This window comes from Hemitrygon akajei, chromosome 9, assembly GCF_048418815.1.
Source record: "Hemitrygon akajei chromosome 9, sHemAka1.3, whole genome shotgun sequence".
Classification (NCBI taxonomy): Eukaryota; Metazoa; Chordata; class Chondrichthyes; order Myliobatiformes; family Dasyatidae; genus Hemitrygon; species Hemitrygon akajei.
In genome coordinates, this window is record NC_133132.1 from 28,913,190 (window position 1) to 29,140,640 (window position 227,451).

The window sequence follows — 227,451 nt, forward strand, 5'->3', positions numbered from 1 at the left end:
TTTACAGCATTTACAGAATCTCTTATGGTTACTTTATCTATGGCCCTCGTGAATTTATAAACCCTTCGGCTTCTAAGAAAAAACAGTCCCAGCCTAACCATTCTCACCTGATAACTCAAGCCATTTAGTCACGGTAACATGCATGGATTTTTTCCCTGCAAAATCGCTCCTGTTATACATGCTTTCTTGATCCACATTCATTAACCCTCCTGCAGTTTGAAAGTCCGGTGCCATGGAACAGCGAGCAGTTTCTTTACAGTTTGATCATTGTTCGGTCCGTCGATCTCCCTTCTCTTGTACATTTCTTGGCCTGTCTTTCCTCTTTAACCTGTGTTGCAGTACCTGCAATTAACATTTCACTGCCGGCACCTGCTGAGGACTGGTAACACTACCCTTGTCTCCCCCCCCCCCTCTCTCTCTCTCTCTCTCTCTCTCATTCTTCAGCCACACTACCACACCACATATTACCCTTTTCCCCATTACCTTAACCTTAATTTAATAAATGTCTTTTGTTTGAACCCATGATAGCGAGAGTTAAACGACAGTGTCTGTGTCGCTGGGTACAAATCTGGCTTGATCGTTCTGTCATAAGGGAGGCGTTGGGAACGGACCCAAATGCAAGACACAGACACTGAACTGCCAGGAACAAGACTAGGCGTGAGAAGGAAGCAAGGAAAGTAGGGAAGAAGGGACGCTGGACATGACACAGGCCCTGGACGAGACAAAGATTCCGGGCCTGGGCTAGGATAGCATAACCAGGACATGGAACTGGGAACTAGGAGCCTGGACTTCGACTCCGAGCCAGAGATTGGACAAGGACCAGAACCTGGGTCTTGACTCTGGCTCGGACTCCAGAACTAGGCGAGGACAAGACGTGGCTACAGGACGAGGAGAGGCAACAGGACTGGACGTGAGACTCCTGGACAGGTCAAGGCAATCCCACCAGAGGACGGGGCAAGGTACACCTAGGCTGGGCGAGGCACATGGACAAGACGAGAACACAAAGCCGTGGCTTGGACAGGTTCTTGGACGTGGCTAGGAGTGGACAAGACCCCGAAGCCTTGACTTGGTCGAGGAAAAGACAGGAACGCAGAGCCTTGGTCGAGGGAGAGACAGGAACATGGAACGCAGAGCCGGAACCCCTCCTTCGGTACAGGACGGAGGGCCTGGACTCATTACACAGAATGCAGAATACGACGAGATGGTTCCTAACACAAAGTAGCGGCAGACGGCCGGTCCTACCTAGCGAAGACGTGGACACAGAAACAGTTCAAACCAACGAAAGACAGTTCCTTATCTTGCTCCGGTTGTTGATCTTGACAGCAGTGAAGGAAGGGTAACAGGCGAGGCAAGGCAAGACTCCAGACGGGGCAAGGCTCCAGGAGGAAGGTGAAGGGAGGGATACACAGGGAATTTGTACAGGAACAATCCAGCAGCCAGAGGCTGAATCCTGACGTTATTCATGAAGCCAGCCCAAAGGAGAATCAGCTGCCTGAACAGAAACTGGGAAAACAAGAAAACCTGGAATAAGGAATCTAGACCGGACCGTGAACCGGAATGCGGATTCAGGGACCGGACCATGACATTTATATCGTGAAAATGGGTGTAATGTGGTTATAAATGAGCTTAGAAGCAACAAAAGCAGTAATTTTGAGATCTTCCGTCAAGTTATTCTGAAGTGATTTTTTTCCAATTCCACAAATACTTGAAACATGTTTCCAAGTTGACTTGAGCTGAGCAGAAGGGTAATGACACAAACAGTTTTTCGTCTAGTTCAGTGTCCTCAAGCACATACTGTGCATCAATGGTACATTTTGCATTTTTGTATACACTCTATAATTGACCCACTTCTCCACTAATGTCGTGCTTTTCCTAATCTACAGGAAATTTGCCAGAAGTATGATGACTGCTTGCAATTAAATTGTTTTAATAAACAGCTGTTTGGGAATAGCCTCCCAGCGTGATCCCGGATTGATTGATCTTGGCGGGTAACATTTGGAAGCACAATAAAATCACAGGAGCTTAATGAGAGGGTCACTGCAATGGTGCCAACAGCAAAATCTCCTTCTTCGCCTTGCTGTCGGCAATGAGATCTGGAACTTTCTGCAATGAGCAAGGGATTAGGCTTGAACGGTTTTGCTCTGTATTGCTCCTAAAGTACAGGAACAGGCCCTCCGGCCCATCTACTGTGTCCCACACTATTATACTGAGTAACATCATCGACCTACCCCTGAACCATAGCCCTCCATTCCTCTCCCATCCATGTACTTACAGGAATTTCTCTCAATTGCTGAAATTGAACCCGCACCCACCACTTGCAGCAACCGGCCAGTTACTGACCTATCAAATCCTAGTGTGGAACAGAAAACAATATTGTGATTTTTCTGTCCTTGCTGCAATTTTCAGTGTTATGTTCTGATTTGGGTCAATTCTAGTTACTTTCAATCCTCATGATATTAACTTCTATTGCACTTAGATAACTTATTGCGGGAAGTTGAAGTTTAAAACTAGGGAAATATTATACAAATGTGGAGAGCGCTGGTAAGGCCATTCCTGGAGTACTGTGCTAGGTTTTAACTTTCTAACCTAAAATAAAATAGATATTAAAGCATTATAAGCAGTCAAAAAGAAATTCACAAGGCCAATTTCTGGATGTCCTAACAAATTAGGTTAAATAGTTTGGGCCCATAAACCTTGGATTCAGAAGAATGAGAGGTGACCTTATTGTTCTGAGATATTGATAGGACACGACAGAGTAAATCTTGAAACATTTCCATTAGTGGGAGAACCTTAAATAATTGGATATGGTCTACATGAGGTGCTAGCTCTAGTAGTGAACATCTGTCATCCAAGATCCCTACCACCTGACTATGCCATCTTTTCACAGCCTCCATAGGTACAGAAGTCCTATACCAACAGATTCAAGAATATCTACTTCGCTTCAATCAGTTGGTCCTTGAAACAATGTGCAAAAACTTAATCCTCAGTACAACATTTTGACCACTTCGTAATAGTTTTTTATTCTATTTGTGTTCTTTCTTGTATAATTGGACTAGAGAGGATGCAATATCAGATCTCCTATTAGAAACGAGTTAGGACAGGTGACGGAAGTGTGTGTCGGGGAACACGTTGGTTCCAGTGATCATAACCATCAGTTTCAACTTAATCATGGATAAAGATAGATCTGGTCCTTGGGTTGAGGTTCTAAACTGGAAAAGGAGAAATTTGAAGAAATGAGAAAGGATCTAAAAAGCGTGGATTGGGACAGGTTGTCCTCTGGCAAGGATGTCGTTGGTAATTGGGAGGCCTTCAAAGGAGAAATTGTGAGAGTGCAGAGTTTGTATGTTCCTGTCAGGATTAAAGGCAAAGTGAATAAGAATAAGGAATCTTGGTTCTCGAGGGATATTGCAACTCTGATCAAGAAGAGGAGAGAGATGTATAGCATGTATAGGCAACAGGGAGCAAATAAGAAGCTTGAGGAGTACAAAAAGTGCAAAAAAATACAAGAAAGAAATCAGGAGGCCTAAAAGAAGACCTGAGGTTGCTTTGGCAGTCAAGGTGAAGGATAATCCAAAGAGCTTCTGCAGGTATATTAATAGTAAAGGGATAGTAAGGGATAAAATTGGTCCTCTTGAAGATCAGAGTTGTCAGCTATGTATGGAAACAAAAGAAATGGGGGAGATCTTAAATGGTTTTTTTGCGTCTGTATTTACTAAGGAAGCTGGTATGGAGTCAATGGAAATAAGGCAAACAAGTAGTGAGGTCATGGAACCTATATAGATTGAAGAGGAGGAGGTGCTTGCTATCTTGAGGCAAATCAGAGTAGATAAATCCGCAGGACCTGACAGGGTATTCCCTCGGACCTTGAAGGAGACTAGTGTTGAAATTGCAGGGGCCCTGGCAGATATATTTAAAATGTCGGTGTCTGCAGGTGAAGTGCCAGAGGATTGGAGGATAGCTCATGCTGTTCTGTTGTTTAAAATAAGGCTCTAAAAGTAATCTAGGAAATTTTAGACCGGTAAGTTTGACGTTGGTAGTAAGTAAAGTATTGGAAGGAGTACTAAGAGATAGGATCTACAAGTATTTAGATAGACAGGCACATATTAGAGAGAGTCAACACGGCTTTGTGCGCCTTAGGTCATGTTTAACAAATCTATTAGAATTTTTCGAGGAAGTGACAAGGAAAGTGGATGAAGGGAAGGCAGTGGAACTTGTCTACATGGACTTCAGTAAGCCCTTTGACAAGTCCAGCATGGGAAGTTAGTTAGGAAGATTCAGTCGCTAAGTATACATTGCGAGGTAGTAAATTGGATTAGACATTGGCTTAATGGGAGAAGTCGGGGAGTGGTAGTGGAGGATTGCTTCTCTGAGTGGAGGCCGGTGACTAGTGGTGTGCCACAGGGATCAGTGCTGGGTTCATTGTTATTTGTCAACTATATCAATGATCTGGATGATAATATGGTAAATTGGATCAGCAAATTTGCTGATGCTACAAAGATTGGAGGTGTGGACAGTGAGGAAGGTTTTCAAAGCTTGCAGAGGGATCTGGACCAGCTATAAAAATGGACTGAAAAATGACAGATGGAGGTTAATACAGACAAGTGTGAGGTATTGCACTTTGGAAGGAAAAACTAAGGTAGAATATACAAGTTAAATGGTAGGGCACTGCGGAGTGCAGTAGAACAGAAGGATCTGGGAATACAGATACAAAACTCCCTAAAGGTGGCGTCACAGTTAGATAGGTTAGTAAAAAGAGCTTTTGGTACAGTGGCCTTTATAAATCAAAGTATTGAGTATAAGAGTTGGAATGAGGTTGTATAAGACATTGCTGAAGCCACATTTGAAGTACTGTTTGCAGTTTTGGTCACCGAATTACAGGAAGGATATTAATAATGTTGTAAAAGTGCAGAGAAATTTACAAGGATGTTGCCTGGACTTGAGAAACTGAGTTACAGAGAAAAGTTGAATAGGTTAGGACTTTATTTCCTGGAGCATAGAATAATGAGGGAAGATTTGATGGAGGTATATAAAATTATGATGGGTATAGATAGAGTGAATGCAAGCAGGCTTTTTCCATTGAGGCTAGGGGAGAAAAAAAAACCAGAGGACATGGTTTAACGGTAGAGGGGAAAAAGTTTAAAGGGTACATTGGGGGGGACTTCTTCACACAGCGAGTGGTGGGAGTGTGGAATGAGCTGCCAGATGAAGTGGTAAATGTGGGCTCACTTTTAACATTTAAGAAAATCTTGGACAGGTACATGGATGAGAGGTGTATGGAGGGATATGATCCAGGTGCAGGTCAGTGGGACTAGGCAGGAAAATGGTTCAGCACAGCCAAGAAGGGCCAAAAGGCCTGTTTCTGTGCTGTAATGCTCTAAGGTTCTAATTTTGGATGTTATATTCAAAGTATATTTTTTGTGAATGCTTTGTTTCTAATTTCATCTGCCTGTGAGAGTGATGCAAGCAAGAATTTCATTGCAGATGTGCATACGTGTACTTGTGCATATGACAATAATCTTGGCAAAATAAAGGTATGATGATTTAAAACAGAGGTACATAAAAATTATTTTAATTCTTTTTCCAGTGGGCTGTAAATACCTGGAACTTGATATTCCAGGGAGCTAGGTTATTACATGTATTTAATGTACACAAAGATAAACTGAGATCTTGTAATTGAGAGATATGGGAACTATCATGGCAGAGAAATTGAGGCCAGCGTAGACCAGCTGAACAGTATGAGCATACTGAATAGCAGGACAGGTTTGAGCAGTCCCGTTCCTATTGTGTTTTTGTGGCATCTTTTCTATTGTAAGGGCTGGAGCCAAGTTATTTTTCAAATTATGACATTTCTAATCGTGTCCATCTGTTTTAAATGAACTGCATTAATCTTCACTGGTCAGTTTTGAATACAATTGCAAAGTGATTACAACTATTTCGTTTCACTTGTGTTTATATTATCTTTCTGAAGCTCTTTCTGACTTTTATGGCTTCAGTTGTGCTCGTGCACCTGTAATTGATTATTGCTAATTAACACTAAATTTCCAGTAATGTTTCGTAATCTGAATACAGAAGAGTTTGTTGCAGAAAAATTTCTCGAATATGGACAAATTACTTTCCTCGACAGAGTTACTCTGCCTTCCCGAGTACATGTATGAAATACAAAATACCCTACTAAAGCAATGTTATGTTTGCTGCACCGTATTGCTAAACACTGAAGTTAACTATACTGCCATAGCACTCCCATCAGAACAGTGATCTGGCAGAGTGCATTAATTCATGACAAAGATACACACGGCTTGCCTTATCCTCAATTTTAACCACAGGTCTCCAATGATTTTGATTACTTATATTCTCCTGACAAGCAATTGAAGGCCACTCTCCCTTGGTATAGTTGCCCAATCATTTCTAAATATCTGATAAACGGGAATACTAATTTCTAATTCTAACCAATTCTGATTAACAGACCACTGTAAGGAGAGGCAGCTACGCTTCTTCCACGATTATTCTAAACCCTGGTGCTCTACAAGATTTCGCCCTCAGTCCGCTACTGTACCCCCTGTACGCTGATGGCCGCCGAATCAGAATTTGCCCGAACAAGTTGGTAGATGATACCGCCATAGTGGGCTGGATCTCAAACAACGAGTCCAAATACAGGAACAATATAGAGAGCTCAAGAACATGGTGTCATAACAACAATCTTTCCCTCAATGTCAGCGAAATAAAAGAATTCGTCATTGACTACAGGAACTGGGGGCCGTGGGGGTATTGTTCAGGACGTCAACAGACTGGAATGGGCTGCAAGTGAACAAACCACTCCCCATCTGCTCTGTTAGTGAGAATGATCCCGAAAGACAAAAATACATATTAAATATGCTTCAATCTCCACCAAGATAGTATATCCTGCTGTGCACTATTGGTTACAGTCCTTCAAATTGAACATAATATTCTTAATCGAAGTCAAAAAGGAATAGAGCGCTATTAATATCATATGATTGAATCAACGGCGCAAAGGTAGCGTTCGCATTTCCAAGACTACTTTATTTGAAATTCATGACATTGGATTCGCTTTGAACACGCGACTTATTTATTCGTTATTAATATACAATTTGATTTTGCAGCTAGCAATTAATTGTCAACCCCGAACATGTAATGCATAATATGGCATAACCCCTATCAGCAGAAAGTCAGAACTCCGTATTCAGAATTGTATAGCTCCTTGTACATGACCCACTAACGTCATTCCTTCCAGTTCAGATGCTCCAATCGCGTTCTGCCCTTTGGTTAAGGATTTACATAAATTTGGACCCTTCTTCATAAGGCTGATAAAATGAGACTAGGACACGGATAATCGATCAATTTCCGGGACGTGCCATGAGCAGTTCTGTGTTCATCACATTCTTCACCATGTGTAAGCGTCTCGGTGTTGTCTTTCTGATAGTACTTCTGGTCTCAGGTAAGTATGTCGTTAGCGTTTCCTTCCTTGTTGAGCGCACCGTGACTAAGGTTAAAGCACTATATTAAATATTCTGAGATATTTCAAAATTGCCTGTCTTCCCACTTAGAATCAAAGGCACAATTTATTCTAAACCAGCCACCATCTGTTTCTACTGAGTCGGGAGGAAATGTCGAAATTTACTGTACACTGAAAGGCGTCAGCATGGGAAACGCTTTAATATCCTGGTACCAGCAAAGGACTGAAAATGTTCCTCCTCGGTATCTCCTGCGCCATGATTCTCAAAATCTAGTCAGGGCATCAGGTACTCCAGATCGATTCTCCGGTAGAAGTTACTCGTCACTCAACTCCAGATATTTAACCATCACTGGTGTTCAAAAAGAAGATCAAGCGAACTACTATTGCGGTATGTGGGTAAGCACTAGCGACACTTATATCTTCGGAACTGGAACGAAGCTAACGCTGTCGTGTAAGTAACCTTAATCCATCGGATTAATGCAGGAATGAATATTTGATACCGTGGATTAATATTTTTTTCATATATATCTAGCATATAGTGACGTTTTTAAAGGTATCCCTTATAAATAAATCTGGCTGTTTCGGTGGAGAGCTCGATGGGTTTCCAGCGCCATCGGTTATGTCTTAACCATTCGAACTATTCAACGAAAATAGTTAACTTTGAGACCTTTCTATCCGGGACTCCATCTGAGATGCAAAGTTTAAATATTACCCTTCTACCTTCCCCCATACTACCAGCATCCCCCCCCCCGACCAGTCCTACTTTGTTTTCCTGTATTAGACATTGCAAGAAGACATTAGACATCAGACATTCAGTGTCTACATGGTTCACCCACATTTTTCCGTAGAGATCCATACACTTTTTTGTTTAAAGGAGTCAAGTAACAAGAGATAAAATTCACCATGTAGTTTGAGAAGGAGAGGTTCAATACAGATATATCAGTACTACAATGAATAAAAGCATTTACAGAGGCATGATAGAGGAATATGCCAACTTTGATTGGAACTGGATACTTGCAGGTATGACGGTGAAAAGCAGTTTCTGGGAGCAGTTCAGAAGGCACAGAATAGATACATCCCAAAGATGAAAAAGTAGTCTAAAGGGAGGATAATGCAACCATGGCCGACAAAAAAAGTCAAGGACAGCATAAAAGCAGAGGACATAAAATATAGCAGAAATTAGTATTAAATTGGCGGATTCGCAAACTTTTAAAACCCAACAAAAGGCAACTTGCAAACAGCCACAAGGAGAGAAAAGATGAAAAAAGCAGGTATACTCGCGAATAAAATAAATACAGAGGATACCAGAATCCTTTTAAGATATACACAGGTATACAAAGAAAGGCGAGGGTGGATATTGGACTGCTTGAAAATGACGCTGGTGGGGAGGGGGAGTAAATAAATTTCATATGAACTTAATAAGTACTTTTCGTCAGTCTTTAATGTGGAAGATACCAGCAGTATTCCAGAACTGCAGGAGGGTCAGAGGCCAGAAGAGATTATACTCATTATTACTAAGGAAATGGAAGCTGAAAGGTCTAAAAGTAGACAATTCAACTGGACCAGATGGACTACAGCCCAGGGTTCTGAAGGAGGTAGCTGAAAAGATTGTGGAGGCATTACGATTGAGTTTATAAGAACCCCTGGATTCTGGAATGCTTCTGGAGAACTAGAAAATTGTAAATGTCACTCCTTTATTTTATAAGGGGGCGTGGCAGAAGAAAGGAAAGTATAGACTATTTACTCTTTCTTCAGTGGTTGATAAGATGTTGGAATCCATTATTGAGGATAAGGATTCGGGGTTCTTGGAGCCACATCATAACATAAGCCGAAGTCAGCATACTTTCCTTCTGCGAATCTCTGTTGGAATCCTTTGAGAATAACAGGCAGGATGGATAAGGGCTGTCTTTTACTTGGATTTTCAGAAGGCCTTTGACAACGTGTCGTAGACGAGACTGCTTAACAGGACAAGAACCTATTCCACTTACAGCAAAGACACTAGCAGAGATAGAACACTGGCAAACTGGTAGTGAGTGGGACGGGGGTGCATGGTTGCGGTTGGCTACTAATGACTACTGATGTTCAGCTGTGTCAGTGTTGGGACCGATTCTTGTCATATTATATGTCAATGATTTAGATGCCAGAACTGATGGTTTTGTGGCCAGGTTTGTGGACAATATGATAATAGGTGGCGGGGCAGGTAGTATTGAGGAAGCAGTGTCTCTCAACGATATGTAGACAGATTGCCAGAATGGGCAAAGAAGTGACAGATGGAAAATAGTGTAGGGAAGTGTATGGTCATGCAGTTTGATTGAAGGAATGAAGGAGTTGACCATTTTCTAAACGGGGAAAATTTTCAAAAAGGGGAGGTATAACGCGACATTTCTTTGTGCATGATCCCCTAAAGGTTAATTTGTAAGTTAAGTCGGTAAGAAAGGCAAATGCCATGTTTGCTATTCATTTCGAGCTGATTAGAATGTAAAAAGAAGAATGTAATACTGAGGCTTTATAAGTATTGGTCAGACCGCCCTTGGAGTGTTGTGAGCAATTTTGGGCCCTTTATCTAAAAAAAAGATGTGCTGCATTGGAGAAGGTTCAGAAAAGGTTCATAAGAATGATGCCGGGAATGAAAGCAATAACTTTTGAGGAGCGTTTGATGGCACTGGGTCTGTACCTGCTGGAGTTTAGAAGAATGAGAGGGGATCTCATTGAAACCTGTCGCATATTGAAAGACTCGGATAGAGTGAATTTGGAGAAGATGTTTCCTATCCAGTATGAATCTAGACCAAGAGGACACAGCCTCGGAATAGAAGAACGACTGTTTAGAACAGAGATGAGGAGGAATCCTTTGAGCCAGACGCTATTGAATCTGTAGAATTCATTGCCACAGATGGCTGTGGAGGCAAAATCGTTCGGTATGCTTAAAGTGGAGCTTGATAGGTTCTTGATTAGCCAGGGCGTCAAAGGTTACACGGAGTAGGTAGGAGAATGGGATCGAGAAGGATATTAACTCAGCCATGAATGAATGGCGGAGCAGGGTCGAGGGTCTGATGGTCTTCTGGTCTAAGAGAGTACAAACTGATCCTTAGTTCATCGACCCCACTACTCTCTCACAATCCTGCGCTGAGTTATTCGTCTATAGTATTTGAACTTACGCCAGGATGTGTGTGTGGCTATGTTAATCGCGTGAAAGCAATCCAGCAGACCGTTTAACCCGATATTATTGCCAAAAATACATTTAATTCAATTCTGTGCAGTGCAAAACAAGCATAAAGCCAAGACGAACATCACTGTGATCAAAGAGGGACGTACTCCCAAATATTTGGATTTGGTGGGTAGACAGGGGTGTTTTTAAAAAGCAGGAAGACGTTCGAATACAGTATTAAGGAGATATGAAAGACGACTCGCATTGAGAGCTCGTGCTCGCTTGCCCATCTATGAATTTGATAATAAAGATGAAATGTTGCCTAAATTTGTGGAAATATCCAATGTAAGAATCATACCCACAAATTGTGTTATCTTCCTAATAGACAGCCAGTTGTTTATCATTTATCATAGGGCAGATAAGATAGTCTATGGAGCCTTTTATGGGAGCATATCAAACACAATGAAGGCAGAGTGAACATGGAATGTGATTTTTATTTTTATTTAAATTTCAACTTGAACTTTAAATGGAATGACCAGAGCAGGCCATTTATCCCGCGCTATAATGTCGGCCCAATTACCATAACGGACGTTTTATATGTTGGTTACCTTTTCTTCGTTCGATACAGTCCACTATTTTAGACAATAGACAATAGGTGCAGAAGTAGACCATTCGGCCCTTCGAGCCTGCACCGCCATTTTGAGATCATGGCTGATCATCTACTATCAATACCCGGTTCCTGCCTTGTCCCCATATCCCTTGATTCCCCTATCCATAAGATACCTATCTAGCTCCTTCTTGAAAGCATCCAGAGAATTGGTCTCCACTGCCTTCCGAGGCAGTGTATTCCAGACACACACAACTCTCTGAGAGAAGAAGTTTTTCCTTAACTCTGTCCTAAATGACCTACCCCTTATTCTCAAACCATGCCCTCTGGTACTGGACTCTCACAGCATCTGGAACATATTTCCTGCCTCTATCTTATCCAATCCCTTAATAATCTTATATGTTACAATCAGATCCCCTCCCAAACTCCTTAATTCCAGCGTGTACAAGCCCAGTCTCTCTAACCTCTCTGTGTAAGACAGTCCAGACATCCCAGGAATTAACCTTGTGAATCTATGCTGCACTTCCTCTACAGCCAGGATGTCCTTCCTTAACCCTGGAGACCAAAACTGTACACAATACTCCAGGTGTGGTCTCACCAGGGCCCTGCACAAATGCAAGAGGATTTCCTTGCTCTTGTATTCAATTCCCTTTGTAACAAAGGCCAACATTCCATTAGCCTTCTTCACTGCCTGCTGCACTTGCTCATTCACCTTCAGTGACTGATGAACAAGGACTCCTAGATCTCTTTGTATTTCTCCCTTACCTAACTTTACACCATTCAGATAATAATCTGCCTTCCTGTTCTTACTCCCAAAGTGGATAACCTCACACTTATTCACATTAAACGTCATCTGCCAAGTATCTGCCCACTCACCCAGCCTATCCAAGTCACCCTGAATTCTCCTAACATCCTCATCACATGTCACACTGCCAACCAGCTTAGTATCATCAGCAAATTTGCTGATGTTATTCTCAATGCCTTCACCTAAATCGTTGACGTAAATCGTAAACCGCTGTGGTCCCAATACCGAGCCCTGTGGCACTCCACTGGTCACCACCTGCCATTCCGAGAAACATCCATTCACCGCTACCCTTTGCTTTCTATCTGCCAACCAGTTTTCTATCCATGCCAATATCTTCCCCCCAATGCCCTAAGCTTTGATTTTACCCACCAATCTCCTATGTGGGACCTTATCAAATGCCTTCTGAAAATCGAGGTACACTACATCCACTGGATCTCCCTTGTCTAACTTCCTGGTTACATTTTACATTTATGGTGGCCGAATGACGGAAAGCAAACCTGAAAAAGACTGTAGTTATACGGTGATCTAAATCAATGTTAAACTTTCTGGAAAAATTCTAGGCCGTGCCCCGAGGAAACTCTGTCAATGGCACTTGATCCTCAAAATCTTGGGTACATTAACAAATTATTTAGAGAATATTCAACCGTCGGTCCTGAGACATTGGTAAATGCTAAGGATTTCCTCTCACACAATTCTTTTCTTTCTGTTTTAAGTGAACAGTCTCATTATCTAGTTCCTCAAAAAAAAATTTTTCTTTACAGCCCAAGGATTGTCCAGCCCTAAGGTCTCCCTTCTCCTGCCGGCGTCTGATCAGATCACTAAAGGAAAGATGGCGACTCTGGTGTGCCTAGTCGATAATTTTTACCCTGAAGGGGTAGAGGTCTCCTGGAGCACCGACGGCACAGTAGTCAACGCCGGTGTTAAGACGTCCCGAGCCGTGCAGGGCAGCGACAGAACCTACAGCCTGAGCAGTTACCTTACCCTGACCGCCATGGAGTGGAACTCACACGAAGAGTACACTTGCGGGGTTACACACGCGTCTCTCGTGTCTCAGTTGAAGCGAAGCATCCGGAGATCGGAGTGTACGCCATTTTAGTGGCCGCTGTTATTTACCATCTGCGACGATGAAACATTATTCTCAATAGATACTTTCAGTCGTTCTCGAGCAAAAGTCGGGACTCTTTGTTTTTTTCACTTCCGCTGTAAACATATAAGCATGCCCCTCTTTCACGTTGTATAATATAATCACATTTCATGAGCTATTACGTTGTTGTTATTCTTTAATCAACTCAGCGGTTCCGAGGCTAGCCCTTATATTGTTCGACCAAAGGGCCGCTATCCTTTAAAATGTTAAAATTATTTCTGAGGCAGAGTCTGCCAGTGCTGGAATCTGGAACAAAAAGAAACAAATTACTGGGTAAACTCGGGGGGTCAGTGGAGTCAAATGGTAGCAATCAAATTGTAGGGTCCCGAACCCAAAACTCGACCGCCCATTGCGCTCCATCTGACCCTCCGAGCCTTTCCCCCCTGAACTCTGGACTATGTATCCGCCAGTCCGCGTTCACATTCGGTGGAACTTTTCGGTCCTATTCTATTCCTATACGTCAAATGCACCACAGATCATGCAGAAGATTAGATTTAAAGCTGTGGTTACTGACACTGGTATAGAACCCGTCACTGTTCAATATTTGAGTCAAACAGGGCTGTCTCGTTACATCTTGGGGTTTTTTCTGTTTCAAAATTATTTCGTTCAACATTGATCGACTTTCCAGACCTGTGGGTCATATGAATTAGAAGTAAATATTTTTCAACCGGAACTTTTCGGAAGTTTGGGTAGAACACCTTGGCTGCCCTGTCTATTTCCTACCCCTGATATATTTCAGAAGACTGATGAATAATGCACAGTTCTGGCGCCATGAGCCACTTGTCTGTTTCGCTCGATCCTTCCCGCAGAGCCGAGGAGAAAATTGTGGGGAGGCGGGGGAAATGGTACATTCACAAAGTTCTACACCCCTCATCAGTTATATGTCGCTTTAACCTGCTTTACTCCAGAGAAAACAGGCCCAGCCTGTCCGTATTTTCCGCCTAATTAAAACGCTCCACCTCGAGCAAAATCCTAGCGACTGTTCTCTGCAACCTCGCCAGCACTACCACATTTGTTCTATTTCGTGATAACCAGAACTGCATGCTGTTCTCTCGCTGGGATGTGACCTAATATTTAATGTTGGAGCAGAACCTCTTTGCCCTTGCATTTGATGCCCCGAATACTGTAATGAAGTCTAGCACTTCATATACCTTTTTTTTGCCCAGGTTATTATTAGGGCCGCACTGTAGCGCAGCAGTTAGCGTGAAACTTTACAGCAGCAGCGACCAGCGATCAGCGATCGGGGTTCTGTCTGTAAGGAGTTTTTACGTCCTCCCTCTCCCCCAGGTGAACGAGTGGGCTTCCCCCGGGTGCTCCGGTTACCTAGGACATTCCAAAGACATACTGGTTAAGTTTAGTAAGTTGTGGGCACGCTATTCTGGCGCTAGAAGCGTCGTGACAATCACCACGCCCCCCAACACGTATTCGGACTATGGTGGTCGTTGATGCAAAATCCGACGCATTTCGCATGTTTCGTTATGATTGTTCCAAATAACAATAATCTCTAATCGCTCTCTCTTTATCTGCCTGTACTGAAACCTTCAATGACCTTTGCACTTGGGCACGAAGTCACTGTTTCTCAATATCCCCATTGCATGATTGGTCCTCCTGAATGCATCACACCATATTTATCAGAATTGAACTAAATTTGCCATTTAATAGCCCATAGCAGCCTGGGGGTACCACCACCCACTAGCCACATCAACAACTCAACCAGCCTTCTCATCATCCACAAACATATTGTTCAAGCTTTCTCAGTCGCATCCAAATCATTCACATATAGCCCCAGCCCAATCCCTGTGGAACACTACTATTCACAGGGCCACAAAAGCCATTCTCTACCATCATCCTCCATCTCCCATTGCCGTTTTAATTTTGGATCCAATTTGCCAACTAGAAGCTTATCTTTTTAGCCATCTCCGTGCGTAACCTTACCAAAGATGTAGTATTACCTTTGAACCAAATCTACTGCCCCGTCGTCATCAGTACACTTTATTATGTCTTCAATATTTTCTAACAGATTGGTCAGTCGAGATCTTCTCTTGACATATATGAATTTCACCGATTCGTTCCTACCTTTCTAAGTGAGTATGAAATCTGACACTTAAAATGCTTACCAATACATTCACAGCCATAAATAACAGGCTCAATGGTCTGTGTTTAGCACGCATTTTCCTACTGTCAGTATTACAAAGAGACCCTTTTGCCATAACCCGGTCAGGTGATCATCGGGTAATTTAACTGCGACCAGGTAATGTTTAAAACTTTCAGCTAGATCCCTAGTAATCCCCTTCCTTCCCCTCACTCCCACCCCCATCCATAGCTGCCTGGGGTAAATCGCTTCCAGCCCTGGGAATTTATTCACCTCTAACTCCGCTAAACCTTCAAGTGCCTCCCCTGTTTTAATGGAAACCTGCACTAGACTTTCATATACCTCTTCCATGCCGTCGCCATCTACAAAGTCATATCTTTAGCTAATACCAATGTGAAGTATTAATTTCGGACCTAGCCGATACGTTCTGGCTTCACACAGAGATTATCACGATGGACTCTAAACGTTCTACTGTTTTTCTGGTTATTCTTTTGTTCTTAATTAAACTGTCTTCCGTTTTATTATATCAGATCAATATGTTTGTCGTACATCCTCTTTGGCTTTCAAATTTCCTTTTTAAGCACACCCTACACTTTCTAAACTCCTGCTGGACTTCTCCTGCCTGTACGTGGCACGAGCTTCCTTTTTTGTCTTTATCCAATTCTCGAAATCCCTCCAGATCCCTGCATCTGTTACACCTAGCTTTCACTCAGGAATATACTGGCCCTGAAATGTCGTAGTATTGGACAGATTAACGGAATGGGAATGCAATTAATTTCCTATTGATCTACATCTCAGTCTTTTGAAGGAGTTGACGATGGAGAGGATGTTTGCTGAAGCTGCACATTTTCTAACATTCCCAAGAATCAAAAAGCGAAGATAGTGTCTAGAACCCTAACTAAGAAGAGGAGGGCAAACTGGCAAATGGCAACAGGAGAGGGAAAATATAATTACATTCTATTGTGAAGGCAGCTGGAATAGATAATGGGTTTATCGCAGAATAGGCATATATTTACGAAAAGGAAATTATGTTTGACAGATCTATTAGAGTTTGCTTGAGTATTCTATAAATGGAATACAAAGGACAGAATCGATGGATGTGGTGTGTTCGGACTTTCAAAAAGTTGCATAACAAGAGATTATTAAACAAGCATTCAAATATCCATAACAGGAATTAAATCCTGACTGAAGTGAAGATTGGGTACCTATTTATTTAGGAATACAGCGTGGAACAGGCCCTTCTGGCCAGCGACACACGCATTAAATCCTAGCCTAACCACGGGGCAATTTACAATGACCAATTAACCTACTGACCTGTATGTCTTTCTAAGGTGGGAGGAAGCGGGGGCACCCAGAGGAAACACTGGCGTTTCAGGGGGAGAACGTACAGGCTCCTTACAGACGACATTGGAATTGAACTCTGAACTCCAGAACACCCTGAGCTGTAATAGCGTCGCAATAACGACAACGCTACGGCGGCATGTGAACATCAGGGAAATAGAAAATAGGATTAAAAGGTTCTTTCAGTTGCAAGATTTCTCTAGTCAGGCGCCTCAGGGATCAGACTGCAACCCCGGCCGTTCAAAATCTACATTAATGATTTAGATGAGGAGACGTTGTGTAATATTTTAGGGATAATGAAAAACGGTTGCCAGTATGCTTCTAAGAACGATGTGGGTGAATACATATAGCCTGTGGATGGAAAACTTTGGCAACTTAAATATAACGTTAAAAAAATATGAGGTCACAAATCTCGGTTAAAAACAAAAAAAAAAGTGTGCTTTAAGGGGTGAGAGACAAAGTTGTCAGTGTTTAGAAACACTTGAAACCTTATGATGAATGAAAGTTAAAGTGTATGGAAAGCAAGTAATTAGAAAGTCATTACGACGTGTTCATAACAGGACTTTTGTCCCACACTTACATCTATGGGAAAGATGTTCATGCTTTGGAGAGGGTGCAGAAGTTTACTGAGATGCTGCCAGAATGCATGTGCTATCACGAGAAGCTTGCTAAACTTGGGTTGGTTTCTCTACAGCATCGGAGGTTGGAAGGAGATCTGACAGAGTTTTACAAGATTATGAGACTCATAGACAGAGAGGACAGAGAGTATCTCTTTCCCAGGGTTAAAATATATAATAGTAGAGGGCAAGCACTGGTGAGAGGGGGTAGATTCAGGAGGGATGTGAAGAGTAAGTTCTTTTACTCAAAGAGTTGTGGTTGCCCAGAATGCACTTCCTAAGGTGGTGATATTATAAGCTTTTTAAGAGACATTTGGGTAAGCATATAAATGAATGGAAGACGCAGGGATATGGACATTGTAGGAAGGATTGGGTTTGGGTGTTTTTATTTTTTTATTTAGGTGGTTCGGCACAAGATTGTGAGCCGAATGGATGTTCCTGTGCTGTACTCTTATGTGCCTTATGTTCTATGTTTTAACACTGCACCGAGAATATAGTTCACAAATCCTAAATCCTCTCGAAGATAGGCTATACTTTATTCCGACAGATGATAGGTGATTTGCAAAGAACATTCACCAGATTGGTTTCTGGGATTTCGGTTCATCATTCAAATAAAGAAAGTTGACAATTTTCCATTTCCCTTTTATTCACACTAATTGTTGTTATATTTCCATATTTCTATATTCCATCTCTTTCTAACCAACTTTGGGTATTAATACGAAATTTTCTACTATGCACTCTGCCTTCTCCCACTTCCTTAACATTTCCACCCGGACCACATTCTTAACCTCCCTGACCCAGCATCCACCGCAGCTATTTAGTCATTCATCAATGTGGTAATTGTTTAATTCACCAGGACGCTACGGCCCCAGCCTGATTCAAGTGAAAACCATCTCAATAGAGCAGCTCCCTCTTTCCTGTCACTGGTGACAATCTCTCGGATTGAAACTCATTTCTCCCGCACAGAAGGTTGCGCATTCACTTCTAGCACCTACTTGGTCTTATGTCGATTTGCATGTGGTTTAGGCAATAATCCATTAGCTTTCGAGATCTTCCTTTTTAATATGTGTCTTTGGAACACCTAACATTCCTTGGAGTTATGTTGTTAAAGCAGATGACCTGGACCACCAACACCTCGATGCTTGTAAAAAAGGCACAACAAAGACTGTTCTTCCTCAGAAAGCTGAAACAGGTCAAACTACCCACAAAAGCTGTTGCTTAACTTCTACAGAAGCACAACTGAAACCATCCTGACCAACAGCGCCACAGTGTGGTATGCTAGCTGCACAGCCGCTGAGCAACAAGACCTGCATCGCGTGGTGAAGGCGGCCCAGCGAATTGTCAGGATGGAGCTCCCAGGATTAGACACCATCTACTCCAGCAGACTCAGGACGAAAGCAATCAGCATAACCAGAGACACCACACACTACGGTCACTCCCTGTTTAACCCGCTTCCATCCAGCAAAAGCTTCAGGACACTAAAAACCAGAACAAATAGACTGAGGAACAGCTTCTACCCCAGAGCTACGGCCTTCATCACACCACTCCCACAGAACAATGACTGAATCTGTGAGCACAGACAACGACTCAAATACTTGCACTAATGTCACTTTGTGCATCACTGTGACATTCTGGTACTGCTGTAACTTATTTTCTGCTATTTATCTATTTAATACCGTTTTTCTATTACTGTCTTGTTTTTATCTACCGCTTCGTTTGATTGCCTGAGAGGAAGCCAAACAGAGTTTCATTGTACCTATGTATAATGACAATACAGATCATTCAGTTCTTTGTTGCTCACACTTTCCTAATAAGTGTGGGTGTGGGATGTCCTTTTATGGGGATAGAAGCAAGCAATACAAGCAAGAACAATCTTCAGACTGTGCATAAGTAACCAGATACGGTTGTTTGAAAAGATCGCAGACTACTGGCTCATAATGGCAGATCACCAAAGAAGTGTGCTTTGGAAACTGATAAAAATGCCTTCTATCTGTTGTTAGTTGTACAAAGATTGTTAAATTTCATAAATCTCATCGGCCACCATCACAGCACGAAATGCAGCCATCGAGCATGGAGCATCCTGAGTTTGCACCGATGTAAATTAACTAATAAAAATAATAGATAAATGCCTACTATTTAATCAGACTAATTTGAAACCCCTAGTTAATTTCAAGAAAGGTGTCCTTCCACACAACACGTGGTCAGGAACAAATTTGGGGCGTATATACAGTATATCCAGAGAGACATCCTTAATACACTGTTAAAAGGATTCTGGCTTGCCAAAGATTGTTTGAATGTTCAGACATGCCTGTCAACTGAGATGTATTCCCATTGAAAATTTGCGACTCTGTGGAACTGCTTGCCCACACCTACACCTGAGGTAAACTATGCAAATGTAATTGTTACAATTCTATGTAATTAGCAGTTGTTATCTTGGCACCTGAAGAGAATAAAACTTATTTTAAATCCAGAAATATTCTTCCGAGAGGATCTTCGACCAGGATTCTCCCTAAATATTGTATTGTACTAAATCACCTTACTCTTTACATTTTGCTCATCCTTTACACCTGATGCTCCAGTCTCCGTGTGGATGCAACTCATTGCATGTTCCATCAGCAGGTTTTTTTTTCTTTGTCCGGCATGGAACATGACCAGGAAATCTGTTCTCTTTCACTCCAACCCCCTTTTAACCAAAGGAGATGCATTTAAACCTGGCAGCATAATGTTTGGGGACAAACGTACGGCTGCAAACATTTATTACTCTTGACGTATTACAATCTCACGAAGTTATTGTCATACAGCAAGGAAACTGGCCCTACGCCCCAACTTGTCCACGTTGACCATGGTGTTCACCTGAGCTAAGCCTTTGTTTTCTACCTGTGTCCTATACTCCTCTGAACATTTTCTATTTATGAATCTGTCTGTGTCTTTTAGTTCTTATAATTGTACCCGCTTCTCTCAGTTCTTCTGGCCGCCTATTCCACATATTCATCAGGGAGTGGAAATGGGTATCAATGGAATCCCATTTAAATCTTCCCCCTCTCGTATTAAATCTACACCTTACAGTTTTAGACTCAATTACCGTAGGAAAACGACTGTGATAATTTACCCTATCCATGTATCTGCACTTTACTGGAAACACAGATGTCTACCCCTTCTCTTCACCTCACCTACCTATCTCTTCACGCTGGTGCTCCTCCACTTTCCTTTTCTCCCATGGTCCATTCTCCTCTCTAAATGGGCTCCTTCTTGTTCACTCATTTGAGTTTTCTACCTCCACCCAACTTCCTATTCTGACTTCTTCCCATTTCCTTTCCAGTGCTGAAACCCGAAACGTCAACTGTTTATTCTGCTCCATAGATACTGCCTGGCTTGATGAGTTCCTTCAGAATTTTCCGTATTACTCTGGATTTCCAGCATTTACAGAATCTCTTATGGTTACTTTATCTATGGCCCTCGTGAATTTATAAACCCTTCGGCTTCTAAGAAAAACAGTCCCAGCCTAACCATTCTCACCTGATAACTCAAGCCATTTAGTCACGGTAACATGCTTGGATTTTTTTCCCTGAGAAATCGCTCCTGTTATACATGCTTTCTTGATCCACATTCATTAACCCTCCTGCAGTTTGAAAGTCCGGTGCCATGGAACAGCGAGCAGTTTATTTACAGTTCGATCATTGTTCGGCCGTCGATCTCCCTTCTCTTGTACATTTCTTTGCCTGTCTTTCCTCTTTAACCTGTGTTGCAGTTCCCGGGGACACCTGCAATTACCCTTCCACTGCCGGCACCTGTTGAGGACTGGTAAAAACAAGGCCGCTTCCACTCCCACTCTCCTTTTCTCTCTCTCTCATTCTTCAGCCACACATAACACCCTTTTTCCCATTACCTTAACCTTAATTTGATAAATGTCTTTTGTTTAAAATTTCTGTTGTGGCCTGACTCCTTTCTGTTACTTCTTGAGAGCTGACATTGTAACATAATGGGTCCGTCCTTTTTTTTTATTTTGAAAGGGTGGGCCTGTTGAGTTTGCCCCTAGATTTCTGTGTGGTGCACAGGCCTTTTGTGTGTTTCTTACATTGTTTCATGATGTGCTGTTGCTTCGCCATTTATCTCCCTTTTGGTACAACTGTTGTTGGGTGAGTACGGTTGTTTGGGTGCCGTTAAATTAACTAGTGCATGAGTACCCCGGTTAGATAGGGGAGTGTTCCAGATGGACTGAGTAATCTGTTCTTCCTACGGTTCACTCCATCGTTGTTTTTCCTTTATTGTTATGGTAGAGACTTGTTCGCTGGCGGAGGTAAGCGTTTCAATACTGCATGGCCATTCGCCTAATGGCTTTTTTGTACGCCTAATGGCCTTTGCTTCCTGAATTTTTGCTGTTAAAGTCATCTCTTCTCCGGTACACCTCAGGAGATAGGTGGGATAGAAGTAAAGCTAGGCAGGTTGCTCATCTGTTTAGATCTACATTTATTGCGTATTGTTCAGATTAGTGCTCAGTGGCTATACTCACCTTGCAGTGGGGGGGGAGGGGGGGAGTGTTCTTTACGGTCCTGAGTTCCGTATTCATGAACATACACATTCCGATCTTCCATCTTCGTAAACTAACAATCCCTTTTCCCCATAAAGAGCTTCTACAAATAACCTCCCAAACCTTGGCAAAACCTGTAATACTGTCAATAACATTCCAGTCATGACGTCCCGGCGGTATCAAACCCCTCTCCATACATTTTCCTTGAAGCAGCTCTGACCGAAGTCACCAATGACCTGGCACATGATGCTCTCACGGGCAATGTACCCAGCATCTTCCTCGGACTGTTTTCAACCTTTAATCGGGTTGGCCACGCCATCTTCTGGGTCAAAATTGAAACTGCACGGCACTGGACTCACTGGATTTTGTCCGTAGTTTATTCAATCGCGGCCTTAGAGTCACCACGGCTGTCTTTCTCCGCTCGCTCCATTTTACTCCTCATGTTGTCCAAGGGTGTAGCCGACGCCCCTTATAATTTTCATAATGTCTGCTGGCTGTCATTACCACACCCCTAGTCCTCATCACCCTCCGCCTACCGCTGTCTCTGAAGCGCTGCCTGGTTGTCCGAACAGAAATGTTCACACAATTCTGTAGCTACATCCTGACATTGATCTACCTGCGCCTTTCTTTTCATATGTAACCTTGGCCTGTGTTTTGGACAAAATATCATCAAGCCAAAGCTTTTAACTCTGTTTCTCTCTCCACAGATGCTGCCTGAACTGCTGGGCAATATTTCACTTTGCATCACTATTCACTTCGCCAGCACGTCTCCTCTGGGAGCTTTCACCCTGAAGGAGCTCCGCTCCTCCTCCCGACAGGATTTCCATTTCTCTCCGTTATCTTCTTCACCTTTACTGCTGGAAAACAGAGAACAGCGGGAAAACGCAGCACGGAAAGAGAATTAAATCCGCTGGAGCTGACTTCACATGCTACGACAGATAGATCCCTATCTCACCGGTTTATGAGGCCCGCCAGCTACCCTGACCCGGTTTAAGCGGTGGACCGGGTTGCCCCCGTTGTTGTATGCAAACAGCTACTTGGAGCCACAACTGAGAGCTGATATCCCGTGGCGCCGAAAGATGAGTGAGCTGCCCCAGAATGGACAAAACAAGTTCTTTATTAGAGGTGCTATCCCTCCCCGGACACCCTCACTTTTGTTGCTGTTTCCTATAGCATGGCCCGGCCCCAGAGGGGCAGGCACGATTCCGTTCGTACGGGTCCTCATTTATAGCGTGCAAATAAGTTTAATGTGGCTATAAATAAGCTTAAGCAAGAAAACCAGTAATTCTGAGATCTTCCGTCGTTATTCTGAAGTGAATTTTCCAATTCTACGAATACATGAAACATGCGTCCAAGTTCCCTTAAGCTGAGCAGAAGGGTAATGACACAAACAGTTTTTCGACTAGTTCAATGTCCTCAAGCACATACTGTGCATCAATGGTACATTTTGCATTTTTGTATACACACTATAATTGACCCACTTCTCCACTAATATCGTGCTTTTCCTAATATAATCTACAGGAAATTTGCCAGAAGTATGATGACTGCTTGCAATTAAATTGATTTTTCAATATTTTTATTAATTTCCACATAGAAGAATACAGAGTTCAAGAAAAAAGAAATATATCAAATACATTATACCGAATTGCACATACAAACTCCTTACTGTATATTCATACAAATTGATTAATTCAGAATATTGAAATATAGTAAATTTATTATATGAAAAAATAATCTAACCCACTAGCAAGATCGAAGCTGATTAGTAAAGAAGAAAAAAGGGAAAAAAAGTTTATTAGCCATCATCTGTGCTGTAACGGCAAATCAAAGGTTTTGAAAATAGTTCAAAAAAGGTCCCCACGGTGTTTGAAAGTCTTGATTAGATTCAGAAATTGAACACCGAATCTTCTCTATTTAAACATGACATCACATCATACAACCATTGAACGTGAGAGGGCGGGACCGCATCTTCCCATTTAAGCAAGAGCGCCCTCCAAGCCATCAGAGAAATAAGGGCCAAATAAACAGCTGTTTGGGAAAAGCCTCCCCGCGTGATCCCGGATTGATTGATCTTGGCGGGTAACATTTGGGAGCACAATAAAATCACAGGAGCTTAATGCAATGGTGCCAACAGCAAAATCTCCTTCTTCGCCTTGCTGTCGGCAATAAGATCTGGAATGTTCTGCAATGAGCAATGGATTAGGCTTGAACGGTTTTGCTCTGTGTTGCTCATAAAGCATAGAAACAGGCCCTCCGGTCCATCTAATCTGTGCCACACTATTATACTGAGTAGCAGCATCGACCTACACCTGACCCATAGCCCTCCATACCTCTCCCATCCATGTACTTACAGGAATTTCTCTCAAATGCTGAAATTGAACCCGCACCCACCACTTGCAGCAACCTGCCAGTTACTGGCCTATCAAATCCTAGTGTGGAACAGAAAACAATATTGTGATGTTTCTGTCCTCGCTGCAATTTTCAGTGTTATGTTCTTGCTAGTGTCAATTCTAGTTAGTTTCAGTCCTCATGATATTAACTTCTGTGGCACTTAGATAAATTATTACGAGAGGTCGAAGTTTAAAACTAGGGAAACTGTATGCAAATGTAGAGAGAGCTGGTAAGGTCATTCCTGGAGTACTGTGCTAAGTTTTAACTTTCTAACCTAAAAGATAGACATTAACGCATTGGAAGCAGTCAAAAAAAGATTCACCAGGCCAATTTCTGGATGTCCTAACAAATGAGGTTAAATAGTTTGGGCCCATAAACCGTGGATTCAGAAGAATGGGAGGTGACCTTATTGTTCTGAGATATTGATAGGACACGACAGAGTAAATCTTGAAACATTTCCATTAGTGGGAGAGGCTTGAATAAGTGGATATGGTCTACATGAGGTGCTGACTCTAGTAGTGAACATCTGTCATCCAAGATCCCTACCACCTGACTATGCCATCTTTTCACAGCCTCCATAGGTACAGAAGTCCTATACCAACAGATTCAAGAATATCTACTTCGCTTCAATCAGTTGGTCCTTGAAATAATGTGCACAACCTTAATCCTCAGTATAACAACATTTTGACCACTTTGTAACAGTTTTTATTCTATTTGTGTTCTTTCTTGTATAATTTTGTATGTTATATTCAAAGTATATTTTTTATGAATGTTGTGTTTCTAATTTCATCTGCCTGTGAGAGTTATGCAAGCAAGAATTTCATTGCATATGTGCATACGTGTACTTGTGCATATGACAATAAACTTGGCAAAATAAAGGTCTGATCATTTAAAACGGAGGTACATGAAAGTATTTTTGCTTTGGGTGGTAAATACCTGGAATTCTATATTCCAGGCGATTAGGTTATTACATGTACTTTATGTACAAGAGGATAAACTGAGATCTTGTAATTGAGAGATATGGAACTATCATGGCAGAGAAATTGAGGTCAGCATAGACCAGCTGAACAGCATGAGCATACTGAATAGCAGGACAGGTTTGAGCAGTCCCGTTCCTATTGTGTTCCTGTGGCATCTTTTTTTGTTGTAAGGGCTGGAGCCAAGTTATTTTCCAAAGTATGGCATGTCTAATCGTGCCCATCTATTTTAAAGGAACTGCATTAACCTTTACTGGTCAGTTTTGAATACAATTGCAAAGTGATTACAACTATTTCGTTTCACATGTGTTTCTATTCTCTTTCTGGAGCTCTTTCTGACTTTTATGGCTTCTGTTGTGTTCGTGCGCATGTAACTACTGATGAGATCCGAAGCCAATCAATAGAACAAGCTGGATTTCGAAATTACCGTTTATTCGGTAAAACACCAGTCTGAAAACTCAAATCGTTGTACTGGAGAGGGTGAGTTGAGTTCTTTGGTTTACCCCAGAACAATTGAAACCCTTGATTGGGACAATGGCCAATCAGTGAAAGTTATTCTAGGATTGATCACTAGATGCTGATTGTTCCCTTGCTGTTTCCTTATCATGATTAATTTTCCCCAGTCTCTTGGATTAAGAATACTCTCTTTTATGCTGCAACAATTCGTGCTGCATTATATTCCAAAGTTTATGTTACGTTTATTTGGAAAGTATTTCACTTTATCACCAGAGATATAACATATAAATGCTATCATGTAATTAATTATTGCTAATTAACGCTAAATTTCCAGTAATTATTCGTGACCTGAATATAGAAGAGTTTGCTGCAGAAAACTTTCTTGAATATGCACAAATTACTTTCCTCGACAGTTACTCTGCTTTCCCGAGTGCATGTATAAAATACAAAATCCCCTACTAAAGCAACGTTATGTTTGCTGCATCGTTTTGCTAAACTCTGCAGTTAACCATATTGCCATAGCACTCCCATCAGAACAGTGATCTGGCAGAGTGCATTAATTCATGACAAAGATACACACGGCTTGCCTTATCCTCAATTTTAACCACAGGTCTCCAATGATTTTGATTACTTATATTCTCCTGACAAGCAATTGAAGGCCACTCTCCCTTGGTATAGTTGCCCAATCATTTCTAAATATCTGATAAACGGGAATACTAATTTCTAATTCTAACCAATTCTGATTAACAGACTACCGTAAGGAGACACACCTCCACGACAATTATTCTAAACCCTGGTACTCTACAAGATTTCGTCCTCAGTCCCCTACTCTACTCCCTGTATGCTGATGGCCTCAGGGTCAGAATTTGTCCAAACAGGTTGGTAGATGATACCGCCATAGTGGGCTGTATCTCAGACAACAATGAGTCCAAGTACAGGAACAATATAGAGAGCTCAAGAACATGGTATCATAACAACAATCAGAGAAATGAAAGAATTCGTCATTGACTACAGGAAGTGAAGGCGGTGCACATCTCCTGCCTTCATCAACGGTGTTGAGGTTGAAAGGTTGACAGCTTTCTAACTTCAATTTCCTGGGAGTGAACATCACCAAGCTCCTATCTTAGTGCATCCACGTGGACTTCATGGCCAAGGGAGCTCACCAGCATCTCTGCTTCCTCTGGAGGGTAAATAAATTTCGTATGTCTCCAATGACCTTTAACGATTTTTATCAATGCACCATAAAATGCATCCTATCTGGATGCATCACGGCTTGGTATGACAATTGCTCTGCCGGTGACCACAAGAAATCTCAGAGAATCCTGGCTACAGCTCAACACTTGATAGAAACCAACCTCCCCTCCGTGGACTCTGTTTACAATTCTCACTGCCCTAGCAAAGCAGCCGGCATATTCACCCACTCCAGATGTTCTCTCTTCTCCGTCTCCTTAGGCAGAAGACACAAAAGCCCGGATACAGGTACCACCTGCTCAAAGTCAACGCCTACCACTCTGCTACAACACTATTAAATGGTTCCTTAGAAGAACTCTTCACCTCGCAATCTATTTCGTTGTTGCTTTCACCGTATTGCCTACCCACATTGCATTTTCTCTGTGGTTCTCTCTCACTCACTGTGGTACTATGACTTAACTGGAGTTTCTCCAGAAAAAGACATTTCTACATATTTTGGATTATTTCAATGTCCAGAAACTTCTATCTTTTATTTTTCTGACACAGAGTTTGAACTGATTATTCATTTATTACTTGTTCAGTTGGTAATTTTATTTCGGAAACAATAAATTTGCAAGACCTCTCTTGAATATTTCGTTTTAAACATTATCTGCTCACCTATTGCGCCCTAGTTTAAATTATTCGCCATTTCTTCCATTTTCCCCATTAGCACCAGCTGCACATAACTTAACTATCTAAAATACAGTGAACGAGCCGAGGTGAAATTTTTTCAAGTCCAGGTTTTTCCAAGTCCTAGTTTTGAAAAGAGCTTGAAGATGGCAAAATAATTAAAGAGAATGCATTGGATGAAAATTAGGTATCAGAGGGTGATAATGATAAAATGCCTAACGAGAAGCTGCAAAGGGTTGTAAACTTAGTCGGCTCTGTCTTATGTACAAACCTACAAAATACCCATGACATCTTCAAGGAGCGGTGTCTCAGAAAGGCAGCGTCCATTATTAAGGACCTCCAGCACCCAGGGCATACCCTTTTCTCATTGTTACCATCAGGCAGGAGGTACAGAAGCCTCCTGAGTACACACTCAGGGATTCAGGAACAGCTCCTTCCCCTCTGCCATCCGATTCCTAAATGGACATTGAACCCGTGAACACTACCTCGCTTTTTTTAATATGCATTATTTTTGTTTTTGCACGATTTTTAATCTATTATTGAATAGATTATTGAATACATATACAGTAATTGATTTATTTATTTTTTCTTCTTCTTCTATATTATGCATTGCATTGAACCGCTGCTGCTAAGTTAACAAATTTCACAGCACATGCCGGTGATAATAAACATGACTCTGATTCTGAAAAGTTGAAAAGGCATTTGACAAGGTACCCCATGCAAGGCTTATTTAGAAAGTAAGGAGGCATGGGATCCAAGGGGACATTGCTTTGTAGATCCAGAATTGGCTTGACCACAGAAGGCAAAAAGTGGTTGTAGACGGGTCATATTCTGCACGGAGTTCGGTCACCAGTGGTGTGCCTCAGTGATCTGCTCTGGGACCCTTACTCTTCGTGATTTTTATAAATGACCTGGATAAGGAAGTGGAGAGATGGGTTAGTAAGTTTGCTGATGACAAAGGTTGGAGGTGTTGTGGATAGTGTGGAGGGCTGTCAGGGGTTACAGCAAGACATTGATAAAATGCAAAACTGGGCCAAGAAGTGGCGAGATGGAGTTCAACCCAGTTAAGTGTGAGGTGATTCATTTTGGTAGGTCAAATATGATGGCAGAATATAGTATTAATGGTAAGACTCCTGGCAGTGTGGAGGATCAGAGGGATCTTGGGATCCAAGTCCATAGGACACTCAAAGCAGCTGCACAGGTTGACTTTGTGGTTAAGTAGACATACGGTGTATTGGCCTTCATTAATCATGGAATTGAATTTAGGTGCCAAGAGGTAATGTTGTAGCTATATAGGACCCTGGTCAGGCTCCACTTGGAGTACTGTGCTCAGTTCTGGTCGCCTCACTACAGGAAGGATGTGGAAGCCATAGTAAGGGTGCAAAGGAGATTTACAATGATGTTGCCTGGATTGGGGAATATGCCTTATGAAAGCAGGTTGACTGAACTCGGCCTTTTCTCCTTGGAGCGAAGGAGGATAAGAGGTGATCTGATAGAGGTGTATAAGATGATGAGAGGCATTGATTGTGTGGATAGTCAGAGACTTTTTTCCAGGGCTGAAATGGTTGCCACAAGAAGACACAGGTTTAAGGTGCTGAGGAGCAGGTACAGCAGGTCAGAGGTAAGTTTTTTTAAGCAGAGAGTAGTGAGTGCGTGGAATCGGTTGCCGACAACGGTGGTGGAGGCGGTTACGATAGGGTCTTTTAAGGGACTTTTGGATACGTAATGGAGCTTAGAAAAATAGAGGGCAATGGGTAAGCCCAGTAATTTCTAAGGTAGGGACATGTTCGGCACAACTTTGTGGGCCGAAGGGCCTGTATTGTGCTGTAGGTTTTCTGTTTCTAGGAACAACTAAACAATAACCTCCAAACCAGCTTTGACAAGTTTATGCTTCTATCCTGAGCATTAAAAGCATCCACAATTATTCTTATAGTTTTCTTTCATCCCTATGTGATTTCTTGCTTTACAGTAGCCTACAATGCAGCTGCCACTAGGCAAGACTACCAGTGACTTCCTTGCTATGTTGTTTATTTCCAGCCAAACTAATTCTACTTTTTCATCATCTGAGTCAAATAATTTGTTATGCCTGATATATTTTTTCTGGGTGCACCGCATTGTATATATGTACAGTCAGAGGACAATAAACTTGAACTTGAACTTGCCTTCATCTCATTTACTTTTCTTTTTTGCCTATCCTTCTGCATTCAGTTTGAACATTTGGTTTGCAGACCTGGTCACTACCACTATTGTATTCATCATGTCACGTTTTTTTCTTTAACTTTGCTGAACATTCTTAGCACCTAATTAGAGATAAATCCCATGCTGGTCTGATTCTGTCCTTGCCTACGTTATAGTTGGTGTAAAGTGGAAACCTTCCAATGAAAGCAAATTAAGATGTCAATAAAATAGCATTACTCTGTTCGCAGCCTAAGTACTTCAACTTCTAAACAAAGGTGCACAATTTCTCTATCTTTATTTCCTTTGAATTTATAGGAAGGTTTCAAAGCAGGGGTGGGAAGGAATGCAACTATCCAAAGTTTCCAAAAATAGAATCCAACATTTAAAATGGGCAGAAATGATTACTTCTCAAAACAAAACAAAATTATATTTGCAGCAATAATGTATTATAAAATAAACTAATCTCGTGGAGTCATAGAAAGATACAGCAGGGTCATGCCCATCAACTATCTCATATTAATCCTATTTATTATTCTTCCCACATTTTAATCAACCCTCCAACACTCACCCCCCCCCACCCTAAATTCTACCACCCACTCACACTCACGTGGTGATCTTACAGTGGCCAATTAACCTAACAAGTCACACAATTTTGGAATGTGAGAGCACCCAGAGGAATCCCACACTGTCGCATGGGAATTGAGCAAACCTGACACAGGGGTAGCATCCATTGAACTGGGGCCTCTGGTACTGAGGCAACAGCGCTTCCAGATGCACCATCACAATGTCTGCATCAAGACCTAAATGTGAAGATCACTGGCTTCTTTTACTTCAACCATCTTCGAATGGGTCTGTGCTGTGAAATTATATTAGAATGGAATCCATGCACAGTGTCACCACTGGCAGCAAGTTAACTGAAGACACTGAAATTGTCTGAAAGTTATATGATGTCATGTCTATGGAAAGCAAGATGCTGCCTCATCAATAGCCATTGCTTAACAATTCGAAACTCAGTAGAGGTCTGGAAGCTGCACCCTCTGTGTAATTTTAATTTTTCTAACATTTGAGAAGCAAGAAAGTACAATTGGTCTGACCAGATCTCAAAAACAACTCATTGAGACTTTAACACAGTAGAGTGTTATAATGACTTTCAATGGAGTGTTATTAAACAAAAAAAAATGTCACCAAGCCTCGTGGAAGGTATATCAGAATAGGCAGGCAAATCAGGACGTCAGATGCTTGAAACAATTGGGAGAGAGCTTCACTTTGCATTTAATCACTATTATTCCTGGCCTTCCTGGAATTCTGACTAAAGCACTGCTTCTCTGTAACAGCGGATTGCTGCCATCGAGTGGATAGCCAGAGACCTTTCCCCACCACTGTGTAAAAAAAGAACCTACCTAACCCACTCCCCATGCTTTCCTCCAATCACCTTAAAAATATTCCCCCTTTATTAATCATTTCCAAGCTGGGAAAATGTCTATGGCTGCCCACTTAATCTGTATCTCTCATCCTCCTTCAGTCCAAAGAGAAAAACTCCGGTTTGCTCAACCAGAAGCCAAAGCTGCCATAAGCTAGCATGTCTCATAAGACATGCTCTCTAGTCCAGGTAGTATCCAAGGAAATCTCATGTACACCTTTCACATCATTTTTATAATGCCTTAAACTAACTTTCCCTCATCCTGTTGTGAGATCACCTAGCAACTTTCTCCGCAGATTACATCTAAGCCGCTGAGTATTTCTAGCATATTTTGTTTTGGTTTCAGATTCTCAGCATCTGCATTTAGCATCTTTTCCATTTCAATACCAGCCATCTTAAACATGATTAAATATACGGAGTGTCCATTTCTAAATCAAGCTGGAGGGGCTGCAAGGGAGACCAGCATGGCTGGGAAAAAGGCAGAAGCTGGCATAAACTAGCATGGGTTGGGGAGATTTTTAGAACCTAGCAAGTGGGGAGAAGAAGAACGACGGCTGAAGGAGGACGTCAGATGCTTGAAACAGTTGCGAGAGAGGTTCACTTTGTATCTAATCACCATTATTACTGTGCCAGAATTTGTTAAGTATTTAAAGGTACAGTAAATACACAGAACATTTATCCCTTACTGAACACACATGAAGGTGATACACTGAATAGTAATCCCGTACATTTATCTACAGCTAGTAGATTGCATTTGTGGTAAACTATATTTAATCTTTCTTTGACAAGCTGCGGAACTGAAAGTCACATCTGCTGCCACAGAGTGCGAACTCCAAAACTGAACAATTGCTGCCCTCTGGTGGATGAAGTGTCAAGACCTTTTACTCCCGTCAGTCAGAACCACTTTCAGTGCTTTGAAGTAATTCCTAAAATTGACTCCAAACACTTTAAGAAAAGCCTACATCTATTATTATTCTCAACTCAGAATGGGCGAATTTTCCATTATGTTGCAATGTTTGAAATGCATTACATTGTACATAAAAATGGAATATACCGAGTCAAAGGAATGAAGTAATGGGCCCTTTCACCCACTCCACCAACCTTCAGCAGTACTGCGAAGGATGAGAATCTTCGATCCCAAATGTTAATTCGATTTCATTTCCCACCCTTGGAACCTGCCAAGCTGAGATTGTCCAGCGGATTGTTTTATGCTAGATTTCCAGCATCTGCGTGGTGTTTTTTTTTTTGTTTGTTTTAACAATGTTTCAGGATGATGGCCATTAAACAGAATTTCATCACTCTTTAAGAATTCAAAATTTTATTTCCTTGGTTCCTGCCGCCTGGATTCACTGCCTGCTTCCCAGACGTGTCCACTCCCCTCCCCCCGCCACACGCACTCCTTTCCAGGTACCTGCGGCTCATTGAGCTGACACCCCCACTCTACCCCCTCCCGATCCATATTCCCTTATGACATAGAAGGACGCGCCGAATGGCCCCCGAGTGTACACTGTTTCTCAGAATATTCTTATTCCAACTACCCGTGCCCCCTCACACACGCAAATTCCCCTACAGCATCTGCCTCCCACATTCAACTCAACTACTTCACCACATCTCCCCCCCCCCCCGCCCATTCTACAAATCACCCACGTTCTAGGGGCAATTTACTGCAAACAACTCGCACGTCATTGGGATGTAGGTGGGAACTCAAGCACCAGCATCTCATGGACCACAGGCAACCTCCACTCCGGAAAGCAGCCAGTGAGTGAGTGGACCAGTGAAGGAGCGGAGATTTGAGGCTTTGACTCGAGAGATTCTGGCAGTTTTGGCAGTTGGACTGTGCAATCAAGTCAATCAAGATTTGAATAGCTCAGACTCAGCAGAAAGCAGCTGATTGGGCAATCGAGGTCAGGTGACCAAGCAGTTTGAAAAGCTCAAACAAATAGAGGGTTACCTCAAGCGGAGCGGCCAGTGAGTGAGTGGGCCAGTGAAGGAGTGGAGATTTGAGGCTTTAACTCGAGAGGCTTCGACGAGAAGAGGCTGAGGACGAGCTTCACTCCAAGTGAGGTAAGGCCGGGTAAGTTCCTTTCAAAGGAGAAAGTTTCAAAAGTTGAGGCAAGTATTGGGTAGGTCATGGCAGCTGAGATCGGTCCCGTGGTTTGTTCATCCTGCAGCATGTGGGAAATCAGGGATACTTCCAGTGTCCCTGACGACTATGTGTGCAGGAAGTGTGTCCAACTGCAGCTTCTGGCAGACCGCATTGAGCGTCCAGAGCTGCAATTGGATTCATACTGGAGCATCCCCAATGCTGAGAAAGTCATGAATAGCACGTTCAGTGAGTTGGCCACACCACAGGTAAAGGCTGCACAGGCAGAAGGGAAGGGTTGGCCACTAGACAGCATAGCAGTAGGCAGGTAGTGCAGGAGCCCCCTGGGGTCACCTCCCTCCTAAACAGATATACTGTTTTGGATACTGTTGGGGGAGATGTCTCATCAGGGGAAGGCAGCAGCTGCCGAGTTCATTGCACCATGGGTGGCTCTGCAGCACAGGAGGGAAGGAAAAGGAATGGGAGAGCTATAGTGATAGGGGATTATTATCTGAACGGTGGCCAATTAGGAAAAGGGGAGATGCAACGAGACCTGGGTGTCATTTTACACCAGTCATTGAAGGTGGGCATGCAGGTACAGCAGGCGGTGTAAAAGGCAAATGGTATGTTGGCATTCATAGCAAAAGGATTTGAGTACAGGAGCAGGGAGGTTCTACTACAGTTGTACAAGGCCTTGGTGAGACCGCACCTAGAATATTGTGTGCAGTTTTGGTCCCCTAATCTGAGGAAAGACATTCTTGCCATAGAGGGAGTACAGAGAAGGTTCACCAGATTGATTCCTGGGATGGCAGGACTTTCATATGAAGAAAGACTGGATCGACTAGGCTTATACTCACTGTAATTTAGAAGATTGAGGAGGGATCTTATTGAAACGTATAAAATTCTAAATGGATTGGACAGGCTAGATGCAGGAAGATTGTTTCCGATGTTGGGGAAGTCCAGAACAAGGGGTCACAGTTTAAGGATAAAGGGGAAGCCTTTTAGGACCGAGATTAGGAAAAACTTCTTCACACAGAGAGTGGTGAATCTGCAGAATTCTCTGCCACAGGAAACAGTTGAGGCCAGTTCATTGGCTATATTTAAGAGGAAGTTAGATATGGCCCTTGTGGCTAAAGGGATCGGGGGTATGGAGAGAAAGCAGGTACAGGGTTCTGAGTTGGATGATCAGCAATGATCATACTGAATGGGGGTGCAGGCTCAAAGGGACGAATGGCCTACTCTTGCACCTATTTTCTATGTTTCTATGTTTAACCGTTTGCGGTCAGAATTGAACCTGAAATCTCTGGGTGCTTTGAGCAGCCAATAGACAGTAGGTGCAGGAGTAGGCCATTTGGCCCTTCTAGCCAGCACTGCCATTCACTGTGATCATGGCTGATCATACACAATCAGTACCCTGTTCCTGCCCTCTCCCCATATCCCTTGACCCTGCTATCTATAAGAGCTCTATCTAACTCTCTCTTGAATGCATCCAGAGACTTGGCCTCCACTGCCTTCTGGGGCAGAGCATTCCACATATCCACCACTCTCTGGGTGAAAAAGTTTTTCCGCATCTCTGTTCTAAATGGCCTACCCCTTATTCTTAAACTGTGGCCTCTAGTTCTGGACTCATCCATCAGCGGGAACATGCTTCCTGCCTCCAGCGTGTCCAATCCCTTAATAATCTTATGTTTCAATCAGATCCCCTCTCATCCTTCTAAATTCCAGTGTATACAAGCCCAGTCGCTCCAATCTTTCAACATGACAGTCCCGCCATTCCGGGAATTAACCTTGTGAACCTACGCTGCACTCCCTCAATAGCAAGAATGTCCTTCCTCAAATTTGGAGACCAAAACTGCACACAATACTCCAGGTGGGGTCTCAACAGAGCCCTGTACAGCTGCAGAAGGACCGCTTTACTCCTATACTCAATTCCTACAAAAACACCTAGATCTCGTTGTACTTCCCCTTTTCCTAACTTGACTCCATTTAGATAGTAATCTGCCTTCCTGTTCTTGCCACCAAAGTGGATAACCTCACATTTATCCACATTAAACTGCATCTGCCATACATTTGCCCACTCACCCAACCTATCCAAGTCACCCTGCATCCTCCTGACATTTCACACTGCCACCCAGCTTTGTGTCATCAGCAAATTTGCTAATGTTACTTTTAATCCCTTCATCTAAATCATTAATGTATATTGTAAACAGCTGCAGTCCCAGCACCGAACCTTGCAGTACCTCACTGGTCACAGCCTGCCATTCCGAAAGGGACCCGTTAATCGCTACTCTTTGTTTCCTGTCAGCCAGCCAATTTCCAATCCATGTCAGTACTTTGCCCCCAATACCATATGCCCTAATTTTGCCCACTAATCTCCTATGTGGGACTTTATCAAAAGCTTTATCACAGCCGGTCTGTGAGCAGCGGCACTCTGCTGCCCTCGTCTGACAAGAATCCAGTAAGACAGATCAGGCTATGCCGGGCAGTTTGTTCCAAGGTTCCAGTCTCAGAACAGCCTGACATTCTTCCAGCGATCAAAATTTGTAAAAGTCATTTTAACACCTTTTAGAATTACCTTTTTAAAATTAAATGTACACTAAAACACCAAAAAATTGAAATTATGCTAAGAAAGCATACATACATCTTTCCCACAAAGTCAGGTGCCTTATGCACGTGAATGGGATCACTATTTCCACGTCAGATCTTCCCAGTGTAGCGCAAGGGCAGAATGCAAAGTGCATCTGGAATCACTCCTCTGTACTTCCCTCTTCAATCTCTAGACTCAAAAAATCCAACATCTGCCAACCAGAACCTCTGGAGCTACCAGCTATCAACCAGAACAACATGGTCAATGTTTTCCAAACCCAGTCCGTAATGCCCTTATCGTACCTTCACCTGTTGACCCAAACTTGGCACATGCTTGACACGCAAGTAGGAAGAGGACAAAGATATTCGATTTGTATAAATACTATAACCTCGCAGACCCCTTATTCCAAGCAGGCAGAAGACAACAGAACTCGTGGATATTGCACCTGAATATAATCACACTTTTCCCCTTAGAATGCCCATGAAACAAATTCAATATAGTCACTTGTATTTGTCAAGTTAATTTTGGATATCGATTTACAATGCAAGTTGACAGCCCTGTGCAGTGCAGACAGAAGCTACATGAGCAGAAGTGCTGGTTTTTTGATTGGATATTAAATCTGCATCCTCGGGTGCTTATAAAAGACTTCCGGGTTTCAGGATACTAGGAGACATGTGATACAATAGGCCATTGTCAGCATGCTTTCCTTAACGGAAAATTTTTGAAGAAATAACAAGCAGAGGAGAATTGGATATTGTGCGGATTTTAAGAAGGCCTTTGACAAGGTGCCACACGAGGCTGCTTAACAAGTTAAGCGCCCATGTATTACAGGAAAGATTCTAACATGTGCCAGATTGACAGGAGGCAAAGAGTGGGAATAAAGGGAGCCTTTTCTGGCTGGCTGCTAGTGACTAGTGGTGTTCCACAGGAGTCTGTTTTGGGATCACTTCTTTTTACATTATATGTCAATAACTTGGATGATGGAATTGATGGTTTTGGGGACAAGTTGGTAGAGAATACGAAAATAGGTGGCAGGACAGGTAGTTTTGAGGAAGGACAGAGACTACAGAATGACTTTGACAGATTATAAGTGGCAGATGGAATACAGTGTCGTGAAGTGTATGGCCATGCAGTAGAAGGGTAGACTATTTTCTAAATGGAAATTTAAAAATCCGAGGTGCAAAGGGTGTTGGAAGTCCTCATACTGGATTCCCTAAAGATTAATTTTCAGATTCAGTCAGTGGTGACCAAGGCAAATGTGATGTTAGCATTAATTTTGAGAGGACTGGAATATAAAAGCAAGGATGTAACACTGAGGGTTTACAAAGCACTGGTGAGACCTCACTTTGACTATTGTGAGCAGTTTCAGGCCCCTTATCTAAAAAAATGTGCTGACATTGGAAAGGGTTTAAAGGAGTTTCATAAAAATGATTCCAGGATTGAAAGGATTTTCACAAGGAGTGTTTGATGCCTCTGGGCCTCTACTCACCGGAACTTAGAATAATGAGGGTGACCTCATTGAAACCCATCAAATATTGAAAGGCCTCAACGGAGTATATGTGGAGAAGATGCTTCTTATGCTGTGGGAGTCTAAAACAAGAGCACAGGCTCAGAATAGAGGGGCATCCTTTTACAACAGAGATGGGGAAGAATTTCTTTAGCCAGAGTGGTGAATCTGTGGAATTTGCTGCCATTGCGGATGCCAAGTCATTGGATATATTTCAGGCAGAGGTAGATGGATTCTTGATGAGTCAGGGCATGAAGGGATAAATGGAGAAGGCAGGAGCTTGGAGCTGAGAAGGAAAAGTGATGAACCACGATGAAATGACGGAGCAGACTCAAAGGGCCAAATAGCCTAATTCTGCTCCTATATCTTATGATCTTAATTATTTAGAGAAAAGCAGGGAAAACATTCTTGGCATGAGGAGCAATTTTACGCTAAACAAACTTCAATAAAACAGTTTGTGGAAAAAAATTGTTATAAGAACTCATTCGGTGAAGCAGGATCTGTGGAGACAAACAGATAATTCATGTTTCAGGTAGAGACCCTGCATCAGCCACCTGCTGGGTCTCAACCTGAAATGTAGACTATCCTGTCTCCACTGATGCTGCTCGACCTGCTGAGTTCTTCCGCAATATTTTTATTTGCTCCAGACTATAACATCTACATTCTTCTGTATCTCACTAAAATTTCTCATCTGGTAATCATTTTATTACATCATGGGATCTTCTTGTGCCCAAGTTAAACGGCATTCCTTGCCTTCAACATTGGCTGCTTTTAGGAGTACTTCATTGGTCATAAAGAACTAAGGATGTGAAAGTGTTCTATAAATTTTTATTCCCATTTGACACACTGACTTGTCGTCTCCTATTTCAGTACAGGTAATAGAGATTCCCAGCAACGTGCGAGGAGAAACTACTCCAGTATTTTTCCATCAAATCCATCACCAATTTCCCTTTTGCTATCATAACTTCATCCAAATCTGTGTTAAATCATCAGTCACACTCTGCCTGCAACTGCTGTAATCACTGAAGTGCTCTCAACAGGAACAGCCAAAATGTTTCCACTCCACAATGTAGGGATGCAGAGGCCAACTAATATGCTCATATTTGTATCCACATGCTCATGTGTCCGTTTTAGTACCAACTTAACAAGGACTCCTTTTATTCGGACATTTCAGTCGTATACAGGACATTCGGCCTTCTAATGCACAAAACCTCTGACCCTGACACACCACCAGTAGGGGAGCACTTACACTTTTTTGGAAAAGCAGTTAATGCTCCTTTATTCTCTGCACAGGTGCCCAATTTGCACTAATTCTGTTCCCTTTCCTCAGAATAAGGCTTAGTCAGAAGATTGAATCCCAAAGTGAAGAACAAAGTGAGGGCAGAGCCCATGGTTGGTGACCACATCGACCTGCATACAGTTAAAGTCAGGATTCTTAAACGTATTGATGTGCAGAAGGATCTTGGGCTCCAACTCCATGGTTCCTGAAAGAGGATTCACTAGAAAAAGGCAGCAGATGGTAGGTTTGCCTTCATTGACTGAGACATTAAGTATAAGAGCAAGGAAGTCATATTACAGCTCTACAAAACTTTGGTCAGACCACAGCTGGGAGTATTGTGTGCATTTCTGGTACTCACAATAAAAGGATGTGGAGAAGATACAAACTGCCTGGATTGGAGAGAGTATTAGCTTTAAGGAGAGACTGAACAAACTTGGGTTGTCTTCTTTGGAACAGCGGAGGCCTTCCTTTCATTTTTCTAACTACTGTAAGCTTATCTAGGAGCTACTTTTTCCCAGGATAGAAATGTGAAATACCCGAGGACATGAAAGGGGCAAAGTTTAAAGGAAATGTATGGGGCAAGTGATGGTTTTACAGAGAGTGATCGGCACCTGGAAGGGGCTGCCAGGGGTGCTGGTGGAAACAGACACCATAGTGGCAGCTTGGAGGCTTTTAAACAGACACATGAATATGCAGGGAATACAGGCATACAGATGTACAGGGAGAAGCAATTCAGTTTCATTCAACATTGTGTTTGGTACAGATATCATGAAGCCTGTTCCTGTCTATACCGGTTTACGTGCACAGCAGCTTAGCTTTACTCTATTTCCACACAAAGGTATCAGAGTACCATGCTGATCATCAGGGCCCCAGTGGGAAGCCAAAAGAGATCCAACTGATTTCACACTTGGGTTTCAGGCCAGTTATAATTATTGCAATGGAATAATAATCCTGTAGCTTCATGTAGCTGATGTACTGTGATGGTAAAGTTGTAAGAGTCAGCTTCCAGCATTTTCCAATCCAGCTGGAACAATCCGCTCCCTCCATATAATTCAGCAGCATGCTGCAATTTACCTGCACCTCTCTGCCAGGGAAGTGCAATCGCTCAGTGCCTGACACACAGTGCTTTACCTGCAAATCAAAGAGGCTTTACTGTGTACCTAGAAGGGAGAAACAGGGATTCAATATTCTATCTTTATTTTATTAAAAAAAAGACGAAAAATTTGCCTGTATAAAGTTAAACGGTACCAAAGGGCGAATTAGGTTTCTGTACATCTCTGCCGTGCCCATGGTGGCTCATTAGAATTCTTTTCTCCCCATTCACACATCTAACAAGGACATACATTAAACAAGTATGTAATTTAGTAACATCAGGCAAACAGAAAACTAACACCATGAAAAGTCTGAACTCAGCAGTTCATCTTCTAACCAAGAAGGTCTGAAGACTGACAGCTTTCAGTTGTGCTGTCCCTGCCTCTCCAAGGCAAGGAACAGCAGTAAACTTCTGAGTGTTGAACAGTATTGGACTTGACAGTTTATAAAATGAGCAAGGACTGAGAAGTCAATATCTGGCAAGTAGGGAGGCCAGTGTTTGTCACACAGTGGCTAGAGATGTTAAAGCTTGGTTGCTTGTAACCATTCTCTGGGTGCAGTACTGGCTCCCTGCTCACCAATGTCCCCCAGTACAGTTGCAAATCATCTCTCCCGTGCACTGCACGGCCGCTTGTTGTGAAGTGATGCATTAAGACCAGCACCGTCTGTTGCGCTGTTTCTGTGAGCATGTCATCCACTGCAGTGGGCCAGCCTAGTGTAGCTGAATACGGACTCTTCTCTCAGATTGAAACCCAAACCTTCTAAAGTCCATCGCTCCCAGGTAGGGTCACCCGCCGGCCGCAGCAAATCTCCCAGAGAGCGTTCGCGGTCAGATCCTCATCAAGCACCCACTAGGGCAGTGTTACTTGTCCCTCAGGAGATCCAGCTGGTCCTGATACTCTGTGAAGAGCCTCTGGAACCGAAGGTTCTGGCCAATCACTGGAAGCATCTCCTTCAGTAGCTCCCTCTTCCGAAGACCCTGGCAAAGGAACAAGGAGATTTTATAACTACAACATTGTTCTGTCATGCAAGCAAGAGGGGAGAAAGGTTATGAAGTATTTTAAGTAAGAGATTTCCACATACTAAGTTCACGCTCACTGAGATGTAGAGGTAGATTTTTGAGCATCAACACTTACTCCCATTAACACAGCCACGTGTGGCATCTGCCTTCCCAGTTCAGCACCTCATTCACATCTTACACTGCAGCCTACAGACCCAATGTCTCACTTTAACAAAGCAGCAAATCTAACAGCCAGACTCTCAAATAGCATTAGGTCCTTCCATGTTTCTTCACCTTCCTGAATAATTAGGTAATGTATAGCCATAAAATCATTAGTCAGGGAGACAGGCCCTCTAGTCCAGTACATCCAATCCCTACGCTAATTCCATGTGACTCTCCCCACTCCACTCCTCCCAGATTCTTCCCTTCAACTCCATTCCAGGAGTAATTTACAGTGGAAGACTAACCTATGAACATGCACATGCTTGGGACATGGGAATAAATTGGAGAACCTGGAGGAAATCAACATTGTCACAGAGAGAACATGCGAACTCCACACAGGCAGCAGCAGACATCAGGATTGAACCCACTTCCCTGAAGTTGTGAGCAAACAGCTTTACCCACTGTGTCACAGAGCCACCCAGGTAAATTTAGTATCATGGCAAATATTTGTACATGACAAATACACCACACGTGAACACAGATAAATGGAATAACTTAATTCATGCTGTTTTTGTAGCGAAACAATTTGTTACATTTCACTGTGAGGATTAATTACACTGAATGTAACATGTATTACTTTGCAATACATGTAATATTTGCCAACCGTTGGCCAATATACATCACAGCCTATAAAGAAAATACACACATTAATAAGCCCAAGCTTCCAGAGGAAAAGGATAAAACAGGCGTCATTTTCCTTCCTCTCCAGTGCTACAGACAGCATCATGTCCTGAAGCACAGTTCCATGTCCATGATTCGAAAAGCACAGGGAAACTCAAGGGATTTCAGTCTTGACTTCAATGTCCCTACACTTGTTAGCAGAGTTGCAGAGAGTGACACTTTTGCTCTTTTTTCTCAACAAGATAACTTGTAATAGACCCTACAGTCAGCTACCCCAGTACAAGCACAAGTGCTTTCTGATCTGTCCTGTGCATTTGCCAACTACACAAGGCATGATAAAATCCAAGGGACTATACAAGAAAGCACTCTTAAGATCAAACAGGAAAACAGCAGGCATGAACTGCAGCTACTGTATATTAGATGAACCGCAGTATATTCTGGTACACTGGGCCAGATCATGCTAAATGGGCTTGTCATCCATGGTTCTTGCACACACATATTTAACTGAGCTAAACAGAGCACAAGCTCTCTGCACCTTCAAGTTCGGCAGCAAGGCCTGAACGGCTGCTGGACCTCAGGTCAGAGGACACAAGAGACAAGCCCTCTGGAATTTACTGACAGTCTTAATCAAAAGCAAAGCTGGTCAAAGTCATAATTTATTATCAATGTATTTATATGTAACCACATACTACATTGAGATTCATTTTCTTGCAGGCAGTTACAGGAAAAGAAAGAAATATCATAGAATTTATGAGAACTATACTTGAACAAAAGACAAATCACACAGATAGATAGATTCTGAGCACAGAGTCCTTGAAAGTAAATCTGTAGGTTTGCGCTCAGTTCAGTGTTGAGGTGAGTGAAATTATCAACGCTAGTTCAGCAGCTTTCTGTACAATTTCTGTAGACTTTTCCGTCCCAGGGCATTGGTATTTTCATACCAGCCTATGATGCAATGCATTGATGATTTGTGCTTGAAGGATTAACTTTAATTTCTCTAAACTGTCAACCTTATCACATTATAAATGTTTTCATTAAGTGTTTTTTTAAAAAAAAGAACTGCCTACCAAAACAGTCGATTCCCACTGGCTACTGGAAGAGTTATGAACTGGGCCGAGCAAATCTTTGCAGAGTTCCCTTAAGCGCGGTTCAAATCCTGCAATTACAAGTAAATGTCAGTGGAGTGTATGCTTGTGATTCAAATCACCAAGTCAAAGCAACAAGAAACTCCCTCACCTTCATTTACTAAATAACGGGTGTAGATGAGAAGCCAGTGACGATATTCCTGGCTAGATTTTAGCGTCATTGCAGCTGCAACCTGGTTCTCGAGATAAGCCAGTGTGGTCCCTCGTTGTAAAACATGGGGCATCGAAGAGAGTCTGGCAGCCTGACGTCCAGCACTGGAAAACAGATCATTCAGCACGTCACCAATGAAAACACAACACAATAAAATAACCTACAACAGAGACAGTTAATTCCTTCACAAAAAAATTACTGACTTTTGTGTGTGAAAACAGCTGATTCAACTCAAGTTGACTATGACAGCGTTTACAGGAACCTCCTCCACACTACTCCAACAGTACAAACCATACATACACTAGATTCTCCATTATACACTAATGTTATTTGCTCCAATGTCTCCATGTATTAGCAACCTTCACACCATCGTCTGGATAAAGTGTTCAGGAAGGGCACAGTAGGCACTGGCTTTCCCTCCACAATCAGCAAGAACAGAGCAAAAGCAATGCAAGTTCATCAAATGGGGGAGTCTAGGACCAGAAGGCACAGCCTCAGAATACAAGGACCTTCCTTTAGAACAGAGATGAAGAGACATTTCTTTAGCCAGAGGGTGGTGAATCTGTGGAATTCATTGCCACAGACAGCTGTGGAGGTCAAGTCACTGGATATATTTAAAGTGGAGGTTAATAGATTCCTGATTAGTAAATTAATCCATGGCCACTCCTGGTTTTCCCTATTCCCTTCTCAAAGGTTACGGGGAGAATGGGGTTGAGAGGGAATGATAAACCAGCCATGATGGAATGTGGAGCAGACTTGATGGACCAAATGGCCTAATTCTGCTCCTATATCTAATGGTCTTATGGAAAGGTTTGAGGTAGAGTACAGAAAGTAAAGGCTCTGTGCCACCTATACAGTGTGCTTCTGTATCCTACCACACAACTTGCTGAGGTGCCAGATCCCCTGGCAAGCTTTGGGATTTGGATAAGTTATATCAGTCAAACTGAGAAGCATTTCAATTAATGAACTGAACAAAGGGGAATAAAATGTGTCCACCTTACAGAAAACATTATGGGAAAATTTAACGTTTATATTAAAACCATGAAAATCATCTCTCTATCCTAAGCACATAAAACATGGGAGCAGTATAACACAGAAACAGGCCATTCGGCCCATAATGCTCTGCTGACCAGCTAAAATGCAATTCAAAACATCCAAACATCAATCCCTCTACCTACACAATGACATACCCTTCCATTTACATTATACCCATGCGTCTAGCCAAACATCTCCTAAAAGTCTCTGCCTCCATACCACGCAGCACCTTTCAGGCATCCATGATTCTCAGAGTAAAAAAACTTATCCCTCACATCCCCCTTGAACCCACCCCTTTCACATTCAATGCATTCCCTCTGGTATTAGACATTGCAACCTATTTATGCCTATCATAATCTTGTAAACCTCTATCAGATCTCCCCTCAGCCTCTGCCGCTCCAGAGAAAACAGCCCAAGTTTATCCAGCTTCTCCTGACAGCACATGCCCTTTAAACCAGGCAGCATCCTCCTCAAAGACTCAACATGCTTCCTATAGAGGGGCGACCACAACTGTATGCATTACTCCAAATGCGGCCTAACCAGAGTTCTACAAAATTGCAACATAACCTTTTGACTTTTGAACTGAATGCCTCAACTAATAAAACCAAGCATTCCATAAGCCTTTTTATCCACCTTATCGGCCTATGTAGCCACTCTCAAGGAGCTATGAGCTTAGACCCCAAGATCTCTCTGCTCAGCAACACTGTTAAGGGTCTTGCATTTGCCCTACCAAGGTGAAATTCCTCACATTTATCTGGGTTAAACTCCATCTGCCATTTCTCTGCCCACATCATCAAATGATCTGCATCACACTGTACTCTTTGCCAGACTCCTACACTATCCATAGCTCCACCAATCTTTGTATCATCAGGAAACTTACTATCCCTCCCATCTACATTTTCATCCAGGTCATTTACATACATCACAAAACAGTAGAGATCACTGTGGAACACCACTAATCACAGGTCTCCAGCTGAAATAAGTCCCTTCAACCACTACTCTGTCTTCTACGAGCAAACCAGTTCTGAATCCAAACAGCCAATTCACCATGGATCTTCTGAATTAGTCTTCCATGAGAGACTTTGTCAAATGCCGTACTAAAATCCATACTCTACTTTCATCAATCTCTCCCATCACCTTGTCAAAAAATTCAATCAGGTTAGTAAGACACAACATACTGGCTTTCCCTAATTAGGCCATGAGCTTCCAAATGCTCATATATCCTATCCCTAAGAATTTTCTCTGCAATTTCCCTACAACGAACATGAGACTCACTACCTATAGTTCCCAGGATTTTCCCTTGTTCCCTTCATAAATAGAGGTACAATATCAGCCACTCGCCAGTCCTGGCCTGTGGCTAGAGAGGACATGAAGATACTGGTCAAGGGCCCAGCAATCTTGTCCCTTGCCTTCTTCAATAACCTGGGGGTAAATCCCATCAGGCCATGAGGACATCCACCTTAATACTCATTAGGAGGTCCAACACTTCCTCCTCCTTGACCTCTAAATGTCCTAACATACTTATACACTCAGCATTGATCTCCTGGTTCTCCGTATCTTTAAAACATACTGAAGCAAACTTCTCATTAAGTACCTCACTCACATTCTCTGCATCCAAGCAAATTCTCCCCCCTTTATCCTTGAGTGGTCCCTCCATCTCCCTAGTTATCCTCTTGCTCATGAGGTATGTATAGAATGCCTGCGATTCACCTTAATCCTGCTTGCCAAGGATGTTTCCTGGCCATTCCTGGCTTTCCTAATTCCCTTCTTTAGTTCTTTTTTGGTTTCTTTATATCCATGTGCTTCATTTGATCCTAACTTCCAAAGTTTTATATATTCTTCCTTTTTCTTCTTGAATAAATCCATCACCTCTCTGGACATCCAAAGTTTGCTCATCTTTCCATCCCCATCCTTCCTTCTAACAGGAACATACCTTCCTGTACTCTGTGCAATTGATCTTTAAACAACCTCCACATGTCTGATGTGGACTTGCCAGAAAAAAGGTGTTTCCAATTAACCCTTCTTAATTCTGCACCCATCTAACCCCCTCGCAATAAGAAGGATCCAGTTTATATAAGGGATGTTGAAATCCCCCATGACAACAACCCCATTACTTTTACACATTTCCTTAATCTGATCCTCAGTGTCCTGGTGACTACTGGGGGAGTCTGCAGTACAATCCTATCTGTGTGATTGCACCCTTCTTATTCCTGAGTTCTACTGAAATTGATAGTGACTGATCCCTCTGTTATTTCTCTCCTGAGTGCAGCTGTGATGTTTTCTTTGATTAGTCAGGTACTTCTCATAACACCCCCCCCCCCCCAAACTTTTACTCATCCTCTATCTTCTCTAAAGCTTTGAAAACCTGGTAAATTCATCACCCATTCCTGCTCCTCTCTCCACCAAGTTTCAGGTACTGATCTATGCTGTAAGTTCATCATCCATAACCATAATACTCCTGGCATTAAAATATACACGAAACTTATTACTCACTTTATTCCACATCCCTGCACAGTAGCCAAGGGTCCAGAACACAACATGGCCTCCTGAGAAGTTAAGCAGCTGCGATAGTCTGCACACTGAACCAGTGAGTCCTGCTTATCTGAGATCAAATTCCTGTAAAATAAAACAATTAAATGAGATAATAGGCTTAGAATAGGTTGACACAGGTCAATTTTACTGGATTACTACTTCATCCCTCATTGGAAACAGATCATTATATATTAATAATGCCTTTGGAAAGTCACCCACAAGGATTAGAAGTATTAGTCACCTTCACAGAGTACTGGATGGGAGTCTGCATGTCATCTGTATAATGAGGTCATATTATTCTTCCAGTAATGAAGAATTGGGCTGTAACAGTAATTGAGTTGCCCGTGTGTGTAAGTACATCATATAATAAGTCGATGCTGGGTTGCCTCCAAGGACATCCGACAGCACCAAGCCCATCAGGATCCATGGACTTACTGACAACATACCGAAGAAACAGGCTGTAACAAAGTACACTGCATCCTGGAGCGGCAGCCAAACAGAAATTTTCATTAAGATTTCTGACTAAGGACGATGGCCAATTTCAACTGCTCTTTTTTTTTATTATTCTTTTCAAGTTTGGGCGTAATACAACAATTCAGTTTGGACAGAACACCTCCCACACACGAGTAAAGTAATCTGCTCCCTGAACCCTCACTGATCGGATGAATCGGTTAGCTCCATTTCAAGCTCATATTGGCAAACATTTCATGGTAGCTATCAGATGCTTTTACGGCAAGGTTGGTTTTAAGAGACACTTTCCACGCAGTGTTTTTGACAAAAACATAAAAATTACATTAATGCTCCCAATTACGATCTTGGGCCACTGCGAGAAACTCAACTCAAGCTATTCTCAAATATTAATAATTATTTTTAACTGCCTGGAATACACGTTGCACTTAATCACAACAGATTTCAAAATGTACAGAGTTTAATATATTTGCATGCGGTAGTTGAGCAGTGTTCACAGAGACAATTTTGTAAGAAGCCACAATGTAAATGTGCACCTGTGCAGCATGGGATCTATGAAGACCAACTGAATGCTGGTCCTTCCTCTGTGGGTGTCCAATGCAAAGCAACGTAACTGAAAGATCGGTTTGTTATCTTTACATACAGCACTAGTGCGCTGCACACAAATAGTTTGTTTATACCAAGGGGAAATCCCAAGAACACAAAATATCTAAATCTGACTGAAGAAACAATCCCAAGCACTATTTATGCATTATCTGACTACTGAGTTTGATCTATTTGGAAGTACAGGCATCTCCCTAGTTAGTCAAATCAGTTAACTGTTATCAGTTACAGATTTTTAGATTTATTAATCTCCTGGCGTACAAGACAACTGACTATAGTGGCTGTAAAAATAATGCATCAAAAAGCTTCCAAGTATAACTTGTTTCAACCATTCTGAGGCTACTCAAGAATTAAACTGTGTAATAAGATTGTCATGCAATAGTTATATACATCAATGAGCCGTATTGTAAAGCCTTCTGAAAATGAAGGTTTGGGCTGATGTTGAGAGGATAATGACTGGGACTACCAACCTGTCAATCATGCAATATTTGGCAGGCTCTGAAAGTCACACTGCTTTAATCCACTTTGAAATTCCAAACACACAAATTCAAAAATGCAAAGTAGATTTATGTATACAGAATACAACTCTGAGATTCATTCTCCAGCAGGCAGCCACAAACCAAAGAAGCATGATGGAACCCATTCAGGAAAACATCAATCACCATCACGTAAAAAAAAACAAATAGCACAAATATAATTTAATTATAAATGCAAAATTACATATAATAAAAATAAGAATTTGGAAAGAAAGAGTAGCATTGTTAATTATGAAGTGAAAGGGTATTCTTGGATTATATGACTGTGATACTTATAAAGCGTAGTGTCCCAATACTAAACCCTCAATGTCACTTGCCCTAATGCAACTTTGGCAAAGTAGAGTATACCTTTCTCTGTTCACTAAATCATATCAAGAGCTGCTGCACTCACCATTGTACATCATGGCAATAAAGACATTGCTAAGCAAAGGCAGTCCAGTATTTCACTTGCAGATTAATAATGGGAATCAGCGCACCAGAAACAAATTTCAATGATATGCAGTTAATAGTAACCGTATCATTCCTAATTACTACTGATAATTGCTGAAATTACAGCAGGGAAGAGTTGATTCAGTGCATCATGCTAGATATATCCAAAGAAAAGTTGCTAACCATACTATCTCTTTCAAAGGTTCATTTATTATCAAAGTATACAACTCTAAAATTCTTTTTCTCCAGATAGCCACAGAACCAGGAAAAGAATGGCAGCAGGATCATCAACCCTGAAATCCCTCCTGTCTGCGCAAAAAAAAATGAACAAGAATGGAACAGGCACATCAATCCCCTTTATGATTTCAGCACTCTTCCTCAATTTATGCCTTGCTGCTAATAAGCATCCACACAAACAACTTGACCCTATTTAATCCTTTCCACTCTGTTACCTGCAGACACAAATCTTCTAGACCCTTATGTCTGATACTTTAGTAGAACCAGCACAACCTCTCCTCCGTGACGAATTACTGTCATGACAGTAGCCAACACCTACCTGGTGATAGCTTGCAGAGATTGCATTATACACCTAACTTGACCTGCCAGCTAGGTGTTTAGCACCACAGGGTTTCATTTGAACACAACTACTGAATTTCATGAGAAACATGCCTTTTGATTCTGACATCAGCTGCTGTGCTACCTACATTTTTATGATGCGTTTAATGCAACAAGAACATTGACTTATGAAGAATAATTTATGAAGCTAACAATTGGATACTATCCAATCACAGAATGAGGAACATTTGTGAAGGAGAGGACAAGGGGTTTGTATCCATTTATATTTATCCATAGCATGGAGCAGATTAATCAGACAGTGTTGGCTATGAAGGCGGGTATGGAAAAGCTAATGTCAAATGAACAACGGTGGAAGATGATTGATTTTTAAAATCCATGGAGGATTTTCAAATAGCAAGAGGGAACTTTGAATTGTTTCACAGCACAGCTCCAACAAACTGGCATCCTGATGGTTCAGCAATTACCGGTAGCTCACTCATTAGTTTGGAACATGAGCAACAAGCCCTGCAAACAAGCAAAGTATGTGACCAGAGACAAAGGTCTAGGACACCAGGGATCAGAAATGGGGGTAATTTTTCAGCTAGAAGTGCAGTCTGCAGCACTTATAAACATTCTTTTAAATTCACAGGTATACTGGAAATATTATTTTACTGCTTTGCAATGTGTAAAACAAAAAAAAAACAAAAGTAAGCTGCGTTTATGTCTTAATAAGAATAACATACAATTGTCCAAAAAAAAAATCTGCAAGTCCAGTACTACCAAAGGTCAAAGGATGCTGGATTACCAGAGTTCTACTGCAAAGTATGAATTATTCTTTTCCACATTTCACACACTTTGCAAGCATATGCCACTTGAAGATTCAATACATTGTGACACCATTCACCTACTGTGAAACTAAAAGAAAAGCACATAAAACCAGTAACAGGCAGCACTCAGCATGGATACTTCAGTGTGAATATCTAGAGCAGAGGTTCCCAACCTTTTTATGCCACAGACCAATTCCATTAAGCAAGGGGCCCGTGGACCCCAGGTTGGGAACCTCTGATCTAGAGCCAACAACAACATAAATATAGGTCTTGAGATGTTAGGAGAAAAGAGATGGCAAAGGCTGGTGACACCTTAAGGAAACAGGAGATCAGATGATGAAGTGAGCTTGAAATTCAGCTGTCTTAAACAAATGCCGAGGCTGTTCAATGTCTGCCTCACCCATATCATCGGGAAAGGAAGAGAAATGCTGAAGGTGAAGAATATTTTGCTGCAAACAAGTTGATTTCAATCCAAGGACACAGAGAGGAAGATGGCTTACAACTGGAGTAGCCACAATGCGCGCTCTGAGGTCTTGGAACAGCATTCATGCGAATGTTCACTCCATTCCCAGGAACAACCCAAAATGAACAGAATGTCAAACCTTGCACATGGGGTGGGTATCATATCAGTGACAACGGCTATGTGGTACATCAGGTAACATGACAAATGGTAAGGTACAAGAGTGAGATACAACTACAGAAGCACACTGGATGGAATCTCTAACATAAAGCTCTCTGAATCCTACCCTGTGGTTTGTTCCACTAATTAAAAAATACGCTTTCCATTTGCACATTTTTATACAAGGCTCTACATAGCACCATAAAACTTCAATTTCTTACCACGTGCAGAGGGACGTGTTGAAGCAGTACGACTTGCCATTGGACAAAGTGACGACCGGGACACCATGGTGTGTAAGTAGTGATTGGGTTATAGTGATATCATTACCTGTGGACAAAATGCAAGAGTGCCTTAAAGCTTAGCCTAAAGATCACGTCACATCATTTAGTTTTCAATATCGAGAACTCCATCATATCTCTTACCAGCACATCTTTTTGAAAGGTCAGGGAAGGCAATGCCTTCTGCAACATGACAGCTTAAAAGTGGGATTACAATGAGTTGTTTAACACAAACTGGACAAAGCATAATGGTTTGAGGTTACAGTGTAATACAGCCACCTTATTCAGTGATTGCAATACACTAATACAGCATATTGTGTCAAAGGCTGCATAGTATTTAATAATATGGTATTGTCAGGGCAATAATTTTAAATGGCACCTAGTTTATTTAGCAAGTGCAACAAGAAGTCTACAATGGTTCAAATTCACACACCACTTCCTCATGCCAATTTTCCCTAGCTGGTTCTATGACAGTCTCACTTTTATAACTAAGAGTCTTAGTGGGATGTGATCTCATTCCAGACAAGAGGCAACTGTAAGAACTCAGACCTAGTAAACAAATTTGTGGAGAAGCATGTGATATTTAAAAATGAACTGCAGATCAAACACTTTGTATTTGGAAAAAATGCAGCATTCAGCTAGTTGCAGTCATCGAATTTCACAGCATTCACATCTGTGCCCAATTTCTGAAAGTACTGGCTACGCAGTCCCACTTTTCCCACATTTTTTCCTGAATTCTACAAATTCATTTTAGATACCCAGGTCCCTATTAGAAGTTGATACACAATCTGCTTCCATTATTCATTTAAGCAATGCACTCAGATCATTATAATTCAAAGTAAAAACAAAAGTTTTCATCCTCCCTCAAGTTCTTTCATTTTAACTCATCTGACTCCCCTGGTTATGAAGTGACCTGCCAATAGAAACATCAATCCTTCATGCTCCTCTTAAGTAAACTGCACAAGTCCAAACTCTAATAAATTCCCCATTAACCTTACTTGCTCCAAAGAAAGCAATCCTTTTGATCTGGATAATTAATTCAAGTATACAGTATATAGGACTACAGATAGAGAAAATGCAAGCAGGCTTTTTCCACTAAGGCTAGGGGAGACTAGATCTACAAGTCATAGGTTAAGGGTGAAAGGTGAAATATTTAAGGGGAACACGAGGAGAAACTTCTTCACTCAGAGGGTGCTGAGGGCGTGGTATGATCTGTCAGCCAAAGTGGTGGATGCAGGTTTGATTTCAACATTTAAGAGAACATTGGAGAAGTAAATGGATGGGAGAGGTATGGAGGACTATGGCCCAGTTGCAGGTGGATGGGACAATGCACAATCATGGCTCAGCCTGGACTGGATGGGCCAAAGGGCCTGTTTCTGTACTGTAATGTTTTATGACCCTATACACCTGAAATGACATTGTTGATGTTCTGTTGGATTAGCTTCTGGAAAATTGCTTCTCAAGTAACTGAAGAGCAAGAGGCAAAGATTTGATACACACAAGAGATTCTGCAGATGCTGAAAATCCAGAGTAACACACATAGAATGCTAGAGGAACTTAGCAGATCAAGCAGCATCTATGGAGAGGAATAAAGAGTCAACATTTCAGGCTGAGACATTTCATCAAGACAGGTCTTGGCCCGAAATGTAACACTATTCCTCTCTGTAGATCTCACTTGACTTACTGAGTTCCTCCAGCATTTTATGTGTGTCACTCAGCAAGGACTGGAAGATCATGTAATGGCAAATAAGATCACGTAATGGCAAATAATTATTGATCAGGACACTAAGCACAACCCTGTTTGTTGCACCACTGGAATTTTCCTGCTCTTCTACAACAAAACCTCATTTAGATGTGCCTAGTAAAAATTCCATCTGGCAATAGTTGGGAACAATATGCCACAGTAGGTACTGATTGAAAAAAAAAACTTGAGAATCTGTTTAACAATTCACACGTCTGTTGATTCATTATGATGGTAGTTTTGGTGAGTGGAAGAGGAAGGGCTTGTTTATCTCGAGCTAATTTGACTATAAGGAAACAGATGTACAGGAAAAAGCAGAAAAGAACTAAGGCTGCACTGACAAAACATGAAGCACAGTCATTTTATTTTAGTTTACCAAAGTCACCAGCCAAGTTTCAGCAGAGCAGGTGCAGCTGACAAACAACTTAGGGAAGGTCCAATGATCCCGTGTTGGCATTTTACAGCAGTGTTTGAGAAATTCACAGAAATCAGCAAGTATAATAAAATAAGTAGATTTATGGTTACAGAAAAACAATATTTTGTTTATTTATGGTTACCAGAAAATGGATGAGCGACTAAGAGGAGCACACACTGCCCAATTCATCCTTATCACATGGTATTTTAAATCACTCAATCCATGATTATAGCAGAACATTCCAAAGCAAGAAAATGAAGATGAATTGCCAAATTTTGGATACCGGGGAATTTCTAGAATTTCCTAACACCATAAATCACCATTAACTGACAAAAGAATGAACTGTTGGGAGGGCAGACTCGGAGCTGTGTATATTTTGGTGTTTCAACTAACACCCCAAAGCTATCATCTACAATGCACAGTCATGAGTTTGACTGAATTCTCTTCAGTTGTCTGGAAGAATGCAGCTTCAATACCATTTGAAGTTTAATACCATCAAAATCAATAACTACTGATTAGCAAATCAGCCATAACAGCAAACATCACCATTCCACTATTGTTAAAATGTCCTGCGTCTACAAAGTACACCACAGTTGTTTACCCAAGTAATTTTGACAGCAACAGATACATAGGAAAACCACTGCCAGGAATTGTCACTCCAAGTTCCACACCATCTTAACTGGAAAATTTATTGTTTTTCATTCATCGCCCTTGGGGCTGAATGCTTCAACCCTGCCCATAACACTTTTGAGTGAGCACCTTCATCAGGATGACTGCAGTCATTCAAAGTGGTGGTTCACAAGGGTTGTTAAGAACACTAACGCAGCTAGCTATGCCAATTTTGAAATATAAATAAAATGTAAAATTCAAGATTGCATCTGACAGAAAGTAAATAGCTTCTAGCTTTTCCAACCAAGGATTGCTAATCATTAATATTAATAATTAATAATCATTAATAATTTTCAAATTGGACAATTTCCTAGATGTTCCGGTACAAGCCATTCAACTCTGTCAACTCCCAAAGAAATACAATGGCAGGTCTATTGAATTACACAGTTGTACCAAGGCAAAAAGAACAAGTTGTTTCTTTGCGAAATAGCTGGCTATTTTTCCTGTTAGCATCTTCTAATATAGTAACTTTATGTACGGAAGCACAGATTACACTTTGTTATTGATAACATGGAGGACAGAAATGCCATTTTAACATCAGGTGATAGACCGGTGCTAACAAGCTCAACTGCAAATCTATCTTCACAAAAAGGCTGACAGTTTGGTATCCCACAGAAGTAATTGAGGCAACTGATTTGGGGAAGGAAGGATTACTTGTGACAATTTGCAAATATATTTGATTTTCCTCACATTTCTGGTGTTAGATCAAAACCTCTCTCATTAAATTATAAAATGATATAGACAATTTTATAGAAAATGCATAAAGCAAACAAAAATAATCTCAGTATTATAACTGCTGTATCATGTTAAAAAGGAACCTTGTTTTAATCAACAAGGGACTATGAGACTCAAATGCTTGACATTTCATGCATTTTCTACAGCAAATAACACTTACTTCCACTTCTGCAAATTAACCACATTTGTCCCTACCCCTTATTTTATTCATTTCTTAGCCTCGTGAATACTTAGATCATCTTTAGACTTGACCACTTCAATGATTCCTCTATAAATTTCTCTAGGATGCCACACGCATCCTAGTCCACATTACCCTTTGGCCTAACAACTGCCCTGTTAATCTTACTCTTAACAACCTCCCCCCCCCCCCCACCCCCGCCACCCATCAGAACATTAATATTAAAGTCCTAAACTTGGATTTGTGCCTCACACCAAAATCAAGTTCACCCTCCAGATCTGGGACTTGCTTCAGCCAAAACTGCAAACCAAGCATGCTTCCTCAATCCTAACTTTTTATGATCCACACTTTTTCTTGCTGTTCAGCCTTTTTGACTCTAAAACTCATCCTCTCAACCTCATACTACTTTAACCTCTTTCTACTTTAAAACTTAATAAAACCCAATTGTTCAACAACATTCTCCTGAAAGCACCCTTTCTGGTTCAATGTCTACTTCCTTTCTGTTGGTGGACTGCACATATTTTGTTCATCAAAACCCAACATAACACAATATATTGGTATCATTACTGACAGAGATTAAGGCTGTCGAGCCAATAAGATGGCTGGAAGTGTCAACAAGAATGAGAGCATTTATGAGAAGAAAGGGTGCTGAAACAGCAGTTAGCGCTATGCTTTACAGTGTCAGTTGGAAGATCGGGGTTCGATTCTCACCGCTGTCAATAAGGAGTTTGTACATCCCCCATGACTGCGAGGGCTCCTCCAGGTACTCCCACATTCCAAAGATGTACAGTTAGGGTTAGTGAGTCGTGCGCATTCTGTGTTGGTGCTAGAAGCATGAGAAGACTAGCAGGCTACTCAGCACATCTCACAAATTTGATCCGACATAAATAATGCATTTCACCATATGTTTTGATGTACATGTGACATATAAAGTAAAACTTTAAACTTTAAAACAAAGAGGAAATCTGTGATTTAAAAACATGAAAAATAGCTGTGGCTGACAAAAGGGTGAAGAAGATGGATGAAATAGTAAAGTCCTGTCACTACCATGCTACAATTTTGCATTGGCTACAAGTTTTGTATGGTATGGGTCACTAACAACATCAGGCTGAGTCGAGAACAGGAACTCTTCATTCACCTTAGCTTTACACTAAATGTATGCAGCCACCAGAAAATTGTTGCCGACATCCAAATATCTGTTCAATCTGATAAGAAAATTAAAATAAACCAAAACTAGTACGAAAATATGAAAGCAATGTGCCAGTTGTAATCAAAGCTTTACAAAATTTGGATAGTTGAGGGAAACCATAACTGGTTATAGAAGCAGTATGAGAGTGATCTCTACCAGAGTTTCCAGATTCAACTCTCACCCATTCATATTAGTTTCCAGCTACACAGTTAAAGTCCAGTACCTGATAATATAGTGATCAGCGACTCATCCTTCACCAACACAGTCTGTTTCTTGGCATCCCTGGAAGAAGGAGGAAACATGAAATACAACCTAGTTCCCAATTTGCACTCACTGAAAAACAAACGTTTTCCAGATCTGCAGTAACTCGACCCTCAGAGCTGTTCCAATCCCAAATTGCAAGCAATGCCAACAATATTTCTCCTCAACCATTTCCAGTCTAAGATATAGTACTGCCTTCTCATCCTTTTCCTACAGATTATTCCCATTTCTTTTAATAGATTTTACTCTTTGACACTGCTCCCTCTAAGCTGTATGGGTTGTGGCTGCACAGTAACTGAAATGCTCCTGCGCACATAGCCTTTGATGCCATGCAGTTAGATTTTTTAAAATACAATTTTAATATAATTTTGAAATTATGTTAATATATGTCTAAAGATTTTGACCAACCCACAATATCGAGTAGCATTCATTAACTGTCCTTAACAATGTTTTAGAAGATTTGGCATCTCTTTATAAGTTCCTTCAGAAAAATTGTTTAAATACAACTGAAGCACTGCAGTGTGCAAAAGCAAAAATTAACAAGTTATTGTCACGGTATTTGGCGATACCATTTACCGGAGTGACAAAGTGGAAGATCCGCTTGCGTCTACAAATTCTGATGTTCATACTGAGCCTATTATTCAAATCATTCAATATGTGTATAATATCTTCGATAATAGATTTCCTGATGTTAAGAAAATGGCAAGCTTTTGACCTTGTTGCTATTATAAATACTGCCAATTTTAAATTTGGAAAAGAGAATGTTGTGTGACTGACAAAAAGATGTTATAAACTATGAAAGTCTTGCATCAAAAATATTGCAGCAATACTGTGATTTCAATTTGTAATTTCTGAGGAAGTTAAGACAAGCTTAATTAATGTGTTCACTTCCGCATTGAACTATGTGCTTAGAAGTGAAGAATTTCAAGAACTGTCAATTCTTGTTGACATCATTGGACCATTAACAAACAGTGCTGACTGCAAATGTGGTTTCAGCCTTAAGAGTTCAATCAAATGTAAATCCAGAAACAGACAAGGAGTAGAAGATTTGGATAATCTAATGAATTTCAAGGTGCATCTTTCATCTGGATGCAAACTTAATCTGGACAATGGATTTGTAATAAAGACTGATGAGAAAAAGTTCATGAAACGTGAAAGATTTGCTTTGCTGCACAAAATTTCATTATATCCTTCATTTAACAAATAAATTCAAAAGTATGTGGTTTTTCAATTTTCATTCCAAATACTCATAGTATGCATATCTTCAAAAAAAACATTTGAGAGGCCACGCATATAAAAATTTGCTGCTCAGAGCAATGGCTGGTCCGCACAGCTATTAAAGAAATTAGAGGGAAAGTTGCTTTGATATATCGTCAATTTAAAAGTAAATTTCTCTGCTGTCGAAAAATAGACAGCAGATATATATCCGTGAAATGGATACAGCAGAGCATCAAACCATGCCCCCCCACCAATGATCCGGATCACTCTAATCAGACTTTTGGGGAAAAAAATTACAAAATTTAAAATTAATGTTAAAACACATAAAATATTTCAAACTAAATTACTATTTCAAAATAGATTAAACTTCAATGAATTATAACCAGAAACACACATTACCAATATGAAAGATAAGCAAAAAAGATTCTAAAACCTGTCAAATAATTTACTAAAAATTTAAAAAATATTGTGAGGCTGAAAAGTATTTAACCCCTTTGTAATTTTTACACCAACTTTCCTCAGCTGCAATATGGCATATTACCTTATCAATTCACCCAATTTATTGATGTAGAAATTTGGAGGATCGCCTGAATAAATAGCAACTCTCTCTGTAAGGTCCAACAGTATGGTACATTTTCAACAGAAAAAGCAAAATGAGGACAAAAGAGCATTCAAGACAAGTCAGGGAAATGATAACAGAGAAGCACAAATCTGGGGAAAGATACAAGACCATCTCAAAGACACAGAGTTTAGTGTAGTCCAGTGTGAAAAAGTGGAAAAAAATATGAAACCCCAGCCATACTGCCTCGGTCAGGCCGCCCTTCTAAACTTGGTCACCAAAGAATGGTACTTGTAAGGGAGCCTACTGTGACCCCAACAGTTACTCTAAGTGTTCTGCAGAAGTCAGTGGCTGCAACTGAGGTCTGCAGACCTTGCACAAATAGAGTATTTATGGAAGAGTGGCAGGGAAGAAGCCCTGGCTAAAAAGAAAAAACATCTTTGCCTGTAAAGACTGCAAAGTGCCGCTTAGAAGACACTGCAAAGATATGGAAGATGGTCTTGTGGGTCGGATGAGACAAAAGTGGAAGTTATTGACGTCGACTAATCGGTACATGTGGTGTAAATCTAATACTGCATATCAGCCCAGTAACATTATCCCTACTATAAAGTATGGTGGAGGTAGCATCATGCTACGGAGATGATTTTCAGCAAAAGGGACTGGAAATCTGGTCAGGATTGATGTAAAGATGCATGCTGATAAACACAGAGAAATCCTGAATAAAAGTCTGCTAGCCTCTGCCAGAAGGCTTAAACTGAGGAGGAAGTTTGCCTTTCAGCAGGACAACAACACAGACTGCCACAGCAACCATGAAATGGCTTCAAATGAAGAAAATTGATGCCCCTGAGAGGCCCAGTCAGAGTCCTGACCTTAACTTGATCAAACATCTCTGGCGAGACCTCAAGACTGCTGTCTACTGCCGCTCCCCATCTAACCCGGCACAGCTTGAGCAAGTTTGCAAGGAGGAATGGGCAAATCTTACTCGATTATACTGTGCAAAGCTAATAGAGGCTCACTCAAAAATCTACTGGCCGTAGTAGCTGCAAGAGGTGGTTCAACTAAAACTTTTGAACTGCTGACATGTCGGTTATTAAAATTCTAGTTTACATGTTTTACAATTTTCCTTGTTTTTTGTGCTCTAGTATGAAAATACAGACAATTTTTTTTTAGTTAAATGCATCAAAATCCCTGACGGTAGTACTCATTTACGTGAACAAAAGGTTGGGGGCTGAATACTTTTACAAGTCATAGTGCAGGAGTGTGATGGAGTGTGAGTCTAATCCCACCTGCAACTCACACGAATGGGCATTTTTCCAATCATTTTCCCCGTGTTGCACACTTACCAAACAGAGAGTGTAGCAGTAGCCATCAGAGCCATCACAAAGTGACTGGCACAATGCAACGTGGAGATGGGTGACTGGAGGAGTATGGCAGGCAGCAGACGTCGCCCACTTGCCGAAAATACAGACACCATCCGCTCCTCGCAGGCAACGCTGACCAGGTCACTGCGAAGAAAAAAATGAGGGATTATTATGAACCTGGCTGAAACTGCATCAACTAGTGATGACATCCACATCAACAGAGCTGGTGGAGCCTCCGACTGGCAGCCGTGCAGGGGCAGGGGGACCTGAGGTTTTGTAGGGAGAAAGAGAATAGTGAGCTAGTATCCAGGGACGGGAATAAGTCTGATGTGGCAGCAGGAGGAGGAAGATGAGAGCAGCAAATGCAATGAAAGGAAACAGAACAAAATAATTTAAAACAGAAGTGCTTTAAGGATCACAAGGATATCAAGAGAAATAAACACAATTTTTTAGCAATTATGTTAAGGTTAAGCGGTCAGGAGAAATTCAAGGCTTCTGAATTGCTAAAGTAAAGAAAACTGAAAATAAGTTAAATGCCACACACATTTAAGGAAGATACATTTGTCTTGCAGACAGTACGCTCAAGAAACTCAGCACCCTACAGGGCATAATGGGTAATCTGACTGGCACCCATCCATTACCCTGTAGATATTCTCTGTACCACCATTTCACAATGACTGCAACACATGCCATCTACATGCCTAGAGAGACTTGCAACATAGAGACAGGTCCTTTGGTCCAAAGAGTCCACTTCAACCATTTACACTAACTTCATACTTCCTAAATCCTTGATATCTACACCCAGGTAAAGGACTCAGCAGCAGATGAATGCCACCACCTAGTTTAAGTGACACTATCCTCAATTAACTTGCATATATTCCCATACCTTCAAAATGGCCTCATTATAGGTTATCTATAATGGAAATTCCTCTTTGGTTTAATTAATCTAAGCCACAATTTTGGCTTTTAAGGTTCACAATGACTCTATGGTGTCTGTGCATACCCCTAACGTTTATAGATTTTGTTTCTGGTGTTGCTTCCCCGAATTTTTTATTTAATTCTGTGAAACAACTTTTGCCTTAATTTAGAAATTATTTTTAATCTACCCGGTAACTTAAAACATTGTAGGGGCAAGCTCTACCAGTAAGACAGAGAACAATTCACCACCACCCTCTGGCAGTTTGGGGTGGGCAATATATGCTGACAGCTACATCCTAAAAAGAAGGAACTACAACAATGTGCAATTAATTAGAACATAGAACAGTACAGCACAGGTCAAGTCTTTGGGCCATGATATTGTGTCCAACTCACGAAGCCAATGACTCCTAACATCGGACAACAAAAATGTTGCTTCCTGAATACTTTTGGGTGCATCTTACGATTTGGAGCTGCTGATCATGAAAATCACCATGAAATTTCCCTATCACTCACCTTTTTTGTTTTAAATCTCCTATATTTGTAACTTCAATTCATAATACAAGTCAATGAAAATGTTGCCTATAACGTAAGCTGAAAAGTTCCCTATCTTCTCCAGGCATACCTGGGCATGCTTAGGCAGGACGGATGCTGCATGCCAGAACAAGTTTTAGAAAGGCTGTAAATTTCCATGAAGGATTTTGATATTTCAGACAGATGTTTCCCAAAATAACTGATGCCAAGATTAAGAAAGGCTTTTTCACTGGTCCACAGATCAAACAGGTCATCAATGACAGGCAATTCGAGGAACTTCTAGTGGAAACAGAGAAATCCATATGGAAGTCTTTCAAGCATACTGTTGAAAATTTTCTTGGAACCCAAAGAACACCAAACTATGTGCAGCTAGTTGACATATTCCAAAGCATAAAAAACCATGAAATGCCACGTCACTAAAGATTCATTCCTATTTGGACTTTGTCCCTGCAAATCTTGGCGCTGTCAGGGGCCTGCATGGTGAAAGGTTTCACCATGACGTTGCAGTCATGGAGAAACAGTTATCAGGTCAACCGAAATCTATCAATGCTGTCTGTTATTGTTGGACACTTAAGCAAGAAGCCTCAGACACTGAGTACAGATGAAAATCATCAACAAAATAGTTTTAGCTTAGTTGAACTATTGCAAAGCATCGGTACTGTTATGCAATTAAAGTATTGTTTCTCCAAATTCCTACTTCCAAGTCGTCTGAAATTATACCTGTGTTCAGCTTCAAGTGGTCTACCATAAACAAAACAAAATTCTGAGGAATCAACACTATTGAAGAAATGTGTTGTATAGTGCAATTAATCTGGTCCCTTTTCTCTACACATTGACCATATCCTGAACTCAGTTATATTTATTAAAGAAATTCTTAAACGCTCCTATGCTATCTTCCTCAAGACTCCACTATTCTCTGTGTGATCACACATCTCCATTGTACTTTCCCCTTCTTACTTTTAATACTTGCCAACTAGTACTAGACATTTCGAGTGTGCAAAAAGATTCTGGCCATTTATCTCTGCCCCAATTTTATAAACTATCAAATCTCTCCTCGGCATCTCTAGAGAAAACAGCCCTGGTTCATAGGCAAAAGACCTCAATCCAGAAAGCAGTTGAAAATGATCTGGCCCAATAAACTGCCCAAGGAACTCCTGTAGTTGCTTTGAAGCTATTGAAAACAGACCTATCATCAACCACAGATATAGTCCTTTATGTTTGGTATGATGAGATGTCCTTCTCATTCAACATCTATAATCCCATTGACTACAGTGGAGAGAAACTACTTCACCAGTGAAGTCTGGGACTGGGAATGAAATTAACAATCTATTTTACACATCAAGTGGAGCAGGAGGCATGAACTCTCTTCTACAAACCAGAATGAAGGCTAAATCTGTAATCTATGTTAACCAGAGACTGAAAAATACCACCAAAGATAAGTATAGAGAGTCAAGTTAGTCAAATTAGCTGAGTGAAGGCTTTTGTTTAAAGAATACCTGAACAGTGTTCTGAAACTAATTCTGAATACTGGAGGCCCAAGAAAATCATACTGGATTTTTCGAGTGAAGTATAACATGTGAGAAGTGAAATACTTTCCACCTGACCTACTAATAAAGTCCTACAGTTTCTGTCCCACATTAAAAGCCAACAATTAGTCTAAATGTTCTTATCCTTAGCATATCATGCATGAGTCTGCTGTCAACAGCTTGTGTTTTAATACAGCCAAGCTCCAAAGGTCCAGGATTTGGACCCCACGGGACACACAATGCATTCTCACCTGAAACCTCTGTACCAAACTGACAAGTATAGTTCAATATGCAAGAGAGTTTCTGTTCTTTTGGATTTTCTGCATATAAGTTGGTTAGTCATTATATGTCTATTTATATCACATCTGGAAAGTGACCGCACTAATTCCCATAATACATCAGAGCTGAAAGAAATCTAAGAAGAAATACCTAGAAAACTCAATTTAGGTATAATTCTGTTGAATAATGGATGGTCACAGTAGTGATCACTGTGAATCATTGCCTGGAAACCCTAAGGTGGCCATCTGTAGATAGGATTTTAATAAATTGCAGCAGCTCAGCAAGTTTTCCTTGAAACTAATTTAATTTCTGAGAAACACTATTTAGTGGATCAGCTTTCTCTTCTAATATTTAAAGCGTGCATCTCAAAAGGCCAGTGTAAACAGTAAAATATTCATGAATAAATCACACCAATCCCAGAACCTTAGAGCACTAAGAGAGGTTTTTCATTCATGGTCCCAGTATTTCTGGCAAGGTGCTGATCAGAAAACATAAAGGTCTTTCTATTAAAAAACTTTAATCTTCCCCCTTTAAACTGAGTTGATATCATTCTTCCTCATTCAGCACACAGCTATGTTTAAATGTTGTGTCTCAAATGAAGCATGTGCTAAACATACCAGGGAGTGAATGAGAACACAGACCAGCTGCATCTCTTCACAACTTGGAACAGTACCAGTGTTTAAAGTTTATTTTTCTTACTGCAGTTCACTTCTTTCTTTGCCCAGGGCCTGGCAGCAAGAATTTCTATTATGCAACAAGAAAAATAGTTGCCCCATTTGAGGTTCACTTGGAACTGTTTCGAAAGAAATCATAGTTTAAGGATGTTTATTGTCATTAGGGAAAAAATCGTAAAGCTATTGGCTGCACTACTTGAGTCTCAATACTATTCTTCATCCTTTTTTCCTCCCTTGCACTATCTCCTAGAATGTGAGTGGGGTGAGTGAGAGTAAGCGTTCGGCACGGACTAGAAGGGCCGAGATGGCCTGTTTCCGTGCTGTAATTGTTATATGGGTGGAGGTGGGGGAGGTTATGACCATCATACTGACAAAGTGACCTTTTTAAATACTTCTGTAAAACTGTATTAGCAACATGTAGCCAGTCACATTACATTAATTTAAAACTTTAAACTATAATTGCACCAAAACTGCATACCTTTAGCCGCTTACAAGAAAGTAAAGCAGAGGAGACTGCAGCAATTACTGCATTTAATTTAATTACTAAATCATATAAAAATTAATGGATCATACATACAAACCTCACACGGACATAAAGCTGATATACTACCGGTCTTAACACCATAGGTACAGATTGTATGCACCTCCATGATAAAATTAAAAGCTCAACTACTTTAGAGAACTACAAATTCTTCCCTCTTTCAGTTCCATGTACAAATTGAATGGATGACAAGATCAGGGATACACACAGTCATTCAGTTTGTCCCAGAATTAACACCCAGCAGTTCTGTAAATCAACTAAGAATTACCACCATCAGACCTTTTCTCAATACTCACCAGCTTCCGGCAGCAGCAAGGATTCGACTTGTCAGTAGTGTGTCCCACTCTTTGCCTTCTCTCATGCACTTTAGCCGGCTGAGCTTCCACCCTGTGACTGTTGGAACCTCATTTTCCACTTCTATGTACATGGCTGGCTCAGTGCTCACCTGGAGTTGAGCAGGGAGAACACACACACACAAAGACAGAAAGAAGACATAAATTCTCTTAGACTGCCAACTTACATAGATTTAAACATTGTTCTAAATTAACTTTGCATTCCCCCTTTTGACTTTTTGCAGTTATAGTATATCCCAAAGACTGTTTATGGAGTTTGTAACAGGGAGGATGTTATATTCTTTATGGTAACACTCTACAAGACTAAAATATTTCTTGAGGATAAATAGGCTAACAACGACACCACACCCTTCCACCTCCAGGAGGCTCCACTCCTCCAGAAAGTTCAGTATTTTGGTAAGCAGGGTATTCCCAAGGAGACTTTGGGAGTTTAATGTTAACTCAAGCCATTACTGCCTACACATCATTCTTGTAAAGCCTTGCAAAGACCTGAAGGAGAATTAAGAAGCACTGTTCCCAGACAGTGCTATCTCTTACCTGTATGTTAAATGCTTTCTTTGGAGCCGGTGTTGGGAGTTTAAATACAATGACGGGGGCTGAGACTCGCGATACCTCTTTTTCTGTTGAGGGAGTAGGCTGAAATAGAAGTGTAATAATTAGTGCAACTTCATTCAGCACCTGACTTCTCAAAGACCCTTTATGTAAATGGACAGTACAAACCAGTGGAAGGATGGTAATGGCACTGCCCTCATAGCATTGTCTTCATCCCAAGATCACAGAACTAGTCTTCAGCCAGTTCAGTTCACTTCAGATGACAGAAAACAGAGCCACAGAGAGCACAAATTACAGCAAAGGTACGGAACCAGACAATTCATCTTCAGAATTAGCTGCATCTCCAGCCAGGTTGTTACGATACTGTTACGATTCCAGAATAAACCTGACACATGGAACAGGATTAATCCGATCTAGTTAATCACCATCTAGACAGTCCACTCAGTCACCAACAAAATAATGAAAGGTATCATCAACAGTGCTCAAAAGCACGACTCATTCTCCAGGAACCCACTCATCAATACACAGTTTGGATTTTGCCTGGATCGTGTAATACAGAACTAATTGCAGACTTTGGCCCAAACTCAGTCAAAGAGCTGAATTCCAACAGAGTTGAGAAGGAAGAACACTCTAATGAGTGAAGTCATTTTGCAACATTGCTGTTCGCGGTCACCCGTCCCAATCCCGCAGATCTCCTGAGCCTGTGCCCATGACCGCAATCTTCTGCTGCTTCAACACTGACCCTCCTTCCATTATGAGGTCAGAAATGATGGCATTCATTGATTACTGCACATTCACGACTCATCAATAAGTGAAGCAATATATGCCTTTGTGCAGCAAGACCTGAGCAACATTCAGGCCAAGTACAACTGTACGTTAGATATCCTATTGCTTTCAGTCATTAAATTCCACAACATCAACATCCTGGGGGTGTCACCATTGACCAGAAATTCAACCAAATTAGCTGCAACTGAAAGAATGGGTTAGAGACTAGCTACACACAGAAAATACTGGAGGAACTCAGCAGGCCAGGCAGCATCTATGGAAAAGAGTATAGTCAACATTCGGGCCAAGACCCTTCACCAGGACTGGAGAAAAAAAGAAGAGGAGTCAGAGTTAGAATGTGGGGGTAGGGCCTGATGAAGGGTCTCAGCCTGAAAAAAACAACTATACTCTTTTTCCATAGTTGCTGCCTGGCCTGCTGAGTTTCTCCAGCATTTTGTGTGTGTTGCTTGGATTTCCAGCATCTGCAGATTTTCTCTTGTTTATGATTACATACTGTACTTCTGACTGCCTGTGATTTTCTCCTGACACCCCAGAGACTTTATCCCATCTGCAAGACACACTGGGAGGTTTGGGAGAGGGGGAAGGTCACAGAATTCTCTTCACTGGTCCAAAGGCTTCAGCTCCATAATACTCAAACAACTCCACATCACCTAGAACAAAGAAGCTCACCTGTCTAGGACTCCAAGTAAACATTCACCTCTCCAGCACTGGCACACAGTAGCTGCAAAGTATATCATTAATTTAACTTCAATAGCTCTCCCAACCCAGAACCCACTCATTACTACTCGCTCCAAATCCGAGAACTCCCTAACCAACAGCAATTTGGGAGTGGTTTCACCAGATGGACGACAGTGGCTCAAGAAGGTGGCTCATCACCATCTTCTCAAATTTATTAGGGACGGGCAAAAATTACTGGCTTGTCAGTGCCGCCAACTTAGCAAAAAGTATGACAAAGTTTGCTGTTCACAGGACATAGATATGACAATGTTGCAAAGAACATTAACAGCCAGAATATTGTATGTACAGTGTAAAGTAAGCCACGATGAATGCATAACAGAGGTAATGAGCTCATAGTGGTCCAAGTATAAATGTTTTCTTACTTGATTTGTTTGAATAGTTTACCCAACAGAAGCTGCATAAAACCCACAAAGCAAGAAGATACAGTACCAGAAGATACAGTAGAATTATGCAACACCCTCTCGCTAAAGAAATTCCTCATCTCTGCTCTAAAGAAACAGGCTTCTATTCAGAAGCTGTGCCTCCTGGTCTAAGACTTCCCCCACTATAGGAAACATCCTCTCCATGTCTAGTCTATCTAGGCCTTTCAATATTTGATAGGTTTCAAGATCACCCCTCCTCCCCATTCTTCTAAACTCCAGCAAGTACAGGCCCAGAGTCATCAAATGCTCATCCTACATCAATACTTTTATTTTGGACCATACACCCGCCCCCCTTTTTAACATAATCTTTACTACATGTGCATTTAGAAAAGCATAAAAGATACCCATGATTAAACTGCCATTTCAATTGCCTTACGAAATTTTGACATGGAGGTAAAGTCCTGGTTCCCATTTCTTTCACAACATATAAGCAGCAGATATGGATATTACTGTTCAAACCAAGCAAAAACAAAAAAAAAAGGACTGAAAATTTAAATTTTTATCCTTCTTCAGGCTACTAATTACAAGTTACAGCAGCTGATGTGCCTTCTTTCCACAGGAGGTACATGAAACAGGAATATTCATAATAAGAAACTTACAAACCTGAACAGTGCAAGTAAAGTTTTAAGTTAAAATTTAACTTGGAGCTGAAGTTTGAACATTGTAGATACTGCCAGAAGATAAAATTTGAAGATACACTTTTACAGTCAGCACTATCAGCACCTTGTCCTGTTACAGTTTTATTCAAAAGGTGTTTCCTTATTTTCCCTGAAGGCTGAAATTTATATGAAGAAATACTTCCTTAATACCAACAGCTCTGCACGTAAGGAGCCACATTTTATATGAAATTAAAAGTGGCTGTCGACGGGTTATATGGTTTTGGAGTATCACAGTTGAGCTCAGTTCTTTTGCCCAAAAGATACCTGTGCATTGTTTGGAAAAGATTACACCAGCAGATTTTCAACTCCATTAGGAAGGAACAATGAGGCCAAATGCAGCATTGCCACCAAACTTTGGCAACAACAGTTAGCATATAAACAAATACAGAGACAAAGAAACAGTAGTTATCCACATAAGAAAATTTACCAACACCTTTAGGACACCAGTTATTTCACCCATACCTGAGATGCTAAGGCTACAGGCATATGTTTTGTTTCTTTCCTTGGTCGACCTTTCTTTTTCTTTTCCACAACTTCTCCCTCGGTGTCATTCTTGCGCTTGGACAGTGCTGAGATTTTAGAAGCTGGAATCTTCTCTTCACTGTCACTGCTACTCTCTTGAATTTCTCTAGCTTTGAAGTCTTTGGACAGGCCCAGCTCTTTACCCCTGGAAAGAAAACCACAGCAATTATAAGACCATATGATACAGGAGCAGAATTAAGCCACTCAGCCCCATCAAGGCTGGTCCGCCATTCCATCACAGCTGACATATTATCCCTCTCAACCGTATTCCATTCCTCCTGAACCATTCCAGAATCTAGTGATTCCTGAAAGATCATTACTAATATCTCCACAATATCTCAAGAACCCTGGGTGTATTCCTTCTGGTCCAGGTGACTTACCTACTTTCACAACTGTCAGCTTCCCATGCATTTTCTCCTTAGTAATAGCATCTACTCACTTCCCAACACACTCGCATTTCTGGCATACTGCTAGTGTCTTTTGTAGTGAAGACTGATGCAAAATACTTATTAAGTTCTTCCCGCACTACCCCATTACCACCTCTCCAGCATCACTTTCCAGCGGGCTTATATAGATTCTCACTTCTCTTTTGCTCTTTATATCTATATTTAGAAAAACTTATGGTATCCTCTTCGATATTAAGGGCTAGCTTACCTTCATATTTCATCTTTTCTCTCATGGTTTTTTTTAAGTTACCTTCTGTTGGTTCCCTTGTCAGTCATGGTTGCCTCATCTTGCTTTAAAATACCTCATTTTTAGGATGTATCTATTCTGTATCTTCCAAATTGCCCCCCAGAAACTCCTGCCCTTGCTGTTCTGTCATCATCACTGATAGTGTCCCCTTCCAATCACCTTTGGCCAGCTCCTCTCTCACGCCTCTGTAATTCCCTTTACTCCACTGTAATGATGATACACTCGACTTTATCTTTACCCTCTCAAACTGCCGGATGAATTCTATCACATTATGAGCACTGCCTCCTTAGGGTTCCTTTACGTTAAGCTCCCTAATCAAATCGGTTTCACTGCACAACACCCAATTCAGAATTGCCTTTCCCCTAGTGTGTTCAACAACAAGCTACTCTAGAAACCGTCCCTTAGGCATTCTGCAAATTCCCTCTCTTGGGATCCATCACCAACCTAATTTTCCCCAATCCACTGCATATTCAAATCTCCCATGACTACATTGCCTTTTTAGCCTTAACCTATTAACAATATGAGCCTTTCTCAATCACCTTGGATGAACATATGAAGTCCCAATTGTTAACTGAAGCATGCCTTGAGAAAATATCCTCTTGAACTCCTTTTAAAACATCAAGAATAAATAACATCACCTACAAATAACTTCGCAGAATGTGATTCCCCATAAAATATGTTTCCTTGTTATCAATGTTCCTGAGAAGTAACACATCTGGGAATATCTTATGGTGACATGTTGTTTCCAGTTAATTGATTGTAGTAATATTTTGTCATTGGTCTGTTAAGTTAATCAAAATAGACTCAACTGACGGCCTCCTGTTTCCATGCCATACCTGTCCAAGTCACTCTGCCTGGCAACAGAAGAGATGGGAGTTGTTCCTGGAGTGGATTTGGATCGTTCAGTGAACCTAGAGTCCAGAGCTTTCATCGGCTCAATCCGTGAAGGAGAAGTCAAAAGTTGAGTGCTTGTAGGTAGAGCAGTAGGTGTACTAGTGATTGTAGGCCTGGGAAATAAAGACATGACTTTAATGAACAGTTGACTCTCCCACCTACTTCACATCTGTAGTGTATTTGTAAACATCTACAATATGCTCAACTATGCACAGGAGTCTGTCTCACATCGCATCATTAAGTACAAGCTACCAGCATATAGTCACCTCCACCATGACTGAATGCTTTTAAGTAGCAGTAATAAACACTAACTGCTTGCAATTTGGCAAGGACTTTCGCTTTAATGGGGTAATAATACCACAAAATAGGGTATTTTATATGCTGTCAGAGATTTTAGGTTCATATGTTATTTTACTTTTTTCTTATTCCTCAACTTGAACATGCAGACGCTCCAGTGATTTTGTTCACTTGACTTATGTATAGCCTGCACACATGAACAAGCATATGGGAGACTGGCTAGATAAATTTTCCAGTTGCAAGTATCTTCTATCAGTTAGAAACTTGGTTTGCACCTCATTTCCAACTTACGAACTGTCTGGGTTATGAAGCGTTCACAGGAACAGAACCCTGTCGTAACCTTGGAAGAACCTATATTAATATACTGAGATATAACACAGGCATTGTGTAAATAACAACCCTTCATAATGAAGTCTTGATAATGAGCGTTTACAAGTTTGTCAGTTGCAGCAACCTAAAACGAAACCTCATCCCAGTATAGTGACATGAAATACGAAAGGCAAAATAATAGTCAGGCTGAATTCCTACTCTGAGCCCAGAAATGCTCTGGAAAATTTAGAACTTTGATGCACATGAATAGAAATAATCCCATTTAAGAGTAAAAATTCTACTGTCTCATTAAATGTTTAAACAATTCAGAGCTTATGTCTCTATTACCAGCACTCTGCTTAATATCTTTCTTGGTAGCTTCATAAATAAAAAAAATACAGTACAAAGAGGGCCAAGATAGAATTTCTGACATGGACCCCATGTTTGATTTTTTTCCAGTATGAACTCAACACCCTTTTCTTATTCTTTAATTTCAAGGATTCCTTCGGGTCCACCTGTTCTACATCACTGTCCTCCCAGAGTCAACATGTTGTGAACTTAATGCTATGAGCCCATGATTTTTTATGCTTGAGGATTGCATCCTTTCCATTCCTCGCCTGATGACAAGCAAACCATAACATGCAGAACCCTGGCTGCCTTCCAGTTCTAAATGAAGCAGAGAAAATGCAAAAGCCATGGCAGCATTCCAAACTTTGAATGAAGATGGCCATGTGTTCAGGCCCTTCTTCAAAGGTTTGAGCACCTAATCCATGCTGGCACTACAGTACAATATTGAGCGTCTTCTTTTGGGCAAGATACTGGGCACATGTACAGGTAAACACCTATAGTAAAGAAAAGCTGTTGAATTCTCCCTTTTGCCCTCTTGATACCTATCCTTACCTGCTCACTGCTTGCTGCGCCATTTGCATTGTTTACATTGGTTCCTGCTTTTACTTTCAACCCTGATCACGTATCAAGGGTACATAATCACAAAGTATTCAGGACATCTATTACCCACAATATAAATGGAATTAATTTACAAATATTTTTAATTCTTGTACATCTCAGCCCACCGACACAAAAACAATTTGGAGCCATGACTTTGGCAATCTATTTGGGATGGACATTAATGTTGAAAATTAATTCCCATCATGGATCCTCACTGCAGACTGAGACTGGGAATGGTGGCTGAGGAAGCAAATTATCTGTATGGTATTCCTCACTCCCCTAACCCAGTATTTCAAACATCAGACAGCAGCAAGAACTTAAGTGTTTTGGATCAGTCAGCTCTGCTAATACCAAATTGGAGAATTAAGCTTGATTGAAAGATTAAGCAGCTACACCTATTTGTGGAGCAAAGCAGGAGCCCGATGAAATGTGATTAACAGCATGCAGAGAATGATAAACTCAATGACCTACATGTGGTTCAAGCTGATTGAGTTAATTAAATAGAAGAATAATTCCACAGAACCTGGGACCTCCACAGGCAATTTCTCGTTGATTCCTTTTAACGAAAGCCACGGATTAATATTCTCAACCATAATTTGTGATTAATATAAGAAAACACAGGAATGTAGAAACTGAATATAACTACCTAAAAATGTATTTAGTTAGACTGTCAAGGAAAAAAGTGCCTGTATATGTGGCTGATGAAGAAACTTCATTAGTCTATATTGGCAATACAAATGTGATTAGCAAAATAAACTATTATGAATACATGGAGCAATCTGTTCAGGTGAGGTCACTTGGTTGTGAATATACATTCAGTGGCATCTTTATTAGTTACACCTGTACACCTGCTCATTAATGCAAATATCTAATCAACCAATCATGTGGCAGCAACTCAATGCATAAAAGCATAGAGGTGCAGTTGGTTTTCAGACCAAACATCATGGCAGTCAAGTGAATGGACAATAAATCCTGAAGATGGCAGTAATGCAACAATGTGGATGCCAACTGCTGTAAAAACTCAAGGAAGACAGACCAAACATCAGAATAGGGAAGAAATGTGATCTAAGTGATTTTGAGCCACAGACTGATTGTTGGTGCCAGACAAGGTGGTTTGAGTATCTCAGGAACTGCTGATCTCCTGGGATTTTCATACACAACAGTTTACAGAGAATTGTGTAAACACAAAAACATCAAATGAATGGCAATTCTGTGGGTGAAAATGCCTTGATCAGAGAAGAAAGACCAGACTGTCTCAAGCTGACAGGGATGCCACAGTAACTCAAATAACCATGCCTCACAACAGTGCTGTGCAGAGGAGCATCTCAATGCACAGCGCATCGAACCTTGAAGTGCATAGGCTAAAGCAACAGAAGACCACACCAGATTCCACTCCTGTAACTAAAAAAGTGGCCACAGAGAGTTTATCAATTTTGTGGGGATAACAGCAAAAATTGCAAATGTCATTCCACTCTTTAAGAAGGGAGTGAGGCAAAAGAAAGAAAATTACAAGACAGCTTGGCTTCAATGGTTGAAAAGATGTTGAAATTCATTATTAAGGATGAGGTTTTGGAGTACATGGAGGCACATGATAAAATAGGCCAAAGTCTGTGAGGTTTTCGAAAGGGGAAATTTTATCTGACAAATCTGTTGGAATTCTTTTGAGGAAATAACAGGCAGCATAGACAAAGGAGAGTCAGGGGATGTTGTTCATTTAGATTTTCAGAAGGCCTCTGACAAGTGCGGCTGCTTAACAAGATAAGAGCACATGATACTACAGGAAATGTACTAGCATGGATAGATGATTGGCTGATTGGCAGGATGCAAAGAGTGGGAATAAAGGAAGCCTTTTCTGGTTGGCTGCCAGTGACCACTGGTCTGCTACAGGGGTCGGTATTGGGACCTCTTCTATTCATGTTATATGGCACTGAATTGGACGAAAGAATTAATGGCCAAGTTTACGGACAAATCAAAGATAGGCGGAGGGACAGGTAGTGTTGAGGAAGCAGGAACTCTGCAGAAAGACAGACAGATGAGGAGAATGGACAAAGAAGTAGCAGGTGGAACACAGCTCTTTTGTCTCTTCCTCGCTCCTCCTCCTCCTGTGCCTCTTGTCGTCGTTCTGGAGACGTACATGCCTCTCCTCCCCTCTCTCATCTTTTTTGTCCTGACTCTTTGATCCTGGAGTCGTGCGGCTCTGGCCTCATCTGATTCTTGTTCTCTCCCTCTCCTTGCCACTTCCCAACGACATTTCGCGTCATCTCCTAACCATAATGTCCCCCCTCTCTTTCCAGGTGGCTTAATTAGGCTGACCATATTTTTTTTACCCTAATGCTGGATGGAAGATACAAAGCAGTAATACCAAAGGAAGCTAATTATTCTTGATGATGTGGTTGGCGCTCTCCTAAATGGATGTGATATAGTCACCGCTGTCTTTTGACTGCAGCAAAGGGTTTTATGGGTGTCTCGAAGTACATCATTATGGGTTATGGGATGTTATGTCATGCTTAAATTTAGAGAAGATCCGATGTTCAGTTTTTGAATCTAGTCAAGACTTTTATACATTGTGGGGAGCATTTTTGAGTTATTTTCAAAACCTTTGATTTGTTGTAAAAGTACAGATGGTGGGTAAAATATTTTATATGATAAGGGTTTTTTTTCCTGCTTTTCCTAACAGCTCCTACTTTGGTAGTGGGTTTAGATTTTTTTCTGTATAACAATATTATATTTCAATATTACTATTTAAGTTATATGAATACAGGGTTTTGTGACTGTAACTATTTTTAATACAATGTATTTGGTACTAGTTTTTTTTGACTTATAATATATATCTTGTACTCTGTATTCCTTTATGCAGAAACTAATAAAAATATTGAAAGAGAAGTACATTGTTACAGTAAGATTGAATGATCTTTTATTGATGGGTGGCAGTTAGATCTGTCCCAATCCTGTATATGCTGGTGAACAGCAGTATGTGACGGCTTGAAATAGAGCTGCCCTGCCCTTTTTGCTCCAGTTGGTGTCGCTGCTGAAGTTGGCCATGCACATGCTTCGTGGTGTGGCGTCCCGATTTCCATGATGGCGGATCGGCTCTCAGGTGAAAGCGGGGCAGTTGATTTTGGCGAATGAACAATTTTATACCAATATATTACCCTGAACTTTGCCTGCATTCTGTAAGTTAGTGCATTTTAAGTCGATTTAGCCAAAAATAGTGCCGCTGTAATGCACCATTTGCGCTAATTGGAGGTCACAAACAGACGGACAGAGCATGAGTTTTAGTCGTATATAGATATAGTGGGTAATGCTGCCATCTAGTGGAACTCTGAACAATTCTAATAAAAGAATTCAAAACCACATTTGGTTGAATATTGTAGCTTCAGGTTTCAGTTTGGGTGGTGGAAGACAGATGCACATCATGTAATAATAACATGCTATCACTCCCACTGAGAACACTCCACCTGGAAACAAACAGACTGACAAAACAACTGACCCATAATAAAAATGATCACTTGAAGTTCAAAGTAAATTTTTTAATCGAAGTACATATATGTCACCATATACAACCCTGAGATTTGTTTGTCGCGGGCATACTCAGTAAATCCAAGGAAGACTGCACCCAACAGGGTGGACAAACCAACAATCAAAAGACAACTAACTATGCAAGTATTAAAGAGAGGGAAAAAAACAAATAAATAAGAGATGAAGAATCCTTGGTTGTGGGAGCAATTCAGTGATGGGGGAGGGGGACAAGTGAAGTTGAATGAAGTTATCCCCACTAGTTCAGAGCTTGAAAGCTGAAGGATAATAACTGCTCTCGTGGGTCCGGAGGTTTCTGTACCTTCTTCCTGATGGCAGCAGCAAGTAGAGAGCATGAGCAGGGTGTTGAAGTCCTTTGTGATGGATGCTGCTCACCCACAACAGTGCTCCATGTGGATGGAGGGGGCAGGCTTTACCCATGACAAACTGGGCCATATCCACCACTTCTGGTAGGATTTTCCATTTTATGGCATTGGCATTTCCATACTGAGCGGTGATGCAACCTGTCAATATACTCTCCACCACACAACTATGGGAGTTTGTCAAAGTATTAGATTTGGCATGACATCTTCGCAAATGTTTAAGGAAGTAGAGGCGTTGCCATGCTTTCTTCAAAATTGTACTTATATGCTGGGCTCAGGACAAGTCCTCTAAAATGATAACACCAAGGAATTTAAAGTTGCTGACCCTCCACACACACCAAGATCTGGCTCAGGGACCTCTGTTTCCTCCTCTGGAAGTCAATCATCAGCTCCTTGGTCTTCCTGCCATTGAGTGAGAGGTTGTTGTTGTGGTACCATTCAACCAGATTTTTGATCTCTGTTCTATAAGCTGGTTCATCTCCAACTTTGATTCAGCCTACAAAATTGGTGCCATCAGCAAACTAAACACGGCATTGGAACTATGATTATCCTCAGTCATAAGCGTAAAGCGAGTACAGCAGGGGGCTAAGCACACATCCTCAGAAGGCAGTGGAGGCCAATTCTCTGGCTGCTTTCAAGAAAGAGTTAGATAGAGCTCTTAAAGATAGCGGAGTCAAGGGATATGGGGAGAAGGCAGGAACGGGGTACTGATTGTGGATGATCAACCATGATCACAGTGAATGGCGGTGCTGGCTCGAATGGCCTACTCCTGCGCCTATTGTCCATTGCCTTTGCTGATGGAGATTGTTACTAATCTGAACTGACTGGGTCTGCAAATGAGAAAATCAAGGATCCAATTGCCCAAGGAGGTATTCAGGGCAAAGTCTGAAGCTTATTGATTAGTTTTGAAATGATGATAATATTGAATGCCAAGCTGTAGTCGATAAAGAACATCCTACTGTCTGCACTTTTGCTGTCCAGATGTTCCATAGTTAAATGAAGAGCTAATGAAATGCCATCTACTATGGACCTGTTGTGACGGTAGGAAAATTGGAGTATATCCAAGTCACTTCTCAGACTGGAGTTGATGTATTTCATCACCAACCTCTCAAAACACTTCATCACAGTGGATGTAAGTGCTACTGGATTATAGTCATTGAGGCAGGATACCACATTCTTCTTAGGCACCAGTATGCTTGAGGACTTTCTGAAGCAGGTGGGTACCTCAAACTGCCAAAGCAAGAGGTTAAAGATATCAGTGAACACTCCAGCCAGTTCATTAGCACAAGTCCAGTACTCAACCAGGTACCCCAACTAGGCCGGATACCGTGGGTTCATGTCATGCATCTTTCATTGATTCAAGTTCAGTTGGAATTGCCGATTTGCCCCGAGGTGGCTTTTGAGAGATCGTACCGGGACCTCTTGTATCTTATTTGGTTGCCAAACCTGAATGACTCTGATCTTGCTTTTGCCAGATTACAGATCTCCTGATTCATCTGGGGCTTCTGATTGGGGAAGACTAGGAATGATTTTGTGGGGACACACTTGTCTATGACAACTGTGGCGTGTTCATTCAGATCCACTGATGAGCCCTTGAACATAGCCTCGTCCACTGACTTGAAGCAATCCTGTTGCCGCTCCTCTGCCTCCTGTGATGACCTCTTTGTTGACCTTATCTCTGAAGCCTTGCTCTTTAACCTCTGCCTGTACGCAGGTAGGAGAAGGACAGCCAAGTGATCAGATTTCCTGAAATGTGGTCTGGGCATGGAACAGTAGGCATTCCTTATTGTAGTATAGCAGTAGTCTACTATGTTGGGATCTCTGGATCCCAAAGTGGCCACCTCTTCCTCAATCTTCATCTTCTTCAACTTCTGTTCTTCGCTCTGGTGCTAAAGATTATTTGCTGATGTTAATTGGGCAGAGATTTCTTCAAACATGCCCGGCTGAAGTCTCCAACTATGATTTAAAATGTGTCAGTGTGGACTGTTCGTTGTTTGGTGATGGCAGCATACAGAAATGCCTGATTTCATTCGGCCCATAGTGGTCTGTAACCTGCAGTCAGGATCACGGAGGAGAATTCCCTTGATAAATAGAAAGGTCGGCATTTGACCGTTAGGTGATCCAGGTCGGGAGGAACAGGAGTATGACAAAACTGCCTTATCAAAACACCACAGAGAGTTTATCATGAAATACACCTTTTTGCTTTTTTTGAATCAGCAATTCAGTCCATCCTATGTATAGAGATGCCTTGATTACCAAATCTGCCGTACTGAGAGTAAGCCACAGAATACAACAATTTCTTATTTCCCTTCGATATAGCAAACTTGCCTTCACATCCTCAATCTTATTCCCATTTGCTAACAAGATGCTGAGTAAAGGGGCCGCAACCCTCTGCTTTTCAGTCTGTTTAGAGTTCCCTGCCTCACTTCCGGCCATGGCAGTGAACCTTCATCCGCTTGGAGGTGCCCTACCTACTTGCTTGCGAGTTAAGACTGCCGAGCCCTTCAGAAGATCTTGAAATCTGTAGTTAATCAGTTCAAAATTACGTTGCTTAAATGGGAATTATAGTACATGCTGAAGATTGTAGTGACAGTATTCAAGACAAGTATATTTAGAAGCTTTGTAAGCAGCCCGCAGAACATCGCCATGGTTCACCAGCACCATCTTGGTCACAGACTTAACAAATGATTGAGAAACCTGGGTATTTCCCGATTAAAATTGAGTCAGGTTAATTATCAGTTAGCTCATGGAAAATCATTTTGCATGGTAACAGCTCAGTTTCATTTGTTCAGGCAGAACTTGTTTCTGTTCATTGATTCCTCTTGCCACTCTAACAAATGTAACTGAAAAGATCGATTATAAATATATTTACGCATGTGTTTTATGAATTTGAACCCAGACCCTGAATAGTTGCACAATGCCCCCTTTCCTCTCACTTTTTTATACTGTACCATTCATTCCCTTGCCCTTTACCTCAGCTTCATCTCTTTTTATGATTGTACCTTTCACCTCCAACTTCACCTCTCATTGCAGAACAGCCTTACTGAACATCCACGAGATGCAAAGCCTGTCCTTTTATCTCCCCCTTCCCACCTCCAGGTTCCGAGGTGAAACAGTGAGGCATTTTATTCACTGTATTCATGGCTCATCATGCAATGGGGAGTCTAGAAAGACACTGCTTTGAAGAAAACACCGATTTATTCTTTTGTTCTCCTGTCAACAAATCTCTTCACTCTACTCTCTGTTCCTCAATTTCCATACATGCTTCAGTAGAAATTAAGTTCCAGAAAGACCAGCTAATCTTTTTCCACAATGAATATACAACCTTTAAGACTCCAAATTCAACAAATTTAGACAAAGATGCTGAAATTCCACTTCACACTTACTGAGTCATGTTTTGTTTTTTCCCTTGTCCCATAACCACAGTCTTTCTTCTTACACCATCTTTCTTTTATTCATAGATTAATGGAGGCAGGCTCTTCAACTGTTCATGCCAACCAAGATTCTGAGCTGGTACTATTTGCCTGCCTTTAGTATCCCTCACAACCCTCTTATCCACGCACCAATGTTAATGTATGTGCCTCAATCACTTCCTCTGGTAGCTCATCCCATATACCCACCTGGTGAAAAGGTTGCAAATCAGCTTCCTATTAAATCTCTCCCCTCTCGACCTAATCCCATGCCCTCTAGTCCTCAATCCTGGGAAAAAGAATGAGTGTATTTAACCCTATCTATGCCCCTCACAATTTTACACATCTCTGTAAGGTCACTCCTCATTCTCCAACACTCCAATGAATGAAGCCTCTCTCCATAACTCATTCAGTTTCTCCTGTTTGTCACCTTTACCTTTTTGTCCTCTCACCCCACTGTTGAAGCCTTAACGGCTTCCTTCCTCCCACAGATGTTGCCTGACCTGTTATTTTCTTACTTTCTATTTCAGTTCTGCAGTATAGTTGTTGTTTCTCTGTTGAACTAAAAGAGGCTTTCTTCGGTTCCCTTTTGTTGCTTTAGTACTGACTCGCTGCCAATAGGTGGCACTGTTGCTCCACTAAAACCACAAGAGTTCACTGCACCTGCTTTACTCCTTCCCTCAAGTGGGGGAGGGGAAGCATCTTTTGTTCTTCTGCACTTTTTGCAGAAACCTACGCCTGCAAACTCAAATCAAACAAATCTGTTTTGATTTTGCTCAGCACCAATCAAATATCCAATAAGGAATTGAACAAACATTCTCACACTTGAATTTGCACTGCATCTGAACAAACTGGGTTATAAAAGACAGCATTATGCCCAGCGGCAGATGAGAAGTGGGTTTAATGTCCATGTACGTTTGCACCAATATTCAAATCAAGTTGTACTTAGCACTGTGCACCTTACCCGTCTTTGCTGGGTATGTCTTCCGGTGGCTTTGCAGTGACTGGTGTGGGGTCCTGAGATAGTTTAGCAGAGACAGATTTGGCAGCATTAGAGTCAGAGGAAGGCTGTTGCTGGCTGATCTGTGAAGGCAGCACTGACCCTGGAAGTGCCCCTGTGATGGGGACACTATTAAAAAAAGCAGTTGAAAAATCCCTAATAATAAAAAGAAAAATAAGTAAGTTGTGAAAGAAGCCATTTCGTGGTATTACTAGATTCTTACACCATTGCTCTTAGACCACAAGATATAGGAGCAGAATTATTTCATTCGGCCTATTGAGTCTGCTCTGCCATTCAATTGTGGCTTTTTTTTGCCATTCAATCATGGCCCTTTTTTCTCCCCCCAATAATCATTCTCCTGTCTTCTCCCTGTAACCTTTAATCCTTTACCAGTCAAGAATCTGTCAATCTTTGCCTTAATGCACCCAGTGATTTGGCCTCCACTGTCCTCTGTAGCAAAGAATTCTAAAGTTTCACCAGCCTACGGCTGAAAAAAAAACACCTCCTCATCTCATTTCTAAAGGAACTGTCCCATTATTCTGTGCTCTCAGATCCTGGACTTTCCTACTAAGGGCAAAGCCTCTCCACATCCACTCTATCCTACCTTTTTAATATTTACTAGCTTTCAATGAGATCTCCTCATTCTTCCAAATTCCCTTGAGTGCAAGACTAGAAACATCAAACTTCTCATGGAACAGTACAGCACATGACAGGCCCTTCGGCCCACAATGTTATGCCAACCTTTTAACATACTGCAGGAACAATCTAACCCTTCCCACAGATAACCCTGGTTTACTTTCATCCACATGCCAATCTAAGAGTCTCTTGAAAGTCTCAGCCTCTAACACCTCACCCAGCAATATGTTTCATGTGCTTACCACAACCTATGTAAAACACCTACCTCTGACATTCCCCTATACCTTCCTCCAATCACTATCAAAGTATGTCCTATTGTATTAGCCATTGCCACCCTGGGAAAAAAAGCCACTGGCTGTTCACCCAATCTATGCTTCCTATCATCTTACACACCTCTGTCAAGTTACCTCCGATCCTTCTTTGTTCCAAACGGAAAAGCTCAAAGTTGCTAACCCTTTCCTCATAAGACATGCTCTCTAATCCAGGCAGTATCATGGTAAATCTCCTGCATCCTCTTTAAAGATGCCACACCCTTCCTACAATGAGGTGACCAAAACGAAGTACAATACTCCAAATGTGGTACAGTTTTATAGAGTTGCAACATTACCTCACAGCCCTTGAATGAGTTCAATTCTCTGATGAATGAAGTCCAATACACCATACACCTTCTTGACCACCCTGTCAACTTGCAGGCATCTTTGAGGGATCTACTGTATGGAATACATGCTCTCCTTGAAAATTAACCATTGCATTAAAGTCACTCAAGTGAAAACAATTTTGTGGAATTCAGGGGATGCACGCCACACTATAACCAATCTCTATGAAGCTGGGCAACAGTGCACAATCGCAATCTTACAGACACACCGAGTCACACAAAACAACCCCAACAAGGAGGAGTATTAGGAGCATGCAAGTTCTGGCTGGGACAGTTCATAAAATCTCACATCACTTAGGACATAAAGGCAAGAGTCTACAATGAAAAAGTCCACTGGAGTATGCAGAGTGACAGGGATAGAACACTTCATGATGTGTATTAATTTGTTACTGCTACACATACTGTACTTTATTGTGAGTTGGGAGTGCTGAACAAGTTACTGCTTCTGTTTGGTTCTCTGCTAATCCAAAAGTTCCTCACCACTAGCAGCTATTATCAAGTTAAACCATTATCTGGATGGTTCAAGACTCAGACCACCCCAGTTTCTCAAAACTCTACATTCACAAGGAATAGAACTTTACAAACATCTCACAATGTTCAGATATGGGATGGGTAGTGACATACAAGTGGTAGACTATGATTGGCACCAACATCAAAGTGTTTTTAAATCACATTCTGTTCAGTAACACCTCCACTAATCCTTTAACCACATCGTCAGACAGGAGGTCACCAATGATAGAAACCTGACCAGGTTAGGCACATAAATATGTGTACCCTTTGGCAAGTGATTCACTTCCTTTCTTCTTAACGTCCACTATCTGCAAAGAACATGTCAGATGTGTAAACTGCCCAGAATAATGCAGCTGCTGGACAAAGCAGCTCACTTGATTTAGACCCACCCACCTAAAACTTTGCTCCCTCCACCACTGGCATATCATAGCTGCACTGAGCATGGCATTCACAATGCACAGCAGCATACGATCAGAGCTTCTCCAATTTCTCCAACCCAAGCCTTCTATTCTTGGATGCCCAATGGTTCACAGTGCCTATCACCAATTCTTCACCACTGCTGGTCTAACTACTATGATTTCCAGTTGAAAAGCACAGCCCAAATAGTTAAACTTAGATGACAGGAAGTGGCCACCCACTCAATGATGTGATGACATGGGTAATTACTGTAGGCCTTGCCAATGGATTCCACACCTTAACTATCAGAGTATATTTCTGAGTAAAAAGATCAGCAGCAATTTAAAACATAGTGCAACTTCCTTCAGGAAACTACCTGCTACCTATCAGTATTATATGCCTATTATTTCTCCTGTACAGGTAGTAGATTCCTTCTCTATATATCCATCCCAAACATCTCTGTGAAAATAAACTTTGTCATGTTTGTTTCAACAAATATAAAAGGTTCAGACTGCATTGCCACACACGGGTATTGGGTATATTGAAAGCAGAGGTTGATGGGTTCCTGTTTAAGGCTGTCAAAGGGCATGGGGAAAAGGCAGGAGAATGGGTCTGAGAGGGACAATAACTCAGCCATGATTGAATAGTGGAGCACATCGATGAGCAATATGGCCTAATACTCTTCCTATGTCTTATGGTTTTATTATTTGGATTAACTGCAAGTAATAAAAAGAATGAGAACTGCATATAAAGAAAGGATAATATCTGTGAATAAATGAAACAGCTTAATATCTGGTTCTTAATGCTTAATACATAAATAGTTGTAATACAAAATTTAATTCCTAGAAGCCCAAATTCATGTGCATCTGGGTATACTGATGATAATAGCACCATCTCCAATGCACTGAGCTCAGTGAGGAGATTTTTGAAGACTTGCAGGATACAAGGGGGGCATGGATCAAATCAAAAAGCTATTATGAAAATCAACCCCTGGGAAATTCTACACTATTGGATATTACACAAATAAATCATAAATCACATAGTAACTGGGAGTCTGCATACAGCTTAGCACTGGAATAATTTTAAAACACGAGAAATTTTGCCTCTTCAACAGTAGCACATCTAGCATCTGAGTTAGGCCAAGGATCTGTAAACCTGGTAATTTATTATCAAGCACCACAAAGCTATACACACTGAATTGCAGAAAGCTTGGAAGCTTTAGTCTGCAAGCTAGGAAGAAAAAGAATCCAATCAAGTTACTGAAAAGTTTTCAATAGAGGTCTGATAATTAGAAACAATCAAGTTCTAATTTCCACTGAAGCAAAATGTAATTTGGAAGGAGACTTAATAATCTATTTCTCGACTCAAAAACTATAATACACATAACACCCCAGCAGTGCAGAAAATTTCTGGCCGATGTAAGTACATTCAAAAGTATTAGGAAACAAACTAAACAAACAAAACTTTTGTTTTTCCTATAGAAGTTCTCATCTTATAACATACAGTATGCACAATAAAGCTAAACATGTAATTGTTGTGCTGTGGCTAGTTTCCACTGGTGGCATAATTTTTGGAAGTGAGAATTTGTTTAATTAGTCAATGAGGTTTTGTATTATTTCCATCTGAAATTGTAGCCAATTTCCATTACACCCTAAGCAAATTCTCCATCAAAATACTGAATTCAAGAACCAAGATGTTGCAGCTCTATAATACCCTGGTTAGACCACACTTTATTGCATTCAGTTCTGGTTGACTCATTACAAGAATGATGTGGAAGCTTTAGAGAGGATGCAGAGGAGATTTAACCAAGATTCTGCCTGGATCACGGAGCATGACAGGTTGAGCAAGCTGGGGCTTTTCTCTTTGGAGCAAAGGGGGTTGAGAGATGACATGATAGAAGTGTACACTGTGGTAAGAGACATACATCAAGCGGATAGACAAGAGATTTTTTTCCCAGGGTGGAAATAGCTAACATGAGGGGGAATAATTTTATGGTGATTGAAAAAAAGTACAGGGGATGTCAAAAGTGATTTTTTCTTTTAAACATTGAAAATGATGGGTATGGATAGCACTGCCAGGGGTGGTAGTAGAGGCAGATACATTAGGGACTCTTAAATAGGCACATGAATGATAGATGAAAGAAAAATGGAAGGATCTGTAGAAAGGAAGAGCTAGATTGATCGTAGAATAGGTTAAAAGTTCGGCACAACGTCATGTGCTGAAGAGCCTGCAATGTGCTGTAATGTTCTATGTTCTAAATAGAAGCATTTAACGCAAGTAATATTCCATGAGATTACAGAACTATCTCTGGTGCTCTCTCAGCTTCCTTACAGAGCAGAGGAAATACAGTAAACTGTTGAAAGATGATCTTCGTATGGTTGCCTTATTCTGGTCCAAACGGTTCCTTTCATGGTGATATTTGAAGTTTCTCATTAAGTAGTGAATAAACATAAGGTCATAAAATACTGAAGCAAAATTAGGCAATTTAGCCCATCAGGTCTGCTCCGCCATTTCATCACGGTTGATCCAATTTTCCTTTCAAACCCAGTCTCCTGCCTCTTCCCATATCCCTTGATGCCCTGACCAATCAACAATCTATCAACCTCTGCTTTAAATATACATAAAGACTTGGCCTCCACAGCTGCCCATGGCAAAGAATTCCACAGATTCACCACTCTCTGATGAAAGAAATTTCTCCTCCTCTCCGTTCTAAAAGGACGTCCATCTATTTTGAGGCTGTACCCTCCGGTCTTACACTTCCTCACCTTAAGGAACATCCTCTCCACATCCATTCGATCAAGGCCTTTCACTATTCGATAGGTCTCACCTCATTCTTCTGAATTCCAGTGATTACAAGCCCAGAGCCATCAAATGTTCTACATATGACAAAACACTCAATCCTGGAATTATTTCTGTGAACCTCCTTTGAATCCTCTCCAGTTGTAGCACATCCTTTCTAAGCTAAGTGGCCCAAAACTGCACACAATACTCCAAGTGAGGCCTCACCAGCTTGTTATTATAAAGTCTCAACATTACATCCTTGCTTTTACATTTTAGTCCTCTTGAAATGAATGCCAACATCACATTTGCCATCATCACCACAGACTCAACCCGCAAATTAACCTTCAGGGTATCCTGCACAAGGACTCCCGAGTCCCTTTGCACCTCAACTTTTTGTATTTTCTGTCCATTTAGAAAATAGTTAACCTTTTCATATCTTCTACCGAAGTTCATGACCGTACACTTCCCAACACTGTATTCCATCTGCTACTTCTTTGCCCATTCACCTAATCTGTCTGTCCTTTTGTAGCTTCTCTCAATAACACCTGCCCCCTCCTCCTACCTTCATATTGTCTGCAAGCTTTGCAACAAAACCATTAATTCCATCATCCAAATCACTGAAATATAATGTAAAAAGAATTGGTCCCAACACAGATCCCTTTGGAACACCACTAGTCACCAGCAGCCAACCAGAAAAGGCTCCCTTTATTCCTACTCTTTGCCTCCTCCCAATCAGCTACTGCTTTATCCAAGCTACAATCTTTCCTGTAATACCATGGGCTTGCGGCTTGTTGAGCAGCCTCATGTGGCACCTTGTCAAGGGCATTCTGAAAATCCAAGTACACAACACCAACCAATTCTCCTTTGTCTATCCTGCTTGTTATTTCTTCAAAGGATTCCAACAGATTTGTCAGTCAAGATTTTCCCCTGAGGAAACCATGCTGACTATGACCTATTTTATCAGGTGCTTCCAAATTCACTGAGACCTCATCCTTAATAATCGACTCCAACATCTTCCCAACCACTAAGGGTAGACTAACTGGCCTATAGTTTCCTTTCTTCAGCCTCACTCCCTTCTTGAAGAGCAGAGTGAAATTTGCAATTTTGCAGTCTTCCAGAATCTAGTGATTCTTGAAAGATCATTACTAATGCCTCGACAATCTATTCAGCCACCTCTTTCAGAACTCTGGGGTGTACACCATCTAATCCATGTGACTTGGCTACCTTCAGACCTTTCAGTTTCCCCAAGCACCATCTCTCCAGCTATGGTAACTTCACACACCTCATGAACCAACACCAGGAACTTCCACCAAACAGCTAGTGTTTTCCACAATGAAGACTGATGCAAAATACTTAATCAGTTCATCTGCCATTTCCTTGTTCCCCATTACTGCCTCTCAGCATCGTTTTCCAGTGGTCCAATATCCACTCACGTGACTCTTTTACATTTTATGTATCTCAAGAAACTTTTGGTATCCTCTAATATTATTGGCTAGCTTACGTTCGCATTTTATCTTTACCTTCTTAATGACTTTTTTAAGTTGCCTTCTGGTGATTTTTAAAACCTTCCCAATCCTCTAACTTCCCACTAATTTTTGCTCTATCATATGCCCTCTCTTTGGAGATCACTTGTAGATGGGACACACAGATTTGCTATTTTAACAGTGAATGTAAAACCCTCTTTCTGTTCCAATTTAAACTGAGTTCTTCTAACTCTCATACAATTTGATGAAGTCACTATCATTCACAAAGTTAACAGAGGCCTGTTAACTTGAATGAATAGCAAAAACAGAATGTAATACACAGGCCCCAAATTCAGCAGGAACATCCTCTCAGGAGACAGCAACCACAACACATGCATACACCATTAAGGTTGACTACAGCCATCAGTCCCATAACAATCCAAATAGAGCCTGCTCCATGGCCCAACTGCAAAGGTTAAAGTTCACTGTTCACCATAAATCGTATTGCCCCTCAAATATGAATCTGAAGTTATAAAAGAGAATGTTTGTGTTGAATATCAGAGCAACACCTGAATCATAATGGAGCCACATGCAGCTCACGACTCGTAGCTTGGACAACCACGCACAATGCATGTTATGTTCAGGATTGCTAACTTTGACAGATGATACAAGTTCAGAGACATTTACCAATGATCAAAGAAAGCATCAGAAAGTGATTTCAGTATTATGTAGTTCATCTGTCAACTACTGACTGAACTGCTGGAACACTATCCAAGTACGGTTTAAAACAAAGTTGTATTTACATCACACCAGTCATGCCCAGTCCAGAATGTGCAAAAAAGGTTGGGAGATACCAGCAGTCATGAAATGGGTGGATAAACTACCCAATTCATCCGAGCCCCCCTGCATGCCATAAAGGATGCAAAGTTCAGCCTGAAACCACTACAAACATTGTACTACAATTTCTTTCTCAGTGTAGTCACAGGTTGCTATTTCGTACCAGAGCCACTTCCTTTTAAAGCTTCTGACTGAAGCTTGATGTCTCTCCCATCATTTGTTACCTAATAATGTTGTTAATTCCCTATTCTCCACTTCCTTGTTTGTTGAAGCACTCGTTGGTACAGTTGGGGATAGAACGACGATAATGACATGAGCTGTGGGGCAGAGGCGTGATCTAACTGAAGAGCTGGTCAGGCTTGAGGGGCTAAAGGAGAGAGTTGAGTTCTGATACTGTGCCAATAGAAGAAAACTAATTCCAACAAAGAGTGCTATCTTATTGTCCAGAACAGCTGTCGACTTCCTATCCGGTGTGCTGCAGAAAAGGCACAGCCAGCCGAGGCACTAGACTTGGCGACTTTAAAAATTGCTCCATAGAGATTACATGTCCTACATTTCTTCTGTAATTATTCCATTTTCTTCTATACATTTCTATATATTTGTCCCTATGTATTTCTTCTATCTTCCATAAAGATTACATCCGAAAGGGAGGGCTGCTCGTTACAAGTCCAAGAGTAGCAATATACAGTATTTCTGACCAATCTTATGGTCCCATTTCCTCACATTTTCATTCCCTGTAGCATTCTTGAGGCTGCTCCATGATCCATATTGAATCGATATTTTTATTATTTTATTTATTTACAGATACATTATGGTTACAGGCCCTTCAAGCCCAATGAGCCCACCCAACTAAACCAATGTAAACAATTAACCTACTAACCCATATGTCTTTGGAATGTGGGGGGACACTGGAGCACCCAGAGGAAACCACGCAGTCACAGGGAGAATGCAGAAACTCCTTACAGAGAGCAGTAGGAATTGAACCCTGGTTGCTGGTGCTGCAGTAATGTTACACTGATCACTGAACCACCGTACTGCCAAGTAATATCATGGTAGAAATAAATTACCCTGAACTTTCTCCAGCTCCACATATACAAGACAAAGCCTCAATTCAAACTCCATCCAATTTCAGCCCCACCAATAACCAAGGCACATGTTTCTTCTGCAGCCTCATTTTTCTCACGCGCCTTGCCCAGGCACCATACTATCAGGTACTTGATCAACAGTTCTTTCATGGGATGTGTGTTGAGATAAATATATCTATTGATACGTATCATAAAATACAAGGACCAGGTATGTGTCTAGGAAGGCAACATAACCTCAAGAAAATAAACTTGCAGCACAGTAAAGGGAGAAGCACTGTACATCAGACAACTATTCGCTGTTTCTGGAGTTCGAGCCCATTGCTTGGGGTGCCATCATTGGCGAGTCTGGAGTTTGAGGCCTGGTGTTCAGTGGGTTCTGGGTTTGATACTAAGGACTGAGGCCAGAGGGTTGACTTGGAAGTTGGGGTAGTCAAAGGCTGAATGTCAGCTTGTCAGAGTCCAAATCCAAGTCAGCTGAGGAAAAGATGCCCCGTCCTGGGGTTAGAGGACTGTGTGTGTGTGCGTGGCTGGGAGGGAGGAACAGGGCTTACTTTGCTGTTGTTGCTTTGTTGCTTGTTTAGTTCTGCTTTGTTGTGTTCTGTGTTGTATTGCCAAGTATTGTCGGCACGTTTTATCGGCACCGAAATGTGTGGTGACACATGCGGGCTGCCCCCGGCACTTCCTCAGGTGCATTGGTTGTTAATACAAATGATGTTTTTCATTATGTTTCAGAGAACGTGTGATAAATAAACTTAAATCTTGAAGCAGTCAATGAAAGAGAACATTTCTTGACAAGAAAGGCCCTTACTGGAGAACAGCGTTAAATTTAACTTCTTCTTTAGACTGCAGATAAGTTAACAATTTCGACCTGAACAGACGCTGAAGATCTTTCAAACTGTACAGTGCCCAAAGATGAGTCATGCAAATGTATGCCAGTCAATGAAACAATACCTCTACAACAGACATTCTGATAGACTGTTCTTAATTTTAAGAATACTCAAACATGAATTTCCAACAAGAAGTTCAGAGTATTCCAGCCTCTTCGAGCGGCAGGCATATTATGACCTCCTTCTGTCTAACCAAAATGAGCTTTAGCAGTGATCATACAAACCTACTCAGCCATGACAAGCCTCTCAATGTGGCCTGACAACCTTCAGTGGCCATAAACACAGCACAGCTGCCTCCTTACACTCCCTGGAGTTCCGAAATTTCTGGAAAATCAATCACTTCAGAGTCACTGCTGAACACTTCCTGCCTGCGGTGCTTGCTGATACCACACCACAGCCCAAACACTCAGATACGGCGACAAATTCTCTGACCACATCCTCTTCACCTTCATCTAAGATATCGGTACCCCCAAGACCAATGGAACAAAACTTTTGTTCCTCTATACTGCAGCAATCTCAGAACAACCACTGAGCAAACAATCTGCTGTGTTCAGGCCTGCCTGCTACACGTGAGGTTTATAAAGGACCCTGATGATCCGTCCATAATGCACAAAGAAACAGAGCAGTGCAAGTAGTTGACTGGAGAGTTACAAATCTGTAAATCAATGACGGACAATAAAATGACACCAAGCCCTCGGCATGTGATAACCATCTAAACAAAACAAATTAAACTAACTGCCCCTCTCAGCTTTATATTAAGGATTAAATGCACATGGGTCTGAGAGTGATTTCTTCTTGAAACCGTCAGTGATTATACAGCAAACCGGCATCATAGAAGCCTGACGTAGTGCCATGATGCTCTGAGGGCAGCAATAAGATCTTGAACATACATTTGTTTCTTTGTGGGTTCCTTACTGTGTAACACACATTGCAAAACTTTTCAAAGGGTACAGAAATGACCTCTTACCCAGTGTCTAACTGAGCAATACAAAAAGGAGTGATTCTTCTCCGTCCGTCAGCTGTCCGAGTTTCAATCTGCTTCTTTAATAAATTCTATAAAGGAGAACAAGAGAGAAAGAAAATTCACGTTATTATCCAGCACACTATTTGCTTCCCATTGAAGCTCTCCGTAATGTGGCCAAGGCTTTTAATCTCAGAGACCACAGATAGCAGCGCACTTCAGAGGAGTTTTCATTCAGAAGATAAATCCTCTGAAACAAAGACCAAATATGATGGGAGTGAAATACCTACACAAAACACAACAGGCTGCTACAATTGCCGTGCGAACGATTCTTATGAATGGCGCTCTTGCCATCTTTCAGGGAATGTTTGAAACCCAACACCTCTTGGAAACAAGCTGCATTGTATTACACTAGACCAGCATAAAAGCTTTGGCGCAATCAAGACCATGTCTCAGCACAGAATGGCAATTAAGTTATTAAAAAGTGACAATTCTTCATTACAAAAATTCCGATTTGAGTACAACTCATTAACGCTTGTACTCTGAAATATTTTGGTCCATGCTCTGTACAAATGTACCAGGTAGTCTCCTGACATACACCAGAGTTTAAAACAAAACAAATTATCATGTTCTGCCTAATGTTATCAGTAATAGGAGCAGTTATAGCCCTCACCGCGGGCAATTACATTAAAAGTAAAGCAGATTCTTGGTCAGATAGAACATGATCACATAAATTCAAGCTACATGAATCCACCAAAAATGTACCCAACCTGTTCTATTTGATTTTTGCATGGAATTGGCCAAAGGGCTAACTGTCTGACAGGCTATGGCGACAGCCAAACATCTTATAAGGACAGTTAGGACCAAGGAAGGAGGTTTCTTTAAGTTTCCACATAAACAAAATGCAAGGATCCTACCTAAAGTTAAATCTGTGTGACTGCCATTTACGTCACTTTAAGAGTGTCCCGTTGCAATTACCCACAGGCACCACGGTAGTGAAGCAGTTAGCACGATCCTATTACAGCTCGGGCGTTCCGGAGTTCAGAGTTCAATTCCGGCGCTGTAGTGGAAGGAATCTCTGTATGTCCTCCTCACGGAACGTGTGGGTTTTTCCAGGTTCTCCAGTTTCCTACCGAGTCAGTTGCCCCATGATTAGGTTAGGGTTAATCAGTATTGAGAGGTTGCTGGGGCAGAGGGGCCTACTCTGCACTGTATTGCGAAATAAATAAATTAATTAAGAGACTTTGAAAATCCTTTTCAGATCCACAACTGTCTTCATCAAGGAATCACACCATCTGTAGGTTCCCCCATAAATCAAACACCTGACTTGTAAAGCACCACTCTCCTTTTACCATCGCCAGGTTGATGTCTTTCCACAGTCTCTCTTTAACTATAAGTGTTGAAGTAGTTCATGAAGGATCTCAGCCCAAAACATTGACTACTTATTTCCCTCCGTGGATGCTGCCAAACTTGCCCAGTTCCACCAGCACTTTATGTACATAAGGAGCACTTTTCAAGTTGAATAAATTAGGAAGGGCAGTTCTATAAGTCTAGAATAAGGGTTCCCAACCTTTTTCATACCACGGACCCCTACCATTAACCTAGAGGTCCATGGACACCAGGTTGGGAACCCCTCTAGAGTCACATTGAGGCTAAAACAGAAAGGGACTATAGACCCTTCTCCAAAAGATATTACCAAGTGAGACAGATCGCTTTTAGCCATAATTCCTTGTGTTCATAGTGCCTATTGTCAATAATTAAATAGTAAATTCAATTTTAAAATTTCCCAGCTAACATTGCAGGAATCTGGACTTCTGTTCCTGGGCCTTTGATTATTAGACTGTACCTGAACCAATTCATTGTTCCCTTATTACAAAAGCCACTGGTAATGATGTACAAAAGACTTGACCACAGTTTCCACAACAATCCCAGTGATTGCTGGAGTTCTTAGATGGTGGCTCCTGGTCACTATCTCAGGAAGTGAGAAATAAACAAGCAAACTACTTGCAACTTAGCTCTGTTCTAACTTAGGTTGCAATTGAAATAATAAAACAATAGTCATCAGCTACAGCTGCATTTTATTCGAAGTATCATGAACCAGAAGTGAAAAATCTAAAGTAATAACAGAAAATTATGGAAATATTCAGCAGGCCAGGGTATTTCCAGCATTTTCTGTCTTTGTTATGAAAAGTCTGAGAAAATTAAACTGGCCTTGGGTATAAAACAGGTGCAGTTTAAAATCAAACAACAAAGTTATTGCTTGAACAGCATCTTTACCTTGAGAAAGACTAGGTGCAGCTTGGTAATTTCATCTTAGGAGGGAATTAGTAACAGTTTATTTTAGGTTCTTAGAGTGGAAGGAACTACTATCAACTTGTTATTCAGTCAAGTGTGAATCTTAAGACTTTGGAGAACTTGGACCTTGGTGCTAGGTCAATAGCAGCACAATGAAAAGACAAAAGCAAAAACAGAAAGATCAAACTTGGAAACACGAGGAAATCTGCAGATAACACACACAAAATGCTGGTGGAACACAGCAAACCAGGCAGCATCGATAAGGAGAAGCACCGTCGACGTTTCAGGCCGAGACCCTTCATCAGGACTAACTGAAAGGAAAGATAGTAAGAGATTTGAAAGTAGTGGGGTGAGAGGGAAATGCGAAATGATAGGAGAAGACCGGAGAAATGAGAAATCGTCAGGACTGACGAAGGGTCTCGGCCCGAAACATCAACAGTACTTCTTCCTATAGATGCTGCCTGGCCTGCTGTGTTCCACCAGCATTTTGTGAAGATCAAACTTGGGCTGCTGAAATGCAGACCTCTCTATCTGGTATAAATAATTTAAGTCAAGATTAAGTTAAAGAAGAAAAAAACAGGCACCTGCCACCAGATTTTTCTCCAATTTGGTCTTTCAACATGATACACATCATCGATTGAGCAACTGCTCGTCTAGAACACTTGCTGCTCAAATGTCATGATGGCCGACTAAATCATTCTAAACTTGCTGCAACAAATTGGTTTTCATCCAAATTGTCAAAGTCATTATCAAAGTATGTACACTCTATGTCATTTGTCTTAAGATTCATTTTAATAGAAATATAGAAAACCTACAGCACAATACAGGCCCTTCAGCCCACAAAGTTGTGCCAAACATGTCCCTACATTTTCCAGCAGTATTTACAGGAAAAATCAAGAAATGCAATAGAATATATGGAAAAAACTATGCATAAACAAAGAGTGACAAACAACCAATGTGCAAAAGTAGACAAAGTGTGCAAATAAAATGAAATAAATAATACTAAGAACATGAGTAGTACAGTCCTTAAAAGTGAGTCTGTAGGTTGCGGAATCAATTCAAAGTTGTGTTGAGCAGTTATCCACACTAGTTCTGGAGCTTGATGATTGTAATAACTGTTCCTGAGCCTGTTGGTGTGGGACCTAAAGATCCTGTACCTCCAGCCTGATAGCAGTAGCGAGAAGAGAGTATGGCCTAGATGGTGGGGTCCTTGATAATGAACGCTGCCTTTTTACGGCAGCATTTCTTGTAAATGTGTTCAGTGGTGGGGAGGGCAATGCCTGTGATGGACTGGGCTGTGCACCTCGCTCTGTTGTTTAACAGTTCCCTCCTATTAAAATTATTATTTTTAGGATCTGGGTGTTACTAGCAAAGACAGTACTTATTGCCCATCTTTATTTGCCCTAGAGCAAGGGTTCCCAACCTGGGGTCCATGGACCCTTTAGTTAATAGTAGGGATCCATGGTATATATAAAAAAAAGTTGGGAGCCCCTGCCTTGGAGAGATTATCAATGAATTACCTTCTTGAACCCTGTGGTTAATCTGAAGATACCCCCATAGTGCAGGTCTAAGATTTTGGGAAGTCAGATAGGATAAATCCAGTAAAGAGTGGAGCATTGAAGAATGTTGATGAATAGAGAGAGCCAAAGATCCTAAAAGTGGAAACACATGTGGATAGGTGGTGAAGGTTTGCCTTCATGGGGCAAAGAAATTAAGAGCTGTGATGTTTATGTTGCTACTTCACAAAACACAATTTAAGCTGAATTTGAAGTATCTAAGATTATGAGAGGCATAAAACAGACAGTCAACTTTCTTTCCCCATAGTTGGGGAATCAAAAAATTATAGGACATAGTCTTAAGATGAGAGGTAGGAAATTTAAAGGGGATCTTAGAAGTTTCTTACATTGGAAACGGTTGAGCAAGTGGTAAAATCAGGCACAACTATTGATATTTAGAAAGACACACTTAAATAGACGAGGCATAAAAGAATATGGTTATAATGTGAGCACATGGGATTAGCGTAGATGGGTAAAAAGGTCAGCATGAGCATGCTGGACCAAAGGAGGTACAGAAGCCTGACGGCACACAGACAACAATTCAGGAACAGCTTACTCCCCTCAGCTATGCATATACTTTTTTCTTATTTGCACAGGTCACCTTCATTTGCACATAGGTTGTCTGTAAGTCTTTCTATGTATTTCACAACAGAAACAGTACGTTGGATGTTTCTATTGGATCTTTCATGACCTACAGTCCCAAGTACTTCACAGTCAATCAAAGATCTCTGAAGTATTATCATCACGGCTAACATGTAGGAAGCATAGTAACTAATTTGCACTCTTTAAAAACGGAAATACAAGAGATAACCTGTTTCAACAATATTAATTTGGTATGGGTATTGGCCTGGACATATGGGAGGATGAAAGGACCAAAAATTCCTCCTCAAAGGAAAATATACCTGAATGAACATGTCATTTGGCCAAAAGCAATATGTCTGAGATATAGTGCCATGTACTGCAAAGAACAGGCTGCCTTCCTCTTACATGCCACTTGAGCACAGAGATATTGCAAGTTATATCAAACAGTGCAAGACACTTAGTTGACATTACAAAACAATAATTACAATCCATCCACAATATTAATGAAAAGGTTTTTTAAAAATCACAGAGTTTGAAAGTATGATTGAAACAGGCTATTAACAAGAAGTGCATGTTTGTAAGCTCCTCTCATTTAATTCAGGTCTAATTTTCCTAAAATGGTTCTAAATATTGCACAAATATAAACTGAAATTCTAAATCAATTGAAGCCATATTAAAATGCTATTTCGAATTTCTCACTTTTAAGGTTGGTGTGTCAACTAACGTGGCCATCGAAAAGAGCACAAAAGGTTTTTGCTAAACCAGAATTTTTTTTAGCACAAAAATATTGCAGGTACTGAAAGAGCAGAAGTAAACACCAACTGTACGCATGAAACATCTGAGTGTATTTCAGTGAATCACAAACAGCAATGAGTAATAAAAGCACATCTGCTTCAGACCCCATAACTGATGGTCTTCCTAGGTACCAGCTGTAACCATCCCTGCAATATTCAAAAACACAAGAGACTCTGCAGATGCTGGTAATCCACAGAAACATACAAAATACTGAAGGGAACTCAGCAGAATAGGCAACATCTATGATGGGGAATAAACAGTCGACATTTCAGGCTGAGACCATTCATCAAGACTGGTGGCCTGTTCTGCTGAGTTCCTCAAGCACTTTTTACACTGCACTGCAATATTCAAACCCGTGGCACAAAAGCATCAGCAGGATTAATTTAAATTTCAATTCTCAAGAGGCGATTTCTCATCCATTACCTTTCGAATGTCCTCCAAGCTCTCTCCATTCAGCATATTCGGCACTTTGGAAGCCATCAGCTCCCTGGAACCCAATGCATTTTTCTGTTCCTGTAACTGCTTCTGCTGCTGTTGGTACTTCAACATCTCTGGATTCTCGATGATAGTGGTGGACAGCTGCTGCTCTGTTGTAATTGCTAAGCTTTTGCCATAAGTCTTCTGGTGAATCATGTTCTGTAAGGCAGAGGAAAAATAATAAAATATTTGGGTCACCAAGCAGGTGAAGAGTTATAATATGCCTTAAAGGGGAATCTTTAATATTCTAATAACCAGATTTATTGCTGCTCCCATTGAGTTATGTTCTCTCGACAACATGAAGCAATCTTAAGTAGGCAAGTGCGACATCAGTGTGCACTTATGCTCTTTTATGGAAACTGTGATCTTAATTCAAAATAATGTTACAGCTTGCACTGAAATGGATGAAAAGCAATGCATAACATGTGAATATTAAATTTTGCCCTCGTTAACTTTACTAGTGAAAAAAGTATGATAAACAAGAATGTGTACGAGTTTAACTTCAGTCATCCAGTAGCACTGTTGAGCTCTCTCCCCCACCTCACCCCCACTAAGATTTCATAAGTAGGACAAAAATTCAACTCCAACCACATATTCCAGTAACATATATTCAAGGTATTTGGTATTCCGTAGTTGTACAGTTTGGTATGGCCATTGCTTTGCTCAAGGCCACAAGAAATTGCAGAGAGTTGTGAATGAAGCCAAGTGTATCACAGAAACAGCCCTCCTCTCCATTGACTCCACCTACACTTCTCACTGCCTTCAAGCAGAAGATACAAAAGCCTTAACTGGCATACCAGCAGACTCAAGGACAGCTTCCACTCCACTTCTGTAAGACTACTGAACAGACTTTTTGTACAATAAAATGGATTCTTGACCTACTTCATCATGGCTTGCATCTTATTGTCTGCCTGCACTGCACTCTCTCTGGAACTGTAACTATACATTCTGCATTCTCTTATCACTTTTACCTCAATGTATTGATGTAATGAAATGATCTGTGATGGACGGCATGCAAACCAAACGTTTTTCACTATATCTCCTTACATGTGACAATAATAAACCAATTATCAATGCTGTTAACAGATCATCCAGTGTAATTCACGCCTCAGGTATAAACGACAAAATTTTAAAACCAAAATGTCCAGATGAAATGACACCCAACGTGCACATTACTAACTGCAATATAAGCACTGTTGAGCCTAGTCTGAATTAACAGCAGAAGTGTTGAAGGTCGTAGAGGTAGGCAGCTTGAATGATCCATAATTTTAGCACAAAATGTGAGAGCTGGGCATCAGTGAATACTGCACTATAAAACTCTATATGAGGTCTTTGGCACCGTTTGACTGCATTTGTCTAAGCATTTAATTTGCTCTTTGCCTTTGGACATGGTTGACTAAGAGAGCATTGGAGATTAATTGCTTGCATGCAGCTTTGTGGAAAATGATGATCTACAACTTGTCCAATAACAAGCAACTCCACATAAGGGCACCCAAAATACCTACTCCTGTCAAAATTTCAGTGATCCATCATAAAAGAACATCACTCATTAGGAAACAAGCACATTTGGAGAAATGTTACATTTATTTTGTTCTAAAAGCTTCTTTTCATGTTGTCACTCTAGGAGAAGGGATATAAGCTGTTGTTAATATTTTTTATCTTCCACCTTTTAGTTTACTTTCAGGTTTATCTTCCACCTTTTACTTTATGTTTATCATTCACTTTCTTCTCTGATTGCTTCAAAATTCAAGAGAAACATTATTAGTTTCAGAAAGTTAGATCACTATTATTACATCTTTGCTTGAAGATTATTCTCTCTGACGTAAGTAACACGACCACTTTACAAGCAATTTTGTCATTTGCATCCAATTGAGACGGCAAGCACACATTTGATGCTTCTGCACAGCTGGAGAACCAGCTTTTATTACCTTCTCCTCCTCAGTCAGTGGATCACCCAGTTCTTCCTGTGAGAAATCCAGAAATGCCACTGTTCCATCCATTGAGCACACCAGCAATCCCAAACCTGTTAAAGTCCTGGTGTAAAAAGACATATCTACATATTTAACACTTTCAAAGTCAACATTTTGCACTCAAATTACCAACTAACTGCCAACTTCCCCGATCAATGCAGAATATCTGCAAAGTAGGCATTCTTCCCTTTGGGTCATCTACAAACACAAGCAAAATTAATTCATGGATGCAAAAGGGATGTTCTTATCAATTTGTAATGAATGCAAACATGATGTAAAAGGAAATTGAGATTGACATGAAAGCAGTGCCAGGAGAGCTGGAAAGCTGGAGGTAGCATTTCAGTACAGGGAGTAAATGGATCATAAAAGGCAACAGTGTAGAAAAGAAAGGTAGTCATACTTATCAGGAACTAGAATCTGAAATGTTAGAAATAGTGGGATAAGGAAGGACAAAAGAGTCTGTAGGAGCACTTTATTACTTTGTTACAATCAATCATGAAATAACAGCCTTTAAAAAGGAAATGCGAACGTCCTGGGAGTTTCAATTTTCATATAAACTGGATAAATTGATGTGGCAAAAATGAACAATTCACAGAATTTATTTGAAACAGTTTCCTGGTGCAATACACAATGGAATCAAATGATTTTAATTTTTCCCTTAATGAGATTAGTAATTAGTAATATCTATTAATTGGTGATTGCATAGTAAGAAACTCTTGAGGAAGAGGCAACCACAGTACGATTGCATGCAAGAGTAGCATACTTTCAGACATCTTGAAGCAAAATCATAATTCTAAATAAATCTAACCACAAAAGTATAGGAGCTGGCTTGTAGAGTCAAGGGGTATTATTGCAGTGAAACAAATCCTTAAATGCGAACTGACTATCAAGCACCCAAATACACTAAAGCCTATTTTAGTTACACAAGTTCTGCCACACATGGAGATTGCACGGCAGAGTAACAGTCATGTATTTCTGGTTGAATAAAGATTAAAGTAAACTTATTATCAATGTATACCATATACAACCTTAAGATTCATCTTTTTGCAGGCAGTCACAAAACAAACACGGTAAGATCCACGATAAACCCCATACAACAAAGACCATCAAATACCCAATTTATGGGGAAAAAATCATGGAAGCAATACAAAAGTAAACAAATAATACACAAGACATGAACTAGAGTTCTCGAAAGCAATGGAGCCAGTTTAGCGCTGAGGCGAGTGCAACTAGTCCAGGAACCCAATGGCTGCAGGCCAGAGCTGCAGAATCAGTTCAGTGCTGAGGTAACTGAGACGCAGAGTAGTGAACTGAACAGCAGTTCCTCCTCTGCCCTCGACCTTGATCTTTTTAATCTGGTTCAGCACTTAAATCAGCTAAACATCGGTTTGTATCTCACTCTCAGGCCCTGGCCCCACCACTTCGACGGGGCCCAAGTTTCAATCCAGCCTGAAGTCTGCTGCAGCAATGGCCACAGCCGAAGCTGCATTCTCAAGAGTCCAGTTTGCCAAATCCTTCAGGATACCATAAAAACCCCAGATCGTTCAGACTGTTCAAAAGCACAGATCCCAAAGGGAAATTACAGACTGGGTACTGTAGTGATCGTAGTCCAGAAAAAGTATATTTAGTAGAATAGTTGGTCGAATTGCTAGCTGCCTGCTAAACGTTGCTGAATATCGCCAGACCCATCTTAATATGATAGAATCAAGGAACCTGGATGATAAGAAGGTGGCTGTGCTAGTGAAAGTGCTTACTAATAATTCCAAGTGCAGGTGCCACAGTAGCGTAGAGGCTTTACAATCCCAGTGATCAGGGTTCAATTCTGGCTGCTGCCAGTACGGAGTTTATATGTTCTCCCATGGCTTTCCTCCAGGTACTCTGGTTTCCTCCCACATTCCAAAGACATATGGACGAGGGTTATTAAGTTGTGGACATGCTACGATGGTGCCAGAAACATGACTATATTTGTGGGCTGCCCTAACATATCCTCAGACTGTGTCGGGCGTTGACGTAGTCACTGTATGTTTTTTAATATTTTGATGTACTATACATGTGACTTTTTTCTTTAAATTTGAACCATTAAGTTGATTCCACTCTCTCACCTTACTCCAGTACAATTTGAATATCATATAAAAACATAAGTACCTAGGAACATAGGAACAGGAATACGCCACTCAGACCCTCAACCCCTCCAAGTAATCATGACTGATCCGCCTCAGGCCAAATCTTTTCCATACCAGTTCGCAATCTTTGGAAAAAAAATACATCCAGTGGCTTAGACGCTAAAGCCCTCTGGGGTAGAAAGTACCAGTGATTTAACACCATCTGTGAGAAAAATTGCTATGCATCTAAGTTTTAAATAACCACCGCCAAATCAATAAACACAGCCGCTGAAAAAGGATCCAGTGCTTTTGCAGCATGTATGACACACACACACAAACTCTTCTCTGGCTTCCAGCTGGGTTCAGGTGTCGATTTTAACCAATGTTTCGATGACAAACCAGCGACAAGCTCCTCCTCAGCGGTGGGTTTCCTGGTTTTTCCGTTTACCCATCTTCCATACATTTCCACAGCTTCTGGAAGGATCACCAAGATCCTGAAGAAATACAAGATAAATACCATCCTCCAATCCCAGTTAACACGGGTCAATGAGCTGGGTCTCAGGATGGTTGCCAGGATTCCCTGTGAGTGCAGAGCAGTGTATATCAACCAGACGGGACACACAGTGTAATGCCGCATCAAGGAGCATAGCAGGCTTATCTGTGTGGATCACCCAGACAAATCGTGAGTAGCAGAACATTGCATGTGCAATGACCACAGGATTGACTTTGATGGTGCAAGACTACTGTGCCACACCAATGGCTTTTGGGACTGCTTGGTGAAGGAAGCCATTTAAATAAGATGAGAGAACAAGAATTTCAACAAAGAAGAAGGTCTCACTCTAAGTAAGAACTAGAGTACGATTTTAAACAAGGTGGGACAGCAGAAACCTGTTTGGTTGCGATGTAACCAATCAGAAGGATGGACGACGGGAGTTGAGTTTATATACCGCCGGACTCAACATGCCGAGGCTTCATCCTTGATGAAGATGGTGGAGTATGTCATAAAATTTAGTTAAAATCAACACCTGGACCTGGCTGGAAGCCAAAAAGAGTTTATGCAACACATCCCCTCATTTGAGCTTCTTCCTTTAGTGAGAACACCACAACATCTACCCAATTCATGCCTTCTTTAGATATTATACATTTCATTCGTCCAGACTCCAAAGAATACAGATCTAACTTATTTTGCTGCTCAAGGCAACAAAACTTTCATTCCCAGGAAAACAGCTGAGTGAATTTCTTTTGGACTGTCTCCAATATCCTTTCTCAAGTAAGGGGATCAGAACCATACAGTACTACAGGCGTTAGCCTCACCAACACACTCTACAGTTGTGGCCATACTACTCTACCTCTAAACTCCAACCCTCTTGCAACCCTCTTGATAATATGCTATCTGCCTTCTTAACCGCATCCCATTTGACTCCCCAGTCTGTATGGCCCATGACTGATCAAAGTGGAGCTATTAAGAACCTCAAGGTGTTGCATCAGGAACACACAGAGGCCCCACATACAGTAAACTGTGAAAGGAATGAACAAGGTCACAAACTACCTCCTCCTGCCCATCTGTTGCTCCCATACTGACATCAGCCACCTCAGAATCCACAAAACCAGGGCATGGTCCAGAGCGATTGCAGAACCAAAGCAGTAGAAGATTTCATCAAGCAATTAACTTGTTTACCTCACCCTCTCATCAGACACTTTTCGTTAGTCAAATTCCTCCTTACCAGCTAAGGCACACCAGCAGTACCTGAGGCACATGATACTGTTCCTGCCACAAATATAATTATAGGGATGGGGAAAGGACATCTGATAAGATTGCTTCCCACACGAGATAGGTTCCAAATATTCCCAATGTATCTTTAAAATCAGATTAGCTTTATTTGTCACATGCACTGCTGAGCATTTTAGAAAGGTATGTTTTACAGCCATATTATGCTGATAGTGAGCAGAGTAAATATCTAGGTTATGATGGCGGGCACAGGGCACACAAATTGATGGAGGAACTCAGCAGGCCAGGCAGCATCTATGGAAAGGAATAAACTATCAACGTTTCAGACTGAGACCCTTCTCAGGACTGGAAAAGAAGGGGAAGGATCCAGAATAAGAAAGTGGGGGGAGAGGAAGGAGTACAAGCTGGAAGATGATAGATAAGGCCAGGTAGGTGGGAGAGGGGGATAAAGTACGAAGTTGGGAAGCGGGGTGAAGCTGGGTGAAGAGGTGAAGAAGAACGAATGTGATAGGAGGAGAGCGGACAGTGGGAGAAAGGGAAGTGGGAGACACCAAGGGGAAATAATAGGCAGGTGACAAGAAGAGGTAAGAGGGGAGCCAGAGTGGGCATGGGAAGGGGCAGGGGGGAAATTACTGTAAGTTAGAGAAACCAATGCTCATGTCATCAATAAGCAACATTGCTTTAAGATGATTTTTAAAATCTACTGATCCTCAGAGATGTCCTCCTCTTTCAAAGGACAGGACTTCCCTTCCTCCACCATTGATGCTGCCCTCACCTGCATCCCCTCCATTTTCCAGACATTCACTCTCACCCCATCTTACCACTGCCATAATAGGCATTGTTCCTCTTCTCCTTACCCAATACTCATGAGCCTATGCATCCAGCACGTCACTCTCCACAACTTCCACAGGGCACCTGTTGATTCTTCAACAGGATCCTCCCCACCAGACACATTTTCATCTCCCCCTCCACTTTCCACAGGGATACTCCCTCTGTCAGTCCCACGTCCAAACTCCCACCTGGCACTTATCCCTGCAAGCAATAGAAATGCTTCATCTCTACCCTCACCTCCATCCATGGCCCCAAACAGTCCTTCCAGATGAGGCAACACATAATCTGCAATCTGTTGGGGTCACCTACTGTATCCAGTGCTCTGACGTTACCTCTTCTGCAACGCTGGGACCTGATGTACACTGGAGGAATGGTTGCTCCATCCACAACAAGCAAGATTTCCCAATGGTCAACCATTTTAATTCCAATCTCCACTCCCATTCTGACATGGCGGTTCACAACCTCCTCTACTGCAACAACGAGGTCACTCTCAGGTTGGAGGAACAACCCCTCATATTCCATCTGGGTATCCTGCAACCTGATGGCATCAACACTGACTTCTCAAACTTCCAGTAATCCTCCCCCTCCCACTTTTCCCTATTTCATTCCCCATTTTAGCTCCTTTATTCTCCTCTACTCACTTATCAACAATACCTGGTTCCCATCCTCCTTCCCTTTTTCCCCACGGTCCCCTCTCCTCCCCCAGCAGATTCCTTTTTCTTCAGCCCTTTACCTGTTCCACCTATCACCTCCCAGCTTCTCACCATTCCCCCTCTCCCACCTTCCTGGCCTCAACTATCAGCTTGTACTCCTTCCCCTCCTTCCACCTTCTTATTGTGGCTCCTTCCCTCTTACTTTCCAGTCCTGATGACAGGTCTCAGTCTGAAACATCAACTGTTAATTCCTTTCCATTGATGCTCTGTGGCCTGCTGAGTTACTCCAGCATTTCATGTGTGTCACTCTAGATTCTGAGCTGCATAGAGTCTCGTGTTTTAAATATGTAGCTTGGTAGATTAGGCACAAGCCAAGTGTGATGCTTTCAAAATCAAACGGCTTGCAAAAGTTCAAAATGACCAGTTTCTAGATTATGTCATACTGATTGAAGAACAGATCAGCTGACATTTTATTCTTATCCAGAAGCAATTAAGCATGCAAAAAGAACACATGATTGATTCTAAAATAAAATTGAAATCTTACAAAATGATTTTTCCTCTAATTATTGAATTAATTCATTTAATTTTCTATTGCAATACTACTATCAATTTCGCTCTCATATAATTAAATACATATGAAATGGAGCACTATTAGAGCAATCCAATTTGACCCTTACCAGGAAATATCCATAATTGATTTGTCAAATAATTCATGAATCACCACCAGGGGGCGTTTCAGGCACGTCAGCTGCAGAAACAAAGCAACAAATGAACACAAACTGCAACCCGGTGTTTCTTTCAAATACCTAATCCATTTAAGACTGGCAAAAGCAAATCACAACCAAATGCCCAAGCACAAAGGAAACCAATTCCAACTGAAAGTAAAAAGCTTAGTCAAAGGGATCGGTTATAAGGCATGCCTTAGAGGGAAGAGATAATAATCCAGGAAACAATGAGAGAACTTCAGGATTTAGTGCCTGGACTACAGCAGACCAATAGTAGAATGAAGGAAGTCAGCTCCCCAGTGTTGGAGAAATGCAGTTCCTGGACTGCTGTCAAATATCAAATGTCTGAAGAAATGCAAACAGAAGGACATTAGGGATCTGGGAACCAATACAACTTAGCAAGTGCGGAGGAGACTCAGCGAGCTGGATTTTGTGCTGGTTAGGAATTGAGCAGTAACACTTTGAATGAGCTGCAGCTTGCAGAGGATTGTGAAGAAAGTAGAATCTGGAGGTGGCAACAATGTTGATGAAAATATTCATCAGTACATGGATAGAGCAGGGAGATGTTACAGAGAAAGAAACACACACTATGACTGGGGTGGAAAGCACAGTGTCAACTAAAGAGTCAACAGTCTGATTCAGCATGTGGGGAAGATATGGGGCTGGAATCAATGGCCAAAGGACAGTGTTTATGGCAGAGGCTCACACTAAGCACAACTGAAAGTAGGTTTGTGTAATCCAGGCAGATCCAATGTACTGGATCACACAAATCACTACAGGTGCTCTAAATCTGAAGTTAAAACAAAAGATGGAAATTGTAGGCAGATCATGCAACAGCTGTAGTAAAAGAAATCAGGAAAATATTTCAGGTCAAATATTCCTTAGTAAAATTGCAAAATGTTAGTGATAAATCAAGTTCATGAAACAGAAAAACTATTATGTATGTAAGAGGGAGAAAGTGAAAGAAAGGAAGGCAGAAGTAAAGCATGTCTAGGTCTCAGAGCTTACCCAAACTGAGAGGGACCTGTCTTTACTCCCCACCGCACAACAACAGTAAGGACAGCTGGGTTTATTAGAGCTTCCATTCCGCGGCTTCTTCTTGAAGATCTTAGGGTTAAATTTCTAAAGATGGGAAAAGAAGAAAGCTATCAACATCAAGTGCAGCTTTACGTCCAATGTATAAAGAAGCTACTAATTCACTCTGTCTACTGATCAGCACATGCAGACACGTAGCAGGTTTGAGTACGTAACATCGGTAGATTTCAATGCTAGTGACATTCAAAATTTTCAAGCCTAAAGAATTCACTCACTCACTCCTCTCATAAGATAGCGATAGTTGGGCCATGTTCTAACCTACTCCAATTGATCAGAAGCACAAAGCACAGAACAAGGCATTCATCACAATTTGTCTGCGTCAGTCAAAACAAACTAATTATGCTAATCCCAAATCCCAGCTCTCAGGCCATAGCATTGAAAGTTCTAACTCTTCAAGTGCTCATTTGTGATGAGAGTTTCTCCCTGTATCACATAAGACTGACAGTCACCATTTTGGGAAAGAAAATCTTTACTTCACTAATTTTACTAATTACCTTGAACCCAATGTTTAAAGTTCTTGAACACATTCCTAAAGTGCTCAATTAATTTCTATAAGCTTTTAACTGGCAGGCTGTTGAAATGTTTGAGATCAAAATGGACATTTTTTTGCTCTGCAGAACATCTGGGATACATGCAATCAGACCACCCAATCTTGTAAACACTTCCCCGGTCAAATCAGAAAAATATCTGATCAAGACATGCAAATTGGAATATTGAAGTGTTGAGCTACAACCAGGATATATGTTTGAAACGGCACTTAGAAAATGTTACATCCACTTCAGTAGCAAGTTATAAGACCATAAGATACAGTATAGGAGCAGAATTAAGCGATTTGGCCCATTGAGTCCGCTCAACCATTTTATCGTAGCTGATCCAATTTTCTCTCAGCCCCAATCTCCTGCCTTCTCCTGCCAGGCATTCAGGTCCTGACCAATTAAGAATCTATCAACCTCTGCCTTAAATATACATAAAGACTTAGCACTACCAGCAGCCTGTGGCAAAGAATTCCAGATTCACCACTCACTGGCTAAAGAAATTCCTTCTCACATCGATTCTAAAAGGACAGCCCTCACTCTATTCTGTGGCTGTGTACTCTGGTCTTAGACTCTCCCACCGTAGGAAACATCCTCTCCACATCTGCTCTATCAACACCTTTCACCACTCGATAGGTTTCAATTAGGTTATCCCTCACTTCTCAGTTCTAGTGAGTACAGGCCCAGAGCCAATAAACACTCTTCATATGACAAGCCATTCAATTCTGGAATCATTTTCGTGTATCTCCTTTGAACCTGCTTTCAGCATATCCTTTCCTACATAAGAGACCCAAACCTGCTCACAATACTTCAAGCAGGTCTCACCAGTGCTTTATGAAGTTTCAGCATTACATCTTTGCTTTTATGTTTTAGTTCTCTTGAAATGAATGCTAACAATGCATTTGCCTTTCTCACCACAGACTCAACCTGCAAATTAACATTCAGGGAATCCTGCACAAGGAGTCCCAAGTCCCTTCGTGCCTGGATTTTTGTATTTTCTGTCCATTTAGAAAAGTCAACTCTTTCATTTCTTCTACCAAAGTGCATGACCATACACTTCCCGACACTATTCCATCTGCCACATCTTTGCCATTCTCCTTCTTAATCTTCTGTAGCCTCTCTACATTCTCAAAACTACCTGCCCCTCCACCTATCTTCATATCGATTGCAAACATTTCAACAAAACCGTCAATTCAATCATCCAAATCATTGACATATAACGTAAAAGGAATTGGTCCCAACACTGACCCCTGTGGAACACCACTAGTGACCGGCAGCAGGCCAGCAAAAGCTCCCTCTATTCCCACTCTTTGCCTCCTGCCTATCAGTCACTGCTTTATCCATGCTAGAATCTACCCTTAATACCATTGGCTCGCAGCTTGTTAAGCAACCACATGTGTGGCACCTTGGCAAAGGCCTCTGAAAATCCACGTACATAACATTCAACCAATTCTCCTTTGTCTGTCCTGCTTATTTCTTCAAAGAATTCCAACAGATCTGTCAGGCAAGATTTTGCTCAGGAAACCATGCTGACAATGTCCTATTTTATCATGTGCCTCCAAGAAACCCGAGATCTCATCCTTAATAATCTTCTCCAACATCTTCCCAACCACTGAGGTCAGACTATAGTTTCCTTTCTTCTGCCCCTCTCCCTTCTTGAATAGTAGAGTGTAATTTGCAACTATCCAGTCTTCAGGAACCATTCCAGAATCTAGTGATTCTTGAAATATCATTACTAATGTCTCCACGATCTCTTCAGCCACCTCTTTCAACATTCTGAGGTGTACACCATCTGGTCCAGGTGACTAAGCTATCTTCAGACCTTTCAGTTTCCCAAGAACCTTCTCTCTAGGTTTGGTAACTTCATGCAATTCATGCACCCTGACACCTGTTACTTCCTCCGTACTGCTAATCAGTATATTGGCCATTTCGTTGTCCCATTGCTATCTCTCCAGCATCGTTTTCCAATGGTCCGATATCCACTCTCACGTTTCTTTTATATGTAACACACTGTAAGGTTTCACTGCTAATGTAACAGCTTCTCTGTAATGTTCCACTGCTGAGGCAATGGTTTCTCTGTAGCAGCAATGTTTGGGTTATGACTAGAGATAACAGAGCATGTTAGCCAATGAGCAGGATGTTTTTCTTTCCTGTGTGTCTGGGAGTCAGGAATTCGCAGTCTTTTGCCGGGAAGAGATGAGGAGAGAAGACACAAATAGAGAGTTGCTAGACCACCGATGGAGTGCTCTTGGTGCGAGGATCCAAAGGTCAGCAACAATCAGAGTATGTCACTGGTGGATAAATGGCCTTATCAGTGAACTCCAACGTTTGCACGTTAGACTGTTTCATGAGAATGGGCCCTTTTTTTTGTTTCTTTACTAACCATATAGTCAAATTAAGAATTACAAAGCTCAATCGTTTAATCGCAAATTGTGTACTGTTTGTTAATGCCCTTCCTTTGGACAACATCAGTGGCGTGGAGAGGGGATACCTGCAGCTTGGGCAACTGCCAGTCTTCCATTAAAAAAAGACCTTGTCCAGGCTTGTCCAAGGCACAAATCCATGGCCTATCCAGACTAACGGAGGCCTACACCCTTTGTTATTTTGTGGTACTGACCTTTAACAGGGGACACATCACGCAGCATCCACCCAAATGAGATTTCTTAAGTTTGGCTAGGCCAGAGATTATCATTCCTATATTAAGCTGCTAGCCGAACAGAGTTACAATTGTGGGGACTCGTCTGGGATTGATTCCATTGGATGCTGTGTGATTACCCTGAGCATTACCCTGAGTGGGGTAGATATTCGTACTCTAGATGAATTGTTAATTCGCCTGTTAAATACTGTTAAAGTTGCAACTGTGGACTTTAGGACTCTGAACAGGCGCTCCATCCCTGACCAGTATACAATCCTGAGTACTGAAGACGCACTGGCCTGCCCGAGTGGTGCGGTGGTTCAGTGTGCTGGACTTGAGGAGTGGATATTACCAGATACCCATGAGTGAGGCCAATAAACAGAAAACAGCATTTATATGTCCCCTGGGATTTTTCCAGTTCGAAAGGATGCCCCAGGGTATCTCGGGAGTTCCTGCAACCTTCCAGCAGGTCATGGCGAAGACTATGGGGGATATGAACCTGCTTGAGGTATCTGTATATCTGGATGACCTCATAGTATTTGGATCCACCTTGGAAGAACATGAAGCGAGGCTGCTGAAGGTGCTGGACTATGTTGGGCACATAGTCTCCCAGGATGGAGTAACTACAGATCCAGCTAAGACAGAGGAGGTTACTACTTGGCCAAGACCCCAGACTGTGAGCGCTTTGCACACCTTCCTCGGGTTCTGTGGTTACTACTGGAGCTTCATGTAAGGCTACGCAAGAGTGAGTCACTCATTGAATTAGCTTCTGTGCAGTTACCCTCCCTTGGGGAAGAAAGGAAGGGGGAGAAAAGGACAGGAGGGTGGAGAGTATCTTAGCCCGTCTGAGCCCTTTGGACTGAGGTGGGATGCAAAATGTGAAGAGGCCTTTCAGTAGCTGAAGAAGCTGCTGACCCAGGTGCCGGTGCTGGCTTTTGCGGACCCCCAATAACCGTATGTACTGCACATGGATGCCAGCCGAGAGGGTTTGGGGGCATCCTGTATCAGGATCAGGGCACCAGGTTGAGGTCCATTGCGTTCGTTGGTCAGAGTCTGTCGCCCTCCGAGAAAAACTATCCCACGCACAAGTTGGAATTTCTGGCATTGAATGGGCAGCAGTGGATAAGCTGAGTGACTAAGGGGCCAAGTTTGAGGTGAGGACCTGAATGCGTGCTATATGCTGCCTTTCGCTAACTCCCCATTGACTGAGGAAAAGACTCCTGGCCTTTCTCCCGCTGAGTCAGGTGAAGTGGGGGGTGGCTACCTGTGGGTAGCCTGGGTTGTTATTTCGTGGTACTGATTTGCAACAGGACACATCATGCAACATCCACCCAAACGAGATTTCTTAAATTCAGCCAGGCACTATCATCCCCTATATTAAGCCACTAGCCGAACTGAGAGTTACATATATTTTATGTATCTAAAGAGACTTTTGGTATCTTCTTTAATATTATTGGCCAGCTTATTCCATCTTTCTCTTCTTAATGACTTTTTTTAGTTTTCTGTTGGTTTTTAAAATTCTCCCAATCTTCTAACTTCCCACTAATTTTTGTTCTAATATATACCCTCTCTTTGGTTTTTATGTTTGCTTTAACTTCTCTTGTTAGCCATGGTTGTGTCATCTTTCCTTTAGAATACTTCTTCCTCTTTGGGATGTATGTATCATGTGCCATCCAAATTGCTTCCAGAAATTCGAGCCTTCACTGCTCCACCATCATCTCTGCCAGGATTCTTTACCAATCAATTCAGGCCAACTCCTCTCTCATTCCTCTGTAATTCCCAGGGAGGTACATCTTCAACAATAACTTCAAGGTTTTCATATTTACTTGGGCATCTGCTCTTGCCTGAAATTGCTGTACAATGTGTGGATAATCAACCAAGTCCGTTGAAGGCTAGGCCTGTCCTGGGGTGAAAGGATCGTGCAAGTGCGTGGATGGGAGGGCTTCTTATACTGTTGTTTCCTTGCTTGTTACATTCTGTGTTGTTCATCTGAGCACTGTGGTCATGCTATGTTGGTGCAGGAATGCGTGGCAACACCTGCAGGCTGCCCCCAGCACACCTTTGGGGTGTGTTAGTTTTTAATGCAAGTGCCATATTTCACTGTAGGCTTCGATGCACATGTGATATGTAATCGTGAAGAGTGAATGGCATTAGCCTCATCATTATTTTAACAGAAAATCCATGCTCTCTCTACCTCCTACTCTTTTTTCACTTCTGTAAAATCAGAACACTTATTTATAAATCACATTCTGCCAAATGCTATTCCACAGGATTTATTGAGGCAGATCACTTACCACCACAGTAACTGCCTTTCGATGGCCAACAAAGTCCATGTTTGTCTTCCAGCCATCCCGTTCAATAATCTGGGCTGTGGGGCCTGAGTTATTCATAGCATGCGCAGATACAAGATAATGGCCATCTGGGGACCAGCTTAAACGCAGTACATGTGTTGTGCCTGCACACTAAAGAGAGAACAAAAATAATAAAGAAGTCTGACCAACATATACCAAGTCAAGATCAGTTACACCAAATTCCGTACCAAATAATGGAACTTACATCTTGCAAATTTAAAATCCCTTCTGAAACACAAGTATAATTTTTCTTGTTCTTTCAAAAAAAGCATTGAAAACATAAAGTAATGGTGAACAGGTATTATGCTGACTGGTTGTCTGTGACCAGTGGTGGTCCACATGGAGAAATGCTTGGACCTCTCTGTTGCTGGTGATAATTATAAATGATCTGAATGAAAATGTACGTGGTCTGATTAATAAATATGCACAGAACAAGAAAACTGGAAGAGCTGAGGGCAGTGAAGAAAGTTGTCAGGAAAGATTCAGCAGGACATAGATTATGCAGAAGTTTGAGCAGAAAATAGCAAAGTGGTGTTTAATCCAGACAAGTGTACGGTACTGTATTTTGGGACGAAATGCAAGAGGAAAATGTACAGAAATGGCAGGACCCTTAGCAGAAGTGATATACAGAAGAATTTGGTGCTTAAGTGCATAACTCCATGAAACTGGCAATAAAAATGGATAGCGTGGTAAAGGTGGCATGCAGCATGCTTGTCTTCATTGCTCAGGGCATTGAGTATAAAAGTAGTAAAGTCATGCTACAGCTGTATAAAATTTTGGTTGGGCAACTGTTGAACTAGAGTGTAAAATTGTTATTTTTCTTCTAATGTAACTTTCCATGCTGCTTTAGATTTTTATGTAATCATCTATATGTGAGTAATTGTTCAGAGAATCTTCCAGTAATTGTAATATAGCTGATTCTGCATCTTAAGAAACACAAAATAATTGATGATGATATCTCAAGAGAGATAGAAACCAGGGCTCTAGAATAGAGCTGATCTCCACTCCACACCCTCCTTGCTTCTCCACCTTCACCAATGCAGAAAGCTTCTGCATTTTCATTTGTCAAAATTAGAACAGTTAGTTCACTTGACAGTCATTTTTCTCCCTCTCCTGATGAATTCTTCATGGATGAGCTACATTCCAAGCATTGAAACCACATGCTTCCCTAGATTCTATATCTACTGACTGGCTTTCTCAAAGCCCACTTTGTCCACCTCCTTGAAAACAACTGCGATTCCGTCAGTCCAAATCCTTTTATTCCCATGATGCATGTTAACTGATACATTAATGCTTCTCTTAGAATCTGTCTCACTCCCCCATTAACATGAAGTCCCTGCTCAAACGCCCACCCATTTTCTGTATCTTTGCAAACTAGCAGCCCATTTCCAGTTGCTCCTTCCTTTACAAAGTCCTTCACTGCTCCCAATAATGAGCCCACCATATTTGTACAACGGAACACCTAAATACATTCAATAACATTTCGTACACTGCCACATAACTGTGAAAGATACTCTTTCAATTAGTGATCTGGAGACTTTGACCTAGATGAGCACATCATCATTCAAAATATTTCCTCTTATAGAATTGCCTTTGTTTGACTCTATTATTATGTTTCAAATCTCTGTGAAACAATTATCCACAAGGGTTCCTCTTCTCATAGCCCTACCTGCCTGTGGACCAACTCAAGAATCTGTCTTTGGTCCTCTTCTATTTCGCATCTACTTCCCAGCTCTTGGTGGTATCATCAGGAAGCAAGACATACAGCAATGTCTCACCACCATCTTTCAGGATCCCTCCCACTTTGAATATCACAAAACACCTGCTTGCAATCCAGCTATGGATGAGCAAAGATTTGCTCAGTAAACATGAACAACACTGTCTTTGCTTCTGACCACAGTCAGTTTGGTTTGGTAAAAATATTCTAACCCTAACCCTCCACCATATCCATCAGCACAAGGATGTGTATTTAACCCCCTGCTCTACTTTCTTTATACAGTCGGCCCTCCTTATCTGCGAATTCTGCATGCGCAAATTCAACCAACCGCGAATTGCGAAAACCCGGAAGTGCTCTTCCAGCTCTTGTTGTTCGAGCACGTACAGACTTTTTTTCTTGTCATTATTCCCTAAACAATGCAGTATAACAACCATTTTACATAGCATTTACATTGTATTGGGTACTATAAGTAATCTAGAGATGACTTAAAGTATACGGGAGGATGTGCGTGGGTTATCGTGGATCGGGATAAAAAAAAATTGGAAGTTCTCTTACTAAGTAAGTCGAAACAGGTTCATCCGATATTATTTAGCGTCAGTTAGTCAAACGTTTGCCTTAGTCTGTATAGTATATATTTTACCTTTCTATGCATATAAAACACTTAAGAACGTATGTTTCAACGCCGGGCTCAGGAACGAAATTTCTCGGGACTCAGGACAGATTGCTCCCGAGTGCACTCTCCGCCGTGCCGGGTTGATGTGGAAGATCAAAAACCCAAAACCCCAAAACCCAATAATTAAACCACTGCGTTGCTTAGTAATAATTGTAGCTTTCATCGGGGCAGACTTTTATCCTTTAATATTGCTCCCATCGTTGACCGGTGTAGCCTAACGCCTTTCCAATGACCGATGGTGTTTCACCTCTTTCCGATCGCTTTATTATTTCCACTTTATTTTCAATCGTGATCATGATTATTTTCGCGAACAGAAACACTGCAGATTCAGATCTCTACCACCAGGTCTTAATGTCCACCGCACTGAGACAAGTTAAATGAGGTCTAGGGTTCCACTGTGAGACAGGTTGAATAAGGGACTTGAGCATCCGCGAATTTTGGTATCCGCAAGAGGTCCCGGAATCAATCACCCACGGATAAGGAGGGCTGACTATACCAACAACTGTGTGGCTAAGTACAGATCCAACACCATATACAAGTTCGCTGATGATAGCACTGCTGTTGGCTGTATCAGAGGTAGTGATGAATCAGCATACAGAAGGGAGATTGAGAAATTTGGCTGAATGGTGTAGTAACAACAACTTCTCACTCAATGTCAATAAGACCAAGGGACTGAGAGTAAACCAGGAGGGGAAAACTAGAGGTTCACAAATCAGTAATCATTGGAGGATCAGAAGTGGTGAGGGTCAGTAACTTTGAATTTCTGGGTGTCACTATCTCAGAGGACCTGTCCTAGATCCATCATATAAATGTAATTATGAAGAAAATGTGACAGTGCCTCCACTTTCTCAGGAGCTTGTGGAGATTCGGCATGTCATTAAAAACCTGGCAAATTCCTACAGCTATGTGGCAGAAAGTGTGCTGACTGGCTGCATTACGGCCTGGTATGGGGACCCCAATGCCTTTGAGTGGAAAGTACTACAAAAGCTAGTGGATTTGGCCCAGTACATCACAGGCAAAACCCTCCCAACCATTGAGCACATCTACATGAAATGCTACCGTAGAAAAGCAGCATCCATCAAAGATCCTCACCACCTAAGCCATGCTCTTTTTTCGCTGCTGTCATCAAGAAGGTGGCACAGATGCCTCAGGACACACACCACCAAGTTCAAGAACAGTCACTACCCCTCAAACACCGGACTCTTGAACAAAAGGGGATAACTACACTCATTTAACGACTCTTATCTTGTTATTTCATGCTCGTTATTTATTGCTAATTACGAACGTTTGTATTTATTATCTGCATTTGCACAGCTTGTTTACAATTCACAGATCCTGTTTACAGTTACTGTTCTACAGATTTGCTAAGTATGCCCGCAGAAAAAGAATCGCAGGGTTGTATGTGGTGACATGTGTGTACTCTGATAATAAATTTTACTTTGAACACAATGCTGTTCTCCTGCTACCTATCTGAAGAGGTGCAAGGAAATGTACAACCCTCTCTACATTCCACCCCCACATGATCTTACTTCCACTGCTGTAACATTGCTTAATGCTAATGGGTGGCCTAGTTCAGCACATTGACTGCTGAGACCATTCATGTCTTTCTTATTTCTACAACTGGGCATCTGGGCATACCAATGCCACTCTAGTAACACTCTGTCTTCTGGTCTGTAGAACAGTGCTTGCCTAAAACTCTATAGGAAGAAGCACTGTCGACGTTTCGAGCCAAGACCCTTTGTCCTGACGAAGGGTCTCGGCCCAAAACGTCGACAGTGCTTCTTCCTGGAGATGCTGCCCAGTCTGCTGCGTTCCACCAGTGTTTTGTGTGCGTGGCTTGAATTTCCAGCATCTGCAGGTTTCCTCGTGTTTGCCTAAAACTCTGTTGACTAATATTAAATTAATTGCAAAGAACATTTGCCTTGACTCCATACTTGCTGATTTACATTGGCTCCCAATCCAAAACTGCTTCCATTTTAAAACCCTTATCCATATTTACAAGTTTTCTTCTGTTTTTTTTTTAAATCTCTCTTCTCCCAAAATCTCCTCCAGGCTGCAAATGTTTTGCAATTTCTGAGCTCCTCCAAATCTGACCTCTTTCAAATCTTATAAACGTTGCACCAACAGTTAACATGCTCTCAAAGGCCTTACCCACAAGCTTTAGAATTCCCTGCTTAAATCCATCCTCATAGATACCTTTCACTCATGCCTCAAGATATTTCTTAAAACATAGTTTTAGATCAAATGTTTGGCTATCTGCTCTGATGATCCATCTCCGTACTTCAATATTGGAAACGTGTTTATTGTTATCACTTGCTTGTAATATTCTGGAATCTTATAATATTACAGCTCCTACATAAATCCATAATCAGAATCAGGTTTATTATCACTGGCATATGTCATTAAATTTGTTGTTTCCAAGTTATTGTTCCTGCAACCCTGATGTTATTATTGTGCGCAAAGCTGCTGGAGAGCGATTGGGCAATAATTCTTTGCCTACTCCATAAGGTTTTCTTTCAAAATCTGTAAAACACCTCTTTCTGAATGGCTTGCCATGATCGCAATAACATTCACAAGGTCTCAATAGATTGGGCACATGTAAGTATAGAAGTGCAAATATACGCCACCTATCACAACAGGGGGGATGGGAGAGTGTGAGGTCATACCATGCTCATCTATTTTAAATTACATACAGTGAAAACACTATTCCAAGAAAAAGCAGGTGTGGTAACTTTACTGCATTCTCAATCAAACCAGGTGACCACATTCCTGTAAATGGTCAAGATTAAACTGAAGCTCTCTACCCTCTACGCTCTGTATTTCTGGATAAGTAATGACAAATACTGCAGTAGCGCCTTTCACAAGTTCTATTTCATTAATTGTTTAAACATATTTTTCTGAATAAATTGATGTTATCCACTGCAGTTGACTGCTGTAAGCTATAGTTCCATCTCACATCCAATTTATGAGTTGACATAGTGTTGAAACCCTAATCTTAAATAGACTCATGGTACTGAAGAAATAAATTAAAAAGACAGCAGCTCATACTGAGCTGAAGCATGAGTGAACAGGGAGGAAGGGGTGCATGGTGACTATACCAATAACTCCAGGGGTATCTTAAAGGATAGGTCTTCCCTGAGTGAGAAACATCAGCCAGGAATTACAGACCCTGGACAACTGTTCAGATATTTGTTTCACATACATACTTCATCAAAGGGTTTAGTTATGTTGGTCTCCAGCTGCCAATCCATGGTTCTCCACACTTTTAAGCTCCGGTCGTCAGCTTGGGATGCAATGTACTTTCCAACAGGATCCCAGGTAAGACCCTTTACCAGGCCTGAGTGACCCCGCAATGTTGCAATGATTTCTGTAAGAAAGCATTGAAAAGCATTCACAGTTTATTCATGTTTGAAGCTTATAACATTCTCAACTATCAATAACCAGTGCAACATCCACAACCTGTATAACCAACCATAGTGCTGTTTTATTTGGAAGTCCAAACATCATGACTGCAATGGAAACACATTCTGCACGAGTTGGAGAGAAAAAATATATTTGCTGAAAATGAGCTTTCAACATTGCTTTGTGGATGATTCCTGTTTACACCTGGTCCAGTCCTGCCTTTATCAGTATCAGGTTTATTATCACTGGCATGTGAAGTGAATTTTGTTAACATAGCAGCAGCAGTTCAATGAAATACATAATCTAGCCGAGAGAAAAAATAATAATAATAATAAAGTCAATTACATATATTGAACAGATTTTTTTAAACTGCAAATACATACTGCAAATACATACATTAAAAAAACAAGTGAGATAGTGTCCAAAGCTTCAATGTCCATTTAGGAATCGGATGGCAGAGGGGAAGAAGCTGTTCCTGAATAGCTGAGTGTGTGCCTTCAGACTTCTGTACCTCCTACCTGATGGTAACAGTGAAAAAAGTGTATGCCCTGGGAGCTGGAGGCCCTTAATAATGGATGCTGCCTTTATGAGACACTGCTCCCTGAAGATGTGCTCGGTACTTTGTAGGCTAGTATCCAAGATGGAGCTGACTAGATTTACAACCTTCTGCAGCTTCTTTCAGTCCTGTGCAGTAGCCCCTCCATACCAGATAGTGATGCAGCTTGTCAGAATGCTCTCCACAGTACAACTATAGAAGTGAACATCAAATTTACCTGGGAATTTCAGAGCATTCCAGATAACAACAGTGTTATCAATACTGCAGGATGAGAGCCAAGCATCGTGGGGTGACCAGGCCAGGTCCATTACATCTAGAATACAAAGACATAATCCCTCACTTAGTATACTGTACATTAGAACAGCTATGCATACATGTATCTGCAACACCTAGGCAGTTGCACAATGGAAAGACATTTTAACCTTTATAGCAAGCAAGTTTATTTGTACAGTATAGCACTTTTCAAGCACAAGGCAATTCAAAATGCTTTACATAGAACACGATATAAAAATCAAACATCAAATTTCAGACAATACATAAGGGAGAATAAAATCACACTAACAATAGATATGATAAATAGAAGTTACAATGCAGGAGATTCTAATTAAAAGCTATAGTGAAAGAAAAGTTTCAAGCCTTGATTTAAAAGAACTTAAAGCTGGGGCAGACTTCAAATCCTCTGAAAGGTTATTCCAGATGTGTGCAGCATAGTAGCTAAAAGTGCTTCACCATGTTTAGTTTTGACCCTGGGGACACTAAGCAGACCTGACCCCAGATGACCTGAGAGCTCAGGAAGGTTCATAAGACAGCAAGAGATCGGAGAAGTATTTTGGCCCTAGACCACGCAGTACTTTATAAACCAGTAGTAATACTTTAAAGTCAATCCTCTGATAGACAGGAAGCCAGTGTAATGATCTGAGAACTGGAGTGATATGCTCTACATTCTTGGCCTTAGTGAGGACTCTAGCAGCAGCATTTTGAATGAGCTTTAGCTGTATGAGGGATTTTGTTTTACAGAAACCTGTGAAAACGGAATTATAGTAGTCAAGCCTACCAAAAATAAATGCATGGACGCGATTTTCTAAATCTTGCTGAGACATAAACCTCTTTAATTCTCACAATATTTTTTTAATGATTAGTAGGATGACTTTGTAATTGTCTTAATATGGCAGTTAATATTTAAGACAGCCTCCATTACCACAACACCAAGGTTTCTGGTTTGGTTTTGTGGTCTGTAACAACAAGGATTCTAAGTGAACACTGACTTTTAATTGTTCTTTTCTGACGCCATAAACAATTAGCTCAGTTTTCTCTTTCTTTGACAGGAGGAAAATTGTGGCTTATTCAATCAGTGATTTGTTTAATACAGTCTTTTTGTGATTATATGGGACCATAGTCACTTGATGACACACATAAATCTGAGTGTCATCTTCATGATTAAGGTAAGATATTTTGTTGCTTACTACCATGATTTTTCAGAGCAAAGGGAGTTTTTACTACTCGGGTTAAAGAGTGGCGAGACTGCAGGCGCGTGATGTCAGCCAGTAGAGCACGAAAGGTTTAAAAAGAAGACCGCCGTATCCAGCGGGCAGTGTCAGAATGGGCAGCGGAGTGAGAGGCAGCAGAGTGGTAAGACTTTGGCTCAATGGGCTTAGGCAGTAATGGGACGAGGCGAGGTAGGCAGTATTTGTGTGAGGCCAGTTTTCTGTGCTCAGTATCAGATGCGGGCAGTCCTGGAGTCCCCCAGCCTCCCGGACGGCCAAATCTGCACCAGGTGTGTCGAGCTGCAGCTCCTGAAGGACCAAGTTAGGGAGCTGGAGATGCAGCTCGATGACCTTCACGTAGTCAGGGAGAGTGAGGAGGTGACAGAGAGGAATTACAGGTAGGTGGTCACACCGGGGCCTCAGGAGACAAACAAGTGGGTCACAGTCAGGAGGGGGAAGGGGAAGAGTCAGGTACTACTGAGTACCCCTGTGGCTGTACCCCTTAACAATAAGTACTCCTGTTTGAGTACTGTTGGGGGGGGGGAAAGACAGCCTACCTGGGGGAAGCAGCAGTGGCCATGCCTCTGGCACAGAGCCTGGCCCTGTGGCTCAGAAGGGTAGGGAAGGGAAGAGGAAGGCAGTAGTGATAGGGGACTCTATAGTTAGGGGGTCAGACAGGTGATTCTGCGGACGCAGGAAAGAAACTCGGATGGTAGTTTGCCTCTCAGGTGCCAGGTTCCGGGATGTTTCAGATCGCGTCCAAGATATCCTGCAGTGGGAGGGAGAACAGCCAGAGGTCGTGGTACATATTGGTACCAATGACATAGGTAGGAAAAGGGAAGAGGTTCTGAAAAAAGACTACAGAGAGTTAGGAAGGAAGTTGAGAAGCAAGACCGCAAAGGTAGTAATCTCGGGATTACTGCCTGTGTCACGTGACAATGAGTATAGCAATAGAATGAGGTGGAGGATAAATGCGTGGCTGAGGGATTGGAACGGGGGCAGGGATTCAGATTTCTGGATCATTGGGACCTCTTTTGGGGCAGGTGTGACCTGTACAAAAAAGATAGGTTGCACATGAATCCCAGGGGGTCCAATATCCTGGTGGGGAGGTTTGCTAAGGCTACTGGGGAGAGTTTAAACTATAATTGTTGGGGGGGAGGTGGGAACCAAACTCAAGAGACTGGGGAAGAGGAGGTTGGCTGACAAATACAGAAAGCTTGTAGACAGTGCAAGAGGGAGGATAGGCAGGTGATAGAGAAGGGACACTCTCAGACCAAAGGTTTCAGATGTGTCTATTTTAACGCAAGAGCGTGGATCAGTACTTGGAGATATGATGTGGTGACCATTACAGAGACTTGGATGGCTCAGGGACAGAAATGGTTACTTCAAGTGCCAGGTTTTAGATGTTTCAGAAAGAACAGGGAGGTAGGCAAAAGAGGTGGGGGCGTGGCTCTGATGATCAGAGATAGTGTCACGGCTGCAGTAAAGGTGGACACCATGGAAGGATTGCCTACAAAGTCTCTGTGGGTGGAGGATAGGAACAGGAAGAAGTCAGTAACTTTACTGGGTGTTTTTTATAGGCCGCCTAATAGTAACAGGAATATCGAGGAACAGATAGAGAAACAGATCTTGGAAAGGTGTAATAATAACAGAGTTGTCATGATGGGAGATTTTAATTTCCCAAATATCAATTGCCATCTCCCTAGAGCAAAGGGTTTAGATGGAGTGGAGTTTGTTAGGTATGTTCAGGAAGGTTTCTTGACACAGTATGTGGATAAGCCTACAAGAGGAGAGGCTGTATTTGATTTGGTATTGGGAAATGAACCTGGTCAGGTGTCAGATCTCTCAGTGGGAGAGCATTTTGGAGATAGTGATCATACTTCTATCTCCTTTACAATAGCATTGGAGAGAGATAGGAACAGACAAGTTAGAAAAGCATTTACTTGGAGTAAGAAGAATTATGAAGCTATCAGGCAGGAAATTGGAGGCTTAAATTGGAAACAGATGTTCACAGGGAAAGGTACGGAAGAAATGTGGCAAATGTTCAGGGGATATTTGTGTAGAGTTCTGTATAGGTACGTTCCAATGAGATAGGGAAGTTATGGTAGGGTACTGGAACCGTGGTGTACAAAGGCTGAAATAAATCCAGTCAAGAAGAAAACCGTACAAAACGTTCAGAGAGCTAGGTAATGTTGGAGATCTAGAAGATTATAAGGCTAATGGGAAGGAGCTTAAGAAGGAAATTAGGAGAGCCAGAAGGGGCCATGAGAAGGCCTTGGAGGGCAAAATTAAGGAAAACCCCCAGGCATTCTACAAGTATGTGAAGAGCAAGAGGAAAAGTCGTGAAAGAATAGGACCTATCAAGTATGAGTCATATATACACTATATGGTTTATGTTTGGGAAAGCTTACTTATACTGTATTCATTGTTTATGTATTCCTTCATGTGTAATGGGAGTTTATATGTTTGTAATCCATTATTAATATTTTAATTGTATTTTGTTCATAATATTTTTAATACTAATAAAAAGATTAAAAGAGAAGTATGACAGTGGGAAAGTGTGTATGGAACCGGAGGAAATAGCAGAGATACTCAATGAATACTTTACTTCAGTATTCACTATCGAAAAGGATCTTAGTGATTGTAGTGATGACTTGCAGTGGACTGAAAAGCTTGAGCATGTGGATATTAAGGAAGAGGATGTGCTGAAGCTTTTGGAAAGCATCAAGTTGGGGTACAGACAAAATGTACCCCAGGCTACTGTGGGAGGTGAGGGAGGAGATTGCTGAGCCTCTGGTGATGATCTTTGCATCATCAATGGGGATGGTAGAGGTTCCAGAGGATTGGAGGGTTGTGGATGTTGCTCCTTTATTCAACAAAGGGAGTGGAGATAACCCAGGAAATTATAGACCATTGAGTCTTACCTCAGTGGTTGGTAAGCTGATGGAGAAGATTCTAAGAGGCAGGATTTATGAACATTTGGAGAGGTATAATATGATTAGGAGTAGTCAGCATTGCTTTGTCAAGGGCAGGTTGTGCCTTACGAGCCTGATGGAATTTTTTGAGGATATGACTAAACACATTGATGAAGGAAGAACAGTAGATGTAGTGTATATGGATTTCAGCAAGACATTTGATAAGGTACCCCATGCAAGGCTTATTGAGAAAGAAAGGAGGCATGGGATCCAAGGGGATATTGCATTGTGGATCCAGAACTGGCTTGCCCACAGAAGGCAAAGAGTGGTTGTAGACATCACCAGTGGAGTGCCTCAGGGATCTGTTTTGAGACCCTTATTCTTCGTGATTTTTAAAAAAGTGACCTGGATGAAGAAGTAGAGGGATGGGTTAGTAAGTTTGCTGATGACACAAAGGTTAGAGGTGTTGTGGATAGTGTGGAGAGCTGTCAGAGGTTACAGCGGACATTGATAGGATGCAAAACTTGACTAAGAAGTGACAGATGGAGTTCAACCCAGATAAGTGTGAAGTCATTCATTTTGGTAGGTCAAATGTGATGGCAGAATATAGTACTAATGGTAAGACTCTTGGCAGTGTGGAGGATCAGAGGGATCTTGGGGTCCGAGTCCATAGGATGCTCAAAGCTGCTGCACAGGTTGACTCTGTGGTTAAGAAGGCATATGGTGTAATTGGCCTTCATCAAACGTGGAATTGAATTTAGGAGCCGAGAGGTAATGTTGCAGCTATATAGGACCCTGGTCAGACCCCACTTGGAGTACTGTGCTCAGTTCTGGTTGCCTCACTACAGGAAGGATGTGGAAAGCATAGAAAGGGTGCAGAGATTTACAAGGATGGTGCCTGGATTGGGGAGCATGCCTTATGAAAACAGGTTGAGTGAACTCGGCCTTTTCTCCTTGGAGCAAAGGAGGATGAGAGGTGACCTGAAAGAGTTGTACAAGACAATGAGAGGTTATTGATCGTGTGGATAGTCAGAGGCTTTTTCCCAGGGCTGAAATGGTTGCCACAAGTGGGCACAGTTTAAGGTGCTGGGGAGTAGGTACACAGGAGATGTCACCGGTAAGTTTTTTTTACTCAGAGAGTGGTGAGTGCGTGGAATGGGCTGCCGGCAACGGTGGTGGAGGCGGATACGATAGGGTCTTTTAAGAGACTTTTAGATTGGTACATGGAGCTTAGTAAAATAGAGGGCTATAGGTAAGGCTAGTAATTTCTGAGGTAGGGACATGTTCAGCACAACTTTGTGGGCCGACGGTTTTCTATGTTTCTATGATTTGAGCTAGAGGGAGCATGGTTATGTTAAACAGAAGAAGCCCTTGTATGGACATTTGAGGAACTCCACATGTCATTTTTGTTTAGTCAGATATGCAGCTACTGATCATTACAAAGTAGCCCCTGTCCTGTAAATACGATTCAAAACACTTTAGGACAGTACTGGAAAGCCCCACCCAGTCTTCCAGTCTGTCCAGTGATATGCCACGGTCAACTGTGTCAAAAGCAGCACTAAGATCCAGTAAAACCAAAACTGATATTTTATCATCATCATTGTTTAAACAGATGTCATTTTAAACCCTGACCAGAACAGTCACAGTGCTATGCTGTTGTCGAAATCCAGACTGGAAAACACCCATACAGTTAGTTGCTTACTGCCAAAAAGCTATCAATGATTTTACTTCAACATGCTCATTTTGATAAAGGCCTGTGGTTATTAATTACTGAGGCATCTAGGTTGTTATTTTACTCAAATTGCTGAGAATGGGATTTGAATCCATAATCATCTGATTCAGATAACAGTTACAACCAACTGAGCAGTAGCTGAACACAAAGGTAAGGATAAGAACACAAAGCTAGGACCCATAGCACTGTGAACCAAATGGTTACTGTGAAGAATGGGAGGCTGAAGGGAACAGACCTACAAAGCACAGTAAGTAGTGGGTCAATCACTAAAAGACACAAGGCATTTGACCCCGATCAAGAGTCTCACACTCTCAGGTCAGAATGAAAGTGATGGAGCTGCTTTTGCAAATAATGAGCCCACACTTTCATGTTTCTCAATGAATCAGATCAACTCATAACAAAACAGTATGGAAGTGCTTTATGGAAAAGCAGAATATCTAGCATATTAATCCCAATGTTCAGCATTGAAACAAAACTATGTGAATCTTACTGGATTATTTTAGGAGACATTTTAGTTATTAAGTTGTGGCACAGAAAAATTCTGCCAAATCAACAGGTTTGACAAAGTTATAAGAGTAACACTATTTTCCTGAAAGAAGTTGCATGGCAGGGTAACAAAAACATTTTGGACAACATTCTTAACCATCTTGCCATGCTACAAAGAAGAGGTAAAGCACTCAAAGAGAAGGACAAAGCGACAAGTTCTGAAGAGCAAAGTGGGCACTGAGAACTACAAGTGCATTGAGCAGGAAGCAAAGTGAGCTTATCAAAATGAATGGACGTGACAAAATCTGGAGAGAACATGACTTTGGATTGTGCAAGAGTGGTATATATCCAGTGGATCCCAGATTTCAGGAGAGATAGCAAGACAAAAACTGAAAGCAGTAGATACACGCACAAGGTAGATGAGAAGTCACATAACATTTTCTCATTGCAAACTCTATTGGTCTATTGGTCAGTGTCATTTAAAATTACACACTATTGGTGAAACTCTCTGGAAACATAAAAATTGCCACTGTAACCATTTGTACGATTTCACTGGATTCTGCCAAAGTCCTAACAAGCTCAAGTTCATCCAAAGAAAGGGAATTCCAACATGATGATTGTGACAATCAAGTTGTGCAATTAGAGTACACTTATAATTAAAGACCACAGAGGAAGACCACTGAATGGAATTCTGAACAGTTTGCACTTGCTAACAGTGCAAATAATGGGACAAGAAAGTGACTTGAAGGGGAAATAGTGACTTCACCTGTCGGTTCACATTGAAAATAGGCAATTATAAAGTCTATGAAAAAGACAGTGCACTGGAAATTAGCCAATTTCAATAGAAGGAAAGGAACTGCATCTCAGGTTATAATGAGATTGAGTTCAAAAATCACCAATAGAAGCTCTTTAATAACAATGTGGATACAGTACACATTACATGACTTTCAATAGAATACACCACATGGATTTGTGGATAAAAGGAGAGTGAATCAAAAATCATTTCTTATACAAAAGAGCTATGACAAAGAGGTTATAACACAGACAAAACTAACATAGTTTAAAAGGTTATTGCAAAATAAAGCAAAAAAATAGAAAGGACAAAATTAAGCATGATGCAAATTTGCTATCCATGTGAAAAATCAGTGTCATTTAAAATCACACAATTAAAGAAGATCAACAAAGGATGTGTGGATTCATCTGGACACGAAGAGCCACCTGTATTTGAGAGTGATATTTCTTGCAAATGCTTAGAATTATTTTTATTCTGTAGGAAGCTGATTATCAACTGTAGAAAATGACCAGAATATGGAAGAGTTGCTCATTAAAGTAAATACAATTCACTTGTGTTAATCAAAAGCAACTTAAAGCCATACTATGTTTAAACAATGATACTGTCCTACTTCCTTCTGACTTGAGGATATTGTTTCCTATTTCATCTCAATTGTATTCTACATACAAAAATAACTAGACACATATAACTCTGAAATATGGAGAAGCTACAAATGATAAAACAACTTATAAAATTTAAGGTTTTAATAAGCAGCAGTCATTTGCTTTTAATCAGCAAAATATAATATGAATCAAGAGAAAAGTTTCAATATTTTCATATCTATATCTGTAATAATGTAAACTACTTTACCATTGGTCTTCATCAGGCAAATACTATTCAGGGTTTAAAAGAAAATTATATACTTGAAAAATTAGAATAATGCACATAAAGGACAAGGACACCTGCCATATTTCATTGCGCAAAATCTATTTGAAAGGTAAAACAATCTTTCACTTTCCCAACTCACCAGGACACATATAAAGTGACCTTAAGCTCTTACCTCCTGTATGACTTCTGAGAATAGAAACACACCGCCATTGCTCCACATTAGCTAGCTTGCTACTTGAGCCAAAGACATTGCTTGGCCCAATATACCTGCAGAAAACAGTCACACGGTTATCATAAGTCATAAAATGTCATAAAATGACTTTTAGTTTCTTTACATCAATAAACTTTCAAAATGTTAAAACATTTCATACATTGATAGGACAATTTATTAAATATGCTATAAACTATGTCCAATCTCATTTCAAACCAATTATATTCGGCAGCCTTGAATGATTTATGTGTTGCAAATATTTACTTTGCCATTTGGTAATAATTCAAAGCAGTACATTTTGGATTGTACTTGATCAATTTGTAAAAAACTCACTTTTTTAGGTACAGTTGTACATCTGCTCATTAATGCAAACATCTAATCAACTAATCATGTGGCAGCAACTCAATGCATAAAAGCATGCAGGCATAGTCAAGAGATTCAGTGTTGTTCAAAACAAACATCAGAATGGAGAAGAAATGTGATCTACGCAAGTGACTTTGACCACAGGAGGTACAGGAGGTATCTAATAAAGTGGCCACTGAGTATATAAAGTGTATCAGCTTATGTAAAACAGTTACATCTGTAAGTACTGCACTGCAGTTCAAGATTGATTCACTGGTTACTTATACAAATCCACATTTGTCTTGGCATCATCACTGGACATCATTATTTTTCAAAAGCTCAACACAAAAACAGCTACTCAAGTCTATATTCTTGCGAAACTCAGTGACCACATGGACTGAAATACTCACGCTGCTCTCTTCCACAGCATTATCAATTTGTCATCTCCACCCGATGCCAGGTATAAACCATTATTAGACCAACGCACACAATTTACACAGGCTGCAAAAAAAAAGACTAGATGTGTAATTTAGCATGCAAAAATACATAGCATACTAAATAAAATTTTAATGAAAAGGAGCAAGAGCACAGCAAGATTAGCCAGTGACATATTCAATAATGTTTACGAAGACTCTCCCACATGGAATTTCATTCCTGTTGAGTTACATGCGGCAAAAGTTGTCCTCTGATTGAGGCACTGTGTCCAAAGTACGGAGAACATGGCCAAAGTATGAAAAAAAAATGGCTTTACAATTAATTAGTATAATTAAAGATATTAATTCATCTAATCAACACAGTCCAAATGAAACTATACAGCAGCAGAAGCAGCAATGTCAAAAAATGTTCATCCTTTTAGTTGGAGAAATGATTACAGCATCTCATGTAATTCTACTTGAGTAAAAAGCTACTGACATTAAAGTAAGATAAATGAATATGGTTAGTGATATACCTAATTAAAAGCAAAAACTAAACTGCTGGAAGGACTCAGCAGGTCAAGCAGCACCTGCGGAGACAGAGATTTGGTTGACATCTCAGGCAAGACCCTGCATTGGATGAGACCGTAGAGGGAAAATAGCTGGCACAAAGAAGTGAGAGGGAGGGGAGACAAAGAGATCAGAAATTGATAGGTGGAACCAAAGAGAGAGATGAAGAACAGATGGAACCATAAGTGGGAGGGTGATAAATCAACATAACAAGGGGGTAAGAAATTGAAGAAATCAACAAAGGCAGAGACACCGTGGGTGGAACACAGGGGAAGTGGGTTATCTGAAATTGGAAAATTCAGTATTCACTACCTAATTAGTAGCTTTGCTCATATGGAATCTCTATTTTAAATTATATATTGAAGGATTAGCTAACTCACAAAAAGTGAATGTGTTTAGACAAAATCAATCAGCTTGTAACAAGGAGAAGGTACAACCACTCAAGGATAAAGGAGGAAGTTTATGCTATAGCAATTAGCATTCCACATTACAATGACCTGGATTCAATTCCCACCATTATCCGTAAGGATTTTGTGCACTCTCCCATTCCAAAGACATGTGGTTAGGGTTAACAAGTTGTACAAGTGCTATGCTGGCGCCAGAAAGCATAGCTACCCCCAGCACATCCTGGGACTATGCTGGCTGTTGACGCATATGGTGCATTTCACTGTATGTTTTGATGTCTAGGAGTCATGTGACCAATAAAGCTAAACTTTAAATCTTTATCTTTAGAACCACAGGAGGGGGAAGGGAAAATTAAATAAATATTTCTAAATACTAAATAAGTAATGCTGTTCATCAAGTGGGAGTGGGGGAAATCAAATGCGAGTGGAACGTGTACTGTAAAAGCCAAGACCATTGGAACACTGATTTAGAGGGAACTTGGGGTGCAAGTCCATAGCTCCCTGAAGCTGGCAACACCAGAATAGTGGCCATAAAGATGCACTTGCCTTCATCTTTCATGGCATTCAGCATAATACTGCAGCTGTACCTGACTTTGGGTTAGGCCACATATTTGGTGTTGAGTGCCATTCTGGTCAGTGCATTACAGAAAGCATGTGGAGGCTTTGGAGAGGATGCAGAAGAGGTTCACCGAGGTGTTGCCCGGATTAGAGAGTTGTAACTACAAGGAAAATACAGACAAATTTGGATTGTTTTCTCTGGAGCATCAGAGGCTCAGGAATGTATGTAAAATTATGAAAGACAAAGATATGGTAGATAATATGCTTCCTAGGGTGGAAATGTCAATATTAGAAATACAAGGAGGAAATTTACAAGGCGAATTTGTAAATACTTCATTGCACAGTATATTAAGTACCTGGTATACTCTGCTGGGAAAGTAGTGGCAGCAGGTATGATAGTAGCATTTAAGAGGCAAGTGGACAGGGTTATGAACAGGTATGGAATGGATAGATGTGGACCATAGCAGGTAGATGGGATAGTCAAAATTGCTATCATTGACTTGTAGGACCTGTTCTTGTGCTATACTCTTCTAAGGTCAATGTTCTATAATTATATACAGCCCTCCAAATGGAGCCTTCTCTGGACTAGAATGACTGGAATATTACTGAAATATACAGCAATAACTTTGTGAGACTCTAAAGAAACTTTTCATGTATATTTCACACGTACCCAAGTGGTTATCCATTTGGCAGAGCATTTTGGGGATAGCCTCATTCTTCTCATCCTCCTCTCGAACAACTGGGGGCATATTCCATATGACAACTTTCCCTGAATCCTCCCCTGCAGACATAAGAGAAATAATTGATAAGACTTTAATTGATAGGTTAAGGTTTTAAAACAAAATAACTCAAGCAGCAATCTTTCTGGTTCCATAATAACAAGGAAAGGTCTGGCAGCATGGCTGAAGGAAACTACCCAAGGAACTAAAACAAATCAAGGGGTAGGAATAGCTGGAACCAACATTCTCCCATTGACTGTGGGTTTCCTCTGAGTGCTCCAGTTTCCTCCCACATTCCAAAAAAACTTAGTAGGTTAATTGGTCACGTGGGTGGCATGGGCTCATTGAGCCAGAACGGCCTGCTACTGTGCTATATCTCTAAATAAAAGAAATAAACATTATGCAGCTGTGCACAAGTGGGGACTTTAAAGCCCAATGCATACAGAAAGATCGTATTATTTCTGTAACAAAGTCAAATATATCTGACATATGGCCAGCAAATTCAGAATCTGTAATCCATGATAGAAAGAACAAAGTGAACGAAAATAACCTGCTCCCCAATTTAACATGTACATTTGCCAAAATTACAGGAATTTCATCTAACTACAAGTCAAATGATGAAAGGGGACACGCTGAGTCTCTGGCTCTTACCTATATAATACTAAAACTCTCATGCTCTGTCTGTGACCTCCAGTTACGCTAACAGTGCATTATAGTGGCACTATTTTTGGCTAAATTGACTTAAAATGCTCTAACTTAGAGAATGCAGGCAAAGTTCAGGGTTATATATTTGTATAAAATTGTTCATTCGCCAAAATCAACAGCCCTGTTTTGACCCGAGAGCCGATCCACCATCATGGAAATCGGGACGCGACACCATGACGCATGCGCACGGCCAGCCTCAGCAACACCTCACGATGCTCACAGAGCCAATTCCACCTTTGAGTGATCAGGCAATTTTTGCAGTGAATATTTACAGGCAGATATATCGGGCCCTCTGAAGCTGTTGGATCGATACTTGGATTTCCAGTTCACGAGAGGGTACCCGTCACTGTTCACCTTCAAGTGCACCTTCCCCAACAGCATTGAGTATTCTTTCGAGATAATGCTGCTGTGCAACTGAATAATGATATGGCAAGAACCACTTTAACAGAATTCATGGATCTGCACTCGCGATCCACTTGCAGGAACCCTGTACGATGTGGATATTCCCAGATTCGACACTTGGACTAATAAGAGATGGGAAAGAAGGAGAATGGGGAAAAGAGTGGAGGAATACTCCAGGACTTTTGAAGCAAATGTTCTGGGTCGAGTGTATACTGTTTCTCCACAAAGTGGTGACCTCTACTATTTTAGACTACTTCTTCATGACATAAAGGGACCAGTATCTTTCGATTCATTGAGAATACATAATGGAGATATCCTTCCATCATTCAAAGATATCTGCAGAGAGAGAAGATTCTTGCAAGCTGATGAGCATTGGCAGCAAACTATGGAAGAAGCAGAGAGAACAAAAATGCCCAGAGCAACAAGAGATTTGTTTGTTGTCTTACTAACAAACACTGAAATCAACAATCCACAGCAATTATGGAACCGGTTCAAGAATGCAATGCTGAAGATTTCTTATAAATGGAGAGGAGAACTATCAATGATCCTAATGTCATGATCAATGAGAAGCATCATGGACAAACTCTTCTGTATTTCCAAGAGAAACTTGAGAACTTAGGCAAAGCACTTGAAGAATATAACTTGCCAACACCAAAAAACAGTACAATTACTCAAAGTGCTGGCAATCTGGAATTATTGAGTGAACTGCAATACTACAGAGACGAACAGCAGGAATTTGTTTCACAGAAGGAGCCCTATTAAATAATGAGTAAAGAAAAATATATGAATATGTGTCAAACTGCTTGAAAAGGAATCTCTCTTCAATGATTTTCATTGATGCACCAAGAGGAACGGGCAAGACATTTATCATTAACTTGATCCTCACTAAAATTAGGGGAGATGGAGGTGTTGCTGTTGCTGCAACATCATCAGGTATTGCAACAATATTGATGCCTGGTGGTAGGACAGCGCATTCAAGATTCAAAATACCCCTCAGAGTCAATGAAGATGCCCCTTGTAACATCGATAAAAACACCAATACTGCAAATTTACTCCAAAATGCAAGGCTCATTGTCTGGATGAGTGCCCGATGATTAGGAGGGAGAGCTTCGAAGCCGTGGACTGGACTCTTCGTGATGTTTGCAGCAAGAACGAGGCCTTTAGGGGTATTTTAACCATTTGCTGTGGCGATTTCCGTCAGCTTCTAGCAGTTGTGAAACGTGGAAATGATGCTGATGTGGAGAATTCATGCATTAAAAAATCCTACTTATGGAAAAGCTTCATCAAGTTTCAATTGAAGAGAAACGTGATTGAGGGAGAAGGACGATATTCTGAGTTCTTAATGGATGTTGGAGAAGACAAGATTGAGAAAAATGAAAACGATGAAATCGAATTACCTGACAATATGATTCTGCAGAACTATTCTTGAGGAATTCTATCTTGGTTCCTCTCAATGAAATGATGTGAAAAATAAACTTCACATGCATTAGACGCTTGCTTGGAATCATGAAAGAATACTGTTCCTTCAATGCCATAATTGAAGGAGCTAACGCCACTCATTTTCCAACAGAATTCCTTGATTCGGTCGAACTCTCTGGATTGCCACCACATAAACAGGAATTGATGAGGGGATCTCCCATCATTTCAATGAGGAACTTAGATCCACCAAGGCTTTGCAATAGAGCGCGAATGATGGTGGAAGAACTGCAAGACAATCTCATTGTAGCTAAGATAAACATTGGTGCGTTCAATAATGACATTGTCATGATCCCAAGAATTACTCTCAATTTATCAGAAGGGAAAGATGTCCCTCTTCAGTGGAGCCAGCTCCCAATACATTCATGCTTTGCTACAACTATACATAAGGCGCAAGGCCAAACCATGGAGAATGTGTTGATTTATCTGGAGAAACCGATATTCCAGCATGGTCAGTTGTATGTGGCTTTAAGCCAGGGAAAAAGAAATGAAAACGTTCAGAGTATTCTTGAAGGGTGGCAGATCAACCAGAAATGTTGTCATCAAAAGTATCCTTCGTTAAATGAGGAGGAGCTATATTTGTCTTGCTACGCATCTTCATTCGTTAATAAACTGATTTTTTCCTCTTTAATTTCCGAAGCACATCACATCAAACTGCACTACCTTTCTCTCAATGGGTGCCCCAATTGTCACCCAGTTACCTCTAAATGGCAGGCAGTTTGTAGTTTGGCTTACCTTGTCCACCTGTTGCAAACTTGGTTCCATCAGGATGAATGTCCACTGAAAATATTGGTTTACCTGGAAGACAAACAGATCATTGATCAGAATATCACATATCAAGCCAATCAAGTTTCAAAACAAAATGAATGGCAAAATTCATCCCAGTTACATCAAAAGCTTGTATTATAGCCTCGCCAGTAACATCCTCAAAATAAGCTGCCTCAGGTTATTAACACTTATTCTTGCCGTTTTTAAATTGTACGTCATTCATTCACCAGAAATTTCTTGTGACACTTTATACATTTTTCAATGTTTGATTATTGTTTTTATTTTGCTTACTAGCTCACTTCCTGAATCTTTAATTCATTTGAACTGGATTTTTAAGAGAATATGTCAGCATCTTCAGAACTCATTTAGATTTAAACAATTCACAGTCAACCTACACTTTCCATTTTTCCCCCATCTTGTTAATTTAAGAAATTTTCAGCTTAAAATTATAAATTTTGTGCCTTCGTTTCACCAAAACATTCAAGATTCAAGGTTGTTTAATCATTCTGCAGTACACAAGTGTGGACAGCAAAATGACGGTTACTCTGGATCTCATACAGCGTAAAATCAGAATAATATAATGAATACACTTAAAATAAATATAAATTCATATGACTAGCTTACGTACATAAAATGATTATGTACATTAAGTGATGAGCTACTGGAGTGTCTACACACAAGGTGACACTGACAGGAAATGATAAAGTAGTGGTGGTGGGTGGGTTAATGGGTGCAGGTGTTGATCAGCCTGATAACCCTACATGTTCAAGTGTTAACAATAGCAACATTGCAGTCGGCATCTTGCTGGCAATACAGATCTAGCACAAAATTATCCTCAGTACAATTTACCATCTATGTCAAATATTGCACTAGCTCTATGAAGTGAAGATAGTTTCATATAGATCCTAATTGAAATCACAGAAAATTAAGTTATATTTTTCGAATACAAAATTTTCTGTTCACTGTTTCACTGCAATCATTCCCTCTTCCTTAGAGCAGCAAATTTAATCAAACAACACTGTACCAAAAACTATGCGCAAAATCTGGAAAAAATGTAAGTGCTGAAAATTTTAAGTTGATTAAATTACTGGTTTAGATGGATATGTCACATCTAGAGAAAGGAAGCACCCCTGCCAAAAAAAACAATTAACTCTTTCCCTTTTCCCCCCACCACAAACACACCATTATGTATTAGTGAGTGATAGTCATTTGCCCAACTAAAATCACCTCCAAATAAATAAATGTAATTTCAGTCCCCTTCCCATTCCCTCACTAACCTGCCTGTCCTTGGCCTTTTGCACTGCTAGAGTGAGTCTAAACACAAACCACAGGCATTATGTTCTGCCTGCAATTTCTTCAACCTAATGGTACAAACACCAAATGTTCCCATCGCAGATAATGTGCACATTATGTTGCTTTCATACTCTTCTGATTCACCTAGGTTCTTGTACCCCACCTCCTTTCCAACCTTCTCTCCCAGCACGTCACCCCCTCCCCAATTACCCAGCTTTTTCCTACTCCCCTACATGGTTCCATTTGCCCATCACCTGCAGACAACATACTGGGCCTCCATTGCCCTCACCCACTAATTTCAACTGTCTATCATTCCTCACTGATCCGGCTCCACATCATCATCCAGAATTTGCAGCCTTTTAAATGTGTCCACATTCCTTCCCAAACACTGTCTCTACTCCACCTGCCCCTATCTTACCCAATTTTTTATCGTCCCTTATCTGTTTACTGATTTTACCTCTCCCAAAGCTGGCTCCATCTGCCTATTACTTCTCAACTTAGTTGCTTCCAACTTCTGTTTGCCAATCCCTACCTCACCACTCCCCATCACTCTTTGTAGTCTATTTCCCCTCTACAGATTCAGTCCTAATGCAGGGTCATGACCAAAACATCGACTATCTCTCTGCCTCCACAAATGCTGCCTGACCTACAGTTTCTCCTGCAGTCTACAGATCCTATGACTCCATAGAAAATCAATATATATTCAGTGGTCACTTTGTTAGGTACTGGAGTGGAACCAACTGTGCTCCTCAGCTGTTCCAGCCCATCCACTTCAACATTCCACGTGTGTTGAAAGATGCTCCTTTTTCACACCACTTTCGTAACACGAGGTATCTGAGTTACTATCAGCTTGAATCAGTCTTGCCATTCTTCTCAGACCTCTCTCATTAACAGGGCATTTTTACCCACACAGCCACTGCTTACTGGATGGTTATTTGTTTCTTGCACCATTCTCTGTAAACTCTAGAGACTGTTGTGCATGAAAATCCCAGGAGATAAGCCGTTTGAAATACTCAAATCACCCCATCTGGCACCAACAATGATTCCATTGTCAGAGAAACTTGGATCATATTTCTTCCCCATTCTGATACTTGGTTTGACCAACATATGAATCTCCTGACCATTTTTGCATGCTTTTATGCATGGAGTTGCTGCCGCATGATTGGCTGATTAGATATCTATGTTAACAAGCAAGAGTACAAGTGTACCTAATAAAGTGGCCATTGAGTATATGGTATAAATGCAATGACAGATTTATTAGACAGAACTCTGCATCGTTATTTTTAACAGAGAGCGAACAGATAAAAATACAAGTCAGAGAAAATACAAAAACATTAGTTTCTGAAAATACTAACACAGAAAACAATTGGTCATGGAACTGATAAGTCTCCATGACCTGATGTTTCTGACAGTATTAAAGGAAGTAGATTTAGAAAATGCAGACAGGATTGCTGTAATTATTCAGTTTTCAATTTAGGAATTATGCCATTCTTTCCGAATTGCTACATTCACTGTTATTTGTGAAGGCTCTGGGGGAAAACAAGTACCGTAGATTCCGGACTACAGAGCGCACCTGATTTTAAGCCGCTGGCACTAATTTTAGAAATAAAATCATTTTTTTAAATGTAAAGGCCGCACCGGATTTTAGGCCGCAGGTGTCCCACGTTGTAATATGAGATATTTACACAGAAAGATATTACACGTGAGGATTTTTTTAACTTTTAATTAAATCCATATGGTAACAAAAACAAATACATATTGCAAATGCTTTTTTTCGAACCGTGCCCGTACGCGGCTACTTTTAAATATACGTTGCGTATACTTCTTTACTGAACAACATTCCAATATCTCCTAACGACTGGTAAAAAATATATATACTGCAGCCTACCAGGAAAAGTTATTGATACCTTTAACTTAAAAGCAGAGTTCGCTCGGATCCAAAGCCGCTCGCGGAATCCGCTCCCCCCCTCCGTCCCGTTTCATCGCAAACGGCATTTAAAAGCAGATTTCGCTCGGATCCAAAGCCGCTCGCGGAATCCGCTCCCCCCCCTCCGTCCCGTTTCATCGCAAACGGCATTTAAAAGCAGATTTCGCTCGGATCCAAAGCCGCTCGCGTAATCCGCTCCCCCCCTCCTTTCCGTTTCATCGCAAACGGCATTTTCCCACAAGACGCCGCGAAACCGGGTGTGACGTCATAGCATCCCGCGATGTAGTACAGAAAACAAATATAGTTTAAACTAAGTAGGGTAGGTAGCACAATGCTTCGAGTGTTTTCCATGTTGATGAGGGTGAGTACAAATGACTGATTTACAATAATTTAATTGTGAAAGTGCGCTTGATTTATCGTACAATTTCATTGGACCTCTGTGAACTACTCATCAATTTTATTGGTCTACTGTTACGAGGCAAAATGTTTACGAGGCGGCATGAAAAAAACCTTGCATTAGCCGCATCGGATTATTGGCCGCAAAGTTCAAAGCTGTTCAAAATGTGGGAAAAAAGTAGCGGCTTAAAATCCGGAATCTACGGTAATGTTAGAACTGCCGGTTTAAAGTGAACTGTTATTGAGCTACTCAAACCTGTCAGTAGAGAAGAGTAATTCAAGTATTTGAGTAAATACAACACACAGCTTTGTCAAGGGCGAGTGACTCACTTATTTAAATTCATTGAAATGATCATTCATAAAGCTGGTAAAGGATACAAGGTTCCACACAAAATAATATCAAAAAAAACCAATGGTTTTTATTAGACCAACAGCCCCGGCATGAAGATTTTGATCACAGTCAATCAGTTCTACTTTCAGGACTGCTAAGTCCATAAACCTGTCTCCAGCCTGCTTAAACAAGTCCAAAGCCAATGCATCAGCATCTTGTATGGGGGTTGGGGTGGTGATAGCTACTGCACAGGATCGAAATACGCAGCAGAAACTGAAAATTAGCTCCAGCATAGACACTAGCCTGCATAGTATTCAGGACATCTTCAAGGAGTGATGCCTCAAAAAGGAAGCATCATTCAGAAACCCCAATCACCCAGGTCATGCCTTGTTCTCACTGTTACCATCAGGAAGGAGGTACAGAAGCCTGAAGGCAGACATTCAACGATTCAGGAACAGCTTCTTACCCACTGCCATCAACTACTTATTTAATTTATTTAATATACAGTATACACTTAATGCAATTCACATTTTCTTTTCTATTACATTTTACTGCTGCCACATAGACAACAAATTTCATGACACATGCTGGTGATATTAAACCGGATTCTGATTTGAAGAACAAGAGCTTTGTTGAAGAGTTCTCCAAGACCTCATTAGGAAAACTGCATATGTAAACTAACACAGGGATGTTACAGGCCTGAAAACATTTCAAATGAGAAACACTCTTCAAATCACTCTTAACAAGAGTGCAAGGAAAGCAAACACTATTACTGTAACAGCTCAAACTAAATACCAAAGCCCTTCCTCTCCGCACCTGCTCCCCCAATTCCACTACCTGCCGAAGCAAAGGAAAAGTTGTAAAATCTGGCAAATAACTCATCACCCTCTTCGGGACCCAAAGATCAAGTAGTAGCATCCGTGTTTATGGAGAGCACCTTTTATGGATAATTACAGTAAGGGTAACAAAGCAGTAATAATTGTATTTCAAAAAGGCAAGGGTGAAGAAAACTAAACCTTTATAGACCAGTTGAGATTTATTGCCTGCATTTTGTCAGCATGAAGGGCTTTGTGAAGGATAAGCCTTAGACAAAATAAATTCAAGCTCAGGAACAAGAGCAGCAGAAATTTTCTCAAGGATCATGCATCCCAGGAGGTGGTCATTCCACAACTTAAAGGAGTAGAGGACAATTAGTATTTAGCTGCTCAGAAGGGTAGGAACAGAAGGAATTGACAGGTTTGTGCTACTTCCAAGCCAACATTCAGCTTAAAGAAACAGAAGGGTTGATGACTCCATAAAGGAGTACAGTACAGAACATGGGAACTACAAGCAACCGCAGAGGATGAAATACTCCCGAGTTAAAACTGCTCATGGTCAGAAAATGTTTCTGTAACTACAATGATACTCTTCTATGGTGTACTGTCTATCCAAGACCAGACTTCTCCAAGCGAGCGCAGAACATTCTGCAGACAGCAGCCGGAAACCCAGGCTCATGTTAGAATCAACAATATAGAGGAGGAAAAAAATGCAGGTCTCACAATTAATGTTTCAGTAGCAGGAAGGAAATTTAAAAAGCTGGGCCATGTACACAGCAGTCTCTGGATAACTTCCAGTACTAATCATCAGCAAGAAAAACAATCCCAGGTACCAATTTCTCAACAAAGGTTGAAACCCAACACCAATTCTGGCATGCTACACTTTTGATTTCCTGAGAAGAGTGTTTGAAGTTCATGACCACAAACCAGCATGAAGGTCAGGCTCAATGAGACAGCAGAGATTCCTGTCCTCCAGTGAGCTTCCAAGATGAGGGCTACTTTCAACAGCAGCCACAAAAACTGTCTCTGCAAAATCCTTCAAGTCCATTGGAAGAATAAGTGAACCAGTATCCTCACCCACCAACACCAGGGCTAATCGCTATCACCAACTCCAATGATAGCAGTACCTGAAAGAGACCATGAAGAATTGATGCAGGAATATGAATACATAGCGAAGTCATCACTGTGTATGATTATGAGGTAGTGCCAATAACCAAATCAAAGCTCAAAAAATACAGGACGACAAAAACCAGAATTTTATTATTCATAGATCCAGGATGTTTAGGAAACATGGGGAAAGGTTAAAATAATGTAAGACATCTCTACCAAATGAGAAAGAAGGGAAGTCTTTGAGAGGTCATTCAGAATCCACTTTGTTAAAGTAAACTAGGAGAGACTTACCATGCCACCAGGTTACTCTACGTGTCAGTAATAGTGAGAGGAAGACACAGCAGCAAATCTGCAGGGATATACAGTATGCAAGTACTGTAGTATAATACTGGGACATTTCAGTAACCTCCAATATTGACTGGAACAATGTTAGCCCTGAGGAAGAGTATGAAGTAAATAAAACTTTGGCAGGATTATGAATGTAAATAGGAGATGTTCCACTTTGCTAGTAAGAACAGAAACCAGAATAAAGTGGTAAGAGATTACTCTTCTGGGGGAGGCATGACCTGTACAAAAGGAATAGGTTACACTTGAATTTGAGGGGACCAATATCCTTGCAGGCAAAGTTTACTAGACATCTTGGGGAGGATTTAAAAGCATTTGGCAGGGTTATGGGAACCTAACCCTGTTATGTCAGAGAATGGAACAGTTGGTGTGAAGGTTGCTACAATGTGGAGAGGGCATAAATGCAGTCCGTTGGATGAACGAAAATGTGTATTTTCATGCAAGTACCAGGAACACGGGTAATTCATGTAGAGCACGGATCAGTACATGGAAATACAAGGTTGTGGCCATTACACACACTTGACTATCACAAGGGCAGGAACGGCTACTGGACGTTTAGAGGTGGGGGATTGGCATTGCTAATCAAGAATAGTATCACAGCCCCAGAAAAGGAGGACATTGTGGAAGGATCATCTACCGAGACAGTGTGGGGGGGGACTTTCAGAAACCGGAATGAATCAATCACTATATTGAGAGTAATCTACAGACTACCCAATAGAAACAGAGACTATGAGGAGCAGATCAGCAGGCAGATTTTGAAAAGCTACAGAAATAACATGAGTTGTTATCATGGGTGACTTCAAATTCCTTAATATTGATTGGCATCTTCTTGGTTTAGATGGGACAAAATGTATTAGGTGCATCCAGGAGAAATTCCTGGGACAATATGTAGACAGGTCGACAAGAGGAGAGGCCATACTAGATTCGGTTCTAGGCAATGAACCTGGTCAGGTGACAGATCACACAACTCCCTAACCTTTACCATGGTCTTGGACAGGGATAGGTGCAGATGGTATGGGAAAGTAATTAATTGGGAGAGGGTGAACTATGATGCTAGTAGGCAGAAACTTGTGAGTGTAAATTGGGAACAGATATACTGAAGGAAATGCACAATGGAAATGTGGAGGTTGGCTTGGAAGCACTTGCATGGGATTCTGGATAGGTTTGTCCCACTGAGGCAGGGAAAGGATGGTAGGGTGAAGGAACCATGATTGAAAAGAGAAGTGGAACATTTAGTCAAGAAGGAACCATACTTAAAGTTTATAAAGTAAGGATCTAACTGGGCTCTTGAGAGTTATAAGGTAGCTAGTAAGGAGCTGAAGAATGTACTTGGGAGAGCTAGAAGGGAACATAAGAAGACCCTGGCAAGTAGTATTAAGGAAATCCCTGAGCCATTCTACATGAACATGAAGATCAGGAGAATGAATAGAGTGAGGATTCGACGATTAGAGATAAAAGAGGAAAGATGCCTGGAGTCAAAGGAGATGGGGAGATCCTTAATAAATATACCGGTATTCCTTCAGTTTTCATCAGTGAGAGGGACTTTGATGAATGTAAGAACAGTGTAGAACTCCAAGTCACCAGGAGACGCTCATGGAGTGAGCACTGTTTTAGATTCGCTCCATAACCTTTACTTTTTTAACCAATGATCACCCTTATTTAACTTATTTTTACCTACACCAGAAGATTCTTGTTACTTTTTTGGATTTATCTTTAAGAGTGTACTGTGAATTTTAAAGAAATGAGTACAGAAATGGCTTTAAGATCTAAAGGGCGAGACCCTGGGTAAGATTCTAACGGCAATGGAAAGAAAAAAAAGACTGATCCTAAGGGTACTGAATTGACTTATGATACGTTATTGGAGCTCTTAAATGAAAAATTTGAAGAACGACAAACTTTCAAAGAAAATTTAAAGGCTTTCCAGGATTCTCTGGATAAGATTGATCATGAAGTTAAACAGCATCAAACTCTAATCGCAACTCTGCAAGAGGATGCTCGGAAGCGAGACTTGAAAATCGAGAAACTGGAGCAGAAATTATCTTCGGCGATTAAACAGGTGGAAATACTTAAAGCCAAGAGTGTCGATTTTGAAAATCAATCTAGAAGACAGAACTTACTTGGTCTCCCGGAAGGTATCGAACAAGGGGACCCCTCGAAGTTTTTCGCTCAACTTTTAAAGGATGCGTTCCCTTCTGTATTCCCAGATAGTCCTCCGTTACTTGATCGTGCCCATAGAAATATGTGCCAATCACCAAGTTCTTCATCTAAACCACCTGTTGTAATTGTTCGATTTCATTATGTGCATGTTAAAGAGCACCTTATTCGTTTGGCTCGGCGTTTAGGGATGGTTAAATTGAGAGAATTCCAATTCCGGCTTGTGGAGGATTTTAGCCCAGAAGTGATAAAGGCGCGGCTTGCTTTTAAACCTTTGATGTCCAAATGTTATGAGAAAAACCTAAAACCAGCGCTTTTATACCCTGCGAAACTTAGAATCTCACCTTCGAATGCACCACGGCGTGTTTTTCTCTCTACATCTGATGCTCGAAGTTTTCTGGATGAGAATTATCCTACTGCTTCAGATTCTCATCTCTAATAAATGTGTGGTTTTGTTCGTTACAAGATAATTTTTGTTTCCAAAACTAGATTTTGTTTCTGGCTATTGGTGTAGGTTTATTTTACATTTTATATTCCAATTAAAGTTTTTCTTTTATTGACGTACTAATCTTTTTAATTTACTTACTTTAACCATTGTATTTCATTTTTGGTCATTATTATTAATCCTTTGAAGGTGAATTTTTTTTAACATTTTGATATATATCTTTTTCATTTTTTGTGTAACTAAGATGGCGGTTTCTTTTCTAAAATATTTCTTGCTTTTTTTTTTGATTTCGCCTTTTTTTGTCGTCTTCTTCCTATAATGCCTTTCTTATCACATCCTAACTTTTATTTGTTCCGGTTTTAACCCAATTTATAAGTTACCAGTGTTTATGTTCTTTTTGTTTTCTTTTTACTAGCAATTATATTAAGAAGTCTGTTTTAGCATAGTGTTAATTACTTTTTTGGATTTTGGGTGGATCTTTTTTTCCTCCTTTATATATTTGGAGTTGCCTTCTGGAGACATGGGGGTAGATTTAGTATCATACTTTTTTCTGGCCTCCTTTAGGCTCAGGAGGGTTTCTTTTTCGTGGGTGGTGGGCGGAGGGTTCCTTTCTAATTCTTTTGGTCTTTTTATTAGTTTTTCTAGTTTTTTCATTTGGGCTGATTTCAAACTACTAAAATGTCCGCTGTGTCGTCATTTCCAGGTCCTCCCCTTATTTTTGTTCCTCTTCCGGGTGCACGAGTTCATACTTTGGTTAACTCTTTATATACCAAAGGGTTGATTTTAGAAATATGGCTCAGAACATGAATTTTGTCTCTTGGAATACTAATGGCTTAAACCATCCGATTAAACGGAAAAAGACTTTTCAAGTATTCCAAAGACAACTCACATATTATTTTTGTACAAGAAACTCATGTGAGGAAAGAGGACAATCGATGTTTTTTTAGGTTTTGGAGGGGTCAACAGTGCCATTCGAATTCGAATGCCAAAGTAAAAGGAGTTTCAATTTTTATTGACTCCTCTATTACATTTGTTCAACACGATATTATTTTGGATCCGAGTGGTAGATTTTTGTTAATTACTGGGTTACTTTTTAATTGCTACGGTTAATGTTTATGCTCCAAATGTGGATTATCCTGATTTCTTTAAGTCTTTATTTACTTCTCTACCTAATCTAAATGAATATATGTTAACAATGGGTGGTGACTCCGTTGTTTAAATCCTTTGCTGGATAGATCTATATCCATTCAGACTTTACCAATTAAGTCGGCCACTTACATCAATTCTTTTTTGACTGATAATAGAATTTTTGATATTTGGAGATTTCTGCATCCTAAGGACAAAGAGTTTTCATTTTTCTCACATGTTTATCATTCTTACTCGAGAATTGACTATTTTTTCATTGACTCTCATTTTATTCCATCTGTAATTGGTTGTAATTATGACATTATAGCCATCTCTGATCATGCTCCAATGAAACTTTCTATTAAATTAATGGACACAGCTTCTAGTACTAAGCAATGGCGATTTGATGTTACCTCACTGCAAGATCCGGATTTCATTAAATTTATGAAGGAATAGATTGATTTCTTCTTTTCAACTAATTCCACGGATGAAATTTCCTGCGGAACACTTTGGGACACTTTTAAAGCATATATACGTGGACAGATTATCTCCTATTCTGTTGGTTTGAGAAAACGTATTAAGAAGGAAACTCTTTTATTGGTTCATAAGATTAAAGAAATTGACAAGAAATATTCGATTGCTCCTAGTAAGCAGCTTTACAAACAAAGGGTTGAGCTTCAAATGGAACAGTTTATTACTTACATCTTCAATTGAAAATCAATTAATGAAAACCAGAAGCAATGTTTATATACGTAGTGATAAATCAGGTAAACTGTTAGCTAACCAATTGAAGAATGCCTCGGTTAAACGTCAAATTATTAAGATTCGTCAACAGAATGGTGAACTGACAGTTAACCATGATGAGATAAACAAATCTTTTCAAGATTTTTATACCTCCCTGTATCATTCTGAATTTCCTCATGATCATAATACCATGCATGATTTTTTTGGGAAATTGAATTTTCCAAAATCATCATCAGAAGAACTTTTAATATTAGAAACTCCTATTACGGATGCAGAAATTAAAGGTGTTACCGTAGATTTCGCACTACAGAGCGCACCTGATTAAAAGCCGCTGGCTCTAATTTTAGAAATAAAATCAATTTTGTACTTGTACAAGCCGCACCGGATTTTAGGCCGCACCGGATTTTCGGCCGCAGGTGTCCCACGTTGTAATATGAGATATTTACACAGAAAGATATTACACGTGAGGATTTTTTAACTTTTAATTAAATCCATATGGTAACATAAACAAATACATATTGCAAATGCTTTTTTTCGAACCGTGCCTGTAACGCGGCTACTTTTAAATATACGTTGCGTATACTTTTTTACTGAACAACATTCCAATATCTCCTAACGACTGGTAAAAAATATATATACTGCAGCCTACCAGGAAAAGTTATTGATCGCCTTTAACTTAAAAGCAGCGTTCGCTCAGATCTAATGCCGCTCGCCCCCACCTTCCCGTTTATCACAAACTGGTATTTCCCACAAGACACCGCGAAACCGGGTGTGACGTCATAGCATCCCGCGATGTAGTACAGAAAACAAATATAGTTAAAACTCTTCTAACTTTAACTAGAAAATGAATTACTAAGCGAAAATATTATAAACTAAATAACTGCCATAAAGGCAACACAATGCTTTTCTTCGAGTGTTTTCCATGTTGATGAGGGTGAGTACAAATGACTGATTTACAATAATTTAATTGTGAAAGTGCGCTTGATTTATCGTACAATTTCATTGGACCTCTGTGAACTACTCATCAATTTTATTGGTCGACTGTTACGAGGCAAAATGTTTTTGGCGGCATGAAAAAAAACCATGCATTAGCCGCACCGCAGTAAAGGCCGCAGTGTTCAAAGCTGTTCAAAATGTGGGAAAAAAGTAGCGGCTTATAATCCGACATCTACGGTATTTCCTCTATGAATTCTGGGAAAGCACCAGGTCCAGATGGGTATACAGTGGAATTTTTAAAGTTTTTTTCCTCTACTCTTTCTCCTTGGTTATGCAGGGTTTTTGAAGAAGCAATTAGGCTAGGTAAATTGCCACAATATTTTTATAGAGCTTCCATTTCTTTAATATTGAAAAAAGATAAAGACCCTACTGACTGTGCATCCTATAGACCAATATCCTTATTGAATGTAGATTCCAAAATCTTTTCCAAGTTACTGGCGACCAGGCTGGAGAAGGTATTACCTCAAATTATCTCGGAGGATCAAACGGGTTTTATTAAAAATCGCTATTCTTTTTTCAATATTAGGAGATTATTGAATATTGTTTATACTCCTTCACGCAACACCTCAGAATGTGTCATTTCATTAGATGCGGAGAAAGCATTTGATAGAGTTGAATGGCCATACTTATTTACTGTGCTTGAGAAGTTTAATTTTAGTCCGACATTTATATCCTGGATTAAATTGATATATCATACTCCAGTAGCCTCGGTTTTTACTAACAATCAAAGATCTCCCTTTTTTCGTTCATTTCGGGGTACCAGGCAAGGCTGTCCTCTTAGTCCGTTATTATTTGATATTGCTTTGGAACCTTTGGCAATTGCTATTAGAGAATCACCTAACATTTTTGGCATTACTCGTGGGATGGATAAACATAAGTTATCATTATACGCAGATGACTTGTTATTATACATTTCTGATCCTGAGAAATCCATTTCTGCATTGTTGGCTCAATTTAGTAATTTTTCCGGGTACAAATTGAATCTTAATAAGAGTGAATTGTTCCCCTTAAATAGACAGGTTCCAATTTATGGAAATTTACCTTTTAAATTAGTTAATGACTTTTTTACATACTTAGGGATTAAAATTACAAAAAATCATAAGGCGTTATTCAAAGTTAATTTTTTACCCTTAATTCATCAGATTAAATGTTTGTTCACTAAATGGTCACCATTGTCTTTATCTCTGATAGGTCGGATTAATGCTATTAAGATGATTATTTTACCCAAGTTCTTATATATATTTCAAGCGGTACCAATTTTTATTCCAAAATCCTTTTTTGACAATGTTGATTCAAAACTTTCCTCACATATATGGCAGAATAAAAATCCTAGATTAGGTAAAAGATATTTACAGAAGTCAAGGAAGGAAGGTGGATTGGCATTGCCTAATTTTAGATTTTATTATTGGGCAATTAATATTTGATATTTGAAATGTTGGTTAAGGGACTGGGATTTATCTCCTAGCCCTCATTGGGTAAATCTGGAAACTAAATCTGTACAAGGATTTTCATTGGGTTCTATTTTAGGGACTTCTCGTCCCTTTGCTCTTTCTAAATTGCATAAACAAATTGACAATCCGATAGTCAAACACACTTTACGTATATGGTTTCAATTTCGGAAATTTTTTGGGTTGAATCAATTTGTTTTAACTATTCCTATTGTATCCAATTTCTTTTTTCATCCCTCTATTATGGACCAAGCTTATTCAGCTTGGAAGACTAAAGGTATACTATGATTTTCTGATTTATTTTTGGATAATTGTTTTATGTCTTTTGAACAATTATCTAATAAATATAATTTGCCTAGATCTTTTTTTTTTAAGATATTTACAGATTAGGAATTTCTTAAACACTGTACTTCCTACCTTTCCAAATCTTGATTCTTCAGGTATTTTGGAGAAATTGGTAGAACTAAATCCTTTTCAGAAAGGTGTAATATCAAATGTTTACAATATAATTATGAAAATACATTCAGAGGCCTTTTATAAGATTAAAAATGATTGGGAAAAAGAACTTAACTTTACTATCCCTATTGAGAATTGGGATAAAATTCTTCAATTAGTTAATTTATCCTCTATATGTGCTAAACATTCATTGATACAGTTTAAAGTTGTGCACAGGGCTCATATGTCCAAGGATAAATTGGCTCGTTTTTATTCCCATATAAATCCTATATGTGACAGATGTCATTCTGAGATAGCTTCTTTAACTCATATGTTTTGGTCATGTCTGCTTTTGAAAAAATACTGGAAAGACATTTTTGATATTATTTCCACAGTATTGAACATTGATTTACAACCTCATCCTATTACTGCAATCTTTGGTTTACCAATGATGGAGCCAATCCATTTATCTTCTTCTGCTTGTCGGATGATTGCATTTCATACATTAATGGCTAGAAGATCTATTTTGTTAAATTGGAAAGAAATTAATCCCCCTACCATATTTCATTGGTTTTCTCAAACTATGTTATGTCTAAATTTGGAAAAAATTAGAAGTGTCATATATGACCCTTCTATTAAATTTGAAAAGATTTGGAGGCCATTTATTCAATATTTTCACATGATGTAATTTGACCCTGTTCCAATCCTATTTGTTTTTTCGGATTTGATTATATATATGTTGAGAGGATCGGAGTTGGGGACACTGATGATTTTGTATCTTTTTATAGATACTATAAACAGCCCTTTTTTTTCTTTATTAGTTAGTGGTTAGTTTGTTAGATTAGTTTTTCCTAGGGTAATAATATTTTTTTTCTTTTTCTCTTTTCTGTTTTTTTTTCAACATGATATACCTAGTTTTTTTTGTTTCGTTTATATATTTGTATCATTCATGATTTGGGAAGACAATTATATTGTACTTATTGCTTGTGTATCCTTTTATGTTCATTTTAATTTTGTAAGTTTGTAATCCCATTATCTATGTATTAATCTTATCATGTTGATATTAATAAAAAGATTGAAAAAGAAAGGACAGTGTAGAACAGGCTGATGTGATGGAACAAGTCAACATTAAGAAAGAGGATGTGCTGAAATTATTGAAAAACATTTGGATATATACAAGTCCCTAGAGCTAGATGGGATATACCCCAGGTTACCGTGGGAAGTCAGGGAAGAGACTGTTGTGCCTTTGGTGATGAGCCTTCCACAGCAGTATCAGAAAATTGGAGAGTGGCAGTAAATATCACTCCATTGTCCAAGAAAAGTAATGGGATAACACTAGGAATTATAGACGAGTGAGTCTCAATGGGCAAACTATTGGAGAGGATTCTTAGAGCAAGATTTACAGGCATAGTCTTATTTGGGAGGGTCAACATGGCTTTGTAAGGGGCAGGTCGTGCCTTATGAGACCAATTTTATTCTTTAACGAAGTGACAAAACAAGTTGATGAAGGTAGGGCAGTGGCTTTGACGCATATGGATTTCAGTAAGGTGTTTGACAAGGTTTCCATCGTCAGCACATTCAGAAATTTGGGGTAGGTTAGTAAGTTTGTAGGTGACATGACGTTGGTGATGTTGTGGATGGTGTAGAAGGTTGTCATGGATTACAATGGGACATTATTAGGATACTGAACTGGAATGAGAAGGGGCAGATGGAATTCAATGAAGAAAAGTATAAAATGATTCACTTTTGAAAGTCGACTTTGAAGGCAGAATACAAAGTTAATGGCAGCATTCTTAGCAGTGTGGAGGAACAAAAGGATCTTGGTGTCCACTTACATGGATCCCTCAAAATTGCCTGCTCCTAAACCTGAACATGACCCTCGTCCCCTTTCTGCCCTCAAAACTACTAAGAACTTTAAAAAAACAAGTCTGAACCATGACCTTGAAAGAAACCACAGCTAGACACCATCTTGATAGAGGTGTGTGTAGAAAGTGAGGGCCAGAGACATTTTCCCCCAATTCAGAAATGGCTAATATGAGGGTGGGGGGCACATAATTTTAAGGTGATTGAAAGAAAGTATAGGGTAAGGGATGTCAGAGATAAGATTTTACACAAAGTGTGTATCCAATGTGCTGCCAGGGGTGGTGGTCGAGGCAGATACATTAGCGGCATTTAGGAGATACTTAGATATATGCATGGATGAAACAAAAATGATGGGCTATGTAGGAGGGAAAGTTAGATGGATGTTAGGGTAGGCTAAAAGATCGGCACAACATCACTGACCAAAGGCTTGGACTGTGCTGTAATGTTCTATAAGGCCATGAAGAGCTATCCTCATAAATGAAATACAGAAAGTTGACATGGGGAGAGGAGGCAGCAAATGATCTGGAATGCAAACGGAATACAGTGGATTCTGGTTAATTGGGCCATCGGTTAATTAGGGCAGCCACTTATTTAGAGCAACTCTTAAAGTACAATAGCTAATCGAGAAAATAGCCGGGAAGATTCCCTTTGTTTATTTGGGACACTATGCCATTTCATTGGGTCAGGAGATTGTTGCCAAAAGGTTTCTGACTGGCGTCAGTCCGTAGGACGCAACACCATACACCATGCTTCAAGCAAACAGTTTTTAAACAGCATCAGCTGAGTATGTTTGTGCTCAAAAAAAGTGATTTTTGTTACTGATGGCTGCTGAGAACTAAGCAGCACACAATTCAGAAATGTTTTGCTCAATGCGATTTCAATTCAGACTTGTAGAAATCAAGTGAAAATGAAACTATTTTGCTACTTCAACAAGTTAGGAACTACAAAGAATCTGAAGGTATTAACAATCTTCTTGAATGTTACAATAAAAACGAAGATTAGTAGGATGCATTGTATGAAGTCCATTATCTGCACTGTGTCTGCAATGATTTTGTTCATTTACAGTTAAAAGAACACAGGTGAATTCTTCCATTGATAAGTATTAAGAGTAAGTAACAGGAAATAATACAGATTTATAGTACTCCAATAGCATTCCAATTTGTTGCTCTGTATTTATTTAAATACATGTTACACAGTTTATCTTGTTATATTTCTATGAAACATTGACTAACTGGGACAGCCGCTTAATTGAGCCAAATCTACTGATGCCAATGTGTCCCAATTAATCAGAATCTACTGCATTGGTTATCTTGCAAAGTGAATGGACTCTAAGTAGAGATCAGTGGCTGCAAAACCACACCCGAAGTGAAACCACACCCTGAGTACTGTACCCTGCTGGTTCAATAGGTTGACTATGGGAATGAAGAAACTAATTGATGAGAAAAGGTCTTTTTTCATTAGAGTTTATAGAAAATAAGTGATTTTATTGAAACATACAAGGTTCTGAGGGGGACTTGAAAAGGTTTCTCCTCCATAGGGAGTCAACAATTAGTAGACATAGTTTCAAAATAAGGGAATACCCACTAATTTCCCTTCTTCTCTTTCTTTTAGCATGTCACAGATCTTTGCCCTTCTTTACTCCCATGTAGCAGTTGACACATGAACATATCCAAGCTTGAAACAGACGTACTTTTAGTCGACTGAAGAATCAAAGGTTAAAGGGCAAGAGCAGGGAAGTAGAAATGAAGTCAAGGTCAGATCATCTTATCTTCTCCGATTGCAGAGTAGATGCTCGGGACTTTATGGCTTATTTCTGCTCACAGTCCTTAAATTGCACTCACGTGCAAAATAACATTGTCCAGCCGATAGAAAATGCAAAATTAGACCATGACTGACAGACTGCATCCAATATGGATCATTCACTGCACTTTAGAAAGGATTTAAGAATCCTGGAGAAGATGCAGAAAACTTGGTTTCAGGGATGGAGGGTATGAACTGCCAAGTTAGACTGAAGAAACTGGGACTTTGCTCCTTGGAGCAAAGAAGTTTGACAATGGATAGTTAAGAACCAGGTTGCACAAATTTTAGGTCCAGGCAAAAGTTTCAAGGAGAATGCGTAGGGCAGCTATTTGTGGTTTGCATAGAGAGCAGTAATCTGAAACTTGTCTTGGATAGAATCAGAGTGTTATCATGGAAGAAGAATTAAGGGCATTCAAAAGGGAACTGGATTTGCACTTGAGGAAAAGTAATTTGGAAGCTCACTTGCAAAACAAAGGAACAGAAGTGACAGGATTAACTTACCAGAGCTTGGTTGGAAGCATTTTGGCCAGTAATCATTCCACTATTGTATTTGTTTTTAAAAAGAGACTGACTGGGACTCCTGCTTTTCTTCAAGCACTGCCACTGGATGTTTTACATCAAGCCGAGGAGCTGAATACATCATCCAGTAAACATTAATCTGCACCACTTGTGTATTTGAATATGCATTAATATTACAATGAACAAATCAATCAGAGCAGAACTAATTTTAGAAATAAACATTCTGCTTTAGAAAGTAAAACTAAGCAATTATTCATCAAGAAGCTACGCCCTTCAATGTCTCCTAATAAAAATAATAGTGGACTATGTGGGAGTTGTACTCCAATAATTTGTTCCAATACAAGTCTTAAATTTATCCAAAATGGTTGAATTTTAAAACAGGACCAGGTAGAATGTAAAAAAGTACCAATTTCTTGATTACATCGAAAACATTGGTCAGTCATATTTGAATTAAATCTATTTATTTTCTGTCCTCCCTGAGCTCGCCTTAGGACACCTGCGTTACGGTGTGACAGGTGTACTGCCCCAGTCAAACTTAAATTGAACAAGTATCAGAAAAAATTTATAAAAATTGCATTGGCAGTAGCCAAAAAAGTTATCGCAGTTAGTTGGAAATCTGATTTATATTTAACTATGGATCACTGGAATAATGAAATACATAGTTGTATTCCATTTGAAAAAATTACGTATAATCTAAGAAATGAATATGATATATTTTTGAAAATTTGGCTCCCATACTTACAAAAGATAGGATTAAATACACAGGTCCTTTGAAGATAAAATTATAGTAATTGGGGAAAGTAAAAATAAATATCAAAATTATTTTGAACTCCATGGAGCATGTGGGGGTCCTCCGATATCCAGGCAATCTTTCTCTTCTTTCTTTTTTTTTCTTTCTTTAGATAAGGGTTAAGGGGAGGGGGAGGGTCAATATTATTTTTCTTACTATTTTATTATTACATTTATTCCTTGTAATTTCTAAAATTTAATAAATAAATAAAAACATAAGAAAAAAAGAAGCTACGCCCTAGTAAATCATGAATCTTTAAAAATAAAATAAAGCAACACTTATGAAATTCTGTGGAGTACATCACACCCAACAGAGATGTCATTATTACCTATTATTACAGATTTTTCACAACTTGTGGCGCATCAGGTGGCAATTTTTGCCATTTCTTTAGCATCTGTCTGTTCTTTTTCTACGAGGCCAAGTTTTGATGCTCAACCCAACACAAATGGAAAGGTTGCAAGGAGCCAGCCAGATTTGAAGCCATGACTATTCACCTCGCAGTCCAGTACTGATGCCACTACACCACCGGCCAGTAATCCAAAAGTAGTACAATAGTCAGGCTCCTCTCACTGAGAGGAGGGCAGCAAATTTACAACAGAGTATTTGGCACATTGTGTATGTGCCCATTGAAAAGAAGCTACCCACCAGCACCAGATCTATAGCAATGATAACAGCTCACGCAAGTACTTTTTACTGCAGTAAGGCTTTCTACCACAACCACCCATTAAGACAGTTGAGTTCTACATTCTTACCACTCTCTGGGTGAAGAGGTGTTCTTGATATCCCAACTAATCCTTCCACAAGTTTAAATCTATATCCCGTGCTTTTTGACATCTTTGTTAAGATTTTATTTTAAAAACACCTTAATAATGCCTGTCCTCAATCTGCTTCCAAAAAAACTCTTCTCCCACCTTTTCTTAGTTAGTTTTCAAGTCCTGTCTAGAACTTTTTAAATTTCCTCTGCAATACTGCTAGTGCATCACCCCTTCTCTGTAATTCCATGACCAGAAAAGTACGCATTCAGGCCGCAAGCTAACCAACACTACAGGCATTTCTCAAATTCGCTTCTTTGCCACTGTAAATACATATTGTTGTGAATAAAACAAAGGCCAGTATCTACAGCTTCTCTCACAAACAAGATGTCACTTACAGGTTCAAGAGGAATAGGTTAAATAAACCAATTTCCATTTACAATTTAGTCAAAACTGAGAAATATTACTCACAGCTGCCTGTGCAATAATGTAGATTAACACTCTCATATAATATTAATTGATTGATTGGATGTCCATTACATCCAACCATGACAGTTATTTGAAACCTGTGTGGGAGAGTTTTTAAAGTGGAAAAGCCATTGCACTGGGGGCAGTTCCACTCCCTTGACCTCTGAAGTCTAGGTCCAGTAGTGCAAGTAGTCATCACAACTGGGGTCTTCCTTGGTTGCTGTGACTCCTGTGCCTTGCCATGCCCTGTGTTCCCCATGAAGTGCTGCACAACCACCTTCCTGACAGTTGGAACTAATAATATTTTACAGGCTCTCAAATATCAGCATAAATTCCCTCCTGGCAAATCTAAAGCAACCACTTCCAATTTCAGATGACATCAGCTCCACTCAAGAAAAAACATGTCATTATTTTAGGAAGGTAATAAAAACAGACTCTGATGACCCTATGGAGTCCTGGCTAGGTTTCAAGCTGTGACAGAATAGTAATACACTAAATCAAACTTCAGAACATACACTTCTGACAGATCATACAAAATTCACACACGCATTTTCAACACTGTGATTATAAACTGGCCAAAGGTCAAAATAACTGCAGATACTAACATTCAGATGAGAGGAGGCAATAAATTTTGCCATAGGTGAGCACCTAGAAATTTGCCACTCAAACAAGTTCCAACATGGCCACTTTGGAGTTTATACAATCAAACAGCTAACCAACCAATCAAAACTACAGTTTTGCATAGCATACATCAATGCAAACAAATGTATGTGAAGTACAGTGACACTGCTTGAAAATCTACAGCAAAATCAAGACTTCAGATACAGTTAAGGAATGACCTGACATGAACCTAAAAATATCTTTAAACTAACAGCAAAGCATTAAGCATTATTTCAAGATTCAGAAATAAATGTCATTCCAACAGGCTTTACTGTAAGCAGGTAAAAACTTACGTTTTAGCGGATTCATACAAATACAAAAACGAAATCTAAATACAGTCAATTCTGGTTAATTGGTCTATCATTTAATTGGGGCAGCTGCTTATTTGGGACAACCCTTAAAGAACAAAAATTGATAAAATATCCAGGATTCCCTTCATTTATTTCAGACACCATGCCACTTAATTGGGAAGGAGACTGTTGCTTAACAGTTTCTAACTCACATCACTCGAGTAAACTTGTGTGCCTATTAGACACTACACCATGCTTAGAGCATAGTTTTTAAATAGCATCAGTTGTGTGAGCTTGTGTTCAACCAGCAGTGATTTTTGTCACTGATAATTGGCAAAAAATGAGCAGTAAGACAATTTCGAATTGTTTTGCTCCCTGTGGTTTCAAGCATTCAAGCTTGGAGATGCTAGAAACAGCAGGGAGCGAAAATTAAACAATTTCACTACTTCAACAAGTTAGGGACTGCAAAGAATTGGTAATGACAATCATCTTGAATGTTACAGTCAAAATTGATTGACTTTGAAATGAAGATTTGGTGGGTGCAATCATCGAAAGCATTGTATGAAGGCAGTCCACTATCTGCACGAGGTGTCTGCAATGGTTTTGTTCATTTACAGCCCATCAAAAGCACATGGCAGCATGCTGGTGTCTGTCATACTCAACAATGACAGCGAAACTTGTGTGGGAGAGTTGTTAAAGTGTTATACCTTTGAATTGGGACAGTTCCACTTTGGAAATCAGAATCAGATTCATTATCACCGGCATGTGAAATGAAATCTGTTAACTTAACAGTAGCAGTTCAATGTAATAAATCATATAGATGAAAAAAATAAATTACAGTATATGTACATTGAATAGATTAATAATCATGCAAAAACAGAAATAGCATATATTTTAAAAATGAGGTCGTGTTCAAGGGCTCAATGTCCATTTTGGAATCGGTTGGCAGAAGGGAAGAAGCTGTTCCTGAATCGTTGAGTGTGTGCCTTCAGACTTCTGTACCTCCTACCTGATGGTAACAGTGAGAAAAGGGCATGCCCTGGGTGCTGGAGGTCCTTAATAATGGATGCTGCCTTTCTGAGACACCGCTCCTTGAAGATATTCTGGGTACATTGTAAGCTAGTACCCAAGATGGAGCTGACTAAATTTACGACCCTCTGCAGCTTCTTTCGGTCTGTGCAGTAGGCTACCCATATCAGACAGTGATGCAGCCTGCTTTACATGGTACATCTATAGGAGCTCCTGAGTGTTTTTATTGACATACCAAATCTCTTCAAACTCCTAATGAAAGTATAGCCACTGTCCTGCCTTCTTTATGACTGATTCAATACGTTGGGACCAGGTTAGGTCCTCAGAGATCTTGACACCCAGGAAATTGAAGCTGCTCACTCTCTCCACTTCTGATCCCTCTATGAGGATAGGCTCCATCTTACCCTTCCTGAAATCCACAATCAGCTCTTTCGTCTTACTGACGTTGAGTACAAGGTTGTTACTATGACATTACTCCACTAGTTGGTATATCTCGCTCCTGTACGTCCTCTTGTCACCATCTGAGATTCTATCAACAATGGTTGTGTCATCAACAAATTTATAGATGATATTTGAGCTATGCCTAGCCATGCAGTCATGGGTACAGAGAGAGTAGAGCAGTGGTCTAAGCATTCACCCCTGAGGTGCATTAGTCTTGATCATCAGTGAGGAGATATTGTCACCAATCTGCAAGATTGTAGTCTTCTGGTTAGGAAGTCAAGGATCCAGTTGCAGAGGGAGGTACAGAGGCCCAGGTTCTGTAACTTCCCAATCAGAATTGTGGGAATGATGGTGTTAAATGAACAACATACTGACATAAGTGTTTGTGTTGTCCAGGTGGCCCAAGGCCGTGTGAACAGCCATTGAGATTGCGTCTGCCATTGACCTATTATGGCAACAGCCAAATTGCAATGGGTCCTGGTCCTTGCTGAGGCAGGAGTTCAGTCTAGTCATGATCATTTCATCACTGTCGATGTGAGCACTACTGGGCGATATTCATTAAGGCAGCTTACATTATTCTTCTTAGGCACTGGTATAATCGTTGCTTTTTTGAAGCAAGTGGGAACTTCTACCCATAACAATGAGAGGTTGAAAATGTCCTTGAATACTCCTGCCAGTTGGTTGGCAAAAGTTTCCAGAGCCTTTCCAGGTACTTCGTCGGGGTCTTCCTCCTTGCGAGGGTTCTGCCTCTTTAAAGAGAGCCTAACATCAACCTCTGAGACAGAGATCACAGGGTCACCGGGCGCTGCAGGGATTTTCACAGCTGTAATTATATTCTCCCTTTCAAAGCAGGCATAGAAGGCGGTTCCAGTTAAGAGTTGTTGTCACCAACCGGTGTATTCTTTAGTTGCAGGGATTCACTCTGCACAAAGTGTTGCAGTGCTGCCTCTTGCCCATTGAATCTCACTGCTAATCTAATCTGCCCAGTCCGCCAGAGCTGACTTCACATGCAAGAACGGGCATGTTCCTATTTCTCTGGAGGTATGAGGCCTACCGGCTACCCCACATAAATTAGCCCACCTGTCAAAGCGATGTACCAGGGTACGGCTGCAGTCACATGCAAACAGCTACTTGAAGCCACAGGTAAGAGACGAGTGTCCGGTAAGGACCAAAAGTGAGTGAGCTGCCCAGAAAGGACATGACACCTCCTTCACCAGAGGTGCTAACCCTCCCTGGACAACCCATACACAGCAGTGTATACTGAATCTGAATAAATTATTAAGAGCTAATACAGTTTTACAGTACTGTAATAGCATTAGTAGTGTTCTAATTTGTTCTGTATTTTATTTAAGTACATAATTTGTAACTCAGTTTGTCTTTTTTTTAACCTTCTAATCATTTCCATGAAACTTCAGCTAATTGGCCCTGCCTCTTAATTGGGCCAAAATGTACTGATCCCAATGTGTCCCAATTCACCAGAATCTACTGTTCTACAAACATGAAATTAGTAAACAGTGACGGTATCTACAGGGTGGAAGTACTCAAAATGCCTATCCTCTTTTATCCATAGCTCACCCACAACTGCAGCTACTCGCTGGGATATACCCCAATTTGCAAACCATTTATTATCTCTCAACAGTTAACCTGGAAAGATGTTCCATCAAGGTTACTGGGGAGATAAGAAAACCCATTTTCTGCTGATTATAAAGACATTTTTCGGCAAAAAGTTACTGATAACCTGAATTAGGGTATTGGAACAATATTCTTATTGCCTCCCGTATGGTATTTATATACAGGTTTCCCCCGCTATTCGAAGGTAGAGTGTTCCTATGAAATGGTTCGTAAGCCGGAATGTCGTAAAGTGAAGAAGCAATTACCATTTATTTATATGGGAAAAATTAGTGAGCGTTCGCAGACCCAAAAAATAACCTACCAAATCATGCCAAATAACACATAAACCCTAAAATAACAGTAACATATAGTAAAAGCAGGAATGATCTGATAAATACACAGCCTATATAATGTAGGAATACTTTTCCACAATTATTGCAGCACTGTCCACCGCAGCTAAAGTTTCACGCAAGCACTCTCAGCAGTACTCGCAGCAAAAACACACAGCGCAAGCGCTCCCAGCAGAAACATTTTTTCCAGTAACCTTTAAGCTACGAAGCTACCGAATAACACATAAAAATACACAGCCTATATAAAGTAGAAATAATGTACGCCCAGTGTAGTTTCACTTACCGGAATCGGGAAGACAGTGAGGACACTGATGAAGCTGAGTTGTCAGAGGTTGGGGTGGTGGGACACTGGGGTGTCATCTCATCGTCATCTGTTTTCATCCGGGCAGGCAGGTCACCTTCTTCTATGTTTGCCTACCTCAATGTCGAAGGTCGAGTTTCATCATCTGCTGTGGCTGATGTGGAAGGCTTGAAAAACGACAGTATGCTTGACTCACGCATTTTTCTATCATACAGTTCTTTGTAAGCACTCAAAACCATCCTGCAAACCTGCCCTAAACCTACATACCCTTTCAAGATTAAAGTCATACTTTTCTGCAATCATTGCAGCGTTGTCAATCGCAGCGAAAATCTCATGCAATTGCTTCATGTTCAGTTCCTGGACATCTTCACTGTCGGGCTGTTTGCTACTGCGTTTGGCTTCAATTGTTATCTTTTCCTCTTCATCAGCTCTTCATCTGTCAGTTCTTGGTCATGGGATACCAAAACCTCTTCAATACCATCTTCGCCAACTTACACAAACCCAGCCTCCTTAGCCAAACTCACTATATCCTTACTTCGTTCACCACGCTCGAAACGCTTTATTATGTCTAGTTTCACAAGTGTAACACCCTTACACTTAGGCTTTTCCGATACCTTAGAACTCATCTTGCTAACGGATGCACAAAATAAATCGACATAAAGCACAGATGCTCACAGGCACATGTTTAAGCAATGCCGGCTAGAATGCAGTTCCAAGGGAGGAGCTCGGCTGCTCAGGGAGCGCTGCCTTTTTTCACACACTGCCTTTTTCGCACGCTGCCTTTTTTCGTAACAGTGAAAACACCTTCTGTTAGCGAAAACAGGTAACTAATGTAGGTCTTTCGTAACAGCGAGTTGACGTGAAGTGAACGTTAGAAAAACAGGGGACACCTGTATTCTAAATTTCAAAATCTGTCCAAACATTCTGACATAAAGTTAAATAATTCTATAAATCCATAAGGCCAAAAGGCGTAGGAGCAGAATCCAGCCATCCAGCCTATCGAGTCTCCTCCGCCATTCCATCTTGGCAGATTTACTATCCCTCTCAACCCCATTCTTCTGCCTTTTCCCCACAAACTTTCATGCCCTTCAAAATAAAGAATCTATCAACCGCCTCTAAATATATCCAATTGTGCCTTCCACAGACATCTGTGTCAATAAATTCCACAGATTCTCCACCCTCTGGCTAAAGAAACTTCTCCTCATCTCTGTTCTAAAGAGACGTCCTTCTGTGGTGAGACTGTGTCTGCTGGTCCAAGACTCTTCAACTTTAGGAACCATCCTCTCCATGTCCACTCTATCTAGGTCTTTCGATAAGTTTCAAAGAGACAGCCCCTCATTCTTCTAAACTTCAGCAAATACAGCCGCAGAGCCATCAAATTCTCCTCATACATTAACCCTTGCATTCTCAGGATCAATCTCATGTACCTCTTCTGGACACTGTCCAATGCCAGCACATTCTTTCTTAGATAAGGGGCCCAAAACTGCTCTTAATAATCCAACTGTGGTCTGACCAATGTCTTATGAAGCCTCAGCATTACGTCCTTGCTTTTATATTCTACCCCACTGTAAATGAAAGCTAATATTGTATTTGCTTTCCTTACCACTAAGGCTGCAAGTTAGGGAATCCTGCACAAGGACTCCCAACCCTGATCCCTGAATTGCCTCCTCATTTAGAAAATAGTCTACACCTTTATGCCTTCTACCAAAGTGTATGATTATATACTTCCCTACCCTATATTCCATCTGCTACTTCTTTGCCTATTCTCCTAATCTGTCCAAGTCTTTCTGCAGACTTCATGCTTCCTCAACACAACCTGCTCTTCCACAACTTTGTATCGTCCATAATCTTGGCCACAGAGCCATCTATTCCACCATGCGAATCATTTACATGTGACATGAAAAGAAGTGGTGCCAAAACTGACCGCTGCTGAACACCTCTAATCACTGGCAGCCAACCAGAATAGGCCCCCTTGAAAGCCACTCTTTACATCCTGCCAGTCAGCCAATATTCTATCCATGCTAGTATCTTTCCTGTAATACCATGGACTCTTATCATGTTTAACAGCTTCATGTGAGGTACCTTGTCAAAGATCTTCTGAAAATCCAAGTACGCAACATCCATTAACGCTTGTTTGTCTATCTTGCCTGTCATTTCCACAAAGAATTCCAACACATCTGTTAGGCAAGATTTCTCCTTAAGGAAACCATGCTGATTTCATCCTATTTTATCATGTGCCTGCAAGTACCTTGAAGCCTCATCCTTAATAATGCACTCCAACATTTTCCCAACCTCTGAAGTCAGGCTATCTGGTCTACAATTTCCTTTCTTTTGCTTCCCTTCCTTCTTAAAGAGTGGAGTAATTTTCCAGTCCAGAACTATTCTAGAATTTAGTGATTCGTCAAAGATCACTACTAGTACCTCCACAATCCCTTCAGCTACCTCTTTCAGAACCTTGAGTAGTCCATCTGTTCCAGGTGACTCACCTACCTCAGACCTTTCAGTTTCCCAAGCACCTTCTCCTTAGTAATAGCAACTATACTCACTTCCACCCCCTGACACACTCTAATTTCTGAAATGCTGCTGGGGTCTTCCACAGTGAAGACTGATGCAAAATACATATTAAATTTATATGCTATTTCTGTGTCCTCCATTACTCCCTCTCCAGCAGTCCGATATCCACTCTCGCCCCTCTTTTACTTTTTATATATTTGAAAAGTCTTTCGAATCCCCTTTTATATTATTGACTAGCTTACCTTCATATTTCATCTTTTCTCCTCTTATTGCTTTTTTAGTTGCTTTCTGTTGTTTTTTTTAAAGCTTCACAATCTACCTTCCCACTAATTTTTCCTGCATTATCTGCCGCTTCTTTTTGCTTTTATGACTTTTCTTGTCACCCACAGTTGCCTCATCCTCCCTTCTGAATACTACTTCCATTTTGGGACATACCTGTCCTGTGCCTTCAAGTTGCTCTCAGAAACTCCTAGCCATTGCTCTTCTGCTGTAACCCCTGCTAGTGAGTCCTTCCAATCAACTTTGGCCAGTTCCTCTCTCATAACACTATAGCTCCCTTTATCTCAATGTAATATTGATACATCTGATTTTAGCTTCTCTCTTTCAAAATGCAAGATGAATTCTATCACTTTCTCCAAAGGGTTCCTTTACCTTAAGATCCATAATCATGTCTGGTTCATTGCACAACACCCAGTCCAGAACTACCTTTCCCAAGTGGCTCAATCACAAGCTAGGCTTTCTTCAAATTCCTTCTCTTGATATCTAGCACCAATCTGATTTTCCTAATAGACCTGCATATTATAATTCCCCATGACTGTCATAACTTTGCTCTTTTTATATGCCCTTTCTATCTCCTGTTGTAATCTGTACCCCACATCCTGGCGACTGCTCAGTGGTTTGTCTATCTCCCATCAGGAACTACTTACTCTTGTAATTTCTTAACTTTTCCCACAAGGATTCTACATCTTCTGATCCCATGCCTTCTCTTTCTAAGGATTTTATTTATTTTTTTTAGCAACAGAGCCACACCACTTCCTCTGCCTACTTGCTTGTCCTTTTGATAAAATGTATATCCTTGGATGTTAAGCTCCCTATGATCCTCTTTCAGCCAGGACTCAGTGATGCCCTCACTGTCACACCTGCCAATCTCTAGCTGTGCAACAAGATTCCTGAAATTTTATAGTCATAACTCATTCCATGGGACTTGAACTCAGATTACCATACCCAGTAATAAAAACACTATCACCAGAATACGTCAGCTTGCCTCAGTTGGCAATTTAGGATGTTATTGCAAAATTTTTCCATTACTACTACTGATGGCAAACTCTAACAAATTCTCCAACCCAGGATTGCAAATATCAGGCATGGCAAAAAAAAAAATTAACTTGAATTTTATAAACTTTATTCAACTTGAAATGCTAGAATATTTTGCCTGACAGATCAGAGACAGGTTACTCCCATGATTATTAATGAATACAGCTTTTAGATGCCAATTTGTCCAGTGTTTTCCAGATAGCTCCAAGATTATAGAAATCCAGAGGATATTTTAGGAATGTGTTTGTCATCAATTCCAGGCAATGGCCTAATGTTGTAACCTCCTTCTGCTCTACATGCCCTGTTCCCAATATCAAGTTCTTGGACGTTCCGCCCACCTTCACCTCGGCACTGGTTACCATGCCTGCAGTTGCCTGCGCCCCGCTCTCTGAAACAAGCCTCCTCAAAATGTCATGGCCTTCCTCACTCCACATAGCTAAGCATCAGATCAATTTTTGGTCATCTTTTCTCAATTATCTTTTGACTATATGCCCATATTTATTCCCCTCATGGATCTGACAAATCTTACATTTGTCATGTTAAGAGGCTCACTATAATGCAAGTACTGTTAATGCAACACAACAACAATAATCTAGCAAAATACATGTATTTTATCCTAAATTAACATTTCTGTTGGAGTTAAACAACAAGTTTGAAGTGAGCCTGTTTTTCAAATAGTTTCAGAAGCTAAGCTATAGTTAACAATAAGGAACAAATTTGATTAAAGTAAATAATTTTAATGGATTATAAAGCACCAATTTTATTCATTATTGGGATGTGGGCGTCACCAGCTAAGCCAGTATTTATTCCCCACCAAGAGTTTCAAGTGACTTCATAGATCACAAGATTCAAGCTCGGTTCTTGAGCCACCAGGCCCACAAATTGGTGCTTTATTACTCCGTCAGCAAATTTAATGGAGTATCTGGCCTTCAGTTAGTAAGCTTCTCACCTCTCCTTCTAGAGTTGGACGTTACATTTACTGCCCAGATGCAATTGTTTAATGTTAACAATGCCAAATATTTATGAACAGAGCACCACGAATTTCTGTACACTTAGCTCAGCTGTGACAATGAGACTTAATTAGTTCACTCAATTGGTATGTCAGTGCACTACCATGGCTACTTCAGTCACTTTTATCCCATTCTGTGCCAAGTCGCTCGTGGCATTGTTTGCCTAACATTGCTTTTAACTCCCTCTGTTTCTAAAGCACTTCCGTTAATCTTAAAATACTTCCGGTGAAAAGGAACTGTGCAGTATTCCAAAAAAAAATGCTGAGATTGAATTGATATTGAAATTAAGTATTTTGTACTAAAGATAGACTGAGTAAATTTACGATAATCGTTCTGCTTTATTCTAAGTTTTAAGTGTCTCAAGAGTGCAGGAAACTTACACCCACCAGTTATCTACACAGCAAAAATATCAAAACTTACAAGTAGTAAAACTGGGAGATGGCAATGTATAAAATCAAAATAGTGCTAAACCATTACAACAAAGCATACAAATAAAAAGGGGCACTCAATAAATCAGGTACAGAATACATTACGGTGCATACGTGACAATATGCAAGATGGGAAAGAACTAAACCAGTGATAACTCGAGCCACACTGTCTTAATAATACGATGATACAACTAACATTCCAAGCTCCTCTTAATCGCCACCACGGGGGTTCGCTGTTTCGTTCCAATGCCAGGACCAATCAACCTTAAAGACCAGCTCAGCATCAATTGGGAGGAGTAACACTGGGAGATTTTGTATTCATTCGAGTGTAACAGCACAAATTTACTGAAACCTGCCAACTGCAAACCTCACTCTACTAATAAAATATATAACTTCTCTACACAGCCAGGGTACTCTGGATGTGAGATCTCCAACAACTATGAGGACAAATGCTCTACAGCAGCAATGCTTAACAAGTTGGACTGCTCGTGAAGAATGCAGCTCCAGAGTAGCTATGGTAGGTGATGAAAGAACCAGCGTGGGATAAAGTTACTCATTCTTTTTCTTAATAATCTACCAATTGCAAAGATACACTACTCCTGATAACACTGGAAGGAACAATTGCTTTACAATCTTTATGGGAACAAAGATCCATATTTCCATTGAAAACTGCCTCCATTATGCTGCCTGTCACAATTTCAGTGCTGAACGAGATGGATTCAGGCAAAGTTCCCTCAAAGGTGTATGCATGCATACATCTTTTGCTACCAGAGCAAAGGAATTTAAAATGTGCACACAACAACACACACAAAATGCTGGTGGAACACAGCAGGCCAGGCAGCATCTGTAGGGAGAAGCGCTGTCGACATTTCAGGCCGAGACCCTTCGTCAGGACAAAACTATGCACAAAAGGTTGTCACTCATCACTAACATCATTGGCATGTTAGGTATATTTCACGATAGTACAGAATCACATTTCCATTTCTGGTTACTGATGCAGATGGTATTGACAACATGGAGTTTGCAATTTGTCTGTCAATTTTAGAACTGGTTTATTTATACTGTTTTTGCTGAAGAAATTATTGATTCACTATGTCGAATTCCAAAGAAACAAAGGGCATGAAACACAGGAGAAATCCTAGTTCATTTAAAGTGGAATGGCTTAACGGAACAGTAGAAACTGCTACACTGAAAGCTCACAAGGTTAGGAATGTGTAGCTACGTGAAATATCTATGCAAAATACAGAAACTGGTGTAACCTGTTGTCATGATGCAAGAGTTGCTGGAGAATTTGCCAGTGGTAAGAATGGAGTGATACTGGAAAACTTGACTTTTCAAAGTGTCATTTAGCAAGCAAATCACATATGGACAGTGTGAAAAAGCTCCAGCGAGAAAATCCTTCTTTACCAGCTACACGCCTGCTATGTACAGTTCCAAGAAAAAGTTTGTGATCCCTTTGCAATTACCTGGCCTTCTGTGTTAATTACTCATAAAATGTGATCTGATTTTCATCTAAATCACAATAACAAACAGAATCTGCCTAAACATATGACACAAACGATTGTACTTCTTCTCGTCAATGCTGAGTACACCTTGTAAACAGACTAGGTTCAGAAAATTATGTAAACCTCTGGGTAACACCTTCGACAAAAGCTATTTGGAGTCAGATGTTCCAATCAATCAGACAAAACTGGAGGTGTGAGTTACTCTTCAAAAGACAAAGTCAGGTTACTGACAAAGTCTGTTCTTCTCAAGAAAGACCTGTTCATGTGCACCATGCCTCGATCAAAACAACTTTCAGAGGACCTCTGAAGAACTGTAGAGATACATGAAGCTGAGAAAGCTAAAGAAAGCATTTCTAAAGATCTGAGTGTTCATCAGTACACAAAAAGAGAAACTGTCTACAAATGGAGGATATTCAGTACTGTTGCTACTCTCCCAAGGAGTGAGCATCCTGCAAAGATCACACCAAGAGCACAATGTGCAATGTTGAAGGAGGTGAAAAAGAACCCAAAGGTAACAGCAAAATTCCTACAGAAATTTCTAGGACTTGCTAAAGTCTCTGTTCGTGTGTCCACTATAAGAAAAACACTGAACAAGAATGGTGTTCACGGAAGGAAACCACTGCTCTCCAAAAAAAAAGCATTGCTACTTGTCTCAAATTTGCAAAAGACTACCTGGATGTTCCACAATACTTCTGGGTCAATGATCTGTGGACAGATGAGACAAAAATTTAACTTTTAGGCAGAAATGCACATTGAAATGTTTGGAGGAAAAAGGGCACTGTCAATCAACACCAAAACCTCATTCCAACTGCGAAGCATAGTGGAAGAAGCATCATCATTTGGGTTTGCTTTTCTGCCTCAGGGCCTGAACAGCTTACAATCATTGCAGGAACAATGAATTCAAAATTATATCAAGACATTTTACAGAACGTCAGGGTAGCAGTCTGTCACCTGAAGCTTAATAGAAGTTGGATGATGCATAAGACAGTGGTCAAAACACAAGAGTAAATCAACAGTAAAATGGTTTAAAAGGAAGAAAATTTGTGTTTTCGAATAGCCAAGACAGAGTAAAAGACCTTAACCCAATTGAGATGCTGCGGCATGACCTGAAGAGGCCTGTTCATGCGGTATCCCACAAATATTAATGAACTGAAACAGTTTCATATGGGGGAATGGTCTAAAATTCCTCCTCACCATGGTTTAAGTCTGATCAGCAGCTACAGGAAACGTCTGGTGGAAGTTATTGCTGCAAAAGGAGGTTCTACCAGGATTCACAAGGATTCACATAATTTTTCCAGCCAAGACTGTGAGCAATTAAATAATGTGTTCAATAAAGACATGAAAAGTACAATTGTTCGTATATTATTAGTTTAAGTAGATTGTGTTTGGCTATGATTGTGACTCAGATGAAGATCAGACCACATTTTATGAGTAATTAATGCAGAAATCTAGGTAATTGCAAAGGGTTCACAAACATTTTTTTTGCAACTGTATGTTTTGTGAGAGTGCAGATGAATGGGATTGAAAGCAATCAAACTCAAGAGGAGATCAGAGTTCTTACTGATAGTTATTTTATTTTTTAAAAACAATGAACAACAAACTGGACTTGGTAGTTTACTATCCTTGGTATAGCTTCAGGTCTACTTCCACAAAAATTCAGTGCACACATTGTGTCTGGGCAAAATATTACATAGCACAAGATTTTTGCAAACACTGGTCATTCCAAATTGAAGGGAACATCAGATTCAGGGCAGGTACAACAAAACCGATATCTGAAAGACATTGCTAGTTATGAAATTGTATTCCAGATTTATCCTAATTTCCATGACTTTGGTTTATGTTATCAGGCCAGGGAAGCACAATTGGTTGATGAAGAGTGTGCAAGATCACAGGAGGAGTCAGACAAACCCAAAACAGCTACCGGTAATTGTGAAGTCAAATGGCAGGTATGTTAAACAGAGAACGCAACACAATGGAGACGGGATAAGTGATTCAACAACCCAGTGATGAGATTAAAGCTCTGCAAACCTAGATACCCACTTGCGCTGGATAACCAAAAGGCGATTGGGAACTAAAATCCATCCTCCAACATGGCAAAGCTCAGAAACAGAGTACAAACGACAAAGCTGAACTTTCTACAACCAAATTAAACCAGATGAACATCCCCCTTACAGTCTCCAGCACTACTGAGACAGTTTTCGGACAACCCGACCTTCTCCTGGGTATTAGGAAATTAAGACCTTCTCACAAACTTATCTCATCTGCATTGTGTTGCTTTCTCTGTATAACACAACTGCCATTTGACATCACAACTACCTATTTCACTTTTGTGATGTCCATATTTTCTGTAGGTGTTACTGCACAGGATAGAGTATACTTTAAAATCTATGGAATTATAAATGGAACTAAATACTGTACAATCAGCAAGTATCTCTACTTCCAATCTTATGAAAGGAAAACAATTCATAAGCTGTTTATGCCAAATACTACCATTTTGAACTTAAACTTCAATATCCTGGGACTGAGATGAAAGACCTCCACAAATTTTGTTTAGTACAATATTTGATTCCAGCCAGTGGAGAATTTGTCCTGATTTTCTTTGGCTTCAGTTTTACTGATATCAAGGTTTATCACCTTCACCTCATGAATTTCATTAGATGGTTCACTTTTCAAGCATTCAGGTGTGGTGCTGAATGCTTGTTCAAGTGAAGTTGAAAAAGGGGAAAATAGCAAAGATACATCCAGTAAACATCAAAATAGTGGATATGGTCCAGTCCATCATGTGTAATGTCCTCCGCATCATTGAGCACATCTACATGGAGTGCTGTCACAGGAAAGCAGCATCCATCATCAAGGATCCTCCTTCCACCATCCAGGACGCGCTCTCTTCAAATTGCTGCCATCAGGAAGGAAGTACAGGAGCTGCATGACCCACGCCATCAAGTTCAGGAACAATTAAATTAGTTCAGGAGCCCTCAACCATCAGGCTCTTGAACCAAAGGAGATAACTTCACTTGCACCATCACTAAACTGTTCCCACAATCTATGGACTCACTGTCAAGGACTCTTCAGCTCACGTTCTCGATATTTATTACAGTATTTCTTTATCTTTTGTATTTGCAGTTTGTTGTTTTTTTGCATATTGTTTATCTGCCCTATCAGATACAGCCTTTCATTGATTCTATTATGTTTCTTGTATTTAATAAACATGCCACAAAAATACAAATTTCAGGACTGTATATGGTGACATATGTATTTTGCTAATAGATTTTTTAACTTTGAAACTTTTTCCTCAGAATGCAAATCAATCAAATCTAATCTTATCAGCCTATAAGCAAAACGATAGAATAAATCTACCTGTTCTCGTAAGTTGTACTTTGAATTCTCTACTCAGTGCTCACAGTAAGCTTTTGCCAGCTCCTTCTAACTTCATGTTCTATGGCAACCTTACTCAAAGTATGGGTAAAACAGTTGCATCCCAAAGACAAGAATGGCTATTTTTGACAAATACAGTGCCAAAAAAAAAGTTTTCACCCTGACTTGTGCTTTTCAATAACCTTTCGTGGAGTTGCTTGGAGTGCTCTTTTGTGTCCATGGTGGAGTTTTTGCCAGGATACTGACTCACCAGCAGCTGGAGCTTCCAGACACAGGTGTATTTTTACTCCAATCAACCCTGACTGCACACAGGTGATCTCCATTAACTAATTATGTCACTTGTGAAACCAAATGGCTGCACCAGTGATGATCTGGTGTGTCCTATTAAAGGGGGTGAATACTTATGCAATCAATTATTTTGTGTTCTATATTTGTAATTAATTTAGCTCACTTTGTCGAGATCTGTTTTCACTTTGACACAAAGGAGTCTTTTTCTGTTGCTTAGTGTCAAAAAAAGCCAAATTAAATCCACTGTGATTCAAGGTTGTAAAACAATAAAATATGAAAACTTCCAAGGGGAGGGGTGAATACTTTTTGTTGGCACTGTAGCGCCAATAAAATTGAAGTTAATGGTGTTAGACAGAAAATCCTCTGCAGGCCGAATCATGGTGGGCACAAAGGCAAACAGTTAAAGCTGATGGTCGTCCATCATTTCAGTATCAGAGTGTTAATCAAAATGTACCACAAGCTAATGTCCAAGGTGCGTGCATCTTTCATTGCTTTATTAGGAACTCCTGTTTTTCACACAACTGAGGTTTCCACCTCCTGTGTGAAAATGTCTTTGTAAAGAATGCATACCAGTCAGTTTAATTCACAGCTCTTCATTATGAAGTGGTTTGTAGCCGGACCCAGCAAGAACTGGAGGCAGACACACTGTATACTACACTTTGGAACAAATCACACAGATTAAAAATCTGTCCTTGAGAAAGAGTAAAGGAAGTAGACACTAAACATACAGCGCAGGTTTTTCATTGCAGAGTTATGGAGCTTGTTCGTTACTGCAGTGTGACTGTGACAGATGAAAGAGATTATCTAGTCATACGAGAAATGAAAAAAGTTGTTATACCAATAACAAGAACTTCACAAATTTACAATTCAGTTACAGGACCCCTTCTAAACACTAGTCTTAATATACAGGCTTGATGTCAAAAACAGGCAGTATCTGAGCCACACAGGGATCAGACAATGACCATCTTCACTGATAGAAAAACTAACAGCTCCCTTGTACAATCAACAGCACTATCATGTTACAACCCATACCAACTGTATTCTTGGTGCTACACAAAACCTTAACTAGACGAGCCACATAACAACTATGGCTCCAAGAACAAATCTGAGGCTATGATTCACCTCCTAACTTGCCAAAGCTTTTCCACCATCCAGAAAACAGAACTCAAGAGACTAATGGAATATTGTCTGCTTGCCTGGATGATTGGGGTTCAGACACCAAGTATCTTCATTGAACAGACATATACAGATGTCTCCCCACCCCCCACCTTTACAAAGGTAGAGCATTCCTATGAAACCTTTCTTAAGCCAAAATAGCGTAAAGCGAAGAACCATTAACTTACATGGGAAAAATTTTCATGAATGCAAAAATCCTCTTTGCAATGCGAAAAAAGGTTACTAATGTAGTTATTTTGTAAAAGCAAAGTGGCGTAAAGCAAACATTCGTAAAGTGAGGGGCACCTGTTTTCCAAGATGGTGGCTCATTATAACTTTAAGAGTGATTAGTCACAACCGATAAATACTGCATGCCCAGTGACACCATGTCCCATGAATGAATATCAAAAATATACACACAATTTAATGCATATTCCAGACAGAAGACAAATGTCATCTCGGGTTTCCAGTCAGTACAGGTATTGATTTTAACCAAAGTTTCAATGACCAACTCTGCCATTTTCATCAGAGATGGTGCCTGGGTATGCCTAGTCCAGTGGTATTTATACCCCCGTCATCTTTCCCTCCTGATGGGTTAACCATCCAATCAGGTGTCCGCTGTCCCACCTTGTTAATATCGATTTCCAGTTCTTAAGATTAAGACCTTTGTCTTTGCTAAAATTCTTTTACTCTAGTTTGATTTCAATGGCTTCCTTCACCAAGCAGTCCCAAAAGCCATCGGCATGACATAGTAGTTTTGTGCTGAAGTCTGGCCATCCTGGAGCTCAGGACCGCTGGCATTTACACGATTCCCTGACAGGACGCATGCCGGAAACCTGCATCAAGGAGCACAGGAGGTGTATCCATTTGGATTACCCAGAGAATCGACAGTAGAACATAGGATTGGCTTCGACAGCACAAAACTACAGTGCTGTGCCAATGCTTTTGGGACTGCTTGGTAAAGGAAGCCATTGATATAAAACTAGAGCAAAAGAATTTCAACAAATTCAAAGGTCTTGCTCTTAAAGAGAAGTGGAAATTGATTGGAAACAGCAGAAACCTGTTTAGATGAGGACTAATCAATCAGGACAGATAGACGATGGGGGTATAAATACCATCGGACTAGACATACATAGGCATCATCACTGATGAATACAGCAGAGTTTGTCATTGAAGTGTCAGTTAAAATTGCTATCTGTACCTGGCTGAAAGCCCAAGAAGAGTTTATTCATCATATACTCCAGGAAAACACTAGATCCTCTTTCGAATGTCCTTATGTCCTGCTCTAACTTAGAAAATAAACAAATATTTGGTCAAAAGTGTACATATTGAGGTAAGAGGTAGAGGGAAGCTTCAAGCCGAAAGCATCGCTTTTTATTATTTCTTAAAACCATACAATCGGTGTATCTGCCTTTGTGAATACCTTGCTGAACATAAATGGCCAGAATTTTTCTTTGCACTTGTGCAAGCCCTTTATTGCAGAGTGACTCTGCCAAGCTATCAAAATTTAGACTCAAGAAATTAAACACTCATCATGCCAAATAAAAGAACTTCCCAATTTCACTCCACACCTGTTGAATTTCTGCTCACCAAAAGCTGTAAATACTTTCCTTCTCTTGAACCTTGTGCAAATAACTCTTATGCTCCGCACTTGTCATCTGCAAACCTTTCCACGGCTTGTTCTTCCATACATAATTGTTGTGAATCACCATATCCCAAAAGATGCTAAAGTCTGTAAGCATGCATGACCAGGCTCAAGGACAGTTTCTCTCCTCTGAAACAAAACTATTGAATGCACTTCTTGTATGTTAAAATGGACTCTTGACCGCACATTCTACCTCTCGGCGGTCTTCCACCTTATTGTTCACCTACACTGCATGTTCTCGATCATTGTAACGCTATAGTTTGCATTCTTTTATTGTTTTTCCCTTGTACTATCTCGATGTGGTGAAATGATCCGTGTGGATGACATACAAAACAAAGTTTTCCACTGCACCGTGGTACATGTGACAATAATAAACCAATTCACAATTAATATTCCTTGAGCTCCATCTTTACACAAGTTGTGGCTCCTCACCACTACCTCAATGTGTAAAACCCGATCAGCTCTTAGAGACAATTGCCGTCACTCCTCATTCCATTCCTCGCCCTCATGTCCCTTCCCTGAGAATCCGAAGACCCCGCCGTCCACATTCCGCTTTCCATCCTTGTCTCCCACATCGCTATTTCAGCCCAGGATCTTGTCTCTGGCGCCATTCTTTGCACCCTCCCACAGGTGGATTCACTCGGAAGGTCCTGCACCTCCGAAATCGTACCGACTCCCTCCCATCCTCCCTCCAACTGACCATTCCCATTCCCAGCCCGCCCGCCCACCGGTCACTGCGCAGCATCCCCCCTCATTCAGCCCGTCCCCGCACCCACTCACCATTGTGATGGACCCAGGCAGGTTTAAGTAGCTTCATGCTGGGCCGCGGGACCTGGGGCTCAGGCACGAGCCTCTCGGTCTCGGTGTCGGTGTCACTGTCCCAGGGCGGCCCGGCCTCTCGCTCCGCTCCGCCGGAAGGGAGCAACACACTCAGCGCTCCCCACAAACCTCAGTGCCCCGAGCACAACGGCTCGGGAAAAATATCAAGGTCACCATAACCGTTCCGAGTATCAAATAAAGCTCAAAAAGTTCGATTAGGTGTATAATTTTCAATCATATCTCGTTGTAGTTGTAAAATATATACTGAGGCTTGCAAATATTAAGGCTTGAGCAAAGACTTCTAATCCCCATTCATTCATTTGGTTGCAACTTGTTCAGCGTTCAACAATACCTCAACCATCCCGACCTGTTCCATTACTACAGAGAAATATTCAATTATTCTCTGACTATATTCAAATAAACATTACATCTACTATAAACTCAGAATATGTATGTACGGGAAGATCCCAGATATTAAAAAAGAAATAATGGCCGAATCACCTGGTTCCGTTGTTTACACTGGGAAATAGATACTGTATTTTTTTTTGTCTGAAAAGTGTCTGGAAACCCTTAAGATCATCTGAAAAGTTGAAGGTGTCATTTATTTTTTATTTTTTTATTTATTTATTTCAAAAGTGGAGCATTTCTGAAAGATGTCCAACGTCCGTATTGTATACAAGTCACCTAGTTGTTTTTAAAAGGTAACATTAACGGATACATAATTTGGAATCATATAAGCAGTTTCCATGATTGTTTGTAGGAACTAGCAAAAGACCTAGGCAAATTACTCACTACAACAAATTACTAGATGTGAAAAAGAAAATAGTTATGCAAAGCAAATTCCTGTTGTATTTGAGAGACAAAACTAAATTAGGGTCATGGCAGGAGGCCAGGTGGCATTAAAGGCAAAGGATAAACTTGATTAACACAATCGTGTTTTACTTCACTTCGTCTCAACGCTCAGTTCTTTATGAAAATTCGACAATACACGTTCAGTGCAAATCTATTGTTCAAGTTTTGACAAGTTTTAATATAATGTTTTGGCGAAATCAAATATCTAATTTATAAGGCTTTTCTATTTATTTCAAGACTGAATTTTAGGCGCTCTGACACTGAAAAGTATGTATTTTAGATTGTAGTCGCTCCAGTTGCATGCTTCATAACGATTTTAATATCCTTTAAGAATTTAGAGTAAATGTTCAATTATAAAAACGACTACTGCTGCCGATATTCTGCGATCCTTGATCTTGTAGGTTGGGAAGGGAACAATTGTCATGAATTGTGTATCCGAGTCGGATAATATTATGTGGGGAGAAGTGGCTGGTGGTGGTGCACCGCTGGAAGTGGCTCGGGCAATGTGGGCTGGTTGTAGAAAGGAGCTGTGACGACGTGAAGGACTCAAGGTGCCCCGGTTAACATGGCGTGGATGGCTCGGCCACTCCTCGGCTTGATGTGAGTATTATAGGAGTGGAGAGGCCATAACTGGTGGCGTCCAGCCTGAGGGAGGCAGAGGCGGTGATGGTATACGGCCCTGGGGAGCGGCGGCACCCGGCTGTGCGAGTGGATTTGTGGCGATATTAATCTCCTGGGCACGCTTGTTCCTAAAACCATCACAGTACTCCTCGAGACAACGGACTCCCAATAGTTAAATAAAGGTCTTGCATTTATATAAAACACGGCGACGGGGGAATCTGAATTCGATCAAGTGAATCCATGGAGGAGTATACTTAAAGGAGAACGGAAAGACCAAACGAGTGCATTATATAACTTTAACAAAGAAGGTTAACGCGAATCCAAAGACATTTTATAAGTGCATTAGGGGGAGAGAAGGGAGGTTATTAGACAGAATAGTGGAACTGCAGGAATTGGTTGATGAATATTTCTCCTCTTAGCCGTGGAGAAAGACATAAAGATGTTAGTTAATGGAATGCTCTGGTGATGACTTGCAACACAGCAAAGGAGATGCTGGATGTCTTAAAAACTATTAGGGTGGTTAAATCTCAGGGGCTTGATCGGGTATATCCAAGTACACCCGAAAGCTAGAGAATAAAATGTGGGATCCTTGGTTGAGATATGCTCATCATCGTTAGCGACAGTTGAAGTGCCGGAAGACTGGAGGGTGGCTAAGGCCATGCCTTTATTTTAAATCAGCAAAGGAAAGGCCCAGGACCAGTCAGCCAATCATCTGTGGTAGGTAAGTTACTGGAGGGATTCCGAGGGATACGTTTCATGTGTGTTTGGAAAGACGAGAAGTGCTTTGTATGTGGGAGACTATGTGGCCTATGCTGCAGAAAGACGGGAGGTGAATAAGGATAGTCAGCATAGTTTTGTATATGTGGGAGACTATGCTGCAGTTTCCTAATAAATCTCCTTACTCTCACCTGAAACTTGCACTAATCCTTGATTCTCCAACCCAGTGGGAAAAATGTGCATTCACTGTATCTCTGCCCCTCATGAGTTTATATATCTCTGTAAGGTCACCCTAATCCTGCTCCCTAATGAATAGAGTCCAAACCTGCTGAACCTCTCTCCATAACCCAGTCCCTTGAGTCCTGACAACACACTTGTTAATCTGCTCTGTACCCTCTGAACAGTTTAATAGCATCTTTTCAGTGGTAAGGTGATCAAAACTGAAAACAGTATTCCAGATGTAGCCTCATCAATATCTTGTTCAACGGCAACGTAACCACCCAACTTCCATTTATAACACTCCAAATGACGAAGTCAAGCATGCTAAAAGCCTTGTTCACCACCCTGTGAAACCACTTTTGAGAAACCATGTTGTTCTATTAAGTCTCTCTGTTCTACAACACTCATGGGCCCTACTATTCACAGTGGAAATCCTACCCTGATATGTCTTCCCAAAATACCCAGCAGTGATCTGAATTTAAATTCCATTTGCCTTTCACCAGCCCTCTTGCCCAACTGCTCAAGATCCCTCTGCCATTCCTGACAACCTCCTGATACCATCTATTTTACTATCATCTGCAAACCTGCTGACCATGCCTTGTATATTCTCGTCCAAATCACTGATACAGATGAAAAAATAGCAATATGCGGAACCATATCAAACTGTACTTGGGATTCCAAATAGACTACATCTATTGACCTCCCCACTTTGAACTTCTTCATTATTTTTTCAAAAAACACTATTTGGGAGTGAGCTGAAGAGGAAGTGATTGAGACAGGTACATTAACAACATTTAAAATGAACTCAGTCGAGTACATGGATAGGAATGGTTTAGTGATGTACAATAGGTCAAACATCGGCAAATCGCTCTACCTTAGATGGGAAGGCATGGCCCAATTGAGCCAAATGGCCTGTTTCAATGCTGTATGACTATGACTCCCAAAAGGCGTTATCACATCGCCTTTGATAACAGGCATTATCTGTGATGTGCACCTATAAGGTAGGAAACAGAGTAGCCAAATTCTTGTCAATTGTAATACCAAACATTCTGCCATTAATCCTACTGGTCAGTGAATAAACATTGTGTGGTGTGTAGTGAGTTTTCATGAGATCTTCAGCATTCTCTGCCCAAAAGACAGTAGAGGCTTATTAATTGTGTATATTCAAGAGGCAGTTTGATTTTTTTCTTAAATATTTAAGGGAATCGGGGTATTAGCACTGAAAAGAGTGAAACGTTCTCAATGATTTTAATGGATCATGGAGTAGGCATGAGAGACTAAATGACCCATTTGTACTTGCGTCTATTTATGTTCTTACCTTCTTATGAGAACAGATTTGTGGACTGAATCTGTTGCTCAAAATATGACTCTCCTAACAGTGCAGCACTCCACTCCACTAATATCAATCCAGGTTATGAGTTCAGGAAGCAATTTGAAGTCAACACTGGTAACGGATAAAATTTTGATCTTGACTTTGGATTGACTCAAAGAATACAAGATTTTGCTACAAGGAGATAGCATCCTTTGATGGGATTTGAATGAAGCTAGTTTGAAGAAGGAGACAGTCCCAGTCGGACAGAAATCTCGCTTCATCCTGCTGAACGTGAGATCATTATTGCAAACAGAAAACAGACTGTTTGGATTAGCAGAACTATAGTGTCTGTGTGCATTTCCTGAAAGCGACGTTCTTTCCAGAGTTTCTCACAGCTGACATTTTGTTTTTCTGTCATTTTTAGAGTCTGAGATGTGAGAAGCTGTTCTGAAAAGGAGCTAACTTTGTTAAGGCAACATTACCAACCTTGGGTCTTTTCTCTTCCAGTCCTCGTGCATTGTCAAATGCTTCGGTTCGAGGCAGCCACTGGCATACATCCCTGCTGGCACTCAGAGAATCTTTGCCCACGAGGTACAGTATGTAGTACGAGTTTTGTCCTACCTAAGCAACTGCCTGAATTTGTATCAGAAAATAGTCCACTCTGTGCTTTCTCAGCAATCAGATTCTGGTGGAGATTTATGTGAAAATCCTTTCAAGTGCCTTACCTCAAGTCCATCTGGCCCAGGGTTCACTTATTTGCAGACAAATATTATAGGAATGTGATTGGCATATATCTGCAGTTATTATAAAATAAAATGAAGTGCAATTTAGGATAAATATTCCATTATAGGGAAAATAAGCACGAAGGTAAAGCTGGAAATCTGAAACAAAGAGAAAACTTGTTTAAAAGATGTGCATTTGTCGACCAGAACAAGAGGAGAATGTTCAAATGAAAATCAAAACGAAAACTGCACAGTCTGGAAATCTAAAATAAAACAAGAAATGCTAAAAATACCCATTGAGTCAGGCTGCATCAATGGAAAGAGAAACAGAGAGAGAGATCAAGGGAAAAATGTAACAGCTGTTTCATTAATACAAAATAAGAATTGAGTTTTTACGTATACTGTCTACTAAATAATATTCAGTATAAGACTCCTTTCCCAAAATATCATCACTACATTTATTCTTATTCCTCTTGGGTTACCTGTGTCATCTGTTGCCAGGTAGAGCCCTATCACGTTCAAGCATCGACCATCTTCCCAGCCTGGTAAAGCATGTAAAATAGAACCAGCAAGGGGCTGTGAAGTTATTAAGTTGGGAGAAAATACTCCATGAGAAGCAAGTCCAAAATTTGCTAGATTCTCATTTATTTTTCTTTTCCTTCTGTTTCAGTAATTTACAATTTTTGACTGAATTGTACCCTTGTTCCCTCCTTCTCTGGCTCCATAGATTTTGATTGAACATCATTAGATCTTTTGGCATTGTCCTTGTTTATCCCTTCAGCTTGATACTTTTCAGGAAACTGATCCTTTCTAAAGTTTTTAAATACAGCCATAATCCTATCCCAAAACTTTTGTCTGTTGGGTTAGTGAGATGTTTAACTCAAGCATAAGAGTCAATGTGATAAGAATGGATGTGGCTGTGCTACGAGTAATCTGGAATCATGCAAAATACCTGAGGAACACTATCCCTGACTGTACCAGTGAATTAACACTCATCACATTGGAGATCATGAATCTTTCCCCCAGTGTGTCTACCACACACTACCTAGATCTACACTGGCAAAATCACTAGGAAGATCAAATGGGAGAAGTTCAAAGTAAGCTTATTATCAATTTTATGACACAATTTTTTTGCAGGTATTTACAAGGGGGGTAAATAGAAATACAATGGAATTTAAATTAAAACTATGCATTAGCAGACAAAGTCTGACATCCCTGCCTCCCTGTAAATGGAAACACCAATGTGCAATAGAAGACAAATTATGCAAATAAAAAATTACTGAGAATGTAAGTTGTGAAGAGTCTTTGAAAGTGTGTCTGTAGATCATAGTGGTCGTAGGAGGTCAGAGTGATGGTGAATGAAGTTATCCATGTTGCTTCAGGAGCACCTTGGTTATAAGGTAATAACAGTTCCTGACCTGTGTGCTGTGGGATCTGCGGCTCCTCTACCTTCTTCCTGATGAGAACCCATGGTGAACTGGACCATATCCACTACTTTTTGTAGGATTTTCCATTCAAGGACATTGGTTTTCCATATCAGGCTGTGATGCAAGCAGTCCATATACTGTCCACCACACAACTATAGCAGTTTGTCAAAGTATTAAATGTCATGCCAAATCTTTGCAAGCTTCCAAAGAAGTCGAGGCACTGTTGTGCTTTCTTCATATTTGTATTTATGTGCTGGGCCCAAGACAGGTCCTCTGAAATGATGACACCAAGAAATTTAAAGTTGTTGACCCTCTCCACCTTTGATCCCCTAATAAGCACTGGCTCATGGACCTCTGGTTTGCTCCTCCTCCTGGTCAGCTCTTTGGTCTTGCTGACATTGAGTGAGAATTTTGAAAATCAACCAGATTTTCAATCTCCCTGTTGAGATGCATCTAGAGATCACTAATATTGTTAGGAATATTATGCTAGGGTCTTGGGGAATATTGAGGGCCTCTTAAAAGTCCATAGATCCTTGAAGGTGACAACGCAAGTAGACAACATGGTTAGGAAGGCACACAGGATACTGGCCTTCATTTTATCAGGACCCTGAATACACAAGTAGGGAGGTTTTCTTTTTATAATACCTAGGTCAGACCTCAGCTGGAAGTCTGCATGCGGTTCTGTTCACAACTTATAGGAAGGACGTGATAGTACTGGAGAGGGTGCAGAGAAGATTCACCAGCGTGCTGCATTGGATGGAGCAATTGAGCTATGGGGAGAGACTGGAGAAGCTAAGTCTACTCTCCCTGGAGCAGAGGAAGTTAAGAGAGGACATAATTGAGATGTATGAAATTAGAGAGGTATAGATGGGGCAACATTTCTCCATATCAGAGCTAGATAAAACAAGAGGACCTAGATTTGGGGTAGGGGAAGAAATGTAGAGTAGATATGAGGGGAGCTTTGTTTACCCAGAGTGTAGTAAGTACTAGGAATGCACTGTCTGAGAATGGTTGAAGCTAGGCAACTGCTTCAGTTAAGCAGTTAACAGCACTTAAGAAGTCCAGGAGTCATGTCCAACATGGCATGCACAAACATTTTATTGGCACACAGCATGCAATGCTGCCTCAGGATTGTTTAAATCCCGCTCATAATAAAAAGATAGATAATGACAATCTTCACTGCCAAATTAAGAATTTCTATGTTCAGGTCATTTGAAGAAACTGTAAAATACATCAAGTATACAGACAGCGTAACATGAGACAAACTGAATTTGGAAGTGTTGCAGTAGAATGATATGAATAGTTTTGAAATGCAATTGATTGATTTACAAGGAACTCAATTTAAAGGCAAACATTTGTCAACTTAAGAGTTGAAGTGGAGAATATTGAAAGAGATCAGTTAGTACTAGATCAAAGTTTAAAAATCCAGATAATGGGGTTCTGAAACTCTGGAATTTAATTCCTGAAACTTTTAACTGCCTGAAAAATCTTCCAGTGGCAATATTAACTGTATTGTCATTAACATATTCATGTGAATCTGTGTTTTCAGTGATGAACACTGCCCTGTTAAGTCTAATTATAGGAGTAGACTTAGTGATGAAACTAGTCCAACATGCATAGCTCTCAAAACGATCGAATACAAGCCATATATAAAATATTTGTCACCGTCAGTGGAGCTACAAAAGTCTCACGGAGAAAAGAAAGGAAAGTTTCCTTCAAGGGTTCCCAAACTTTTTTTATGCCATGGACCAATATATCATTAAGCAAGCATGGACCCCAGGTTTGGAAACCCGCTTTGATCTTTTATGAGTATGCACCGAAGTTTATAATTTCACGTTCTGATTACTTATGTTATATATGAGGTACAATAACAACACTATATAGAAATGATGTTACTTTTCAATTCTTATTAAAAGATTAAAATTAATAATTTTGAACAGGTTTTCAAAAATCCATTTATTTCAATCTGTCTCAATTATACTTATTAATAGTAAAACAATGAATAATGTAAACAATTATTTACATGAATACATGTAAATAAGCAACAGGACTCATCTTTTTTTGTGAAAGGCCATAATTATTGTTGCTAATTCATTAATCGATGTTAATCTCTACTCAGAATCAGATTCATTTATGTATTACATATACATCAAAACAAGGACCCCCACCATCCAGGCCATGCACACTTCTCGCTACTACCATCGAGTAGGAAGTGCAGGAGCCTTAGTTCCCACACTACCAGCTTCAGGAACAGGAACAGCATAGATAACTTAACTCACCTCGATTATGAGCTGATTCCATAACCTATGAAATAACTTTCAAGGACACTACAGCTCATGTTCTCAGTAGATTCTGGTTAATTGGGCTATCGGTTAATCGGGGCAGCAGCTTATTATGAAGAAAAACAATAAATCAGGAAAATTGCAGGATTCCTTTCGTTTATTTGGGACATTGGGGCAGGAGATTGTGCTGAACGGTTTCTAACTGGCGTTAGTCGCGTGCACTTGTGTGGCCATTAGGCACTGCACCATACTTCGAGTGAACAGTTTTTTAAATAGTGTTAGTTCCTTGTGTTTATGTTCAAAAAGCAGTGATATTTGTCAGTGATAATGGTGAGAAATAAGCAGTAAGACAATTCAGAACTGTTCACTGTAGTATCAAGCATTCAGGCTTGGAGATGCCAGAAATGGCTGAGAGTGAAAATGAAATGATTTCACTACTTCAGCAACTTAGGATCTATGAAGAATTTGAAGGTAATGACAATCGTCTTGAATGTTACAGTGAAAATGAAGACTTGGAGGATACAATCGTTGAGAGTATTGCATCAATGTGTCTGCACTGATTTTGTTCATTTACAGTCATTCAAGAAAACACGTCAGCAAAAAATGAATGGATTCCTCTGTCGATAACTGTTAGGAACTAATACACAGTATTATAGTTATGTTGTATTGATAGTGTTCTAATTTGTTCTGTATTTCATGTAAATACACAATGTGTTACTCAGTTGAAGGTTCAATTTGTTCCTGATGAAGGGTCTCAGCCTGAAACATTGGCTACCCTTTTCTCACAGATGCTGCCTGACCTGCTGAGTTCTTCCAGCGTTGTGTACGTGTTACTCAGTTTGTCTTTTCTATACCTTTTTAACTATTTCCATGAAACTTTGACTAATTGGGGCAGCAGCTTAATTGAGCTAAAATGTACTGGTTCTGAAGTGTCCCAATTAACTGGAATCTACTGTGTATGCTTGTTTATATAAAACTTCTTTATTTTCCTGTAATTGCCTACAAGGCAATGAATCTCAGGGTAGTGTGTGTGTGTGTGTGTGTGTTTGATAATAATTTGATTGACTTTGTGATAATTTTAATTACAGTTTTAAAAATATAACACAATTAATGCTGTAAATCTAATAATCTAACAAAGTTTATCATTATCTTTGAGCCTGATCTGCTTGCGCTGTGTGAGCCAAATAAAAATTGTCGTTCTCTGGAGAGAACATAGAAAATATCAACTAATCTAGCCACTTTGCAGCAACTGTTCATACTTTCAGGGGTCAGGAAGAGAGAATATATGGATGAATTAAATTATTCAATTAAATTTTGAGAATGGGAAACACTTAAATAATGAAGTTGCTGTAACTCAATGCACATCCAACAAATTTATTGACATCTGTAATCAAAACCCTTGCATCGAATTGTGTTATATTATTTTGGTTCAAAATGAATGTCAGTGATTTCCTCAAGGCTTAATTCCGACTTTGATTACTGTTTCTGCTAGGTCAGGGAGTAAACCTGATCAAACGTGTTCATCATCACTGGATTTCTCCTTTGCTAGAGTGGCAACAGTAAAAACTAGGAGCAGATCTCCTTGCCATCATGTTGATAGTGAGGGGAGGCTGGGGAGCGAAGATGCAGACAAAATTAATCCACTTATTCAATTTGCATGGGCTAATTTATTTTGCAGAGCTGAGCCTAAGAAAAAGAAAAAAATGGATCCCAGAAGAGAGCTGGCGGTGAGAGACCGTTTGAGAAAGAAATTGAAGAGATTGGAACGGGTTCCACCAGAGCTGATCCCAATTGAAGACTTTGTCTCTCTCACAAAGTTCTTTGAAGAGTCCAGGTTTGTGTAGTCTGAGAAACTAGATTTCAGGTGGAAATATATGCTTTTCTATTGTTTTCTTTCTTTCTTTCTGTTATGAGATTTCTTCGCAATTATTGCTGTTAAAAGTTTATTTTCCAGCCTGGACTTTATTTTCATGTTATGGAACTGCCTTGGTGTCATCATCATTATTTATCTTCCTACAAATGGTTAAAAGGCCCCAGGTGCAACCTGGAAATGTTAATTGCCTCAGGTAAAGGTGCAGGAAAAGGAAGTTATGGTGAGATACGAGGTATAACCCAAATGGACAGAAGTAGTGAATGCAGGTGAAGAGAGCAGAGTACATCTAAAAAAAATTTTAAACTAATATATTCTTCAGACAGCTAAAATGTTGATTATATTTATATTAAGCTTGTAACACAAGGGGAATGTGTAAATCTGGTGTGCCAGATTTCAGTCAACCAAAGGCTCTTTGAGCATCAATAAATGAATTAGGAGCAAGAATGAGTTATTGGCCCTTGAAGCAGAGACCAACATTCAATATGGCTTACAGTTTCAAGAAAATGTTTGTGAACCCTTTGCGATTACCTGGTTTTCTGCATTAATTACTCATAAAATGTGGTCTGATCTTCATCTAAGTCACAACAATAGACAAACACAATCTGCCTAAACTAATAATACACAAACATTTCATGTCTTTATTGAGCACATTGTTTAATCATTCACAGTCCAGGCTAGAAAGTATGTGAACTGGCATTTAATAACTGGTAGAACCTCCTTTAGCAGCAATAATCTCCACCTAATGTTTCCTGTTGGTGCTGATCGATGAGGAGAAATTTTAGACCATTCCTCCATACAAAACTGTTTCAGTTCATCAATATTTCTGTGATACCCTGCATGAACAACCCTCTTCAGGTCATGCCACAGCATCTCAATTGGGTTAAGGTCTGGACTCTGACTTGGCTATTCCAAAAGACAAATTTTCTTCTTTTTAATCATTCTTGTTGTTCATTTACTCTTGTCTTTCAGATCACTGTCTTGTTGCATCATCCTGCTTCTATTAAGCTTCAGGTGACAGACTGCTACCCTGACATTCTCCTGTAAAATGTCTTGATACAATATTGAATTCATTGTTCCCTCAACAATTGCAAACTGTCCAAGGCCTGAGGCAGCAAAGCAGCCCCAAACCATGATGCTCCTTCCACCATGCTTCACACTAGGGATGAGGTTTTGGTGTTGGTGTGCATTTCTGCCAACAAGTTCAACTTTTGTCAATCTATCCACAGAATATTATCCAATTGGAATTGTAAAGCCAGGTAGCTTTTTGCAAACTTGAAATGTGTTGCAATTTTTTTTTTGGAGAGCAATGGTCTTCCATGAACACCATTCTTGTTTTTCTTAAAGTGTCCACCTGAACAGAGACTTTAGCAAGTGCTAGAGATTTCTGCAGGTCTTTTGCTGTTACCCTTGGGTTCTTCCCACACCTCCTTCAGCATTGCACATTGTGCTGTTCGTGTGACTTTTGCAGGACACCCTCTCCTTGGGAGAGTTAACAACAGAACTGAATTTCCTCCATTTCTAGATTATTTCTCTTACTGTGGACTGATGAACATTCAGGGCTTTAGAAATGCTTTTGTAGCCTTTTCCAGCTTCATGCATCTCTACAATCCTTATTCTAAGTTCCTCTGAAAATTGTTCTGATCGAGGCATGGTGCACATAAACAGATCTTTCTTGAGAAGAGCAGGCTCTGTCAGTAACCTCGCTTTGTGTGTCTTTTATAGAACAGAGCACTTCTACACCCCACACGTCCAATCTCATTGATTGAAACACCTGACTCCAAATAGCTTTTGTAGAAGGCATTATACTCCAGAGGTTCACATACTTTTTTGAACCTAGTTTGTGATTGTTTAAATGGTGCATTCAGTATTGATGAGAAGTACAATTGTTTGTTATTAACTTAGGCAGATTGTGTTTGTCTATTGTTATGACTTAGATGAGGATAAGACCACATTTACATAACCCTGTTGCTAACAGATTTTGTAATTTTCATAATGCTGTTTATGGGAAATGGCTGTACACAATTGACTACAGCATGTACCTTAGAACTTCCCACTGTCACAAAGATCCACAGATTATCCTTTATTTTGTTCTTCTTTCAATTAAAACTTTGAAACAAGATTCCAAATTACTCCCAAGACCTACAGTTTTAAAGTAGTAAATTCTGGCAAACTCCCTTAATTAATATCATTGAAGATTAATTAACTACTCATTCATTTATAATTTGAGTGAATAAAATTCCCTAAACAATCTGTGAAGCATCCTATTATCACTTGAAGAATGACACAGCTGGTTAAACCCAAAACCTCCCAGCAGGAGACCCAAGTTCAGTCCTGATCTTTGTTGCTGTCACTGGGGTGTTTGTATATTCTTGTAGTGACCACAGTACAGTTTCCTTTCACGTGCCAAAGATGTGTAGGTTTACATGTCACTTGTCCATTGAATTTGCCCACACAGTGTTGGTGAGTGGTGGAACTTTGGGGAGTTGATCGGACTGTGGGGATAGTGAAAGTGGGTTACAGTTGGATCAGTGTGGATAATGGTTGATGGTCAGCCTGGACCTGGTGGGTTGAGGAGCCTCCTTTTGTGCTGTTTCTGATTATTCTATGACAATCTCCAGTGCAGATACTGCAAACATAATTTCAGGCCAGAAAGTAGAGTGCTAACCTTGTTTACTAATGACGACCACTGGAACAGCTGAATAACATTATCTATGTTACCTAGAGTTCGAGACCCACCCAAACTGACGGAGGAAGAGAGTGAGCGACGAGCACTTCTGATGAAGGAATGGTCACAATATAAGCAGAAGGAACATGAAAAGGAACAGGAGATGATACAGTCCATGATAGACGCACAGCACGAAGCTCTACAAGAACTGCGACTTGAATCAGAGGACTTGTACCAGGCTGCCATTAAACAAGACCAAGGACTTTTCCCATTGGAACTACCAGGATGTAGTTACACTCCTCCTATAACTGACTACCAAGCACCTGATGGAAAATACAGAGATACTACCAAAGTTTATACTCAGTGATGTGTATGAGAACCCTTTATTTTCCACTTGTCCTTTAAAACTCATTTTTCTAAATAAATAGTCATAAAGTGAATGTAATACTGCAGTATTTATGGAATATTTCCAAGTAGCAAGTTTTCAGAAAAGTTGCCATCTCCTTGAATGCTTATCAGTGCTCTTTGAAAACTGTGGTAAAAATACATGTAGAAATTAGTAATAATAATGTTAATTGACTAGCTAACTAAAGAGAAAATGGGGGCAAAAACCCATTTGGAAATCTCAAAATAAAAGCACAAAATACTACAAACAGGTGACATCGGTGGAAAGAGGTTGAAGATCCTTCAGAAGAGAGAGGGAGGGGGAAAACGAGCTGGTTTTACGCTGCAGAAAAGGTAGAGGTGAGAGGGGTAGGACATACCTACCACAGCAAATTCATTGCTATGGCACAAATCTACAGGTTGTCCAGTTGGGGGAAATTAGAGAGAACATGCAATGAGAGTGAAAGGGTGCAAAGTGCAAGACTGTAGGTCATGTCCAACAGCCAGGCTCTACCAATGCAGTGAAAATAAAAGAAACTCATAACACATGGTGGATAATTTACAGCAGAAATAGCCGTATCTAATGCAGAAATACAGTGATCTGCAGTTCTGGAATTTGATAGCAAGGCTGCAACATGACCAAGTACCAGATGTGTTGCTGTTTGTTAAACTTACTGTGTATACTGTTATATCTACGCAGAAGACAAATAGAGTGAATAGAAATAGAAAATTACAATGGCAAGCAACAGCATTCTCCTGGCAGTACTCCCCATGGCAGATGAACAACCTTTTCTCCAGCACAGAGGAGACCACGTTGACAACTCCTAATGCAGCACATTAGATTGGAAGAAATGCAAGTGGGTTGCTGCTTTATTTGGTAGAACTGTTTCGGTCCCTGGATAATAGACAGAAAAACAGGGAAAGAGCAAGCGATCATGTTTGCCTGAGAATCTACACCAGGAGTAGGTGATGGGGTGGTATTAGAGAAGTGGACCACGATGTCACAAAGAGCAGTCGCTGAAAACATTGAAGGAACAGGGGATGGGAAAATGTTTCTGTTCATGGAATCTTGAAGGTGGGTGGAAAAAGTGAAAGATCTGTTAAATGCATTAACAGGTAGGCTGGAAGACTATGTCCAGGGGAACTTTGACCTGTCCAGAAGAGTGTGAGAGCAGGAAAACAGATGAGATGTAGTGAAGAGTTCTGTCAAATATGTTAGAGGGGAGGCCATGATCCAAGAGATACTTTGGAGGCCCTTCTGGAGAGAGTCTTCATTAAAATATACAGTGAAGATAAAGGAACTGTGAGAATTGAGAAGAGTCTTTATGGGAGACAGAATGCAAGTATTGTTATCACTGTAGGAGGCCATGGGCTTGTTAATATGTGATACTCACTAGTGTACCTGGACAAATGGGGAATTCAAATTAGCTAGTAGCCATCATTCATATTGTATACTTTAAGAGGGTTTGGGTTCAGAGTTTCTACAACCACAAGTAAAAAAGCATTCCAAGAACCCAGCAGATAAAATTAATCAAATATTTATTATTGAACACAGTTCCTTAAGGTTGCATTGCCTTTAAAACATTTCCAGTATCCAGCTATCACTTATCAGCTAGAGTATTTGATCACAGACGGACAATGTACCATACTCCAAAAGTAAATCAGATTAACTGATGCTATTAAGATCCTGAGAAACTATTTTGAGTGGATTGACCTGAATCCAATAGATGCACAGCTGAGAAATAATAGGCTGTTATCCAATAGTCTGGTGGTTTAACTCCGGGTGTGAACAATCCCTCTATTTCACTTTTCCATCATTCAGGGGAAGATACCATTCAGCTGGTGGATTTTTCCTCATCTTCCAGACTGGAAGATGCCTCTTTTGTTCTTCTAACCTTTTCTTCTCACTCTCACACAAGGCTTTCTGTGAAATTTAAAATAAATTTTTACAGTTAGAGCCATATTTGCTTTCAGCCAGAGGCTGCTGCTACAGCTGTTGTAAAAAGAATATCAAAGTTTTGCATTAAAGAAATACTCTTTTAGAAAGCTTAACAATAAAGAGATAGTGATTCCTGACTGGGATTCTTTTTGGTATTGCCAGTTACTTGTTCAAGAATAGCTCATTCATGCACGTATCTCAATTCAAAGGTTCATTTATTATCGAAGTATACAACTCTGAAATACTTCTTCTCCAGATAGCCACGAAACCAAGAAAGAAAAGAATGGCAGCACAATCATCAACCCCCAAATCTCTCCTCCCCACACAAAAAAATGATCAATAATGTAAAAGTCTCATCGACCCTTTCTGGGTGACAGCAGGGTATCGGGTTTGCTCATTCACTGTACGAGCTCTCAGCCACATATCGATGATGGGCAATCGGAACAAGAGCTGCTGCTGACATTTCCTTCCATCTAACCAATGGCATTAGCCAGCTGCACCCCAAACGTGTCACAGTTCAAATCAAGTTATTACATGCACTAAAGATTTGGGATCTTCGCAATCTATATGACCAATTGTGCTTCAGAAGAGAAATGCTTATTTCCAATTAAAACATTTTTGCAATTATCCTGCCAGACTCTCAAGATTTTTTTTAGACTAATTACTGTTAATTCTTTTTCACAAGGTCATAACATTTAAGAGGTTAAACTGACGAAAGACAATTCAAACATTTTGCCAACTGAAACCAAAATGTTCCTTCCATCTTCCACCAACTTATCGCCACTTGTTCAATCGTGGCTTCAAAGTTCCCACTGTATCACCACCTTAGTACTATAGGTCTTACATTGTGGTTCTTTCTGATGAATCAACATTCCAGACAAAGTTAACATGTCCTTTATTTTTATACTTGCTACTACCAACTGCATTAAAAAATAATATTCAATCAACAGTTCTTCCTGGTACTCCAATTCAGAGACCAACAATACTGCAGAGTGAAAATTTCCAAAATCACTAACTTTACTTACTCCAGCTCTATCACCCCTGTTTCATCCCATTCAATACTCTGTATCGAAGATGGCTTGATCACTAGTCCAACTACCTGCCATTGCTGCAATCACCAGCTACCCTTAACCATCAAAGTTTAGCAGTGAAATTTTCATTTGACCCAGCATCCACTCCTTGTTGGTAAAGAAAGTTACATACTTAACGATTATTTCTTGTGTGGAAAGTGTTCCTTGATTGAACCTTTAAATGTGTATCCTCTCAGTTTAATGTCCTCAAGGATTCTTTACACTGTAGAAGCTCTATTATTTTAAAGGCTCTCAACTTTCTAAACTCAAAAGTGTATGTACGAGGTTTGTCGATACCCTCCTTTTTGTGGTAGGACAGTTCTCGAGCTGGAAAGATAAATATTTATTCCCCAAATAGAAGTAGATTCAGTGGTCAATTATTAAGTTGATGGTTGCAAGTCAAAGAACTCTGTTCACAAGTAGTATGTTATTTTGGAACATACTGAAAAATGTCAGTAAATTAAAAGTTCATTCTCTCTTTACTAACCTATTATTTCAGTCGATGTACTCTAACAAAATAATTCTTCTGCTATTCAGTAACTTCCCATAGATGGCTAAAACTACTTGGGTGTATACACTCTTTATTCAGTACCTCCTGTTCCTAATAAAGTGGCCACTTATGGACTTCTGCTGCTGCAACCCATCTACTTCTAGGTTCAATGTGCAGTGGATTCAGAGATGACCTACTGAACAACGTTGTAGCGTACAGTTATTTGAGTTACTGTCTCCTTCCTGTTAGCTTGAACCAGTTTCTCTATTCTCCTTTGACCTCTCTCATTAACAAGGCATTTTCGCCCTCAGAACTGCCGCTCAAGTTAATACACCAAGCGGAAAGAACGCATAAACTTCCAGAATCTTTTTTGACAGCCATTTTAATAGTATTGCCAAAAAAAGATAGAGATCCTTTAAAGCCATCATCATATAGACCGATTTCTTTATTAAATACTGATTATAAAATAATAGCAAAAATCTTATCTAATAGATTATCTAAATGCTTACCAAAATTAGTACATATGGATCAAACAGGATTCATTAAAAATAGACAATCAGCAGATAATATAACTCGCTTATTTAGTATAATTCATTTAGCACAGAAGAGGGAGGAAATGAGCGTGGCAGTTGCTTTAGATGCAGAAAAAGCATTTGATAGATTGGAGTGGGATTTTTTATTTAAGGTATTGGAAAAATACGGATTAGGAGTATCTTTTATAAAATGGATTAAAACCTTAAATACTAATCCCAAAGCTAAAGTAGTGACAAATGGTCAAATTTCAACACCATTTCAGTTAACAAGGTCAACTAGGCAAGGTTGTCCATTATCACCTGCTTTATTTGTGTTGGCAATAGAGCCATTAGCTGAATTGATTAGAATGGACCCAGATATTAAGGGTTTTAGAGTTAACCAGGAAGAATACAAGATTAACTTATTTGCTGATGATGTTCTGCTTTACCTAACAAACCCATTGCAATCGTTGCGTAAATTATCCTATAGATTAGAAGAATATGGGAAAGTATCAGGTTACAAAATAAATTGGGATAAAAGTGAAATTTTACCTCTTACTAAAGGAGACTATAATCATTGTCGATCAATAACCCAATTTAGATGGCCGGCAAATGGTATAAAATATTTAGGTATAAGAGTCAATAATGATATAAAGAACATATACAAATTAAATTATTTACCACTATTGAAAAAAATTCAAGAAGATCTTGATAAATGGATGGTATTACCAATAACATTAGTAGGTAGAGTAAATACCATAAAAATGAATATATTCCCTAGATTACAATACTTATTTCAATCACTACCAATACAATTACCCCAGAAGTTTTTTCAAGAGCTGAATAAATATGTGAGGAAGTTTCTTTGGAAAGGTAAGATGTCAAGAATATCGTTGGAAAAATTGACATGGAAATTTGAGCTAGGAGGGTTACAACTTCCAAATTTTAAGAATTATTATAAAGCAAATCAACTTAGATTTATTCCATCTTTTTTTGAGAAAGACAAACCGGCATGGATCAGAATAGAACTAGATAAAATAGGAGAAAACATACCGGAAGACTTTATATATAAATGGGAATCTAAATGGATACGGGAAAAGAAAGAATCTCCTATATTAAAACATTTGATTGATTTATGGAATAAGATAAATGTTGACGATGAGACAAAGAAATCCTTATTAGCAAAGAGATCTTTAATTCAAAATACTTATTCCTTTTACAATGGATAATCAACTTTTATATAATTGGTTTCAAAAAGGGATTAGATATATAGGAGATTGTTTTGAAGGAGGTATATTAATGTCATTTGATCAATTAAAGAATAAATATAAAGTATCAAACAACACTCTTTTTTGTTACTTTCAACTAAGGGCTTATTTAAAGAGAAAAGTTAGGTCAAACAATGTTACTACCGAAACCCAATGAAATAGAAACTTTAATTCAAAAAGGAAAGATTAAAAAATTTATCTCTTGTATGTATAATTTGATTCAAAAACAGGCAATTAAACAAGGAGTCCATAAGTCAAGACAATATCAAAATTAAAGAAAAAAACTGGTCAAGACTATGCCTTGAGAGTATGACAAATACAATAAACGTTCGATTAAGATTAGTGCAATACAATTTTTTACATCAACTATATATTACACCACAAAAAATAAATAAATTAAACCCAAATTTATCTGATCAGTGTTTCCGATGTAACCAAGAAATTGGTACTTTTTTACATTCTACTTGGTCTTGCTCTAAAATTCAACCTTTTTGGACAAATTTAAGAGTTTTACTGGAACAAATTATTGGAATACAACTTCCACACAACCCAATATTACTTTTACTAGGTAATATTGAAGGGATAAAACCGATATCCAAATTGAATAAATATCGGAAAGAATTTATAAAAATTGCATTGGCAGTAGCCAAAAAAGCTATTGCAGTGACTTGGAAATCGGATACATATCTAAGTATAGATCGTTGGAAGAACGAAATTTATGGCTGTATTCCACTTGAAAAAATTACTTATAATTTAAGAGATAAATATGAAACATTTTTGAAAATCTGGCGCCCTTATTTACAAAAGACAGGATTAAATATATAGGTGCTCCGAAGATGAAATAATTGGTTACTTGGGGAAAGAAATAAATATATATACTAAAGTTATTACGAACTCCATGGAGCATGTGGGGACCCTCCAATATCCAGGCATTCCTCTTTTTTTTCTTTCTTTCTTTTTTTTTAATAGGGATGTTAGGGGGGAGGGGTTAAGGGGAGGGGGGCTGGGTAACATTTTTTTTCATTCACATTTATTCTGTAACTATTTGAAAACAATAAAAAAAGTTTTTAAAAAAAGAACTGCCGCTCACTGGATTTTTTTTCCTGTTTTTCGCACCATTCTCTGTAAACTCTAGAGAAGGTTGTGCCTGAAAATCCCAGGAGATCGTTAGTTTCTAAGATACCAACAATCCATCCAAAGACACTTAGATCACATTTCTTCTCCATTCTTATGTTTGGTCTGAACAATAACTGAATCTCTTAACTATGCATGCTTTTCTGCTTGAATTGCTGTCATATGATTCGTTGATTAGATATTTCCATTAACAAGCAGGTGTACCTAATAAAGTCACCACTGAAGGTATGTTTTGTATTCCTGGACCAAGACTCTCAAACTAGGGAGACAACCTTGATCCCTAATTCTTGAACTCCAGTTCATCTCTGAAACCATTTGCATTCGAACACCTGCCATTGTGGTTTCAAGTCTGAGACCACCCACAGAAATCACGTATCAATGAAGTTTATACAGCAAGTGGTTCAGTTGCTGGCAGTTTTGCTTCTGTATGAGAAAACTAGATTCAAGCTGGCATTCAAATACGATGTAAAGAAAGGTCCACAAACAAGGATTAGCCTGACACCCCATCTGTTCTTCTGCGTGAATTTAAATGACATAATTGCAATATTTTGAAGAAGGCAAGGCCTTAATGATATTTGCCCCAGGAAAAAAAAAGATTATGTTGACATTTGCACTTTTATCTCCACAAATTATTGAATGTGTTATAGCAATGGGGCCATACTTGGAAAGTCCTAAATTGGTTGCAAAATTATTTGGAAATCCAGAGCACATTTAAGGATATACTCGTAACAAAGAGAGTGCAACAGAGTATAGATTACTGGGATTGGGGGGGCGGGGGTAATTGCCTCTAACAAAACATTGGGCAAACCGGGCCTATTCTCATTTGAGTTTAGGGAAGGCAGATAAAAAATTTTAAAGGGTTTGCCAGGGTAGACACTGGCAAACTGTTTCCTGGATTGGGGAGTCTCAGGCTGGAGCACTGGTCTCAAAATAAGTGATCATTCAGGAAAGGAATGATAAAAAAAAAATCATCTTCATCCAGAGGATAATAAGTTTTTAGAATTAGCCAGCCAACGAGGAATGGAGACTTGATCACTGAATTTAGCCAAGAAGGATATCACTAAATCCTTCAATATTAAGGGTCATGGAGTTAGTAGTGGGAAGTGATATTGGCATGAAAGAACAGTGACAAACTTAATGAATAGCAGAGTAGGTAGAAGGAGCCAAATGGTCTACTTTTGCTTCTAATTTTCCTGGGGAATAAATTGATTATGTGTTTAAAAATAATTACCTCAAATGAAGGACAATAACAACATCCAGCACACACAAGAAAAATATCAGACGATACCTTTCAAAATATAACAAGTTCACAAATATGCAAATGGTGGAAATCTGAACCAAAAACATGAAACACTGCAAGTATACAACAAGTTAGAGAGAATCTGTGGAGAGAAATATTTAGACAGCTTCTATCCTGCTGTTAGAAGACTATTGAGTAGTCCCCTAGTATGACAAGATGGACTCCTGACCTCACAGTCTTACCTCATCATTGCCTCACACTGCACTTTCTCCTTAAGTGTTAACACACTTTTTTCTGCTAGTACTTTCATATTGCCCTGTTGTAATGAAATAATCTGTATGGATGGTATTGCAAAGTTTTGCATGTCAGTACATGGTATAATAATAAACTAAGTTAATGTTAGTCAGAAGCACCCAGATTTGAATTGGGTGCTTCCACAGACACTGCCTACCTAATGAGTGTTTCTAGCATTTGCTGTATCTACTTTAAATCATAAATCTAAGATTAAAATAAGAAAAAGGGCATATTTCCAAAAGAAATCCCAAGAAAAATTAGGGTACTATTTAGCTAAATGCAGAAATACTACATCTATACATGTTTTATTCAGAAATCTCACCTTAGACCCTTCAGACTTATGTTTTTCCCATTCCCTGCAATTGTTGTAATCTATCTTCCACTGCTTACATGACGGGTACTCTCCATAGGTGTAGTAATGATGGAAGAGATTCCTCACACTCCGACAATGCTTCCATTCACTCCAGTAATCATCACACATTCGAGGAGGCTGTAATGATGATTGGCAATCACAGGTTAGAGACAGAAAGCAGAACACAAACTTTCTGAAGGAAGTCTTATGCCAGGGAGCAAGAATGCTGCCTGATTTTCACTCATACTGCATTCTACTCTTTGATTTATTTATTTAGAGATACAGCATGGAATGGGCACTCACTGCCCAGTGAGCCACACCACCCAGCGATCCAGCAATTTAACCCTAGCCTAATCACAGGACAATTTACAGTGACCAACTAACCTAGTAACCGGTACGTATTTGGACCATGGGAGAAAACCGGAGCACCCAGAGGAAACCCATGCAGCCACAGGGAGAATGAGCAAACCCCTTACAGACAGCGCCGGAATTGAACTCTGAACTCCAATGCACGAGCTGTAACAGCATTGCCCTGACCACTACGTGACCAGGCGCCCCAGTCTTGCTCATTTCGACCTAGATTCGGGCATCACCGTCAGGAGCAGGATTAAGTGCCCACCCATAACTGAGGTGGCTATATTGTACCACCCTGTTAAAGTACCGCAGTTCATTTGGTGAAAGACTAGCACAACCCAATGAAGAAATAGTAAAGTACATCCATATCAAATTGGTCTGTTACGTGGAAGTAGTGGTGTTCCCACACATCTCCGTTCTTGTCATTCTAAGTGACTGGAATGTGGACTTCCATTCCACTGGAGACTGATGGCCAAAGGCAGCTTGTCCTGGGGTTGGACAATTGTTTATGTTCATGGGTGAGCAGATGGGAGGTTTTGCTGTTGTTGTGTTCTGTGTTGTTCTCCCAAGCATGGTGGGCTTGCTGTGATGGTGACACTCCCAAGTTGCCCCCAGCGCATCATCGAGAGTGTTGGTGTTAACACAACCTATGCATTTTCACCATATGTTTTGATGTACATGTGCAAATCAATGTGACTCTTGGATCTTGTGTTTCATACTCTGCACAGGAACACGAACTAAGCTGAGACTGACCAGTGTGAATATACAGCAGCACAATGCCACATCTGGCAGTAAAGAATTCTAATTGTCATTATCGGCTGTCTGAGTGGGGAATTGTACCATGAGGGTACACACTTTGTGGATGAAGATTACTGTTAACACATGCAGTCAATTATCTAAAATAGCATCCGAGTTCTACAACATCATGAGATTTATTAAAGACATAGATGATTTCTGTAAACATATGAGACATAATGAGAAATGATGGCAATTCCACACCAAATTGTCATTTTTTTTCCTTGCAATTATCAAGACTCCTGCACAAAAGCAGAAATCCAGAACTTGCAGACTGGTTGTCACGGGGATATTGGCAATTGTGCCTCTACTGTTGAACTGCAGGAGAGATCCAGCAGCGGAACATGACTGTCAGCAATTGATCTGCCAGTCCACCAGTCCATGCAGGAATAGCAAGTCCATTTTAATGGAGGGATTTTTGACTTGTTTAACTTACAACTGTTTAGGTTTGATTGTTTTAATAAATGTAATTACTTTATTATTATTATTATTATTATTATTATTATTATTATTATTATTATTATTAAATAACTTTACATGTTTCTTAATGCTTCTGAATGACCATAAGACATTGGGGCAGAAGTAAGCCATTCAGCCTATTGAGTCCACTCTGCCATTCAATCATAGCTGATTTTTTTTTTCTCAACCCCATTCTCCAGCCTTCTCCCTGTAAACTTTGACGCTCTTACTAATCAAGAAACTATAAACCTCCACTTAAAATATACCCAATAACTTGGTCTCCACAGTCATCTGTGGCAATAAATTCAACAAATTCAGCACCTTCTGGCTTACAAACTTCCTCCTCCTCACTGTTATAAAGGAACATCCTTTTATTCTAAGTCATCAAATGCTCTTCATACATTAACCCTTTCATTCTCATAAACCTCCTCTGGACCCTCTCCAACACCAGCACATCATTACTCTGATAAGGGGCCCAAAACTGCTAACAATAGTCCAAATGTGTACTGACCAATGCCTTAGAAAGGCTCAGCAGTACATCCTTGGTTTTATATTCTAGTTCTCTGGAAATTAATGTTAACATTGCACTTGTCTTCCTTACTATCAAATCAATCTGCATGTTAACCTTTATGGAATCCTGCACTGGGACTTCCAAATTCCTTTACACCCCCAATTCCTGAATTTTCTCCCTGTTTGAAAAACAGTCCTGCTACCAGAATTCATGACTATACACTTCCCTCAGTGTATTCTAGCTACCACTTCCTTGCCCATTCTCCCAATCTGGCCTATCCCTTCAGCAGACTCCCTGCTTCCTTAACACTACCTGTCCCTCAACCCACCTTTGCACCATCCACAAACTTTGCCACAAAGTCATCAATTCTGTTACCAGATCATTAACATTCAATTTGAAAAGTAGTGGACCAAACATTAAACCCTGCAGAAGGCCATTAGTCATTGGCAGCCACCAAAAACATCCCCCTTTATTCTCACTCTTTGCTTCCTGCCAATCAGCCAATCTTCTGTCCATGTTAGTATCTTTCCTGTAATATCATTGGCTCTTAGCTTGTTTAACAACTTCAAGAGTGTCACCTTGTCAAAGGCTTTCTGAAAATTTAAGTTAAAACAACAACCACTGACTTTCCTTTGTCTATCCTGCCTGTCATTTCCTCAAAGAATGCCAACAAATTTTTCAGGCAAGATTTCCTCTTAATAAAACCATGCTGACCAGCCTATTCCACTACATGTCTCCAAATACCCCAAAACCTCATCCTTAACAATGGACTCCAATATCTTGCCAACCACTAAAGTCAGGTGAACAGCCATATAATTTCCTGTCTTTTGTCACCCTCCCTTCTTAAAGAGTGCAGTGATATTTGCAATTTTCCAGTCCTCTGCAAGCATCCAAGAATCGAGTGATAGTTGAAAGATCACTACTAATGCCTCCACAATCTCTTCAGCTACCTCCTTGAGAATGCTGGAACATAGTATATCTGGTACAGGTGATTTATTAACCTTCAGACCTTTCAGCATCTTCTCTTTAGTAATAACAACTAAACTCACTTCTGTTCCCTGATCTTGAATTTTCGACATTCTGCTTGTGTCTTCCACAGTGAAGACTGACGCAGAATAGTCATTCAGTTTATCCGCCATTCCTTTGTCCCTATTACTACCTCTTCAGCAGTTCAATTTCCACATTTGCCTCTCTTTTATTTGCAATTGTTTTGAAAAACTAAACTTTTTGTATCCTCTTTTATATTATTGGCTAGCTATCTTCATATCCCATCTTTCATCTTGTTGCTTTTTAGTTGCCTTCCACTGGTGTTTAAACCTTCTCAATCCTTTAGCTTCCCACTAGTTTTTTTTTCGCTATTGTATGCTCTCTCTTTTGCTTCTATTCTTTAACTTCCCTTCTCAGCCTCTTTAAGATATTTCTTCTTCTTAGGGATGAACCACTCCTGCGTCTTCTGATTTTCTCCCAGAAACTCCAGCCACTGCTGCTCTGCTATCATCCCTGCTAGTGTCCCCTTCCAATCAACACTTGCCAACTCCTCTCTCATGCACATGTAGTTCCCTTTGTTCCACTGATACATCTGATTTTATCTTCTCCTTCTCAACTGCAGGGTGAATTCTATCCTACAAATTCCCTCTCTCAATTCAGCACCAAACTAATTATCCCAAACTACCTGCACATTGAATTCCCTAATACTGCTCCTTTTACATGCTTTTCTATCTCCCTTTATAATTTAGCCCACATCCTGGCCACTGTTTGGAGGCCTGTAAATCATCAGGGTTTTTTCACACTTGCTGCTTCTTGTCTCTACCCACAATTATTCTACATCTTTTGATCCTATGTCGTTTCTCTCTAAGATTTGATTTCTTTTTAAGCAACAGAGCCACCCCACATCCTCTGCCCACCTGCGTGTCCTTTCAATGTGATGTGGATCCTTGGATGCTAAGCTCCCAGTTATGATCTTATTTCAATCATGACTCAGTGATGCCCACAACATCATGCCTGGCAACTTCTAACAAGATCATCCAACTTCAGAATCAGAATCAGGTTTATCACCGGCATATGTCATGAAATTTGCTAACTTTGCAGCAGCAGTACAATTTAATAATAGTAATACAAAAAGGTACTGAGCAATTATATATAAATCAAATAAGTAGTGCAAAAATATCAATAAAGAAGTAGAGAGGTAGTGTTCATGGATTCAATGTCCATTCAGAAATAGGATGGCAGAGGGGAAGAAGCTGTTTCTGAATCGTTGAATGTGTGCCTTCAGGTTCCTGTACCTCCTTCCTGATGGAGCAATGAGAAAAGGGCATGTCCTGGGTGACGGGGATCCTTAATGACGGACACCGCCTTTCTGAGGCTTCGTTCCTTGAAGGCGTCCTGGATACTACGGAGGTTAGTGCCCATGATGGAGCGGACTAAGTTTACAACTCTCTGCAGCTTACTTTCATCCTGTGCAGTAGCCACCCCACACCACCCCCCCCCCCCCCCATACAGTGATGCAGCCAGTGAGAATGCTCTCCACGGTACATCTGTAGAAATTTGCGAGTGTTTTAGGTGACATACCAAATCTCTTCAGACTCCTAATGAAATATATCTGCAGTCATGCCTTAATTGTAGCTGCATTGACATGTTGGGTGCAGGATTTTTTTCCAAGAGATATTGACACCAGGAACTTGAAACTGCTCTCTCTTTCCACTTCTGATCCCTCCATGACAATTGGTGTATTCCTGCATCTTATCCTTTCTGAAGTCCGCAATCAGTTCTTTGGTCTTACTGACATTGAGTACAAGGGTGTTGCTGCGACACCACTCAACTAGCTGGTAAATCTCACTCCTGTACGCACTCTCGTCTCCATCTGAGATTCTGCCAACAATGGTTGTATCACCAGCAAATTTATAGATGGCACTTGAGCTGTGCCTAGCCACGCATTCAGGGGTCTTGAGAGAGTAGAGTAGTGGGATAAGCACACATCTCTGAAGTGTGCCAGTGTTGATTGTCAGTGAGGTGAAAATGTCATTTCCAATCCGCACAGGTTGTGGTCTTCTGATTAGGAAGTCAAGGATCCAGTTGCAGAGGGAAGCAGAGACCCAAGTTCTGGAGCTTTCTGATCATAACTGCAGGAATAACCATGTTAAACACTGAGCTGTAGTCAATTACCAGCATCCTGACATTTGTATTGTCCAAGTGATTCAAGGCCTTGTGGAGAGCCAGTGAGATCACGTTCACCGTAGACCTAGTATGGCAATAGGCAAATTGCAGTGGGTCCAGTTCCTTGCTGAGGCAGGAGTTCATTCTGGCCACGACCAACCTCTCAAAGCATTTCATCAACTTACACATAAGTGCTACTGGATGATAGTTAAGGCAGCTCTCCCTGCTCTTCTTGGACTCTGGTATAATTGTTGCCCTTTTGAAGCAGGTGGGAACTTTTAACCTCTCCTGATAGTACATACCCTCTAATCCAGAAGCAAATCCATCTGGAAAGAAAGTGATCAAGACCCAAAACAGACCAATGTTTGCACCAAAACCACGGACCCATTTTTACAGTGGTAATTTGCGTTTGTGGAGGAGTCACATAATTTCAAGTTAACGCCAAGTAAAGCAAAAGCCACGGGGTGTAAGGCTGCGATCTATACTGCAACCCCAGACGGTACAGCCCCGGGCCCACACTCACCCTCCACAACCCAACATTCGCCATCCTCGTCCCCGTCACCAGGACATCGCTCCGGCAAATCACCGGAAAAGCCGCAGCACGTTCGGCTTGACAGCCAAACGAGGCTTGACCAATTAGCGTTGTCCATCTGAAGGAAGCCCCGCCTCCACTGAAACGTCAGTGTTCAGCCCGACGTGGAATAGATGTGCATATTCATGTCAACGTTCAGCCAATCGGTGCATTGGGAGGGCGTGGTTTCACCGGGTAGCATCGCGCTGGTTGGCTGTGAGCCGGCGATGGTGGGCAGTGCGAGGAGTCAGTACAGATTAATTATTTCCACATTTTATATCAGATTAGGTGGAGTTCGGAAGGAAGCAGTTTGTCATTGTTTATAGAACATAGAGTACAGCACAGTACAGGCCCTTCGGCCGCCCAATGTTGTGCCGACCCTTAAACCCTGCCTCCCATATAACCACCCACCTTAAATTCCTCCATATGCTTGTCTAGTAGTCTCTTAAATTTCACTAGTGTATCTGCCTCCACCACAGACTCAGGCAGTGTATTCCACGCACCAACCACTCTCTGAGTAAAATACCTTCCTCTAATATCCCCCTTGAACTTCCCTCCCCTTACCTTAAAGCCATGTTCTCTTGTATAGAGCAGTGGTGCCCTGGGGAAGAGGCGCTGGCTGTCCACTCTATTCCTCTTAATATCTTGTATACCTCTACCATGTCTCCTCTCATCCTCCTTCTCTCCAGACAGTAAAGCCCTAGCTCCCTTAATCTCTGATCATAATGCGTGCTCTCCAAACCAAGCAGCGTCCTAGTAGATCTCCTCTGTACCCTTTCCAATTCTTCCACATCCTTCCTATAGTGAGGCGACCAGAACTGGACACAGTACTCCAAGTGTGGCCTAACCAGAGTTTTATAGAGCTGCATCATTACCTTGTGACTCTTAAACTCTATCCTTCGACTTATGAAAGCTAGCACCCCATAAGCTTTCTTAACCACCCTATCTACCTGTGAGGCAACTTTCAGGGATCTGTGGACATGTACCCCCAGATCCCTCTGCTCCTCCACACTACCAAGTATCCTGCCATTTACTTTGTACTGTGCCTTTGAGTTTGTCCTTCCAAAGTGTACCACCTCACACTTCTCTGGGTTGAACTCCATCTGCCACTTCTCAGCCCACTTCTTCATCCTATCAATGTCTCTCTGCAATCTTCAACAATCCTCTACACTATCCACAACACCACCAACCTTTGTGTCATCTGCAAACTTGCCAACCCACCCTTCTACCCCCACATCCAGATCATTAGTAAAAATCACAAAAAGTAGAAGTCCCAGAACCGATCCTTGTGGGATACCACTAATCACAACCCTCCAATCCGAATGTACTCCCTCCACCACAACCCTCTGCTTTCTGAATCCACCTGGCCAAACTTTCCTGGATCCCATGCCTTCTGACTTTCTGAATAAGCCTACCATATGGAACCTTGTCAGATGCCTTACTAAAATCCATGTAGATATCATCCATTGCACTACCCTCATCTATATGCCTGGTCACCTCCTCAAAGAACTCTATCAGGCTTGTTAGACATGGTCTGCCCTTCACAAAGCCATGCTGACTGTCCCTGACCAGACCATGATTCTCTAAATGCCCATAGATCCTATCTCTAAGAATCTTTTCCAACAGCTTTCCCACCACAGACGTAAGGCTCCTGCAAGAAGAATTTTGTAGCCATCCCTTCCTGATGCTCCACCATGTTTCCATTTTTCTTTCGCCCGCCAAATCTGTGATAGTTCAAAGTAAATTTATTACCAAAGCAAGTATATTCATTGTATACTACCCTGAGTTTATTTTTCTTGCAGGCATTCGAAGCAGAAGAAAGAAATAAGAATTAGTTTTTTAAAATCTGTGCACAAATAAGACTGACCATGTGCAAAAGAAAACAAACTGGTCAAATATAAAAAGAACAATAAATCAATAAATAATACTTAGTTGTAGAGTCATTGAAAGTGAGTCCATACGTTGTAGAATCAATGTTGGGTTAAGTGATGTTATCCAGAAGCCTGATAGTTACAGGGTAAGAACTGTTCCTGAACCTGGTGGTGTGGGACCAGAGGCTCCTCTACCTCCTTCCTGGTGCAGCAAAGAGAAGAGAACATGGTGTGGATGGTGGGTGGTCTTGTTGATGGATGCTGCTTTCTTGTGGCAATGCTCCATGTAGATGTACTTTCTATCAGATTTTCCATTCAAGGGCCTGGTTGCATCACAGCCTCGTGTTTCCATACTAGGCTGTGATGCAACCTGTTTGTATACTCTCCACTGTGCATCTATAGAAGTTTGTCAAGGTTTTAGATGACATGCCAAATATTCACAAACTTATAAGAAAGTAGAGGTGCTGCCATGCCTTCTTTGCAATGACACTTACATTCTGGTCCCAGGACAAATCCTCTGACATCATAGAATCAATGAGTTTAAAGTTACTCACCCTCTCCTCCTCTGATCCCTTAATGAGGGCTGACTCATGGTCTTCCCATTTCTTCCTCCTGTAGAGAATAATCATTTATTTGGTTTTTGCTGACATGGAGTGAGAGGTTGTTCTTTAATCATTCAAACAGATTTTTAATTTCCCTCCTAAATATCACCACCTTTGATTCAGCCAACAACAGTGGTATCGCCAGCAAACTTAAATATGGCATTAGATCTGTACTTTGCCTCACAGTCATAAGTATACAGTAAAGCAAGTAGAGCAGGGGCTAAGCACACAATCTCGCAAAGAACCTGTGCAGATAGTGATTGTGGAGGAGATGTTGTTGCCAAATCCGAACTGGTTAGAATCTGCAGGTGAGGAAATTAAGGATCCAGTTGCACAAAGAGGTACTGAGGCCTAAGTCTTGGAGCTTATTGATTAGTTTGGAGAGGATGATAGTGTTGAATGCTGAGATACAATCAATGCAGAGCATCGTGATGTATTCATCTTCATTGTCCAGATGTTCCAGGGCTGAGTGAAGGGTCAATGAAAAGCATTTGGTTTTGACACGTTGTGTCAGTCAGCAAATTGGAGCAGATATATTTCATCAACAACCTCTCAAAGCACTTCATCGCAGTGGATATGTGGATGATAGTCATTGAGGCAAGTTACAATGTTCTTCCCCTCTCTGAGGCAGAGCGTTCTGTGCTCAGCAAGGGCCTCACTTTTATCCCCCTCCATCCACACCTCAGTGAGTTCTGTGCCCGGCGTGACGCTGAACTCTTCTTCTGTCGCTTACATCTCCGAGCCTACTACTTTAACAAGGATTCTCCTCCCCCTATTGATGACCCCTTCTCCTGTCTTCAACCCTCCTCTTCCTCCTGGACCTTCTATCTGCACTCGATCTTTTCATCTCCAATTGTCACCGAGACATCAACCGTCTCAACTTCACCACCCCTCTCTCCTGTTCCAGCCTCACTCCCTCTGAATGCATTGCCCTCCACTCTCTCTGCACTAGTCCTAACCTCACCATCAAATCCGCCGACAAAGGTGTTGCCGTAGTAGTCTGGCGGATGGACCTCTATTTCACTGAGGCCAAATGGCAGCTCTCTGACACGTCCTCTTAATTACCCCTGGAACAGGACCCAACCAAAAATCATCAAACCATTGTCTCCCGTACCATCACTGCCCTTATCAACTCCGGAGACTTTCCATCCTCAGCCAAAAAACTCATAATTCCCACACCCCGCACTGCTCGCTCTTACCTCCTCCCCAAGATCCATAAGCCTGACTGTCCTGGTAGGCCTATAATTTCGGCCTGCTCCTGTCCCACCGAACTTGTATGTACCTACCTCGACTCCATTTTGTCACCCATAGTTCAGTCCCTCCCTACCTACATCCGGGATACATCCCATACCCTCCACCTCTTCAATAACTTCCAGTTCCCCAGTCCCGACCGTTTCACTTTCATCATGGATATCCAATCCTTATACACTTCAATTCCCCATCAAGAAGGCCTCAAAGCCCTCCGCTACTTTCTGGACAATAGAACTCACCAGTTCCCCAACACCACCACACTCCTCAGGTTGGTGGAACTGGTACTCACACTTAATAACTTCTCTTTCGGCTCTTCCCACTTTCTTCAGACCAAGGGTGCACTCGCATGGGCCCAAGCTATGCCTGCCTCTTCGTGGGTTATGTGAAACAGTCTATGCTCCAAATCTATACTGGTACTGCTCCCCAACTTTTCCTTCGATACATTGACGACTACATTGATGCTGCTTCCTGCATCCATGCTGAGCTTGTCAATTTTATCGACTTTGCCTCTAACTTTCACCCAGCCCTCAAATTCACTTGGTCCATCTCAGACACTTCTCTCCCCTATCTCAATCTCTTGGTCTCCATCTCTGGAGATAGACTGTCCACTGACATCTTCTATAAACCCACTGACTCCCATAACTACCTTGATTATACCTCTTCTCACCCTGCCAAATGCAAAAATTCTATTCCCTATTCCCAGTTCCTCCGTCTCCACCGCATCTGCTCCAAGGATGAGGCTTTCTGTTCCAGGACATCCCAAATGTACTCTTTCTTTAAGAATCGTGGTTTCCCTTCTGCCGTCATCAATGATGCCCTCACCCGCATCTCCTCCATTTCCTGCACTTCAGCCCTCACCCCATCCTCTCGTCACCACAACAGGGACCTTGTTCCCCTTGTCCTCACCTATCACCCCACCAGCCTCCGGATCCAGCATATTATCCTCCGCAACTTCCGCCACCTTCAACAGGACCCCACCACTAAGGACATCTTTCCCTCTCTACCCCTCTCTGCTTTTCGCAGGGATCGTTCCTCCACACGTCCCTCCCCACAGATCTCCCACCTGGCACTTATCCCTGCAAGCGTTAAGTACCACACCTGTCCCTACACCTCCTCTCTTACCACCATTCAGGGCCCCAAACAGTCCTTCCAGGTGACGCAACACTTCACTTGTGAGTCTGTTGGGGTAATCTATTGCATCCGGTGCTCCCGGTGCAGCCTCCTCTACATCGGCAAGACCCGATGCAGATTGGGGGACCGCTTCGTCGAGCACCTATGCTCTGCCCGCCACAACAGACAGGATCTCCCGGTTGCCACTCACTTCAACTCTCCTTCACATTCCCATTCGGATATGTCCATACATGGCCTCCTCTACTGCCATGATGAGGCCAAACTTCGGTTGGAGGAACAACATCTCATCTGGGTAGTCTCCAGCCCCTTGGTATGAACATTGAATTCTCCAACTTCCGGTAATTCCCTCCCTCTCCCCTCCCCCATCCCACCTTCACTCTGTCTCCTCTTCTAGCTGCCTATCACTTCTCATGGCTCTGCCTTCTTCTACTACCCATAGTGCTTTCCCCTTAGATTCCTTCTTCACCTCTCCTGCCTATCCTCTCCCTGCTTCCCCTCCCCCACCCCCTGATCTTCCCTCTGATTGGTTTTCCACCCTCCCCCCACCTTCTTTATAGGGCCCCTGCCTCCTCCTTCTTTAGTCCTGACGAAGGGTCTCAACCCAAAACATTGACTGCTTCTTTCAACGGATGCTGCCCGATCTGCTGAGTTCATCCAGCTTGTTTGTACGTGTTGATTTGACCACAGCTTCTGCAATGTACTTTGTGTTTACAATGTTCTTGTTGGTTACCAGTATGATTGAAATCTGCTTGAAACTGCTGGATACCTCAGACTACATGAAGCAAGAAGTTAAAGATATCACTGAACACTCCAAGTTCCCCGAATGGGCCAGATGCTATTTGTGTGTTCATCTGCCCGAAGGATGCTTTCTCATCAGCCTCAGAAACTGAAATCACAGGGTTGTCCAGGGCTGTGGGAATTGGTGTAGGTGTTTTCATGTTCTTTCAGTCAAAGCAAGCATTGAGCTCATCTTGGAGCAAAATCTTGTTGTCACATATATCACTTGTTTTTGATTTGAAGGAAGTTCTAGCATTCAACCCCTGCCTTAGCTATCAAGCATCCTCCTGTGATTCAAACTTGGTCCAGAATTGGCACTTTGCATATGAGGTGTCTTTCTGGAAGTCACACATGGCTGAACCTCTTGTAATTTCCTTGGTCACCACAAAAATGCAACCAATCTAGCCCTCAGCACATTGAGGATTTCTTAATTCATCCAGAGCTTCAGGTTGGGGAAGAATCTGAATGGTTTTGTGGAGACACACTCATCCACATTTATAGAGTCCGTGACAGATGTGGTGTCATTCAGGTCCTCTAATGAGACCTTGAACATAGGCCTGTCCACTGACTCAAAGTAATCCCATAACCACTCATCTGTCTCCTGCCACCACCTCTTTGTAGTCCTTACCTCTGATACCTTTCTCTTTAGTCATTGCCTGTATGCAGGTTGAAGGAGGACAGCCAGATGATCAGATTTTATGAAAAATGCCATCTAGGTTTGGAACTGTTGGAAATCTTGATGGTGGTGTAGCAATGGTCAAGTGTGCTGGGACTCCTGGTGCTGCATGTGATGTGCTGATAGTAACTGGGCTTCAAGCTAGCCTGACTGAAGTGCCTGGCGAGAATGTGAAAGGCATCAGGCTAAGCTGTTTTTTGTTTGAACATCACGGCACTCAATACATTGAGGGCTAGCTTAATGTCTCCCTTTGGTAATGTATGAAGTGAGGTCAGGATCACAGTATGAAACTCTCTCAGTAAGTTGAGTGGTTGGCACTTAATCATAATGATAATCTTAATGATAACGCTGCCATGGACGATCCCAGGACTGGCTGTGAAAGGAGGGGGGTTGGGCATGGGGCTAGCAATCCCATCCTGTAAAAACTCAATGCTACAAAAATGCCAATGGAAGCTCCAAAGACCTCATTCCTGGGAGCAGGAGGATCTTCACCCAGAAGATGTACGAAATTGTGTGGTGAAAGCTGTTTCATGGAACTTTCTATCAACCAGGACCACCACCAGACTGGGCCAGGACAGAAGACCCTGGCGAGCTGCTGTCGATGGTTTATGTCCCTGCAGGGGTGACAGGCTTAACTAACTAACTCATTTTAATGATAACAGATCTCTTTTACTCTCACTGAATAATGCGATCCAACGGTGCTGTGGTGCTCACTATCTGATTGGTCCTTTGTCGCTAATATAGAATGACATCAACCATACGACATAGGACCAGATTAGGCCATTTGGCCCATCGTGTCTGCTCTACCATTTGATCATGGCTGATGTATTTTCCCTCATAATCCCATTTTTCTACCTTCTCCCTGTAACTGTTGGCACCCTTACTAATCAAGAACCTCCACTTTAAGTGTACCCAATGACTTTGCCGCCACAGCCAAATATGGCAATGAATTCGCCAGATTGGCCACCCTCTGACTTAAGGAATTCCTCCTCATCTCTGTTCTAAAGGAACATCCTTCTAGTCTGAGGCTGTGCCCTCTAGTCCTAGGCTCTCCCACTAATGGAAACATCCTCTTCATGTCCACCTTATCTTTTCCTTTCAATATGTTTCCATCAGGTTCACTCCAATAGCCCGGAGTGGTCTGTGAGTTATTGGGTGGGCTGTGGTGAGCAGTGCAACCATTCAATGTAGAGGTGTGTGATTGAGAGCCAGCACAGTCACTGTAGGCTATTGCCTACTTTAAATAACACAATAATTAATACCCTGCCATTGCTACAGGAGGTTTAGGGTCAATCAAGGCAGAGTAAGTATGAGGGGAAGGGAGAAACTCAGGAAAGAGCTGTGCAGACAAGAGATCAGTGTTCAGGGGCTGAAGTCAGTTGTTAGAAAGAGGGTCTTGGTTGGACAACCAATTGGGGCCTGGATTGGGATGTGTGGGGGTCAGAGGCAGGGAAGGGATGGGAGCGAAAAAGAAGCAAATCACAAAAGTGCAGCAACCTGGAGGGTCACAAAACTGCCTTGAACCCCTCACAACAAACCACACCAAACACTGAATAAGGCCTCCACCAGTAACTCCCACTGCTGCCCCCAGCGCGCGCACACACACACACACACACACACACACACACACACACACACACACACACACACACACACACACACACACACACACACACACACACACACACACACACACACACACACACACAGAGTGAGTGGTTTGTGCTATCCATTGACCTTGCATACACACAAATACTTTTGAGTAAATGACATCAGAATGTATATTAGTTCTGCTTGATGTTACAACACACATCCCGTGTGTACATGGTACATGGAAGAACAGATTTGCTGACGTTCACTGTCTGTGCACTAAACTCTTGATCATAGTCAGAGTTTTGATAAAATTTGATCATAAAGCATGCTAAAACAATATACTGTGTGACAGAATACTTTGGCCACAGGTAGTCACATCTGAGAATTACAAAGGAATATCGGGGTAACGAGGAAAGTAACAGAGATACAAAAGAGAGGAAATCAAGGAAAATGGCAACATTTAGCCCATATCAAAGCAAACTATCAGCTAGTTACAAAGGAAATTCTAAATTTAAAAAAACGTCTTCTGAGTAAAACTTCTGAACACAGAGTGCAGCAGAAAAGAAAATATCATTCTGAAGCAAAACAAGAAATAATAGTAGAACTAGCATAGAAATCCTAATGAGCAGTTAGTGCTCTTGGTTGTAATTGTACAAAAATGCCCAAGGAAGAAACAATTTCTGCCAGATGAAGAATTGGAAGGTGCAATCCCTGTAGGTGCTTTCTCTATAGAATGGCATCTGTGAAGTTGCATGAGAAGGATAATTAATTATGTGCTAGCTGGGGAAAGAAAAATTATGAGAGGAATAAGCAGGTTTTTAAAAGTCCATATTGTATTTTTTCACCTTAAAGCTGGGTCTTCATAAGATTTAAAAAAACACCTTGTGGAAGCATAGTCCTAGAAGATTAAGAACATAAATCTTGCAGCTACAACTGAAAGGTATGATCACAGAAACAATTGATGCTTATTTTGTTAGTGTTGCTTTGGATTTCCAGCACCTGCAGACTTTCCTGTGTTTGTAAATGTTGAAAAGGCACAAAGACACGGTGAACAGTGAGGAGGATTGCAACAGACTCTGTGAAGGTGTACATGGGGCTGCTGGTATAATGAGGAGGTGTATCTTGGTAAGAAGATCGAGAAAGGGCAGGATAATCGTTGAGGCCACAAGGTCAGAGAGATACAGAATGTGTATGTGGTTTAAGCTTAAAGCACTGAAGATGCTGTATTTAAGTGCACATAGCATTCGGAATAAGGTGGATTAACTGTACTAGCTAACACTGTACTACAGTAGTGAACGGGCCTGAAAATAACACAGGTTCTTCAGTCCAGAATTCTTATGATATGCCAGTGACGGAAGTGTCACAACTATAACGTGCTTCAAGCAAAGTCTATGAGGACAGTAGGTTAGCAAGAGATGAGGTGATTACCTGATCATTGTAGTCAATTTTGAGGCACCGAGGACCAAGTACTTATAATAGGTAATTCATTTCTTAAATTAAGACTGTAATTCCTCAGAATCCCCCCTCCCACTAACAAGCGCCCCCAACTGCCTTTTATCTTTATTTCCACATTAGAAACTCCCACCTCCCCCAGGAGTTCAATATCATCCACTTTGGGAACCACTGACATCAACACAAAATCTCTAGCTCTGGGAACAGAGCACTACAGCACAGAAACAGGCCTTCACCCCTTCTAGTCTGTGCTAACCTGGTTTTCTGCCTAGTTTCAACAACCTGCAGCCAGACCATGAACATACCCAAACCTCTTAAATGTTACAATTAAATCCACCTCTAACACTTCCACTAGCAACTCCCACCACTCTCTGAGTGAAGAAGTTCCCCTTCAGGTTCCCCTTAAATAAATCATCTTTCACCCTAAACATATGATGCCTGGTTCTAATCTAGTGTGATATAACATGTTCTACTTACACTCATAGGCACAGCTGGATAACACTTAACAAAATGCATTATCTGGACAGAACAATCTGCTTGGTAGCACCATTGTCACAGCTCAGTCCTCACTCTATGAGAGGCCTCCGTTGGTCAGGGTAGGACACAATGGAGAGCAAGCTGTTGCTCATGCAGCAGGCTCCCCCCCCCACCCCCCATCACCCATGCAGCTGAGTAGTCCAAAGGAGTAGCAAAGCTCGACATAGTTTGGCAACAGTAGTGTTGCAGGAGTTGCCAGTCAGCATTGAACTCAACGTAGAACGACGTTATGGACTCCAGCTCTGGATTTTTCCTCAGGGTTTACTCCCGAAGCCTTCACTATGAGTGAGTATAGCCGCAAAGCAGCGGAAGGTTGAGATCAGAGTTTTCCTTCTCCTAGATGAGCTGCCAACCACAGCTGACAAGCCCCATCTGCCCAAAATGACCATTTATCAAAATGACCGCTATTGCATTTATCACTCCATTGCAATCAACTCTTGAAGAGCCTTGGGGCAAATAAACAACTGAAAAATAAACAACTGATTATGCCTGTATTTACATCATCCTTTGAACTGCAGTGAGATCTTCCTCTCTATTGCAATAAATCTTGAAACATCTGATAATGAAAGCCTGATTTCACTCGCCTTTTGAATAAAAGTTCTCATTTCCATTCATGTTCCTAAACCTCCAGCACACTTTACCCTGTTTTCACCAGAATGCTGTACTCCAAGGAACAGAAAAAAATAGAAAAAGGTTTAATATGACTTCATTACTGTCGAATATACTGTAACATTATAGAAGCAGTGATATTCTAGCTCTAAGATATGCAGGGCAATTTTCAAAAATTATATTATCCTTTTGTGCCAACCCAAAGAAAGTTGGCATGTTGCTCAAATTTTAAATTTTAGAGACATAAATTGAGTACAGTACAGTCAAAGGTAGTATGTCGAGATCATACACTGAAAATAGAGGAGTCGTGGGCAGGTAATAGGGTTGATGGTTAAGAGGCTCCCGGTTCATTTTGTCTTTCCAGAGGGATGCAGATCAACATTAGTAATTCCAGTCACCTGAATGTGGATCAGGTGCAGATGGCAGCCTCTTTCAATCTTTGAGTCAATATCATGGGCTCTTCTGGAACTTCACTCACTTTACAGTGCAAATTCTGGAGAAGGCGTGAACACCTGGTTAGATAAACTATAATAAGTTTGCATCTGTGGTGGGCAAATTAGACTAAATGCATGGCAGTAAAAATGACAATTGTGAATCTTAATTCCAGGCATCACCCCAATTTTATCCATGGTACTAGTGCTAAAATAATATTATCCAATTATGAACTATTATTGAAGGAGACCTCTCAGTTTATGTAGATTTATCTAAAGCTATAAAACCTGAACAAATGTCAAACTGAATCTTTCATGAAGTTTCTCCCCCAGAATTTATGCTGCAATAGCATTACTTGAAGTACACTTGAGACTTCAGTGGTGGCAAAACTATGCATGCCCAAAATGGCACTGGGAAAATTTTTTAAACCCCACCTATATTAAAGAAGATACACAAACGATCATCTTTACCGCCAAATGGAGCTGCGAATGTTTTTTTTACAACCCGAGAGTAGTGAGATGTTGGCTTGGCACCAACCAAAGGGTTGCAAGAACAAATGATGTTGGATAATATGTTTTCAAATCCTCGCAGATCTTGTGTACACACGAGTATTTGGATACTAAACAAATGGGCCAGTTGCTATTGGCTTTGCTGTGCTTGTATTTTGTCCTCTGTCATTTGTGTGTGAACAAATAATTCAGTAATAAATCAGCAACAAATGTCTCACTGAGAGTAAAGTGTTTCATTTTCCTTTCTTTGAATGTTTATGATTGTGCACCAAAGCTCGTAATTTCATGTTCACATTTCTTATGTTATAGATGAGCTACAATAATATTTGGAAATGATATTATTTTAAATTACCTTTTTAAAAGATTAATATTAATTATTTTTGAACAGGTTTTCTAAAATGCCTTTTATTTCAATCCTGTTAAATTTTTAATAATAGCAGATTATTAGCAAACATCATGGATGTTCGTGAAAAAAAAGAATTTCAGGGTGTATATTGTATACATTACTCTGACATTAAATGTACCTATTGAACAAACATGCACATAAATAATCAAAGGTACATAACTATTGTTACTATTTCATTGATCTACTCAAAACTATCAAGGCATGTAAGAGAATTGCTTTAGAAGGTCACTGCCATTTTGGACACAGGCTCTCAAGAAAGTTAATGTCATATCACTTCAGAGTGATGAAAACAACTGGACTGAAGACTGTGCCGACTTGGTAGTTCTCGAAGGAAAGCAAAAGGGATAGAAATGTAGTCTCATAGAGGGAAAGCTCCAATTGCAAGCTGTGGAGGTAGATGATGAAACAAGAGGGTTTGCAGAGGTCAGAGCCTAAAGACTTTAATATGTGTGTTAGAACTATTACATAGGACGTTGCTGAAGATAGGAGAAGCCACGTAGATTAGGAGCAAAAATTTGAAATTAATGTAATTGGAGAAATAAAAGAAATGAAAATTGATAAGTTAAGGAATAATAGGAAAATATAAGTTAAAGATGGATGAAATATACGGTAAATGGCAAAGTATGACCAAGTTGAGTAGAACAACTCAGAAGTCTTTGAAGCAACCAATTCTGAAAGCAAAATGCAGTCTTCTCTGTGCTAGATTTTCTGGTGCCAATGACATAGGTATACACCACAAAGTAGAGATATAAAAGTAATTTTTTGATATTTTACATTTAGGACATTCTTAAATAAACCTTAATTTTAGCAAATAGCTTGAAAACAGTTTTGTCCTACTTCTTGTAGAAGTGTCCTCTTTTTGATCTATTTTGTGTTAACTTGGAAGGACTAAAATTAGTGTTCTAACGCTGTTGAATAGTCACTTGAGGACAACCAAAATTACTTACTGCAATCTTTTTATGTAATATATCTATCAGATTTGGTGCAAGAACCAATACATCATACAACCAATAGCCAGTTCATTTATATACAGTACATATGTACATTCAAGATCTCAAGAAAGCCTCAACATTCATTACTATTCAACAGAAATGAGCATGTCACTAAGACAATGTATAGAAGATTCAATCATGGCTATCATTTTTTATATATTTGACAATCGCAATGTCACCATTGTACCAAAGTGAAATAATTCTACAATGTGATATTTTGACAGAGAGCTACGATAGTCATTCAGCTATTCACTGGCTTTGTGGTCTCAAACTCAGTAAGATTGGGCCTGAACAAATGAATGTACCTCCCTCAAACCATAATCAGTACAAATTTGTACCAGCTGTTTGCCCATGGTTACACAGAAACACACTCAGTGGCCACACTATTAGGTTAATGCAAATATACAATCAATCATGTGGCAGCAATTCAATGCAGAAACACATGCAGGCATCATCAAGCAGTTCGGTTGTTGTTCAGCCCAAATATCAGAATGGGGGAAGAAATGTGATCTAAGTGTCTTTGACTGTGGATTGATAGTTGGTGCCAGATGGGGTGGTTTGAGTATCTCAGAAACTGCTGATCTCCAGGGATGTTCAGACAACAGTTTACAATTTACTAGAGTTTACAAAGAATGGTGTGTAAAAACAAAAGAAAAGCATTGATTGAATGTCAGTTTTGCAGTTGAAAACACCTATTGAGAGAGGTCAGAGGAGAATGGCCACAGGAAGGCAACGGTAATTCAAATAACCATCCATTACAAGGGTGGTGTGCAGCAGAGCATCTCTAAACACACAACACGTTGAACCTTGATGTCAATGGGCTACAGCAGAAGAAGACCATGAACATACAGTCAGTGGCCTTTTATTCATACAGGAGTGCATATTGTCAGCTGAAGCCAGGAAAGGGCCAACTGCTTGAGACCAAAGGAAGTTTAAAACAAGAATTGGGAAATTGAAGGTTGATTGTCCTTGTAGGTTGTCAGATTAAGTGAGAATATTCATGTCATTAGCCAATGAGTATATTGTACATACAACATGAATGTTATAAATATTGTGTATGAGTAATACATAATACCAGGGAATACATCAGTTAAATTTGCCTGTAGTATGGCTGCAGACATGGAACAGATTATTGTAGATTTGATAATCAAAGAACGCAAACAATGTATATAGCAAATTCACAATATGGACAAATAATGTAAGCATAATAGGAGTACTTACCCTTCATAGAGTGATCAGCACTATTTTAATGAGAGGAGATAGTGATCAAGCATGCTATATTGAACAGTAGTAACAACTCATTTATGTCATCGGTTATTTTCAACAATTGATACATGTTTATACTTATTTCAGTATTTGCTATGTTTATACCTTGATTTTACTATTCACTGCCTTCTTAAAAATATTGTCTTAGCCTCCATTACCTTCTGTGTGAGAGATTTCTAAATATTCACTACTCTGTGACTTAGAACAACTCATTATATCAGTCTTGTTTCTTGACGGTGTGAACACTGATTCGAGACTCATCCATCCCTAAACCAAGGTGATCAATTCCCCCCTCCCCCCTCACATTCGGCCTGTTGAACCCTGTCAGAATTTTGTACCTTTCAGTTAGATCAGATCTAAACCTTCTACACTCTAGCATGTACCCTACTTGATCGAACTTTCTCTGATAAATGGTCTTGCAATCCCAGGAATCAGTTTGGTGACAGTGTGTTGCACTGGCTCTATAGCAAGTATCTCCTTTCTGGACATAATAACCCGTGTGGTTTTATAAGCCTATATAACCACAGTAAGATATCTACTGTATCATTATCCTTCCTGACTGGTGGCCTCACCTTGTGTTTTTGTTTTCAGTGACTGGTGTACCACCAGTTTCAACATTCTGCTATCTAACACTGATGCAACTTATTCACTGCCTTTCTGTTTTCCCTATCAGCTCATAACTTTTCACTTATCTAAATGATACTTCATCTTCCACATCTTTCCCCACTTATTCCACTTGCCTAAGCTGCCTCAAAGTCTCTCCTTGCATCGTCCTGACAAGGCAGGATCCCAGCCAACTTTGTGCTATTGGCTGGTTTAGAAATATATTCAGTTCCTTCATCCAGATCAGTGATACACATTGTGAATAGTTGCCCCCCCCTCAAGCTGTCCCTCAGTTGTTGCCACTTCCCAACCTGTGAAGCTTCTTTTATTTGTTCATTTATTTGTTTTGCATTTTCAGTCCAAGCTAGTATTCCCAAAAGGGAAGCCAGATGTCTGGCTTTGGCCCGGACAGTCCAGATTTTGAACACTCTGTCCTCCGTCCGGCACCACCTCGAGCCGGACATTAATTTGTCCTCCTTTTTTGGGTCTGATTAAAAAACATGTATAAATTACCTCAGATATACTTAAAACAGTGGGAACTGAAAGCTATAACGATGTATTTTTATCATATGTAGTTGCCGTTGTCAACACTGCTGATGACACAGTGTAAGAGTCATGTTAGCACGTCCGAGAGGGTCAGTCTGCCCAAGGCCGCTGCAGCAGTGGAGAGTGGTTGACTTTTTTGTTCTTGTTTCAAGCCCCTAAAGAATGCTGAAAAGAAAGACTATATTTAACCATAAATGGGCCAAAGAATTTGGATTTATTGCTAAAAGCAGAGAAGATAACTTTCATGTTTTTTGTACACTATGCCTTGTGATGTGGAGATTAAGGGAACGACACGCTACCGCAGATAAACATAAAGTTAACACCCGTACTGCTGGTACGTCATCACTGTTATCATTTTTCTCCCCAGTTTGATCAACTCCAGATGACAAAACCTTGCTGCAGAACTGTGTAAAGTGTTTGGTGCTGTGAAGCATCATCAGTCATACAGAAGTGTTGATTGTGGAGTAAAAGTTGACAAAGAAATATACAGTGACTCATTGATAGTGAAAGGTGTACATGTGGGAAAACTAAAGCAAAAGCTCTGTGTGAAAATATTCTAGTACCGTACTCTGTACAAAAGTATGTGGAGTATATCAAAGAACATGGCTTGTCCTTTCCAGCAGCAATTAATGCTTTAAACAAATGTGCAAGAAAGTGTTTCCCATAACTTCTGAGATACTTTCATTTTGAGAAGGGAGTGCAACATGTGTTACTTGACTTTTACAGTGATAACAATGAATCATCAGAAGACATAACAAATCAGCTACTGGTTAAACTAGAGATGTCAGGTCTGGATCTGAATAAAGTGTCTGCATACACTGCTGACAATGCAAGTGTAAACTATGGAAAACACAACAGTGTTTATCAAAAGCTGAAAATGGCTCAAAAGAACATTATTGCTGGAAATTGTCTGGCCCATATTTTGTGCAATGCAACAAGATTTGCTACAGGAAAACTGGAAACTGGCGATTGAAAATATTGTGCTCAAAGTGTACAGCCATTTCAGCATCTCAGCTAAAAGAACAGCACAGTTAAGGGAATCCTGTAAATTTGTGGATGTTGATAATTGTAATCTGTTACAGCATGTTGTGACTAGATGGCTCTCTCTTTTGCCATCTATTGACAGAATACTTAAGTGCTGGGAAGTCCTAAAGAGTCTAGGTGAGGAGGAGTGCACCAAGGTACTGTGGAAGTGCTTTGGAGATGAATGAAATGCCTGTGAATCATCAGAGATCTATTTCTTCTTCCTCAGTCACACTCTTAAATTGTTCTCAGACACTATTGAAGCACTGGAAGCCAAGTCATTCAGCATAATTTCAGTATTTAAGCTAATGGCTGAACTGAAAAGCAAACTTGGGAGAAGAGTAAAGGACTTTTTTTTTGGCTTTGCAGTGAACACCAAGCTTAGCCAGCCTGCCCCTGATGTGTCTAAGAAATGTGGAGCAGACTTCATTGTTTTCTATAAAAGAGTCATAAAGTACTTAAGTGACAGGTATGACTTCTCTGAAAACAGCTTTCATAACAAAGTGTCAAAATTGCCATACCTTTTGGAGAATTCTGTGATGCAGTCAAGGCCTGTAACCTTCAAGATATTGATATGGATGAATTATATGAAGAGTATGGGATAGTGGAGGCAATTATCAATGCTCCTGAGATGGTAGATAGCCATAGTGAAGAACGTTATCTCAAGCTGTTCAGTAAATCTGAGGTCTCTTTTACAAACCTGAAGGTGAGTGCTTGTATCTTCTCTATTCCATGCAGCAATGCTCACACAGAACTAGTTTTTTCAATGGTGACTTCAGCTTGGAGAAACTAGAAGCCGTCTGCAAGTGGACTAAGTCTAAGCAGAGCTCCAAGTATGTAACAACTTCTCAGACGAGTCCCAGCCATGTACAAAAAACTCCTGGAGATGGCCAAGTAAAGGGCAGAAATACAAAAAATAGACATCCATACCTGGCAGTCCATGGTAGGCGGAAGTAGGCTACTTCCTTTAGTTAGTGAAGTAAGTTAATTTGGTTAGCATATCTGCTTCAGCAGGAGTTAAAATGAATATTCATTTCTTTCAGTTCTTTATTTATACTGTATGAATGCATGTACGTAATATGCAGAATGATGAATCATTGAATAGGAAAATGGGCTCTGGCAGGAAAATCACCGATTAATGATGAAATAGCTAGGTTTTTGCTGGATTTATATAGGCAAAAAAAGTATCATGTTAGAATTTTTATTTAATAACTGAAGTGTTCATCTGTCTGCATTAGTTATTTTTACAAAACGGTTTAAATTTTATAGGAAAAAATAATTTGTTTTGAAACGCACTATATACATATATATGACCACGTATGCAATGTCCTCCCTTTTGGAAATTTGAAAATGGCCACCCTAATTCCCAATCTCGTGTGCTATCTTATTGTACAGTAAGCTCCCGTGGAACTTTATCAAATTAATTCACCACATCCACCGGATTTTCCCTGATCTATTTTGAAATTACACCATTTTTAAAAAATCAACACAGTCTCCTTTTCGTAAGTGCACGGTGACTTTTTCCAATACCGTGGATATTTTCTAAGTCTGCTTCACAGACTCTATTTCCCCAACTTTTAACGCTGCGCCGCAAGGTGAACCCTATTCCGACCCGCCGCCCCTGCAGCCGTTCCGGTACGCGAGAGGAAGGCGCGAATGCCGGCTGCTCGAGATAACCACGTCCCGGCGTCTCCGTTTCCGCAGCAACGTCGGGTGACGTCACAGAGCCTTTCCCGCTCAGCAGCGCACGCATAATGACGCCATGCGGAGCGCGCCTCAGGTGGGAAGAGGCGGAAGTGCGCCTGCGTGGTGCTTCCTCTGAATAGGTAAACTGCTTAAAACAAAATGGAATGGTTCTGGGTCGCGAGTGGTGAAATGTTGGGAGTTACATTTACGGAGAGAATGCTTGTTAAGAATTGTACTTACATAAAGGTGTAAAATGAATGAGATGCAGAAAGTAACCTAAACGATATTTTGTGGCTTTATTTAATTGATTTTTTGAAATTTAAAGTTTGAAGCCACCGTGGGCCCCTTTAATGGGAATAAGAGGCTGACAGCCAAATGCATCAAATGCGTAGAATTTATGAGCAAGACACATAAAGTATTTGAATAATAATCCATGCGAGCGGAGCTAGGGATCGAATACACTCCTCGATTACAATGTTGAATAACTCGATTTTTTTTTCCACAGACAGACCCTAAAGAAGCGTTTCTGGGTAGGACGCTCAAAAGTTAATTAAGCTCTATTGTGAAACTCCGAGAAACCGGCATCCTCGTGTTGTTGATAGAACCAGATTTGCTATTTTCAAGGTCGTTGGATGTTACTCGATTAATGCCCAAGCACGATGTTATTTCATTTTTCTTCACACTTTACTCTGTTGTGTAAATGTTCCCTTGAACTCGGTAAATTTAATGGTACGAACACTCTCCTCCCTAGCTCTGGTTACAAACCTATCGACTTCTCTTCCCTGACTCTAGCCTCACTCCCCACTTTCTGAGCCCTGGTACAGTATTCAGGATTGCGGGGCTGCCTCCGGTCACGCATCGTACTCGTAGTCAAAGCTGACTGATGAATTATCCATCAGAATTTCCAAACAATTGCTTTTAATTTTTTTTTAATGTAAAAGGTTTTTTTAAAAATAGTTTTTACTGTAAATAGTAGCACCATTGAGGTACAAACAGATCAAGATATGAAATTAACAGATCATACTTTTAAAATATTTTGGATTCTTCAGTCGCTTAAGAGCGCATGCAAGAAAATTAGATCCGGAGTAAGCCTTTTGACCACAAACTTGGCCCCTCATTCAATAAAATCATAGCTGATTTACTCTGGCTTCAGCATCTGTTTTATGTCAGTTTGCCACAATTCCCCAATCTTCGAATAAAAATCAACCTCCCATTTATCTATGTCCAGTCACCTATCCTTAACAGCCTTCTGGGATAGGAATTTCCTCTGGAGTAATCCCTACCCACCTCATTTTTAAGTGAGTGCCCTTTGTAACTTGTCCCTTGCTATAAAGGCCAATATGCCAAGTGCCTTCCTAACCCCTTGCTACACCTGCCAACTAACCAGAAGGAACTGCATGCACCAGAACACATTGGGTCCTCTGTATTTCTCATATTTGGTTTTCATTCCTCTTGCTAAAGTGGGTGACCTCGCGCTTTCCAGTTCTATTTCCACTCACTCAGGCCCTCTGTATTCCGTTGCAGAATCCAGATTGCACTATTCCTTCCCGCTAATTTTCAAGCCATCTGCAAAACTGCACACCTTACACTTCATTCCCTCTTCACATCAGTAATATAAACTGTAGTAATCGAGGGGCGAGAATTGATTCTTGGGCACAAAAGTAGTTAATTTCCCTGAAAAAGACTCACATATTCCAAATCTCTCTTCATGGGAATACTGGTCTTCAGTTCATGACAACTCATTTACCCAAATAGATAGATAGATAGATACTTTATTCATCCCCATGGGGAAATTCAACATTTTTTCCAATGTCCCATACACTTATTGTAGCAAAACTAATTACATACAATACTTAACTCAGTATAAATATGATATGCATCTAAAATCACCCTCTCAAAAAGCATTAATAAATAGCTTTTAAAAAGTTCTTAAATAGTTTACTAAAATACATTGAACGTTAACTTAAGCTCAGTCCTAACCCCGGCACTTTAACATATCTTACCCCTGGCGGTTGAATTGTAAAGCCGAATGGCATTGGGGAGTAATGATCTCTTCATCCTGTCTGAGGAGCATTGCATCGATAGCAACCTGCCGCTGAAGCTGCTTCTCTGTCTCTGGATGGTGCTATGTAGAGGATGTTCAGGGTTTTCCATGATTGACCGTAGCCTACTCAGCGCCCTTCGCTCTGCTACCGATGTCATACTCTCCAGTTCTGTGCCCACGACAGAGCCCGCCTTCCTTACCAGCTTATTAAGACGTGAGGCGTCCCTCTTCTTAATGCTGCCTCCCCAACACGCCACCACAAAGAAGAGGGCGCTCTCCACAACTGACCTATAGAACATCTTCAGCATTTCACTACAAACATTGAATGACGCCAACTCTGTGCCTTCCTGCACAAGGCATCTGTGTTGGCAGTCCAGTCTAGCTTCTCGTCTAACTGCACTCCCAGATTCTTGTAGGTCTTAACCTGCTCCACACTGTGGGCTCTGTGCCCTGCTTTCTACGTGGCCCCTTGTAAATCTAAATATGCCTTATCTACAGGTTCTGCTTTATTGACTCTACTTGTTACATCCTTAAAGAACCTTAGCAAATCTGTCTAACATAATTTACCTTTTATAAAACCATATTGCCTCAGCTTAATTACGCTGATTTTTAATACAACTGGCTATTTCTTCCTTGAGTATAGTCTCTATATCTTACCACAACAAATATTGAGCTAACTTGCCTGTAGTTTATGGTGTTGTGTCTCCTTTAATGTGCTTTACAAATAAATTAACTAAATTCCGGGAATTCTGTCCTGAAACTAACCACAATTTCCTACGAGTTTCTTTCATTTTTTTTTGTCTATTGACAGATTTCTGTTATTTGAATTGAAGTAGAATGAGGTTTCTGTACAATTTTATGTTAGTTGAACGTATTACAACGTTATGCAGGAAGAAAACTGACTCCATGCAGTCCAAGTTCAAGTTCAGTTTATTGACATTCAACTGTATGCATGTGTACCATCAAACGCAACACAGTCCTTTGATGCCAGGGCAGGCCGTCTTTGGCCTTCCTTATCTAGCTTATGGATTTTGATCGCACTCAGTGTAGAAAAGGTGCTGAAACATATAATCAAGAAATAACCGTGCAAATTTATCATTACAGAGAATGTGGCGCTATCAGTTCAAAACTGCAAGCATTGACAAGTGGTGCTTACTCGCTGTCATGGTGCAGCTGATGGTGGCAAAGCCTAATTCAGTGATACCATTCTCAGTGGTGTTTCTCTGATGATGTTTGATAAGGTATTGCAAGATTTACACTCCATATAGTGAAGGAATTTCCGATAGATATATATTAAATACACTTACCAAAAATCTCCCAACCTCTGACCTGGCCTCCACAGCTGCCAGTGGCAATGAACTCCACAGTTTCACCACCCTCTGGCTAAAGAAATTCCTCCTCAACTCTGTTTTGAAGGGACATCCTTCTATTCTGAGGTTGTGTCCTCTGGTCCGAGACTCCCCCACTACAGGAAACATCCTCTCCACATCCACTCTATCTGTGTCCTCTGGTCCGAGACTCCCCCACTACAGGAAACATCCTCTCTACGTCCACTCTATCTGTACCCTCTGGTCTGAGACTCCCCCGCTACAGGAAACATCCTCTCCACATCCCCTCTATCTGCGTCCTCTGGTCCGCGACTCCCCCACTACAGGAAACATCCTCTCCACGTCCACTCTATCTGTGTCCTCTGGTCCGAGACTCCCCCACTACAGGAAACATCCTCTCCACGTCCACTCTATCTGTATCCTCTGGTCCGAGACTCCCCCGCTACAGGAAACATCCTCTCCACATCCACTCTATCTGTGTCCTCTGGTCCGCGACTCCCCCACTACAGGAAACATCCTCTCTACGTCCACTCTATCTGTGTCCTCTGGTCCGAGACTCCCCCACTACAGGAAACATCCTCTCCACGTCCACTCTATCTGTGCCCTCTGGTCCGAGACTCCCCCACTTCAGGAAACATCCTCTCCACATCCCCTCTATCTGTGTCCTCTGGTCCGAGACTCCCCCACTACAGGAAACATTCCACATCCACTCTATCTAGGCCTTTCAACATTTGATAGGATTCAATGAGACCCCTCCTCATCCTTCTAAATTCCAGCAAGTTCAGACCCAGAGCCATCAGGCACTCCTCATATGACAAGCCTTTCATTCCTGGAACCATTTTCATGAACCTCCTTTGAACCCTCTCCAATGTCAGCGCATCCTTTCTTAGATAAGGGGTCCAAGCTGCTCCCAATACTCCAAGTGAGGCCTCACCAGTGCCTTATGAAGCCTCCGCATCACATCCTTGCTTTTATATTCCAGTCCTTTTGAAATGAATGCTAACATTGCATTTGCCTTCCTCACCCCGACTCAATCTGCAAAGTTAACCTCGAGGGAATCCTGCAGGAAGATTTCCAAGTCCCTTTGCACCTCAGAATTTGAAATTTTCTCCCATTAGAAAATAGACCACACTTTTACTCCTCCTGCCAAATTGCATAACCATACACTTCCTGACACTGCCAGTTCTTTGCCCATTCTCCTAATCTGTCTAAGTCCTTCTGCAGCCTCCCTGCTTCCTCAAGATGACTTGGCCCTCCACCTATCTCCGTATCGTCCGCAAACATGGCTACAAAGCCATCAATTATCCAAATCGTTGACATACACTGTAAAAAGAAGCGGTCCCAGAACCGACCCTTTCAGAGCAACATTAGTCACCAGCAGCCAATCAGAAAAGGCTCCCTTTATTCCCACTCTTTGCCTCCTGCCAATCAACCAACGCACTGCAACACACACACAATGCTGGAGGAACTCAGCAGGCCGGGCAACATCCAGGGAAAAGAGTACAGTCGACAGTTTGGGCTAAGACCCTTCATCAGCCAATGCTCTATCTACACTAGTATATTTCCTGTAATTCCATGGACTTGTATCTTGCTAAACAGTCTCGTGATACAACATAACACAACATCCACCAATTCTTCTTTGACTATCCTGCTTGTTAGATTCTTAAAGCATTCTTACATATTTGTCAGGCAACATTGGCCCTTAAGGAAACCATGCTGACCATGGCTAGTCTTATCATAAAAACACAAAATGCTGGCAGAAATCAGCAGGCCAGACAGACCCCGTCGTCTCCTGATGAAGGGTTTCGGCCCGAAACGTCGTCACTACCTTCTCCCATAGACGCTCTCTGGCCTGCTGAGTTCTGCCAGCATTTTGTATTTTTATTTATTTCCAGCATCTGCAGATTCAATCGTGTTGCTAGTCTTATCATATTTATTTATTTGTTTTATATTTGCATGATTTGTCTTTTGCATATTAGTTGTTTTCCATTTATAGTTATTTATAGTTTTTTCATACACTCCATTGTTTTTCTTTACCTCTTGTAAATGCCTACGGGGAAATGAACCTCAAGATACTATATAGTGTTCTATATGTACTTTGAACAGTGCTAGGGGGTAAAATTGAGGAAGCTTGTTGAGATGCTGTGGCAGAAGGCTAACATGCTATTTCTGTTCAAAGACTTACGTAATTATGTATGTATGTTGAGATTGTTTTTAAATCCAGACCCAGACATTGAGATTAGCATTTGGAGAACAATTTCAAATGTATTTTATTGAATATGCTATTGTGGTGTATGCAATCAGTTGCTCAGTTTACAGGCATATTGTTTATAGAAAGGCACTGCATCATTGTAATATAAAATACTAACTGATAACGATCAAAGAAGCATTCAATGAATCTAATTCATATTTAAATTAAATCATGGGTTTAGTAGGAATTCCATTTAGAAATGGAATTCCAATCAAAGCAAACATATTTCCTAAAAACAATAATGTTGGCTGGATCTAATGAAAAACAGAGAAGTGATTACTGTTTTTAAACAGCAGCCCAATCTCTATTAAAGACTTTCTGTCTGAATGCCACACAGTGAATATTGGATGCTTTGCTCTGTCAACTGGATAAATTTCAAGGAGTTTAAGGTGATGATTGAATTAATGGGACCTTGTTTCACAGAAAAAAAGAGTAAACATCAAGTAGTTAAATTAGGAATGTCTATAGGGGCACAATTGAGAGCATCCTGACTGGCTGCATCACTGCCTGGCATGGGAACTGTACTTTCACCAATCGCAGGACTCTGCAGAGAGTGGTGCGGACAGCCCAGCGCATCTGTAGATGTGAACTTCCCACTATTGAGGATATTTGCAGTGACAGGTGTGCAAAAGGGGCCTGAAGGATCATTGGAGACCCGAATCACCCCAACCACAAACTGTTCCTGCTGCTACCATCTGGGAGACTGAACTGCAGCATAAAAGCCAGGACCAACAGGCTCTGGGACAGCTTCTTCCACCAGGCCATCAGACTGCTTAATTCATGCTGACACAACTGTATTTCTGTGTTATAGTGACTATCCTGTTGTACATTATATTTATTATAAATTACTGTAATTGCACATTTCGACGGAGATGTAGCGTAAAGATTTTTACTCATGCATATGAAGAATGTAAGTAATAAAGTCAATCCAATTGAATTCGAATTGGGAAGGGGAGGGTGTATTACATTGTAAGTGCTGCAGTGTTGAACTAGTCACAGGCTGCAGTTAACCTCTAAACTAGGAATTAACACTTTGTTAAATTGATCTTCTCTTTAGTACAAATATGAACTTTTATTCTGGCCATAGAGCCACTCACTCTCTCCCTATTCATGATATTCAGTGATAATCCTCTTTGCAGATTATTGACTGATGGGATGTTGGCATGTCGGAAAGACAGGCATGATGGTGTGTTATCAGACAGACTGGAAATGGTATTCCTTTTTCCATTGTTTTAATCTGGATGTGAACCCATTTATTTCACGCAGGTTAAAATTGAATTTAAAGAGTGGCCCAGAAGTAGAGCACACACATTTCATAGGCATTTATCCATTAATTGTATCAATAGTAATCTGTAGCCTTGGATGTTTTCTGAAACAGTCTGGACTGAATAATACCTTTAAGGGAGAACAGCTCTATCTCCTAATTGGTGCATCTGTTACACATTTTGTATTCTACTTTATTTAGAGAGAGCACACAGTAACAGGTCCTTTGGGCCTAACGAGCCCACACCACACAATTACACCCAGGTGACCGATTAACCCTAATCCATACACATTTAAAATGTGTGAGAAAACTGGAGCACCCGATGGAATTGCACACGTCATGGAGAGGACATACAGACTCTTTACATACATTCTGACAATCTAGGAGAACAAGATGATGTACCATCGTTAATAAAAAGAAAGGTGAAGTCCACAAATATATGCACTTTGTTCCCTGCAGATTGCTTTTGGGCATTATGTTTGTGGCAGAGAATAAGCTTCAATGACTAGCAGAGAAATTTGGTTCACCGGTGGCAAATGCTTGTGAGGCTCTCTGTACTCACAAATGCAGTCTAATTTGTCATGAATCAGCAATGTAATGTACAAGAAAGAGAACAGCAACTCTCATTCACATACACACACATGTAGAGATGGTGATCAAATGACAACTTTCAGTCCCATTTTATTTTTCCCAGTTTATTAACTTTTACAGACATAAGCCAAAATATTTCACCTGAGCGACATTTCCTGTGTTAAAATGGTGTCAGCAATCCCATTATAAGCTATTTTAATGGTATATTTTTGTTTTGTGGCTGTCTGTGGGAAGACAAATCTCAGGGTTGTGTACTGCATACATACTTTGATAATAAATGTACTTTGAATCTTTAAAAATAATCATGTGTTGTTGCCAAAACAGCGTAAGGAGGTTCTCTCATATAGTGCCACTCTCTATCAGGAGCTCTTGAAGATAGGAGATAGGATCTGACCTCAAGAAATGGACATTACAAGGTCACACCACAATGCAACTGGCTACTGGAGAGAGTTTGCGTGGAAGGCTACCATAGTTTAGGAGTTGCATGGAGGAAGCAGACTGAGGAATGGCAGATTTTCCCAGGTACTTGGAAGAAGGCTTCTAAAGAGCTGTGTTTTACAGGAGGTAGCTCCTGATGTGAAGACCACTAATAGAGGGAAATTGCCCAGAAGGACAGAGGGAATCTCTGTGAGTACCTCGGTATTTGGGAACGCTGCACTCTTTTTTTTCTGTCAGTGTAGAAGTTATGCTCACCCAGAGTGCAATGTTCTCCATGTTGCCAATACAGTTATTATTGAATTTTACAATGTTTCAGTTCATAGCAAAATGCAAAAGATCTGGGGCAAGGTTGCTGAGAGCTGCGATCACCTCTGAAGCAGTGGAGACACTTGTGTTTTTATTTACTGTTTGGGCAGGGTTGCTGGACAGCTCTTTGTCAAAGGCTGGGTTACTTTAACTATCAGAAGCCTCACCTATAGGCAGCATCTATTGAAAAGAAATATACATAGGTGCTTTGCTGTTCACTGCTGTATTGCAGAAGTCAAGTCTGGCTCTGCCAACAAAGTGGAAATCTATTTTTGATATAAAGGTAACAGCTGTATTCACAGCTGGAGGGGATAGTTGGTTCCTAAAAACATTCATAGGGGGCACCTCGCTTTGCCATGAGTGCCAAATTTTCTGCTGTTTCAAACATGGCAACTTCAATTCACTTCATTTTTAAACCTGCATTGGTCTGCTGTAGGCGAGCCCCTGCCTCACCAGTAACACAATTTGTTCAGCCAAGCCTGTTTCTGTTCAGACATTGCAATTTTGTCAAGCTCCCTTTCATTCCTGACTGAAACTCGATTGCATTTCTGGCTGCTGTTTCTATTGATACAGCAATTTCAACTGCTCTTTCAAATATGACTTGTGCTTCAGTTAGCTGTTTTTGAATGCTGTCTTGTAAGATTCCACAAGCTAAACCATCTCAGTATATCATTAAGCCCATCACTGAACTGACAATACTCAGACAATTTCTTCAATTCAGCCATGCAAGTTGAAATGAACTCCCCTTCCTTTTGATTCCTCTTATGCAACCTAAAGTGTTCTGCAATAAACAATTATTTTGGTTCTAAATGTTCCTGCATTACTTTCACAACATCAGCAAAGCTGATTTCGACTGGTTTGGTTGGAGCAGTCAAGCTCCTAAGCAAACTGTATGCCATTAAACCCAATGCACTCAGCAAAACTGGCACTTGCTTTTCATTGGCAATTTTATTCACTTTAAAATATTGCTCAATTCATTCAGTATACACCACTCTGTTATCTGGTGTGTAACCAAATAAGTCTATCTTTCTGATGTAGCCAGCCATTTCTGCTTTTTTAAGAAATGTATTATTATTACCGGGTACTCACTTTTTATGAACCCATGAATTTCATCCATTTTCTGCTTTCTTTTTAAACTCAACCATCTCTCTCTCTCTCCCCCTTCTGAAGAGACACGCGCTGCATTTAAAAAAAAAAATTAATGTTTCTTTTGCCTTTCCAGAGGGGGAAAAAAACGGTCTGCACTTCAACAGGTAGGTAATTTTCTCAAGTTCATTTTAAAACTACCTTGTTGCCATGGTTATGTTTTATTGCCCCAGAAATTAATTGAAAGAAAAACACAGGAGCCCGGGGATAAAATGTCTACTTCGTTTTACTTCACTGAGATGATGTGTGCCATTCACATACTTTTACATATAACCTGTAATTAATCATGTAAACAACAAAGAACATTTAAGCAATATGTTTACAATATTACACAAATATTACTGGAATACTAAATACACAGCAACGGGGATTCCAGGCTTGGTCGTTGTGGTTGAGGGCAGTCAGGAAGTGAATTGTGCGGTGACTGCAGGCAGATGGATCAGGCTCGTGAAGTTAAACTGTTACAGAATACAGAACAGTACAAACAGGAACAGCCCCTTAATCCAGTAACTTCTGCCCCAGACATGAGGCAGAATTAAACTAATTCACTTCTACCTATACGTGACCCCTATCCCTCCATTCTCCTCAGACCCATGTTGGTCTGACTGTATCGGTATTCTACCACCACTCCCACCAGCTGCCCATTCTAGGCACCTTTCTTGGTGGCAGTGGGGTGGGGGAGGGGGAAACATGCCCTGCACAACTCTTTTAAACTTTCCCCTTCACACCTTGACTGTATGCCCTCTACTAACCAGAGAAAATGATCCTGTCTATCCCTCTCAATCTTATAAACTTCTGTTTGGTCTCCCCTCAGCCTCTGGAACTCCACAGAAAACACCCCAAGTACATCCAACCTGTCCTTGTATTTACACCTTCTAATCCAGTCAGCGTCCTGTAAACGTCTTCTGTATTCTTTCCAAAACCTCCACATCCTTCCTGTAATGGGGCAACTATAATTCCTCGTGATAATCCAAGTGCTGCCTATTCAGAGTTCCTACATTCGACATTATCAAAAACCTGGTCTTCAATTCAAGAGAACCATTTGTAACTTGGACAAATGTGGCTGAAAATTCAACTGGAAATTAATCTTGTGTGTCACACAACTATTGGACACATATGGGCGAGCGTGATGCTGCAGTATGTGAGCTACTCTCATCAAAAAAATCAATCTTTATTGACTATTATTAACTCAAATGAAGCATACAAAATTTGTGATTGGCATTCTAAAGTATTTTTGGCAGGTCAGCACCAGTATTTGGAGGTAACACAGACACATTTCCATGACTTTCTGTGAAAACATAAATTTCCAAAGTAGCTCATTTGTGTCCACCATTTCTGATCTGTCTGAAAATCCCATAATTACTACCAAATATGAAGTGAGATATTATAGATTTGGGAACAGTATTTGAGATGCTGATTATATTCCTCAGAGTGTTCTGTAGTTTGTGGCAAAAATTAATTACACTTGTAAATAACCTGAATATGATTGATGCTCTAGTAATTCACCTCCAGTTATCAATATATTTAAATTGTTAGTTTTCTTAGAATAGCAATGTTACTGAGACTTCTATAAAATCATCAAGTTTATTAACAATACATGACCTTTCATTCTTCCAGTATAAGACTGGGAGTAGTATCCTCTTCGAAACAGTCTAGAGATTCTCTCATTTCAGAGGCACTGATGGAATTGAAGAAACACTCATTATTTGCTCATTTAATCCTTGAACGATATTTCTTGGTATTAGCTTTCTCAATGCATTTTGACAACTTAGACTGGTCATATTGCTCAAGGCTGAACATCCACACAAGGCATTTCCTGTCTGCAGACAGGCCTCTCACAATATGACTTGGTAACAACCTAGTCTTGTCAGTCGGCTTTTGCCACCTGATTATTGAAAATTACCTGGAGTCTCCCTTTCCCTTGCATATCTTTGGGAAGTCCAGAAGTTGAGGCCCAGATGCCTGAGTCTGTGAGTCTTAGCTAGTCAGGTCCCAGTGTGTCCGCTGGAGGCTGAAGATGGCCTGTACTAGGGTTAGAAGACTGTATGTGCCTTGCTAGGAATGGGACTTGTTTCACTGTTGTTGCTTTGTATGTTCTGTTTTGTTCTTCTGGCAGGCACTGTGGGCATTCTATGTTTGTGCTGGAATGTGTGGCAATGCTTGTAGGCTGCCCCCAGCACATCCTAGGATATGCAGTTTGTTAACACAAATGACACATTTCACTGTGTTTCAACGTAGATGTGATAAATAAATCTGAATCTGCATCGGAATTGTTACTCTTCAAATGAAAACTGCTTGCTTACTTTATTGCTTACCTTGTATCTGTTCTTCTGCTTTGTCAGTTCTGTAGCCTCAGAAGTGGCTTTCTTGCATTACATTTCACTCTCCTTATCATATTCTGAAATACATACTGTTTGTACTACTCCCATCAGGGAGGAGGCCATGTAGCATCTAACCAGGATGACCAGACTCCAAAACAGTGACTTTCCCCTAGCAGCAAGGCTGATCAATACCTCCACCCACGAACCCATCCCTCCACCACTGCTTTATCAGTTCCTGTCAGCCACCTTAGGTACAGACACTCCTGTGCCTAGATTCACTTATGGACAAAATTAATCTATTTACACAAGAAACCTTATGTATTTATTGTGTTTTTATTTTTGTGTTATCTTAATTTTGTTTTTTGTGCTGCATCGAATGTGGAACAACAATTATTTCGTTCTCCTTTACACTTGTGTACAGGAAATAATGGTAAACAATCTTCAATCTTGAATATTCACTGTTAGATGACTTAGTACAAGTCTTCTGTTTATTTGTGTCCCTCTACTTTATTGTACTTGTCGATAACTGCTCCAATATGGACGTATTTGGAACAACACCATTTTTTACTGCTGGAGCTTGATGGACAATATATTCCTGATTACTTCCTGCATTAGGATTTTATAATAATGCAAGTTCTGTATCAGCAACAGAACTTATTTTAAAGAATAACATTATTTGCAATATACTTGGAATTATTCTATTCATTTTGTTGCAAATCTAATGTAGTTTAGCAATTACTGTGTAGACCAAAGTTCCTGTACAATCACATCAGACAATAAACAGAACCAGATGGTTCTAATGTATATTTATATTCAGTCTCTACTGGGCAAGTTAGAAATACTCAGCAAGTCACATAGTATCTGTGGAATGAGAAGCACATTTAACGTTTTAGGTCATCAGATTGCTTTCATGATCATCTTTCACTACAAGAAAATACATCTAATTATCCCTTTCATCCTAAACTATATCCCTGTCCTCCACGGGTGCTGCTTGACGTGCTGAGTTCCTCCAGCAGTTTGTTTTTAGCTCTAGATTCCAGCATCTGCTGTCCCTTATGTCTCCCTTTGATCTCAGTAAAATCTGATGGAAGGTCTTTAAGAAGAGCCAACTCGATCACTTCTGCCGCACATGCTGCTTGACCTACTGAGTAGATCCAGCACGTTGTGTTTTTATTTCAGATTTCCAGCAACATCCTGGGACAGATATAAAACAAGTTTAACAATGACAACTTGTGTTGGGATGAAGTTTAGCAGCAAATTACGGCTGAGCCAACAAGCTACACAGTCTTCCCCATCTGTCACACCTGTCCAGAATTTGTTGCTCAACAGGCAGAGAATTATGAAGGTACAGAAAAAGAAAACTCCTGTCAGTGGGCCAAAACTGAGAGAGTGTTACCTCTAGCAGGAAAAGGTCATTGCCCAATAAAGCGTTCTGTTATCTATTAATAGTTTTAACATTGGGATACTGAATGATCAAGAGAG

General features: G+C 40.6%; 4 protein-coding genes across 5 annotated transcripts; 2 read left to right on the plus strand and 2 right to left on the minus strand.

Moving 5' to 3' along the window:
- Nucleotides 1-7,339: 7,339 nt before the first annotated feature.
- On the plus strand, nt 7,340-13,290 carry LOC140732733 (immunoglobulin lambda-1 light chain-like). Its single transcript, XM_073055405.1, has 3 exons — nt 7,340-7,453; nt 7,563-7,922; nt 12,790-13,290. The coding sequence occupies exons 1-3, from the start codon at nt 7,372-7,374 to the stop codon at nt 13,122-13,124; spliced, it is 777 nt and encodes a 258-aa protein (XP_072911506.1). The 5' UTR covers nt 7,340-7,371; the 3' UTR covers nt 13,125-13,290.
- Nucleotides 13,291-39,668: 26,378 nt separating this feature from the next.
- On the minus strand, nt 39,669-169,219 carry hira (histone cell cycle regulator a). 2 transcript variants are annotated; one of them, XM_073055705.1, is made up of 25 exons: nt 169,064-169,219; nt 130,579-130,641; nt 127,212-127,322; nt 125,007-125,097; nt 124,216-124,310; nt 115,984-116,079; nt 115,015-115,175; nt 109,362-109,529; nt 103,813-103,926; nt 102,757-102,827; nt 96,723-96,828; nt 94,741-94,953; nt 89,096-89,181; nt 78,843-79,034; nt 68,958-69,128; nt 67,369-67,573; nt 64,287-64,385; nt 63,693-63,841; nt 58,910-59,071; nt 55,752-55,810; nt 50,545-50,650; nt 46,248-46,370; nt 42,660-42,823; nt 42,491-42,579; nt 39,669-40,559 (listed from the first exon to the last, which is right to left on the minus strand). In XM_073055705.1, exons 1-25 carry the CDS (start codon nt 169,098-169,100, stop codon nt 40,443-40,445), a joined length of 3,048 nt encoding a protein of 1,015 aa, XP_072911806.1. In that variant the 5' UTR covers nt 169,101-169,219; the 3' UTR covers nt 39,669-40,442. The 2 variants fall into 2 exon arrangements, with proteins under 2 accessions (XP_072911806.1, XP_072911807.1); XM_073055706.1 differs by lacking the exon at nt 78,843-79,034.
- Nucleotides 169,220-170,395: 1,176 nt separating this feature from the next.
- LOC140732970 (large ribosomal subunit protein mL40-like) lies at nt 170,396-182,237 on the plus strand. Its single transcript, XM_073055701.1, has 4 exons — nt 170,396-170,554; nt 173,331-173,414; nt 178,933-179,088; nt 181,850-182,237. Exons 1-4 carry the CDS (start codon nt 170,520-170,522, stop codon nt 182,157-182,159), a joined length of 585 nt encoding a protein of 194 aa, XP_072911802.1. The 5' UTR covers nt 170,396-170,519; the 3' UTR covers nt 182,160-182,237.
- Nucleotides 182,238-183,698: 1,461 nt separating this feature from the next.
- Nucleotides 183,699-196,383, minus strand: c9h22orf39 (chromosome 9 C22orf39 homolog). Its single transcript, XM_073055702.1, has 3 exons — nt 196,271-196,383; nt 190,446-190,613; nt 183,699-184,100 (listed from the first exon to the last, which is right to left on the minus strand). Exons 1-3 carry the CDS (start codon nt 196,292-196,294, stop codon nt 183,975-183,977), a joined length of 318 nt encoding a protein of 105 aa, XP_072911803.1. The 5' UTR covers nt 196,295-196,383; the 3' UTR covers nt 183,699-183,974.
- Between the last annotated feature and the right edge of the window lie 31,068 nt (nt 196,384-227,451).

Bases quoted from the DNA above. Each gene is read 5' to 3' on its own strand.
- LOC140732733 (XM_073055405.1), top strand. From the start codon at position 7,372: ATGAGCAGTTCTGTGTTCATCACATTCTTCACCATGTGTAAGCGTCTC. The intron at 7,454-7,562 runs GTAAGTATGTCG...CTTCCCACTTAG, and splicing joins GATAGTACTTCTGGTCTCAG to AATCAAAGGCACAATTTATT. The intron at 7,923-12,789 runs GTAAGTAACCTT...TTTTCTTTACAG, and splicing joins AACGAAGCTAACGCTGTCGT to CCCAAGGATTGTCCAGCCCT.
- hira (XM_073055705.1), bottom strand. From the start codon at position 169,100: ATGAAGCTACTTAAACCTGCCTGGGTCCATCACAATG. The intron at 69,129-78,842 runs GTAAGGTGCACA...TTTATTTCCCAG, and splicing joins GACATACCCAGCAAAGACGG to GCCTACAATCACTAGTACAC. The intron at 55,811-58,909 runs GTAAGTGTGCAA...TCCTTCTTCCAG, and splicing joins ACTGCTACACTCTCTGTTTG to GGATGCCAAGAAACAGACTG.
- LOC140732970 (XM_073055701.1), top strand. From the start codon at position 170,520: ATGGCGTGGATGGCTCGGCCACTCCTCGGCTTGAT. The intron at 170,555-173,330 runs GTGAGTATTATA...TTTCTCTTCCAG, and splicing joins CGGCCACTCCTCGGCTTGAT to TCCTCGTGCATTGTCAAATG. The intron at 179,089-181,849 runs GTTTGTGTAGTC...TATGTTACCTAG, and splicing joins AAGTTCTTTGAAGAGTCCAG to AGTTCGAGACCCACCCAAAC.
- c9h22orf39 (XM_073055702.1), bottom strand. From the start codon at position 196,294: ATGGCGAATGTTGGGTTGTGGAGG. The intron at 190,614-196,270 runs GTGAGTGTGGGC...TCATCATTACAG, and splicing joins CGAATGTTGGGTTGTGGAGG to CCTCCTCGAATGTGTGATGA. The intron at 184,101-190,445 runs GTGAGATTTCTG...TAAATTTCACAG, and splicing joins ATAAGTCTGAAGGGTCTAAG to AAAGCCTTGTGTGAGAGTGA.